Source organism: Musca autumnalis, unplaced genomic scaffold (assembly GCF_047663935.1).
Source record: "Musca autumnalis isolate F117 unplaced genomic scaffold, ASM4766393v1 scaffold_5, whole genome shotgun sequence".
Lineage (NCBI taxonomy): Eukaryota > Metazoa > Arthropoda > Insecta > Diptera > Muscidae > Musca > Musca autumnalis.
Genome location: NW_027412088.1, coordinates 64,470,942 through 64,759,299, shown reverse-complemented (window position 1 = coordinate 64,759,299; position 288,358 = coordinate 64,470,942). Strand labels below are relative to the sequence as shown.

The window sequence follows — 288,358 nt, the reverse complement described above, 5'->3', positions numbered from 1 at the left end:
TGGACCAATACTGGTTTTGATTTCATATTCATGTATTGTCATCCAAATCTGAAAAGTTTGCAATGTTTTAGTTCGATTGGTCAACTGCAACTGTGTGAAAAATGAGTTACCAGATTTGAAAAGCAAAATACCGGAAATCGGGTGGTATCGTTATATGGGGGCTATAGGAAAAAATGGACCCATATTGAGTTTGGTTTCATATTCACGTATTGTCATCTAAATCTGAAAAGTGTGCAAAGTTTTATTTCGGTTGGTCAACTGCAACCGTGTTAAAAATCAGTTACCAGATTTGAAAAGGGGGTTAAGTTAGACACAGTAAAAACACTGTAAGAATGGACCAATATTGGTTTTGATTTCATATTCATGTATTGTCATCCAACTCTGAAATGTGTGCAAATTTTAAGTTCGATTGGTCAACTGCAACTGTGTGAAAAATCAGTTACCAGATTTGAAAAGCAAATTAGATAAAAAAACTGTAAATCAGTGTTAAAATGGACCAATTTTAGTTTTGATTTTATATTCATGTATTGTCATCCAAATCTGAAAAGTGTGCAAAGTTTTAGTTCAATTGGTCAACTGCAACCGTGTTAAAAATGAGTTACCAGATTTGAACTAAACACACACCAAAGCAAGTTAAAAAATAAAACTCTGTAAAAACATGTAAAATGCTAAAGGGCAAAGCAAAGCTTTTAATCAGTATCAAGTAGATGTCGACAGTAGTCAAATATTTAAAATCCGAATATATTTCTTTGTAAAACATCTCATTGTAGATAAAGAGAAAAATTCCAACCACTTGACAATCCACCGCCTTCACACAATGTCGATAATGAAGTTATGGTCAAGCACTGGCATAACACACAACGATGTATGCCTGCGGGCACTGTTGTGGGGAGAAGTTACCCATTGATTGTATTTTGTCTTGGTATAACATACATACATATGTATTAGGGTGGGGCGATTTGTGTGGAAGGAAAAAAACCTTAATGAGCCCTTCGCGTTTCTGATTCCTGGGATTGAACTGAGCAAAAAAGTCCACTGGACCATATATCTACCGTGAAAATCGAGCCTCCCGATTTTGACTTTAAGTTTTTTATTGACGTTTTTTGGATATTTTGGCATATAACAGCTAAACCATTGAGATTTTCGATCCAACACAAAGACAAACATTGTAGCCAAGACAGTAACTGAAAACTCTCTAATACATCGCAAAAGCATTGGAACGCTCCTTCAGACAGTTTTGGCCTTAAGAATGTGCAAACTTTTCGGAAGATGTCGATAAATGACATTGTGCTGCAAAATTTGACCCGAAATATATCCAAGTGTTCTGATGAAAAATTATATCGTGTTGGGATCCATGCACAACGACAATGCCTTTATTTCGTTTGGGTCACTTCGTTTTATTTTTTTATAACGGTAAAAGTAGTGAAAATCTGGGTTTCTTAAATTTTCAAAATTAAACGGGCATATCTTTTTTTTCCACAACGGATTTCTTTTGATCCTTCTTCCTTTTAAAGTGGTGAATAATGTCTTTTGAATAAGCTATTATTGTTTTAAATCGGTTAACAAATGGCTAAGTTTATGTCTGAAAAACCCCACAAAAAACCTATAAAGGAATTTCTCATAATGTTCGAAATAAATATTGAACAAAACAAAAAAACATTATATTTTTGAAAATTATAAGAAATTCCTTTATAGGTTTTTTGTGGGGTTTTTCAGACATAAACCACTATAACTTAGCCATTTATTAACCGATTTAAAACAATAATAGCTTATTCAAAAGACATTATTCACCACTTTAAAAGGAAGAAGGATCAAAAGAAATCCGTTGTGGAAAAAAAAAGATATGCCCGTTTAAATTTGAAAATTTAAGAAACCCAGATTTTCACTACTTTTACCGTTATAAAAAAATAAAACGAAGTGACCCAAACGAAATAAAGGCATTGTCGTTGTGCATGGATCCCAACACGATATAATTTTTCATCAGAACACTTGGATATATTTCGGGTCAAATTTTGCAGCACAATGTCATTTATCGACATCTTCCGAAAAGTTTGCACATTCTTAAGGCCAAAACTGTCTGAAGGAGCGTTCCAATGCTTTTGCGATGTATTAGAGAGTTTTCAGTTACTGTCTTGGCTACAATGTTTGTCTTTGTGTTGGATCGAAAATCTCAATGGTTTGGCTGTTATATGCTAAAATATCCAAAAAACGTCAATAAAAAACTTAAAGTCAAAATCGGGAGGCTCGATTTTCACGGTAGATATATGGTCCAGTAGACTTTTTTGCTCAGTTCAACCCCAGGAATCAGAAACGCGAAGGGCCCATTAAGGTTTTCAAATCGCCCCGGCCTAATATGTATACATATGTATTTATTTTGTATCTGAACTCTTGTAACCACAGGCACCACCACTTAAATATGTATCCAATACGATGCACAAACAGGAACGAAGAAAGACCAGGCAAATACAAACTGTACACCGTGACCTGCATGTATTGCCAATAGTTTTATACGAAGACCAAGTTAAACTGGTAGACATTGTCGGTTTGTTTTATGCGGAGTTCATGAACGGAAGTTAATATTGTTCCGGAAATATTACCATAACAGTCATTACGTGTGGGACAATAATGTTGTTAACGATTTAATTTACAAATTGTTTTAATACAAATATAATAATGACTTGGATTGATTGATTTGGAAATGCCTAAAATTTAAAGTTTTTTTAATAGATCGTTGATGGCCGAATAAAATATAAATATTATTCAAATCATTAAAATTGTTTATGGAAAAACTATTCAATTAATCACTTTAATTTACGTATAAAAATATTGAACAAAATATTACCAGGGCCAAATTGTTGATCGCATCGGTTGATCCGTTCGAACGTTATCCTGCGCTCCAGCCAGCCAGACAGAAAGACGGACATGGCTAAAAAATGTATGAAATGGATTTCGCCCAAACATACCATTATTTCGATGAGGCACATTATGGTTGTTTCATATGGGCATATGGGTTGCTGATATAAACAAAGTATCAGTCGACATTGCCGTAAGAGAAGTTCGGAAATGTTCGAAAAATTTGTGCGCACGATGACTCTTGAAGGGAGTAACCGATTTGGTCCATAAGGTGTCAATATGGTATTTAGAGTACCATTTTATCGAATATTTTCAAACTTTTGTGGGGGAGGTATTGGAAGGACATCTCCTTCCACCTTCGAATTTCCTTTAATATTCGAACAAATAATACGATATCCAAAGTGTGGACGAACGCAGTATTCGGTTCGAGCTCTCCAGTCACTAAATATGGTGCCACAGGGGTTTTTTTACAACTTTCGGGCTTTTTTCTCAAGAAGTATGGACTTGCCATTGAAAAACTTTTACTGGCGTAATTGAGGCAGCGAATGCAAGTTGCATCAACAAAAATCAAAGTGATCCGAGAGCATGTCTTAAAGTGAATTTATCCAAAAATGTGTGTGGGAGGTACCCGACGGAGTGTAAAGTATGGACCAAATCTGTCACTCCCATCAAGATTATCGTACGCACAATTTTTCCGAACATTTTTGAACATTTGTGGGGGAGGTACCTGAAGGAGTGGACCCATATGGCTTATCTTCGAACTAGAGCAGGTCCTAAACTGAACTTTTCCGAAATTTTGTGTGGGAGGTACTCGAAGGAGTGGACCGATTGAGTCCATATTAGAACTAAATTTGGACAAAATATTACGAAAGCCAAATTTTGGACCGAATCGGTTGATCCGTTCGAGAGTTATCGTGCGCTCCAGCCAGCCAGACAGACGGTCGGACATGGCTAAATCAACTCCAAATTATTATTTCGCTGAGGCACATTTTGGCAGTATGAAAGTGTATTTGACGAAAAGTCAAAAAAATTTAACATTGATGAAGCCAAGGTTTGCACTGTTATAATTCGCCATATATTGCAGTGTACCACGAAATATGACCATAGTTGAATCAAACGAAGTGTTTTTAATCAAAGCTCAAAAACGTGGCTAAAAAAGTTAATTTGCGCGGAAGCTATGACGGCGTAAATGAATAAAAATAGGTAAAAACACGTTGAAGCAAACGAATTTTATACGTTGTTATTCGATTGGCGGTTAAACCGTTTAAATTACGGATATCTGTCCAAAGTAAAAGTAGAAGAATACAAAATGAACATTACACTTCTAATGTATCACATTTCAAAATCTCCACTACATCCACCTTTTATGGATGCTGACATTTTGAAGCCAGATTTTAGGTGTTTTTTGTATTTTTGATCTAACCGCGACGTGCATTCAAGTATTTCAGGAAACATATAATACTATCAAAGTACTCGCGATTACGAATAATTTGATATGTATATTGGCTATGTAGCCCAGACAGCATCACAGTAATACACTGCCAAAGGCCAAAATTAAGTGCGATATTTTTTCTAAAAACCCTATTTTTTGGGTACAGTATTTACAATATGCTTTTGATTGTGCTGGGATACCAAGATATTTTAGTTTTTTGACGGTCCGGATCATATAAATCATAGATCGTGAAAATCCATCCACTAGAACGGCGAAAACAGCAACTGCAAAAACCGAAAAATGTGCGTAAAATGTTTTTGAAAATATTGCGGATTTAATCGCGTTTTCTGTGAATCGTTTCCTTTCCAATGAAAAAACTGACACATCACTCGCGTTGTTGCGAAAACAGCGGTTTAAAAAATTTAGTGGCATGGGAGTTGTATCCGATTTATCCCAAAAATAGTGTTTGATGCTACATCCAAGGTCCTTGATGAATTTTATCGAAGGTTCTATGAACTTTATTCTATACGTGCTTTTCAAGCTTCTACCATTTATCATGTTGGGAACAAATTGCCGCTTGTTGAGATAATTCCTATGCCTTTCAATATGTCACTGCAAATGTATTTTTTTAACGTGTTCCAACTGTATGTGAAAAACATCAAAATTTAATTTTGGTCTATATTTTTCTTTCTGAAGGACATATTCCACAAAGTCGGTGGAAAGGTAGTCGGGTTCCAACAACAATTGCATATATCATTTTTTGTACGATCTGAAATATTTAGCGGGTAAAAATATACCAAAATAAGAAATTTTGCCCTTAGTTTGTCATCACTCTATTCGTCCATAGAAAACATTTAATATATTTTACCTATGTTGTCGAATCGAAAAGAAAAACGTGCTGGAGAGTGAAAAGAGTGAACACTTTTGTATTAAGAATAACTTCCATATTCACTTCCATTTGGTGTTTTACACTTGTCCAAGGTGCCAAAGTGCAAAAACAAGAATAAAACCATTTAAGCATAGAACTTGCGTTGGTAACATTTCTTGCACATTGATTGCACTTTACAATGTTTAGTACTGACCTAAATCATTAAAATGTGTTGTCCAACGACGACATTTGCCATGGCACCACACGACGACAATGTACATAAGTTGGGTACTAATAGCATAGGTTGACTTCATTCATTGTTGTTGTTGCGTTAGGTAGGGGTTTGATTGTGATATTATTGCTGTGGATGAGTTGTTACAACAATTTTTGTGGCAAAGCAGTTTTTTATTACTTTCATTTCATCCACTATTATCAATTTCTTCTTTTCGCAATTCTCCTAACATTACTGTCGAGAATTCCACTTATATTGGTGTTATTTCTGTAAGTTGTTGCAAAGATATTCAATACATTTAATCGGTTTTAAAGAGGAGACGAAATCAACAATAAAAATTGTAATAATAGTTAACAAGTTAAAGTTCGACCGGGCCGAACTTTATATACCCTCCACCATAAACTATTCTCAACATGTATGGAATAGTTTTCTTTCTGTTACGAAAGTTATAATACCCACAATTTTAGGTGAATAAGTTTTTTTAACTACTGGGAACCTTAAGGCTAAATTATAGCCTATTTAGACATTAATGTAGAAAACAAGTAAAAAAGTATCAGTCGGCTTTGCCGTCAGAGATATATGGAAGTGAATCTTATTTTGGGAATCATATCTTTTCGATAGATATCGCGCCCACTAGCCATTTCAGTGGGTCCTCGTATATCTTTTGGACCAGCATACCAGCATGGACTTGTCCAGGAAAAACATAATATCGCTTTAAACAGGACCACAACGAACAGCATTAGAATAAATTTCCGAAGGATCGTCGAACAGATCCTAAACTGCACTTAGGCACAAATGTTAAACTTTTTTGCGGTAGGTACCAAAAGGAGAGGCCGATATGGGCCATTTTAGAAATTAAACTAAATTTGGATAAAACATTAAAAGATCCTAAGTATGGTCAATTCTTACTGAAACTAAGTTTGGACAAAACATGACGAAGGCCAAATTTTGGACCAAATCAGTTGATCAGTTCAAGAGTTATAGTGCATTCCAGGCACTACATAGTACCATAGGAATTTTTTACACCTATCGGACTGTTTTATCAAGAAATATGGACTTGCCCCTGAAAAAACTATTGCCGTTGTAATTGAGCAGCAAATGCAAGCTAGTTCAAAAAAATCAAAGTGATTCGAGATCAGGTCTTAAAGTGAACTTATCCGAAATTGTGTGTGGGAGGTACCTGAAGGAGTGGACATATATAGTACATATTTGAACCTGATCTATATCTGGTAGATATATTAGGATGTGTACTTTACATGGGTGCCACCGTGGTGCAATGGTATGCACGCCCGCCTTGCACGCAGAAGGTCGGCGGTTCGATTCCCCGGCCAAGCAACATCAAAAAATTTTCAACGGTGGCAAAATACCCCTCAGTAATGTTGGCGACATTTCCTGAGTATTTCAGCCTTGAAAAACTTCTCCACAAGTGGTGTCTTAAGACACGCCGTTCGGACTCGGCGATAAACAGTAGGTCCCATATCATTGAGATAAATATGAATCGGGGTGCACTCATTGACATGAGAGAAGTCTCCCTTGTCCCGTATGGGATGTTGTGGAACAATGTTTTTTTTTTGTTTGTACTTTACATGATTAAATCGGTCACTCACTTCAAGAGTTATCGTGCGCACAATTTTTCCGAATATTTTCGAATTTTTTGGAGGAGGTAACTGAAGGAGTGGACCGATATGGCTTTTCTTTGAACTTAAACTAAGTTTGGACAAAATATTACGAAAGAAAAATTTTGTACCGAATCGGTTGATCCGTTCGAGAGTTATCGTGCGCTCCAGCCAGCCAGACGGACGGACATGGCTAAATCAACTCCAAATTGTCTGAAACACATTTCGTCCAAACGTATTTGGGGTCTAAAACCATTATTTCGATGAGGCACATTTTGCCCGTATAAAAGTGTAAATGCTAAGGATATAAAAATACCTGAAATCGGGCGGTGACGGTATATGATCGCTAAACCAAAACGTGGTCCTACATATGTCCACAATTTATAATGGAGAAGATTTTCTGACTACTTTCAAATTATAGCAAATTCAGACAGAAAATTTATATAAAATTGTCAAAATAACTGAAATCAGGTGGTATTGTTTTATGGATATATGTCCAAAATGTTCATTGTCGGAGTTTTCTGATCACAGAAAACCCCAATGCGAAATCAGAGCTAATTCGATCTGAAAATGTAACTAAACATTTCCTGCACTAAACACGTTATATATGTTCGATTCCGATCAAATTTGGAATGTGTGACTGAATTCGGTATAGAAATAAATATGCCAAATTCGTCAAACATGCCGACGCACAGTGTCCGATTTTACGAAAAACCTGGCCAAAACTCTAAAAATGAATAGATTTTGACCTAACCTTTGGTTCTTATGTTTTTCCGGCCGCTGATTACATTTTTGATATTATTTAACCCTCAGGCGGTCATTTAAGGGGTATTTTTGGTCCCTCCTCCTATAAAATGTGATCTTATCGTATCAAAATATTCTACAAATTTGTTCGCCATCAATTTTTACTATGGGTCATAGAATACACCAAAACTCTATACCTTACCTAAACTTCAGAATTATGCAAAATTATAAGCACATTTTAGGGTTAAGGGCGTACTTCATGTGAGTTTTGGCAAAATTGTCATACAAAGCATCATTTTAGAAGAATGCCGTCAAAGACAAAAATGTTCTCTGCTAAATTTCACTATAAGTTGCCAAAGAAAAGAAATCTCTATTTGCATTACATACCAAGCAAATATCGGTATCAATTTCCACCATTTCTACAGTTTTGGAAATATTTGAGTTAAGATCACTTGGATTCCTTGCTCTTTATGTGTATAATGTCTTTGGTAACTATACTGACAAGAATGCGTGGAATATTTTTTTAGAAAAATTAACCCTCGTGCGAGTCATAAAAGGGGTCCTTTTGGTCCCTTTTTCCACAAATCTTTATAATCTCCTATAAAATGTGATCGGATCAGACCAAAATATTCTAGAAATTTGTGCGCCATAAAATTTTACTATAGGTCTTAAAATATATCAAAACTCTAAATTATGCCCAAACGCCAGAAAGTGACCCCATACTATATTCTGACATTCTAAATGAAAGAAAATCTGTGTATACCTGCAAGACAAAATATCGCATAAAAACGAAAAGTGCAAATATGTGCAGGATGTTTCGATGGAAATTGGTAAAAAACCTTCCTTTTTTATGAAATGATAAATTACACGGCCCAACTCGATCTTACTCACAACTATTTTCGTAATTTATTGTGAAAATTGATCTTGAAAAAAATAACAAGTACGGACATCAATTATTAAAGAACGCACAATTCATTGGCGACACTCAACATCTTAAATACGTTTCACATACCTTTCATTACAATTACAAAAATAAAATATTTAATAACCGTTGTTCATTTTGCATATTATCATAGATTTATAAACAACTCAAATATAGAAAAGAAAAAAAATTCCAAATAGGGTCACTTCGACCTGCTTTTATGCCCACTTATTAAACAAGAAATGTATATATTTTTTCATAACTACCCGCACTGGGATCCTATAAACAATATCTGACCCTTTTTAGTGTAAATTGATAATTTTTTTCTTCGATTTTTGGCCAGGTTTTTTGAAAAATCGGACATTGTGCGACGATCAAATTTGGAATGTGTGGCTGTAAATGTGCCAAATTTTATCTAAATCGGTTTAGATTTAGGTATAGTTCCCATATATATGTTTGGCCTATTTCAAGTACTTGCTGATCTTGAAATAAATGTACCAAATGATATTGAAATTGGTTCAGATTTCGACATAGCTATTTGATGGTATTTGATGCACCAAACACGTTATATCTGTCATATTTTGATGAAATTTAGAATGTGTGACGGAATTTGGTCTAGAAATAAGTGTGTCATATTATACCGAAATCGGTTTAGACTAAGATATAGCTCACATATATATTTTAGATATTCACAGTGGTGTATGGTATCATAGAGTCGGCCCGCCCGACTTTAATCCTTTTCTTACTGGTTTTAATATACATTCTGTCTACTACACTATGCAACACGAAAATTATTGACCATATTCTGATAGGATACCAAAAATAAGAAGACACGTTTCCGGGCGATTTCCCTATCACTTCAACTTTCGCGGTTATGGGCCCACAAAGGCCTGAGGCATTGATGTCAAAAGAGATCATTTTGTTGGGCTAATATCTTCTTAATCGCTAAGAATTTGGGTTTACTCGTGAAAGCAAAATTGTAGCTCTCGTCTTAAAGAATAATAGTTGTGAACACATAAAATCCATTCAACCTCATCTTAGAGGTTAAAATCATCAATGTAAAATTTTTTTTAGGCTACAGATATCAAAAATGTACCTAAGATTACAATGAACAACTTTTTAGAACACTTGGAGTTTCTAGGAATGATTGTTTAAGCTGAAATTCACAAACAATTTAATTATTTTTAACGCTTCCCCCTGCTCAGGTTTGGAAAAAAAAAAACTGTTCAAAACTCAAGGAAATTTGAAAGGTATGTTATTTACGGACCTGAACAGGAAAGAATGATTTATAATGATCGAATTTTGAGCTTGAATGACCGTTCCTAGAATATTCATATGTTCTAGGAAGTTGTTTACTGAGATCTTAGGTAGATTCTTGTAGTTGGTTGTAGTCTTAATTTTTGGGCGGTTCGCTATCTGTGGACCAGAATCGGAGAAAAATGTATAAAAATCGAACATTTCAAATTTTTTTCACTTTTTTCGCCAAAAAGGAGCGTTCATAGACAGTTTGTATGTTTCAGAAAAATGTTTACTGATATTTTTACTACACTAATGTGGTTAATTCTTGTCATAAATTTTCAACGGTTTAGTACATATGGAACAGAAACTGATAAAAGAGGATAAAAATCACAATTGTATTGTTATTTTGGCCATTAAGAACCGTTTCTACGGAGTTCGTATGTTCTAGAAAGTTGTTTATTGAGACCTAAGATACATACCAGAGTTCGGTTTGAATGGCGATTTCATTGCCTTTGAATGCATTCACAGAAACCATTGCCTATTGTCGACAGTTCACATCACTTCAAAACAACAGCACATCACACCATTCATCACAAGAGTGTAAGACGAAAACAGTGCATAGCATTGCTTGCCTTCTCTCAATCACACCTAACACACCTAAAAGGCAGCGAATGATGTGAATGGTCAACATTTTTGATTGGAAAGAAAAGTAGGAGATTTTATTATCGATTATTTTATTACATGTTTTTCTTGTATTTCATAATATGGGGAATGATATGTAATTCAAGATTATTTAAGAAAAAATAGTATTAATACATATAATAAAACCATTTACTCAAAGAGTGACATAACTAAAAAATGCGTTTTCTGAGTTAGCAATTTCTATTTTTACTAAGACTTTTACTTTATCTTGTGTCAAATTTTCATGCCTATATCTCTAAAACTCAACGAAATACAGCTCATTTACTACGAGTTTAGCGTAATTCAACAACATAGTTTTTTGAGTTTATGAAGCACTAATAGACTTCAAATCATGCTCGATCTTGCTCTGATATTTTGCTCCGATACGTAGTTATTTATATATTGATAAGTGGTTATTTTATTTTTTGTGTAATAGTCTTTTTAAGTTGGGAAGCCAAATTTCAATCGCTAACTTAAAACGCGAGATGTGTCACTTTTTGAGTAAATGAGCGATATAAATAGAAAGTATTTACTTAACATTTTACAAAAAATAAAAATAACCAGGATAGACCTTCTTTAGATATAGTATAAGACAAAAATTTACGATTTAATGGCCAGTTTATCTAAGACATTGTTGCTCGCGCTTTTACGCTACCGTAAATGCAAGATTATTTTAAGTGTTGTTAATACAGCTACATACCGAAGTTTGTTGTAATCTCTGAATTAGTTTATCATAGAAAATGTTTAGAATTACAATTATTTAAAAAAATTAAAATATCTAACGAAAACTCATGCAAGACGAAAATATAGATTTCTCTTAAATACAGTTGTGAGCAAGGAGATTTCAATTTTTTCCTTTTGATGAAATGATTCAAATATTTTTCAAAAAACAGAAATTTGGTAGTATTTCGAACAAATTTAAATTCGAATCGCCTCAGTGAAACAGGCCACTAGAAATATGCTTGTATTCAAAACCAAAAACTGATGGATAAAAACTATTGTCAGATTTAACAAGTGAAAATGGCGTCAAGTTTGGCCGGGCCGAACTTTGTATACCCTCCACCATAAATTATATTGAAAACAGAGTACCGCCGAAAATATTGTTATTTGAGAGAATCCATCATGAAGAAGAATATAGTTATTGAGTCTAAGAGAAAAATTATTTTCAAGTTTTTAGTGCATTTATTAATAACTTAATTATTTTAATTATTTTTTATTTATAATTGTTTAGTAAATAGAGTTTACTATTCCAAACTCCTCCGAACTTCCGAACAACCTCCCCCGAACTTCAGAACAACCTCCACCCAATTTCCGAACAACCTTAACCGAACCTCCGAACAACATCTTCCGAATTTTCTTACATCCTCTTCCGAACTTCCCCCTATAATCATGCCCCTTCCACCTTCAACGGAACCCCATAACCAAATTACAGTCAATTTAGACTAAAAATGTAGATAAAAACTTTAAAATACATGAAATCTGGTGGTACTGTTATATAGGGGCTATACACAAATGTGGACCCATATACACCGATTTTTTATGAAAATGTTTTCTTACCTCTTAAAAATTTCAACCACACAAATTTCAACCAATTTGGGGGCAATTGGGGCTAATACCTTCAAATTTCCTTAAAGCGTCGACGCGTCACTTTGTAAGGGGACTATACCAAAACATTGACCTTTATAGCCCTGTTACAATACAAAAGACATACCTACAATAGATTTTAATAAAAATTGTATCCATCTAGAGTGATTTCCACAGACGGGCGGACGTAGAATTGTACGCTGATCAAAAATATATATCACCAATATTTTTGAAAATTTAACATTAGAAAACGCGACTCGTGATTGAATATTATACAAATTAAATATTTTTGGATAAAATGAAATGTTTTTGGACGTGGAAAAAATTATTGGCCTTAAAAGATAATTTGAGAAAACGCGACTCGTGATTGTATATTATACAAATTAAATATTTTTGGATAAAATGAAATGTTTTTGGACGTGGAGAAAATTATTGGCCTTAAAAGATAATTTGCGTGGAAGCTGTGGCTACATTTATGTTAAAAAATTGGTGAAAATAGGTTGAAGCCACCATGTCTTTTTTTGTTATCTCTCGATTTGTGAGTAAACCACACTTCTCTCGAGTTTCCTGTCAAAGTAAAAGCAGAAGCAAACTAAACAAGGATAATCTCACTAATGTATTACTTTTCAAAATTTTGTCTGCTTCTACCTTTAAATGATGCTGACATTTTGAAGCCAGATTTACAGTGTTTTTTGAAATTTTCTTCTACTTTCGTTCCGCAAACAGGTTTTTATAAACACCATATATAGGATTGTAGTACTTGCGATTCTGAATTATTTGATATGAATATTGTGAATGTAGTCTGCACAGCTTCATAGAAATCTGCATCCAAATGCGAAAATATTGTGCGAACATTTTTCTAAAAATCATATTTTTCGGGCCTAATTTTAACAATTGTCATTCGATTTCTTCGTTCTTGATTGCACATTTTAGTTTTTTACGTTCCTGATCCAACAAATCATTCCCCGTAAAAATCCATATACTAAAACGCGAGTTACAAGAAATTCCAAAGTAGAAAAATCATCTGAAATTGTTTTTTGAAATATCGCGTATTTTATCGCGTTTTCTGCGGTTCGTTTCCACTGCAATGAAACAACTAATACAGCATCTTCGTTTTAGCGGAAACAGAGATTTGAAAACTTCACTTATAAGGGAGCTACATTCATTTTATCCCAAAAAATAGTGTGTGATGCTACATCCACGGTTCTTGATTGATCGCCTTGACATAGATATATATCGATGTAGATTTTCATGGTGGACACTGAAATCGGATGCAGACAAAAATTGTATGCACTTTGCGCAAATTAGCGATATTTTATAGGTTTTTTAATGCTAGGATGCAGCCGATGCTACATCTTAGCCTCCAATGTAAATTTCGAAAAATATATATAAATTAAAAGATATAGTCTTGCTGTACATGAAAATCACATGCGGACAAAATGATTTTGATAATTACGCGATTTACTCGTATTTTAAAATGCATATAAATTAAAATAGGTTATTTGACCTCTATTTACATTTCAGAAGCTTTGAGATATATCTTCATCAACCCAATTACCCTCCCTAATGGGAAAGCTTTAATATGAATGTCAATAAAGCAAAATCCGTCTATTTTATTGGGAGATTTAAGCAAAATGAAGGAAGTATTCCTATAGATTTTTACAATATTTTCTACTAAATAATGCATGTGAAAAAATATTTTTTCAAACAAAAAATTATTTTTTTGACCAAAATATCGTCTGCTCCGTCGGAAAAGGTCGTAAGTCCACTTTTTTGGAAATCGCGTTTTTGTTACAGGATGATAGTACAAGTCAAAACACGTCGTATGATACAAAGAAAATGGTAGTATGTCGCGTTTTTCTATATGTTTTGCGCTTGTCGGAAAAAGTCGTAAGTCCACAAAACGTACAAATTTGAGTACGAAAAGGTCGTAAGTCCACAGGGAAATGTATATTTTAAAAGAATACTACAGCTAATGTAGTTCAGATATAATGTTTAACGTCACCCATGGTCGGAGTACAATGTAAAGAACTAGCCTACACTTTTGGATGATAATCGGATGATATTTGGTGGAGTCTGTGGACCAAACTTTTGAACAAAAATGTGATTATTTCTATATTGCAACGAAAATTTACATTTGAAATCAATTTTCCCCTATAAGCGAACTGATTATGAAAGATGGACTTCTGGCCTTTTCATTAATACAAATTGGGATGCTGTATGCGTTCAAATACCTTATATATTGAAAAATTAAAAAAAAAATCAAAATTTTTACTGCTTTTACTGTCGTATATCTTACTCAACTTTATCAACTGGTCATTTGTGGTTTCTTTAGGGACATTCATAGGACATAGGACATTCACATAACGAGATTAGTTTCTATTCTTAATTCAATAAAGTAATACTTTCTAACGGACGGGTAAGTGCAATGTTTATATTATTAAATGATTCTGAAATAATAATTGATTGAAATGTTATTAAACTAAGAAGTCATCATGGTTTTTGCTAACAAAAAACTGTATGAATTTAGAATGGGATCAGACGATGGTGTCATGGGTCTAGTTCCCTATGGTTTTCACGGTGATTCTGAAAGCTCTGATGACGTCAGTACCAAACATCCTAGATGTAATAGAAACTTCTACACCAAATCACGAAGATCTATCTTAAAAATTGCGAGCTGTATCTTAATTTCAAAAGACGGACAGATGGTCATGGTTATACCGACTTAGAATTTTACTCTGCTAAAATTTAATTGCTAAAATATGTACCCAGGATTGGAGAAACAGAATCGTTCGTATGTTTTATATATAGGGCATTTAAAAAATAGGACACAGTTTTAACCCGCTCCTCCGAAATTCAGCAAAATATGTATACCAAGGGACATTCCTGTGCATAATCTGAAAATTACATCGAATAAGTACTTAGGGTCGGAGACTCAGTAACCGTTGCCTCGCAAATTAAATTTCTGATCGATACTTTCATAACTTTGGCAAAAAATCTTTTTTTTTTTAAAAAAAAGGGCCTGCCCCCGCCCCCTCCGAAATTCAAAAAAAAAAAAAATAAAGCCTATTTTCAACTCGGTAGTTCCCTGTATATTCTTTGAAATTTTCAAAAAAAATTCGGTTCAGCTGTTTTTGAGTCTATGTGGAACTTACAAACATACACACATTGTCTTATATATAAGATTTCGCACAAAAGTTTTGGTCCATTAAACCCGCTAATAATTATCTCATCACCATGTTAAATTGCAAGTTTCTTCTTTGTCTTAAACTCAAATCATTCTTAAAATTTCGCTCCGATCGAAATATTACTGCGATCTACAGGACAGCTACAAAGTCGGGTAAAAATTGTGGGTTTGGTCCATTTCACACCTTTCGATCATAACCAACATCTAACGGGGTCACTTCTGGTCGGAATCCGACCTCTCCACAAAATTTCGTGACGATCGGTCCAAAATTGAGGCCTGGAGTTTTATTACAATTGTTAATGGATGGACGGACACACATAGCTAGATCGCTTTATCTCGTCAAGATATGAAAAAATGGCAAGGGGAGGGGGTCTACGACGAATACTTCGCGATGTTACACGAATATTGGGCAAAACAAACTTTTCACATTGTTTTGTAAAGTATAAATATTTCATTTTAAAAACGTCCGTAAATTGTAGGAAAAGGTCGTAAGTCCCTACAAAAATACAAAACTGTACAAGGAAAAGGTCGTAAGTCCAAAGACATCCAATTATCTCTTAAACGTGATGGAATTTTATCAAACAAATTACAGGTATTGAAGCGGAATAAATAAACGAAAAATACTGTCTTTACCACCATAATAAAATCTTAAATACAGAAAGCGCTGGAATGTTTTTTCTTCCTCCTGAAAAATTTATTGAGAGGGACTTACGACCTTTTCCGACGGAGCAGACGATATGTGCTTATTTTGCTTGTAACACCAATCTGTATGATTGTAGTCTCATTTGATTCGCCGTGAAGTTTTGATCTACAACAAATTTTTATGTAATTTTATGACCACTAAATGGGCCTTAATTTTAAAAAAAAAAGTTGACTTACATTCAATAATTTATCAATTTTATGTACATTCCGCGAATCCTGTGCAACATTTTGCAGGTATTATGCAATCTACTCGCTGAAGTCACATCGAGAGAACTTTTTTGTAACAATGGTGCTCATTCAAATAATTAGCGTTTTTATAATATTTTCTATTTTAAAAAGCGAAATAAAAGCGCCATAACTTTTGTCCGCAACAACCAAAAACAGGCTCGCGACCAGATTCATTCTGGGAATTTTTTTCTTAACCTACATATCAAAAATCGTTGATGTAGCGCGAAAAAAAATTATTCTTTTTTTCTGAAATGGAATATGAAATAATTGACAATATTCGTGATATACTTTGTGGGATCGAAAATGATTATTTAGAGGAGTTACAAACGGATGTAGGACATAGTATAGATGAGGGTATAAAATAACTCGCCAATGTGTGTTAGAAACACTATAAAATCACATGAAAGACAATTTGTATTGACCAGTCTGTTAATTATTTACGCACACTGCACTAAAAAGGCAACGAAAGCATAGCAAATACAGTGAATGCTTTGTTATGTTTACTGCAATTTTGTTGCTTGACATGTAACGGCACTAGAAAAATAGTGTTGAAAGAAGGCAATCATCAAAAATAATGAATGCACGTTAAGCAATAACATCAGTTGATATTTGCGAATGAATGCATGTCAATAGCAACGAACGAATGAATGCATACAAAACACGAATCATCTCAATCATACATGGTAGGTGGTTGTTTGCTTCAATTCTGCTCGGTTTGATATCTGTAGCCTAAAATCCGAGAAAAAAATATAAGGAAAATTTGACCTTGAAGATGAGGTTGAATAGATTTTATGTGTTCACAATTGTTATTTTTTAAGACGAGAGCTACCACTTTGCCTTCACGAGTAAACCCAAATTCTCAGCGATTTAGAAGATATGAGCCCCACAAAATGATCCCTTTTGACATCAATGTCTCAGGCCTTTGTGGGCCCATAACCGCGAAAATTTAAGTGATGGGACATGTGTCTTCTTATTTTTGGTCTTCTATCACGCTGCGGTGTCAGAATATGGTTAATAAAACATGACACAAAAAATGACACACAGTGCTATAAACCCTAAAAAAGTAGCTAAGACATCACAATACCATAAATTGACTGGTACCGTGTATGGGGGTTAGTGTAAAAGGTGGACCTATATCTACCATTTTCGGTGGAGAAGTTTTTCGACATCCTTTTGATTGACAAATTATAGCTAATAACCAAAATCGGTTGGTACTTCTATATGGAGGCTATACCAAAGCGTGGATCTATATCCACAATATTTAATAGCGAAATTTGTTTAGCACTGGGAACCGAATATGTCGATAATAACTTCCAAATGCCTGAAGTTTTGCGGTATCGTTATATGGGGGCTACATGGCCTACGTCTATAATAAGGATACCATGAACCATAATAAGGAGGGTAAAATTAACTTTATCATTCCGTTTGTAACACATCGAAATATACGTTGGAGACACTATAAAGTTGTTGATGAGCATACATTACTAAGCCTGATTGACCATGTCCGTCTGTCTGTTGAAATCAAAATACAAATCGCAAAATTTAATTGAAACTGGGCCATATCGGTACCATAGAACGATACCTCCAAATTGTGGGTATTTTCGAGATTTTAGCTTCATTATCACACTGAAGTGGCTGAGAATTGGTATTTAGTCTTTTATGGCCTACAAAACAGTCTCCAAAAAATGTCTCTGTTTAGGTTCACGTTTGGATATAGCCCGCATAGAACGGTACCGCTCGATTTTTGGTATTTTCAAGGTTTTAGCTTCATTATCACACCGAAATAGCTGAATATAGATATTAAGTTTTCTTTGGGGCTATAAAACTCGACCCCAGCCGTTGTTATATGCCACATAGAACGGTACCGACCAGTAATTCGGTAGTTTTATGGCCTGAAAATTAGTATTGAATCTTCTTTGGGGTGATTAAACGTTTCCCCAGAAATTTGTCGGTTGGAAATGGTCATATTTTCAGTAGTTTGAAGGTTTTATCCCATTATCTTACCGAAATGACCGAAATTTGGTATTTTGTATTTTTGGGGCAGCAAGTAATTTTCCTAGAAATTGTCGGTATAGGTTCACGATTTGATGTAGCCCCAATAGGAAGGAACCTCCCGATTTTCGGTATTTTGAAGGTAAGTCATATTATTTTACCAACATGTATGAAATTTGGTAATTACTTACTTACTTACTTAGCTGGCCTTTTACAGAACATTTGTTCCATAAGCCGAACTAAGAAAAAATCTCCAATCCTCTCTGTTTGCTGCTGTATTTTCCAAATCTGGGATATGTAGCTTACTGATATCTCGTTTCACTTGTTCGCTCCAACGAAGCTTTGGCCTTCCAGATCTGCGAGAACCTCCATGCGGCCCGTATTTATACGCCTTTTTAGCGGGTTCATCATCACTCATTCTTATAACATGGCCTAGCCATCGCAATCGTTGTATCTCGATTTGTTCAACTACATTGATGTCATTGTATAGTTGGTACAGCTCGTTGTTCATACGACGCCGATATTCGCCGTCAACACAGATTGGCCCGTAGATCTTTCGAAGAATTTTTCTCTCGAACACACCAAGCACTGCCTTATCTGCTTGAGCAAGTACCCATGCTTCGGAAACATACATTAGCACGGGTAGTATCAGTGTTTTGTAAAGTGTTACTTTTGTTTGACGAGAGGTGGCTTTATTCCTAAACTGCTTACTCAGCCCAAAGTAGCATCTGTTAGCCAACACTATTCTTCTTCGTATTTCACAACTGATGTTATTTGTTGTGTTTATGGCGGTGCCGAGGTAGACAAAGTCCTTTACTACCTCAAAATTGTAGGTACCAACATTCACAAATGGTGCGGGGTTTGTGGTAATATTTCGCGTCGATACCATCAACTTGGTTTTTTCGCCGTTTACTGCCAGACCAACTTTAGCAGATTCTCTTTCGACTTTTGTAAAGGTGTCAGTTACTTCCTTTACCGATCGACCCATGATGTCAATGTCGTCGGCATAAGCCAGTAACATATGGCTGTTCGTGTATATCGTTCCATTTCTTTTGACCTTCGCGTCTCGTATGACCTTTTCCAGCAGGATGTTGAATAGATCACACGACAGGCCGTCTCCTTGTCTGAAACCTCTTTTGGTAATAAACTCTTCGGAGAGGTTCTTTCCTATTTTAACTGAGGATCTCGTCTCAGTTAATGTCATTCTACAAAGCCGAATGAGCTTTGCAGGAATACCAAAATCAGACATGGCTTGGAACACCTTTGAACGTATAGGGCTGTCGAATATTGCTTTGTAATCGACGAAAAGATGGAAGGTGTCGATCTGCATTTCTTGGGTCTTTTCCAGGATTTGTCTCAAGGTAAATATCTGGTCAATGGTGGATTTGCCAGGTTTAGTCTCTCACACAATATGCAAGATACTATCTTATATGTAATAGGGAGCAGACTTATGCCCCTGTAATTGGAGCACACAGTCTTATCACCCTTCTTGTGGACTGGGCATAGGATGCTCACGTTCCAATCGTCGGGTACGCGTTCTTCCTGCCAGATGGTGCTAACTAGCTGATGCATACACCTTATCAGCGTGTCGCCTCCAATTTTGAACAGCTCGGCTGGTAGGCCATCTGCTCCTGCCGCCTTATTATTCTTTAGCCGGTTTATTGCTGTCCTTACTTCATCTTGGCTGGGCGGTATACATTCAATACCATCTTCTGTGATTGGATCTGTGGTATCTTCGCCGTCTTCACTGCTATCGGATACCAACAGTTTGGAAAAATGTTCTTTCCATATCCTGAGCACACTATCTGTATCAGTTACCAAATTACCTTGTTGGTCTCTACAGGAGGATATGCCTGTACCAAAGCCATCAGTTTGATGCTTCACTCTTTGGTAGAATTTTCTGACTTCGTTCTGTCTCCTGTACATCTCTATTTGTTCACACTCCCTCTTTTCCATCTCTCTCTTTTTCCTGCGGAAAAGACGTTTCTCCTCTTTCCTTTTTTCCCGATACCTCACTCGTGCGCTACGTGTTGCTACTGATTGTAAAGTAGCCATATATGCCGCATTTTTTTCTTCGGTAGCAGCACGGCACTCCTGGTCATACCATGGATTCTTTGATGGAGGTCTCTGGTATCCAAGTACTGATTTTGCGGCAGTTTGCCAATATTTTGCCATTGTGCTGATATGTTATCGGAACGAGAAGCGCTTTCATTAAGCAATTGGGTCAGTTGAGTGGAATATGCTGTGGCTATCTGTTGTGTTTGCAGCTTAGCGATGTCCAACTTTCGTGTTGTGTCTGTCCGTGCTTTATTTGCAACGTTAAGATGGGTACGTACCTTTGCTGCAACAAGGTAATGGTCCGAATCTATGTTTGCTCCTCGGAACGATCGTACATCCAACACGCTCGATGAATGTCTTCCATCTATCACAACGTGATCAATTTGATTTATTGTTCTTTGGTCTGGAGACAGCCAAGTGCCCTTATGAATATCGAGATGCTTAAATATGGTACTGCTAACTACCATGTTTTTTGCCGTTGCGAAGTCTATCAGCCTCATTCCATTGTCTGATGTTTCACTATGTAGACTGAATTTCCCGACTGTTTGTCCAAAGATATTCTCCTTTCCAATTTTGGCATTAAAATCGCCTAGAACAATTTTAATGTCATGGGCAGGACAACGGTCATATGTTTCTTCTAAGCGCTCGTAGAATATATCTTTGGTCTGTTCGTACTTGTCTTCGGTTGGAGCATGAGCGCAGATAAAGCTGATGTTGAAGAATTTTGCTTTTAATCGAATTGTAGCAAGTCTTTCATTCACTGGGGTGAAGCTGGAGACCAGATGTTTTAACCTCTGACCAACTACAAAACCGCAACCAAACTCATGCTTTGTGTCATGGCAGCTATAATACAGTGCGTCACCTTTAGGTGTTGTTGTGACATCTTTCCCAGTCCATCGTATTTCCTGTATGGCAGTAATGTCGGCCTTGTACTTTTGAAGTACATCTGCCAGCGCATAAACTGCACCTTCTTTATAAAGAGTGCGAACATTCCAGGTGCAGATTCGCAGATCATGGTCCTTAAAACGTTTGCGGTGGTCGTCAACTTTAGAGGGGTTTGTTTTTCTTTTCTTTTGTTTTTTTCATAGTAGGCTGCTTTTTTCTAGGGGGGGGGGGGGGGGGGGGGGGGGTTACTAGCCCGACGCCCAAACCCAAGTTTTTAACGTTCTTATGGGTGAACGCGGGGCACATGTTAGCTCACTACCTTTAACGGGTGTTAAAGGCAGTTCCCCAGGTGACACCACGGGGAGGTCAGTGTCCACTTGAGATGAAAGAGGGACCAAGATAAATCCTGGGCTTTGCCATGTTAAAGCCGGTCAAGACCGTTGCTTGGTATCATTCATCACCTACGTCACCCGAAATTTGGTAATTAGTCTTCTTCATAAACGAAATGAAACCAATAATAACATATTGCTTCAATACAACTAATGGTGGAGGTTATCAGATATTCGGCCCGGGCAAACGTAACATTCTTACTTGTTTTTAAAACGTTCTTCGATAATCGAAAAAATTAAGTATAGAATCAGTAGACAAATCCGTCTGTGGGGTTTTTCCAAGCTCTACATGTCCACAATGTAAAACCAGTTTACAAACTAAAATATTGCTAAATATTCCATGGACATATCAGATCCAGGAAATCAAAGAAAAGGGTACTTATAATTGAACATCGACACTGTATCGACAAGCATCTGTTTTATACAATATATGCAATTCTTCAACATTTATAAATTTGGCTTTAGGCTTATAATACTTATTGCGCATCAATCTACATACAAACAACTACAGTTTCTCGGTACATATTTCATTTCATTTGTAATTGGTCTAATTTACGCAAAATATTTGGAGAAGTAAGAGTGTTGCATTTGAATATACGTACAAATATAGACTGTATGACGAAGTGCATTTGTACGAGTGTATGTGTAGCACATTCATACAAAGGAACGATGACTATTTGAATATAATTATGCTAATATGTTTAATTTACACTAAGAGATAAAACATAAAATGAATGCTAACTAAACCGCTCACCGTAAAATACAGAATTGAAGTTACCGACGCACCGTGTACCACAAATCGGCCAAAACCCCAATTTGTTGTCGTCACCGATTGTTAATTTTTATATGGGATTCGATGGTAACCATATTGAAATTAAGGAAGTATAAAAAATTAGGTCAAAATATTGGATGGTGCGTTCGTGGCGTGCTCCAAGTATTTAGCTATTTCTAGGAAACTATAACAGATATTGCGTTCATTGTTGTTTTCTTAGGTAGGTATGATTTTTACCTTTAAGAACTGTAGAGTTTACACGAAGTGAGATATTTAATTTTTCCTCAGCAACTAAATTTTACTGAAACTTGAACTTTAGTGCACTAGAACTTTTAGGGAACAGTACGGAACAAAGTTTCGTGTTTGCAGAATGTTGCCATATGTCCCATTCCGTCCGTTTACCACTTTTATAAATTTATTGAAATTACATGTGTATCCATTCGAAAGTTACAGAATTTTTGTTTATTGTTGTCTTATTAGGACGAAGGTCATTACTTACGAAAGTTTTTAATTAATTGAATTAATGGCTATATCACACCATATGCTTTTTCACATGTATGGCTGGTCTGTATATTAGTATACCCAAAGTGACAACATACATGTGAAAAAGCATATGGTGTGATATATCCATAATCGAACTAACATAACCTAAGGAGTTTGTATTGAAAAAGTGAATTCTAGCGAAGCCCCACAACCCAACCAATATGCTGCGATCATTTCGCTAATGGTTATTCAGTTCATCAGGCATATCGGATGTGAATGGCTAAAAGACAAAAGCGGAGTTTGAAAACTTCTATTTATCCGAATAATATTGCAGATATGAAGTATTTTTGAATACTTTTTCTATCAAGTCCACCACGACTTTTGACCATGAAAAAACGATTTTTAACCACTGTGCGTCGCCAAACTGTATAAATACAAAACCAATGTTATGCATTTCCCCAATTCTATATTCCAGGTGGAGCATAATGTAACCACACGCATTCATGGATTTTACAACTACTGTACGCAAGGATTAGTATTCATGGTGTTTGCGTCTTTGTTGTTATTTGAATGTGCAGGCTGGCTTTTGTATGAGTATGCCTGAATTTGCATGCAAAATAAAATGTCTATAAAGTAAGTTTCACAGTAGTTGGAGGTATGGTATATGAGTTGGAGGAACATTGTTCTGTTTGTGTACACCATGGATTCAATTCCTGGCATTAACTTCGTCATTTCAAGCCACTGTGTGAAAGTATGGATCCGTATATATGTATATGTATGTTGACTTAAGTTTGTCATTGCAAAAAGAAGTGCAATGGTGGAAACAGTTGTAACACAACGGCTGACGTTGTTGATAATGGTCACGCTTTCACATGACTGATTTCGAATGCGTTTTTATTCATGTGATACAGTAGGTTTCTTGATTTTTTCCACTATTTTTGGAATTTCATTTCTTTGTGTGTCATGATGACGACGATGGAGATCCAAATGAATGGCAGCGAATTGAGTAAATGGTATTCATAAAAGCGCAGAAATAACGACCGTGGTGGACCACGCCATACCAGTCGATATTGAAATGTTTTGACTTTCATTGTAGCTTTGGCAAGCAGTGTAATGTAATTGATTTTTGCATGCCTTTGACAGAACATATTAATTTATGCATGCCAATTGTCTGTAAAAGTAAACGTTGTAAAAAGGAAATAAAAGTATCAAATAACAAAGGAAAATGAATACATTTTTGATTAATATAATAAACTGATGAATTTATAAGATAAATTAATTTTCATTTTTTATTGAAGTTTTTTGTCATCTTTTGCATTAACGGATTATATAAGATAGATGTAAAATTTTTAAACCATCTCGTTATATACAAATTTTATGTAAACCAGACATGAATTTAATAAAAATTATAAAAAAAATAAATGCATTTATTTATGTAGGAGTAAGATCGTTTGTTTTTTTCGACTTGTTCCTGATCAGAGAGGATCAGGAAGATTAATCAATTCTTACGGACAAAATTTGACAAAATTTCCAACGGACAAAGGTTGATGTTTTGTGAGTAAAATATTCAAAAATGTCTAAAAAATCGCCATTTAGGGTGGGGAAGAACCGGTCCCCCAGGGCACGCGTACAACTACATGGGGCTATGCCAAAACATAGGTCCATGTATAAAAAAATGTTTGGTGGAGAAGTGCTGTGACCACTGAGAACCTCAAATGTCAAATTACAGCTAGGTCGGTTAGAAAAATAGCTAAAATCTCAAATTACCGAAAATCGGGAAGTACCGCTATATTGGAGCTATACCAAAACATGGAACTATGCTGACGATTTTAGTGAAGAAGTTTCGCAACAACTGAGAGCCTTAAATGTCAAATTAAAGTAGTTCGGTTGCCGACTTTTTGGAAACCTCAAATGTAAAATTACATCCAGTTCGGTTAAAAATTGTAGCTAAACCTCGAAAATACCGAAAGTTATGTGGTACTGTTATATGGGGGCAATACCAAAACGTGGACATAGTGAAGAAGTTTCGCGACAACTGAGAGTCTTAAATGTCAAATTATAGTTAGTTCGGTTAAAAAATGTATCTTAAACCCTCAAATTACCGAAACAAAAACATGGATCTATGCCGACGATTTTTGATGGAGGAGGTTCGTGACCACAGGGAACTTCAAATTTAAAATTTACTAGTTCGGTTAGAAATTATAGCTAAAACCCTCAAAATACCGAAAGTCGGTTTTTACTGTTATATAAGGGCTGTACCAAAACCTATGTTGACGATTTTAGTGAAGAAGTTTTCACTTTTTTTTTAGTGAAGAAGTTTTGTGACCACACCCGAGGGTGTTTGTCAGTTCTCCTACCGGGCGCGTCCCCACCGGCGGATAGGGGGAGGTGGATGGTCGGGCTACTCTATCATTTACGAGGGAAATCACTTGTGGAATGACCCGTCTAGGGTGGAGTGGCACGACCACCTACCTCTGGAACCTCTGAGGTTCCCGCGGACAAAAAACTGACTACGGGGGTGTTCCCCTAAAACAAAAAACAAACATGGAGGACAAAGAAGGAATAAAAGTTACGGTGCAGGGCCTAAATAACCCAGTACCGGCGGGGAATAGTGATCTGCCTGCGAGTCACACCTCGTCGTCATCAAGCGATCGTGAGCAAACATCTCCCACAGATGTGGGTGCCTTGGCATCTGTGGTCGACGGTACTGCTACAAGCACGCAACCGAAAGGTAAAAAAGATGAGGAGAAAGGGAAGCGAAGGGAGAGTTTAATCTGGACCCAGCCATCCGAGGATGGGAGCGACCCTGACTCCGAATCAGACAGCAGTTGCAAAATCAACACCACCGTTGTGGAGAAGCCCGTTAACGAGGAGGTCCACAAGATGGTAGAAGAGGTAAGCGAAAGCATATCTAAACTTACAACGGAGAAAAAAGTTCGGTGGACTGGAGCCCAGAGACGTAGGTACCAGAGGATCCAGGCACAGCTAAACAAAAAACAGCGGGCCGCACCAAAAGAGATCAACAATCCCTCCACTTCCTCGGAAGCGGCGAAGAGGATTAGATCTCCAGAGGAAGAAAATACCGCCAAACCAAGTAAGAAGAAAATGAGCTTCCCACCATCAAATGCCCCAAGCAATTCCTCTCAAAACCCACGCGAAGGAGACTGCCCAAAGAACCCTTCGACGGAGGGCGAAAAGGAGTGCTCGGGCACGAAGAAGGTGAGCGCGACCGCGGAATCCTCTGGAAGTACCAAGGGCTCTGATAAGAAGCCCAGGGCCTTCCAGAAGAGGAAGATGGGCGCAGAGACTGGCTCGGAGCCGCCATCTACTTACGCCAAGGTGGCCAGGAAGAACTACAGGGACGAGAGGTGCTATGCAGTGATCGATACCAGTAGAGGGTCCGGCAGATTACCTAAAGAACACCAGCAGGCCATCGAAAATATGGTCAGCGATAAAATACTGGAACACATTCTAAAGAGTGGGCCAATAAAAATAGTCAGCAGCGAGCTCAAAGGGGACCTCTTAGTATACCACTTGGGACCGCACGCGAACCCGGCCGCTCTCGAGGAAGTCATCAACAGTGTGACAACTCCTTGGGAAGGCGGAAAATTGAAGCTGGTGAGGAAGGACGAGATACCTCATCTGACTAAAGCGACGGTTTACGTCAAAGGGTATGGCTGCAAGTTCGAGACAGAACGCATGCTCGAGGTCTTTGGCAAGCAAAATGAGACCTTGGAAGTGAAGAGGTGGGAAGTCTTCCACAGGGAGGAGAAAGAGGATGGCACTCTCCTTGTGGTTGGAATTGACGACCTCTCACTATCCAGTCTTACAAAGACAAAGGGTAAGGCGTACTACATCTGTAATGCAGTCACCTTTAAAGTTGGAAGGGCACGAGTCGGGGAAGAAGAAGAGGATGCCCACCAAACCAGCAAGGAGGACAAACCACCGAAGAGGGGGTCGAAGCCATCAGCGACTCCCAAGAAGCACGCTTACTGGATGACTCATGATTGAGGTCATCCAGATAAACCTCCATCGGAGCGAAACGGCAACTCAAGCCCTGATGGATAAAATAAACAAAGGTAAAATACACATCGGTTTAATCCAGGAACCTTGGACCGTAAAGAACAAGGTTTCCAGACTAAACCACATTAATTACCAACTCTTTTACGCTAATACAGGAAACCGACCGAGGACCTGTATTATATGCCATAAAAACTTATGCTTTCTTTTCTCCCCACATTTCGTGGGGTAGTACTAATACTAAAAAGAGGGGTCAAGCCCTTCTAGAATTTTTGAATACTAACGACCTGATAACCCTTAACATAGGAAATACACCAACCTTTGTTAACAGAGTTAGGGAGGAAGTATTAGATGTAACAATATGTTCAGAAAATCTAATAAACGAGGTACATGAGTGGAGAGTTTCAAAGGAACACTCCTTCTCTGACCATAGGTATATTAGGTTTAAAATATCAAGGCCACCGCCGAATCCGATAACTTTCCGAAATAAATCCAAAGCTAATTGGGCTAAATTCGGAAAACAAGTTAAAGATAGACTAGGGCAAGAAGTTGAGGTTTGCCTAAGCAAAGAAGATATTGATAGGAATGTCAATAAACTAACAGAGGCTCTAGTAAGGTCTTTCGAAGAAAGTTGTCCACTTCGAGAGAGGAAATCTGCCTACGAAAAACCCTGGATGACAGGGGAAATTCGTAACAAAGGCAAAGAGGTCCGAAGACTTTACAATAGGGCAAAACGTAAAAAAGCAGCTGTATTCTGGGACAACTACCAAACAAAACTAAAAGAATACAACAAAATGACAAGAAACGCCAAACGGAACTCCTGGAACCTTTTTTGTGAACAGGTAGATAGCGTGAATGACGTCTCTAAAATTAAAAAGTTTCTATCTAAAACTCACTCACAACCCGAGCTTCTGGTTGATGAGACGGGTAAAAAGATGGAAACAGCCGAGGAAACTCTAAGCCTTCTGATGAGAACGCACTTCCCGTCGAGTACTACGGCACATACAGTGTCACCGATGGAGATAGCTTATGCATCAGAAGAAGCACCAAAAATCAACAACTTGATGATTAAAGAAGCAATAATGAGCTTCTCACCATACAAAGCAGCGGGACCAGACCAGATTTTCCCAGCCTTACTTCAAAGGGAAGTGGACTATATTTCGTCCAATCTGGTCGAGATTTTCAATGCTTGCTTAAACTTTGCGTATACTCCATTGGCCTGACAAGAGGCAAGGGTAGTATTCATTCCCAAGCCCGGCAAGTCAAGTTATGCAATACCAAAATCTTATCGTCCGATAAGTTTAACTTCATTCTTACTCAAAACAATGGAACGGACGGTCGACACCATGATAAAGAGTAACATCCCTAACGATATGCTCAAGTACAAACAACATGCATACGTAAAAGGTAGATCAGTGGAAACCGCATTACATGAGGTAGTACACCACATAGAGAGAACCTTCGAGATGAAATTGTATACTCTCGCAGTTTGCATCGACATCGAAGGAGCGTTCAACAACGTCAGCACCGAAACGCTAATCCACTCCTTAGACGAGTTTCAGGTAAACCGGGCCTTGAGGCACTGGATAGACCACATGCTAAGGAATAGATGGATAAGCTGCGCGCTACAAGACGTAACAAAAAGAGACAAAGTTGGTCAGGGGACGCCACAGGGAGGAATACTATCACCTCTCCTATGGGTTACCACCATAAATAGTCTACTAAGGAACTTAACCGACGAAGGATTTGAACCCATCTGCTATGCAGACGACGTTATAATACTTCTTAGGGGAAAGAATCCAAATATACTCTGTAGAAGGGCCGAAACGGCTCTAAAAATAGCATACAACTGGGCTAGACCGAGAGGTCTAAATGTCAACCCGGAAAAAACAGAATTATGTCTATTCACTAGGAAAACGAAAATAGGAGCTTACGAAGAACCCGTTTTCCTAGATAAGATGATAAACATTTCTCCAACAATTAAGTACCTGGGAGTAATTCTAGACAGGAAACTTAAATGGAGAGACCATATTCAGGAAAGGGCTAATAAAGCCCACAGATGTTGGTCAACCTGCAGAAGAGCTATAGGCTCAAAATGGGGTTTCAATCCTAGGATGACACACTGGTTATACAGAAGCGTAATTAGACCGATTCTAACTTACGCTTCTGTGGTATGGTGGACAGCTACGGACAAGAAATGCAACGTAAAAGCACTGCAAAAAGTCCAAAGAACGTGCTGCTTAAGTATTAGCGGGGCAATGAGGACTACACCAACTAGGGCTTTAGAGACAATTTTATTTGTCCACCCAATAGAAATTCAGGTAAGGTATGAGGCAGCCATCGCAGCTATAAGACTTAAGTCGATGAGCGAGTGGATCGTAAGAGACCACCAAACATACCACCAAAACATATTACAGGTTACAACGGGTGAGTCAATAGATCATATTGTATCAGACCGTATACCTGAAACAATTGAATCCGCCTTGTGTGAAATTTTAATACCAGACAGGGACATGTGGATCGATGGAACCCTAGAACGGATGCCAACTGGAAGCTGTGGGTTCACAGTCTATATATCGAAGACCAGGAAACTAGAATCTCCCTTCGACTGCCGGATCATAATACGATCCTACAGGCCGAAATCCGAGCGATCACAGAGTGTCTGAACTGGTTTAAAGCTAACACAAGGCCAATCACTGTAAACATCCTAACGGACAGTAAAGCAGCAATTAAAGCAATAACAAGCAAGACGGTGAAATCAAAAACTGTCCTGCAGTGTAAAAAATCAATCAACGACTACTCCCACCATGGTTCTGTTAACATTATATGGGTACCAGGACATAAAGGGATTAGGGGTAACGAGATAGCCAACTCCTTGGCAAGGCAAGCCAGAGAGCAAGCTACGATAAGCCTAGATAATGCTAAGCCTTTAAAAGCGGCGCGTCTAGAGTTAAAAGCATGGGCAGAAAACGCCCATACATCCCTCTGGAATACTGAAGAGAAAGGGAAAAATACAAAAATCCTCTGGGGAAACCCAGACCAGGATAAAACAAAGGAACACCTTCAAATGAGTAAAAAAGACATTAGTAGACTGACAGGCATCTTTACAGGACACCTAGGGCTACAAGCACACCTGCACAAAATCGGTTGTGCAGAAAGCAGCGAATGCAGAGCATGCGGAGAGGACGACGAAACGTTGGAACACTATCTCTGTCATTGCCCAGCCTTCGCGACGCTAAGAAACCAATTTCTAGGAAATAACACTATACCAGAACTCCACCAAATTAGGGCAAGCGAGTTCAAAAACTTAAGAGATTATGTCAATGGCACAGAATTTCTTAACTGATAAATTTATTTTCTTTTCAATAAATTAAGCAATAAAAAATTTATTCCCCTTAGGCTTCCGAAATTAGAGCGCACAACAGGCCTATACTGGCTTAAGTGTATGCCCCATACGGGCATGTGGCGATTCTTATATTCGCCCCTCTTTTCAACCTAACCTAACCTAACCTAACCTTTGTGACCACAGGAAACCTCAAATATCAAATTACAACTAGTATGGTTAAAAATTTTAGCTTTACACTGAAAATATCGAAAATAGGGAGGTACCGTTATATGGGGATTAAAGAAAATTTTGAACTTATGTTAACGATTTTTAGTGAAGAAGTTTCGTAACCACAGGTAACCTCAAATGCCAATTTACAGCTAGTTTGGTTAAAAATTTTGCTAAAATCCTCAAAACAGGGAAAATAATGAGGTAACTTAAAGTGGGGGTATACCAAAACAGATCTATGTTGACAATTTTTATGGTTTTTATGGCTAGTTTAGTTAAAATTTTAGCTAAAATCTACAATATACAGAAAATTCGGAGGAACCGGTATAAGGTGGCTATACCAAAATTTAGACCGAACTTGACTTGACGATGGCAAAAAAACAACCTGATGCAAACATATAGCGTTCTAGCTCAAATATTGTGGACGCTAGAGTAATAATAACAGACGGACACGCCTGTATCAACTCAGAATTTTGTTATACCCTCCATATTATATGTATAATTTTGAACTTGTCCTTTTCTGCAAATCAGAGACCCATAGATTTTGAAAATATTATGGTTACACTCTGCAACATTTTTAAGGTAATCTTGTACAATCAATTTCAAGAGAGGTTTTTCTTTAAAGTACAGACCGATGCGACAAAAAACCCTGGTTGGGTTTTGTTTTGTCAGATCCAGCTTGGATTTTATGGCCCCATCTAAACATGGTTAAATGGTTAAACCAAATTCGGAGCTATATCTCTGAAACCAATGCTAATCTTCATCTGACTTCTGAAGCAAATTTGTAGAAAAGAGCAAGAATTTGGAATATGGAGAAAAAAGAACTCAAAAAACTAAATTTATTGCCTCAAATTTTGTAATATATCTAAAAATTCCATAATTTGAATACATTTCGCACCATACCTCCAAAATTGTTAATGTTTTCTTTTGAAAAAATATTCGCTAAAATGAAATACAAAACCTTACAGAACATGCCTCATGTTGTTTTTTTTATATATTTTTCACCGACAATAATGTGGTGAAATCCCAAATGCGAGAATAAACTGCACGTGTGAACAGTGTTTGAAGCACGCGTTGTAAAAGATATGGTACAAAATACTGATGAAGTACGCATTTTAGAGCTTCAGAGTGTTCTGAAGCATTGTTTAGAACATTATTTGGAAAATTTTTGCAAAAGGTTTCTTGGTTCAACTCCCAAGAGTTTAACTGATACTGACCAGAACTCCAGAAATTATGTAATATTTTCTGAATTTCATCGATTAGGTTTTTCTTATGTGGTCTGTTCAAATGATAAGTTCTATTAGTTTAGGGCTACAGTATTGTAAAGGCAGCAAGGCAAAATTCCTATAGCTTGCTGAGATAAAGGCCCGGTAAATGCAAAAAAATTAGAGTGGTTTAGATGGAGCCATAAAATCCAAACTGGATCTGACAAGACAAAGCCCAACTAGGGTTTTTGTAGTCTCAATATGTACATTCAAAAAATGCATACTAGAAGTTGTTTGCATTTTCAGTGTTGCATAGTGTTTTCCGAATTGCTAGATTTTAAGGAGATTATAACAGATGCATGGATTGCAATTCCACGGCACTCTTTAATTTATTCGTGTGTATGTAGTATTGACAATTTTCGTGATGTAACATTCCGTATACATATAAATTATCATCTTGCCACGTTGCATATAGTGGTTTTATTTTAAGTGTCTCACAAAAATATATCACTTTTATGCGAGTATCCTGTTTGAAGAGCATAACACTTGATGCAGATGCATGTCTAGATGCTGAGTGTGCACGTGTGTGTGTGCAGTAGCAGTATTTGTGGTTCGTGTTAATTTTCATTCCGTTTCTTCAGCTGCTGCACTAATAAAATTAAATTGCTAAAAGTCACGCATAATAAACCTGTTTCACTTCAGTAAACATGCTAAGAACAATATTTTCAGAGTTATGAATGAGCGGATGGTAATATTTGATAGCACGATTTTGACACAGTCTTAAGGGTGCTAAAAAGAACAATCATATGCAGCAGAAAATTAAGTGCGCACGGCAGACCAATAGTGGAAGTTGGTATCTACTATTTTTAGATAGTTCAAGACTTTATCTATCTCGACACCGCTACATAAAACAATGAGTAAGGAAAAGATCAAAGTCGGTCGGGCCGACTATATGATACACTATCCCACCAAAATTTCAATTTTTTTATTTAGGCCGTCATCAGACCATCTGCTTTTTCACATGTATGACATCTGCTGTTCTGTATCTTAGTATACCCAAAGTGACAACATACATGTAAAAAACAGATGGTCTGATGACCGCCTTACTTGCCCTACAATTGTGCTGCTCCAGAGATGGAGCTTCTAGCAATTTCAAAATAATAAAATAATTTGGCGGAATTTTCTACACGAAGAAAAATATATGTTAGAAATATCTTTGGATCCAAACAAATATTGTTTGGGACTGCTTGCAAACAAATATATGTTTGGATCCAACATAGTTTGTTTGTGTCCAAACAAATATATGTTTGCAACATTTTGTAACATATCTCAATTTAATATGTTTGGGTACCAACATATTTTTTATGTTAGAACATATTTTTTATTGGTGGAGAGGATTTTGGTCAAAGAGAGTAACAATAGGGCTCTCGCAGCTGCGGAATGCTGGTTTATAATAAAGAGATGTGTGCATGGTGTAATGCGTAAAACACGTGTGTTTCGTGCTTTGTTGTTGTTAACCAACGAAGAGGAAAAGAAAAAAATGGTGTTATGTTGGTCTTTTTCATCAGTGTTCTAGAGAACATCGCTGAGTAAAGACGGTAAAGTGACTGAATAAATCAGTGTTTTGTCTTTTCTCAAAGAAATTGTGCTTTTTATTAAATTAAATGTCCAATATATTTTATAATTGAATCAAAAAGGTGAATGGAAATATTTTATTGGACAAGGAAGAAATCGCATTTAATATTGATATTTACATCAATAAATTTTTCATATACAATAATACATATGTATATTTGAAATATGGATGTACCTATTTATTACATTATATAATCATTTGATTCCAGATGCCGATTTCCCGCTGATGATTTCAACTTTGAAGAAAATGTGTTTTATTTCACAACTAAGAAGGAGCGTTCAACGATGTTTTTATATATTTTTTTCTTTTTAAAAGTGCCACTTTTTGTAAGTTATTTCATTCAGTTTTTCTTTTCTTAAAGTGTGTTATGTATTTCCTTGGAATTTTGTATGTACCTATGTTTCTTTGTTGTTTTGTCCTTTTTTCTATGCCCTTCAATAAAAAACAGCACCATTTATAAATGTATTTACATATTAGAAATAGCCAGTGAGCGCTTGCTGAGAGCAAGTGAGCATACATTTCAATGTGTTTCACATGGACATTTACGCTCCCTTGCTCTCAGAAAGCGCCCACTGGTGCATGTGTTTGTTTTTTTTTTTTTGTGGCTTTTGGGTTTGTATTTGTTTGCACCCAAATATATATTTGTTTGCAGGACCCAAACATATGTTTTGTTTGGACTGCTTGCAAACAAATATATGTTTGCTGCAAAATTGTTTGGGACATTTGTTAGAGTGGCCATTTTTTCTGTGTGTATGTTTTCGGACCGAAAAATCGGAAGGAAATCGAATGTTTCTTCCGGCATTTCGTTCCGAATTCGTTCAAAAATCGGAAGAATAGCCTTGGCAAAATCGGAAGAGACATTTTTTCGTCCTGTCGTATGATAAAACAAGTTGGAAAAGCGTTAAGTTCGGTCGGGCCGAACTTTTTATACCCTCCACCACAAATTTCAGCCATTTCGGAAAATCGGAAGGTACCGTTCTATGGGGGCTATATGATGGCGTGGACCTATACCTACAAATTTCTGGGGGAAAGTTTTATACCCCCAATGAAGACCAAATACCAAATTTCAGCAATCTCTGTGTGATAATGAGCCCAAAACATTCAAAATACCGAAAATCGGGAGATATCGTCCTGTGGGGGCTATATCAATACGTGGACCTATATAAACATTTTATTTTAGAAAAACACCCAGTGAGAGACATTTTTGCAATGCTATTTATGAAAGATTCTAAGTCCAAACGTTCCACTATGGGCCCAATGACAGGTTTTTGAGGCAACAAGTCACTGGAAGCTGTTGGACCTTTTAAATTTCGTCCCAATGTTTACAATGAGCATAAAAATACATCTGCAAAATTTGGAAGTAATCGGTTATAGCTTTAATTTATATGTTTCAGCCGATTTTATCCGATTTTATATTTAAGCCGCACTAAGAACACAATTTCCATCCGATCGCTTTAAAATTTGATATGGTAAATCCTGTTGAATTAAGAATCACGTCCGGAAAATTTGGTTCTGATGGGTTCAGGTATACAGTATTTTTTGCTTACCTGCACAATCAAAAATTGCACGAATTCTTGTGCAGCAATCCCTAAAATGCAGGAAGCTTAAATTCGCTTACCTGCCCAACAAGGCCGATATCTTCAATATTACTTACGTGCATGCGATGTGCAGCTATAAGCAATATTGAAATAATAAAGTGAGAGACATTTCAAGTTCGGGAGAGAAAACGTTACAATTTTTTACAATTCATTATATTTTCTTGTGTTGTATTGGTTTTGCACACTTCTTATCAATACAAAATCAGATTGGTTGAATTTTATCCTTGTTTTGAGTTCGCAAAAAATTTAAAATTTTTTCTTGTGCAGATATATGTAAATTTTACGACCAAATTGAAGTAAAATCAGCAAAATTTTGATGCAGCTATGCCGAAAATGCAGCTATTTAATGTGCACTAAAACATAATATCTTGAATGGAATCTAGAGAATAGTTGCCTATAAACAGATTTTTGGTCAGGTAACGCCAAAATGCAGCTATGAATGATGCAGGTAACCAGAAATTACTGTATATACACTGCCGCTCACTTGAGTAGAACCCCCCTACAAAATTTTTTTCAACCTCAATTTTTTCCGAATTATGCAAGAAGTGAAGTGTTTAAGTTTTATTATATTTGGCTTCATGTATTTGGAGTAAACTTAGTCATTCATTAGCATTCAAATCCAATTTATATAAGAATAATACCAGGAAAACAAAATAAAGTCAAAAATTGAAGTAAAAAATTTGGCTCATTTCAATAGAACCCCCCATTAAAACTTGGGAATGCAGAAAGATTGTATTAGAAAAGCGATGCATATTCACTCTATATTGAAAACGAAGTATTTTCAGTAATATTCAGTAAAAGTATATCCCTCCTGATTAAGTATACACCCATATATCCTGATTAAGCAAGGATTCTTTAAATAGTCAAGTATAATGCCTAACAAAGCTTGCAGTTCTCTTTCAACAAGTTTATTTTTGGAAGCGTTCTGTCTGCAAGAGTCGTATATTTTACGCCTTTTGAGAAAATTTACCACTGTGGAATATGGCGGCCCTTCAGGATATCCGCATTTCTTTTAAAAAAATTAAGTTTTGATGACTCGAACTGTACAAAAGTTTATAAAATCGTGATGAAAATACCACTCCGGATATCCGAAAATGCTTCGCACTACTGGAAATGCCTGTTTTAGAAATCGTTTTTTAATTGTCGTTGGCATTTATAGTGAAAGAAATTGACGCCCAAGTCCTTCATCGCTACAGAAACAATTTTGAAGGTGGTCTTCCATTCAAGAGACGCGAAAACAATCGTTATATAGTTATGCAATTGCTTAATTAATGAGGAGAGGCTTTAATAATTATAAAGGACTTGGGCGTCAATTACTTTCACCCTAAATGCGCACGACAAATTACAAAGGAGTTCTAAAACAGCCATTTCCAGTAGTGAGAAACATTTTCAGATACCCGGCGTGGTAATTTCATAACGATTTTATAAACTTTTGTACACTTCGAGTCATCAAAACTGAATTTTTTGAAAAGAAATGCGGATATCCTGAAGGGACCGCCGTATTCTACTGTGGTAAATATTCCCTAAAATGTATGGGAATGATTTATGCGTAAAATATACGACTCTTGCAGACAGAACGCGTCCATGATGTTCAAAATATAAATCCTCCGAAAAGGCTGGGCCGAATTTGATAAAACTTTGACAGTAGATTCTTTCGGCATTCGAAGTTTTTATATCGAAAAATGAAGGGGCCGGTGTACCTGCCCCACAACGGGTTTTAGCCAAGCGCGAAATCTCAGAGATTATTAGACGTGTTGGTATACAATACAATAGTAATTGTGAACTCCATCATTAATTGATAATTTGGAAGTAGTATACCGCGATGTTGTCCGATTTTTGAATACTTTATAATTACGGTTTAAGATTTTTAAATTTAGTAGGTGTTTGTAGTCCCAGTTACTAAATTAAGAGATCTTGAACATAAACGATTTCAATACTTGGTATTACTCGACTAAGGTAACTATCAAATTTGGCGACTCGTGTCATATTGACAAAACCCACTCACTATTACCTTACACAACATATATGTATATGGTTTCGCTGATTCGTCGCGATAACGAGAGTTCTACTCCAAAGAACATATCGACGCCTCCAAACAATAGTATGCTAAGTCGACTTGGCATGTTTTCAAGTTCTTTACATTTTTATATTTAACGTCCTTTAACTTAAATTCTGTCAAATTTTGGTAATGATCGGACAATCCGAACAGAAGTTATAAACAAATATTTACTTAGCATAGTACTGAAGGTCAAAGAAATTTCCACACTTTTAGAGCTTGTCCTGCAAAACTCGCTTTTCAGAATTAGCAAACCATTATTTGGAGGTGTCGATCGTCCTTTAACTTAAAATCTGTCTAATTTTGGTAATGATCGGTCAATCCGAACAGAAGTTATAAAGAAATATTGAATTAGCATAGTACTGAAGTTCAAAAAAATTTCCAAACTTTGAGAGCTTCTCCTGCAAAACTCACTTTTTAGACTTAGCATACTATTATTTGGAGGTGTCGATATAATCTACAATAAAAACTACACCAAAAACTCATCACATGTCTACTCCAATAATTCTTTATCGTGTCTAACTTTTATTAATTCTTAATCACAATCTTACTACGCATACTTTTCCACGTAAAAATCAAAGAATTTTGTTCTTCTTTTGATTAAATATTATAGAATTTTACAATGTTAGATGTAATATCTTTGACAGCCCGGTATGTTATCATGAAGCGTTGTCAGGTTGAAATATTTTTCTTATTAAGTGGTCCAAAGTGTAAAGAATCTAACCCTGTAACTACTTTATTCAAATATATGACTTGAAAAACAGATGTTTTTGCCTCAGAAGCTTGCCATTTGGGCCTATAGTGCGTTCTAATGATTTTCACTGTTGTTATCATTTTGTGGTTAATAGTAGAACAATGTGAACGGTGTCTATGAGTATGTTAAGGCTATCAACACTGGTTTGAAATATTATATGTTGCATTTATATTCAAAATTTGTATATACGAATTTTATAACACAGTACGTTGTTTTTCGATAACAAACAAGCAAAAAAATCCTATATAATCGATTAGAAATCGGATGGAATTCGGAATGAAGATTCTTTGATTCTTCCGAAATTGTTCAGAGGATTCGGACATCGGAAATTTAGTCTTCTGAGCCATATCATTTCCTTCGGTAGAAGCAAACACTTCTGGTCATAGCATAGTTTCTTAATGGAAGCCTCTGGTATCCATGTTTGGATTTTGTACGAAATTTAGCATTAGGCATTTGCAAACATTTTCCTTATTTGTAGTATTTTGAAGATTTTAGTCACCATTTTTAACTCGATTTTAATCAATTTTACGATGCAGATGCATGTCATTGATCTTCTGAAATACAAAAATCACCATCTGTCACATCTGGTATGTTTTTAGAAAACTGTAATAAATAGCGTTATCACAATTAATGAGCTCCCATATTTCACCCCAAAGTATTTACACCACAACTCTGGTATGCAAGATTATACTAATAAATTTTATATTGTCAATTTAAACTCGCTCTCCAAATGTTATTTTCCACACCACGTCAATGACAACACAAACACACTTAAGACATGTTTGTACCAAACCATCGCTTAGGTGTAATAAGGAGTGGTATTTATTTTCCACAAGCAATTTGTAAATATTTCACAACCTGACAAAACTTTGACCAAACTAGTTTAGGATAACAAAGGTCAGACAAAGAGCATCACTATATACATACACATACACTCCGTTTCAAGTCAATAGCACATTTCAAATTGCTTTTGGTTACTTCAGTTCAGTCCATATCCGTGGAATAACCTCGGGAATTGTTGTTGTTGTTGTTGTTGTAGCAACGCATATATGTTCGTTCGTGTATTATTTCAGTTATCAAGTTCCTCTGTATCCAGACTAAAGAATTCTGCAACCTGGACTGGTTGCGTCCATAAAGAATGAGGAGACAGGTGAGTGGGGTTAGCTGGGCAGTTAAATAAATGCAGAGTATCGTGTGGTCCCAATCCACATGCTGGGCATATGTTGGGTATCGCGGCGTCAATTCTGACCCAATATGAATTGAGGCGGCTGCATCGTCCGGATCTTAACTGAGCTAAAACCACTCGTGTTTGCCTTGGCAGCTGTCGTTCTTCTGCTGCGATGGATGGGGGATGGTTTCCAAGTACGGCATTCACACTGTATCTTCGTACTGCTTGCGTAACCATGTTGGTGTGAATGCGATTCAAGCCTGCCTGATAGGCTCGTTGATCTAGCGGTTCTCTTTTATACCTTTGGACCTCTCTCTCTAGATCATGAAGGTTTCTCCTGACGTGCCTGGGTGGGGGGCGCCTGTCCATTAAATCGTGACAGGGATGCTCACTGCGGTAACACCCAAGCAGGTACTGCATCGACAACATCTTATTGTGCTGACGCACCGGTAAAACCTTCGCCTCCTCATGAAGATGGTTAACTGGTGTCATGAGGAGGCACCCTGTTGCAGTCCTCAGGGCGGCATTCTGGCAGGTTTGAATCTTCTTCCACTGCGATGCGCTAACCTTTGCGGACCACGCTGGCGCCGCATAGCTTACCACAGACCGGCCTATTGCATTGTAGGTGGTCAACAAGGTTTCTTTATCAGCACCCCAAGTGCTGCCGGCCAGCGACTTGAGAACCTTGTTCCTACTTCTGATCTTATTGCAAATAGCTGTGGCATGCGCGGACGACTTGAACATGCTATCGAACGTCACACCCAGTATTTTGGGGTAGTTAGTGGTCGGAATCAGTGCACCATCGACCAATATGTTCAGTGGGAGCCTCATCTCAGCCGTCCATGTGGTAAACAGCGTGGCTGTGGATTTAGCGGCGGATATTTTCATATTCCTCAGATGGAAGAACTGCACTAGGTCAGCTATGTAGACATTTAACCTATCACATATGTCATCGACGATAGGACCCGACGCCAAGATCGTACAATCATCCGCATACATCACGATCTCTATGCCGTCTGGAGGGTGTGGAATTTCAGAAAGGTAGACGTTAAACAGTTCCGGAGATATCACCCCTCCTTGGGGAACTCCCTGTTTCACTCTACGGGTTTTGGACTTCTTGTTTCTGAATTCTACAAACGACTGGCGTCCACACATATAGTTGATTACCCAACGTTTCAAACATGGCTGGAGATTAGTTTTCTCTATATCCTCGAACAGCTTGGCATGGTTGACGGTATCGAAAGCCTTCGATAGGTCAAGAGCCACCATGACTGTTCGGTCGCACGGCCTTTTCTGGTTCAGTCCTCTACTATGTGTGGATATGGCGTCTAATTCTGTTGTAGTACTATGCATTTTCCGAAATCCATGTTGATGTTGGGCAACTGGAAAACACCTTCTCATCGTGGGGAGGAGTAGCGCCTCTAGGATCTTTGCTACTGGCGACAGGAGTGAAATCGGCCTGTACGATTCACCTCTGCTGGCATCCTTGCCAGGCTTCAGTAGCGGGACCACCCTGCCAACTTTCCAGGCATCCGGTACAACATGGGTGGCTAACGATAGGTTAAGAACACTTGTTAAATACTCAACTCCAGGTTCATCCAGCTGCTGAAGCATTACCATCGATATTCGGTGCGGGCCCAACGCTTTGGATGATTTATCGTTTCGGATGGCATCTGCAACATCGCTCATCGTAAATTGTGGTGGTACCCCCTCGGCTGGAAGAGTTCTTCTTATACGGCGTAGCACACTTCTCTTCGCCCTATCACTCTCGGGGTGCTCTATGAACTGCCGGTTAAAATAACACGCGCACCTCTTTGGGTCAGTTACTGTCACGCCGTTGAAAGTAACAGCCGTTCTGTCATCCTTCTTTTCCGGACTCGAGAGTGATTTAACCGTTGCCCACAATTTACTTATTCCTGCACCAATGTTGCACTGCTTCAGATGGTCTAGCCATTTTTTCCGCTTATGTTCCCCCACTAGCCTGTTGACTTCAAGAGTAAGTTCTCTAACTCTTGGGTCTTCGGGGTTCGTACGACGAAGCTCATCACGTTCATTTGCTAGTCCCGTCGCCTCTGCTGGGAAATTTGGTCTTATTTCGGGTATTCGACCAGCAGGTATGTAGCGAGCGGCTGCTTTAGTGATGATGTCTCGCAAAGTTCTCTCAGCTACCCGAGGATCTGAGGGGGTGGGCAATTGACTGAAGCGGTGATTGGTAAATTCTCTGAAACCTTGCCAATTAGCTTTCCCATGGTTCAGGAAAGTACGGCGTTCAGAGGTTATGAAGTCGGCTGGTCTGTTTACGGAGACGATGATAGGGAGGTGGTCCGAACTAAGGGAAATGACGGATTGCCAGGTTACGTCATTTATCAGACCTGGTGCCACAATGGTGATATCTGGCGAGCTGTGGCAGTTTCCTCTAATCCTCGTAGGAGCGTCTTCATTCACCGTGCAAAACGTGGAGCTATCGATTTGCTCTGCCAGCGCTGTACCCCGCTGGTCATTACCTAGGACGGAGTGCCAAAGCTCATGATGAGCATTGAAGTCCCCTAGCACCAGACGGTTATCGCCCTCTAACAGCGAACTAATATTGGGCATATAACGTCGGGCACAGCTATTCATCGGCGGTATGTACACATTAAGCAGCTCTACCTCGGCAGTACCACACTTTACTGCTACCCCCATACACTCCATGTATGGGTCACTAGAGCCAAGCTCAAGCGAGATAGGTCTATACTGGACAGACTGGTGTATTAGGAAGGCAAGTCCTCCTCCTCCGCTTCTTGTGCGATCCTTCCGCAAAACGTTGTAACCATCACAACGTAAGCTACAGGTGGCGGTGAGCTTTGTTTCCTGGATCGCGGCAACCATGATGTTTTTCCGACTCATAAAGTCCACAATTTCACTGACCTTATTGCGGAGACCGTTGCAATTGAATTGCAGGAATGATGCATTTCCGGGCCGTTGAACAACAACATGTGGTGTTAGATGCTGTATTTGTTGTTGTTGTTGGGGAGACTGCGGGGGCGTCTCGTATTCCGACGACGACGAAGAGTCAGACGACGACGTAGAAGACGCACTGGGTGATGCGCTGATGCAGCAAGCAGCAACATACCTGTCGCTGTAATCCCGGGTGCTACTAAGGCCAGAGCACCCACGAAAATGCACCCATTCCATACATCCATTACATCTCACCATTGTTGACATGTGGTGGATGCGGATCTGGCAAACGGAACAGATCCATACTGGCCCGGGGTTCATTTCTATCCCGGCACGGACCAGAAGAGCTCGGAGCAGGCATTCCGGGATAAATTGCCGCTCCCATGGTGAAAAAAATACACGAACACAAACACATAATTGTTGAGGTGACGGCCCCTGGTCGAAGATTCCTCCGAGTCAATCCAGTGCATAGAACCCCCGTCGCGGGATTGGAAACCTCGGGAATGTTTATATACCTTGGTTTGTAATCTTATGAAGTATATTTCAACAAAAAGTTTGGCTTCGATAACGTACCGTTATAATTTTTTTTTAATTTTCTTTCAAAAACCCCAAAATTTGTACGGTTAACAGTGTTTCACCGGAATAGCACATTCGTTAATAACTTGAGTAAAATGCAAATTTTGAATGCTACTGTTATGATTCTTTAAAATTGGAATAAATAAAAGCTATTTCAAGTTTAAAACGCTAAAATTGGTCTAACTATAATTTTAATACCGGGGAAATAAGACTTTATGAAAGCCGTGGACTTTAATTGTCTATAATACGTTAACAATTTGGCATAAATTGACAGTTTCTTCTTAGTTTTATAAAAAACTAAAGAAAAACGAAGGAATGAAGAGAGATGGTGCAAAATAAACTTGAAATTCTACTGAAAATTGGGTATTTTTGATCGAGAAACTTCAAACTCCTACGACTCTTATTACATAATACGGCTCAATGTTAGCATTAAGATAAGTTAATCATTAAAATATCAGAAAAAACGAGATCCTTCCCATACACAGAAGATATATAAACATTCCCGAGGTTATCCCACGGATATCGACTAAAATGCTGTAACAAAAATCAATTTGAAATGTGCTATTGACATGAAACGGAGTGTACATTTTGGGATAATCGAATAACGTAGTTCACCACAGCAAGGCTATTGGGCAAAATTAGGAAGTCCATTAGTAAACCACAAAACCAACCTGTATCACAGGACTTTAGGCAGCATGGATACATGTATACTGCATTATTTAGGAATTCATTTACACCCATTTTCAGATTTATGGAGGTATTGCCTGTTGCCGACATGCAATTAGTGTGGTTTAGAAGGCCCAATATCTTCATACGAGACAATTGTAAGTGTTGCGGTTGTTTATCAATACCAATGTTAGTAATTGTTGCTCTGAATGCGTTGTGTGCAAACAGTTTCTTTGCTGGCTTGTGATTATACCTCAAAATCCCCAAATTCAGCAAGAAACGCAAGTACATTGTTGCAGACAAAAGAAATAGTAAAAATTAAAGTTCCTCATAGTGGAAAATAATATGTACATCGCAACTAACACTAACTAACATAGAAACTACTTTTTGAAAAATCTTCAATGCATAGATTCGTTCAAATAAAAGTTTTTTGAAGATGATCCTTCCAGATGAGAGAATAATTAGAAAAAACTTACAGCACGATTAAACTTGTTTTAGTATCTATATAAACGTTCGAATTGCCGCTATTATAAATACGCCTATTGGCTAATATAATTACAATAAGTGGTGGTTATACCTTACTAAAAGCAGATAACAAAACTGGGGGTGCATGACATGTATATCATAGAAATAGTTTTAATTCTTCTTCAGATACATTGTGTGTAATTTTTTGAGCCTTGGAAAATTATTCATATTCGTGATAGAAAAATCCTTAATCCCAAATTTTAAATTATTCGGCCAGCACTGTTACATGGGAGCTTTTAACCACTGGAAACCATAAATGCCACACGAAAATGTAGCCAAAATGGAGGCTAAAACAATACGTGGACCTATGTTGACAATTTCGATGGAAAAGTTTTGTAACCACTGGGAACATCAAATGTCAAATGACAGGTAAATCGTTTACAAATTGTAGCCTAAATCCTCAAAATACCTTATATCCGGAGATACTGTCATATGGGGGCTATATCAATACATTGACCTATGTTGATAATTTTTGTTGAAGATGTTTTGTGATAACTGGGTACCTGAAATATCAAATGACATGTAGTTCGTTCAGATAATGTAGCAAAAATACTCAAAATACGTAAATTCTTGAAAAACCCCTTTTGCAATGCAATTAACTTGTGAACGACCCGGATAATCACGGCAAGAGTGCATCGATCCGAATCGATTTAAATTATATTTTGTTACCTTATATTAAGTCACAATTCTGCCACACATTCCAATTTTAATCAAAATTAGACATACCTACACGGGGGAAAAAGGCCTCTATAACATATGTCCCAAACATATTTTGCAGCAAACATATATTTGTTTGCAATCAGTACCAAACATAACATATGTTTGGGTCCGGTAATCAAATTTATGTTTGGATGCAAACAAATTCGATGTTTGGGTGCTAACAAATTATATGTTTGGGTGCAAACAAATTATATGCTTGGGTGCCAACAAATACAAACCCAAAAGCCACAAAAAACAAACACATGCACCTATGGGCGCTTTTTGAAAGCAAGGGAGCGTAAATTTCAATGTGAAACACATAGAAATGTATGCTCACTTGCTCTCAGTTAGCGCATAGAAAATGGCGAAAATAGCAACGATTGTATTTAGAACACTGAAGAAAAAAGAGCAATATAATTAATACCATTGTTTTCTTTTCCCTTGCTAAGTTGGTTAACAACAACAACAACAAACGCATACACACCACCAAAAACCAAACTTTTTACCATCCTGTCTTCGCTTCTGCGTCTTCTATCACACCATACACACAGTTCTTTATTATGGATCCAAACATATATTTGTTTGCAATCAATCCCAAACAAATATTTGTTTGGATCCAAACATATTTCTAACATATATTTTTCTGCGTGTACACTGCGTTATCGGTGCATCAAATATATTAAATCGGGCGAAAGTAACACAAAAAATTAAATTTTGATGAAATTTTTTTATTTGTTTCAGTATACTCTGACAAATCATCATGAATAGACTCACGCTTGAACAACGCTACGAAATTATCCAAATTTACTTTGAAAATCAGTCGTCGATTCGCGCAACTTATAGACGACTTCGTCATTTGTATGGCGTATATAATTGTGTTCAGCGATGAGGCGCATTTTTGGCTTAACGGGTTTGTTAATAAGCAAAATTGCCGCATATGGAGTGTGACCAATTCACAAGAGACCCTACAGACTCCATTACATCCAGAAAAATGCACCGTATGGTGCGGTTTTCACGCTGGTGGCATAATCGGACCTTATTTCTTCAAAAATGAGGCCGGAGCTCGCGTTACGGTCAATGGAGATCGTTACCGCACCATGATCAATGATTTTTTGTTTGAAAATATGGATGACATTGATCCGGAGGAGATGTGGTTTCAACAGGATGGCGCTACGTGCCATACGGCGAACGCAACCATCGACTTATTGAAATCAAAATTTGGCGATAAGTTGATTTCGAGAAGGGGACCTGTCAATTGGCCTCCAAGGTCGTGCGATTTTACACCTCTCGATTATTTCCTGTGGGGCAACGTGAAGTCACTGGTTTATGCTGATAAACCAGCAACAATTGATGCCTTGGAGGCCAGCATTGTTCGTGTTATTCGTGACATACAGCCAGCAGTGCTCGAAAAAGTGGCCAAAAATTGGACGTCCAGAATGCACTTCGTCAAGAACAGCCGCGGTGCCCATATGCCCGAAATCATTTTCAAATGTTAATGCCACGTATTGATCTTTCGAATAAAAAAATTTTTTGATTACAATTTAATTTTTTGTGTTATTTTTTACAATTTCAAGTTCTATCGGGCTTAAAAAAACACCCATTATATTGGAGGTATATCCAAATCAGAACCGATTTCAATATAACTTGGCAAACTTATTTCAACACCTAATTCGTTAACACGGACAGAATGTGTGTGTTTGGTGCAACAAATACCTCAAATCGGGTGAAGATACATATATATGGGAGCTATATCCAAATCTGAACCGATTTCTTCCAAAATAAATAGCGTTCGTCCTTTGGCCAAAAAATATCTTCAACGTTTTAAACTTCATCGAAACGGACAGAATTTGCTTGTATGCTGCATCAAATATATATATGTATGCTGCATCAATATACTATTCCACCACATGTTATAAATTTCAAGAATATCTGACAGAATTTGAGTGTTTGATGCCCCAAATACCTCAAATCTGGGGAAAAAATATTTGGGATCTATATATAAATCTGAACCGATTTCTTCCAAAATAAATAGCGTTCGTCCTTTGGCCAAAAAATTATCTTCAACGTTTCGAATTATATCAAAACGGACAGAATTTGCTTGTGTGCTGCATCAATATGGGAGTTATATCCAAATCTGAACCGATTTCAATATACTATTACACCACATGTTATAAATTTCAAGAATATCTGTCAGAATTTGAGTGTTTGATGCCCCAAATACCTCAAATCAGGGTAAAATATATATGGGAGCTATATCCAAATCTGAACCGATTTCTTCCAAAATAAATAGCGTTCCTCCTTTGGCCAAAAAAGTGTCTTCCCCAATTTTTATTTAAATCGGACAATAAATGCGACTTGTACTTTGATTAGAAAAATACATAATCAGACGGACGGACATGCATTAGTCGACTCGGAAAGTATATCCGAAACGGAACTATGGGTCTATCTCGCTTTCTTTGTATGTTACATACAAATGCACAAAGACATAATACCCCTTACCCCATCACTTTTTTATACCCTCTGTATTATAGTGGAGGGTATAAAACATTTACTTCACAAACTGTATCTGTTTTGACCAACACAATACTAATTTCTGCATCTCACAGTTGTTGCTATAGTAACATATGTATGTAAGTACGTAATAGCAGTGATTTACCAATGGCTTACCATACTCTAATAGTAACATTCTGTTAAGAAAAGCAACAATTGTAATGAATAAATCATGATTCGGAGTTCGGAGAATAACAAACTCTGCGTTTGGTTGACGAGGGTTGATTCGGAAGTGGTTGAAAGAGAGAAAAGACGAACTCAAAGGTGGGAATTTTTATATAAATTCCAATTAGAAATGTAGTATGTAGTTGTTTGTGGTTTGTTTATGTTTGAACAATAACATTTTCTATACTTTGGACAGTAATGTAGGTTGATGACACATCCACCCAAACCTTGTTAACTAGCCTTCATTGCTTCACACTCATTTGTAGAAATACAGATTCATTGCTTAGGTTGCAAGAGAAATAACTGTGCAATGGAGTGACTCAGTGCTTATAAAATTTGTGCTCTCATTGATTCAAGTAATTCAAGTGTCATATTTGTCATGTTGCTTGTTTATGTTTTTAATTTTGTTCTAGCGTTGGGGTGGTGGTGCTGTATGGGGTGTGGTGGATTGCTGCCACACAGACATAAATGTATATCGTTACCCAAAATGAGAATCAAGTTTGTGTGCTTTATATGCGCTATAAGGTGCGTTCAATGAAATTCAGCTTACGAATGATCTTGGGGTGATAGTGGTGTTTTCATCATGTTTTGTTGTCTTCTGTTTTGGGTGGGTGTCGGGCTATTGACTCTCATGTATACTCGTTTGTATGTACGAGAATATTATCATCGTACATATAAGAGCAAGGCGGGTGGCTTTTTGTTTGTTATATTATTAATCGCTCTCTGAGCTTTACTTTTGTACGCTTGCCCAGTTACTTCAGCAGGGGGATTTTTGGGAAATTCTACACTTGGTTTTTGGGTGGTTGAGGGAAAAATCTCTCTCATATTGTGTGCCTCTTCTGTTAGTATTCTCTACAAGGTGTAATTTTGCCTTTCATACAACGTATCCAGTGACTTAGGGTTTGTGATAATAATGGTGAGTTTAATGAAAACAGTTTTGCGAGTTACGTTTGGCGAGTTATACCTAAAATACGCGTAAATTAACGGAAAATGAACAACTGAAAAGAAAAAAAAATAATTTTTTTGTGTAATAAGAGATTGAATTTTCTGAGAGTTTTGTGTTATGGAAATTATTGAACAAGTGTGAGTGAAAAAAATCAAATAAAAAGAAATATCTACTAAATATTGGAAAAGTTACATATTATTTCCCAAGAAGTGAAAATTGCAAAAATAAGCAGCCATTGTATTTATATGTGTGTTTTTGTGAATGATGTTAGCATTTGTTGTTTGTTTTGCGGTGCACTTCAGCGTTGAAAAGTTTTACTGTGTTTTTGTGTTTTTGTGATTTGTTTGTTTTTCTGTTTTCTTTTCCTCTGTGGAAAACAATTTTGTTTAGTGCTCTTCTCAAAACAAAAACAACAGCAAAAGTGTTCTTGTTTCAGCGTTCTTCTTGTTTTATTTTTTACTCCCAAATGTATTTTTGTGGAAACAAACATCAACAGCTACAGTGAAACAAAAAAATGTTATTTGATTTGAAGAATGTTTAATTGAAATTAATTTATTCTTTTCAGAAATGCGAAATCTACCGTTTTGTAATTTTTGTACTTAGTCAACAATGCTGTCTGCCATGCAGTAACAACAACAAAAATAACAACAACAAAGCTCAGTTTTCCCTGGTGTGTGAAAATCCATACATACAGTGGCGGACATATAATTAAGAACGACATCGTATTAAAAAGTATTTGACTTGCTACGTTCCAAATATTTGAATATTTATATGGAACAAAATTTGTAAATAAAGTACAGGGTAAGCACTTTCAAAAAAAGCCAAAACATGTTTTACTTCTCCCTAGTTTATACGAAAGAAACCACGATTTATTAAAATAGTCATAAATCGACCTGGCCACATAATTAAGAACGATATAAGTAAAGGTTACTTTAAGATAATTTTCATACACAATATGTGAATATATCGTTATGTATTTTAGAAATCGGTTACTTTGATTCATTTTTAGTATCAAATGTCCTTCAATGGTACATATTATTGAGTCTAAGTTTGATAATTAGGGCATACCTAAGGTTTTCCAAAATTTGCCCATAATTTGACGAATTTATTTTATTTTTGGGATCTAAAGCCACTGTTTTGGCTTCCTCTCATTCCCTCGATGACGCTCTAAACGATACCCTATGATTGTCGTTCCATAGTCGACACTTATTTACCCTTAAATTGGTTTTTACTCCACTTCTTTGAGTCCTTTTCGAGGGAATTGTCTGGGAAATAGTGTCGTATGAGCCATTTCCACCTTATAAAGCGGTAGGATTTTTGTCTGCAGGTAGTAGACAGGAAATAAAAAAATAATATAACGTCTATACAAAAATTGGAAGAATTCCACTCCGAATGTAACATTTATTAACATAATGTTTTGAATGCTCGAATTCCACAATAATTTTGTGTATGTATATCAGACATTAGTTTGTACAAAAATTGTATTTTCATCCATAAAAATTATTGATTTGACTGGTTTTGATATTAATATGAGCTTCATGGATTAAAACGTCTTACATAACTATGCCTACCACACCCACAAAGACATTGTGCAATGAAGGCTTTCAAAATATTAAACCTTTCATTTTTGTTCGGTGTACCGTTAGGCCTATTTTTTGTACAAAACGAAATTATGTTTTTATTTCCTGTCTACTACCTGCAGACAACAGTCCTACCGATTTATAAGGTGGAAATGGCTCATACGACACTATTTCCCAGACAATTCCCTCGTAAAGGACTCATAGAAGTGGGGTAAAAACCAATTTAAGGGTAAATAAGCGCCGACTATGGAACGACAATCACAAGGTATCGTTCAGAGCGTCGTCGAAGGAATAAGAGGAAGCCAAAACTGTGGCTTTAGATCCCAAAAATAAAATAAATTCGTCAAATTATGGGTAAATTTTGGAAAACCTTAGGTATGCCCTAATTATCAAACTTAGACTCAATAATATGTACCATTGAAGGACATTTGATGCTAAAAATGAATCAAAGTAACCTATTTCTAAAATGAATAACGATTTATTCACATATTGTGTATGAAAATTATCTTAAAGTAACCTTTACTTATATCGTTCTTAATTATGTGGCCAGGTCGATTTATGACTATATTAATAAATCGTGGTTTCTTTCGTATAAACGAGGGAGAATTAAAACATGTTTGTGCTTTATTTGAATGTGCTTACCGTGTACTTTATTTACAAATTTTGTTCCATATAAATATTCAAATATTTGGAACGTAGCAAGTCAAACACTTTTTAATACGATGTCGTTCTTAATTATATGGCCGCCACTGTATTTTCCAAAATGTATTCCAGTGCTGAATGAAAACAAAAAAAAAACAATGATGTTAAAGTTTCAACAACAGCACTTTTTTATAACTGATTGTATATTCTACAGTGAGTGGTATTAATACGAATAATTAACATTGTGTCTGTGTTTGCGTGTATAAAGGAAGAATATCTTGAAAAATATTAAAGTAAAAAGAATGTTAAAAATGTTCTGAGCAATTTGAATAGAAGTGTCTGCTTAAACATTGCCATATCTTCCCATTTGATAACAATAAGTGGATTAGGATAAAACACATTTTCAAGGTAATATTGAGATAATATTTTGAATTATTAAGTTAATGTGTGCATAAAATAAAATTAAACATTAATGATATACCTGTCTTCAATGATTCGTGCTACGTAGTGATAATTTTCAATTATTTTGATTTTAGGGTACTATTTATCTAATAAAGCATCCCAGCAAAATTTTATGGAAGTGGTTCCATGAGATGCCATGATTTCACCGGATCTTTTGCATTGGGTCAAATGAAGTCGTGAAAGATCCGATCTTTTCATCAGCATTTGAACCCATTCGAAGGAAGACGTGAAAGATACGATCGTTTCATCAGCATTTGAACCAATTCAAAGGAAGTCGTGATAGATCCGATCTTTTCCTTAGCATTTGAACCAATTCCATCGATCCAATAGAGATAAATTTTGTGTTTTTATTTTTACACATTTATATATTCTTTTATTTATCTAAATATGTACGTTTAAAGCAATGTAAGATTTATTATGCTAGGAAGTCCCAATCATTGAGCTAAAAGTAGAGTCGGACTGCACTCTTTGGTATTAGTCGTGTTCCTTTACGTGCCTGAGGTTACCAGTTTTAACCGGCAAAGTATTTCCTACTTTTAAAAGCATACAATTTATATGAGAGCAGTTCACCACTTTTACCATTTTTTCAACAATTACCATTATTTCAACAATTACCATTTTTAAAAGTAAAGGAACAGACCAATTATAAAAGTTTCTTTGCCTGCTCTAAAGAACCCTGCTCAACAAGTCGATTTGTAGATCCCTACAAAACAACAAACATTTCCAAAACGTTGTAAAATAAAATTCACGAAATAGTAATCTGCAGTTGGAGTCAATGTCGAAATCTGCACTGTACTGATGGGAAGTAAAATCCTTCTGTAAGATGAATCAAAACCTGTTGCGGAGGAAGTAAACTCTGTTGCGTGCAGCGGCGGTGTTTAGACTGCAAGTTAAGTTTCTCACTTAAATTTACAACCTGTCGATTGCCAAACACATCGTTCCCGAAGTCTGGAAAAGGATACCAGCAAAGGTGAATCTTACAAACCGATTTCGCTTTTGTCGCCCGTAGCAAGGACCCTTGTGGCTTTTGTTCTTCCAGCATCAGAAATAACGTTCCAGTTGCCGATCAATAGCATAGGATCCGTAAGCAGCACAACAACTGCGCTGAAGGCCATCTCCATCTCCATATTAGCCGAGGACTCACTCAGAGCAAGCCGTGCGATAGAACAGTGATAGTGACACTTGATTTAGCAAAGCCCTTTGATATTGTCAAGCACCCTCGTTGTTTGATGTCATCGAGCAGACTACGCACCGTCCAAGTTTGAAACGTTGGATAATAAATTTTAAGTGTGGATGACAGTAGTACGTAGAATTTAGGATCAAGAAGTCCAAGACTCGTAGAGCGAAGAAAACCTCTTCTAAATTGCAAACGCTGCAGACGGCATTGAGATCGTAACGTGGAAAACATTTGCCCATCATACAGCACAGGCCCCCACGACACACTGCTCCTTTTCAATTGCCCTACCAATCCTGCTAAGAAACTTAAGTTTGCAGCTTTGTGGTTACAAACCATATAAATTGCGAAGTAGCCACATTCTTACGACTGATAGACCCAGATTCAGATTAAGCAGAAAAATGGGAATACAAACATATTAACTACTGTTACAACAACGAGAATGTAAACTTTATGATGATAAATAAATTATAGTTATTTCATTAATTCCTTTGAATTAATAAAATAAAAAATGAAAATAATTTTTCAATACAGCATTTTCCATTTTCCGAACAAGACGTGAAAATTACATGCCAAAGGGTTGGAGACAAAGGGTGACATGCCAAAGATTAGTGAAAATGCTATTCTTGGGAATTGGTTAAGATGGCATGCCAAAGGATTGGTATAGATGCCATGCCAAAGAATTGTTGAAGATGCCATTCCACCGAGTTAGTGAAGATGACATGCTTAGGATCTGAAAATGAATTGCATCTTTTGGGGGTCACGCTCTTGTAAAAAGAATGAGTTAAGATGCTGAAATAATGACATTCCATTTCACTTGCACCCATTCTTGAGTAGCATCTTTGGCATCGAACATTTTGCTGGGATCTTACTGAAGAAGATTGTGCGAGATATGAAGAGAATACACTTATACTATCTTCTTTGGTGTGTAATTAAATATTTTGGGATTTATAAATTTGTTTGCGTGCAAAATTGTTGAATTTCTGTTCATTATTAGTTATCTCTACCGGTATAAAATATATTTTTGATATCAGAATATATGCCCACAATGAACTATTTTCGAAGCATATCTGAGGAACAAGTACACAATTTTTGGACGATAGATCTTCAATAAACTCGCAATTTTCTTAATTATCAAATATACCAAATTGCATAGTATATATCACGAATATTGTCAATTATTTCATATTCCATTTCCAAAAAAAATTGATAAATTTTTTTCGCGCTACATCAATTCCCAGTACGAATCTGGTCGCGAGCCAATTTTTGGTTGTTGCGGACAAAAGTTATGGCTGTTTTATTTCGGCTTTTAAAAAAGAAAATATTATAAAAACGCTAATTATTTTAATGAGCACAATTGTTACAAAAAAGTTCTCTCGAAGTGACTTCAGCGAGTAGATTGCATAATACCTGCAAAATGTTACACAGAACTCGCGGTATGTACATAAAATTGATAAATTATTGGATATAAGTAAACTTTTTTTCAAAATTAAGGCCATTTAGTGGTCATAAAATTACATAAAAATTTGTTGTGGATCAAAACTTCACGGGGAATCAAATGAGACTACAATCATACAGATTGGTGTTTTAGTTTCGATGTTACAGCCAAAATAAGCACATATTTTGGTCAAAAAAATTATGAGGATATATCTCAAAACATATAAAATGGAAACGGAGGTCAAATAAACCATTTTAATTTATATGAATTTTAAAATACGTGTAAGTCGCGTAATTATGAAAATCATTTTGTCCGCATGTGATTTTCATGTACAGCAAGATCATATCTTTTAATTTAAATATATTTTTCGAAATTTACATTGGAGGCTAAGATGTAGCATCGGCTGCATCCTAGCATTAAAAAACCTATAAAATATCGCTAATTTGCCCAAAGTGCATACAATTTTTGTCCGCATCCGATTTCAGTGTTCACCATGAAAATCTATATCGATATATATCTAATTCAAGGCGATCAATCAAGAACCGTGGATGTAGCATCACACACTATTTTATGGGATAAAATGAATGTAGCTCCCTTATCAGTGAAGTTTTCAAATCTCTGTTTCCGCTAAAACGAAGATGCTGTACTAGTTGTTTCATTGCAGAGGAAACGAACCGTAGATAACGCGATAAAATACGCGATATTTCCAAAAATAATTTTAGGTTATTTTTCTACTTTGGAATTTCTTGTAACTCGCGTTTTAGTATATGGATTTTCACGGGGAGTGATTTATTGGATCAGGAACGTGAAAAACTAAAATGTGCAATCAAGTACGAGTAAATCGAGTGACAATTGTAAAAATTAGTCCCGAAAAATATGATTTTTAGAAAATTGTTCGCACAAAATTTTCGCATTTGTATGCGGATTTCTATGAAGCTGTGCAGACTACATTCACAATATTCGTATCAAATAACTCAGAATCGCGAGTTCTTCAATCCTATATACGATTTTTTGAAAAACCTGTTTGCGGAATGAAATTAGAAGAAAATTTCAAAAAACACTGTAAATCTGGCTTCAAAATGTCAGCATCATTTAATGGTACAAGCAGACGAAATTTTGAAAAGTAATACATTAGTGAGATGATCCTTATTTAGTTTGCTTCTGCTTTTACTTTGACATGAAACTCGAGGGAAGTGTGGTTTACTCACAAATCGAGAGAAAGCAAAAAAAGACATGGTGGCTTCAACCCATTTTTACCAATTTTTTAACATAAATATAGCCACAGCTTCCACGCAAATTATCTTTTAAAGCCAATATTTTTTGCCTCGTCCAAAAACATTTCATTTTATCCAAAAGTATTTAATTTGTACAATATACAATCACGAGTCACGTGTTCTAAAAGGGTAAACCTTGGCTTCTGCTATGTTAAATTTTCAAAAATATTGGTGATATATTTATTTATTTTAAGTGTATTCTAAATGGAACCTGATATTCAAAGACAATTTGAAGATGTAGCAGGAGGGGCTAATCAATTTGAATTTTAAAATTTTCGAATATTTTTTTAGAAATGTATAATTTAAATATTTTGCCACAAGCATTCCAGTAAAGACAAGGGAGGCTTCTCTTTTATCAATGAATTCATATTAAGTTATTGATATGTGACCTAGTTTTTAACACCGAGTCCGAACGGCGTATCCGAAGTTGCCACTTGTGAAATACTCAGGAAATATCACCAACATTACTAAGGGGTATTTTGCCACCTTTGAAAATTTGATGGGAATCGATCCCGGACATTCAGCGTGCAAGGCGGTTGCATATAGCTAATTCATACAGTTTGTGGTGTAGGGACTATAGGACTATATCCTTTGCTTACTTGTTTTATTTATTTTTTTCTTGCCTTATGCTTTGTGTTGTCAATTACAAATGCTTGCATCTCTAGTTGCATGCTTCCAGCATATCTTCATGGTCTACAATTGTAACATTAAATCATGCAAACGAGAGGACACTTGTTTCTTTGTTCACCAGTTGGTTTCCGTCGATAGTGCAACTGCCAAGGAAACTCAAAATAAAAAAAGAAAACTCATGCACACATTCATCACAGGATGTGTATGTCAAGGATAACTAAAACTAAATCAAGGTCTAAAAAATATTCTTTATTGCCTTTTAGCACGTTGAATGCAATAAAAACATCAATGTTTTGAACATAGTCATCAACAGTGGATGTTTGTTATAAGGGATTCCATGTGACCGAAATGCGCAATACTATGATGCTTCTTAATCTCCACATGAGTTATTCTTTTTTAGATGAAAATATTTAATTGTTATCAACGAGAGAAAATCTATTTCCCACGAACCTTCCCGAAGGGACAATGGGAATATTTTTCTGATATCAATTCTAATATTAGGGCACGAGGGAACTTATTCCCAGCCGAAATTCATGACCAGCATGTTACTAATCACCCCAGAAAAATTTGATATTTACTGGTCTGGAACTTGTTGTACAACTAACTCCTAATCGACAGAACATATTAAATATATTAACACTGTTTGATTGTTAGTTAATATTTAAAAAAAAATATTCTTCTCTCAAATCAAAAAGATATTACGGTGGAGTAAAGAAAATCAAAGATTGTTTCTGTCTGAAACTACATTAAAGTACAAGGACACTGCACAAAATGCATACGAGGGCGGTTCGGAAACTTCTTAGCCTATCAATGAAAGAGAATAGTTAGTTTTTCAAATATATTTTTATTTTTCAATATAATCTCCTGAAACTTCAATACACTTAGTCCAACGCTTTTCTAGCAATTCTATCCCTTGATTAAAATATTTTTCCTCAAGGTCTTCAAAATAGTGGTTTACAACTGTAATTGCATCTTAATTTGAGGTAAAACGCTTGCCAGCAAGGAATTTTTTTAGATTTGGGAACAAGTAAAAGTCACTTGGAGCTAAATCAGGAGAATAAGGTGGGTGGTCAAGCAACTCGTACTTTAATTCGTTGATTTTAGCCATTGTTAAAACACTCTTGTGCGCTGGTGCGTTGTCTTGATGAAAAATTATTTTTTTGTGTTGTAAGCCAGGACGTTTTCTCGAATGTACATTTAATTGATCCAAGAGGTTGCAATAGTACTCTGAATTTATTGTTGTACCCTTTTGCAGATAGTCAATCAATAAAATACCTTTGAAGTACCAAAAAACCGTTGCCATAACCTTACCAGCCGATTGAATTGTTTTTGCCTTCTTTGGGGCACTTCCTCCAGCTTCAGTCCATTGTTTGGATTGTTCTTTTGTCTCTGGAGTATAGTGGTGGATCCATGTCTCATCAACAGTTATGAAACGACGCTTAAAATCCATTTTATTTCGCTTAAAACGATCCAAACAAGCTGGTCGACTGTTAACAAATGCGGCACCCATCTTGCAGAAAGCTTTTTCATCTGTAGTTCTTCATGCAAAATTAAATGGACACGATCATTTGAGATGCCCATGATATTAGCAATTTCACGCACTTTTATTCGTCGATCATTTAATACCATATCATGCACTTTGGCTACAATTTCTGTTGTTGTTGCTGTTTTTGGACGTACACTACGTGGTTCATCTTCAATGCTTGTACGACCAAATTCAGCAACCCAATTTTTTACTGTTGCATATGAAGTTGCACTTTCACCTAACACATTCACCATATCATTATGAATTTCTTGTCCCGATAAACCTTTTTTATGTAAATATTTAATGACAGCACGCATTTCTAATTTTTCCATTGTAAAAAAATTGCGGATGCGTCTTTTTTGAACACCTGTTTCTATATGAAGGAGTTGTCAGATCGATACAAAATTTAACATGTGTTCATAACAGAAATTGAAGTTTCCAAAACACTTAACTTTTTTCTGTTTATACCGCGCTTTTTGTGCTAGGCTAAGAAGATTCCGAACTGCCCTCGTACAATATTGCCTATAGGCTACTGCAAACAGTTTTACGTGTATATCTTAATAGCCTTGACTATGTTTGGCAGTTTATAAAAATTGCCATGACCTCGTGGTGGAATAATACAACGCAATGACATTTTGCAATACACCGAAAAAATGTTAACCATTTTACAACAAAAAAATCCAAAATTGTTTTAATTTTATATTGATTTTTTGCGGATAAAAATAATGTTCATATTGACAATAGTAGATAAAAAATTGTAGAATTCGTTAAAATTTATTTTGATAAAGTAATGAGCATATTGACGAAGAATTTTCTTACATTTTATTTTTTATTTTATTTTCTATAAAATGTTTTTATATTTACATATAAACGATTTATCGATTTTTAACTGTTTTTAATTGATTATTACTTTTAATATGGTTGCTTATTTTATTGAAATGCATAGAAATTCCAAATACAAAAACAACAGCAGACGCATAGGTACATACAAAATTATAATCGTACAAGAAATAAGAATATATGTAAAACGGTTAATAATCAAAGTAAATAATAATTAAGTGTCACACTACAACTTAAATAGAAGAAAAGAAATAAAACTTAAATACAAAATGTATTGTAAGAACATTGTTGAACGCTTCTCGTTGTAATAACATATTTCTAATATATAAAATATATTTATGTTGTTACCAGGCGATTGCTTCTTTGATTATTAAATTGATCCCATTCTTCTTTTCCCGATTTTTGGGTTCAATTATGCAATTTGGTTCCAATCATTCGCTTTCTAGTGGCATTTTCATGTTTGATAAAGATGTTCCCAAACGATACAGTCATTAACAATCCTGTCTATCCAACAAAAAAGACAGTGAACACAGTATTGAACTGTATTGAAATAAATATGAACAATTAGTTTCTTTTCGTTTACAAAAGTACTAATATCCCGGTTACACTTAACCGGATTAACCCAGTGGGCTTGGGTTTCAATAAAAAACCTCATGAAGTTTGTTAACCCGGCAAAAAACTCTAATGTAACCATATTATAATCCATTCCTCGGGGCTAAGGCTAATTTCTTGTATCTTGTATAAAGGAAAACTTGTACTGAAAAATTTTAAAAAATTAAGAAAAAATAGTAATCATTCGAATCCCACTACCAAATAGGTTTTAAAATTTTTGTAATTAATCGTAGTTTAATACAAACAATTTCAAGAAAATCAAATTGAATTGAATAATTGAATAAATCGCGAAAATTCCATCCAAGCCCACTGTGCAAATTTTTTTTATATTTTTTATTAGATAGCTGATAAAACAACAAAAAATACAAAAAAAAAAGATTTTTCCTATTTGGACCAATATTAAAGAAGTTATGAATATTTCTTTGCACATAGTTTTTAGTAAAAAAATTCTTTAAATTCATCACCACAGCAAAAAACAAAGGAAATCAAAAACCTCATCTTGAAGTGTCCGATTTCACAGAAACCCCCATATATACTCTATAAAATTTTTAAAATATCGAATACTAGAGAACCCGGCGAACTTCGTCTCGCAGTCTGTTTGGTATTGAACTTGATGACTTTTGTTCAGACATATAATACAGTTATTGCTATCCCGTTGCAGGGTATCCGAGACCAAGTGCAAATAATTTTTTGCTTTGAACAATTTAGGTTGATTTAGAATCTTTACACTGAGCAATTTTACTTGTGAGAGAAAGGGTATAAAGAGGTAAAGTGTTTCCGTTTTCCTCCACTCTCTCTTGTAAACTTACAATTACCTCTACGGAAGGTGCCTAATGTAAATTAAGGTTAAGATGCATTTTTTGAGTAAATAATGCATTTCCTGGTGTAAATTAAAAATGTTGAAGCAAAGTTATATCATCACGGGCATGTTCGTTTCACAATCGATGGTTTTCAGAAAGGTTCGGAAGATGGGATCCTTTTTCGTTGAGATAAAATTGTGACAACTTTTAGCGTTTTGAATGCTATAATATAATAATAAACTGAATTTCAACGCGGCATGAGCGATTATTGAATATGAGCGATTATTAAATGCAGGTAATGCCGTGATTCAAGTGCTCAGTTTGGAAATTTTTCAGAAAAGTAAGTCCGATTTGAAGAGATAAGTCCGATCGTTTTGTGGCGACCACATTCATTATTCGTCTAAATTTCTTCCTGACTTTGTGGTGTACAAATTCCCTGTTATATGCGATCTGCCGAATTCTACATGCAATTGGTGATATAAAATCAAACATTATTAAGATTACTATCACGCTGGGTTGAAAGACGATTTAGAATCTTTGACGTTGAACTTGTATTTAATTTTTGCCCAATTATGCGAAGTTATTATTCATCAGATTTTAATTAATGTACTTAATTGAGCCATATGAACTAAATAGTTTTTATTAAAAAAATGGTATCTAGCTAAGAGATGTGTATCACACATCAGTCTCTAAGAGACGATCGTTTTGGTAACTGGTTAGGTTTATCGCATCATAGATGTGGTTAGACAATTTTCTACATTCGGAAACTCATATTTATACGGACAGTCTTGCTATTTATTTGCATGTACGATTTAAATTTGTTAAAATTAGTTGCACAGTTGATGCAAATTAATATTCCCGTTCGATAGAGTTCATTTATCCGCTTAAAGCAAACTCAAGCAGTTGTTGCTAATATGGGTAGCTATTGGGTCCGGGATTTCATAAAAGGATGGGTCCCTTTTCGTTAAGATTAAATTATGAATATTTTTCGGAAACTTAATGAATCCATTTGCAATATCGAAATAAATAAACGCTGAGATTTTGTATGGTTTAATTTTATATCGAACATGTGTTTTAATTTTAATAACGCGTGATTGATTTGGTAATATTCAAGATGGGTGGTCGCTATTTTAGATGAAGCAACTTCTACGGTCATTTCTATTTTGGACGTATGTCACCCAAGTGCCGTTTAGAATCAAAGATTTTGTATAATGGAACATGAGAATTTAAAGTCAAACTTATGCCTGTAATGCGATTCTCTAACTCATTTTTTGAGTTAACGACAAATGTCGGTAAAATTAAAACGTAAAATATCGTTAATTACCGAATTTATAGCATTTTAATTTTGACAATTTTTGTCGGTAACTCAAAAAATGTGTTAGAGAATCGCACTACTTATGTCTATGATAGGGAATGTTATGACTCTTATTTTTTATTGGTATAGGCAAATGTCATAATTAAATTGTCCACTGAAGCTGTATAATCCAGTAGTTGTCCCAATAAACTGGCAGAATTCAAACAGAAGAGTGTGAGCAGTAAGTAGTCAGTTATGCAAATGTAATAAATCTCCATTCAAACCGCCATTTGGAGCATTTCTTCCAGAGCTTTAGTGTAGATTTGAACGTTAAAGTTCTGACTCCCGGCATAGTGATTGCGACAGGAAAGTTAACGACATACATAAGTAAATTATAGTTAAATATTTATGTGAATAAAAATCTTCGTGGTTACTTACTTGTGGTGCAAAACATTTCGCATAAGCTGCACTAAGAATAGAATTCCAACCCCTTCTGTTTCTTGATTTCATTCATTCCAATTTTAAATATTACGCTTTTCGATATCGTTGATAACTTACTCATTCCAATGGAGTCTTGGCCTTCCCGCTCTGCGTTCTGCCAAGACATTCATTTTACAAACACATGAGATCCTGCCTAATTTTCATTGCGTACGATTAAAAGCTATTTCATGACAAAACAATAAGCAGCGAAATCTCTTTGCTTTTTGAAATCGATTAGATAATGTTTACACCGCTGAAAAAACTAATATCCTTTTTGGACTAAAGTCACCTTTAATTTTCGCTGTTAACTTGCATAAAGAATAGTTTGGATACAGCAGAAAGCAAATTTTTTTAATTAATTTATTCAAAAAGATTGTAAATAAAAGTATGTATATCCAGAACTTTCAAAAATTGACATAATAGAAACACAAAAATGTCGTTCGCTGTTGGTGCATGTAAAATTTTCGCCAAAATCTGTCCAAAAATGTGTCACGGTATACTCCAAACGCAAAAGCTCGATAAAAATGTGTAGAAAATTTGACTTTTTTCAAAAAATATTTTTGCACATTTTTCGCAGATTTTCGCGGTTTTTTAGGTTTTATCCTTTTCTGCCATGAGTCGATTCCGAATTGGTACGAATTGTCAAAATCTGTTCAGCCGTTCTTGAGTTATAAGCGTAGTAACTAACATCATCCTTTTTTTATATATGGGGAATTCCAAGTGAAATCGGACAGTTCGGAGAAAAGTAATTTTTGATTTCAATTGTTTTTGGTTCAATTTATGATCCTAGCCAACAGAACATTTTAGTATATTTTAAAATTATTTTTTGACCAACGGTACAGAGATATCGACTATTGAAATTATGGCATTTTTAAAGAACTATGTTCAAATAAATACTCATAACTTCTTTAATATTGGTCCAAATGGGACCATCTTTTTTTTGATTTGTTGGTTTTTTTATCAGCTATCGAAAGAAATATTTAAAAGAAAAGTGCACAGTGGGCTTCAATGCAATTTTTGGGATTTAATATTTAAAATCAATTTTTAAACATGATTGCACCCTTCGATTTTTTCAAAAAAATTTTATGTTAAACTACGTTCAATTACAAAAATTTTAAGCCCTATGTGGTAATGGGATTCGGACGATTACTATTTTTTCTGAATTTTTTAAAATTTGTCAATACAATTTTTCCTTAATACCTTTGTCCAAAATTTGTATTTCCTTTATTTTTGAAGCTAAGAGTACATATTTATCATTATATATTATATATTTATCATAAAAAATAGAAAAAATCCACAGTGGACTTTAATGGAATTTTCGCTGATGCATTTTCAAAATCGAAAAATGACGCAGTTTTTAAGATGTTTGAGATAAATTCATAAATATAAAATCAAAACAAATATTTATAAATGAAATTGTTAATTGTTTTAATAAAATAATAAATTTTGGACAAAGGTATAAAGGAAAAATTGTATTGACAAATTTTAAAAAATTCAGAAAAAATAGTAATCGTCCGAATCCCATTACCACATAGGGCTTAAAATTTTTGTAATTGAACGTAGTTTAACATAAATTTTTTTTGAAAAAATCGAAGGGTGCAATCATGTTTAAAAATTGATTTTAAATATTAAATCCCGAAAATTGCATTGAAACCCACTGTGCACTTTTCTTTTAAATATTTCTTTTGATAGCTGATAAAAAAACAAACAAATCAAAAAAAAGATGGTCCCATTTGGACCAATATTAAAGAAGTTATGAGTATTTCTTTGCATGTAGTTTTTACAGAATTTGACTTTTTCAAGGCGCGATATCTCTGGAACCGTTAGTCAAAAAAATTTGAAAATATACTAAAATGTTTTGTAAATCAGCAGCATCGCCACAGCAAAAAATAAAGGAAATCAAAATCCTCATCTTGAAAAAGTGTCCGATTTCACTCAGAAATCCCCATATATAGATTTTGTGCTTTCATTATATGAAAACTACATCACAAAGTGGACCTATTTCCATATTTTTTGGTCGTTAAGCCTTTTAATTTCTGGGAACCCTAAATGTCAAGACTGCTAATTTGGTCAGTAAATGCAGTGGACATATATACATATGTATGGGGACTTTATCAAAACGGGAACCTATGTCCACAATTTTTCCGAATCAAAATTTTAGGTACAGAAGTTTTTGAGAAGTGGGAATCCCATTTCCGAATTACAGATAATTCATTCTGAAAATGTAGCTAAAAACTGCAGAATAGTACTTAACATCGTTTGATACCATTATATGTGGGCTCTACTTAAATGTGGGCCTATGTCCACAAAATTTGGAGAAGAAGTATTTGACTACTGTGAACAGCAAATGTCAAATTTCAGCCAATTTGTGTTGTAAATGTAAAGAAAAATGTGGTCCGATATCTTCCGATTTGGTTTGCTTGCAAACAAAGACACATCTGTGCAAAATTTAAGCTTCCCATCTCGATTTGGTTTGATGCTAGAATGTTTACAACGGACGGATGGATATTTCTATATCGTCTCAGAATTGTAACTCAATCAGTGCATTACAACCAGAAAAACTAATTTAATATACTTTCCCTCCTTGGGTATAAAAATAAAGTAGTACGCAGATTTTGTTTCCAAAATTTCATATTAGAATTATTTCCTTCCACTTATAAACATGTTTTTGCTACCCATAAATTTCTTATAAGAATTTTGCTTCTAAGTTTCAACCTTTCAGTTACACAATGTCCATCCTATGTTTTGCGTGATATTTTTTTCGAATTTCATTACACGGAGAATTTACTTGTCTATCTGTCTGTCATGGGACTATAACGTGTGAATGTGCACATGCATTCTCATACATCTTATTTATCCTTAAAGGTTGCTGTTCTCCACATTTCTTTCAATAGTACACAGTTGTTGCTATTTTTATTATTCTCTTTACTGTGGTTTCCATATACCATAACATGGATGTAGTGGTTGTGATGGTGTTTTCAATGTTTTTTTTTCACGTGGCGTTTCATTCATTTTCTCCAGCAGTGTTGTAAAGCTGTGGCGCGTGTTTCATCTCAGCGGTAAGTAGCACGACGAGTGACCACGAAGTTTCACATTGAAAATATTTCGATAATTTACATGGAAACGGAGCCTTAGTAGCTTCCACCAACAATTTAATACTCTATTCCTTTGAAAAAAAGTTAACTCACAAGAAAGGAATACAGTTTGGCAAGTAAATCTTTCGAATAAGAAAATTGTAAAAATTAACAGTTATGTAAGTCCAGATTTACATTAGCCAATTTTCCTTGCGATATTTGTCAATTTGAAGGAGAGAAGGAGGTGATGCATATGGAAACACTTTACTTCTCAAAACCCTGTCATACCGACAGAGATATGAAATCAATACTTAAGTTGGGTATTGAAGAAAAGTCGACCTTAAAAATGTGAAATTTCTGCATTTGCAAACTATTCCTTATAAGGCGGAAAAAACTAACTCGTTTAATATTAAATTAAATATGAATATTTCCTTTTACGTCTCCACTATTGAAGAAAATTAAATTATATTCACATTGGAAGATGTGTACTAAAAAGCACATAATCCAAAATAAAACCTGAGACAATGAAATCTCGTAGAAATATTCACCACGTGTAGTGTCATAGGACTGATGTACATTTATTTCCATGTGATGTAGAATTGCATGCTTTCTAGGTGCGCAAGATTCAAATGATTAATCATTCTCTTTGGAGCATAAAGCCCGGCTATCTTCATACACACACTCGCTGAATGTATATATGAATGTACGTATGTTGCTGTAAACAATTCTCTTGCACATCATCATGAAAGAAACCACAATGTTGTCCTTGGATGATTTCGCCACAACTATGAATTCATGCACTGGGATCGCATTTATATCAATTTAATTTAATTTTCATATTCATCCTCAGTTTTGTTGCACTCATAGTGTAGGATTCTGCAACATTTCGTTCTTTTTTAAGAAAAAGCTGTTATTATGTTTGAAAAAGTTAATCTTGGCAAAAAGTCAAAAGCAGAAAAAATACTATATTTCGCTGTGACATTATTACAAGAAAGACAAATTTGATATCTTCATAGAATTCACATAGTTGACGAAGTGACTTGTTTTTAGGGGAAAATTTTATTTATAATAAGCTCCTTAAAAACATTTTCGGACTTCATTCTCACTCCTATATGTCATGGCTTTTGTGTTATCCTGTGCTTATACCCTCCACCATAGTATGGAGGGTATATTCCATTTGTTTTTCGGTTTGTAACTCATAGAAATATTCGTTTGCGATCCCATAAAGTATATGTATATCGCTCATTTACCCAAAACATTTCATAACTTTTCTAAGTTATTTCTACGACTTCTACTTTATCTTGATTCAAATTTTCATACTCATATCTCTTAAACTCTAGGAGTTACAGCTCATTTACTACGTGTTCGGCATAATTCAAAGTTTTTTTTGACTATATGAAGCAGTAAAACACTTCAAATCATGCTTGATCTAGCTAGCTTTTTTACAAAAGATGGTCCAGGTGGTTTTTTATTGTACCCTCCACCATAATATGGAGGGTATAAGTAAATTTGTCATTCCGTTTGTAACACATCGAACTATTCATCGGAGACCCTATAAAGTATATATATTCTTCATCAGGGTCAAATTCTAAGTCGATATAACTATGTCCGTCTGTCGGTTCCTCTTTTGAAATCAAGATACAACTCGCAATTTTTAAAATAGAGCTTGTAATTTGGTATAGAAATTTCTGTTACTCATAGGATGTTTGGTATTACAAATGGGTTATCGGTTCACGTTTTGGTATAGTCCCCATAGAACGGTACCACCCGATTTTCGGTATTTTGAAGGTTTTAGCTTTATTATCACACCAAAATCGCTTAAATTTGGTACTTAATCTTCTTTGGGGGTAAAAAACTTTCCCCCAGAATTTTGTTGATATGGGTCCATGCCTTCATATAGCCCCCATAGAACAGTAGCTTCCGATTTTCGGTATCCCACCGAAATGGCTGAAATTTGGTATTTAGTCTTCGTTGGGTGTTTAAAACTTTTCAACATAAATATGTCGGTATAGGTCTTTATACAGTCACCATAGAGCGGCACTCACTGATTTTCGATATTTTGAAAGATTTAGCCAGGGGTACAAAACATTATAACAGGTGCAAAACTTTCTTTGCAAAAAATCAGACAGCTTACGTCCACATTTTGGCAAGGGCCCCATGTAAGAGTACCACTCAATTTAAAAATTTTGAAACTTTTAGTCACATTTTCCTACGGAATTGGTTGTTAATTGGAACTATCCATATACACATTTGTAGGTTTTAGTCTAACCTCCATGGACCGGAGTTGCCAATTTAATATATTTCGATGTGTTTTTGTCAAATTTTCGAAACGAGATTGCTTAATTTGGTATTATATTTAGTCACAGGATAGAAAGAACAACGATGAGCTCTTTTAAAGAGTGTTGCAATATTTTCCTTCTGAAGACGATGTACCGGGGTATTTTGCAATTTCAATGGGTAGAAACGCTCCACAAAGAAAATTATCAGTATAAAGTGATTATGATCAGTTTAGATAATATTCCCTCCAACGAATTATACTTAACGTAGAGAAAGACTTTAGTAGTTACTATATGATCATATTTACTTCAATGCAGTGGTGGTGGAGGGTATAAAAAGTCCGGCCCGACCGAACTTAACGTCATTTTTACTTGTTTATTATACATACTATAATACGAAACTCCATTGCTACCAAGGTGGCTATACAAATATAGTGCATAAAAAATATGTCACACAATTGTGGAATATATTTTCAATTTTATAATTTTTTCCACTTTTCTAAAATTCAAAATATTATATTGCATATGTGCATCAATTTATATGTATGTAGTTACATCCATATGCAAGAAAGCATTTGTATATTCTTGTTTTTGGTAATTGTATTGTCAAACTTCTTGCTGCTGCTACTTCTCCACATCTGTTGCAAATCAAAAATCGTACTTTTATTGTCAAACTCTCATAAGACAACAAGTCATTTTGTATTCAATGCTTCAGTTAACATAAAATAAAATATCTGAATGACACAAATGCAATATATACAAATTTAAATCTGTTGTGAGTCTATGTGAATGCATGCAGTATATATGTACGTATATGTATGTATTTGCATATGTAAGATAATAGGATAAGAGAAAGCTTGCATTTTTCCCTTTTTAGAAGGCGAATGTGAATATGAATTTATATTTAGAATTGTTATTTGAGTTTGGCTCGTTTTCAACGACTCTTTTGGCTCTGGTACAAGTAAAGAAAATTTCTTAAGGAAGATGTTGGGACCACTGAAATTTTGATATCATCAGATGATGAATGTGAATTTTACTGTTGCATCGTTGCTATTGTTGTCGTTATTATTATTTTATTTTGCATGGATTTATGTTCAAAAACTGTAACATCTGTCGAGTTCAAGGACTGTGATTTTTGACAATGGCTGAAACAAAAGTATGCTGCTCACTTTGGGATGACCTTATGGTACTGAGAGTCGTAAACACAACTAATGAAAAGGAAAATTTATCATAGCGTAAAGGGAAATACCTTTAAAGCTATATATTTTTGTAAGCCACAAAAATATAAAGACATAATTAGTATCCTCTACAGTATGACGTGTAATTCCATATGTAAAGTCTTAGACACCATTACGTAAATGTAAACTTCATCAGCATAAAACAAGTAAGGAAAGTCTATAGTCGGACGGAGCCGACCATGGGATACCCTATACCACTATCCCTGGACAATCGCTCTCCACGGAATTTCTTTTCAATGATTGTGAAAATTTAATTATCAAATATCAGAGATGTAATGTATAATACTTATGACCAAAACCAAAAAGTTATCTAGCATAACAAAGACAGTTCACACAAACTAAAATGTAATGAAACCCACTTATGTAGTACTACTGCTTCCGTTGTTTAACCGCTACGTTATTGAAATTTTTACCAATTTCTCACAAACGTTTCAGTCCATTTAACCGCTAAGTTTTATCTGATCTTCACGTTGGTTTGTACGCTTCTTCTTCATCATAAACTCAAACTTTGTTTAAAATTTTGCGGGTTATTATTTTGATCTACAGATCCGCTACAAAATTGGTTAACATTTTGTTTTTGGTCCATTTCATCCCCTGGTCCATTTCACGATCATCACCAAAAACTAAGCATTTCTATTCCGGCCCGAACCCAACCTCCTTAAAAAATTCGTTACAATCGTTCCATAATTGTGGCCTTAAGCCTGTTTACAATTTTTAATGGACGAATATTTCGTGGTGTTACATAAACTTTTGGAGGGACAATATGTAGCATGGGATAAATTGTGGTTCTCTACACAAAACCCATTATATATTAGGCAGTAGGCCCGTTATCTAGCAAACACTTTATTGCAATTTACATCAGAGGAAAGGTCAGTAGTTTTTACCCATATGTAGGCTACTTTGCGAAATATATATGTCCTCAAGGAAATAAATATCGACCAAAAATAAAATGTTTATATTTTTCATACAAAATTAATGGTCCATTTCACCCGCTAAAGAATATCAGATCATCATTCAAAATTGTAGCCATCTTTTTCGACCTATACTCTTACCCGGTGCAAAATTTCGTGACTATTGATGTATAATTGCGACTTCTAGCGAGTTTATTATTACACTACAAACAAATAACGGAATATATTAGGATGTAACTCTGTTATCTGATCATGCACACCAACATAATTGGCATCAATTGAAAGGTCAAGCGTTCCACTTTCAAGTATATCTCACTTGTCCGGAATGTCACTTCCAGGAATTAAGATGTAAGCTGTATATTAAAAATTGTCACAATTTTCACACAAAACTTTTGGTCCATTTAACCCTCTAAATATTATCCGATCGCCATCTCAAATTGCAAGCTTCTCCTTTGTGAAATACTCTTACCTTATTTAAAATTACCGCCGCTAGAAAATTGTATAAATATTATATTTTTGGTCCATTTCACCCGCTAAATATTTCACTATCATCACGAATAAGAATAGGGATCTATTCTGATCTGAACCCGACCTCCATACAAAATTTCGTGACGATCGGTCCATAATTGCGGCCTGGAGCGTGTTTACAATTTATAATGGACAGACGGACGGACGGACGGACGGACAGACACACATCTCAAAATCGCTTTATCTCGTCGAGATATGAAGATTGGTATACCACATTGGGGGTCTCCGACGAATATTTCGCGGTGTTACATGAATTTTTACCAAAACAAACTTATAATACCCTTTTCCACATTGTGGTATAGGGTATAAATAGCACCAGCATCTAAGGCTATTGGCTAACTCGGAAAAGTTCAGTTTAGGACCTGATCTGGAATCGCTTTGATTTACCGATAGTAACCGATTTGGTCCATAATTTGCACATCGTTATATTTCTACGAGACATAGATCAGGTTCGAAAATCGACTATATATGTCAACTTCTTTGAGTACCTCCAACACAAAATTTCTTAAAATGCAGTTTAAGGACTGCTATCATTTTTTCGCTGCCATTACGACGGTACATGTTTTTCAGGGGCAAGTCCATAATTCCTGAGAAAATAGCCCAAAAACTGTAAAACCGCTCCATATTATCTTTATCGTGACAAGAGGGCAAAATATCTATCAAAAGGAATGACTCCCAAAATAAGATCCACTTCCAAAATGGGCTAGGTCCGCAATATTTTTGAGCTTCAAACAAAGTATATGGAAATGTAAAATGGCGTCCGGCAACTCTGCGTATTGCCTAGGCCAGAAACTTTTTTAGTTTCCCTCGATAGTTGCTTATAAAACACAATAATTTTTCCCTTCCAAAGCTCATATCTCAGGCAATATTGCTCATATCGACATTTACCACATATTCTATGCTTTAAATAAGCCAATAAAAATTTTTCGATTTTCTGAAATTTACAAGTGGGGGTCACCCCTTGACCTTAATGACTTCCCACTTTAGTTGCAACATAGCGAGAACATACATATTTATTGGCGCTATCGGAACACACAATGCCTTGTTAATGTATGCACACGTTCATTAACACAACTGCGTTACATGTTTTCAGGGGATACAAACAACATACGCATGTAACAAGTGGCAAACAAAGGAAGGACTCACAATGATGGGCAGGATTTTTATATGCAAACGTGCCTAGAAAAGAATTTATTTTTCTTTGAATTTGATAAATAGATAATAAGTAACATTTATAGAAATAAAAATACAACAACAAAAACTGAAACAAGGAGTATACACCCTGACATTTTCCCCGTCATACGCGAACATTCATGTTTCTCGTAGCCTGAATAAAGTAATTCACAGAATGTTGGTGGTGGTTGCATATCATTTATCAAGTTTGGGCGATACCAGCAAACGATACCAGCAGGAAAGGTGTATTTCATGAATTTCCGACATGCGACATATTCAACAGTCGGTTGTGGTTGTCAAGTTACAGCTGTGTTATTTTTATGAAAGGTTAAACTGACCACCATGTTTTTATTTATTAACCGTTATTAATAATTGTTCCACAAACATCCCAGATGGGACAACTATGGGACCTACTGCTTATTGCCAAGTCCGAACGGCGTGTCCTAAGACACCACTTGTAGAGAAGTTTTACAAGGCTGAAAAACTCAGGAAATGTCGCCAACATCACTGAGGGGTATTTTGCCACCGTTGAAAATTTGATGTTGCCTGGCCTGGGGATCGAACCCATGACCTTTATGGTGCAAGGCGGGTGTGCATATCATTGCACCACGGTGGCACCCATTTATTATGGTTAAGAATTAATTATTATGGTTAAGAAATTGAAATAAGGAGAGAAATGAGAGTGTCTCTTATCAATCACCAAGTGGGAGGTTACCCATTATTTTAGGCCTTCATTAAAATATAGAGTGGGAAAAGGTGTTAATTGATTTATTGTGTTAAATTTTAGCTAATTTCTATTTAACCTCAAAACAGTGCAGACAATAGGCATATTGCACGGAAATACACAGTTTGATAGTTGGAAAATGTGAAGAGAAATCTTATAACTTTGTATGTACTGTCGAACTTCTCTATAACGAACTTCTCCATACTGAATTTGTCTCTATAACGAACAAAAATTAAGAACCCTACTTTTTCCCACACATGTCCATCTATTTTAACCTCTCTATACCGAATTTCCCTATAGCGAATTTTTCTCTATAATGAAGTTTTTTTTATGCACCCAATAATCTCTCTATAATGAATTTCTGAAAAACGTTATTTATTTTAAAATTTACTTTAAAATTTGACCAAATAGAATATTTTTTAGTATTTTTTGTTAACTCATAAACTAACTAATAAAAAATAAAAAAATGCACAGTGGGCTTGGGTGCAATTTTGGCGATATAATATTTAAAATCAATCACTATTCTTGATAAGGATACAATTCTGAGTCGATTAAGCCATGTCTGCCTGTTGTAATCTCTCTAGCGTCTACAAAAAAGCGCCAACGGCAGGTCAAGTTCGAAGATGGGTTATATCGGCCCATGTTTGGTGTAGCTCACATTAATCGGTACTTGTCGATTTTTTAGCATTTTGAGGATTTTAGCTACAATTTTTCATCGAACTACCTGTAATTTAACATATGTAAGAGGGGTCAAAACACTTCTTCACCAAAAATGTTCAAAATAAGGCTATGCTTAGGTATAGCCCCCATACATCGGTACCTCCCGACTGTCGTTGTTTTGAGGGTTTTAGCTACATTTTTGACCGACATTTGATGTTCCCTTCAGTCACGATACTTATTCAACAAAGGTTGTAAACATAGGTTTATGTTTAGCCCCATATAACGGTACCTCCCGATTTTCGGTATTGTGAGGATTTTACCTACATTACGAGTACATATGTCAACTTGGTGGTATGGCCCCACAAACAGTAGCGCCGATTTCAGGTTTTTTAGTTTTTATTTACATTTTCGGCAAGTTGGAAGTCCAGTGGTTTAAAACTGCTCTAACAAAAATTGTGGACATTGGCCCATGTTGTGGTATAGTCCCCATGTAACGGTACCGCCCGCCTTTTGCTGACCGAATTAGCTAAAATTTGTGGTTGCCAGTGCTAAAAACCTTTAATTAGTTTGAAAATAAGTTATTCCACATAAGTTCAGAATATTTCATGGTGGAGGGTATTATTACAAATTAATGCCTTTTCCACTTCTTCTTCTTTCTTCTTTTATATTGATAACCTGAAATCAGCGAACATTTTAATGTCGATTTATGTTGACAATGATTTTCATTGTGTATCCCTATGCTTCTTCTTCTAAACCGACTGAAAAAGAGGATTCATTAGGGTAGTTTTCCTTTTTGTCTCTTCGTAATTGCCCCGATAAAGAAAACAAAATCAGCAGGCGGTTGGGCCGATTTGTCTCAATTTTATTTACAATCGAAAAGTGTAACAAAACAATGAACAAGACGAAGGAAGTTGCAAAACAAAATTGAAAACAATGAGAACAAGGATGACATCACCAGCAGTGATAAACAATAAAACACCAACTTCCTTTCGATATGTCAAACAGCAAAAATCAATACAAGCTGCATTCATCCGTTACACGCCCACCCCTGCAGGCAATGAACGTTGCCAAATGTTCATTGTTTGTGAAAAGGAATTAATTAAAAACTGTCAATATTTCATTCATTGATGGCATGGATTTGATTTGGTTTTTTGGCATTGACCACTATGTGATGTAGACGTGTTGGTAGTAGTAATATTTGCGTTGTTGTTTCTTGTCCTACAATGTGGCAATTTGGGTTTATAATATACGCATATAGAATCAATGTTATATTGAACTAGGTTTAGGTCATGGTGTCCTCTTTTATTTTTTTTTTCGAATTCTAAATCTAAATTATCTAAATTAGTAGCCTTCTTTTATTTCATATACCATATAAATTAAAAGTAGTTTGTGCGGGACCTTTTTCAATATCTTAATGGAATAAAAGTTATTATAGTCAATTCATTTTTATTCAAAGTGGTTGCTGCATGACCTTTTTTAATAATTTAATATAATAAACGTTATTTTAATCATAAACAGGCAATAGTTCATTCATTCTCACTACAGGAAATCATTTTTGAGAAAAAAGGTCAAAAAGTAACAACTCTAATGTACACATATTCCTGATCAGGATAAAATTCTGAATCGCTCTAGACATGTCCGTCTGCTATAATCTACTAGCATCCGCAATAACTCTAAGATTTTGCGCCCGCGTGTTTTTTCCATAAGTGGGTCAACTTCGAAGATGGGCTATATCTGCTCACGTTTTGGTATAGCCCCCAAATAACGGTATCTCCCGATATTCGGAATTTGAGGAATTTAGCTAGAATTGTTGACCGAAGTATCTATAATTTGACATTTGAAGACCCCAGCCCATTTTCAGCCAATTCGTTGCAAAGATGTTGCCAGAAACTTTAAAAAACCTTTTAATGGGAGGTACCGGTTTCTGGGGCGATATCAAGACGTAGACTTATATTTACAATTTTTGTTAAGGATATTGTTTACTCCTAAAAAACATTATATTTTAATTTTTAACTGAATCGGTTGATTGTTGTATGTAGAATCTTCAAAATACTTAAAAACGTGTGGTACCGTTATAGCTAATATATTAAGAAATTTATAGTATGAGACCTCCTTTAAATTTGTGTACCATTAGAACTCTTGATGATATGATCCACAAAAATCGACGAATTTACTTGCGATTTTGAGTATTTTTGAACGAAAAGATATTATATTGTAGATACAGTTACTTTAAATATAACGGTACAACAAACGAAATTTTCAATTTTCTTTCTTAGCTAGTTTGTTTTTATCACCTTATGTAAAAATGTTGGGAATTCGTTAGAGAAATATCTTAGCATTTTTGGGACGAAATTTTGGATTGGAACACACTGTGCCCCGATGGTATACATTTATATATTTTTATTTTTATTTCAAATATTTCTTATAATAAAAACTACAATTCTGTGGTTTTCCTACATAACGACATAAGTCGAGTTATGTAAATTTTGAGTTATTGGCACCACGTAGTTGTACTTTCTGAGAGCTTTCCATATCACTACTCCGTATTTGAAAAAAATGTACCGTTTCTGATATATTTGTTGGCAAAACTACGTAAGTGGGCCTTTTTACAAAATAATTGTCATAATAAACTTATTATATCGACATTTGCTGCAGTGTATCGCGAACATATTCATAAAAAAGGACACAAGGTGACTTAGGTCGTTTTGTATGTAATAATAATTGTTGATTCTCTTTCAAGAGAAAACCACGTAAAACTGAATGTGCTCTTTTGCATGCTCTTTTATCTAAATTTTCTGTTTTTTATGTCGTTTACTCTCAAACATAAGTCCCGTTACGTAGATTTAATGAAAACAGAGATGCAAGCCTCACAGCACGAAAGGCTGGTCATTCATTTACTTGTTAAAGTAAAAATCACATATAACACCGTAATGGATTACAATCCAGAGCAGAAAAATAATGAAGAAATTTTTATTTCGCCTGAAAAAGGAACGATTTGATAAATTTACTGCCACTTATCCTCGATGTATTCCATGATTTCTATAAAAGTCTTAAAGTATCACAAAACGATAAAAGCGTTATATATGTCGATAATTAATAACTTATAATAACGTTACATATCTAAAATATGAAGAATTTTTTGGTTTTATTTTAGTTTTTTCCGTTACTTTGAAACAAAATTTTTTAATTGAAATGTTTACCAAATGTAAGACTGGGTAATAATTTGTAAAAAAAATATTCACAGAAAAACAACACAATTGTACATTCGTTATCCATTTTCCTCCGCTCTTTTTCATAGAATACAACATAAGTACAAATATGTCATTTTGTGACAAAAATAAGAAGCACACGCAAAGATATGTTTTTAAAAAAATTTAATAAAAAGTACATTTATAAAAAAAAATTTTAATTTTTTTATTCATAACGATTGTTTTTGACATGCTCTATCCGTATGTAAGAAAAAACCAAAACAAAATCATCGGCATGTAGAAAATATTACAAAAAATTTTTGTTTTCGCTCTCCTGAAAATTTTGATTTTTAGACTTATGTCGTTATGTAGGAAAACCACAGAATTAAATTACGTAATAAATAGAAATAGCATCTATCGGCTAAATTTTTAGATATATATATATATATATATATATATATATATATATATATATATATATATATATATATTTACCAAATTTAGGCGTTTGGGATTTCAAAAACGTATGAGTAACATCATACAAACTAACGTGTGATATTAAATATACGACCGGTGTCCAATAAACTACATTGCGAACTAGGTCGTTCAATTGCCCAACTCTAGTTTGGGGTACCAGTGGCAATCAAATATCTTAACCTAACCTATTTGATGGTATATAAAGTTCGGCGCGTCCGAAATTCTAAAAACGAAAAAGAGAAGACGAATCATTCTGCATCATGACAATACGACATCTCACACGGAGTGAAAGAAGGGATTCAACAATCGGTTTGAGCGCATGAAAAAAAGTATAAATCATGCTGGAGACTACTTTAAAAAACAATAAAACTATTTTTGATGGTAAATATTAGCGTTTTCATTGTTAGGCCTCGTATAGACATATTTACTACAATAGCTCGCGTATTATAGTAGTACAAACCTTAAAGCTGGTACTTAAACCTTGTTTATTTATATGTAAATACAGCTTTTGTTATTAATACCAATGACAACACAAAGAATACGAAAAATGCTTCAAAAAAGTACCGACAATTAACTGAATAAAAATGACAGCCATAGTTACGTTCGATTGGATCACAACAATCATACAGTGGTAGCAGTCATTGGTCAAAAATAAAAAAAATTAAAGTCAGCTGTAATAGCTAATGGATCCGGCTTTCTTAAAATGTAGTTGTTATTGGAATATTCTAACTATTCGATTCCAAAGAAATACAATAAAACTAAAATACTTTGAAACTTTTTAAACATAACTGTAGAAAATATCTAAATTTGAATTTGAAGCCTTTGGGTGTATTTTTCATTCGTATTTAATTTAAGGTTTTAGTCATGTTAGTCACTCTTGACCACTTCTATATCATTTAGAATATTGGTAATGAATTAAAGAATCTTTAAAGAATTAATACAAGCTGCGGTAGACTGCCTAGCGTTGTACAATGAATATTTTGAAAACAAAAAAAAAAATACATGAAGATAGGCAATGTAAAATATATATTCATATGTAGTAAGTCTCTGAATCATTTATTTGTTGATAATTTTATGTAGAATAATTACTTGTCTCTTGAGAATGCAAAATGTAAAACCACAAGACAATCAGCATTGATACGTACAGAAAGCCAACAAAATACTTTCATTGTATAGAGAAACGTTGTTGTCATACATTTTTATTGCTTCTCAATTATAATGTTGTGACCAAACTGGAAATAAGTTTTGATCGCTGTTTTCATACAACTGCAACCACTGTGCATCATCGCCATCATCAATGTATGTTTTTGACATCATTTTTCTTTCTTCTTTCTTTGATTAATATTTTACTTTTTTACAACATTTATGTGGAAACCATACAACGATACCGTTCATTCATTTATCCAAATATTCATCGACAGTGGAATACTACTTGAATCGTTTGTATTTTCCAAGATAATGAATCATATTATTACAACATACATACAATTTAAGGTGATTTCCCATGTTTTCGTTTATTTGTTGTTATTTTCTCTCTGTTTTGCATTCATGATTATAATTCTTTCTGTTGGTAGAGATTCATTTGTTGTCGTAATTGTATTTATTGTGTCATAAGAGATTTTTCAACTCATTTATGATTGTTTTCGTGTACGTACATATTTCACTTGTACTTTTGAGATATAATTATTGTTGTCTTTCATATTGATTGTCATATCGGCAGACATAGCACATCGAGCAGACAGCATAGCCCACATCATAATCATTGTCACAGCATGTTGATTGTCAATTGTATTATGAGTTCGTTTTAATATCTATGTTATGTGTTACTATGAATATGTTTGTGATATAGATTTCTATATAGAGGTATATTGTAAATCTAGTTATATCCTCCACCATAATATGGAGGGTATAATTAACTTTGTCATTCCGAAATATTCGCCGGAGACCTTATAAATTATATATTCTCAATCAGCATACAATTAAAAGTCGATATAACAATGCCGTCGTTTTATTAAAATCAAGATACAGCTCTCACTTTGTAATTTGGTATAGAAGTTTCTATTACTTGTTTGGTATTGAAAATGAGCTATATCGGTCCACGTTTTGATATAGCCCCCTTAGTACAGTACATCCCGATTTTCGGTATTTTAGCCCCATTATCATACCGAAATGGCTGAAATTCGGTATTTAGGTTTTGTTGGGGTATAAAACGTTCCACCTTAAATTTTTCGGTATAGGTCCACGGCTTCACATAGGCCCCATAGAACGGAATTTCCCGATTTTCTGTACTTTGTTGGTTTGGCATATGGTATTTGACATGGGTATAAAATATGTCTACAGAGAATTGTGGGAAAAGATGCACGTTTTAATATAGCTGCTATTGAAGAGACATTGCGGGTTCATAGAAATGAATAGAAAACCTCCAAGCAGAAAATGATCGATATATCGTCGGTGTCATGCTTAAGTGTTCCATACGCCATTTTTGACATTTTGAGATAAAGTTACCTTACAAGGTTTTGAAACATGCTCTTTCAGATTTTTTTAGTCGGTTTTTCTCTATCTCTTATAGATTCTGAGATATTCAGATGCCAATATGTTCCATATCCACCTTGCGACACCGAAAAATCCATAAAGCCTGGCGTATGGAACAAAACAACTTTGAACTTTTAGTTCCATATCCATGTCGTTTGGCGTATGGAACAAAAAGAGACAAAAACGAATTGTTCCGCCCCAAAGATGATGGCGTTTGGAACAATTTTTCAAGTTGCGAATAATGTGGCGTATGGAACAAATTGTTTTAAAGGATTTGGTTTAAAAACTGAAGAATAATAGTTTTTAAATCTAAATATTTATACCCTATACCACTATGTGGAAAGGGTATTATAATTTTGTTTTGGTAAACATTCATGTAACACCGCGAAATATTCGTCGGAGACCCCCACTGTGGTATACCAATCTTCATATCTCGGCGAGATAAAGCGATTTTGAGATGTGTGTCCGTCCGTCCGTGTGTCCGTCTGTCCATTATAAATTGTAATCAAACTCCAGGCCGCAATTATGGACCGATCGTCACGAAATTTGGTATGGAGGTTGGTTTCACATCAGAATAGATCGCTATTTTAATTGGTGATGATCTTGAAATATTTAGCGGGTTTAATGGACCAAAAACATAATTTTTTTTTGATTTTGTACCTGCTCTGCAGGTCGCAATAATAGTCCAATCGCCTTGTAATTTTAAATAAGGTAAGAGTATATGACAAAGAAGAAGCTTGGAATTTGAGATGGCGATCAGATAATATTTAGAGGGTTAAATGGACCAAAACTTTTGTGTGAAATTTGTGAAAATTTTTAATATGCAGCTTATATCTTTATTCCTGGAAGAGACATTCCGAGCAAGTAAGCTGCACTTGGAAAACGATCTCTTGACCTTTCCATTGATGTCAATAATGTTGATTTACGTGCTCAGATAACAGAGTTAAAGCCTAATATGTCCAGTTATTTGTTTGTAATGTAATCAGAATCACGCTAGATGTCGAAATTATAGCTCAATAGTCACGTAATTTTGCACGATGTAAGAGTTTAGGTCTAAGGACATGCCTGCAATTTTGAATGATCCTCTCATATTATCTAGTGGGTTAAGTGGACCATTACCATTACCCCTGACTCATCACATTATTAACACCAACATTTAAATTCCATCTCTATTATCAATACTAATATTTGCGATTCATTCCATTCTCACCCATGTTTTTTATTCTTTTTTCATTATCACAAATCATCACACAAATACTTGTTTATTTTGTATCTAGTTACTCTTTGTACATTACCTTCAATACTCCATTTTTACTCACTCGTTTTTAATATACATATGCAAAAATCATTACATATTTTCGTACATAGCGCTAGGAGCGCCTTCTTAGTTTAAAATTTTCGTTTTTGTATTTAGTTCTTAAGAAGTACACAATAAAGCAGGAGCTTTAAAAATTGAATTATCCAAGACACTTGAATATTTGTTTCACTTTTCTGGGAAACCAAACATCAGAAATCTGAGTAAGGACCAGAATTCTTCAATGTTATTTTTGGTCTTTATTTTAATTCCTGGATGGCATATACCGGCAAGGTAGCCTACATATGGAAAAATAACTACTGACATTTCCCCTGATGCAAATTGCAAGAATGTGTCTGCTAGATAACGGTCCTACTGCTTAATATATAATGGGTTTTGTGTAGAGAACCACAATTTCCTCCCATACTACAAATTGTCCCTATCATGACAGAGAAATTTTCAGTTCAGTTGTCCGTCCAATTAGATTTTTTATACAAATGTTGCAGCATGGGGTCGCCTCGCCACCTATCCTATTCTAGGATTTAGGGTAGAGGGGATCCATACAAAATACGACAAAAGATATTTCTCATCGAAATAATCGTTTTGGACCCCAAGTATGTTTGGACGAAATTCGTTGGATTCGATTTAGCTCTGCCCGTTCATCTGTCCCAATCACTGTCTAGCTGGCTGGTGCGCACGATAACTTTCGAACAGATCTACCGATTCAAACCAAAGTTCAACTTTTTTTCGAAAAATTGTGCGAACGATATCTGGTGAAGTGAGCAATCGATTTGGTCCAAACTTTCCATATATTATTATTCCTTCCAGATACAGATTGGGTAAGACCATATCGGTCCACACCTTCGGGTACCTCCCACACAAAGTTCGGAAAACTCAAATTTAAAAGTCCTCTCGAATCGTTTTGATTTTTTTTTCAGCGAATCGTTCTTGCGGTCCCTTTACGATGGTACAATTGCAATGACAAGTCCCTACTTCCTGAGATTATGGCCGAAAAGCTCCATGAAACCCTGAAAAACAAACAAGAAAATCTCAAGGGGATTTTCTGATTGGTCCAAACTTTGCACATCGTATTATTTCATCCAGTCACACAAAATTTGGGAAAAGTGCAGTTAGAGGACTCGTATCAGATTTATTTGAATTTTTTTTTGAAGAATTTTTTTTCATGGTCCCTATTGCACCGGTACAATGTTTCTGGGGTAAGTCCTTACTTTTTAAAATAATGGTCCAAAAGTTCCAAAAACCCCTGCCGGCTCAAACTAAAATTACAAATCCGAAAAATAATTCTCAAACTTTTTTTAAAAATCTGAAGTTAGCTTACTAACATTGATTTGGTAGAGCCCCACATTACGATACATGCGATTCCACGTATTTTTATACGGCATAATTATTGTGTTTGTTTCTTTTTTTGGTCAGAAGCTGAGGGTATATCACCGTTAGCGCAGCTGACTCATACTATCTTCTTTGGTGTGTAATTGAATATGAAAATTTTGGGATTTATAAATTTGTTGGCATGCAAATTATTTGAATTTCTAATCTTTATTAGTTATTTCTACCGGTATAAAATATATTTTTGATATCACAATGAACTAGTTTCGAAATACCATGAAAAGCACAAACTTACGTGCATTATCAAGCATATGTGAGGTACAAGTGCAAAATTTTTGGATGATAGATCTTCAATAAACTCACAATTTTCCCAAATATCAAATGTCAGAGACATAGCAAATTGCATTGTATATGGTAATATTCAAAAAAGTTTTACAATCGTTGAAGTTGAGGTTCACCATTTAATAAGTCGCGAACTGTTAATATATTTTATAAAATATGAATATATTTATATTAATTGAAGTGTTTTAGTCACGATCTCATAATATGGACCATAACAAATAATTTTCGCGGAAGCAGCGTTGGTGGTAATATAAAAAAATGGGAAAAATGTGTTGAAGTAAACAAGTTTTTTGTGTTCTTTCTTGATTTCTGGCCAAACCACGCAAAACTCAAACCTGTGCTCAAAGAGAGAACTAAAGAATACCCCTTGGGCAACATGGTTCTAGTGTATGACTTTTCGATATATTCACTGCATCCCCCTAAAATCGATGCTGACATTTTGAAGTTTTGATTTCAGTGTTTTTCGAATTTTTCTTATAAATAGATGGTGCAACTAGATAATAATCGAAACTAGTATATAGGATTGTAGAACTCGCGATTCAACGTCGTTCGATGTATATCTCATGAGTGTGCTCCGTACAGCTTCCTAGTAATAGGAGTCCAAAGGCGAAAATTTGGTGCGTAAAATTTCTGAAAAAACCTATTTTTTGGCTTTAAAATTTACAACTGTCGTACAGGTACCCCTGAACCCCGCGTGATTTTAGTTTTTTACGTGCCGGATCTAATAAGCCCATCCGCGTTCTAATCCATCCACTAAAACGACGGATATAGATACCTTGAAAGTAGGAAAATCTGCAAAAATATATTTTGACAATTCCGCGAATTGAACCGCGATTTTCTTTGATTATTTTTACATAAATGTAATCCTTTATACTCGATTATTATATTTGCCAAAAAGGTGTGTCACAAATTACAAAGATTCGGGAGTAATATCCCTATTTATCCCAAAATAGAATGTGGTGGCACATCCGCAGTTCTTGACGAATCTGTCTAAAATAATTTATATTGACGTATTTTTAATGGCCCCCCCTATTGAAATCGGATGCACCTTATAATCATATGCACATCGCGTAATTTTTGCCGACTTGAAGGTTTTTTGAATAGTCAGATGCAACTGATGGTACACTTTGGCCGCTGAATGAAACATGGGAAAATCCATGCATATTGATAGACATGGACTCCCTGTATCCGAAAACCACATGCACCTCAACCGATTTAAACAGATTCGCAAATTACACGCTTTTTATTTTTTGTGTTTTTTCTTTGGTTGTAATTTCATTATTACGCTCTACTACTTATTTCTTTTGCAAAAAGCAAATATACTTTCACGATGACTAATTACTTTTCTCGTAGAAGTTTAAGCAAAATACTTCAGGATTTGGATCGAAATTTAGCGAAATAATAGAATAACTCCCAACATTTATTTTTCAAATTTTTCCTATTTAACCAAAAATATATTTTTTAAATAATTTCCAACAATAAGATTCCGTTTTTTGTTGTTGCTGTAATATGCAAGTTATAAACGCGATCTTTATAATTTTCTCACATTTTTCTACGCGTTGTATAGATTCTGTACGTATTTGTAAATTATTTTTTTAGAGAGAGTATTACAACACAATAGGAATTTTTAAATATTTTTTCTTTACAATACAATACAATATCGGTAAAATTAAAATGCTTATAATTTCAGTAATCAACGAAAATGTTCGGTAAGTTAACAACCAAAATAAAGTTGTTGCTAAATTCTACCGATAGCAATAGTGTAGTTAACTTTCATTGATACTTTTCATTCATAATTTTTCGTGTTAATGTTACCGATTTTTGTCGGTAACTCAAAAAATGAGTTACAGAATTCCACTACAGATTTGAAACCACGATTTTTTTCGTAAGCCATGTATCAAAAATGGCGGATGTGCTAGCCAAAAAAGTTTTTAATTTTTTTTCTATGTAATTGTAAAGGAAATTTGAAATTTACCATATATATTTATTTATTTATTTATTTTAGGTGTATTCCGAAAAGGAACCTGACATTCAAAGACAATTTGAAGAGGTAGCAGGTGGGGTTAATCAATGTGAATTTTCCAATTTTCGAATATTTTTTAGAAATGTATAATTTATATAATTGTTCCACAAACATGGATTCATTTTAAGTTATATGTGACCTCGTTTTTATCCCGAGTCCGAACGGCGTGTCCTAAGTTGCCACTAGTAGAGACGTTTTTCATGGCTGAAATAATAAGGAAATATAGCCGACATTACTAAGGGTTATTTTGCCACCCTTGGAAATTTGATGTGACCAATTCTTAGAGGTTGTGGTGTAGGGTATAACATGGTCGGCTCCGTCAGACTACAGCCTTTGCTTACTTGTTTTAAATACTGTACTGTTATATAAAACTAAATTAATTTTCGCTTAATTTTAACGCCTCCTCCTAACACAAAACATATAAGATAAACTAAACAAAAAATCACGATTCTTCAAAGTCACAAGTGGCAACCCCTGAAATAAATGTAAAGCAAACATTTCAAAGTGGTATCTAATGTTTTTTCTCATACCACTGTTTTATTTAACTCCCTGAATTTCCGGTTCTCAGTAGCACTTCACGTAAGGGAGGTGGAACAGAATTGACAAAAAGTTGGTTTGGTGAATTGTGACATAACGTGTTCCATGTAAAGCAAACTGCCAAAAACACGAAAAAAAGAACCCATGGAACAAATCAGCAACCTTCTGCAATTGTAAAAATTGGCCATAACTTCTAGACTATAACAGATATCTGACTAAAATCAACTTCTGATATATTCTTTGAGTTTAGATAATTAGAATTGTGATTTTAAAGTATTGAATTTTTGCACCACTTTTAGACTGTATAGACTCAAACATTAACTTGAGTTTTTCTCGAATCAGGCAAATGGCGTATGGAACACTTAAGGATGACACCGACGATATGTTAATATTTTGACATGTACGCAGGTACCTCCTGATTTTTAATATTTCAGTTTGTGCACGCATCGTCGAAATGTAATGACTGTAACATGGTATTTCCGATTCTGAATGGGTATAAAACATCGATGTCTCATTGGTATTGAACCTTGTTTAAAAGAAAGTGATATTCTCCAGTTGTATGTTCCACTTTTCCTCGAATTCGAATTTAGTACTTTCATAAACGAAAGGAAGCTAATTGTTTCATTTTACTGCAATACAACTCATGGTGAAGGGTATAAAAAGTTCGGCCAGGCCGTTCTTACTTGTTTTCTATTACAAAATAATATTTCTGTTACAAAAATACACAAGCATATACTTCATATGGGGGATTTACAGGAATGAAGACCTCCCAATATTTAGCATTTTTGCAAAGAGTCGGCCATGGTACAAACGTGCATGTAACAGCAAGTGCCAGAAAAAAATATTTTCACGAATATCTCAGAAAATAAATAGAACGAGAATACTTCTCTCATATCAATGAAATGGAACCTCTTTTGAGTCTAAACGGGCCGCCGCATATAGTTTCAGTGAAACTGTGTCACCTCACATATAAGGATTTTTTTTCCAAAATTATGACATATTTCAGATAAGTCGGCGCTCAAGGCAGGTCTTGTACATTTTGAACATATTTGTGTTTTGATGGTTATATGCAAAACATACGTCCTTTTTCGACACAAAAAAAATATGGCTTACAACAAAGGAATTCTCTATGGTACTTGTCGGAACATATATCAATCCATAGGTAGGTCGCATTTTTTGTCCAACTTTACTTTAGAATACATTTACATTCAACGTATATGATTTATCAAATAACCGAGTCTGTCAAATTGACGTAAAGTTTGCAATATGTAATATAGCTCCAAAAAATCAATAACTAAATGTTTTCAATGCGATTTATATTTATTTTTGAAATTAAAATAATTTATTGACACCTACCCGAATTATTTGTCCACAGATTCGTACCAGTTTACGGGACCGTCAACATCAAGGGTATACATGCGTCAAGTGTTTTTAAGAGTGGGTTACTAACATAACTCCACAAACCAATACTTATATATTTCTCTTGATGGACACTAAAACTGGCGAAATCGTTCCATCGCCATTTACTCTAAGACCATATTCAAGACATGCTGATTTGCCCGCCACTGCTTTCTGTAGCTTTTGGTAGCATTTTAACAACCGCTAAAAATTTCATCACTGCAAGGAAAGGATTTATAATAACAATATCCTAATTCCCGACATATGAAACTTCGGTATGGTTATTGTGTTCATACAACACATATTGGCATATCGCTATATTTAAAAGCGTTCAAATTTAATAACCGTAAGTGATAAATATTCATAATCATAAAGAAAACTTGGTGCATATAAATAAAATGGGTACCAGTTAACTTTTCGCATAAACAAGAATATTTCCAAAGTTTCTGTAAGTGTGTGTGTGCGCATATTGAATTTATGTTTATACCCAGCAAACCAATCTTACCGACATCGTAACGTAATCGGAACAAAATTCGGACGATACGTCCAATTTCTTTAACCAAAAAAATACCACCACATAGCCGTGTAGAGCATGGAAAACTATTATGAAATACGGTGTCAATTTTTCTCTATTTCCGCACCAAATGCATTGAAGTTCAGTAATGCATTTTTTAATTTTATCTGTTATAACAACATATTTGCTTTTCATCAAAATTTATATTTTTTGTAATCTAATTTAAAATCATTATCAAAGCGTTCTGGACCAATTTGATCTCAAATCGCGCCATTTCGGAGCATATTAGGAACTTTTGACACTATTGCAATTTTTGGTATTTCTTTATAAACTCGTTACTTTTATGTTTATATTTTTTGTACCTATCGGACAAGAGAATTTGGGGTCATTTGCAACGAATTCGCGAAAGTTACAGGCTGTTTTTGTTGACCTTGCCTGTGAGAATTGTATTTGTTTTCTACAAAAATACAACACCAGTACCATGTGGGGAATTTTGTCCTAATAATGAAAACGCGTTTCTAAGATCGATTCGATGAAAAAAGTTTCAGCACCGACCGCAATTACTAAAACCCCTTTGGTATTTTTTCTACTTATAATTTTAAATTTGCTTTGTTTGAATAAATATTTATAGACAAAAATACATTTCTCACAGGCAAAGTCATTAAAAACGGTCTGTAACTTTCGCGAATTTGTTGCAAATGACACCATATTCTCTTGTCCGATAGGTACAAAAAATATAAACATAAAATTCACGAGTTTATAAAGAAAAACCAAAAATTGCAATAGTGTCAAAAGTTCATAACATGATCCAAAATGGCGCGATTTGAGAACAAATTGGTCCAGAACGCTTTGATAATGATTTTAAATTAGATTACAAAAAAATAAAAATTTTAATGAAAAGCAAACATGTTGTTATAACAGATAAAATTAAAAAATGCATTACTGAACTTCAATGCATTTGGTGCGGAAACTTTTTTCGCGATAGAGAAAAAATTACACCTTATTTCATAATAGTTTTTCATGCTCTACACGGCTATGTGGTGGTATTTTCGATATCTGCAAAAAAGTGCAAAAAGTTATATCCCTAATGTACATGTTATGTGAACTTCTACATTTGTAGTTGCGAAAATACAACTACGACGATAGCGAAAACACAAGCCTTTACGACTTTCCAACTTTTCCACAGTTTATATGATTGTAACAAGAAGGATGCAGCTACATGAAACCTCCATGACCACAACTCCACCAGGCAGAAAGGGGCGAGACAAAGTATTTAAAACATTTGGTTTGCATATGAAAACTAAAAAATAACTTGGACTCTGCTAATGATAATATAACTGAAGGTGACCCATTGCTATTGTGCAATTTTATGATTAGTTATGTAATTGCATAAATAAAAAATGATGAGGGTATCGTTTGCCTTGTTTGTAAAATTTTTGCGGGTTAAGGATTGTTTGGCTGCAGGCTTTTTAAATAAAAAATCTGAAGTTCTGATTTAAATTTCTTTATTTTCCAATATTTCGATTGGAACCTCCAATCATCTTCAGGGAACTACAAAAGATTATTAAAACTTAACAAATTTTACATGAAACTATTTCTTAATTGATTTACTTGAAAGAGAGTTGTGGTAAGTTTGCTGCCAAGTACTTTCTTCAACTAAAACTTGTCGCGTTTGTATTTGTTCACAGTGTGTCGGTACATTTGAGTGCAGTTATCGGTGTCTGTTTTGTAATTTAATCTGATATCGTTGAGAGTATTGATGATATGTAACATTTCAAGAGTGTGGCGTTTATGGTAGTTACTCTCTTGAGTCAACATTTTGATATTATTGAAATCGGGGGTGTGTTGTGTTAATGCACAGTGGGCTGCAAGTGCGGTATTTTGTTCTGGGGGTTTATTAAAAGCTTTGTGGTCTGATTTGTGGCCTGATACTCTCGTCTGAAAATTAATATTTTGACCCTATGGGCATTAGAGTGACCCAAAAAAAATATATAAATTTTAGGAACTCCTACCCCCAATTTGTTTCCATTTGACCGGAAAACCTTATAAATGAAATTTTAATGTGATCGGTTAAGGATAACCTGTGCCAACATAGTTCTTTTTGGTTCCATAGTAATTTGTGTGGGGCCAAAAAAACTTTACCACTTCATTATTGCGGCTAAAAACAATTTCTACAAAAAAATTTAAAATGGGATAGTATTTTGATGTAGCACCAATATGCATATTTGGCCGATTTTGGGCGCTATATATCTATATCAAAATCCGATCCGTTTTTTAAAACGTTTTGTAGAAATCGTTTTTAGCCACAATAATGAACTGGTAAAGTTTTTCATCGATTGGACCATAATTGTGGCATTTAGGGAATTTTCGTAAAAATTCACCTTTGGCCCCTTACAAATTACTGTGGAACAAAGATCGCTAGGTTGGCACGGGTTAACCTTGACCGATCGCCATAAAATTTCATATATACGGTTTTCGGATTAAAAGGAAAAATATTGGCGGGTAGGAGTTCCGAAAAATTATTTTTGTTTGTTTTTACATATAGGTACATGCAAACGTACATACATATTTTAGAACAAGTAATCGTGTATTTTATGTATTTCTGAATAATAGTACATTTATATATAACTGGATTTAACAAACCCACTGGGTTTTAAAAGTCAATTTCATCACTTATATTTCAAATAAATGCTCATTAAACCTGCAACAAGCTATAATATAAACATGGCCTAATATAATATTTTTTTAACCTATCATTTCAGATAAACACATCTTTACAAATTTGTGATACAATTTCCATGGTATGTAGCATAAATGTTCAGTACTTTTTATTTGATTTTAAATAAAGCAGGTACTTATTTTGTTAGAGCTGTAACAGACATTGAATTTTGAAACTTGGATACTGTATTTAAATAAGTTTCTTTTTACTTGAAACCTGATGCAATTTTTAAATTTTTGGGCCTTTTTAAACTTCATGGCCTTAATTTTGGTCTATCCACATGGTATAAATACAAGCAACTATAACACATATCCAAGAAGTCGACATTTAATTGACACGCGTGCGTACATACATCCGTTTATAGCAACGAACACTGACTACAAAATGACATATGTAGTGTAGGTCAAGGCAATATTTCTTAACTATATTACGGATAATCCGCAAGGACGAGAAATATTTTTGTATGAACACTTATTTTCATCACATTAAACAGACAATAGTGTAAAAAATATGGCACCACAACAAGTACATAATTGATATGGAGGATGAAAATTTGTGGTCTCATCAAGAAGTATTTGAAAATTAATGGTTGTCTGCAAATAAAAGTCTAAAATGAATCAAAGTAATTACACAGATAGTAACTACAATGTAGGCAAATACCAGGTGTTCTTTTTACACCCTCCACCATAGTATGGATGGTATATTAAATTTGTTTTTCAGTTTGTAACGCATTGAAATACTCATTTGCGACACTATATAGTATATATATATTCTTGAACAGGACAATATTCTGAGTCGATCTAGCCATGTCCGTCTGTAGTAGTTATTTCACGAAAATTGAGCTAGAACGCTATATTTTTGCAACGGAGTTTGAGAGTTTTAGCTACATTTTTTAAATAATGTACCCTAATTTGACATTTGAGGTTCCTTGCAGTCACGAAATCCAAATTTCTTCTCCTGACATAGGACAAGCGTTACACTTTTTATAGGCAATAAAACAAGTGTTAAAACAACGGAGATACCTGTAGTTTGGGGAATTTCAACAAAAGGCACCAAATACTAAAGATGAACTCCTGATCTTTAAATTGGTCCCAAATTCATTCCATGGGGTTATTTTTGCTTTTGTTGGACGACATATTTCTATGGAAAATGAAATTAGACTATCAGAGCTTTAAATCACTACCAAGTGTCTTGGTGTTGATGGTCAAGTAAAATAATTATTGCAAGTTTCAGGCCTAGACAACACTATGTGTTGCCAGGCACCATTTAGCATTTCTTTTGAATGTTTGACATTTTTTAGCATAAACGTACTCAGTGTGTTCTGACGCATGACCATGTGTTGCGTTGTTTACAGTGACTTCAAAAAATCAATTTGCAAAAAAATGGAATGTAGACATTTTCGTCTGTTCATTTTTAACAATTTTCAACAGAGACTATCACGTTAAGAGTACATCGATGAAATAAAACACTTCATAGTGATAAAGCACTATCCTATAACATCGTGAAAAACGGATATAATAAATTCAATCGTGTCCAACACAGTATCAAAGCCGAAGGGGTCGATCATCGACAACAATTATCGTTGAGTGGCGTTGCCAGTTGTCAAAATTGATCCACGTATGGCAACACTCAACTGAAGTTGCGAATCTCAGTTGACGAAGCGGCTGTTTTTCAGCAACCACAAATTTTCAGTTGCAGTGAACATTTTCGAAGAAACAAGAAGTAAAATAGAAGGAAAAATAAACATTTTGTTAACAATTTTGATTCTTTGCATCATTAATTAATTTTGTGTATCAATATGGTGAAAATAACGACAAAGCAACAGTTCGAAATATTAATTGATAAACTGAGTGAAAATCCAAACTTAGCCCGAGGAGTTCGGGAGTTTAGGTGAAACCAAAGCCACAGCGGATGAAGCGTGGAGGTCCATTTCGGACAGTTTAAACAGCCATGAACCTCCAACACGAACACCTGAAGAGTGGCAGAGTCTGGATTCACTTTAAAGCAAATATGAAAAAGAAAATGCTTCAAAATAAAATAAACTTCAACGACACTGGTGGTGGTCCATCACAATAAGTGAATTTATCGCCTTTGGAGAGGACAGCAGCAAATCTTTTGCAAATGAATTTGGTGACAAATACAGTAGGTTCAGTTTAAGTACAAATGACAAACATCCTCCATTGGACCCCCATAATGTGCGCATGTGCTCCATCTATATAGCCAACTACACCAGGGAATTTCGTTTTTGAATAAAAATGGTTTTTATTTTGCCTTTTTTTCCTGCTCTGTCAACTTCGAAACACACAATTTGTCCTCTATCATGGGGACAACTTCCTTCAATACTCTCGACAATGTAGATTGAGCCATGCAATTCTTGAAATCATTGGCAAGGGACTTTTGGAAACTTCCATCCTCAAAGAATCGCAACGCTGCGCACACTTTTAAAATTGGGGGTATTGCTGTTGATCTGTAACTTACTTTGAAGCCATCCTTTAACGTTTCCACAACGTAAACTACGGCATCCTTTGGCAATCGAAAATACGCCTTAAACCTGAAATAATTTACTGATTATATAGATCTTTCCACATGATCATCAGCTTACAGGGCAGATGGCAATTCAAATGGATTCGACTTGTCCCTCAAATTTCTTCTAATAGATGCAATGTCCTGTATATTTTCTTCATCATCAAAAAATAATTCCACCGAACTTATCATTTTTTAGGACAGCAAATAAAACTTGACGATCCGAAGATTCAATGGACAGGTTATATTCCAATCTTGGGTTATTTTCCAAATTTGCTCGAAAACTCAGCCAAAATATTAAAATATTGTCCAGAATACACAAAAGAGTTATCCAAAGCGCAATTATTTTTAAAATGTTTTTTTTTTTTTTTTGGCGAATAGAGGTCACATGTTTGAAAAAACACTGATCGATAACATGTTTATCGACCACCCAGTTGAGTTGACATTAATGGTACAAAATTTCGTCTCAGTCGCGCAGACAACTGACAACGCAACTCAAGTTTAGTGGAAATACAAGATAGACCCAGAAGATCGTCCTAAAACGGCCGTTGTGTCAAAACATTGATGCCATGTGTGAACTGATAACGCTAGATCGTCATGTGACATACCAAGAGATAGAGACAGGCATGGGCATTTCTTCCACCATATCAGTAAAAAGCTTATTCCCAGGGGTAGTGGTGTAGTGTATCACATAGTCGGTCCATGTCAGTTCATGTTTTAGTAGTACCTCCGATTTTAGGTGTTTTGATAGATAATAGTTCCTCATATGAAGGTACGCTTTATTACTTGTTTCTTATTACATAGTTAATTTTTCAAATTCTTGGTTACTAAATGTAAGTTTCTTTAATCTTTCTTTGGCCGAACTCGGAATTTTGTGCCGAAAATTGTTTGACCAAAATTATCATTCATTGAACTTGAAAGCTATTGTGAAAAGTAGATGTGGTTACCAAAAAACACTGTTACTATCTCGTAACTAGTTAATTGAACAAACGGAACATTTGCATCCATGCATGCTCTTTGTACTTGATTTTAATCTAAACATGCCTTGTCCACTTAGCTGTTATCAATCTGCCGAGAATTACTGTTGAATAAAAAAAAGTTATTCTATTATTTGCATTTAACTAGAATTGATAACGATAACACTGTCCGACAGCCAAAATTACACTTGAACTGGACTATATACGTTTGAAAATATAGGTTTGATGGATTTCATTTGTCCAGAATTGATGTTCTTTATGGCAAGAACTACAACTTTGCCTCCATGAGCAAATTAAAATTCTTCGCGGTTTAGGAGATTTGCGCCTGCCAAAATGCTCACTTTTGACTTAATTTTTCAAGGATATTTTTGATGTCATTTTTATCCTGGAATGCAGTAATTTATAATTACACTGTGCAACACTGAAAATGCAAACAACTTTTAGTGTGTATTTTTTGAAAGTACATATTATGACTACAAAAACCCTAGTAGGGTTTTGTCCTGTCAGATCCAGTTCGGATTTTATGGCCTCATTTAAACCGGGCTAAATCTACACTTTTTTGCATTTATCAGGCCTTTATCTCAGATACTAATAGGAATTTGGGCTTGCTGTCTTTAGCAATATTGTAGCCCTAAACTAGTAGAACTTATCTTTTAAAATAACCACATAAGATAAGGTCCATCTAGGGCATCAAATCTATAAAATATAAAAAATTTTACATAATTGCTGAAATTCTGGTCAGTATCGGCTAAACTATTGGGACTTGAACCAAGTAACCTTTTGCAAAAATCTTCCAAATAAAGTTCTCAACAATTCTTTAGAACATCCCAAAACTCTAAAATGCTTACTTCATGTTATTTCAGCGGTATTTTGCATCTTATCTTTTACAACACGTATTTCAAACACAGTTCACACCAACAGTTTATTCTCGCATTTCGGATTTCACTACATTATTGACATTTTTATTAAATCGTCGCTGAAAAATGTACTGAAAACAACAACATAGAGGCATTTTACAACAATGACATGTTCTGAAGAGTTGTGTATTACATTCTAGGGAATATTTTTCCAAAAGAAAATATTCAGAAAAAATTAAGGGTTTTGGAGATACGGTGCGAAATATATAAAAATGGTGCAATTTTTGCATATATTTTGAAATTTGAGGCAATAAATGTAGTTGTTCGAGTTTATTATTTCCCCAAATATTTTATTCTTGTCCTTTTCTACAAATTTGCTTCAGAGATCATAAGAAGATTCGCATTGGTTTCAGAGATATAGCCCCGAAATTCTTTAAAAGCTCAAAATTTAAACATGTTTAGATAGGGCCATAAAATACGAGCTGGATCTGACACAACAAAACCCAACTAGGGTTTCTTGTCGTTTGGGTCAGTACTTTCAAAAAATGCTCAGTTCGAATTGTTTGCACAAGATCACCTTAAAAATGTTGCACAGTGTAGGCCCCCAGGGTCATTACAACGAAGCTCATCATGCTCATTTGCTAGTCCCGTCACCTCTGCTGGGAAGTTTGGTCTAATTTCGGCTATTCGAACAGCAGATATATAAAGTGTGCTCCAGTTGTGATGATGTCTCGATAAATTCTCATCTGAGGAAGTGGACACCTTTCTACAGCGGTGATAAGTTAATTTACTACACCCCTGTCAATCAACTTGTCCATGGTTCAGATAAGTACAGCGTTCAGAGGTCATGAAGACTAGCGGTGCAATAGATTGCCAAGACACGTGAAGCTATCAATTTGTTCGGCAAGAGCTTACCCCTCCGGTCATTGCGTAGGATGGAATGTCAAACCTCACGATGAGCATAGAAGTCGACTAGATCACAGACGGTTATTGCCCTTTAAAATTGAATTAATATCAGGCATATAACGCTGGGCACAACTGTTTATAGGCGCTGTGTGTACACATTTAGCACCAATTTATTGTCTCTCTTTACCGCTATAGATACATTCCATGGACGGGTCACTAGAGTCCAGATCAAGCGAGATAGTTCTGTACTCTTTTTGTACTATCCTTCTGCAAAACGTTGTAACCATCGCAACGTTGCAAGCATGCTGCGTTTGTTACTGCTGATGAGCCTGCGTGGGTATCTCGTGTTCCCATTACTACCATGAATTCGACGACGGAGTTAGGGGCTTTTTTGCGATTTTTTTTGCAAGCAGACATCAACATAACTGCTATCACCGTAATCTTGGAGGCGGCAAAAACATGAGCAAAAAGGGAATTGAACTCATTTCTACTTCCATTAGCCATCTCATCGACGTTAACAGTTTGTAAATATGGATCTAACAAACGAAACATCTGAATGGTACGAGGTTCCTTTCTATTGCGGAAAGGACCAGAAGAGCTGGGAGACGGCATGCTCCCATGGTAAAAAATATACATAATTGTTGAGGTGGCGGCCCCTGGTCGAAGATTCCTCTGATTCAATCAGGTACATAGAACCCGCCGCCGGATTATATATCCACTTGTGGGTATAGCAGTTTTATTATCACTTTTAATATCGCAATTAAATGATCAATCTGTACTACATCCATACAATTGTGCCCTGCCCATTACCACTGCCTACGTATTTTATCTGTGTTTACGATCTAACATTAATGCTTCCTAAATACTACATGAAATTATAGAAATTCATTTCATATGCAATCTTACTTATGCATAACTCAAATTTCCATTCAAATTCCCAAATGGAAAATAAATTGTTGATGGACATGTTAGAAGGATTAAGTTATTCAGTCGGACCATTGCCCACACAATCACCTCTTAATCATAGGAAACATATCAATAAGGCTTTGCCAATGACATTTATACTATTAATAAATTTCCCCAAAAAACCATCATCATCAAATCAACGATCAATCAAAATGTAATGACAATCGATAACAAAAACTCACAAAAATTGATGTTAGTGGAGTAGTGACGCAGGAAATCAGTGTTTCCCCAAACCACAGCAAAGTAACACACCCGTATTGTGCAAAATATATACATACATTCGTATGTATATATGGGGAATTCCAAGTGAAATCGGACAGTTCGGAGAAAAGTAATTTTTGATTTCAATTGTTTTTGGTTCAATTAATGCTCCTAGCCAACAGAATATTTTAGTATATTTTAAAATTTTTTTTTGACCAACGGTACAGAGATATCGCCTATTGAAATTATCACATTTTTAAAGAACTATGTCCAAATAAATACTCATAACTTCTTTAATATTGGTCCAAATGGGACCATCTTTTTTTGAATTGTTTGTTTTTTCATCAGCTATCGAAAGAAATACTTAAAAGAGAAATGCACAGTGGGCTTCAATGCAATTTTCGGGATTTAATATTTAAAATCAATTTTTAAATATGATTGTACCCTTCGATTTTTTCAAAAAAATTATATGTTAAACTACGTTCAATTACAAAAATTTTAAGCTCTAAATCGTAATGGGATGCGAATAAATACTATTTTTTCTGAATTTTTTAAAATTTGTCAATTTAATTTTTCCTTTATACCTTTGTCTAAAATGTATTATTTTATTAAAAAAATTAAAAGTTTCATTTATAAATATTTGTTTTGATTTTATATTTATGAATTTATCTCAAACATCTTAAAAACTGCGTCATTTTTCGATTTTGAAAATGCATCAGCGAAAATTCCATTAAAGCCCACTGTGCATTTTTTTTCTATTTTTTATGATAAATATATAACATATAATGATAAATATGTACTCTTAGCTTCAAAAATACAGGAAATACAAATTTTGGACAAAGGTATTAAGGAAAAATTGTATCGACAAATTTTAAAAAATTCAGAAAAAATAGTATTTATTCGCATCCCATTACGATTTAGAGCTTAAAATTTTTGTAATTGAACGTAGTTTAACATATAATCTTTTTGAAAAAATCGAAGGGTACAATCATATTTAAAAATTTATTTTAAATATTAAATCCCGAAAATTGCTTTGAAGCCCACTGTGCATTTCTCTTTTAAATATTTCTTTCGATAGCTGATGAAAAAACAAACAATTCAAAAAAAAGATGGTCCCATTTGGACCAATATTAAAGAAGTTATGAGTATTTATTTGGACATAGTTCTTTAAAAATGTGATAATTTCAATAGGCGATATCTCTGTACCGTTGGTCAAAAAAATTTTTAAAATATACTAAAATGTTCTGTTGGCTAGGAGCATTAATTGAACCAAAAACAATTGAAATCAAAAATTACTTTTCTCCGAACTGTCCGATTTCACTTGGAATTCCCCATATGTATATTTTCTGAAACGTGACGCACTTTTTTCAAAATATTTTCAATATTTATTTTTCTTCAAAGTGGCGCTCGGTGCAAACAGTGATGTTCATAGCTTTATATCATCATTTTGGTTAATAGTGTGTATTTTTTACCCAACCTCTTTTGAATCCACCCAAGGCCAAGTTAAAGCCCTTAACTTACAGGCTTTGTATTTCTTGTTAACCCACAAAACACACAACACCTATAAATCTTGCCCAGCTACAACAAAATTAAATTGATTGCTGGAGTTTAGTGCCAAAATATGTGGTAAACATTTTAAACATGGTGTCGTAGCCGTCGTTTGTTTATGTTAGACTACATGTGGTTGGTGCGGGAGTCTCTATCCATAACCCTAGTCGTATAACCCTAGTCGTATATCACCCCACAACTACTAACTCATATGCATTTGTTCAAAGGAGGAGGTACTTGGAGGTAGGGTAAGTAAGTGTTTTCAATTTTATTTTTGGAAATGCCACTGGCAGATAAAACTGACTTGACTGACTTGTATTTTTTTTTTGTTTTGAAAAAAGCATATGAGTGTGCGTTGTCAGTCAGCTTGTTCATATATTTGGGTTTTACCATTTGAGGGCTGATATTTATGAACTCATAAAAAAAGGATAACACACCTACCTCAATTGTTGAAGGAAATGACGTAAATTGTGAATGCAGATGTAGTTAAATTGTGGACGATAAATGTTTCTATACCCTCCACCATAGGATGGGGGTAAATTAAGTTTGTCATTCCGTATGTAACTACTCGAAATAATCATTGTAGACCCCACAAAATATATATATATATATATTCTTGATCAGCGTGCAATTCTACATCGATATAGCCATGTCCGTCCGTCTGTGGAAATCACTCTAGCGTCCGAACGGATTGACGTTGGTGGATGAAATTTTGGGAAAATCTATTATATGTACGTAGGACTTTTGGTATTGAAAGCGGGCTATGTAGGTCCACGCTTTCGTAAGCCCCCATACAAAAAGACGCGAGACGCGTCGTCGTTTTAAGAAATTTTTAAGATATTTGTTCCATTTTACCACTGAATTGGTTGTAATTTGGCCAAAAACCATTCCTACCAAAGTTGGTTTATATAGGTCCACTTTTTGGTATAGCCCCTATATAACGCCCCATATAAAGTACGAGTCTTTTTAATATATTTTGAATGTATTAGTCCCATTTGACAACAGAATCGGTTGTAACTATGTATTTTGTGTTTCCAGAGGCTAAGAAACATTTCTACTATAAAATGTTTTTATAGGTCCACGTTTTGATATAGCCCCCATAGGACGATATCTGCCGATTATCTGTATTTTGAAAGTGTTGGCCTCATTATCACACCGAGATGGCTGAAATTTGGCATTTAGTCTTCGTTGGGGGTATAAAACTTTCCCCCAGAAATTTTTAGGTATAGGTTTACGCTATCATATAGCCCCCATAGATTTACCTTCCGATTTTCGGTATTTTGAAGGTTGTGGCCACATTAATCCACCAAAATGGCTGAAATTTGTGGTGGAGGGTATTAAAAGTTCGGCCCGACCGAACTTAACCCTTTTCCTACTTGTTATTTTCTATGCTTGGAAATCATAACCTAGAGTAATGACTGTACGGAAGAATAAAGGAGGCGATATTAAAAAACTCTTTACTTCCACAAACTGTGTTCAGACTGAGTCATAAAACTGCAAAACAATAAAAATGATACCAACGGCAAACATAAATAAGGGAAACAAGTAAGAAAGGCGGTAAGTTCGGCCGGGCCGAACTTATTATACCCTCCACCACAAGTTGTATTGAAGTAAAATGGAATAATTAGTTTCCTTTCGTGTATGAAGAAGACTTAATACTAAATTTCAGCAATTTCGGTAAAACAATGTGAGGCACCATTCTATGGGGGTTATTTCAAAACGTCGATCTATACCGACAAATTTCTGACGCTAAAAGAAGACTAAATACCAAATTTCCTATATTTCGGTAAGAGAATGTGGCTAAAACTTAAAAAATATCGAAAATCAAGAAGAACGCTTCTATGGGGATATAGGAAGACGTGAACCTATATTGATAATACTCTTCTGGAATATTTTATAACTCTTGGAAGACGAAATAACGAATTTCAGCCATTTCGGTTGGATATTGACGTCACAATCTTCAGTATTACGAAAATCGGGAGGTACCGTTCTATGGGGGCTATATCGAAACGTGGACCTATACCGACGAATTTTAGTCAGAAATGGGGCAATATGAAAGCGTGGACCTGTACAGACATATTTCTGGCGAACAGTTTTATATCACATTGAAGACTAAATACAAAATTTCAGCCATTTTGGTGGAATATTGAAGACACAACCTTCAAAATACGAAAAATCGGGAGGTACTTTTCCATGGGAGCTATATGAGGGCATAGATCTATACCGACATATTAAAAGGGGAAGTTTGAGTACCCCCAACGAAGTCTAAATACCAAATTTCAGCCATTTCGGTGGAATATTGAGGTCACAATGTTTAAAATACCGAAAATCGGGAGGTACCGTTCTATGGCGGCTATATGAAGGCATGTACCGATACCGACAAAGTTCTAAGGGAAAGTTTTATACCACCAATGTAGACTAAGTACCAAATTTCAGCCATTTCGGTGTGATACTGAAGCTAAAACCTTCAAAATACCGAAAATCGGGAGGTACCGTTCTATGGGGGCTATACGAAAGTGTGGACCGATACCGACAAAATTCTGGGGGAAAGTTTTATATCCCTAAAGAAGACTACGTACCAAATTTCAGCCATTTTGGTAGGATAATGAAGCTAAAACCTTCAAAATACCGAAAATCGGGAGGTACCGTTCTATGAGGGCTATATGAAGGTGTGGACCGATACCGACAAAATTCTGGGGGAAAGTTTTATCCCCTAAAGAAGACTACGTACCAAATTTCAGACATTTTTGTGGGATAATGAAGCTAAAACCTTCGAAATACCGAAAATCGGGAGGTACCGTTCTATGGGGGCTATATGAAGGTGTGGACCGATACCGACGCAATTCTGGGGGAAAGTTTTATACCCCTAAAGAAGACTACGTACCTAATTTCAGCCATTTTGGTGGGATTATGAAGCTAAAACCTTAAAAATACCGAAAATCAGGAGGTACCGTTCTATGGGGGCTATATGAAGGTGTGGACCGATACCGACAAAATTCTGGGGGAAGTTTTATACCCCTAAAGAAGACTACGTACCAAATTTCAGCCATTTTGGTGGGATAATGAAGCTAAAACCTTAAAAATACCAAAAATTGGGAGGTACCGTTCTATGGGGGCTATATGAAGGTGTGGACCGATACCGACAAAATTCTGGGGGAAAGTTTTATACCCTTAAAGAAAACTACGTACCAAATTTCAGCAATTTTGGTGGGTGGATGGGTGCTATATCAAAACGTGGACCGATATATCCCATTTTCAATACCAACTATCCTGCACGTAATAAAAACTTCTGTACCAAATTTTGACTCTCTATCTTTAAAATTGCGAGCTGCATCTTGATTTCAACAGACAGACAGACGGACGGACGGACAGACGGACATAGTCAAATCGACATAGAATTTTATGCTGATCTTCTTCTTCTTTATTTGCACATTCGTTTTCCGAATATTAGCGACCAATACAATTTAATTACAATTATCATATATACATTATTTGTTTTCATACATTATTTATCAAATCTGCAAATCCCTCTCTGTCTCTCGCCAAGCTTAATAGATTTGTGACATCTGGAAAACCAGTCCATTCCGTGATGTTATCAACCCATGTTAACTCTTTTCTTCCTCTAATGGGGTTTTCTTCAATTTTTATGCGGATTATATTTTGTAATAACTTATATTTTTGATTCCTCATAATATGTCCCAAATAAGCAGTTTTTCTTCTCTTTGTGGCTGTGATGAGTTCTCGTTCGCAATGCATTTTCCTCAATAATATCATATCAATAATATATACTTTATAGGGTCTCCGACGAATATTTCGATGTGTTACAAACGGAATGACAAATTTAATTATACCCTCCATATGGTGGAGGGTATAAAAAGTAAATATTACACATATAATACATTATGAAGTCCTAAAAACAGAAAGTGTTCCCAGATGTAAAACACTTCACATTAAAATCTCTTCTTTAAACATTTGCTAGAATTTTCTTTAAACATTAAAATCTAAATAAAACAATTTTCAGGAACATCCGAGCATGGACCCTTTAACTCTCTCATATTAAAGAGTTAAAAATACTTATTTTTAGTTGAATAATGAGGCCCTCTTTCATATCGTCGAGTGCATACCCCGTAATATACTACTTGTGAATCAAGTTCATTCATACATTGGGCGACGTTCGTGGGAATATATGTATGTAATACAGTGGGCTTACCATCTTTGAGAAGTGTTGGATTGTCTGGAAATTTTGCGTTTATGCAGGTGACCTGCATAAGATCATTGGCACAAATTTTTAGAAGTAGGAAATAATAGAAAGACGTGATATGGATACTTGAGGACTAAAATGGAAAAGGATTTCATTTCCACAGTAGTTTATTAAGATTTAGTCTGTCTTTTCGAGTATGTGGGACAGATTCGAGAAGCAAGCATTGACCCGGAATGCTCATTAGTGACTTCCAATATCAGTTGTATGACTTTGGAGTCACTGGTGTTAGTACGATGAACCTCGTCAGACTCATTCGCTTCTGCCATCGCCTTATTTCAGGGGTGCGCTCTTTTAATCGAAAATAAGAAACCTTGTCAATTGAAATTTTGCAACATGTCCTCTCCATGCTTTGGCATTCAGGCGTTACGAAGTCGTGACTTTAAAATCCCAGCCGGGTTTTTAAGTCAACTACAGGGCTGGGTAACTGTAAACACCATATGATCACTATTTATTTCATACTAGCTGACCCGGTCCGCGTTGCTGGCCCGTTGTTTGGGTTCTCCGTGTAAACTTTAGTTATATATCCAGCATTGATACAGCCATAATTAGGCATCCCTCTAGAATCTTCATAATATAAATCAATGTTTTGACATAAATTCCATGTAATGGTATCCCCCAAATTTAAGATATAAAATCTCTTTTATTATACCCTTCACCATAAATTGACAGTTTAAAGCACTTTGTGACCCACATATAATGATCGGTGCACGTCAATTAACATTGCTATATATTGGTCTTGGTTGGGGTCGTAATTATTACTGCAGAGAATTGTCAGTATAGGTCCACGTTTTGATATAGCTCTCATAGAACGGTACCGGCTGATTTTCGCTATTTTTGAGGATTTAACATCATTATCACACCGAAATGGCTAAAATTTAGTTTTAATGTAATTTAAAGAGGAGAGCATAAATATTCGTATCGACCGAAAGACACGCCTTTTTATTTGCGCTCGGTATGCAACAGTTATAGGTTCACGTTTTGATATAGCTCCCATAAAGCAGTACCTCCCGATTTTCGACAGTTTGGAGATATAGCCACTGTTCAGTATACGTCCTCGTTTTGATATAGCTCCCATAGAACGGTGGCGCCTGATTTTTGCTATTTTTGGTGGATTTAACCTCATTCAGGCCGATCGAACGTAACGCTTTTTTTCTTCGCGCTCTATATGCAATAGTGGTAAAATACCCCTGAGCGGAATGTATGTTCCTTCGTGATATGTATGGCAACATTTATATAATTCATAAAAAAATTACTTCTATAAATTGTAGTTGTTATTATCGAGATTTTGCTGTATTTAAAAAATGTATCTTTACCTAGCTATTCCAAGGACTGAAATCAATGCTCATGAAGTTTCACTTCCCACATTTTGAGATTTTATCCGTAATTATAATATTTTCAAAAATCGAACACGATCGCGGTATTCTGATTCCAATGATGATATTGTATTGTATATCAATAACATTGTCCGATTTCCAATGGATCTTTCTGGAATTTTGATCTTGTGACATCTCAAGTTATCCGGATTTTACTGTATTCCAAAATGTGGAGTTGATCACGCTGTCCCACTTATTGTTTAGTGTTCAGCGTTTATAGCGTTTTTTAGGCATGCTTACAAAATTATGTATATTATCTGAAATAATAAATGTTTCCAAATTTTGTGATGACCGCGATATTTCACTTTTCGCGATATTTCACTTCCGCGAAGACCATTCAGGGCCAAGACAGTAATTACAGTAGTATTGCAAACAATCTGTAAACAATACGTTCAAAAATATAATGGACTTCAGATTTAAAAAAAAAAAATTTTTGAAGGAGAACCTCCGGTCACTACACTTAGCCGTATTAAAATAGCTCACGATCGCGCTATCCCACTTGTTCAAGCTAGTGTTTATATCATTTTTGTGTCACGCTTACTAAAATTATGTATATTAATTGAAATAACACATTTTTGAAAATTTTGGGATGACCGCGATTTTCACTTCCGCGACGACCATTCAGGGTCTAGACTGTAATTACCATAGCATTGCAAACAATTTGTAAACAATATATTAAAAGGTATCTTGAATTTCGCGGTTTTCTTAAAAAATTGTGGGAAGGACCACCGGTCACTACACTTAGCGGGATAAAAAAAATAGATTACGACCTATTCTCAGACCTAAAAACTCCACATACAAAATTCCATAAGATTTCCCAATCGATTTTTCGGAATTTCAATATAGTGACATCTCAAGTCATCGGGATTTTACTGTATTCTGAAATATGGCGTTGACCGCGTTATCCCCCATATTGAAGCCAGTGTTTTAGCGGTTTTGTAGTCACGCTTACTAAAATTAGGTATATTATCTGAACTAATACATTTTTGAATAATTTGGGATGACCGCGATATTTCACATCCGCGACGACCATTCAAAAAAATATATAGCCTATTTTCACCACCGGTGTTCCCAGTACATTATCTGAAATTTTCAAGAAAATCTATTCAGCCGTTTTTGAGTCTATTCGGAACATACAAACATACAAACAAACAAACATACTAACATACACACATTGCCTTTTATATATTAGATAGACAAAACTACTTAACGTATCAATACCAAAATTCAAAAACCTTTTAATTGGAATGTTTTCTATCGACTCCCATCGATATATTTGTACTCCGATGTACATGGTTTTGACCTTTTTTGGCCGCTACCGTGACACCGCTGCTGTGGCACTGGGAAATAAGATTCCTGGTAAACTGAAACCTTGCCACATGGCTTCTCCATGGTTTGGAAAATTCGGAATTCAGGCATTACAAAGACGTCAGGTCATGTGACACAATGGATATACATATATCAGGCAAACTATAGCAGTCTCCTCCAATACTGATGGACGGGATTTCGTTCACGATGCACAAAGTGGAGCTATCAATCTGCTTAGCCATAGCCATAACTGTGTTGTCATTACCTAAGGTGAAATGCCATAGCATTGGGATGGCGAGGCAACTTACCTAATTTCTGGTGGACGGCAAATTCCGTCCCTTGGGCAAAGCATTGTCCACTTCAGCCTTTTTGGAACCCAAACTTTAGCTTATTGGGCGATGTTCCTCTTCATAAAGTACGAATAAACAATATTAATTCTCTATGACCTAAGGAGATTACATTGAAAAATTGATATCTAGCGAAGTCCTACACACACATCAACCGCTATTCGACGATCGTTTCGTTAGCTGGTTAGGCTAACATCCTCAGGCATATTAGATGTTGTTGTTGCTAGACAATTTTCGCCATTTGGAACCCCTATTTATACATCCAAGATTAATTCTAAAGATTAATTCTAATCATGCTCTTATATGGTTTGCCAAGTACTTTCCTATTCTGTTATTTACACATTTCTACTATACAGTTTGTTGATCTGAAACCAGCTTACCTGTTTGTTCATAGTTCTGTGTACACTTACATACTTTCAGACTTCAATTTGCTTTACTCTATGTTGATATTCTCGACCAGGCGCTTAATATGAAAAAACAATTTAACAACAAAAACCGGCAGTATGATACCATACCATTTGCTTCTTGTTTTTCGATATCATTACTTAATATTAACGTACTATGACTGCTGCATAGTCCTTTGTCGGTTATTGAGGGTAGACCAAATGTTGTTTTACCATCCTACATCTACTTTCACTTGAGCTCTATTCGGATTTTAAGCTAATTTTATGTCCGAATGAGAAGAGGTGAGAAAGTGTCACAAAAACATCCATCAAGATGAAAATAGAAAATGCCATAAAGTGAAATAATCCAGGAAATGAAAAATTGTTCCTTTTTAGTGGCTTTTTTCATCTAGTTTTGAATGACCAAATGCTAGTGTAGTATGAAGGCAATGTAAATGGTAATGTAAAGTAAGTAATTAAAGTTAATTTTTGTTGTGTCGATGGAGCAGGTTAAGAAAAGACTAATCGACAATATTTTGGGAATATTACAAAATTATCGAAAGTTAATATTAATGCTGTTGAATTGTGTAACGATTATAGCCTATGGCCAAAAAAGGAATCGGTTAAATTAAATTAGACCTGCCAAATCCAGCATAGACCCTTCTTTTTTACCGCGAATGCTGGTAAGTTTAGTTTCTTGAAAGTTCTACCCGCAATTTACAACTGGCATCTTTGAATTACCAAGAACTTATTTAAATGAGTAGTTACTTCATTAAAAAATGCATATTAATGCAATACTGCCGCTTTATTTTGCGTAGAAAAATTAACGTTTGTCGAAAGCCGAACTATGTTGTTACAATAGTTCAGTCCCTACAAAAGGTTTACTTCGAGATAAAAATATTTTTTTATTTCGCTCTTATTTCTTGTTTTAATAGGGCTGCCTTGCATATTGTAATGGCCCTGATATGTTCCTTCAATAGATAAGAAAGTTTCTTTTTAAGATATTTTCTCTTTAAACAAAACCCGTTTTCACAGCATGCAAACAATTTTTTTAAGTCGTTTACCAGAGGAAATGCACATCCACCTATTGGAACGGAAATGGAAAAGCAAATGCAAAAATACCCAAAACGAAGAGCGCTGAAATATATCAGTCCATGAAATGTTTGTAATTGATAGATGATTCCATCAGTGAAATGTATGAGGATTGATTGCTATAACCTAAAGGGACAGAACAAATCAACGCCATAAATTGTCAATTCAAGTTATGATGGCAATCTGGCACACGTTTTTATAAAAAGATGATGAAAAGTCGTCATCATTTCACTTCCAGTTTTCAGTTTCTCTTCGGTAGTGGATAAATACAGAAAAGTATGCTTAAGATTGTCATTTTTATCATAAAATTTAATAATTTCTTTAAGAGTAGAATTTTTATATTAATACCAGATTATGTAATGTATTTAAACCCATGAAAAGTTCTTTCTTACTTTTTTCATGTAATACATTAAAATTTTAAAGGCGTTTTATGAGCGCATTCCTTCTATGTCTGCTTTGCTATAAGTAGGATTATTTGAAACGATATTAGAGTTTTCGTTCAATCGTGAGTGCAAGATATTTCATTTTGTATTGAGGGAAGAAATTTAATTTTCTTAATTTCTCTTTATTTTTTATCTCTTTCCACTAAAAAATAAATATGTATATACGTAGAATTCTTCAGAAACATATTGCCTCCCATTTACTTATATCTAATTTTTGTTTGTGTGTCCCTGTGTTTGGTAGGGAGGATGTTAATATTCTTCTCAGACGACAACTAAATATTTACCATATTTTTGCACGTGTCACTTGGAAGTCAGACATGTGTCACGAACTATTTCGAGCATTTCCTCTGTCTGTTGGTCTTCTCTTCACTTTCATACGGGCAAAATGTGCCTAATCGAAATAATGGTTTTAGAACCCAAGTATGTTTGGACGAAGTGTGTTTCAGACAATTTGGAGTTGATATAGCCCTGTCCGTCCATCTGCCTGGCTGGCTGGAGCACACGATAACTCTCGAACGGATCAACAGATCCGGTCCCAAATTTGGCTGTCGTGATATTTTGTCCAAACTTAGTTTAAGTTCGAAGATGGGTCCACTCCTTCCGGTTCCTCCCCCACAAAAGTTCGGAAATGTTCGGATACTTTGCACATCGTAAAATTTTACCTGACTTAGATGATGTTTCAATATGGACTCAATCGGTCTACTCCTTCCGGTACCTCCCACACAAAATTTCCGAAAAGTTCAGTTTAGGACTCGCTTTGATTTTTGTTGTAGCAACTTGTATTCACTACCCCCCATAAGTTTCATCAGGGGCAGGTATATACTTCCTGAGAAAATAGCCTGAAAGTTACAAGATAACTCTCGAACGGATCTGCCAATTCGGTCCAAAATGTGGCCTTCGTAATATTTTGTGCAAACTTGCTTTAAGTTCGAAGATAAGCCATATCGGTCCACGCCTTCAGGTATCTTCCCCACAAAAGTTCAAAAATGTTCGGAAAAATTGTGCACACGATGACTATAGATGGGAGTGACTGATTTGATCCATACTTTACACATCCTAATATATCTACCATATATATGTAGATCAAGTTCGAATATGGACTATATTTGTCCACTCCTACAGGTATCTCCCACACAACATTTTGGATAAATTCACTTAAAGACCTGCTCTCGGATGACTTTAGTTTTTGTTGAAGCAACTTGCATTCTCTGCCTCAATTACGACAGTAAAAGTTTTTTCAGGGGCAAGTGCATACTATGGCAGCATATGTAGTGGCTGGAGAGCTCGAACCGCATACTACGTTCGTTCAACCTTTGGATATTGTAATATTTCTTCGAATATTAGATGAAATTCGAAGGTGGTGCTTATAGGTCCACTTCTTCCGGTACCTCCCCCACAAAAGTTCGAAAATATTCGTTAAAATGGCACGCGCGATTTCTTATAAACAAAGCAAACGAAACCAAACTTTGGTTTTCTAAATATTGGTAAAACTTAGTTTATGTTCAAATCTGGGCACTATCTGTCGAATCCTTGTGGTACCACCCACACAAATGATCAACATTTTTGTGTGTGGTTAAGGGTCCGTTCGAGGAGCCTTTGTACATATTTACCGAAGGTTATCCTAGTGGCCCTGTTTAAAGCGATATTATGTTTTTCGTAGGCTAGTGTGATAAAAAGCTCTATCTATCGATATCCCCGCAAATTTTTTAACTATAATCCTATACATACTTTTGTCGGTTCCTACGCCCAAAATTTTTAAAACCCCCTAAATACATAAGTTGTTTTTGGGAAAAAAAAGTATTTCAATCCACACAGGCTGAGGGTATATCTCTGTCGGCAAAGCCGACTGTTCTGGATGTTTTTGGTTTGAGTTAATTTACATTTAGGGTTGACAGAGAGAAAATTAAAAAAGATAATGTGGCTAAAACCTTCAAAATATCGAAGATCGGCCAGCACCGTTATGGGAACTATAACAAAAAAGAACTTACACTGACAATTTTCTTTTAGAACATTTTCTATATCTAGGAAAGAGCAGAGAGAAAATTTAAATAGATAATGTGGCTAAAATCTTCAAAATATCGAAGATCGGCCAGTACCACTATACCAAAAAAACTTACACTTACAATTTTCTATTAGAAAATTTTCTGTATCTAGGGAAGAGCAAATGAAAATTCCATTTCAAACGGTATCCGTGGGTAAAACCTTTAAAACGACGAAAATCGAACAGTACCGACCCAGTAAAATAAATCGGAAGCAGTGCAATGTAGACTACTTCTATCACGGCATGTTTTGATGCAGTTCAAACGGAGTCATGAAAAAGGCACTCCATTCCTCACATTTTAACCGCTTTTGGATGCAATCCAAAGAATCACATCCATTTGCAGTTAAAATGCAGTGGCAAGGGTCAGTTAAAATGCAGTGCCAAGGGGTTAGTTAAAATGCAGTGCTATGGAGTGCATCTTTCAGTAGTCACGCTCTTGTAAAAATCATGAGTGAAAATGCATAATAGGATGCACTTCCAGATTACTTGTACATATAATTTAACTGCATCTTTGGAGGCAAACATTTTGCTGGGGATATATAACTAATACTATGTACATATATCAAAACATGGACCGATATAACCCATTTAAAAACTCTGAACATTTAAGGGACCAAAAAGGTTTCAAAGGACGGAGAAATCCTGCTTGATCTTTTCAACATTTTGTTGGACAATAATAAATAAGTAAGAAATGGCGACAATAAATAATAAATACCTTTCCGCGGAATCTGTTCATTTGCCAGATCCGTATTAACTACATATCAACATCGGTGAGATGTAATGTATGTTGGGAATGGATGCAATTCCGAGGTTGCTCCGGATTTAGTCACCTGCCTTTATGATTATTGCGATATGGGTTACGTTGCTGCTTGCTGGGCAAGAACATCTCGCAGCGTGTCTCCAACTTCGCCGTCAGATTCGTCGTCGTCCCCTACAACAACCAACGTAGCACTTTACTCCCCATGTACTTGCTTAGCGTATCGGAAACGCATCATACCTGCAATTTAATTGCCTTCGCAACTATGTCGCAGAAAAGTCATAGTTTCCGCGATCCAGGTAACCAAGCTCACCGTCAAAAATTGCTTACAAATATAGATATAGTTACAATGTTTTGCGGTATGATCGTATAAGAAGCGGAAGGGGATATGAGTTCTTTACACGCAAACCCAAGGCAAGGACAGAAGGAAAGCTCCACAGTTTGCGCGGTGAACGAAGACGCTCCTACTACAATAAGAAGAGATTGACACAAGTATCCAGACATTACCATTGTGTCATCCGGTATAATATATGACTTGTACTGCCAAACCGTCAATTCGCTTGGCACACACCACTTTTCATATATCGTGTCCGTTCATACAATTTACCAATCACCTCTTCAAAAAACTGCCAGTCCCTCAGATCATACGCAGCTGACAGAAGTTTCAGGGACCTTCCCGGTGATAAATCTGCCTGTCTGATCTACATTGTCGTCGGATGCTATTGTATATGGCTATCACAGTAAAATGTCTACATAGCTGATTATGGGCAGTTCATACATCTGAGGGATATGTAACAATCGGCCGCGAAATTTTCTCCAACACTGTTCGTAACGTGAAATGTAACTCCCCTCTAAACATATTGGTCGATGGTGTCCTGATGTTGAGGTCGCCCGTGCAAGCCACTTCTATCTAATATATAAAAGGCAATGTGTGTATGTTAGTATGTTTGTTTGTTTGTATGTTTGTATGTTCCGAATAGACTCAAAAACGGCTGAATAGATTTTCTTGAAAATTTCAGATAATGTACTGGGAACACCGGTGGTGAAAATAGGCTATATATTTTTTTGAATGGTCGTCGCGGATGTGAAATATCGCGGTCATCCCAAATTATTCAAAAATGTATTAGTTCAGATAATATACCTAATTTTAGTAAGCGTGACTACAAAACCGCTAAAACACTGGCTTCAATATGGGGGATAACGCGGTCAACGCCATATTTCAGAATACAGTAAAATCCCGATGACTTGAGATGTCACTATATTGAAATTCCGAAAAATCGATTGGGAAATCTTATGGAATTTTGTATGTGGAGTTTTTAGGTCTGAGAATAGGTCGTAATCTATTTTTTTTATCCCGCTAAGTGTAGTGACCGGTGGTCCTTCCCACAATTTTTTAAGAAAACCGCGAAATTCAAGATACCTTTTAATATATTGTTTACAAATTGTTTGCAATGCTATGGTAATTACAGTCTAGACCCTGAATGGTCGTCGCGGAAGTGAAAATCGCGGTCATCCCAAAATTTTCAAAAATGTGTTATTTCAATTAATATACATAATTTTAGTAAGCGTGACACAAAAATGATATAAACACTAGCTTGAACAAGTGGGATAGCGCGATCGTGAGCTATTTTAATACGGCTAAGTGTAGTGACCGGAGGTTCTCCTTCAAAAATTTTTTTTTTTTAAATCTGAAGTCCATTATATTTTTGAACGTATTGTTTACAGATTGTTTGCAATACTACTGTAATTACTGTCTTGGCCCTGAATGGTCTTCGCGGAAGTGAAATATCGCGAAAAGTGAAATATCGCGGTCATCACAAAATTTGGAAACATTTATTATTTCAGATAATATACATAATTTTGTAAGCATGCCTAAAAAACGCTATAAACGCTGAACACTAAACAATAAGTGGGACAGCGTGATCAACTCCACATTTTGGAATACAGTAAAATCCGGATAACTTGAGATGTCACAAGATCAAAATTCCAGAAAGATCCATTGGAAATCGGACAATGTTATTGATATACAATACAATATCATCATTGGAATCAGAATACCGCGATCGTGTTCGATTTTTGAAAATATTATAATTACGGATAAAATCTCAAAATGTGGGAAGTGAAACTTCATGAGCATTGATTTCAGTCCTTGGAATAGCTAGGTAAAGATACATTTTTTAAATACAGCAAAATCTCGATAATAACAACTACAATTTATAGAAGTAATTTTTTTATGAATTATATAAATGTTGCCATACATATCACGAAGGAACATACATTCCGCTCAGGGGTATTTTACCACTATTGCATATAGAGCGCGAAGAAAAAAAGCGTTACGTTCGATCGGCCTGAATGAGGTTAAATCCACCAAAAATAGCAAAAATCAGGCGCCACCGTTCTATGGGAGCTATATCAAAACGAGGACGTATACTGAACAGTGGCTATATCTCCAAACTGTCGAAAATCGGGAGGTACTGCTTTATGGGAGCTATATCAAAACGTGAACCTATAACTGTTGCATACCGAGCGCAAATAAAAAGGCGTGTCTTTCGGTCGATACGAATATTTATGCTCTCCTCTTTAAATTACATTAAAACTAAATTTTAGCCATTTCGGTGTGATAATGATGTTAAATCCTCAAAAATAGCGAAAATCAGCCGGTACCGTTCTATGAGAGCTATATCAAAACGTGGACCTATACTGACAATTCTCTGCAGTAATAATTACGACCCCAACCAAGACCAATATATAGCAATGTTAATTGACGTGCACCGATCATTATATGTGGGTCACAAAGTGCTTTAAACTGTCAATTTATGGTGAAGGGTATAATAAAAGAGATTTTATATCTTAAATTTGGGGGATACCATTACATGGAATTTATGTCAAAACATTGATTTATATTATGAAGATTCTAGAGGGATGCCTAATTATGGCTGTATCAATGCTGGATATATAACTAAAGTTTACACGGAGAACCCAAACAACGGGCCAGCAACGCGGACCGGGTCAGCTAGTTACCTATAAGATCACAAATCGAAACAAGATCTATAAGTGATCATACTGACATAGAAACCTTGTTGACCACTTATAAAGTATTAGGCGGCGGTGCTATTGTGGTACGGAAATGTTATCGAAACACAGTGGTAGAATATTAAACCTGCCAGGATGCCGTCCTGAGTACTGCAACAAAGTGTCTCCTGATGGCATCAGAATCGATGTTGTCGACACAATTCCTACTTGAGTGTTATCGCCATAAACATCTCTGACACAATCTTGTGGACAGGCTTTCCCCACCAACGCACGTTATTAGATCTTTAAGATAAAGATAGAGAGAAATCCTCTAGGTCAAATAGCCTATTAGACAGGCTTTGATAACAGTAACACTGATGTGGTTGTGCAGGCATCTTTATGAACGCAGCCAGTCCAGGTTGCTGAATTTTAGTATGTGGACAGGAAGAATCAGCACCAGATAACTGCAAATTATTAACGATTGAATTTATGTATTTATTTTGCTACAGCAACAACGACGTTTTAGGTCGTCAGTAAAAAATACCAACATCCGAGTCATCCGAGACAAAGTTGAGACGTAATTTCACTGCATTTTTGCTGCTGTGGACGCAAAAAGTAAATGACGTAAGGATGGACAATTTCAGCACATATGACATTGATGGCTAGTCTAAACTACCTCTTAGTTTCTACGTACATTATGTCAGGTTTTGCATTAAAAAAAAAAAAACAATTTGCCAACGTTATATAGCGAACAGACACAAGGCATATTGAAGCTTTCACCCAAACATGGGTTAAAATTCTTCAAATAAAATTTTTTGTTTCAAAGGATTATAACCTCATATAGCATCATTAATGTTTTCATGTACGTGTGCAAGTCTATGTACATTCTTACATTATAATGCATTACAGTTTTTTTACGTTTTACAGTGTTCAAAGTTATACGGAAAATTTATGTAAATCCAAATGGCAAACAGGAAGCAGAAGGGTGCTGTACCCTACAACTCTACACCACCACCTTACATAATTTCAGTTTTTTGCCTTGCATCTAAACTGTGCTTGGTCAAAACCACTGAAATATTTAGTTTTCTGGCAGTAAATATGTTTCACTTCTTCTATGCATGAAATACGATGTCCTGGCAGTGACACTTTATGAACTATGCTAACACCCAGCCAACTGGTACACTTTGCTTTTTATATGTATGTGCATGTGTTTAACCCTGCATGTGGTGGACATAATCGTAAGAGATTAGATTTTTTGTTCTTGCTTGCTTTGCCTGCTCCGTATACACAGATAAACGATTTGTTTTATTTTGGCATATTCCACACAACAGTTGAAACTTTAAAATACACAGTCAACGAACAAAATGAATAGACCTGTCAGGATGGTGTAAGTTTCTACTTGGTTGAATATACTGTGTATCGATATAAAATAGATGTGAGGGATTTTATGAAGTATACTCTAATCAGAAATAAGGAAAGACTCGTAAAGATAGACTCACGTAATAATATTGTAAAACATTTTATACAAAAAACAGTGTATGTTTTAGCCAACTGTGCCTTGAAAATAACTACATACGTTATATAAAAGTTCGACTGAATAATTTTAAGAATTTTACTTATTTATGTACCCAGTGAGATCCGAAAATAAATTTAACTGTAATTGCTGTACGATAAATCTGTTTGTAAATTGAGTCATAGAGAAATACCATATTCTAACACAGAAGCGCGATAGAAGACTAAAAAGAAGACATGTGTCCCGGAGTATTTCCCCATCACACGGTTATGGGCCCCAAAAATTTGAGGCCTTGCTGTCAAAAGGAATAATTTTGTACAGCGATTAAGAATTTTGATTTAGTCTTGGAGGAAACGTAGTAGCTCTTCATCTTCAAGGTCAAGATCGCTGAATTAAAATTCATTTTACAATTTTCTGGGCTTTTGGTCTGCAGGTCAAATAAACAAATAAAAATTTTTATTCTTTTTGCTCGAGTTCTGGTCCGTTCATATTCAAAATTTAAGAAAACACTCAATTACAAAAATGTTCCTAAGCTCTTCTAGAATTTCTGAACTTTCTAGGAACGGTTCTTAATGATCAAAATGGTAAAACAGTTTTAAGAAATTCTGTTTTCCGCTACAGATGTCACCTTTTTTTGTCTTCTATAACGCTGCGGTGTCAGAGTATGGTTATTTTTTCGCAGTGTACTGTGACAAAAACTTTCGATATACATAAAATCGGGCCGTACTGTGTCATATTAAATCGTAAACCTATACCTACAATTCCTTGCAGGAATGCTTTATTCCCCTAGCGACGACTATATAACAAATGCAAGGCATTTCTGTTCGATAATGTGGTAAAATCTACCAGATCATTTCACAGAAAACATTATTTTTTAGTAGAAAACAAGAGGAGAAGACCAGTGAGCCTTTCATGAGAAAACCAGTAAACCTCCTAGAATATATTTCCCAAGAATATGTGTGATATGAAACCATTATTTCAAATTGTAGTATAAACAATCAATTAACCCAAAAATGTTTCCGATATGCATTTTGTAATCAGCATAGAGACTAAAATTTTATTTAAATTTTGGTCCTTTAACTGATTAAAAGAATGTTTGATTTAACAAATTGTTGTTAAGTGTAGAACAAATTGTTACCCAGAGTCAGAGTCGGGTTTTTTTTCACAGCTCCTGCTCCAACTCCAGCAAAATTTGCTGGACTCCGAATCAACTCCAAACCCCTGGTTTTAACCATCTGAGCAAAATTCAGCCCCTATTTTATTTCTTGTTCCATGACAGCTTTGATCCCTGCGAAAGTGTGAAAAATGAACTTGTTCTGTTCAACCCCAGCAAAAAGTTTGCCTCCAAAGAGGCAGTTAAATGATATGTACAAATGATCTGGATGTGCATCAAATTATGCATTTTCACTCATGATTTTTACAAGAGCGTGACTACTGAAAGAGGCACTCCATTGCACTGCATTTTAACTGACCCTCTGGCACTGCATTTTAACTGACGCTTTGGCACTGCATTTTAACTGACCCTTTGGCATTGCATTTTAATTAACCCTTTGGGGTAGAAAAGGATGAAGTCCAAAGCACGTGTTTTTGTGCAAGCCATTACAAAATATCCCAGAACAAATAAAATGCATTTATTATTTGTGGAGAACAAAAATATTAAGAACTTTATTACATTAACACAAATTATGAAAATTCTCCATTGAATTCAATCGCAAACATGCGTGTTTCCTCCACTCTCTATTTAATCCAAGCTGAATTGTTTATGCTTCATCTGATATTTGGGTTTGATTTTGTCTTGCCATCACCAGTTAAGATTTCGACATGTACTCCAACAGCACTCCATTGGGAAATTTTCTTCTCGTGAGTTACCGGAAAAATGTTCACAAATGAAATATTTTGTAGTTTGTATTAGCAAATTTTTGGAAATTTTAACACGCTTATTTCTTTTTATAAAATGTGTGCCGCTAATGCCGCTGTCTGTAGAGATGTACACACTGATTTATGAACATGTAGGGATCTCTAACAACTGCTAATAAAATGTAGCGAACGGAGTGCCTTTTTCACGACTCCGTTTGGACTGCATCCGGATGCTGTTAAATTGTGAGGAATTGGAGTGCCTTTTTTACGACTCCGTTGAACTGCATCCGGATGTTGTTAAAATGTGACAATTGGATGTGATTCCTTGGATTGCATCCAAATGCGGTTAAAATGTGAGGACTGGAGTGCCTTTTTCACGACTCCGTTTGAACTGCATCAAAACATGCCGTGAAAGAACTAATCCACATTGCACTACTTCCAATTTATTTTGCTGGGACGTCAATCAAGGTGCATTCTTGTTGGCATTGTAACACTGTTACCTTCCCCATACCCACTTGACCGAATGGTTATCAAATATAAAGTTTCCAGTGCGGCCATGTGCCACCACAGTTCAAGCAAACACCTGCTGTCACTTTTTGGGGTTAGGTAGGTGTGTGGGTTGGCATTTTTCTCCGTTGTGTGCAAAAGTGGCACTGGTAGTTGACATTGTGTTTAAACTTTTATCATTTATGCTAACATTAAGGTTTAAATGTTTGCCTCTGTTCTACTATCTGCCGGTGTACTTGCATGTCTGCCTGCTTGTTGCGGTGAACAGGTTTTAAGAGATTTTTTCTACTTGAGTTTATCCGTACTGCGGTGGTAATTTGATTGCTGCATGTTAAGCTTTTAAACACTGGATAAAACTACCGGGTGCCATTTAAATTTATAAGAGTCCATTCAAATTAAGAGTGATGTAAAAACACACACACTTACACCATGATTTTCTCATAAACCCCCTGAAAAATGTTATTAATATTTTTATGTTTTTTTTTTACCAATTTTGCTGCAATAAAGATTCATTGTCTCAAAGCTGTCTGCAACAAAACACCCCCTACTTAAAAATAAATTGTGTGGCAAAACCCCGTTGCTCATTTTGCTGAGTAAGCATACACACATAGCTGCCAATTTTTGAGGTTTTTTAATTAATTGTATTTTAATGTTGTGTTTTTATACCATAGTATGGAGGGTATACTAAGTTTGTCATTTCGTTTGTAACACATCGAACTAATCATTTGCGACCCTATAAAGTATATATTCTTGATCAGGATAAAATTCTAAGACGATCTAGCCATGTCCGTCTGTTGTAATCACTCTAGCGTCCGCAATAATTGAGATAGAGTGCTGAAATTTTGCACACGAGGGTCTTTTTTCCATAGGCAGGTTCGAGTTCGAAGATGGGCTATATGGGTCCACTCTTTGGTATAGCCCCCATATAACGGTACCTCCGGATTTGAGGTATTTTGACGTTCTTCGCCACATTTGCAGACCGAATTAGCTATAATTTGGCACTTAGGGTTCCTAGTGATCAACAAACTTATATCCCAAAGGATATGGGCATAGGTCCATGTTTTGGTATTGCCCCCTTATAACCGTACCTCCCGATTTTCGGTATTTTGAGCATTTTAGTTAAAATTTTTAATCGAACTAGCTGTAATTTGACATTTGAGGTTCTCAGTGGTCATGAAACATCTCCACGAAACATCGTCAACATAGGTCCATGTATTGGTATAGCCCCCATATATCGGTACCTCACGATTTTCGGTATTTTGAGAATTTTAGCTACAATTTTTAACCGAACTAGCTGTAATTTGCCATTTGAGGTTCTCAGTGGTCATGAAACATCTCACAAACATCGTCAACATAGGTCCATGTTTTGGTATAGCCCCCATATAACGGTACCTCCCGATTTTCGGTATTTTTAGAATTTTAGCTACAGTTTTTAACCGAAATAGCTGTAATTTGACATTTGAAGTTCTCAGTGGTCATAAAACATCTCCAACGAAACATCGTCAACATAAGTCCATGTTGGGGTATAGCCCCCATATAATGTCCAATTTACATTAGCAACTTTTTCGTCATTTAGAGCTGTTTCGTCATTTATTTGCTAAAACAGGCAACATTTTGCGTCATTTACCATACAAAAATAAATGACGATAGCTACGTCATTTATTCTAAACAACGCACTAAAACACCATATTTTTATACGCAACCCTGCTTTTTCGTCATAAACTACCAAAAAATGCAACTGTTTTATGATGTCTTTGTTTGTTTGTGTGTGTTGTAGAAAAACAAAAATACTGAAACGATGACAAAAGTGAAAATAAATAGTTAAAAAACTTGCAAAAATTATGTTTTTTTTGTTTTTGGAATTAATTTAAGTTATTTGATACACATTTGTGTTGTGAAATTCCTATTTTTCTGAATAAATATATTGTGTGCGTGTGTTTGTGTTATTGTATAAGTGTGTATGTGCGATTGTGTGCGTAAGCAAATGACGCAAAAAAACAGATGTAAATACACTTCATTTGATTCTACGATTTCGTAAAACGAAATCATTTAATATGCATATGTAAATTGGACTTAACGGTATCTCCCGATTTTCGGTATTTAAATTCGCCATCATGGGTCCATTTTTGAGGGTCTACATTGTTTTGATGAAACTACCCTCAATTTGACTCTTGAAGTTCACTGCAGCTATAAAACTTTTCTGCCAAAAATTTAAAGATAGGTTGACTCTTTGATATAGCCCCGTAGGTGGTACCTTTCACCTAACTGAACACATTTTTTATACCCTCCACCATAGTATGGAGGGTATATTAAGTTTGTTTTTCCGTTTGTAACGCATTGAAATACTCATTTGCGACCCTATAAAGTATATATATTCTTGATCAGGGTAAAATTCTGAGTCGATCTGTGCACGTCCGTCCTTCCGTCCGTCTGTGGTAATACCTCTAGCATCCACAAAAATGGAGATAGAACGCTGAAATTTTGGGAAAATGTGTCTTTTGTTTGCAGGCAGGTCAAGTTCGATGATGGGCTATATCGGTCCACGTTTTGGTATAGCCCCCATATAACGGTACCCCCCGATTTACGGTATTTTGCCGTATTTAGCTACATTTCAGACCGATTTAGCTATAATTTGACATTTAGGGTTCTTAAGTGTCAATAAACTTATATAACTAGTGGACATAGGTCCACGTTTTGGTATAGCCCCCATATAACGGTACCCCGGATTTACGGTATTTTGACGTTTTTAGCTACATTTTCAGACCGATTTAGCTATAATTTGACATTTAGGGTTCTTAAGTGTCAATAAACTTATATAACAAAAGTTGTGGACATAGGTCCACGTTTTGGTATAGCCCCCATATAACGGTACCCCCGATTTATGGTATTTTGACCTTTTTAGCTACATTTTCAGACCGATTTAGCTATAATTTGTCTGTAGGGTTCTTAAATGTCAATAAACTTATATAACTAGTGGACATATGTCCATGTTTTGGAATAGCCCCCATATAACGTTACCGCCAGATTTCAGGTATTTTGACGTTTAAATTCACATTTCTAGACCGAATTAGCTATAATTTGATATTTAGGGTTCTTAGTGACTAAAAAACTTCGAAATAATTATAACGGTACCTCGGTATAACGGATTTCGGTATCCCCATATAACGGATTTTCGGTGTTTTGAGAATTTTACCTACAAGTTTTAACCGAATTATATGAAATTTGCACATTTGACATTTGAAATTCTTAGTGGTCACCACACCTCTCCACCAAAAATTGTCAAGAAAGGTCGATGTATTGATAAAGCTCCCATATAAAAGTACCTCCCGATTTTCCGTAATTTGATGATTTTAACTACAATATTAAACCGAACTAGCAGTAATTTGACATTTGAAGTTCTTAGTGGTCACAACACCTCTCCATAAAAATTGTCAACATAGGTCCATGTTCGGATATAGCTCCCATATAACGGTACCTCCCAATTTTCAGTAATTGGCAATTTTAGCTAAAATTTTTAACCGAACTAACTGTAATTTGACATTTGAAGGTTGTAGTGGTCACCACCCATCTGCATCAACAATTTTCAACATAGCCCCAATATAACGATACTTCCCGATTTTCGGTACTTTGAGGATTTTACTTAAAATGTTTAACCGAACGTAGGTCCATGTTTTGGTATAGCCCCAAAACAAACCTCCCGATTTTCAGTACCTTAGCTTAATTTTTTGGACGAACTTTCAGTAATTAAAAATTTAAAAGCCAACAAAAATTTTTCATTTAAGTTCATATTTTCGTATAGACCACATACCTCCGAACTAGCTGTTAATGACATTTGAAGTTCCCACGTTATGTACCGATTTTCGGTATTTTGAGAATTTTAGCTACAATTTTTAATCGAATTAGGAGTTATATGACATTAAAGGTTCCCATCAAAAACTGTCAACATAGGTCCATGTTTTATTATAACCCCTATATAACGGTACCTCCCAATTTCTAGCCCACCAAAAATTGCCAATATACATAGTTAGATATAGGCACCATAAAAAAGGGCCTATCGAATGAAACATTTTATGTACATTATCTGACATTTTAACGTACCCACTTAAAGTTGGGGACAGGAATGAAAACTAATTATTCCATTTTAGTTCAGAATATTTTATGGTGGAGGGTATGAAAAATTCGGCCCGGCCGAACTTAACGCTTTTTTACTTGTTAATTTTCAATTAGAAATTGACGGTAATTTAACTACTTTATTGAGCATGTGTGGTTTGTCGGAGTCTAACAATTATTTTGAAATTTATTTTTAGAACGATTTTCTTCTGTGTAATAAGCCATAAATTTCCATATGGTCTAACTACATGATGTTGGTTGGTTCATGCTTGAAAACATATGGGAGAAAATTGATTTGTAAGATTTCAGCATTTACATAATCTTCGAAAGTTTATGCGCACGTAAGCCTCTGAGTCTCCCGTCGTTAAAGTTAATCAGATCTGTTTTCAGTGCTATCTGCACTTAGTTTGCTAAAAGTTCACCCTCGCACTGTTTTATACCCTCCACCATAGTATAGAGAGTATAATATGTTTGTTTTTCTATTTGTAATCACTTATAAGGTAAATATGCATCGATTAAGATGTTAAAATTTTCTGCTCAGGAAAGTCTCTTCGTGTGCAAAATAAAAGCAGTGCAAGTAAGCCAAGTAAACTGAACATATTAAAAGCTATTCATTTATAACTTTTTACAGTTGAAAAGAATTTTGGAATGAAAATAAGACAAAACACAGACAATATGTGTGCAAATGTGGATCGTCACTGTTTTACGTACATCACTGCACAGCAGACGGCCATAAACATCAAAACAATATGATCTATAATCACGGTGCTCTTGAAACAATTTTAAATGGAAGGTTCTTACACCTCGGAAGGTTTTGCGGATTCTGAAACTACAATGTTCATAGATGAGAACAATCAAAAAACAAACAAAAAATCGCCGGAGCGCTTTTTAAATAAATCGCGATTTAAGTTGACATTTTTAGGGGTTGCTTAGGTTTTCGCGATTTTGCTTAGAAACCGCATTTCCTATCAAAATGGGACTAAAACAAATATTGTAGCTATGAAAATTCTCTACAAGATAGACCTAATGGTATTTTCGTAGTTTTTACCATTTTTGAGATATAGAAGTTCAACTTGGGACAATGCACTGACTGTATCGCCCCCTTATAAAACAATGTCATGTAGGGTGCGCCTTAACTAACTTTTGATGAAAACCGCTTACACAGGGAAAGTTTTTGTGAATTCTGAATCAGCAGTGTTCATAGATGAGAAAAATCCAAAAACAAAAAAATCGCTGTAGGGATTTTTAAATAAATCGAGGTCAAAATTCACATTTTTAGGTGCTTTTTAGGTTTTTACGATTTTGCTTGAAAACCGCAAGTCCAATCGAAATGGAGCTAAAGAAAATGTTGTAGCTGTCAAAATTCTCTAGAGGATTGATGTTTATCATTTGTTCCTAGCTTGTACCATTTTTGAGATAAGGAAGCTCAGTTTACATTTTTAGTTTTTTTGTTATGGTTTCGCGAATTTGCTTGAATACGGTAAGTCGTATCGACATGTGACCTGAGAAAATCTTAAAGCTGTGAAAATTCTCTACAAGACTGGCTTAAGTAACTTATCCTTAGTTGTAACATTTTTTTAGATATATAAGTTTAAGTTGGGAATTTGCAGTCATGACATTGTTTTATAAGGGGGCGATACAGACTTGAATTGAATTTGGATTGTCCCAATTTGAACTTCTATATCTCAAAAACGGTAAAACCGACGAGAATAGCATGAAGGTCAATCTTATAGAGAATTTTCATATCTAAAAAATCGCGAAAACCTAAACAACCCCTAAAAATGTCAACTTAAATCGCGATTTATTTAAAAAGCGCTCCGGCGATTTTTTTTTGTTTTTTGATTGTTCTCATCTATGAACATTGTAGTTTCAGAATCCGCAAAAACTTCCGAGGTGTAAGCACCTTCCATTTAAAATTGTTTCAAGAGCACCGTGTAATGCAATTGAAAAAGAAAAGCCGACGATTCGAACCCATACACCCACCACTATGTGACATGCATGTTTCGCCTTCGGTAAAGGCTCTTCAGACATATCGGATGTGGAGCGGCTTCGCTGTCCTCGAACTTTTATTCTTTAAAATGCATTTTTTGTTTTTTTTTTTTTTTTTTTTTTTTTTACAACAACAATGAGGATTTTCCCATTTAGTTGTGATTTCATGACAAACGCTTAGCGCTGCCTTTAAAGTTATGAATTTGGGTCTGAACGCTAACACGCCGTGACAACACTTTTTTCCTGTGTTTTTCAAGGACGTGTGTTCAAACCCCAGCCTGGCTTAGCTGATTTTATTTATTTGAAAATTTTGCCTTTCTAGGCGAAGATAATTTTTAGTATTAATTTTTTAATTTTTTGTTTTAATCGACTAAATGGGAAAATCCTCATTGTTGTTGTAAATAAAACAAAAAATGGATTTGAAAGAAGAAAAGTTCGAGGACAGCGAAGCCGCTCCACATCCGATATGTCTGAAGAGCCTTTACCGAAGACGAAACATGCATGTCACATAGTGGTGGGTGTGTGGGTTCGAATCGTCGGCTTTCCTTTTTCAATTGCATTATAGATCATAAAGCTCGATTAAAAAAAAATTAAAAAATTAATACTAAAAAATTATCTTCGCCTAAAAAAGCAAAATTTTCAAATACATAAAAAAAATAAATTTTCCAAGTTAAAAAAGAAGATATCGGTGGTATTTTCTCAAAAATTATTTGTAAGTGTCGAAAATCATCATCAAAGAAACTAACATACATAGGATACTATTTTTGGAATTTATTGTAAAAATAATCTGACAACGTGAAGGAAATAAGACAAAATCTTTTGAAAACGTGCTATCCAGAACTAGAGCTACCACTCTAGCGTCCGCAATAATTGAGCTAGAACTCTAAATTGTTGCACTCGAGTACCTCTTTTCCATAGTCAGGTCAACTTCGAAGATGGCCCAATTTTTGGTACAGCCCCCATATAACGGTAGCGATTTTCGGTATTTTGATGTTTTTGCTAAAATTTTTAACCGAATTGTAATATTACGTTTGATGTTTTTTTTAGTTCCAACACTTCTCCATCAAAATTTATCAATATAGATCAATGTGTTTGTATAGCCCTCATCTAATGGTAGCTTCCTACTCTCGGTATTTTGCGGGTTTTAGGCTGAACTCCCCGTTAAATGACATTTATAGTTCGCAGCAGTCATGAAACCTTTCCATCAAAAATTGTCAGCATAGCTCTATTTTGGTACCTACCTTAAGCTTCTTTTTTAACCGAACTAGTTTTAAATTTACATTTGAGAATCTTAGTGATCAAGAAACTTTTTCACTAAAAATTGTCAATATAGGTTCATGTTTTGGCATAGTCCCCATATAATGGTACCTCTCGATTTTCGGTATTTTTAGAATGTTAGCTACAGTTTATGACCAAACTGCCTGTAATTTGGCATTTAAGATTGCCATTTTTTTATAAAACCTCTTCATAAAATTGTCAACATAGGTCCATGTCTTGGTATAGCCCCTACACAACGTATTTGCATTTTGAGGGTCTGAATTTTTTGTCTGAACAATTTGTTATTTGACATTTGAGTCTCCCTGCAGTCACGAAACTTATCCGCCAAAAATGTCAACACCTTCCGATTTTCCACCTTTTGAATATTTTAACTTCAATTTTAACCGAACTAGTGAGTAATTTGACATTTGAGTTTCTAATTGTCACACTATTTCTCCACAAAAATTGTCAATATATCTCCGCTTCTATTAGGGATATTCTATCTACAAAGCTTTGCCCCAGAAATTCGTCAAAACAGGTTCACGTTTTGATATAGCCCACATAGAACGGTACCGCACGATTTTCGATGTTTTATTCTGGTTAACCCAATGACTGAAATTTGGTATTTAGTCTTGGATGGGATAAAAAACTTTTCCCTAGACATTTTTCGGTGTGGATTAGTAGCCAGAGAACAGAACTTCCTGATGTTAGGAATTTTTCGAGGTTCTAAACGCCTCATCCTTGCGAATTAGGTAAAAAATTCGCATTTAGTCTTCGTTGTGGGTAATTGTAGGTGTATGCCCACGTTTGATATATAGGTCCGGTCCGAACTAAACGCCGTTATTTTAAGTGACCAATATTGAAGCAGACGTTCTGAGCTCTAAATTTGTCCCAATTGAGTAACGAAAAATTATAAGGCTTTCCAATTTGTTGCATTTTTATTTCCATGGCGGAAATCTTTGTCGGGTTGTCGCATGTGCGCCAGCTATTCGGTAGTTTTAAAGAGTTAGCCACATTATTCAAATCCAGTTTCCACATAATTTAAAAAATTTCGGTCCGGTCAGAACTAGACGCCATTTCCACTTGTTTGGAGTTTAAGTGACCAATATTGAAGTAGACGTTCTGAGCTCTAAATTTCTCCCAATTGAGTAACGAAAAATGATAAGGCTCTCCAGTTTGTGGCATTTTTATTTCCATGGCGGAAATCTTTGTTGTCGTCTGTGATCAGATATAAAACATATTAAACAAGTAAAAAAGTATCAGTGGGCTTTGCCGACAGAGATATACCCTCAGCCTGTGCAAATTAAAACACTTTTTCATAAAAAAACTTATGTATTTAGGGGGTTTCAAAATGTTGGTCGTATGAACCGACAAAAATGTTGATTAGGATTAAAGTTCAAACATTTTGCGGAAAAGGTACTTAAAGGAATGGACCGATATAAACCATAGGGGGTTTTTACACCCTTCGGGCTGTTTTCTAAAGAAGTATGGACTTGCCCCTGAAACAACTTTTACCATCGTAATTGAGGCAGCGAATGTAAGTTGCTTCAACAAAAATCAAAGTGATTCAATAGCAGGTCTTAAAGTGAACTTATCCAAAATTTTGTGTGGGAGGTACGGGATGGAGTGGACAAATATAGTCCATATTCGAACCTGATCTATATCTTGTAGATATTATGAGAATGTGTAAAGTATGGACCAAATCGGTCACTCCCATCAAGAGTTATCGTGCGCACAATTTTTCCGAATATTTTTGAACTTTTGTGGGGTAGGTACCTGAAGGAGTGGACCGATATGGCTTATCTACGACTTTAAGTAAGTTTGGAAAAAATATTACGAAGGCCAAATTTTGGCCGGAATCGGCATTTCCGTTCGAGAATTATCTTGCGCTTCCACCCATAAACATGGTGTCATAGGGTTTGTTTTTCAACATTCAGGCTATTTTTTCAGGAAGTATGGACTTGCCCCTGAGGAAACTTGTACCTTCGTATAGGGGACAATAAAAACAATATGTTACAACAAAAACCAAGGCGATTCGAGAGCAGGTCCTAAACTAAACTTTTCCGAAATTTTGTGTGGGAGGTGCCCGAAGGAGTGGACCGATTGAGTCCATATTGGAACCTCATCTAAGTTTGGTGGAAATTACACGATGTGCAAAGTATGGACCAAATCGGTTATTCGATATAATCCATCTTTGAACTTGAACTAAGTTTTGACAAAATATTACGAAAGCCAAATTTTGGACCGAATCGGCAGTTCCGTTCGAGAGTTATCTTGCGCTCCAACCACTACACACGGTGTCATAGGGTTTTTTGTAACTTTCAGGCTATTTTCTCAGGAAGTATGGACTTGCCCCTAATGAAACTTACAGCGTCGTATAGAGGACAGCGAATACAACTTGCGTAAACAAAAATCAAAGCGATTCGAGACCAGGTCCTAAACTGAACTTTTTCGAAATTTTGTGTGGGAGGTACCCGAAGGAGTGGACCGATTGAGTCCATATTGGAACCTCATCTAAGTTTGGTAGAAGTTACTCGATGTGCAAAGTTTGGACCAAATCGGTTATTTCCTACAAGAGTTATCGTGCGCACAAGTTTTGCGACAATTTTTGAACATTTGTGGGGGAGGTACCTGAAGGAGTGGACCTATATGGCCCATCTTCGAACTTAAATCGAATCTGGACAAAATATTTCGATACCCAAAATTTGAACCGAATCGATTGATCCGTTCGAGAGTTATCGTGCGCACCAGCCTGCCAGACAGACAGACAGACGGACGGACATTGTTAGATCTACTCAAAATTGTCTGAAACGGATATCGTACGAACATACTTGGGGTCTAAAACCATTATTTCGATGAGGCACATTTTTAGTCGTATCAAAGTGTAAATACCCTCTTTAGCCTAAAGGCTGAGGGTATAAAAATTGTTGATAATTTTAACAGACTGAATTCGAAGTCATAGTTTTCAGTCGCCGTTGATCTTCTTTACATTAATACAGGTTGTATCGATACTGTTGGTCTAGTTCTCTGAGTTTTTATAGGACAGAGGTTTGAAGTAAAGGATGTACATTTATGCAACTACCTTGGTTTTGATAGTGCGACTCTGCTATTAAAATCAAATGTGTCGAATAACATTAGTATCTCTCTAAAAGAAATATTATGTTGGCTATAACATAGTCAGCCCCGTACAATCTACATACTTTGCTTACTGTTTGTGGAATTATTTTAATTTAACTAAAAACATTAAAACCTTTTTGTGAAAAAATAACTATTATCTGCTTCACAAATATTTCGTGAAATAAATAAAAACCCTTCACAGGTGCTTCTTATTATAAACAATGTCTGTAAGTTATAAAATATTTTCTGTTACACGTAAAAGTAATAAATGCTACTCCGCTCATCTTTAATTCAGTTTTATGTCTATTGCAAATTGTAAAATTTGTATGTGTATATATTTGTAATATGTATGAGATGAACACACATCTCATTTTTATAGCATACAAAGAATAAATATTTTCCATTTGTTTAACTTTCTACCTAGCATTGATGCTTTGACTACAAAGTATGGAACTTTTCAATAATATGAGCATCACTATAACGAAAACTTTTGTTGTTGACTACACATGAATTTGTCATCAATTCAAAGAAAAACTTCTGTCATGTCTCCTTTGCTATGCACAGAACCATAATTGTTTGTGCATTGTTATGTACTATTTTCACACAGTTTAAGAAGGCATGCATCAATTTGAGGGGGAGTGACAAAGGTAAAAAGTATATGAAAATGTAATTTCAAACTCATGAATGTTTTCTTTTTGGAAAATTAACCTTAACTGCTGTCGAAGAAAATATTGTTTTATTAACTTAAGTCCCGAGCTCTGCCACTAAAGGAATGTGTCGTGTATTTACTTCTACATATCTAATAAGCTGCTGAACTTGTTATAAACAAGAACATAGTCACGATCTTCACTTTAGAAAATATGTAGAAGCGGTCGAAATCGTTAGTTAAAATACATTCCATAATGGTGAAATAAGAGTCAAAACTGTCAACAGTATAAATATGAGTGTTCTTTGTGCTATGTTCTATAGTTCAAATTCTATTTCGGAGAGAAAAGGCTGTTTTAAAATACCGTGTTCAAAGATTTTTTCATTATTGCTAACTTAATATTTAGGTTGTAAAATGCATCTTACTATTTCCAATTAGTTGAAAGTTGGTTGCTGTTTCCTACTTCAAAAATATATTGTAAGCATATGAGATTTAACCATTCAATTTTTTTCTCAACCCTTTATATAAAGCCATGATATTGCCAACAACCAACAAAACCACAATATTCACTCTCGTGAAAAAACCATTTCACATTTTCTTTATATTTGTCAGAGGTTGGAAAGAAAATTGCAACAAACCCAATCAGGTACCACACACACTGACTCTGGAATAGGAAGTTATGTGGTTGCCAAGGTAAGTTAGAATTACTCTTGCTGTCATCTGTTGAAAGCAGATATTTCTCATGATATACACCGACTTCAGGGCAATTTTAATTAAACTGTTGAAAACAAATATGCATCCATACATATGGATGTAATTGTTGAATAGATGTTTTTGTTGAATTTCTTTAAAAACAAAAATATATTCTTTAACATGACAAGAAACCAACATCTTCTTTGTAATTTGCTTTTGTGATAGAGTATGTAAACTTTCAAGTTTACCACACAAATCTCTTTGATAAATTATTTGTATGTCAATATAAAGAAAAAAATCTTAATAATTTATCTACTGTTTCAATATTAGCAAAAATGCAAAATAATTGAAATTATTACATTAAACTATTTGTTGCATTCCAAGAAATCATAAATTAAAATTAAATTACAGCATGATGAAGATCAGATTTACTGAAAAAAACTGACTAACGAACAATTCAACATGAGGTAGAGATACAGATGTAGAGCTACTGCAAACGCCCAACATTGCAGTGATTAACCTGTCCAAATGCTATTTTGGTTCCTTGTTATAAAGAAATAATTACATATGAAGGTTGCCGAAGAATAATACCCATATCTTCGAGAGGTGTTATTTTTGTATTATCTGTTTCAGAAATGTTCCTCATGTCGAACTAACATTTGTTCGTTCGTACATGTGTGTGTCTTTCTGGCTGGCTGATTTATTATGGCCGAATTATATCAAGTTCGGAGATGGACTCTCTTCGTCCATTCTTGTGAAAGTTTTAGGATGGTAGTTCGGTTCCGTTTATAACGATACAGTTTTCAATGGGCAACTCCTTACCTTCTAATATAATGACCGGTGACAAACTAAAATGGTTGGTCGGTAAAATAACTATAAAAAGGTTATTCCACAATTAGAATAAATTCTAAAGAGGACTATGTCGAACCTAATCTTCAGCTACCTCCTATACAACATTAACAATAACGACAGACTTTTCCGCTTTGATCTTGTAGTGGAATTCTATAACACATTTTTCGAGTTACCGAATTAAAATGCAGATACTTTCGGTAGTTCACGAAATGTTCGGTATGATGGCGACCAAAATGTAGTATTCGTTACCATCCTACTGAAATAAAGAGTGATGTACATTTTTTATTAATAATTTTCAGTCATAATTTTACATTTTAATTATACCGATTTTTTGTCTTTTTGATCTATAGTGCAGCGGTACTTTAAAATTGGTCCAAATAGAATTTTTTTTAATTCTTTATTTGTTTTATCAGCTATCTAATAAATAATAGAAACAATTTTTGCAATCAATCAATTTATATCAAAATCTTCGATTTTCCTGAATTATTTTTTTTTGTATTAAACTAGGATTAATTGGAAAAATGTTAAGACCTACTTGGTAGTGCGATTCGAATCACTACTATTTTTTTCTAAATTGTTGAAAATTTGTCAATACAATTTTTCCTATATACCACTGTGCAAAATTAATGTTTTTTTTTATCAAAAGAATAAAATTGCATTTATTAAAATTTCCTTTGTTGTTTTATTTAGGAATTCATCTTAAGCATATTAAATAAAAACTTCTTCATTTTTCGATTTTGAAAATGGTTTAGCAATTATTGTACCATGTATTAATGAATGAAATTTCTTGTCCCGCGATAACTTTAACCATTAAATATCTCAAATTCAAATCCTCCTTCGCGTTCTAGTGTTCTAATGGTGGGATGGATGAGGGGTGGTCTTCGAGAATGATATTTAGACCATATCTTTGTATGTATTGCCTGTGCAAACTCCGTCAATGTGGATGCTATTCAAAGCTCCCTTGAAAATTATTTGATCTAGAAGTTCCCGTTTATTCCGTAGGCCAATCTCTCTAGAACATGAAGACGTGTTCCCGATGTATAGCGATTGGGAAGCCTTTTCGCAAAAATGTGGCAGGGATGCTCATTGGCAGAAAAAACTCAACACGTTCTACATCGACCACATCTTGTAGTGCTGAAGAACCGGACAAATTTTCTCCACTCACTGTTTGATTCATGTTTCGTTCGGTAGCAGACACTGCTTGTGTCCAAACTACACCCACATTGTCCGAACATTAAATTTGTCATTCTAACGGTTAAACGTGTTATTGGGCACATTACTCCTCGTTGATTCAGAAATACCCGGCTCTCGCATATTTACACCAAAATATAACCCCAAATGCTGTCTTTATACCGTCTAGAAGCGAAGTCCATTTGTTAATTATTCGTGATCGTTCCATTGCTCTGATTACTACCAACAACAAATGTATTATTGCGGTCCTGATTACAACGTAATATAACAAATATTTACTTCTCGACATAAGAGTCCCAATCCGAATGTAGATTACACAAAAAATTAGAAAATAGAATTTTATATAGTTGGTGCCAACCAGAGTAATGTTGGCTTACATTCCCTGAGTATTTCAGCCACAAAAAAACTTCTCTACAACTGGTGTTGTAAGACAAACCGTTTGGACTCGGCGATAAAATTTATGTCCCATATCATTATTCGTTATAGCGAAGTTGTTCTGTGTCCAAAACCATTGATTATTTCCGGTTTTTATACATATCTACTGGTAGTTGTGTAAAATTTTTCCAGCGATTTCAGTATTATTTTACTTATTTGTTATTAAAGTTAATTCACCTTTACAAATTTGCTTTCCTCCAATTACAGATTCATGCTTTCGGTATAGACTCTGGTGGATAATGAAAACGAAAACATTTTGGTAAGTTTATTTTGTTAATTTTGTTTTCTTTGTGTTCGCTATTCCTTTTTAATAACTTCCTACAATTCCAACTATGATGACTACCAAAGTGTATTTAAATTGCTAGAGGGAGGCAAAGAATATGTAGCGGGAATAAAAGTTACAGTTTATCCTCTTCATAAATTTATGGGAATCGGATGTTTATTTTAGCGTGATTGCATTTATAATTAAAGATAAATAAAAACTGTGATTTTTATGCTCTTAATTTTGTTATGCCAACAAATGTTCACTTAATGTTTTTTAGCTTGGAAAATGTAAATAATATGGTATATTATAATTTTAAAGCACTCAATAAGAGAGAAAGTTTGTGGTAAATTTAATAGAGCCAAAACATAACATGTTTGTATTCTAGTAACTAAGCTTTGAGTGAGATTTTAAATATTAAGGTTTTGAGGGGACTGTTTGTTTGCAGAAATACACGTCACAGAGAACATGAAAGAATAGATTTTGTTTGTTAAACAATGACAATTCATTATTCCAACATCTTCACCATAGGACGTCTTAAAATTAGTTACCTAAAATCGATAAATATCGCTTGTATATTCCTACTTCGTATACTTAAGTTTACAACATTTGCCTTTTATTATGAACCAACCAAAGAAATTCCATAAATATTAATTTTCCTTCAACGTCATATTTTACACGTGCACCCACATTCTCGCAGCATATGTTTCATTCTACTTTCAAAATTAAATCATCATAATAATATACTCAAGTGTTACAGCCATATTTCGTTACGCTGAAAGAACATTTTTCTTTTCCATTTACATTTCGTTTACTTCTAATATCAGTGATATTTGGGTGATGGGGTCGTTTACAACTTTTTCCCGTTACCAACTGTTGGAGCAGATTACTTTTGTTTTTTACATATAATTATTGTTATTGTCCGAATTTTGTTCCGATTTCGTTACGATATCGGTACGATTGGTTTGCTGGGTAGCTTAGGCATTTGTCTGTATTAGTTTCGTCGTCCGTTTTGTGTTTGATGGGCAATTACAACAACAACACTGTTGTTTTGTCAGTTCTGTCTGTATGCATGTTTGTACATACAGAACGGTAACTGTTGCCCTTCGCTTTGTTCTGTGATAATATTCTTATTTCTAAAATTTGATCGTTCTGTTTGCTTTGATCGTGTCAATTCAATGTCGTTCCTGTCTGTTGTATGTCCCTACAAGAAGAGAATAAAAATCAAATAGTTTTTAGTTGAAAAATAACCGGCTTAGGCGAACAACTTGAGAATTGTTAATAATGTTTGAATTTCGAAAAACCAAGTGTTTTATTTAATCGAAAATTGCGAGCGCTAAATTTAACTTTCTATGGAAACACGAACTTAAAATCTATGCAGGCACAATAACATCTTCATCAAAACGCACAAAAATAGAACCATCTTCATCATCATAACATACAAAGAGAGATGTATCAGAAAACACTATTTAAAAAAAATACACTCGGGTCAGCGGGTATGCTATGAGGCAGAGACAAAGTACTATAACTGTAGTTTATTAACCAACGAACTATCACCACAAATCAACAGACAACGACACTTTCTTAAAGTTACCAAAGTGTACAATAAGTACAAAAGTGAGGTCAGGAAAGCTAAGAGAAACTCCTGGATTAACTTTAGTGAGTCGATAGAGGGAGTAAACGAGGCGGCAAGATTTCGTAAGGTAATCTCAAAGGACCCCAAACCTATTGGGAGCATCAAACGAAATGATGGCACGTGGACGAACTCTGCTCTAGAGACTCTTGATCTATTGGCAGAGACTCATTTCCCGGGATGCAAGGACGCTGTTTCGTATCCGAGCTCGGAAACGAACAGAACCTATACACCTGATGAGAGGTTCTTCGTCAATAGGTTGATAAGTGACTCAAGGATCTCTTGGGCGATCAGCACTTTTCAACCCTACAAATCTCCTGGCCTAGATGGTGTCATTCCGGCGATGCTTCAGAACGCACCACCGGTATTGATCACCATACTGAAGGTTATTTTTAGGGCTTGTCTATTGCTGTCGCACGTACCGGCACTGTGGAAAGAGGTAACAGTGACTTATATCCCCAAGGCTGGGAAGCCAAGCCACGCGTTGCCGAAGGACTACAGACCGATAAGTCTTTCCTCCTTTCTATTAAAAACCTTAGAAAGGCTGCTCGACTTGGAGATCAGATCGTACATAAATTGTGACCTTATAAGCAGCTCTCAGCATGCTTATATGAAAGGGAAATCGACGGAAACAGCGCTACATGAGGTAGTGAGTTATATAGAGAAGAACATGGATAACTTTGATCACACATTGGCCGCTTTTCTAGACATAGAGGGAGCGTTCAATAATGTGAAGCTTGAATCCATTCATTCTTCTCTAGAGCTTCTGAGTGTCCCCTATATCTTAATCAACTGGATTGACAGAATGCTGGAAAGCAGACTGATCAATTCCAGTATTGGAGAGAGTTCCGTAAGGAAGTCAGTCACTAGGGGCACCCCACAAGGTGGAGTCTTATCTCCACTGCTGTGGCTTCTAGTGGTGAATGGGATACTCAAGGAGTTTGATAGACTAATCAGTGGAAAATTCTTGTCGACGCTGTCGGAACTGATGCAGGGTGCGCTGGTTAAGCTCTCTCGCTGGGCTCACCACAATGGTCTTGGGGTGAACCCTGCGAAGACTGAGCTGGTACTATTCACCAGAAAAAGAAATATTGCCGAATTTGTGCCGCCAACGCTGGATGGAGTGCGATTGGATCTCTCTACGGAGGCGAAATACCTGGGAGTGATCCTGGACCATCGGCTAAGACGGAATAGGAACACGGAGGAGCGTACCAAGAGGGGTTTAATCGCGCTTTATTCCTGCAAGAACTCCATAGGCAAGAGCTGGGGCCTCAGACCACATGTAATACATTGGCTGTATAGGACAGTGGTCAGTCCCATTCTGACCTATGGTTGTCTCGTTTGGTGGCATGCCCTAGGCAATAATTCCAATCTGTCCAAATTAGCTACTGTGCAAAGAGCTGCGTCAGTACTCGTTACTGGAGAAGCAAGAAGCACCCCTCAGGCCGCATTGAATGCCATACTGAACGTCCAACCTTTGGACATACTTGTACAGTATCGAGCTTCACGATCTGCCTTGAGGCTTAAAGAGCTAAATCTGTGGCGTGGTTCACATCTGAGACATGCTAGTGTTCTACAGCGGATTTGCAGCCAGATTGGACTAAGAGCCAGGGGAGATGAGACTGACTACATCTCATCAAGCCTGGACTTTGACACAGCTGACGTATTAATCCCCGACAGGAGTGAGTGGACACGAGGCAGACCACTTCCCGACAGCCTGTCGATCTTCACCGATGGGTCGAAGATGGAGGCAGGCACGGGATCTGATGTGTTCTGTGAAGAATTAGACATCAGGAACTCATATAAGCTTAATGATAACTGTAGTGTTTTTCAGGCAGAAGTTTTTGCGGTTTTGAAAGCCTTGGAATTAATAGTGGGAATGACGGACCTTATAGATAAGGCAGTCACTGTTTACGTGGACAGTCAGGCTGCCCTAAAAGCGTTAGGGTCATACAGTATTAAATCCAGGATTGTTCAAAGATGCAGGTCTCTCTTAAAACATGTAACATAGTTGTTAGGTTTTGTTGGGTTCCAGGGCATTGCAATGTTGAGGGAAACGAGATAGTTGATGAACTGGCTAGAAGAGGATCCCAATCCTCGGACCTCACGGTAGAGGATAGTGTCAAGCCACCTCTCTGCTTCTTCCTCGACAAACTCAGTAAGCTCTACGCAGAGGAAACCGTTAAAGTTTGGCAGGATGTGCCTGGTTGTAAGGTATCTAAGTCAATCTGGCCGGTTATCTCACGGCGTAGAACTTCGTCCCTCCTCTCGCTGTGCAAATCTGAAATCAGAACCGCTGTGGGGGTAATAACCGGTCACTGCGGAATAAGATCCATGACTTGCAAGTGGGATAGCAATAACATTGAGTACTGTAGGTTATGTGACGATGAGGAGGAAACGGAGACAATCGAGCACCTTCTATGTAGGTGTCCTAGACTGATGGTCAAAAGACATAGACTATTTGGTGAACATGTGATTGAATCTCTTTCCTACTTCGCCTCTATTGACCCCACAGTGTTGGTGGTTTACTGCAAGAGCCTTAAGATGCTCTGGGGCAGGCCAACACAGACCTAAAACCATTAGTAATTAAATCGTAGTTAGATACTAAACTATCTTCCCTCTTTAAATAACCTGACTTCTCCAATACAGTCACTAATCATTCTAATTATTCTTACTCTTTTCTCTTGTCATACCAACTTCCGCTTCCCTTCCTGTCCAACCTTTCCAACCTAATCACTTTCCTCCCACACAGCACATCACATCAACAGACCTATATCATCATCCACAGGCACACAGCACCACACAGCTCTATCCACAACAGGCACCACATCACTTGTCCTCCACATCACCAATACCTTCACATACACTATCATCATCTAAATAGCCACGTATCATCATCTACAGATATATAACATATCTCCTTGTCATCACCTGAATGCACAAATCACCATATAGCCATCAGTTACACATCATCACCATCTAGAAGCACAGCACATCAACAGACTTATATCATCACCCACAGTCACACAGCACCACATAGCTCTATCCACAACAGGCACCACATCACTTGTCTTCCACACCACCATTATCTTCACATCAGTTACATATCATCGCCATCTACAACTCAACCAACATCAACACACATAGCCATATCCAGCATATACAATCAAATAGCCCAAACCACACATCAATACAACATCTTTCACCTCTACAACACACATAATTTAATAGTTTGGATGATCACAATGGACCTCAAGGTCTCCGAGTGGAGTAGCTGCCAACATGGCAGCTGCGCATCCTGAACCTAACCTAACCTACCAAAGTGTAACTCAAGTAAACTAATATAACACAATTTATTTGAAAGAAAACTTGAGCAACTACCAAAACTTGAAGACCTGCAGTGCAGTGTCGAATATTTTCATATTAGATTTTGGACATTTTTCTAAAACTAAATGCCAACTTTTTTGTGACGACAACCTAAATATAGATACGCAGATATACGATATGAAGAAGGATATTACATTTCTTTTTCAAACAAGGACTTCGTAGCTGTGTCATTGGATTACAAAAGAAATTGTTTTTAAACTTTTCTTTTATTTATTTATTTTTGGTGAATGATACTCTTTTTGGAAAATGACCATTATTGGTTTTGTTTTCGGTGCACTTGTGCGTATGAAGTCAAATTAAAAGGAACTTATCTAACACTCATACGTTATTTATGCACGTAAAATTCGAATTTACTTTAAATCTGCTACTACGTTTTAGCATCTCCGTGTTTCTTAGTAGTGGAATATTATTTCAAGTTCTTAGTACATGAATTGTTGAGATATATAGACTTCGATTAATATTAAAAAGCTTTTAAAAAACTAAACATTTGCATTTGGTCAATAAGATGGTGTGGGTCCAAATGTGACCCGAGCATAACATAACATAATTTTTTAACGTAGTATTAGGGTTTAATCTTAAAGGACTATTTTGATACAAAAATGCAATACGATTGTTCTCCGCATGAAACGACTAAGTGTCTCCCTTAATCGCTTTTTAGGAAACATGTCTTTTAGGATCATTTTGGCATACACAATTTTCGAATATTTCTCCAGACATTTACCTAGGGTAAGTATAACTGTCTACAGGATTAGAGCAAATTGTCGGTAGTACGACTATTGGTTTGAGTGATAATATAGTTTTTAGTTAATGATTTGAAAATCGCAAAAATGGTATCATTAAAATCAATAACTACGAAGGTATGTTTTCAAAAGGAATGAGATAACCCACTAGGTTCCGAAAAAAGAGCCTAAATTTTAGCTTTAACGCAAGATGAAGTGTTCATCGAATTTCCTGTTCACAACTTAATGTTCAAACTTTTTCGATCACGAATGCCCCAAATGCCTAATAGATCTAATCTAATCTTAAAAGTGTGTTCAGTCAGGTGGCACCTTTATGCCGGGTCTATATCAAACTGTGGACATATTTTTAAAATTTTTGGTGGAAAAGTTTTGTAACCGCAAGATATGGAAAATCCGAAGGTACCCCTGAGAACCTCTAATGTCAAATTACAGCTAGTTCCTTTAAAAATTTTAGCTAAAATCCTCAAAATACCGAAAATCGGGATGTATCGTTATATGGAAACTATACCAAAACATGGACTTAAGTTTCCAATTTTTTGCGGAGAAGTGTCGTGACAACTAATAACCGTAAATGTAAAGTTAAAGCCAGTTTTATTCTTAGTTCTTCAGGTTTACAAAACTTTCCACCAGAAATTTATCATGCAGGTCCACGTTTTTTAAGTAGGCCCCACAGAACGGTCCCTTCGATTTTTTCAAGGTTTTAGCCTCATTACCACGCTGAAATGGCAGACAATGGGTAATTTGTCTCCTTTGAGGCCAGAAAGCTTTTCCCCAGAATTTTGTTATTACAGCTACACGGGCCGGTACCTCCCGATTTTCGATATTTTCTAGGATTTAGCCTCATTTTCACACCAAAATGTCTGAAATTTATCATTTAGTCTTCCTTGTGGCCACAAAACTTTTCTACAGCAATTTGTCACTACAGATCCAAGTATTGATGTAGCCCACACAGAACGGTACATCCCGATTTTGTGTATTTTAAAGGGTTTAGCCTCATATCACACTCAAATGGCTAAAATTGGGACTTTTTGGCGTCGCAAAAATTTTCCCCAGAAATGTGTCAATACAGATCCATTTCATTTAGTTCGCATAGAAAATTAATTCCTGGTTTTCGGTATTTTTAAGGTTCTTGTCTCATTATCACAGCGAAATGGCTGAAAATTAGTTTTTAGTCTACTTTGAGGCTTCACAACTCATAGAACGGTACCTCCTGAATTTCGGTATTTTCAATGTTTTGGCCCCATTATCACACCAAGGTGGTTGAAATTTTGTATTTACCCATCGATATGAAATTACGACATTCCACGAATTGTGGGTATAAATAATATAGCCCACATATAAGAGGCGAATTGGGACTAAAGAAAATTTTGAAACAGTGTAAATTCTCTACAACATTTTATTAGTCCTATTTCAATATGGCTTGCTGTTTCCAAGTAAAATTTTAATTTAAAAATTCATCTGGCAATTTTCCTTTTTGTTTTTTCTTTTCTATGAACATTGTACTTTCAGAATCCGCATAAACATTCCAGGTGAAACCCCCCTTTCGTTTAAAAATAGTTCCGGCGCACCGCGTTGATTCATTCATTCATTTGTGTAACAGGAAATATTTGTTCGAGAATTTTCTTTTCTTTCGTAGTATTTTTTTAGAAAAATATAATGAGAAAGTGTTTTTTAATACTTAGATGTAATAAAGGTTTTTTGTCATTTATAAGCAAATGTTCATTCATTCATGCAACAGAAAATCATTTTTGAGAAAATAGGTAAAGAAAAATCATAACCCTAATCCTGTATGTTTTTCTATGTTGACGACTTCCAAAAGGAAAATTAGAAAGTATCCTATGAAATCCTTTGCCCATAAAATCTTCCAAAATCTTGTTTTATTGTTTAAAGCGATCTAAATTTTCTGAATACAATACAACGAGGATATTCAAATTGGTTCGATTTTTATTTTCATTGGAATGTTCTAAAATATTCATTGTTTTGCGCATTAGAATAAAAATATTTTATATAAAAGCGGAGAGAGTTGTTATTTACAGTATTTTTACAAAATACATGGCAATGCTTTCACCACATTGTTTTGGTGTGGGTAAGGTGTAACGGTGGCATAATAATGCATATAAAACAGATCACAACACTGTTTACCTGCTTAAAATATTATTTTTATATCTACATATCTTTTCAGTGGAAAGTGTTCAACATAACTTGAAAAAACATATTTAAAAACGCATAAAAATTTAAAACAGAGCAGAACACAACCTAAGAAGTCGTTATCCTTTACGCCTTACAAACCCCAATGTGATTTTGTAGTATAAACAGTCATTCTTGTATATACAACTAGGCGTACACCACCCAACCACACACTTACACATAGTAGTAAACATTAATATCTATGTAGTTACGTTCTAATGGGATTCATTGCAAGAATGTTTTTCTTCTCCCTTGAAGCAAACTTAAGAGCACCACAAACAACTGAGTCGTTTACATGTAAATGTGTCAAATATAGAATGAAACTAGCAAGTGCCCGCTACTTCGTTAGCGGAGAATTTACACGAATATAAAGGAGGATAATAAATAAATAAATTAAAATTCAGAGTATAGTTTCACCCGTTCCTATTTACAAATTATGTAACCAGTAAAGTACGACAGTTTAAGGTATTACCACATATTCTTTCGGTAATTACCGAAATTATAAGCATTTTAATTTGAACGACACTTGTCGGTAACTCACAAAATTAGTTTGTGAATCGCACTACTAAACAGATTTCATTACACATTTGTTTTAAAATAGTTGTTTGGTGGATAGAATATACGGAATCGGGAGAATATATGGGAGCTATATCCAAATCTCAACCTATTCTCGTCAAAAGCAATGGCTATAGTCCTTTGGTCAAAATTGCGACCATCATAAATTTTAACCCGGATAGGATAATAAATGCGACAAAAGTGCATTAACGGATGGACGGGCACGTATAAATGGACTCAGAATGTGATGCTATGTAGATCATCGAAAGGAACCATTGTCCTATTTCGTTTCCTTTTGCATGTTACATACAAATACACAAATTGATAATACCCCTTAATCTACTTTGCTTCATCAAAAAAGGCATCCCAATGAGCAGTGGGAAAACAAATATGATCGGGAACTTTGTTTCGCAACTATTTCTTAAACTGGGAAAGAAAAGGCAATTCAAAACATATTGCACGATTCATCAGTCTTCGAATCTAAACAAAACCAAATGATAAATTTGCTGATCTCTACAATTTTATCGTAATTTGCGTTCGATCACCACAAAAAATATTTTAACTGATATTTTTCCTCATAAACCACTGTTTTGTTTTGACACATTGTGTGCGCAATGTAAAAATAAAGTGGACTTCAATAAGAGCGCTGTTGAAAGATATTGTTTTTTAATTCGTTATAGGGAGGTTATTTTGTGTGGGAAATATAACTTGTGCTTAAAAAAAAATTCTTTATAGAGAAGTATTCGTTATAGGGAAGTTCGTTATATAGAGGTTAAAATAGGTGAGCATGGACTGAAAAAACTGTGTTTTCAATATTTCTTCGTTATAGAGAAAAATTCGTTATTGGGAAGTTCGTTATAGAGAAGTTCGCGCCATACTTTTTGCGTCCCCTCGTAATAATACAACATAATGTTCGTCTCATTAGAAAATATAACGTCATCAAAGTACTTTAAAGGGCTTGAAATCTTCTCTGTAGAAAATTCGTTTCCCTATATTTTACGGGGAGAGCAGTGGTTTTTCCTATCCCTTCGTGATAATGCTTTTCTGACTTTTTCACGTAACGCACATATTCCAAAATCGTTTTCAATTACAAAACCAAAATTTGATTCTGGTTTGTGGTCTATTATTGATTTCCTAAATTATTTAGTGACGAAAAGTTATAGACTCTACATTTCTATATACCAAGAACGCCATAATAATTCTTAATTGCAAACAGAACAACTCAATTAAAAACACAATTTTTAAAACATCTTCTTCTAACAAAAACTGTATGGGGTTAGTTTTTGACGGAATCGACATCCTCAGATGTAAAAGAAAATCTTGCAATTTTTCTCAAAAATCGACTTCGAAAAATGTTAAGTATTTTGGTTTGAGTCTGTTGACAGCACTCAACATGAGTAATGCTTTGTCTATACACTTCATTTGTCTATGCCCTTACCATAACTTACAGTTCTCCGAACTTTACAATATGTATTGCATTTTTATTTTCCAGGGCTGTGAGAGGGTTGCGCCATATTTTTTGGGTTCCGTCGTAATAGTGCAACATAATTTTCATCTCATCAGAAATATAACGTCATCAAAGTACTTTAACGGGCTTGAAATTTTCTTAGTAGCAAATCTGATTCGTTCCTTTATATTTTGCGGGGAGAGAACTTTTTCCTAACCCTTCGTGATGAATACTTGTTATGTAATACGTTTCTGCCTTTTCACGTAACACACATACTCCCAAATCGTTTTCAATTACAGAACCAATCTTTTGTCTCTGGTTTGGGACCTTTTATTGATTTCATTAATTATTTAGCCATTTCTTCAAATTACAGATTTTGAAATTGAAAATTGAATAGTTATGACTGGAGATGTACATAGACGATAAAATTCTTAATTGCAAATAAATCGTGGTAATATGCACCTATTTATTGCACTTTCATTGATTTGCAAACATTTAGTTATTACTAAAAAAGTCAAGTCCATACAGTTTTTAGTTGTTGTTATTTCTGGCCGATTTCTGAATTTATTCCCCTAATGTTGTCTTCAACAGCAACTCATTTGTTCAACAAACCCAACATTATTTATTGAAAGAATTTTTGTTTTAATTTTAAATTGAAAATCAAAATTGTTATAAATGCATCGTTTGTAATCATTTTTTCTAACTGGATTTTAACGAATGAAAATCTTTTGTGCGACACCTGTTATGTGAAAACAAAATCAGGATCGGTTTGTCTTTGTCTTTCTATTATTTAGTGGTTTGCGATAAAATAAGTGCGCCTAGAAGTAAACTACAAAATTTGAAATTATGTGTGATCTCTTACGATATCAAGAAGTTATAGCATTGTTAATTTGACACATGTCTTGCAGAGGGCCAACTAAGTGAATAAGTACGTAATAGTAATGAAAAATAAGGATTTTTGTTGTTGTTATTTTTTGTGGTTCCAGGACGAATTTTCTAAAACCCGGCCTTATCTCGCACATTTGCATCAACAGTGACCCACTGGTAAATTTTCAAGCTCCTAGCTTTAGCCGTTTTGGCTGGGCGTTGATGATGAGTCAGTCAGTCAGTCAATCACTTATCACCAAGCTCATTTATATATATAGATAGATAAATGAGTGCAACCCGCCAGCGAGCCAACCAGCCAGCCAGTTAACCACACTAGGCTAACTATGTCAATGACATTTTGTTGCGACTGTCGCCAAAAAGGTGAAGTAGGTTAGGCGAGGGTAAGCAATGTATGTGATAACATCTGTTAATTTGCTTCAGTCAATTGGATTCATTTAAAATGCAAAATGATGCTAATCAAACCACAATATGAGCGCGTCATATATATGGCGTATATTCAGGATATATAATGCAGAAACAGATGTCATTTCGTAAGGGATATATTGAATTGCCACATGTAAAATAATTGAAAATTGACGTTACTTAATTAAAAATAATCGGCACATTCACATACCCGATAATATATTGGACCAATATTGTCATTTAGACATCTATTCTTACACCGGTGTGTGATAGAAAACCAAAGACAGAAGACAGGTGTCGTTTTAACCCATGTTTTGAGTTTTTCGCTGTTGCAGAAAAACAATTGTGAACACATCAAACCTATTAAACTTCATAATCAAGGTCAAAATCGAAAGTTGAAATGTATTTTTAATATTTCTATGGTTTTTGGTTTACATATATCACAACTTTAAAAATTCAACGAAACAACCACTAAAACATAAAAAACCTTTACAAGCTTTTCTGTATGAAGCACAATTTTAGAAGACTTTTTCTCTATAGAAGGACCTAAGAAGACCTTTAGAAATCATTTTCTCAATAAAATACCCTTAGAAGGTCTTCTGTAAATAGAAGATCTTTGGAATATGTTCTGTCAATATAAGACCTTTAGAAGGCCTTCTATTAATAGAAGATCTTTTGAAGGTCTTCTGTTAAATGAAGACCTTAAGAAGGTTAGACCTTAAGGCTTTCTGTATATAGAAACCTCTAGATGGACTTCTATCTATAGAAACCTTTAGATGGACTTCTGTCAATAGAATACCTTTAACATGTCTGTTGTCTGTAGAAGATCTTTAGAAGGTCTTCTATCTGCAGAAGACCTTTAAAAGGTCCTGTTTGAAAGACCTTTAGAAGGTCTTCTGTATATAGAAGATCTTTAGATGCCTTTTTTCTACGGAAGAACTTTATAAGGTCTTCTGACTATTGAAAACCTTTAGAAGGTCTGCGGCCAGTAGAAGACTATTTAAAAGTCCTTTGTTTATAGAAGACCTTTAGAAGGTCTTCTGTCAATAGAAGACCTTTTGAAGTTATTCTGTTAGCAGAAGAACATTAGAAAGTCCTCTGTATATAGAAGAACTTTAGCAGGTCTTCTGTTTATAGAAGACCTTTGGAATGTCATCCGTCATTATAATCTGTCTGTAGAAGACTTTTAGAAGGTTGTCTATCCACAGAGAACCTTAAGAAGGTGTTCTGTCAATAGAGTACCTTAAGAAGCCTCTCGGTATATAGAAAACCATAGAGGGCATTTCAATAGAGTACCTTAAGAAGCCACTCGGTACATAGAAAACCATAGAGGGCATTTAGGCCATAAATACATCTTAAGAAAGTCATCGAGGAAGTCATAGTTTACACCAGGGTTTCATAGTCGGAGTCTACGTGTCGGAGTCCAGCAATTTTGCTGGAGTCGGAGTCGAAAAAAATAACTCGACTCCGCCTCCGGGCAATTTTTTCTACAATTAGAAATATAACATTAAATTCTGGACACCATTTTTTTTTTCAAAAATCATTATTAATTTTAAAAAGGAGCTAGAAGAACATATTTAAGCAAACGGTATACTATACAAATTTAGAGGACGAATCACAGGATATTTACTGTCCTTTGAAGTCTATTCTTTTCATCTCTAATTTGATTATAAAATGTATGCCCAGAATATTTGTTGGTCCAATTGATCCATTAATTTTTTTCAAGCAAAAGTAAAGTGCTATGACAATCGAATTATAATTGGACATTTAACGTCTTTTATATAAGGTCTAGTGATCTTCTGACAAAAAACTACTGATCTTCTTATCTTGTCTTTTGTGAGATGTCATCCTTGTCTTCTATTAAAGGACCTGTTGGACTCCTATGAAGGTCTTCCCTATGGGAAATTTTACTGATTACACTGTGAAAGGTCTGGAGTTAAAAAATTCACGTTGGGAATGAAAGCCAATATTGAATATATTGAGAACTCTAAAGGACACATAGCAGAAGTTTCTGAGTTATGAAGTTTTATATCTTTGCTTTATATCTTTGTTTGGTGATATTGATTCATCATTTTGAGATGAAATGTTTTCAGATAAATAGAATGAAGAATACTTTTGTAGATCATGTCCTTTTTGTTCTTGAACTGAAAAGGAAACACAATATCAGACTTTCTACGTTAAAAAATTTTGCAAAAATGTTACTCTAGTAATTCATCGATTGATTTTATTTTTCAAATTTTTTTTTTGCCTGTTTTATGGCCATAAACGTCATTTTGTAAAGCCAAAAATTGAAATTTTGTTTTTTCGGTCCGCCATTTCCTAAAAATCAAATATTTTTTACAAAATCGATTGATGAAGGATTAGATTTTGATGCCCTTGATAAGTCCACGAAAATATATGACAATCGGATTATTAGTTTTCGAGCTAGAGTTGGCACCGCGGTCATTTGCACAAAACTTCTTGCAGCCTGTTTATGTATTTCAAAACAAAAATGTATGCGCATGAAACACAACCAAACTTTAGTTTTCGAAATTTTACTTTCTTTGCTATTGCTTCAAAACAAAAAACTAATTTGAAAAACACACTCAAATTTGGTAGTGTTTCGTACTCATTCATTTTCTTACCGACATACATAACATTTTTCAAAAAAAAATTCAGAAAGCAGATTAAGTTAGTAAGTCTTTAAGATGAAGGAAAAAAGTTCTTTTTCGTTGGTTTCTTCGGAAAAAGTCATGAAATGGGTTTTTATTTGGCTTTTTTTGGCATGGGTGTCTTCGAAAAAATCATGAGAAAGGGTTTTTATTGGTTTTTTTTTTGCCAGGGTGTCACCTCTTAAGGCTCTGGAAGAACTCTAAACTGTTGGCTTATATCCATTTTAAACCCTTGTCATGTATTGCTTATAATTTTTACTGCGTGTAGTCCTTATGATTTGTAATGCTCCTTCATTTCCACATATTTTCTGACGGATAAAAGTTCCTTCCAGAATATTGTCATGCAACAAATTGGCAAAACCGACAAATACTTTCTAGCTTGTATTTTGTTGCTATTTTCCAATGAAAGGTTCAGCAGAAAATATTTAGATATGAATTTTACTTCATATTTATGTTCTGTAGTTGAGTATTGTATTCGAACGGATGTCCTTTCTAAATACTACTGCCCAAATATATGAAAAAATTAAAAATTTGTGCACATTTTATTAATTTTAGAGGTATAGGAATTTACCCTCGGAGACGACCCAGGGTCGGAGTCGTGAAAAAAATTGGTCTGGAGTCGGAGTCGAGCCAAAAATACCTCGACTCCGAAACCTTGGTTTACACTAAGCTGGAAAAGTGTTCAGAAAAACTTGAATGTACAGAATCCCTTTAGAACATTGTCTATTAAGCTTCAGATGCTCTTCTGTCTATAGACCTTTTAGAAAATTCTCTGTCCACAGAAGACTTTTAGATGGTCTTATATATGTAGAAGATTTTTAGAACTTTTGTCTATCTATCAAAGTCTTAAAATTCTAATTTTTTTTTAAATGGTTTTATTTATTATTTATTCTTGGGTCAAATTTAGTAATTCAAATTTCACCCTCTTCCTGTCAACCGATTAATCTTAAATTTTGTATACACTTTGGATTTTGGTGACAATACAATTATGTTTATTCATTATCATTATAAATTCAAGATGGCCGCCGCTACAAAATGTCGGATAACGTAGGTTTTATCAATCCCATCAATATGGGTATCAAATGAAAGGGCTCAACAAGCTCAACAACAATATACTATAAAAAATTTAAATCCAAGATGGCGGCCGCTACAAAATGGCGGATAACGTAGGTTTTATCAATCCCATCAATATGGGTATCAAATGAAAGTGCTCAACCAGTAGAATACAATGTACTATATAAAATTAAAATCCAAGATGGCGGTCTCTACAAAATGGCAGATAACTTAGGTTTTATCAATTCCATCAACATGGGTATCAAATAAAAGGGCTTGACAAGAAGAATACAGTGCACTATACAGTACATCTTATACACCCGAAAGCCATACAGTTTCCAGCTAAGTACAATTACGGGACGGCTGAAAGAAGAATGTTGCGTTTAATACTATCATGGGCTTCTACAATCCATAAAATGCAGGGCAGCACTGTGGATCACGCAGTCGTATACTTAGGTGCGAAACTGTTTGAAGAAGGTCAAGCCTACGTGGCTCTTAGTAGAGTAAGATCTTTGCAGGGACTACGTATAGAGGAGTTGGACTGCAATAAACTAGCGGGCAAGAAACCTTGCAATAATGAAGCACTAAATGAATTAAACAGAATGCGAAATAAAAACTAAAAACTAGAAAATAAAAATAGGTAAAAAACTTTTTAAGTTAAACGGTTTTATGTTAAACATACATTGCAGTGTTTAAGATAAATGTACTAAAAACCAAAAAATAATAAAATAGATACAGTCGTGGGAATTATAAACATATGCATAGACTAGACTAAAATAAAACCGTGGGTCACGTCAATTGTCTACAAATTATCGACTTAATGTGCGATAGAAGAATCGTTTAATTCGTCGTTAGGCAGTTGGCCCGCAGACGATGAGTAAATTATTTACTGTTTGTTTTGTTTATTGTTGAAGTTCAATCTCATTTTCGATTGTTTGAGTGGAGTATTCCCTCATTGGCTCAACTTCATTTATTACCCTCTATTACAGAGAGTAATGTTTTTCAAAACGAACTGACAGTGTTGCAAAATTTTACTGATCGCTACCAATATCATGATTTCATCCCGGCGAAGGGAATTATCAATTGGCTTCTCAGTTTTTGAAATGATGCCTTTTTAGCGAAAAACCGAACTCTTTTGCAACACTGTCAGTTCGTTTTGAAAAACATTACTCTCTGTAATAGAGGGTAATAAATGAAGTTGAGCCAATGGGGGAATACTCCACTCAAACAATCGAAAATGAGATTGAACTTCAACAATAAACAAAACAAACAAAAAACAGCCGAGGCACGGGCGAATGAATGGAGCTTTGTTAAAAACAAAATTCCAATAACAACCTCACAGGCAACTGTGTTGGTGTTCTTTTCAACTCACAGAATTCGAAGAATTCTTAGTTGATACGTGCTGACATGTTGCAAAATATTTTGATTTTGGTGTTTCTTTGGAAAAGCCGAAAAGTGAGTGTGATTTTCATTCATATGAGAATTCTAGGCACTTAAAGAGTTCGGTTTTTCGCTAAAAAGGCATCATTTCAAAAACTGAGAAGCCAATTGATAATTCCCTTCGCCGGGATGAAATCATGATATTGGTAGCGATCAGTAAAATTTTGCAACACTGTCAGTTCGTTTTGAAAAACATTGCTCTCTGTAATAGAGGGTAATAAATGAAGTTGAGCCAATGGGGGAATACTCCACTCAAACAATCGGAAATTATTTACTATTTTCTTGCTCATGGAAATTCCAATAGTTATACACTCCATGTAAATAAAAGTGATGTTTCAACTAGTTTATCGTTGGACATTCACACTGCTGGCTGGCGAGGAATCGTTTCACTGCTCGTAGTTTGTCTTTAATCGACAAAGTACTACTCGCTCACCACTATGAAACCCTAAAACTCGCTTATAATCGAGCTTGCTAGCTTGTTTGCACATTCTAGCCCTACTTATCACGTTACAATATTACAAAACACACATTACAACATTACAAAACGAACATTTTAATCAACGATTGTAGACAATTGACGTGCCCCACGGTTTTATTTTAGTCTAGTCTATGCATATGTTTATAATTCCCACGACTGTATCTATTTTATTATTTTTTGGTTTTTAGTACATTTATCTTAAACATTGCAATGTATGTTTAACATAAAACCGTTTAACTTAACTTTTAACTTTTTTTACCTATTTTTATTTCTATACTGTACGTTTGGCAATGTTAATAATAAAATATTTCCCCTTCGTATGATTATCATTGGTATCCAAAAAGTGTGCATATGATAGGAAACCTATAAATATTTGTCCTTAAATAGAGTCTCTTTTTGAATAGTTGTTTGATATAAAAGCAAATTTCATAATAGGGGTTTCATATAATTCAAAAATGTTTGTTTTTATTTTTCTTTTGTTGTGACACAGCTTATAGTGAATGGATTTATCTTACCCTATGTGCTTTAATACGATCAAAAGGTCTTTTGTTTACACACATATGCCTGTGGAAATCAAAAAACGACAGGAATCATATTTATTTCACAATACATAACTACAATCATACATATGTATGTATGTATGCGATTTGTTTAAACTATATTTCATTGAAATTTTAATAATGATGTGTGTACTACCTCTACAAAGATACCTTATTTGCATGCAGGTATTTTACCTATAAATTCCGCTAATAAAAAAGAGATAATATCCAATGAACGTTATTCGGTATATTCCACACAAAAAGGATACAATTTAATTTGAAATGACCAAATAAATCTATATGATATTCCAATGAAAGGATCAATATAAGTATATTGGTAAACAAACAAAAATCCTATTTCCAAGCTAAGCTTTCGTTTACCCACTAACAAAAATTCTAATAAGCCAGATGGTCGGCCTTAACCACACCTTGAAACGTAGCATAATGGTTGAATGTGTGGGACTTCGGCGAAATTCTAATTTTTCATTGCATCTCTTAGGTCATTACAGTTCAACTCAAAAGAGAATTAATTAAAAATACATTTCATTTGAATGTTAAATTTCCATTTAAAAAAGAATAAACAAATTAATGTCTTACTTTTCTGGAGAGATAAAAATTTTGGTTTCTTGATACATAAAGGTTTAGGTAAACGTTTAAATGCTATTTTTAGAGAATTAGATGTACTCAATTTTTTAATAATTGAATTTATGGTCTGTTTCACTAAGACGATTCGAATACAAATTCGTTCTACAACCAAACTTCTGTTTTTGGAAAAATATTTTTTTTTTGTTTTTAGGGATATATGTACATAGAATCACTTTCTGAGTCGATTTAAGCATATCCGTCCGTCCGTCTATCCATGTATTTTTGTTCGCAACGTACAGGTCGCATATTTCGTCCGATTTAGCTGAAAATTGGGAAATATAATTTCTTTAGCCATAGGAAGAACGCTATTGCTTTTGGTGAAAATCGGTTCAGATTTGGATATAGCTCTCATATACATATGGGGATTTCTGAGTGTAATCGGACACTTTTTTAAGAGGAGGTTTTTGATTTCCTTAATTTTTTGCTGTGGTGATGCTGCTCATTAGCAAAACATTTAAGTATATTTTCAGATTTTTTTATCTAACGGTTCCAGAGATATCGCGCCTTGAAAAAATCAAATTCTGTTAAAACTACATGCAAAGAAATACTCATAACTTCTTTAACATTGGTCCAATTTGAAAAAAATCTTTTTTGTATGTTTTCCTGTTTTATTAGCTATTTAATAAAAAAAAAAAAAAACAAAAAAATTTGCACAGTAGGCTTGGAAGGTATTTTCGCGATTTAATATTTAAAATCAATTTTTAAAGATGTTCGACCCCTTCGACTTTCTTTAATTTTTTTTTGTATTAAACTAAGTTCAATTACAAAAATTTTAAGTCCTATGTGGTAATGGGATTCGGACGATTACTATTTTTTCTGCATTTTTTTAAGTTTTTCAATACAATTTTTCCTTTATACCCGAGTGAAACATTTGTTATTTTACCAAAACAATATAAAATAAAAATTTTTTATATTGGTTTTGTTGTTTTAATTAGGAATTTATCTTAAACATCTTAAAAAGTGCGTAATTTTTCTATTCTGAAAATGTATTAGCAATAAGTGTACCAGCCGGACAATAAGCTAAATAAATTGATAATAAAATAACCACGGTTTGGGAATTACATGAATGGGCATCTGAGCCAAATAATCTACCAATTATTAAAGAGAGATTTTCTCAAGAAGATTATTATTTTAATTTGAAAGAGGAGTTAAATTTGAGATATGAAGTGGCTAAACTTATCGCGGGCACAAAAAACGCCATTCAGTCATACAATAATTGTTAAATACAAGAATTGCTAAACCATCTTCAAAATCGAAAAATGTAGCGTTTTTTAAGACTTTTAAGATAAATTCGTAAATAAAGCATCAAAACAAATGTTAAACAAATTTAATTTTGTATTTTTTGTGTAAAATAACAAATGTTTCACACTGGTATAAAGGAGTAATTGTATTGACAAATTTTAAAAAATTCAGAAAAAATAGTAATCGTCCGAATCCCATTACCACATAGGACATAAAAGTTTTGTAATTAAACGTAGTTTAATATAAAAAAATTGATTTTAAATATTAAATCGCGAAAATAGCATCCAAGCCCACTGTACAAATTTTTTTGCTATTTTTTATTCAATAGCTGATAAAACAACAAAGCATACAAAAAAAGATTTTTTCACATTGGACGAATATTAAAGAAGTTATGACTATTTCTTTGCATGTAGTTTTTACAGAATTTGACTTTTTCAAGGCGCGATATCTCTAGAACCGTTAGTCAAAAAAATCTGAAAATATACTAAAAATATTTTGCTAATGAGCAGCATCACCACAGCAAAAAATAAAGGAAATCAAAAACCTCATCTTGAAAAAGTGTCCGATTTCACTCAGAAATCCCCATATGTATGTATGTATGCGATTTGTTTAAACTATATTTCATTGAAATTGTAATAATGATGTGTGTACTACCTCTACAAAGATACCTGATTTGCATGCAGGTATTTTACCTATAAATTCAGCTAATAAAAAAGAGATAATATCCAATGAACGTTATTCGGTATATTCCACACAAAAAGGATACAATTTAATTTAAAATCACCAAATAAATCTATATGATATTCCAATGAAAGGATCAATATAAGTATATTGGTAAACAAACAAAAATCCTATTTCCAAGCTAAGCTTTCGTTTACCCACTAACAAAAATTCTAATAAGCCTGATGGTCGGCCTTAACCACACCTTGAAACGTAGCATAATGGTTGAATGTGTGGGACTTCGGCGAAATTCTAATTTTTCATTGCATCTCTTAGGTCATTACAGCTCAACTCGAAAGAGAATTAATTAAAAATACATTTCATTTGAAAGTTAAATTTCCATTTAAAAAAGAATATACAAATTAATGTCTTACTTTTGTGGAGAGATAAAAATTTTCGTTTCTTGGTACATAAAGGTTTAGGTAAACGTTTAAATGCTATTTTTAGAGAATTAGATGTACTCAATTTTTTAATAATTGAATTTATGGTCTGTTTCACTAAGACGATTCGAATACAAATTCGTTCGATCTACAACCAAACTTCTGTTTTTGGAAAAATATTTATTTTTGTTTTTAGGGATATACATAGAATCACTTTCTGAGTCGATTTAAGCATATCCGTCCGTCTATCCATGTATTTTTGTTCGCAACGTACAGGTCGCATATTTCGTCCGATTTAGCTGAAAATTGGGAAATATAATTTGTTTAGCCATAGGAAGAACGCTATTGCTTTTGGTGAAAATCGGTTCAGATTTGGATATAGCTCTCATATACATATATTATCGGCCGATTTCATTCATTTGCTGCACCAAACCCGCTGTATATGTCCGATTTCGATGAAATTTGGAATGTGTCACTGAATTCGGTCTACAAATAAGTGTGCTAAATTATATCGAAATCCGTTCTGATTTTGATATAGCTCTCATATATATTATCGTTCTATTTGACGTATTGCTGCACCAAACACGCTATATAGGTCCGATTGTGATGAAATTTGGGATGTGTGACTGAATTCGATCTAGAAATAAGTATGCTAAATTATATCGAAATTTGTTCAGATTTGGATATAGCTCCCATATATATTTTCGCCCGATTTCAGGTATTTCCCCCACCAAACACGCTATATATGTTTGATTTCGATGAAATACGGAATGTGTGACTAAATTCGGTCTGAAAATAAATGTGCCAAATTACATCAAAATCGGTTCAGATTTAGATATAGCTCCCATATATATTTTCGGCCGAAATGACGTATTTGCTGCAGCAAACAAGCTGTATACTTCCGATTTTGATGAAATTTGGAATGTGTGACCCAACTCGGTCTAGAAATAAGTGCGCCAAATTATATCGAAATCGGTTCAGATTTGGATATAGCTCCTATATATATTTTCGGCAGATTTGACGTATTTGCTGTTAAATTTTGATGAAATTTGGAATGTGTGATTGAGTTTTGTCTAATTATAAGTGTACCATATTATATAGAAATCAGTTCAAATTGCTACACATATATCTCCTATATAATTAATCTTAATATGTTTAATTAAACCGAGCTCGAGGTCTTTGTTTTCTGTTGTTTTTTTTTTTTATTTATTTATTATAATCGATATTTCGTCTTTCTTCGAAAGACATCATCAGGATCTATTGGAAAAAACATTTCTATTATTGCTGCCTACATGATATTGTTTGTTGTTGATAAACTTACAATAATACTTAAATATATTACAACAATAACAATGACTCCACCAAGCGTAAACGTCGACCTTGTATCGTTGTCATCTCTTTCGTCACTGCGGTGCTTTCTTCTTATTTGACTTTGTTTATTTTTCTGATCAGATGTCTGTAGCTGTGCGCCAAATTCTCCGTGTCTGTTTTGTAGTTTATCCGTTGTGATGTTGGAGTATTCATTATGTGTAGAGTTTCCAACATTAGTCTCTTGTTGTAGTTGTTTTCGCACTGTAACACTCTCACTCTCTCTAGTTCTGGATGGTGTTGTTTGGTGGCACAGTGTGTAGAAAGTGCGGTCTTAGTTGTCGTGTTAGACGATCTATTTTTAATATCAGATTTGTGTCCGGATAGCCTTGTTTTAAGTTTGTTTTTTGTGGTCCCGATATAATATTTGTTGCATTTTTCGTTTTCGTTGCCATTGCATTTGATTTCGTAGATTAAATTCGATTTGTCCATAATGTCAATTTTGGATTTTAATTGTGTGAATAATTTTTGTAGCGTGTTAGAAGTTTTTTGTGCAATTGAATAATTGTTGTCTTCATAACATTTGGAGTTTTTAAACCGTTCCGAAAGGCCGGGTATATATGTAACCGATTTGTAAAATTTACGATACAAGGTCGACGTTTACGCTTGGTGGAGTCATTGTTATTGTTGTAATATATTTAAGTATTATTGTAAGTTTATCAACAACAAACAATATCATGTAGGCAGCAATAATAGAAATGTTTTTTCCAATAGATCCTGATGATGTCTTTCGAAGAAAGACGAAATATCGATTATAATCTATATATATAAAATAGAAAAATGTTTGTTTGTTTGTTTGAAATTTATAGACTCAAAAACCGCTGAACCGATCTTGCTGAAATTTTCAGGGTATATTACTACATCGCCTGAAAGTAACATAGGCTATAAAAAGTTTCGAAATTCCGCTCTGATCCGGAGATATAGCACCAGAATCGGAGGTACCTCCAATTTAAATTTAAACTTTTTATGCAAATATCTATAGAACGGTTACAGATACAGACTCCAAATTTGAAATGTGTGATGGATTTTAGCCTAAAAATAAATGTGCCAAAATATATCGAAATCGGTCCAGATTTGGATATAGCTCCCATATATATTTTCGTCCAATTTCAAGTATTTGATGTACCAAACACGCTATATATGTCCGATTTCCATGAAATTTGGAATGCGTGACGGAACGTGGCTTATAACAATATGTGCCAAACAATATCGAAATCGGTTCAGATTTGGATATAGATCCTATATATATTTTCGTCCGATTTCAAGTATTTGATATACCAAACACGCTACATATGTCCGATTTCAATGAAATTTGGAATGTGTGACGGAATTTGGCCTATATGTAAATGTACCAAACTATATCGAAATCGGTTCAGATTTGGATATAGCTCACATATATATTTTCGTCCGATTTCAAGTATTTGATGTACCAAACACGCTATATATGTCCGATTCTAATGAAATTTGGAATGTGTGACGGAATTTGGCCTATAAGTAAATGTGCCAAACTATATCGAAATCGCTTCAGATTTGATATAGCTCACATATATATTTTCGTCCGATTTCAAGTATTTGATGTACCAAACACGCTATATATGTCCGATTCTAATGAAATTTGGAATGTGTGACGGAATTTGGCCTATAAGTAAATGTACCAAACTATATCGAAATCGCTTCAGATTTGTATATAGCTCCCATATATATTTTCGTCCGATTTCAAGTATTGGTGTACCAAACACGCTATATATACATGTCCGATTTCAATGACATTTGGAATGTGTGACGGAATTTGTTCTATAACTATATGTTCCATTATACATCGAAATCGGTTCAGATTTGGATATAGCTCCCACATATATTTTCGTCTGATTTCAAGTATTTGATGTACGAAACACGCTATATATGTCCGATTTCAATGACATTTGGAATGTGTGATAGAATTGGCCTATAACTAAATGCGCAAAAATATATCGAAATCGGTTCAGTTTTGGATATAACTCCCATATGGATTTTCGTACGATTTTAAGTATTTGATGTACTAAACACGCTATATATGCCCGATTCCAATGACATTTGGAATGTGTGACGGAATTCGGCCTATCACTAAATGTGCCAAATATATCGAAATCGGTTCAGATTTGGATATAGCTCCCATATATATTTTTGTCCGATTTCAATTATTTGATGCATCAAAAACGCTATATATGTCCGATTTCAATGAAATTTATAATGTGAGACGAAATTTGAACAATAAATAAATGTACCAAAATATATCGAAATAGGTTCATATTTGGATATAGCTCCCATATATAGTTTTGACCGATTTGAGGTATTTGATGCACAAAACACGTTATATGTGCCCGATTTCAATGAAATTTGAAATGTGTGACGGAATTTGGCCTCTAAATAAATGTTCCAAAATATATCGAAATCGGTTCAAATTTGGATATAGCTCCCATATATAGTTTTGACCGATTTGAGGCATTTGATGCACCAAACCCGTTATATGTGCCCGATTTCAATAAAATTTGGAATGTGTGACGGAATTTGGCCTATAAATAAATGTTCCAAAATATATCGAAATCGGTTAAGATTTGAATATAGCTTCCATATATATTTTTGACCGATTTAAGGTATTTGATGCACAAACACGCTATATGAGCCCGGTTTCAGTGTAATTTGGAATGTGTGACGGAATCTATATATATAAAATTGAAATTTGTTTGTACGTTTGTTGGTTTGTTTGCTTGTGCCTTATAGACTCGAAAACCGCTGAACTGAAATTTTTAGCGTACATTGCTACATGGCCTGGAATGAAAATAGGCTATATCATATTTTGAAATTTCGCATTAATCTGGAGATATAAAATCAAAACCGGAGGTACCTCCAAAAAATTTAGATTTTGTATGCAAATATCTTTAGAAGTGTTACAGATACAATCTCCAAATTTTGTTTGTGTGACGGAATTTGATGCAAAATAAATTTACCAAATAGTATTCAAATCGGTTCAGATTTGGATATAGCTCCCATACACATATATTTTAGGACGACTTCCTTATTTTATGCACCAAACACGCTATATATGTCCAATTTCGCTGAAATTTTGAATTTCTGACGGAATTTGTTCTAGAAATAAATGTGCCAAATTGTACTGAGATTGATTCAGATTTAAATATAGCTCCCATATATATTTTCGGCCGATTTCCTGTATTTTATGCACCAAGCACGCTATACATGCAGAACTCGGTCTAGAAATAAATGTGCCAAATTATATCGAAATCGGTTCAGATTTGGATACAGCTCCTTATATATTTTCGGCCGATTTCCTGTATTTTATGCACCAAAGTCGCTATATATGTCCAATTTTGGTGAAATTTGGAATGCGTAACGGAATTTGGTCTAGACATAAATGTGCCAAATCATATCGAAATGGGTTCAGATTTGGATATTGCTCCTACATGTATTTTCGGCCGATTTTCTTCAAACACGCCATATGTGTCCAATATCGCTGAAATTTGAGATGTCTGACGGAATTAGTTCCAAAAATAAATTATATCGAGGCCGGTTCAGATTTGGACACACTAATATTTCCAATTTCACTGAAATTTGGAAAGCGTAACGGAATTCGTTCTAGAAATAAATGGGACAAATTATATCGGAATCGGTGCAGATTTGAATATAGCTCCCATATATATTTTCGGCTGATTTTCTGTATACATATATTTTCGGACGATTTCCCGTATTTGATGAACCAAACGCGCAATATATGTCCAAATTCGCTGAAATTTGGAATGTGTAACGGCATTTGGTCTAGACATAAATGTGCAAAATTATATCTAAATCGGTTAAGATTTGCATATAGCTCTCATATATATTTTCGGACGATTTTCTGTATTTTATGCACAAAACACGCTATGTATATTCAAATTCAATGAAATTTGGAATGTGAGACGGGATTTGGTCTAAAAATAAATTTGACAAATTATATCGAGATCGGTTCATATAGGAATATAGCTCCCATATGTATATATTTTCGGACGATTTCATGTTTTTGTTACGTATGTTCAATTTTAATGAAAATTTGAAGACTTAGCAGTCAGTAGAAGTCATCATTATTTACAGCAGTACTTATAGTTTGGAAGGAATTGACCAAGGCTACAGCTATTAAGTATCATATCTTCGAGAGACTTCTTAAGATATATGTTCTATGATGATATATCTAAATCATTTGTTATACTTATAGGCAGAAATGGTTTCGGAGGAGTGTTACCTCCTGAAACATACAAAAATACCATAGTAGCTCCATAACAACCCTGAATAGGTATATAACGCCTTCATATCTGCTATATTTATTCGTTAAAATATTAAAAACGTTAATATAATTATGGCATTCCATTATATTTTATCGTAGTCGGGCAGCAAGGCGCACCGGGTTCAGCTAGTAAATAAATAAAAAAAAAACAGAAAACAAAGACCTCGAGCTCGGTTTAATTAAACATATTAAGATTAATTAAAATAAAGGTCGAACTAAATAACTTAAAAATCAAAAAAAAAAAAATATCTCCTATATATTTTACATATCTACAGTGGTGTAGGGTATCATATAGTCTGCCCCGTTAGACTACGATCCTTTCCTTACTAGTTTAAGTGTGATTTACTAAAACTAACGGCCAAATCCATGTTTTTATAACATCTTCCATCCCTAATATCACCAAAAAACGAAATATAGCAATTAATTTTTTTGTATATGTATATGACATATACAATTCTCTTGTGGAATGAGGTAACATTTATTTCACTATGTTTGTGAAAAGTTTCACTTAAATCATGAGACACTTCTGAAAATTGGTGTGAGGAGAAATGAGCCCTGTTTGTCCTATGTTACTAATTAGTCTTATTTAGCGTGCCAGTAATTCATTAAAAGTATTGGAAAATATACATATATCAATATTTTGCTATAAACATTATTAGCGTTTTTCTAAATATGATGTCTAAAATAATGATTTGTTTATGAAGGTGTAAATTATTACCGCGGTAAACCCACTCTGCTTTTTTGAGGACATTACGTGACGAAATGCCATAAGGAAACGGAAGTACTTGTATTGAAAAATACGATATTAGGAAGAAAACTATACCCTCCCTCGGTGTACATGTTACATCAACAGTCGTTTGTGCAGACTGTGTTGAAAATAGTGTGTATATAAAAAGGTAAAACTTCTTAAATTTTTTGAAGTTTCTACTTGAAAATCTGTTTTTTTAATTACAAAATAAATGGTCCACATTTTACTACATGTTTAAGTGACTTAATTTTTTCTTTAATTTAATTTCGTTTGACATAAAGTATAAACAACGCACAAAATGTTGTAAAAGATGTAAAGCCATTTGGGACCACATATATAAATCTTGTTAAGTAATTACTTTTTATCACTTACCTTTATTTTCTTATAAGAAAAAAATCAATTTTATGCTACGAGTGAGGATTTTATTAAAATAACACCTGTTTAAGGTGTGCTAATAAATCATTTGAATTTCCTAATGTTAAGTAGCTTAGCATAGGATTCATTTTAATAAATTTTACCAAAGGCAAATGCATGGATGCATGAATTTGGGAGTACTACAGTAATCTACACATTCTCAAATATATACATGTATAAGAACACCCACAATATATCTAAAATTATGTCGGTGGTGTGAATGTATCCCTTGTGGCCTAACTCAACACATACATAGTGGCCAACCCACTTCGGTTTCACCCTGGCAGTGTTCAACAGAAGAAAGATGTGACTTAAGAAGAATAAGGAAAAAACAGACACAATGTTGGTTGGTTCGCTTGTCGGTAAGAAATGCAAACTGGAATATAATCTACACTATCTGCCATGCTGTTACATCTGACATTAACACTAATGTTGAGACCTTAGGGGCCACAACGACTTAAAGAAATAAAAAGAAAGAATGAAAAATAATTAAAATATGTTTTATATGTATTTCTTAGCACATACAAAGGCATATACAAAGACCTTGGAGAAAACAAGTCGAAAGAATAGCAGGAAATACTAATAAAAAGCTTATCATACCCTGGAATGGAGGGTATATAATGTTTTTATTTTATTTTCCATATAACTTCTACCAAAATAGATGGTGAAAAAACATACTTATAATATAATAAGTAACGAAAGACTATGGTAAGACGGGGCCGACCATGTGATACCTTACAGCACCACTTTTGGACATTCCGAATAATACAATTCATGAAAGGAAAAAGTTTTCGGTTATATATGCGAAATGAAAAAAATGGTTCAAAAATACCATCAGTAAATACAACCAGAGACGCATTACATTTCATTATTCACGCTTTTGCACATATGTTCATCTCTGCCCACCAGTTATTTTGCTTCCCCTATCCCGATCCTCATCTAAACCACTTTGTAATTTGTTTCCAAGGTTTCCGACTATGTTGTCCTTAGAGCTAGATGCATATATAGCACAGTGTCGTCGCTTTTAGCTTTACAATTTATATCGATAAAAGTAACAGCGACATATCCATTTTAAACACCTCTTGCCACCTTAATCTAAAGGGATTCCCGCCTTAGAAGTAATGACCTATTGGGTTAATGCGACATTTAAGTTACAGGTAGATAATTAATGCGTTATCCCCAGTCGTCCAGCCCAAATTTCAATTGTCATGATCTTTCCAAGATAACTACCAATCTATATTAGTAGGATTTATTTTCATCTGAAGGAGCACATCCTTAACGACTTTTGGTAATTTGTTTGTTTACAAATATTTCATAGTTTGGTGACCTTTAAACGTGGGGATTTTAAAAATACCCAATTTTTAAAATGGTGGTCAAAAGCTCATTATTACAAGTTTTAACAAAAAGGCATTACGAAAAGGATTGTTTTCTGAGTGTTTCCCCACATGCTAATACTTTCCACTTAAAAAAATAAAGATTTTGTATAATTCTCTTGGGAACATCGAGTTTTCCTAACTCGTTGTATTGCTAAAATATCCTGAAATGTTTACGTTTGCACCATTATATGAAGGGTATAACTGTATTCGTCATTCCAAATAAGCCCCCCATACAGCCCCATAGAACCATACCTTCAGATTTTCGGCATTTTGAAGGTTTCAGAGCCATTATCAAACCGAAATAGCTGAAACTTGTCATAAACTCTTGGTTGGCTTTATACAATTTTCTACCTGAAAAGAGTCGATGTAGGTCTACGTCTTCCTATAGCACCATGCAACGATACATCCCGATTTTCGGTGTTTTGAAGGCTGTGGCCTCAATATTTCATCGAAATGGCTGAAATTTGGTATTTAGTCATTGTTGGGGTACAAAACATTCCACCTGAAACTTCCCCCCTGAAATTCGTATTGGTCCACTTCTTCATATAGCCCCATATAAGATAAAATAAAAAAAATTATTTTATATTTTTAAAAAACCGGACGTGCGAACTGCACGTCTTACTTTATTGAGTAATAAATGGACACAAAACTTTTAACTTAATTTAATCATAATCCAAACCTAATTTTGCTGTATTCCCTCTACACGTGTAGTTTATTCAGCATTTCCCATAGTGAAATCCAATACTCCTCGTTGGCATATTAAATGAACTTATGCGAATACGTTTGTCCAGACGTTCACATGCAAACTAAGCAGATCATGTTGCGATATGAGGTGATGTTTGGACAGTGGTTTGAAGAAATATATTTGATGTTAACTCCTCCCCCTTTAAATTTCATACGTCCCGTATGAACATTGGTTTGCACGAAAGTTTTCGTCAGAAAAACGGGATGTTATTTAGACTTGTAAATCTTTTATTCCTTTTTGAAGGTGTTGGCTTGTCTTCGATATCGATTTGCACCTCATCATTTTCTGTATTTCTTGCATCATTTCTATTTCTATATTGACGTATCAGGATTAACAAAATTAATATTACGAGTGTCAAACCAAGAGCCACGTTTATCCAAATGTTTATGTGTTTGTCAAGCTTTATAGATTCAATGGTGTTGATGTTATCGCTTGTGAGTGTTTTCATCATTTCCAATGATAAGGTCTCTTCCTGAGAGTGGGATTCGTCAATTTGCAGCAGCGCTGGCAAGGGTTTTGATTTTGCAATCTGTGTAGTTAGAAATGATTTTCCGTCAATGTTGAGGCTTGTATTCGAGTGATGAATGAGGAAGGTGCCGTTTAGGGAAATGGGGGAGTCATCGGCCATGATTTCTCCATTAAACTGATTAAGGAACAGCAATCCGTCTTCTATTTCTTCAACCGAGGGTATATTTTCGTTGTTTGTTACCGTGCATGATGATGGTTTACTAGTTATTAATTTGGGAATACAGCTCGATTCTGTTATGTTAATTATATCATTAAAGTTACAAATATTTATATTGTCAAAATGATTACAATTAGTTTTTAGGCCGTATATTTGTTTATTACAAATTAAAATGTTTCTGAAATTTATTTTATAAATATTGTTTTGAAATTTTACAGGTTTAATGATGTTTTTTCTACAATTTTTCTCATCTGTAGTAGGTATGCTTATGATATAGAGAAGTGTTTCTTGATTGGAAGCAATTTTAATATTGGCAAATTTCAGAAGTTCATCAATGTTGGAAAATGGTATTTCGGATTTTTCGAATATTTCTTCAAATATTTTTATTTCCACATTGGAAAACACAACTGAATTCACTATGTTGGCTTTTGCCCATTGGATGGCAAATTCTATATTTGCTAGTTCTTCTTGAATTATTTCCAATTTATATTTGAATTCAATTACCTTATCCAATGTTTGTTCCTCTTTAATTTCTTTAATTATCCTATTTGTTTCATTTGTAATTGTATTTAGTTTTTCTATTGTTAATTGATTTATAATGGCTTGATTATTATTATTCTGTAACATGTTATTTATTTTTTGTGATATTATCTCTAAATCATGGTGGTCTGGTGTTCCAGCCAACCATTTCCAAGCACTGCCTAGCAAATCTATAGATCGCTTAGGTCTAAGTTTTGGTTTTAAGCGGGATAGGCAGGATTTTATTCGGGATGTATAGTGGAGTAGGTAAGGAAGGATGGGATGGTGAATGCCAATGTTTTTTCCAATTAGTGTTTCCATATTTATAGCAACATCTTCATAATTTTTCAAATCAAACACGTGTACTAGCTTAAATGTACCAGACTGGATTTTTGCTAAGCCAGCATCAATTGTAACCAATTTGGTGTTGGAATAATCCAGAATTTGAATATTTCCGGCACAATTGCCTAGAATCATTATAAACCTGTAACGAAAATGCTTTTAATTTCTAATATGTTTCTTATGGACGACTCTTCCACTTTGTGTCACTATTGTGGAAGTTCTATCTTCTTTTACTATTTCTTCTTTATATTTTTGGGTCAATTTGGTTCCCAATCTTTTATTGATTTTGACAAAAACAGTTTGACCAGGAATATAAGTTTTAGGTTCAGATTTTTTCTTATTATGAAATTTTAAATCATTTTTCTGCTTCTTTCGTAGCCTTTCTATATTTGTCTCACGTGTCCGTTCATAATCCCCAGGTGAAAAGTCGACGGTTCTTCCAAAGAACAAATCTACTGGTTTTCTACCCACAGTCGAATGAACAGAATGATTATATTCATTCACTGCTCTTTCTACCAATTCGTCAAAATTCCTACATATTTCCTCTTCTTTAAGGCATCTCATAATTTCAGCAAGTGTAGAATGGAAACGTTCGATCTGTCCATTGGCTTCGCTTCTGTATGGTGGTGTTGTGAATACATTTATGCCTAACTCGTCTTTCATCATAAAGAGTATGGAAGCCGAATTTAAAGATTTCTCATTGTCCATGACGATTGTTTTAGGAACACCAAAGAAAAATATAAGTTCTCTTAATGGTCTTCTTATGTCTTCAATTGATTTTCCATTTAGTATTTTCGCTTGTGCGTATTTAGAAAATTTGTCCAAGGATGTCAAGATTATTTTTTTATCTGTAGAAAATAAGTCAATGTGCACTACTTCTCCGGGATATGAAGGAATTGGAGTTTCGCTTAACCTGGGTTCATTAGGGTGTCTATCGTACTTGCTTTTCTTACATATGGAACATAGTTTTACTATTCTTTTGATTTTGGACAACATACTAGGAAAATAAAATCTTTCTAATATATGAGCCTTGTTTTCTACTGCATTTCTATGGGCTCGCTTATGAGTCTCGATTATAATATCCTCTTCTTCATCCTCAGATGTAATGTCCTCAACAAATTTTTGGGTATAACGTACCTTATAATTAACGAAATGATGTGGATATAATTCCTGTATTTTTCCCATTACCGATTCTGGAGCTTTGATGCCATTTATAACCGAAGGATTGAGATATCTTTTTAGAAAATTGATTAAATTTGTGCTATTAAATTCTGGCTCTACAATGGTGTGTCTATGAAATCCTGGGAATATTATTTTAAACTGATAAGATGAATTTTCTCCAATAATTAAGAAGATCTGATTTTTAAAGACATTAATAGGGGCTTCTACACTAGGTATTAAATTTTCAGAGGAACTTTCGTCGCTGTGAACAGTACCTGTCAGAGTATTTATGACAGATGTCGGGGGTCTTGATAAGGCATCTGCAACTATGTTAGTGCTGCCTGGTTTATACCTTATTTCGTGATTGTATTCTTCAAGTATGGCTTTCCACCTTTTCATTTTCATATTACTATTTTTGTTGCTAAGTGCATACGTAAGGGGCTGATGATCAGTGAAGATTACCACTTTTGATTTGCCATATAGGTAGTTTCTAAGATTATCTAATGCCCAGACTATTGCTAACATTTCTCTCTCATTAGTGGCATACGACTCTTCTTCTCCTGAGAGAGCTCTTGAGATAAATGTTATTGGTCGACCTTCTTGACTTAGCACAGCACCAATTGCCATATTTGATGCATCTGTTGTTAAGTGAAATTCTTTTTCGAAATTTGGATAGGATAATATTACTTCTTCAGATATTAAAGAATTTTTTATTAGGTCAATGGCTTTCTTTTCCTGCTCCTTCAAATATATTTTGATTTTACTAGATTCATTTCTAGAAACCCTTCCATTACTTCCTCTTAACAAGTTTGTTAAAGGTTTTGCCATTTCAGCGAATCCTTTTATAAATCGTCTGTAATAATTAAAAAGTCCCAAGAGTGAGCGAAGCTCCTTCAGGGTATTAGGATAAGGGAAATTTATGATAGCTTCTACTTTTTTGGGATTTGTCTTGACTCCGTCAACAGATACTACAAAACCTAAGAATTCTAGTTCTTGTTTGAAGAACTCACACTTATCGAGCTGAACTTTCATGTTCGCTTTCTCTATAGTATGAAAGATTATGTTAAGATGTTTAATATGATCTTCTTCGGTTTTGCTGAAAATTATGATATCGTCTATGTAAACATAGCATATTTTCCCTATAAAGTCACGTAGAATATCGTCTAATGTTCTTTGGAATATTGCTGGTCCGTTTTTTAGACCGAATGGGAGTCTTGTGAATTCATATTTTCCGTTACATATGGAAAATGCAGTTTTTTCTCGATCCTCTTCTTTAAGTGGAATTTGGTGGAACCCACTTTTTAGGTCTATTACCGAAAACAATTTATTTCCTCCAAGATTAGACAAAACTTCTGTAATCTCGGGAATAGGATATTTGTCTGAAATTGTGATAGCGTTCAACTTTCTATAGTCTATTACTACCCTATATTTTTTTTGACCAGACGCATCTTCTTTCTTCGGCACCACCCATATGGGAGAATTATAAGGGGATCGAGATGGTTGTATTATTTCATCCCTAAGTAACTTTTTTATTTCCTCATCAACGACTCCTCGTAAGGAAAGTGGGTAAGGATAATTTCTAGTGTACAATGGCATATCTGAAGTCGTTCTTATTTCGGCAACCACTTTTGTAGTATAAGTTAATTTTTCATCAGGATCTGTAAATAAGTTGGGATGCTTTTTTATAACTTCCCCTAAGTTTATTGATTGATCCTTAGTTAGGTGTCCCGTTCTTAATTCTATGTTGTTGACGTCTTGGAAGAAATGTTGAGATGTAGCTATTTTTCCAACGTGTTTTACCCAAAAATAGTTCTCAGAAGTGTAAATAACGGCTGATAATTCTCTCATAGTATCACTACCTAGTATTGCATCAAATGTTTTTAATCCTGGCAAAAGAAAAAATTTTATCGGCTCTATTTTTGGTCCGAAAATATCTAGAAATGTATGATGGGTTATTTTTATATTTTCACTGACTGAATTTGCTGTAAAATGTCCTTGATTACATATAGGATTCTCAACTAACTCGGATTTAATGTAATTTTTATTGCTTCCTGTGTCCAAAAGAATTTTCAACATTTTGCCGTTCCTCGTTCTAATTTTGAAATATGGCAACGAGGAACTCCTTATGCAAAAAAATTAAGATCCGCATTAAAATCTTCATTTGAGTATTCATCCAGGATATTATCTGATACTCCAATTCCATATTGAGTGCTAGCAATATCCTCAACGAATTCATTTTCAATAGCTTGAGCATAATTTCCAAGTTCTAATTCATAATTTTCATTGCTCTCTGGGACGCAAGAGTCCCTTCTTTCATCTATGTGTTCGGTCCTTTCTTCTCCTGTATTAATATGAAAATTTCTTTGAACCTTTGCTGGAATTTGGAATGATCCTGCTGCAGGTCTTTTGTTCGCAGGATTTAAAGGAGGCCTATTGGCGTAGTTTAGTTGTCTTGTTTGCATTGAATGATCTATGTCCATAGGTTCAGATCGTTGAAAAGTCTGTTGACTTTTTGGAAAATTGTTTTGGTACCCTATATTCGGTGAAGAATAATTTCTAGGTTGGTATGTGTTTTGAGCATAAAAATTATTTTGATATCCTGGATTTGGTGAAAAATTGTTTTGGTACCCTGGGTTTGGTGAAAAATTATTTTGGTATCCTGCATTTGGTGAGGGATAATTTCGAGGTTGATATGGCATTTGACCATTAAAGGACTGTTGCATTGGTCTTGGAGGAGGTCGTGGAGGTAGTGGTGGTCCTGCAGCTCTACCTATGTGAGCTAACTGTGGATAAAAATTTGCAAAAGTTCCTACAGTATTTTTTCTTACATTTTCCATCCTCTGAGAATGTCCATATGTCTGGTTCATACGGTAGTTCATATTATCTAGTTTAAGACATATATGTAGCGCTTGAGGCAATGAAGATGGTTCTCTGACGCTTAGAAGTCTTGGCAGATCCCCTCTTAAACCCCTTATAAATGTATCGAGGGCCTTGTCTCGATAGGCGTTAGTCATGGCCAACATACTACTATTGTCTAAATCTAGGCAAGCAATCTTGTCCAAAATTAACGATAGATGCTGGTATACGACCTGATAGTATTCAGTTATGGACTTTTGGCCCTGTGTCATTGTAGATAGTTGGTATTCTAGGGTTCCTATGTCCCTCTTATCAGAATAATGCATCATAAGGCATTTTCTAATTCGAGGCCAATCTAAAGGGGTTCTGTAGGAATCAAGTGCCGTATCTGCTTCTCCTACTATTTTTGTTCTAATTGTATGCAAAATAGCATAATATTTACTTGTTCCCTTTAAATCTTTGAAAAGGTCTAATACCCTTTCAACGGATTTTCTCCAAGACCCAAACTCACCAGGTTTCCCTGAAAATTCTCTAATAGTTTTAACAATATCAGGGATTTTTTCAAGTTCCTCATATTTTACAACACCTATTGGGTGATCGCAATCCTCATCTAAACTTGAGTCTAATTTGAAAAATTCTGAAACTATAGCCTTGATTTCATCCCTCTGAGAGGAAGAAAATTTTGAAGTTGTACTCATGGCACTAAGTTTTTTTGTTAATTCATCAATTGATGTTTCTGTCATTATTTTTTTGAATTTTAGGAAAAAGGATTTTTAAGGATATTAAACAATTTCTTACCAAAAATAGCCTGCAATCATTTTTTGCTTGGAAATAGTTTTTTTCGGTTTCTTAATTTCTACTTTTTAACGATTTTTGTATTATTATTCACTATAATATAAATTTTTATTTTGTTAGTTAATATTTTAAAATTTGCCTTTCAATATTCTTTTTCAAATTTATCTTTTTTCTATTTTTTTAACAATTTCTGTATTCTTATTCACTATGATATAAATTTTATTTCGTTCATTTATATTTTTTAAACTTGCTTTTCAATATTCTTTTCAAATTTATCTTTTTTCTACTTTTTTAACAATTTCTGTATTCTTATTCACTATGATATAAATTTTATTTCGTTAATTTATATTTTTTAAACTTGCTTTTCAATATTCTTTTCAAATTTATCTTTTTTTCTACTTCTTTAACAATTTTTGTATTCTTATTAATATAATTTTATTTCTTTAGTTTATATTTTTAAAATTTGCTTTTCAATATTCTTTTTCAAATTATCTTTATTTTCCTCTTCTTAATTAATTGTTTAATTTCTACTTTTTAATTTGTTATTCTTATTTATTTACTTTTCAATGTATTTTTCATTTCATTGTTTATAGTTTTTCACATTTTTAATTTCTTAATTCTATTTCTATTTTTCATTCTTTTTCTTAATTTTTAATTATTTTTCATATTCACTTTTGATTGCAGTTTTTTCACATTTGTTCAATTTCTTGTTTGTTCTCTTAATGTTCTAATGTTTTTTACTTAAGCTACACCGCGGCCGCTGTCTTTTTACAGACTCCCGTTTCCGAATTTAATGGTACTAGGGCGCACCATTTCCGCGATCTATAAATTCAATTTTTTACGCGTTTTTCACTTTTATTTATTTTTTTTTTACGAATGGACCCCGGTCCTTGCTGCCACTACAGTGTAGACTACAAGGATACGCGCGAAGGGGTCCCTGCTCGGGCGCCAGATAAAATAAAATAAATTATTTTATATTTTTAAAAAACCGGACGTGCGAACTGCACGTCTTACTTTATTGAGTAATAAATGGACACAAAACTTTTAACTTAATTTAATCATAATCCAAACCTAATTTTGCTGTATTCCCTCTACACGTGTAGTTTATTCAGCATTTCCCATAGTGAAATCCAATACTCCTCGTTGGCATATTAAATGAACTTATGCGAATACGTTTGTCCAGACGTTCACATGCAAACTAAGCAGATCATGTTGCGATATGAGGTGATGTTTGGACAGTGGTTTGAAGAAATATATTTGATGTTAACTTATATAAGGGTAGCTCCCAGTTAAGATATTTGGAATATTTTAGTCCCATTTTTCTATCGAATTTGTTGTTAAATAGATTATTGTGTTCCCAGATGACAGAAAACTTACTAGCAAGAAACTATTCATTCATATCAAGGTTTAAGTCTGGCCCCCACGAGCCGGAATTGTCCAATCTTATGTATTATGAGGGTTTTATCACTTAGATTAACCGAGATTTCCGTAATTTATTATTGTACGTTGTAATGGGATACAAAATCTCAATTCAGAAATTTGGAAATATTGGTCCATGTTTTGGAAACAACAATGATGACGCCCCACAGCTGCTCTTTTAAAAGGATTATCATCAGTTAAGAAATTCTGCTCCTGCAAAAAATAAGAATTAGAGCTTTGTACTTTCGTAACGAAAGGAAATTCATTGTTACTATTTACATCAATACAGTTCGTCGTGGAGGTATAAACAGTTCGGCCGTTCTTGTTTATTTTTATTAATTCATTGATTCACTTCGGTTTTTACCCTGCCGGATTTGGTGAACTGTTAGAAGGTTCATATTTTAATAACTTCTCAGATGAATACGTAACAAACAGGGCAAGCTACGAATACAACAGTGCAAAATACTCTAGCTTATAACTTCTGAATTCTAATGGGAATTTGAATGAAAATAGAGAAAAAACAAAAGAAAAATACCAAGAATTAATATTTTAATGGCAGCTGCTTTTCATTTTTATTTTCTTAATATATCTTTCTTTGGTTTTTCACAAGAACAGTTAGTTGATGGCTCCAAGGTTGTATTACAATTTTATGAAAATAGAGTAACACAACAAGAAAAGAAAAAATAACAACTAAAGAAATTCTTGTTACACCGGGAAAATGTAAATGTTTTATTTAAATAAATTAAATCTAATATTATGATGAATTCTGACTTTGGCATTTATTTCATTCTTTATAATTGTTTCTCATACACCTTGACAGCTGCTGTGGTTTCAATTATGGATACGCAAGTCGATTTTTGAGTAATCGATTCCTCGATGTTTTGATTTGAAGAATCTAAAAATCGAAGTCGACTTTTGACTTCATAGAAAATCGAAAGATCGATTTTCTAATAAGATTTTTAGATTTGGCAGTGGAAATCGAAAGATCAATTCTGTTTTGACTTTTTGATGTACTACGAAAATGAAATATACAGATTCCTTTTTAAAATTATTCTTTGTGTTCAAATTCGTAATTCTCATTTGACTAATATTTTTTGTTGTGAGTACAACCTATATTTTAAGTACAAGTAAATATATTCAAAATATGTCGAAACTAACACGTATAGCAAAATATTAAAGTGGATTTTGAAGGAGGAGGTAATAACTTAATTTTCATTAAAAAATAGTGTTTTAGCGTGTTGTGGAATTCTAGTTAGCTGCACACCTTCTTAGTGTATTTTGTAATGCTAATTCGATCATATACTTAAATTTGACCTAAGGTTTTAGTCATGATGCCCACCAGTGCCCACCTCGGGAATAATTTTCCAAAGTAGGTCATGGGTTTAAGATTATTTAGTATTAAATAAGATTTCTAGGGATATATTGGCGTATAACTCTGTTATCTGACCACGTACATTAACATAATTGGCATCAGTGGCAAGATGAAGAAATCTTCTTCCAAATTAGTCTTACGTTGGCGGTATGTGCCTTCCAGGAAGAACGCTATAAAATCTATATTTAAAATTTTACCAATTTTCAGACAAAAATATTGATTTTTTTTTAATCCGCTAAATTGGTTGGATTTTATGTTGTTTTGGGGATTGTTTTGTTTCCCCAAGCCTATTTTTGCATCATAAGATAATCGGGACCTTTGTGCATGTCATTTTGTATTAACAGCATAAAAAAATTCTTACCGTTTACCCCCTCCAGAGGGGAAAGGGGGGAGAATGTTACGCTCGCGGTTTCTTAAAACACTCTTCGCAGCAGCATAGAGCTGTAACCGGCGCATTGGCTTGATTTTTACACTCTAAATATTTTTGGCCACTTTCTCCATACAATTGGATCCACTGTGCAATGTAAAATATAAAAAATTTTCATTTGAAAATGCTTAGTTTGTAGACTTCAATGAAATTTTAGAAAAAAAATGGTAAAGTGTTTTCAATGAAATTTTTCATAGTCTGGCACAAGACAAAACCAAATTTTCTATGTCAATATTTGAATACTAGGGTCGTTCAAAAATAATTCAGCAAATTTCAGAAAATAAGTATTTAAAATTTAATCTTAATTGGCTTTGATTGTACTCTAGACATAATGTTATACGATCTATACTTTATATCATTTTATGCGGTCTATATGGAACAGATTAGAAATGTTTTTATTACATTTTTGGAATATTCTGGGAAGATCCTAATAAAACCTGTCAATTTGGTTTATTAAAGAAGTAAAAGACCGCTGATTGTCACGTACACCTTATTTATAACACTATGCATGTGACGAGGAGCACTAAAAAATCTTCTGGCCTAGGCAACTCGCAGTGTCGCCAGGTGTCATTTTACATTTTTTTTGGAAAGTTTAACAGTTTTTATCCTAAGCGTACTCAGGTCCGTTTGACATATGACCAGGGACGTACGCAGGATTTCATTTCGGGGGGGGCCCAACTTGACCAAAAATTATGAAATTAAAAAATGTTGTGTAGCATTACGTAAAGCTATTTTAAAGGGGTTTTTGTTGATTTTATATGAAATATTGATACAAAGTATATAATTGCAATAAAGAGAGTTTACAATATTTTAGATATAACTTTGAAATTTGGAACAGAGTATAATAAATTAGTCTTTGGATGTTTAGAATTGAAATTAACTATATCAGAACATGTTCAGTATAGTCCCCATACACAAATTCCGCCTGGTATTTTGAAGATTTGAACCAAATTCTCCAACGCAATTGACGCAATAACTAAAAAATCTTTAAAATGAACTTTACCCATATAGGTTTACGTTTTAATGTATCCCAGAATTTTTAACCACAGTAGCTCTTATTTGGCATTTTTTATTCTATTTCAAAGATTTTCAGTATTTGTTCTTCTTTAAAGTACATATCCATATATCCCACATTAACTTCAGTCCCATTAAAAAAGTGTTGTCTTATTTTTGCCTCATTAAGTTATCAATTGGACACATTTTTACCTCGAGACTGATTCTGACAAGAAGATCTATCTAAAAATCTATTAATGTTATTTGTATACCATTAATTATTTGAAATCAATAACTCCAAAAAAGAATAAATCGAATCCGCGAGTGCCGATTGCCGAACTATTGTTAGAAAATAATATTCTTTTATGTCATAAGAACACCAAAACTTTACTATTTTACCAGAAGTGATAGAGTTCATGCAATCCAACTAAAAAATTCAGAAAATTACACTTATGGTCTGTGCCAGTACTGCAAGAATCTACTCATTTTAGTAGCAAAAATGTGTAGATTACTGAAGGTTCTGGAACAGGCATTTAGAAAAAAGAGAAAACATTTTTATCAGGAGTCGGGCGATACCAACTACGACTCATAGACTCCGAATTCCACTCGCAGTACTGTTTGAGACTACGAAATCCACATTCTGTCTTGGCAAAATTTTAGCTAAGTCCTGACAAAATAGGTTAAGTCGAAAAACTCCATCAGTAGTGCGATTGTCTAATACCCTAGACAGACGGCAGAGTTAATTTGCATTAAAAATGTCCTAATTTGAATTAATTTTTCACCCTGACAGACGATAGTATCTGCATTTATGAAACAGCTGTTTGTGATGTTTGCTTGTACCCAGCAGACCATTTCATAAAGCTTTACAAAAGGTCGCCAAAATATGCGAAACAAATACACTTTCTACCTTTGATCATTTCACCACGATTAAGCAAAAATAAATTTAATTTATTCGCGATATTTTTGAGTCTTTTTAATATTATAAAAATATTGCAAAACTTTAAAAAACATTTGAGGAAGATATAATTTTCGATAGAATTAGTATGTTGGGTAATGAAATTTTTAGTGAAAATAAAAATTTGAAAAAGAGATTTGTTAGAAGGCGTGAAAAACGATTAGCTGCTATTCTACTCGCGAAAGACCACTACTTATTTTGAAGAAACGCGAAAATTGCTGATTTGCTTTCCATTTTTATTTTCTTAAACATGAAAATTTGACAAAAGACAATTGATTTTCAACAGCATTGCCATATTGAAATTGCTAAATTCAGTTTAAATTTCCTTTGATTTTGTGCATTAAGAATGTGGATAATGCACGAACTAATTTGAATTAAGGCAGTTAATGCAAATTAACGCTGCCGTCTGTCTAGGGTATAACACATTTTTGAGTTACCGACAAAAATCGGTAAAATTTAAACCCAAAATTATATATGAAAAGTTCAATAAAAATTGAAAACAGTCCTACTATCGGTATAACTTTACACTTTTTTTTATTCTTCGCTAACTTACCGAAAAAATCGGTAATTACCGAAATTATAAGTATTTTAATTTTACCGACTATTGTCGGTAACTCAAAAATTGAGTTAGAGAATCGCTCTACTGATATCCCAATGGTTATTGTTCCGCCTTATTTCTATCTTAATTGTACGATTAGATGTTTATGAACTCGATGACATTTAAAACCTTCCAAGGACTATGACTTCTGTCGGCACAGCGGAGGTAAACTTATGAAAATTCATAACTTTTGTTTTCTCGAAAACAAGTAAAAAATATCAGTCGGGTTTGCCGACAGCCTGTGTAAGTTGAGACTTTTATCTATAGACAGATCGAATAAGGGCTTCATAACCAAAATCCTTGTCCTATAAATTGTGTAGTCAGGGAGTTTCAGAATTTCGTGGCTTTTTTTGGACGTATAAACTTTCCGACAAAAATATCGAAACATTTGGGTATAAAACTTCAAGATTGTGGGTGTTGCGACTAAATGCTTATGCTGAGCTCATAAGTTTGACTTCGATAAGAGCGCAAAAGTTTTGCACTTTTGTGGAGAAGATACCTAAAAGAATGGTCCATTTTGGAAGTGGACCTAATTTTGGAAGTCATTCCTTTTGATAGTTATGGTGTCAAGCCGTTATTTTAGTTGATCATGGTAAGATTTAGAGCTTTTGAACCGTTATGTCAGGAAGCATGGACTTACCACGAAAAATAGAATATCGCTGTAACCAAGACCGCAAGCAGTAGCATTGGTCAAAATGTCCAAAGGATTCTTGAACAGCCCATAAATTGCACTTATGTTGAAATTTTGTGAGGGAGGTATCCGATGATGTTGTCGCGTATAGACCCTCTTGGTACTTGATATACATATCGCTCAATTACTCAAAGAGTGGCATAACCCGAAAAAATTCACTTTCTGAGTTAGCAAATTCTATTTTTTCTACGACTTCTACTTTATCTTGTGTCAAATTTTCATGCTAATATCTCTAAAACTCGACGAGTTACAGCTGACTTACTACGAGTTTCGCATAGTTCAACACAAAAGTTTTTGGAGTTTATGAAGCAATAAAACACTTCAAATCATGCTTGATCTTGCACAAAAATTTAACACTGATATCTGGCTAGGTGTTTGAAAAATATGGTCCACATAGTTATTTTGTTTTTTATGTAATATTCTTTTTAAGTTGGGAAGTCAAATTTCAATCGCCAACTTAAAACGCATTTTTCTCGAAACCCGATTTGTGTCGAAATGTGGCACTCATTGAGTAAATGAGCGATAATCGGATATTGAAATTTTGTGTGCGAGGTACCTGAAGGAGTGAACCGATATAATCCATATTCGAACCTAATCTATGTCTCGAAGAAATCGATTTGGACCTTCGAGAAATATTGTGCGCACCATTTTAGCGAAATATTTTTTATATTTTCGCTAAATCGACGCCAAATTATTTGAAGCGGCTTTTGTCGAAACATATGAGAAGTCAAAGGTTATTATTTCGATGGTACATTTTTATCGTTAGCATAAAGGCCGAAATTACAGCAGATTTTAATACCATTTAACCAATATTTGAGCATAAATTTTGTTTACGGTTGTTTTCAGCTACAACTTTGTTAATGGTAGGAAAAAAATTCTGGTGGGTATGCTACTTATAGCAGATATTAGCACTTTATGACGCACAACAATAAATTTTTCTTCATTAAATAAATATTAAAAAAATTAAGGTAGTAAAACAATTTTCTAATTGGTTTTAGAAATATAGTCCACGGAAAACACTTGATATATCGTACATTTTGTCCAGTAAACATGTTATCTCATACACTCTCAATCCGCACAATAATAAACTCGTCATTTTTTGAATACATTTTTGCTTTAAACTCATTAAAGCCAAAAGACCTTTATATTCAGTATAGAATTCCTCGACCCTTTATTATTTGATAATGAAATTTCATGAGAAAAAGAAGTAATTCAGATTTTACTGGAAGTTTTTCTCAAAAAGAGTTTTTCTCAAACAAACAATTTTTTAAATATTTCTTAGACAACTTGTTCATACAGTACATTTTTAGTACATAACCTTCAGAACAATCTAACTTTACTTTTCAAAATTCCAAAAATTAAAATTATTTTAGAGAAAAAACGTAATAATTTTTAAAGTAGCTCAAAAAATTGTAGTCGACCAAATCATTTCGGGGGGGGCCCGGGCCCCCCGTGCCCCCCCCCCTGCGTACGTCCCTGCATATGACCATGTGTTGGGTTCTTTACAGTGACTTGAAAAAATTACTTTGCGAAAAAAATTGAATTTACTGGTGAACATTTTCGTCGGAAAATTTTTCACAACTTTCGACGTGGATAATCACGGCAAGAGTGCATTGATCAAACTATATCTTTGTATGTCGATAAAGGACCATCCTATAGGACTATGAAAAACTGGTTTAATGAATTCAATCGTGGCGGACACTCGCTAAAAAACGAATGTCGTGAAGTTCGTCAAAAACGGCCGTTGCGAGAACGAATAATTCAAGGTCGCCTTGTTAAATATCGTCAGATAGAGAGATCCTTGCGTATTTATTCCACCAACTAATATTCGATATTGCATGAACACCTGGCCGCAAAAATGGATTTTTCTCGCTAGATTCAGCAAAATTGGTCAATCGCTCAAAAAAAGGATCTCGTGGATTAGTGTAAAGAAATTGTGCATAAAAACAATCATCACAGATGACGAATCTTGGATCTATGCTTAGAAGCCCGAAACAAAACAGGAATCGACAGTTTGGGTCTCCGAAAGCGAGCCAAATCCAACCAGTTGTTCATGGAAATAGACCTTCGAAGCAAATATTCGCCAGTCTCTTCGGCAATACTGACCGTGTGGCGACTCTACGACTTGAGAAATAAAGGACGGTTAATTCTGAGCATTACACTACAATTTGTTTGCCTGAAGTCTCCTGAGAAATTCGAAAAACGAACAAGAGAAGACGAATTGTTCTGCATCACGACAATGCGAGCTCTCACATATCGATTCAAACCAGCGCCTGTTTGACCAGACAAAACGTGGAATTGATGGGTCATACGCCGTACAGCCCCGACTGGGGACTAGAAGATGTTGTAAAAGCGTTCAAAAGCCATGTTTTGGAGGTGTCTCAATCAACAACAACCCAACACATGGTCATATGTAAAACTGACCTGAGTACGCTTAGGCTAAAAACTGTCAAACTTTCCATAAAAATGTCACATGACACCTGGCGACACTGCGAGTTGCCAAGACCATAAGGTTTTTTAGTATCCCTCGTAATGCAATGTAAAAAATATGTTGCAAATAAAATCACCGTTTAAAAACCATTTGAGTAAATATCGAAAGTCGATTTTTGAGTTCTAGGTAAAAATCAAAAGATCTACTTTTGATTTCTAAGTAAAAATTAAAATATCGATTTTTGAGTTCTAAGTAAGAATCAAAAGATCGAAAAGCCGACTTTTGCTTGGTAATACGTAATATGTTTCGGCCTACCTTTAGTGAACAACATTATTCAATGGTTAAATCACGAATTATTCATTTGCTGTTGTTAGATCACTAACTAGAATTTTATCCATTCATTTAAGTAGTTTAATAATACCCTACACCACTATGTGGGGAGGGTATTACAAGTTGGTTTTGGCCAAAAAGTTTGTAACGCTTCGAAGTAATGGTCGTAGACCCATACTTATATATACCAAAATGAATGTCTCGACGAGCTGAGTCGATCTGGCTATGTCTGTCCGTCTGTCCGTCTAAACCTTGTAATCACGCTACAGAAAAAGTCAACGTTTTATTTCAAAGCGAATATCTCTGCTTCTATAAGGGGCATATCAAAAGCAAATCATTTTTGCGATTTTAGTTATAATGACGAATATCACAGCTTTGGATGGGGAACTTCTAAAAGCAAAGCCTGACTACGAAGGTAGAATATCCCACCTTTACAATGATGCAAAGTAGGTTGGTGTAGGTGGCCAAAAAACGGAGATACAGCAGTAGTCGGTAATACATCCCATTTTTCATTTTTTTTTTCGAAATCGCGCTACTGGTCGCAATTTTGATCGGATCGTCGCAAAAATTTGGGAGTTGATAAGGGTCCCACAGAGGAAGAAGCCTATTGATTTTGATAATGGTCGGATAATATTCAGGTGTCGGAATGGGCAAAAACTTATTTGGAGAAAAGGTCAACGTTTTATGTCAAAACCAATAGCTCTGTTTCTTTTGGAGGTACGAGTATATCAAAAGCAAAACCTGGAAAGGAATGTAAAAAATATCACCTTTACAATGATGTAAAGTAAGCTGTCGTAGGTGGTCAAACAACAGAGATATCGCAATAGTCGGTAATGCATCCCATTTTTTTTGTAATCGCGCTACAGGTCGCACTTTTGATCGGATCGTCACGATTTTTTGGGAGTTGATACGGGTCCCACAGAGGAAGAAGCCTATTAAGTTTGATGATGGTCGGATAATATTTAGGATTCGGGATAAGCAAAAAGCTTATGTGGAGAAAAGTCAACGTTTTTTTCTTATGCGAATATCTCCGCTTCTGGTAAGAGTATTCCAAAAGGAAAGCTCGCCAATGGAAGAAGAGAATATCTCCTTTATATTGATGCAAATTATGTTGACGTAAGTGGGCAAACAACCGAGATATCGCAAAAGTCAGTACTATATCCAATTTTTCCATTTTTTGTAAATACGCTACCGGTTGAAATTTTGATCAGATAGTCACGAAATTTTGGGGGGTAGATGGGGGAAGAAGCCTATTGATTTTGGTGATAGTCGGATAGTATTTAGGGGTCGGAATGGGGAAAACCTCATGTGAATACAAATTTAAAGTTTTAATCTTTGTCAATACATCGGCTTCTAGTGGGCTATTCCTACGGCAATGCCTGTCAATGGAAGAAGAATCATTACCTTTACATTGGTTTAAAGTACATAGGTTGGCGAAGGTGGTCAAACAAGGGAGATACCACAATAGTAGGTAAACCAATTCTTACATTTTTTGCAATCACGCTACAGATCGCAATTTTGATCGGATGGTCTTGATTGATTCTTAAATATATTCGCTTTAAAATCTAAAATATCAATTTTTATACCCTCAGCATTTATGCTAACGAGGGCATATACAATTTCATACGGGCAAAATGTGCCTCATCAAGTATGTTTGGACGAAATCTGTTTCAGACAATTTGGAGTTGATTTAGCCACGTCCGTCCGTCTGTCTGTCTGACTGGTGCGAACGATAACTCTCGAACGGATCAACCGATTCGGTCCAAAATTTGGCTTTCTTAATAATTTGTCCAAATTTAATTTCAGTTCGAAGATGGGTTACATCGGTCCACTCCTTCCGGTACCTCCCCACAAAAGTTCGGTAATTTTCGGAAAATTTGTGTGCACGATAACTCTTGAAGGGAGTAACCGATTTGGTCCATAATTTGGACATCCTGAAATGTAAACCAGACTTAGATAAGGTTTCAATATGGACTTAATCGGTCCACTCCTTCGGGTACCTCCCACACAAAATTTGGGATAAGTTCAGTTTAGGACCTGCTCTCGAATCGCTTTGATTTTTGTTTTAGCAACTTGTATTCACGGCCCCCCGTACGACGGTACAAGTTTCATCAAGGGCAAGTCCATACTTCCTTAGAAAATAGCAAGAAAGTTGCAAAAAACCCCAATGACACCGCGTGAGGTGTTTGTAGCGCAAGATAACTCTAGAACGGATCTGCTGATTCGGTCCTACATTTGGCCTCAATAATATTTTGTCCAAACATAGTTTAAGTTCGAAGATAAGCCATATCGGTCCACTCCTTCAGGTACCTTCCCCACAAAAGTTCAAAAATGTTCGTAAAAATTGTTAGTACGGTAACTCTTGAATGGAGTGGCCGAATTGGTCCATACTTTACACATCCTAATATATCTACCAGATATAGATCAGGTTCAAATATGGACTATATTTGTCCATTCCATCCGGTACCTCCCACACAAAATTTCGGTTAAGTTCACTTTAAGACCTGATATCGGATCACTTTGATTTCTGTTGAAGCAACTTGCATTCGCTGCCTCAACTACGATGGTAAAAGTTTTTTTCAGGGGCAAGTCCATACTTCTTGAGCAAACAGCCCGAAGGGTGTAAAAACCCTATAGGCACCATATGTAGTCGCTGGAGATCCACTTCCATAATGGTTAATGTCGATCCATTCCTTTAAGGCCTCTGCACATACGGCGCGTTCAGCGTTGCGTTACAACAACCACATGAAAACTTCAAGAACAAACTTGGCATCACTTACACATTTTTCATGTGGTTGTTGTTTTCAACGCGCAACGCGTCGCACAACGGACCGTATGTGCCGCGGCCTTTAGTATCTCCTTCGCAAAACTTTTGATCTTTAATCCTAAACCCCCGTAAATACATTTTGTTCTGGGAAAAATTGTTTCAATATCCACAGGCTGAGGGTATATCTCTGTCGGCAAAGCCGACTGATACTTTTTTACTTGTTTTTTAACCGAGATTTCCGTATTTTATTATTGTACGTTGTAAGAGGATACAAAATCTCAATTCGGAAATTTGTAAATATTGGTCCATGTTTTGGAAAGAACAATGATGGCGCCCCACAAGTGCTCTTTTAAATGGATAATCATCAGTTAACTTTATAATATGTAATTAAATAACTCTGTAATAATTAACATTGTATGATCGCTAATATCCGAATACGGATTTGCAAATAAAGAAGATCATCAGTTAAGAAGTTCTGCTCCTGCAAGAATTAAGAATTAGAGCTTTGTACTTTCATAACGAAACGAAATTCATTGTTACTATTTACGTCAATACAGTTCGTGGTGGAGGGTATAACAAGATCGGCCGTTCTTGTTTATTTTTAATAATTCTTTACTTCACTTCGATTTTTACCCTGCCGTACTTGGTGACCTGTTAGAATACTCATATTTTAATAACTTCTCAGACGAATACGTAACAAACAGTGCAAGCTACGAACACAGCTGTGCAAAATACTCTAGCTTATAACTTCTTAATTCTAATGGGAATTTGAATGAAAATAGAGGAAAAACGAAAGAAAAATACCAAGAAATAATATTTTAATGGCAGCTGCTTTTCATTTTTATTATCTCAAATATCTTTCTTTGGTTTTTCCACAAGAACAGTTTATGGCTCCAACTTTGTATTACAATTTTATGAAAATAGAGTAACAGAACAAGAAAAGAAAAAATAACAACTAAAGAAGTTCTTGTCACAACGGGAAAATGTAAATGTTTTATTTAAATAAATTAAATTTAATATTATGATGAATTCTGACTTTGGCATTTATTTCATTCTTTATAATTATTTCTCATACACCTTGACAGCCGCTGAGGTTTCAATTAGGGATACGCAAGTCGATTTTCGAGTAATTGATTCCTTGATTTTTTGATTTGAATAATCTAAAAATCGAAGTTGACTTTTGACTTCATAGAAAACCGAAAGATCGATTTTCTATTAAGATTTTTAGATTTCTGCAGTGGAAATCGAAAGATCAATTCTGTAGACTTCAATGAAATTTTAGAAAAAACAAGTAAAAAAGCGTTAAGTTCGGGCGGGCCGAACTTTTCATACCCTCCACCATAAAATATTCTGAACTATAATGGAATAATTAGTTTTCATTCCTGTCCCCAGCTTTAGGTGGGTACGTTAAAATGTCAGATAATGTACATAAAATGCTTCATTCGGGAGGCCCTTTTTAATGGTGCCTATATCTAACTATGTATGTTCACAATTTTTGGTGGGCTAGAAATTGGGAGGTACCGTTATATAGGGGTTATAATAAACCATGGACCTATGTTGACAGTTTTTGATGGGAGCCTTTAATGTCAAATAACTCCTAATTCGGTTAAAAATTGCAGCTAGAATCCTCAAAATACCGAAAATCGGTACATAACGTGGGAACTTCAAATGTCATTAACAGCTAGTTCGGAGGCTAGTTCAAATGTCAAATTACAGTTAGTTCGGTTAAAAATTGTAGCTAAAATTGCAAAATTACTGAAAATTGGGAGGTACCTTTATATGGGAGCTATATCCGAACATGGACCTATGTTGACAATTTTTGATGGAGAGGTGTTGTGACCACTAAGAACTTCAAATGTAAAATTACTGCTAGTTCGGTTTAATATTGTAGCTAAAATCATCAAATTACTGAAAAATGGGAGGTACCTTTATATGGGGGCTTTATCAATACATCGACCTTTCTTGACAATTTTTGGTGGAGAGGTGTGGTGACCACTAGGAATTTCAAATGTCAAATGTTCAAATTACAGATAATTCGGTTAAAACTTGTAGGTAAAATTCTCAAAATACCGAAAATCGGGAGGTACCGTTATATGGGGCTATACCAAAACATGGACCTATGTTCATAATTTTTTCGAATATAAGTTTTTTGGTCAGTAAGAACCCTAAATGTTAAATTATAGCTAATTCGGTCTAGAAATGTGACTTAAAACGTAAAAATACTTGAAATCAGGCGGTAACGTTATATGGGGGCTATTCCAAAACATGGACCTATGTCCACAAGTTATATAAGTTTATTGACATTTAAAAACCGTAAATGTCAACTTATTGCTAAATCGGTATGAAAATGTAGCTAAAACGTCAAAATGCCGTAAATCGGGGGTACCGTTATATGGGGGCTATACCAAAACGTGGACCTATGTACACAACTTTTATTATAAGAGTTTATTTACACTTAAGAACCCTAAATGTCATTTTATAGCTAAATCGGTCTGAAAATGTAGCTAAAAACGTCAAAATACCGTAAATCGAGGGGCACCGTTATATGGGGGCTATACCAAAACGTGGACCTATGTCCACAAGTTTTGTTATATAAGTTTATTGACATTTAAGAACCCTAACTGTCAAATTATAGGCACATTGGTTAAAACTTGTAGCTAAAAATCTCAAAATACCGAAAATCGGGAGGTACCGTTATATGGGACTATACCAAAACATGTACCTATGTTCATAATTTTTTCGAATATAAGTTTTTTGGTCACTAAGAACCCTAAATATAAAATTATAGCTAATTCGGTCTAGAAATGTGACTTAAAACGTCAAAATACCTGAAATTGGGCGGTAACGTTATATGGGGGCTATTCCAAAACATGGACCTATGTCCACTAGTTTTGTTATATAAGTTTATTGACACTTAAGAACCCTACATGTCAATTTATAGCTAAATCGGTCTGAAAATGTAGCTAAAAACGTCAAAATACCGTAAATCGGGGGTACCGTTATATGGGAGCTATACCAAAACGTGGACCTATGTCCTCAACTTTTGTTATATAAGTTTATTGACACTTAAGAACCCTTAATGTCAAATTGTAGCTAAATCGGTCTGAAAATGTAGCTAAAAACGTCAAAATACTGTAATTCGGGCGTACCGTTATATGGGGGCTATACCAAAACGTGGACCTATGTCCACAAGTTTTCTTATATAAGTTTACTGGCACTAAAGAACCCTTAATGTCAAATTATAGCTAAATCGGTCTGAAAATGTAGCTAAAAACGTCAAAATACCGTAAATCGGGGGGTACCGTTATATGGGGGTTATACCAAAACGTGGACCTATGTCCACAAGTTTCCTTATATAAGTTTATTGGCACTTAAGAACCCTAAATGTTAAATTGTAGCTAAATTGGGAGGTACCGTTATATAGGGGTTATAATAAACCATGGACCTATGTTGACAGTTTTTGATGGGAGCCTTTAATGTCAAATAACTCCTAATTCGGTTAAAAATTGCAGCTAGAATCCTCAAAATACCGAAAATCGGTACATAACGTGGGAACTTCAAATGTCATTAACAGCTAGTTCGGAGGCTAGTTCAAATGTCAAATTACAGTTAGTTCGGTTAAAAATTGTAGCTAAAATTGCAAAATTACTGAAAATTGGGAGGTACCTTTATATGGGAGCTATATCCGAACATGGACCTATGTTGACAATTTTTGATGGAGAGGTGTTGTGACCACTAAGAACTTCAAATGTCAAATTACTGCTAGTTCGGTTTAATATTGTAGCTAAAATCATCAAATTACTGAAAATCGGGAGGTACCTTTATATGGGGGCTTTATCAATACATCGACCTTTCTTGACAATTTTTGGTGGAGAGGTGTGGCCTGAAAATGTAGCTAAAAACGTCAAAATACCGTAAATCGGGGGGTACCGTTATATGGGGGCTATGCCAAAACGTAGACCGATATAGCGCATCATCGAACTTGACCTGCCTGCAAACAAAAGACGCATTTTCCCAAAATTTCAGCGTCCTATCTCTATTTTTGTGGATGCTAGAGTGATTACCACAGACGGACGGACGGACGGACGGACGTGCTCAGATCGACTTAGAATTTTACCCTGATCAAGAATATATATACTTTATAGGGTCGCAAATGAGTATTTCAATGCGTTACAAACGGAAAAACAAACTTAATATACCCTCCATACTATGGTGGAGGGTATAAAAATGGTAAAGAGTCTGGCACAAAACAAAACCAAATTTTCCATGTCAATATTTGAATACTAGGGTCGTTCAAAAATAATTCAGCAAATTTCAGAAAATAAATATTTAAAATTTAATCTTAATTGGCTTCGATTGTACTCTAGACATAATGTTATACGATCTATACTTTATATCATTTTATGCGGTCTATATGGAACAGAGTAGAAATGTTTTTATTAAATTTTTGGAATATTCTGGGAAGATCCTAATAAAACCTGTCAATTTGGTTTATAAAAGAAGTAAAAGACCGCTGATTGTCACGTACACTTTATTTATAACACTATGCTTAGAAGCCCGAAACAAAACTGGAATCGACCGTTTGGGTCTCCGAAAGCGAGCCAAATCCAACCAGTTGTTCATAGAAATAGACCTTCGAAGCAAATGTTCGGCTGTCTCTTCGGCAATACTGACCGTGTGGCGACTCTACGACTTGAGAAATAAAGGACGGTTAATTCAGAGCATTACACTACAATTTGTTTGCCTGAAGTCCCCTGAGAAATTCGAAAAACGAACAAGAGAAGACGAATTGTTCTGCATCACGACAATGCGAGCTCTCACATATCGATTCAAACCAGCGCACACTGGTCGAAACCACTGATCTAGCGGCGCAAAAGTCAAAAAAATCGAACTATAAAATTGCGAAATATTTTCCATTGTATCGATTACAGACACTTCGCAGACAAAGATTTTGTTTTTTTTAATTTTTGTTGTTGTAAATATTCACTCAGTTATTCACTATCAAACGCAAGAGTTTTTGTTGCATCAGATTTTAAAAAAATGTTGCAAAAAAATTAACTTCATATTTGTTTAAATGTTAAATGCATTCGTAATGAAACTGGACAAGATTTATATTCAATTAATAGCAGAGGGTGAGATTTAAATTATAAAAATTAGTTTGGGGTCTGGAGGTACTTAGTTATATAGCAATAAATTTTCAAAAAATTCAATTTTTTTGTGTTTTTATGGGTTGTACGCGCTTGTTCCATAGAGTGCATCTTGTAAACTTAACCGAACTTAGGTTCGATTATTTTTTGGGGAAAGAAATTGGACTCTCTGGATACGGAATAACCACATTTGGGCTGCAAATATTTGCAAATCTTTTGATGACTGCACTTTAAAAAAGGGATTTTGCATGAAATTCATACAAATTTAGATGTGCATTTGTATGGGAGCTAAATCAAAATATGGACCTGTCTTGAGAAATGTTTGCAAGGAGGATTTCTACCCCCGGAGACACTATAATACCATATTATAGCTAAATATGTTATTAAATATGGGATAACAAGTAAAAATTCAACGAATCGGGGGTACCATAAAAGGGGCTACATCGAAACATAAATCTGTGTTGAAAATGTTTTGTAAGAAGATTTTATACGCAGTGAGAACACGGAATGCAAAATTACAGCCAAGTTGGTTTAAAAATGTGGTCATGATATTCAAAATACCTTAAATTGGGAGGTACGGTTACATGGGGGCTATATCAAAACGTGCACCTATGTCCATAATTTTTGGTGAAATTATTTTTTGACCACTATGAACCCTAAGTACCAAATTACAAGTAATTTGCTACGAAATTGTGGCTTAAATCCTCAAAATACCGAAAATCTTTAGGTACCGTTATATGGGCGCTATACCAAAACATCAGCCGATATTGTTCATATTTGGCCCATTATTACCCACAGGTACAAGCTGAGTTTGTGCCAAATTTCAGTGACGTATCTCAATACGTTTGCAAGTTATTAATTTCGCGCCGCTAGATCAGTGCTTTCGACCACCGTGCAGCGCCTGTTTGACCGGACAAAACGTGGAATTGATGGGTCATACGCCGTACAGCCCCAACTGGGGATCCAATGACTTCATTTGTTTCCAGCAAATCAAGAAAAAAGGCGTGGTAAACGATTTTTGTCGCTAGAAGATGTTGTAAAAGCGTTCAAAGGCCATGTTATTGCAAATAAAATCACCGTTTAAAAACCATTTGAGTAAATATCGAAAGGTCGATTTTTGAGTTCTAGGTAAAAATCAAAAGATCTACTTTTGATTTCTAAGTAAAAATAAAAATATCGATTTTTGAGTTCTAAGTAAGAATCAAAAGATCGAAAAGCTGACTTTTGCTTGGTAATACGTAATATATTTCGGACTACCTTTAGTGAACAACATTATTCAATGGTTAAATCACGAATTATTCATTTGTTGTTGTTAGACCACTAACTAGAATTTTATCCATTCATTTAAATAGTTTAATTATACCCTACACCACTATGTGGGGAGGGTATTACAAGTTGGTTTTGGCCAAAAAGTTTGTAACGCTTTGAAGTAATGGTCATAGACCCATACTTATATATACCAAAATGAATGTCTCGACGAGCTGAGTCGATCTGGCTATGTCCTTCTCTCTGCTTCTATAAGGGGTATATCAAAAGCAAATCATTTTTGCGATTTTAATTATAATGACGAATATCACAGCTTTGGATGGGGAACTTCTAAAAGCAAAGCCTGACTATGAAGGTAGAATGTCCCACCTTTACAATGATGCAAAGTAGATTGGCGTAGGTGGCCAAATAACGGAGATACAGCAGTAGTCGGTAATACATCCCATTTTTCATTTTTTTTTTTTCGAAATCGCGCTACTGGTCGCAATTTTGATCGGATCGTCGCAAAAATTTGGGAGTTGATAAGGGTCCCACAGAGGAAGAAGCCTATTGATTTTGATAATGGCCGGATAATATTCAGGTGTCGGAATGGGCAAAAACTTATTTGGAGAAAAAGGTCAACGTTTTATTTCAAAGCCAATAGCTCTGTTTCTTTAGGAGGTACGAGTATATCAAAAGCAAAACCTGGAAAGGAATGTTAAAAATATCACCTTTACAACGATGTAAAGTAAGCTGTCGTACGTGGTCAAACAACAGAGATATCATAATAGTCGGTAATGCATCCCATTTTTTTTTGTGTAATCGCGCTACAGGTCGCACTTTTGATCGGATCGTCACGATTTTTTTGGGAGTTGATACGGGTCCCACAGAGGAAGAAGCCTATTAAGTTTGATGATGGTCGGATAAGAAGAGAATATCTCCCTTATATTGATACAAATTATGTTGACGTAAGTAGGCAAACAACCGAGATATCGCAAAAGTCAGTAATATATCCAATTTTTAAATTTTTTGTAATTACGCTACCGGTTGAAATTTTGATCAGATAGTCACGAAATTGGGGGTAGATGGGGCCCCACTGAGGAAGAACCCTATTGACTTTGGTGATATTCGGATAATATTTAGGGGTCGGAATGGGGAAAACCTCATGTGAATACAAATTCAAAGTTTTAATCTTTGTCAATACATCGGCTTCTAGTGGGCTATTCCTACGGCAATGCCTGTCAATGGAAGAAGAATCATTACCTTTACATTGCACTATAGGTCAAACGGGCAATTTTATTGGCCAAAAGTCTTAAAGTTAAAACAAGTATTTGGTTTAAGTTAATATAGCGTTTTTAGATTCAGGGAGAAAAATGGAACAACGTGGGTCAAAAAATTAACCCTTTATGGACCAAATACACAACTGGAAATTTAACCCTTTGGGGACAAAAACTGGAAGGTCTGTTATTTGTCTACAGAATTGAAGGCATCGACGTCCGATAAGTTCAGAAGCTTTTTTGTTGTGTTTCGTTTTAGTTTTATGCCTTAAAATTTTTACCTTGAAAATCCCACAATATGATGTAACATATTTTGACTATAACTGTATATATTTATAAAAGATTTGTAAATAATTTGACTTCAGAACACAGCAGAATGCTGTAGACTCCAATTTGGCTAACATTATTTGGTAAGAGGTTTAACCCTGACTTCAAAAAATCAATATCATGGAAAATATGGTAACCTAAAAAAAGTTGTATAATTCTTGTAGAGCAAATTTACGCAAAATCACATAAAGTTTTCTGCATTCGTCACGAGTTAATGAACCAATTTCAATTTTCACTTTCATTGCCGAATGTTGCCGAGACTTTAAAAGCGTACATAACCTCAAAATGTTCTACTTTCTTCGAAAATTCAAAGTTAACACCCATTTAATAACTATTTATACACATATGATAGGAGGACATTTTTGATAAATAGATATAGAATACTTTCTTATCAAATCGTTACTTATGCTAATATTGTGAACGTATACAAGTAAACATATTTCGTTAACAAGTTTTTAAAGATATTTGGATAATACATATTTGGCAGCCTGCCATGTAACGGTATAATTTCTCATACAAAAACAAAATTTATTTTTATTATATTTGAAGTGTTTCTTACAAGAAAGTAACACAAAATAAGTGAAAATACAAAGTGCGAAATGTGACTTTTGGCCAGTAAAATGGACTGTTTGACCTATAGTGCATTGGTGTAAAGTAGGTTGACGAAGATGGTCAAACAAGGGAGATACCACAATAGTAGGTAAACCAATTCTTACATTTTTTACAATCACGCTACAGATCGCAATTTTGATCGGATGGTCACTAGTTTCTTAAATATATTCGCTTTAAAATCTAAAATGTCAAAATTTGGCTTTCTTAATAATTTGTCCAAACTTAGTTTAAGTTCGAAGATGGGTTATATCGGTCCACTCCTTTCGGTACCTCCCACAAAAAATTCGAAAATGTTCGGAAAATTTGTGCGCACGATCACGCTTGTAGAAAGTAACCGATTTGGTCCATACTTTGCACATCGTGAAATTTTTACCAGACTTATTTGAGGTTCCAATATAGACTCATTCGGTCCACTCCTTCGGGTACCTCCCACACAAAATTTCGGATAAGTTCAGATTAGTTCAGATTAGATTGTGCAATGGTATGCACACCCGCCTTGCACTCAGAAGGTCTGCGGTTTGATTCCCAGGTCAGGCAACATCAAATTTCCAACGGTGCCAAAATACCCCTCAGTAATGTTGGCGACATTTCCTGAGTATTTCAGCCATGTAAAACTTCCCTACAAGTGGTGTCTTAAGACACGCCGTTCGGACTCGGCGATAAACTGTAGGTCCCATATCATTGAGCTAATATGAATCGGGGTGCACTCATTGATATGAGAGAAGTCTCCCTTGTCCCGCCTGGGATGTTTGTGGAACATTATTATTATTATCAGATTAGGACCTGCTCTCTAATCGCTTTGATTTTTGTTGCAACATCTTGTATTCATTGCCCCCTATAGGACGGTACAAGTTTCATCAGGGGCAAGTCCATACTTCTAGAGAAAATAGCCTAAAAGATGCAAAAAGCCCCTACGCCAACTGACAATTTTTTATTGTTTATTGATTTAAAGCTCAAATGTCTAATTTCAAAATCATTTCTTCTGTTGATATACTCGTACGTATAAGAAAAATAGAAATATTCAAAACGTTATACCTCTGATATTTGATCAATATACTTGATTAGTACTGATTTAATGTTTTGCTGGTCTGCTTTAACATTGTCCACTTTTATAAAAATGCATCAAACCGTGACAATGTCAATAGGGTTTGAACACGAATTCGAAATAAGAATCCTACAACAAAGACTAGTAAGGACGGCGTTAACTTCGGCCGGGCCGAACTGTTTATACCCTCCACCACCAGCTGAATTGAAGTAAAGTGGAACAATTAGTTTTAATTCGTTTTTGAAAGTACAATGCTCTTCCGCCACACTAACTGAAGAATATCGATGTTTTTTAACAAGGTTTAATACCATTGAGACATCGATTTGACATTTCGACTCATAATAGGGTCTCCGACGAATTTTTCGATGTGCTATAAACGGAATAACAAAGTTAATAATACTCCCCATTTTATATGTAACAATATAATAACGATGCCTACAAAAATCATGAATGTTATTCGTAAACTGTGGAAATGAATTATGCAGAGGAATACATGAGCTTTCATATCAGAAAATTAGTGATATTCATTCCCAAAAATTTAAAATATCATTTCTGAGAATTGGAATCTCAACGTTTAATACAACCCTCTTTATTCCAATAATATTCTTTCATTGTATGACGCCACAAACTGTTAGAAATGAAATGGTGTTAAGTACACCATACCTGTAACAGGAGTTGAAATATTATTTTCATATATGTTGTTTTTTTCTACTTTTTCGCTAAAAAATACAGATGTAAGACAACAAATATACTAGCGTCGAAATGAATAGTTTTTTTTTTTTTTCAAAAATATGTTAAGTGCTTTGTATAAATGTATAATCGAAACGTGTAGAGAGTTCATAGTTTAAGCAGAGCTGAAGAATGTATGCAAATACACTCTGCAAAAAAATAATAGATGATGGTGGCATATACAGTTTCTAATACATATAGTGTAAAATAGTGTTAGTAGTACTTTGAAATTATACAACGATTCAAATTGGAAATATATATTAAATTTAAATGCAACTCATGGTTTTAAGATAAGTTAACACTTAGTTTGCAAATTCAACTCATTTAGACTAAATGTACACTTCAGTTTGTTAATAGAATAGTATATTATGGTATTTCACTTACAATATTCCAAATAATTGTTCTCTTTTCGTTTTCAGGACTTCGCTAATATTTGCATTTGGTGTATATTGGTAAGTATATATTTAATACAAATATGATGTTAAATATGTTTAATCAATAACAACAAAAAACTACAAAAGAATAACATTACATGTTTGCTGTTTCTCATTTTTTTACGATACACATACAGACACGGTAATATTTATAAGGGAACATTTAAATCAAAGGACATTTTTATTATTTTCCATTAGAGAACATAGTAGACAACCTTGTTAGAAAAATGTAATTTCACTTAAAACACTTCCTGTATTAAATGTACGTATTGGTTATTGTTGGCAATTAAAAAGATGTTGTTAATAAGAAAGAAACAACGATTATATTGGTATTTTCGAACATTTATTTAAATGTTTTGATTTTTATAGGAGATCCTATAAAAAGACACGCTGATCTTCTATTGGAAATCCCATTGCTCCTTAACGAATAGACCTATTAATCTGTAAAACATCTAATAGTCCTTTTCATCACTATCTTCTTCATCTAGATTTATTGGGCTTCTACAGAACATTTGTCCCATAAGTCGAACTAAGAAACGATTTCCCTTTTAAAACTTATTTTACAGTTTCGTTGAACACATAATAAAAAAATTCTTCTGTCGACGAAAATTGTTGAGCATGTTTTTTTAATGTCTTGACGAGCTGAGTCATTCTGGCGTTATGTGTGTGTCTGTCCATCTAAGCCTTGTAATCACGCTACACGTCGCAATTTTGATCGGATCGTGACCAAATTTAAGGTGAGGTTGTGCCGGAGGGTAAGAACTGTTCATGGTCAGATAATATTTAATGGTCCGAATAGGCAAAAAACGTATTTGGAGAATAAGTCAACATCTTATTACAAAGCGCATATATCTGTTTCTATAAGGGGTACACCAAAAGCAAACCCTGACAATGAAAGTAGAAAATATCACCTTAACAACGATTAAATAGGTTGTCGTAGGTGGTCAAACAACGGAGATTTCGCAACAGTCGGTAATGCATCCCATTCTTAATTTTTTTGTAATCACTCTATAGGTCGGAATTTTGATCCAATCGAAATTTTGGGAGTTGATGAAAAAGCTTAATTTTGTCGGATAATATTTAGGGGTCGGAATGGGCAAAAAACTCGTGTGGAGAAAAATTCAATGTTTTGTTCTCTTGCGAATATCCCGGCTTCTAGAAGAGTATTCCAACGTCAATGCACACCATTGGAAGAAGATATCACATATACATTGATGCAAAGCAGTTTGGATTTTATCGGACCGTCACTTAAGTTTGGTGAGAAAGAAGCATATTTAATTTGGTGCTGCTTTGAATCTATGTTTTTGGAGCTCGCATGGTGCACAATGATTCGTCTTCTCAGGTTCGTTTTTAGAATTTCTCCGGAGACTTCAGGCAAACAAATTGTAGTGTACCTCTCAAAATTTGCCGTCTTATATTGCTTAAGATGTATAGTCGGCTCATGGTCAGTTTTGTAGAAGAAACAGGCGATCATTTGCTTCGAAGTGCTTCTTCTATGAACAATTTTCGTAGGATTTTTTTCGCTTCGATGATCCACACGGCCGATTGCTGTTTTGTTTCGGGCTCATACGCATAGGTTCTAGATTCGTCTGTGACGATCTTATAAACGTAACAACTTCTTTGCACCAATCTACAAGAGCCTTTTTTGAGCAATTTTCAAATTGTCCTGGAGCTAACAATAAAACCCCATTTCAGTTGGTAGATGAAATTTACAAGGATGCCTCTACCTCACAGTATATAATATGGCGATATTGCATTATCCGTTCAAGAACAGCATTATTTTTTTCTGGCACAACGCCAGTTTTGTGACAACCCTCACCACCTTCGTTTTTAGCGAGTGTCGGCCACGATTGAATTCATTAAACTAGTTTTTCATAGTGCTATAGGATGGTCCTTTACCGACAGACAAAGATTAACTCTTACATTATTTTTTCGAGTAGTTTTTCCTCTTATTTGGTTAAGCAATTCTTATGCATTTTGCAATTTACAGTAATGGGCCGGTTGGCTTTGAATTACAAGTTGAATAAATTGAATCGAAAATCGCTCTTTCAAATCCCTTTGATTTCTACTGTACCAACTTGTATTTTCTGCCCCCATTACGATGGTACAGGTTTTTTCAGGGGCAAGTCCATTTTTCCTGAGAAAGTAGCCGGAAATCTGTAAAAAACCCATATGATACCATGTGTAGTGGTTGGAGAACACGATAGCTCTGGAATGGATCTGCCGATTCGGTCCAAAATTTGGTTTCGTAATATTTTGTCCAAACTTAGTTTAAGATCGAACAAAAATTCAAAACTTTTCGCTAAAATTGTGAGCACGATAAATTTTGATGAAAGTAACTGAATTGGTCCATACTTTGCACATCGAAATATTTCTACGAGAAGTAGATCAAGTTCGTATATGGACTACATCGGTTCACTCCTTAGCGTACCCCTCTCGCAAAAGTTTCATATTTTTGTTTGCAGTACAGTTTAGGGTCTTTTCGAAGATTCTTTAGAAATGCATACTGATGTTACTCCTTGTGATCCAGTTTACAGCGATATTATGTTTCTCGTGGGCAAGTCCATGCTTCCTTTGGTAGTGGTCCAACACCTCTAAGTTATACGGTAATATACGGAAATCACTTTTGGGCGCTACATCTATCGAAAGGAATGACTCCCAAAATAAGACCAACTTCCAAAATGGACTATGTCGGTCTATTCCTTTAGTTACCTCCTCAGCAACACCTTTGAGGATAATGTCAATTTCAATTCACACAGGCTGAGGGTATATCTCTGTCGGCAAAGTCGACTGATACTTTTTAATTATTGTCTTGTTTTAATTTCAAAAAATTGCGGTCCGGATGTGTCAAAATCTGTGACCACTGAAAACTTAAAATATTTGTAAATTTCTACAATTGCTTTTTATTCCTCAGAAATTCAAAATTTGATGTGTTTCGATTTGATTATTTTTATGCTATTTTCCAGCAGTTGGTGTAGTGCGAAAATTTTGTTTACGGTTTAGTTCGAGGGTGTAAGATCGTAAAAATGTGCTCATATAAAGTAATCATTTTAATGACAGAGAAGTTGTTGTGGTTTTATCAATTTCTGTTGTTAGAAAAAAGAGTTATTAACACCATCGTTTGTGTTCATTGTTTCGACCACTTTTGTTGTAAAATACCCAACAAAAACGGCAACACTGCATATAACATTGTACCCTTATTCATATTTCACCACACGAGTACTCTTTAGTTTCCTCACATTCTCTTATTTCACCATAACATGTTCTTTTTTTCACTATGACGATTCTCTTTATACTTTTCAACTGCATTGAATCTCTCTCAATTTAAGAAAAAAACGTATGTTTTCGATTTGTAGTTTTCTATTGTTATGACGTCAGCAGCATATACTTGACACTACGTTATATGCAAATTTCATACTCCCGATGCCAAGGACTGATAATGGCGCTTGGCATAGACGTGCGCCATGGTTTTTACTTCGGTCTATTGCCGGATATTCTATAAATAACACATTCCGTTTTCGTTGTCTCTCTCTTTCTATTCGTCGTGTTTCACACATAAACAAAAACAAGACGGAGACAATTTTATTGGTGTGTCTGCGTGTGCATTATGCCGCTTTCAATTATTCTTAACTGTGGAATTAAAAAACGGGAAGAATCATATTCGTTTAACAAGTAAGAGAGGGCTATAGTCGGACGGGCCGACCATGTGTTACCCAACACCACTTGCCTTGAGCATTATTTTATATTTAGATGACTTTTACCGCTGTGCTTATGAAGATATAACCTTAAGGCTCTGACCAAAAACCATATAAAATATATTGATTTTGAATCACGAGTTTGCTTCAAATAGACCCGAGACGAGTCCTCACTCTGCACTTTTCCCAAATTTTGTGTGTGAGGTACCCGCAGGCCGGGACCGATATAGTCCATATTCCAACGTGATGCCCTACGTAATGAAATAATATAATGTGCAAAGTTTGCACAAATCAAAAACTCCCCGATAGATTTATCTTGCGGATTTGTCAATTTAGTTGGTGTCGTCAAGGTTTCTTTATGCTTTTCGGTCATTCTCTCGGGAAGTATGGCCTTAAATTGAGAGGAGCTTTTGAATTTCATTTGCACCGAATTCTGTGTGAAAGGTACCCGAAGGAGTGGACCGATATAGTCCATGTTCGAACCCTACGTATATCTAGAAGAAATACTATGATATGATAATATTTCGAGGTTTTGCCACCTTTCTGCCAAAGGTGGTACACAAACTTCAGACCCAGTACAAAATTTTAATTTGCATCAAAAAAAAAAAAAAAAAAAAAAAAGACTGGGAATTCCTTTATCATGATTTGAAAACTTTTACATAATGATTGCGCCATTTTCTGGCATGCTGTAAATGTAGTTCTTTGCAAATAAACCAAAACGATAAAGTAACCCACTTATATGTTCGACAATAGTAGTTCTGTTATTTAACCGGTATATTGCTACAATTTGCAATCAACGGAGAGGTCAAGAGTAAGTTTTCAAGTTTCGCATTCCTAATTTGTCGGAACATGCCCCCAAGAATTCAAAATATGAAACAAGAACTACATTTGAATATTTTTCCCACAAAAATTAGGGTCAATTTCACCCGGTAACTACTATTCTATTATTTCCCAAGACGATTGGCATTCTCCTTGACCAAAACTCTTACCTCGTGCAAAAATGTTTCAGTATTGGGCTATAACTGCGATATCTAACGTGACTATTATTACACTACACAATTAAAACTGTGGTATCCCTGTATAAAATACGCTGTAACTCTGTTATCTGACCACGTACATCAACGTAATTTGTATCAATTGAAAGGTCAAGAGTTCCACTTTCAATTATAGCTATACCAAAAAATTTACCAATTTTCACACAAAAGTTTCGGTCCATTTAAACCTCTAAATATTATCTGACCATTATCTACAATTGCAGGCATATTCTTTATCATAAACCTAAAGCGTACTTACAATGTCCCGCCGATCAGACTACCATTGGGACCTACAGATAAAACAGTTTTTGGTCCATTTCACCCCCTAAATATTTAAGGATCATCGCCAAAAACTGGTCTAAACCCCACCTACATACAAAATGTCATGAATGTTGGTCCATAATTGCGGCCTGTAGCGTGCGTACAATTTTTAATGGACGGACAGACGGACGGACACGCATCTCAAAATCGCTTTATCTCGTCGAGATATAAATTTTGGTATACCACATGGGGGCCTACGACGAATATTTCGCGGTGTTACATGAATGTTTCGAAAAACAAACTTATAATACCCTTTCCATTCCATTGTGGTGTAGGGTATAAACATATGGCAAAGCTTATCAAAATAAATCGTCAATTTTAAAAGAGAACCTATTTTGGAATTTTTGTGGTATTAGTTTAGTGTTCTTTTTTAGACCGCCTGGATGTTGGTGGCAAAATCGTATAACGACGTCAGTATGAATTACTGTTGTGTAGAAATATATGTATGTATATTGCAGCGCGTCTGTATGCTTTCATCTGCACGTGCTTGTGTCTTTATTTTGCGAAGTGTTCAAGTGTAAGTGTTAGTGAGTGCGTGTAGGTGTTTGTTTATATATTTTTCTTTGTGCCAAGTTTATATAAATCTAAAATGAATTATTGTATGTATGTGTGATGTGCAGTTGCCAGCCATGTTTACGTTTTTCCCCGTGGGAGGGCGGGCCTGGAGCAATATAAATTACACACGCACACAATTTTTAAATTAAAATAATAATGATTTTTAAAGCGAAAAATTTACATACATATTAAAATTGTTAGCAGTTCATAAAAGCGGATTAACGGGGTTATCGTTTTCAAATAGGTTATAAATTGGGAAATAAGCGACAAATTCTGGATGTTGAATTGATGTTGTCGGAAAGTGGCTGTTGAAATTATTTCAGTAAAATATGTGAGGAGTTAAAAACAGATGAAAGTAGAAAGTTTGCTATCGAAGTTCATGGTTAATCACTGACATTATCAAAACTGACATATTCGAAATAACTTGCCATTTTTGGGTGGGCACCAAAAGGAGTAGACTGATATATAGTAGTCGATATAAAATTAAAAATCGCAAATGATTTGCACTTATTTGGCGTAGCTGTTGTATTCTATTGTTTCCCAGGAGGTGGGTTCTTAGGGTCGCGAAAGATGGGCATTGACAGAGGTTGCCTGTCAGTCTAATAATGTCACATTTACTCATTAAAGTAGGTCTTTCGTTTTCCCCATAGGATTTTATTATTACAGGGCGACATGTGGACATTATTTTCTTGATGGTTTATTTTCAAAGAGTTATAATGTTCACCGAACCATGATGGGAATAGTCGTTAATTGAGTTTTTACACTCCAATACATCTTTTGATTTAACTGTCTTGTTTTTTATACCCTCCACCATAGTATGGAGGGTATATTAAGTTTGTGTTTCTGTTTGTAACGCATTGAAATACTCATTTGCGATCCTATAAAGTATATATATTCTTGATCAGGATAAAATTCTGAGTCGATCTGTGCACTTCCGTCCGTCCGTCTGTGGTAATCACTCTAGCATCCACAAAAATAGAGATAGGACGCTGAAATTTTGGGAAAATGCGTCTTTTGTTTGCAGGCAGGTCAAGTTCGATGATGGGCTATATCGGCCCACGTTTTGGTATAGCCCCCATATAACGGTACCCCCCGATTTACGGTATTTTGTGGTTTTTAGCTACATTTTCAGACCGATTTAGCTATAATTTGACATTTAGGGTTCTTAAGTGTCAGTAAACTTATATAACAAAACTTGTGGACATAGGTCCACGTTTTGGTATAGCCCCATATAGCGGTACCCCTGATTTACGGTATTTTGACGTTTTTAGCTATATGTTCAGACCGATGTAGCTATAATTTGACATTTAGGGTTCTTAAGTGTCAATAAACTTATATAACAAAAGTTGTGGACATAGGGCCACGTTTTGGTATAGCCCCCATATAACGGTACCCCCGATTTACGGTATTTTGACGCTTTTAGCTACATTTTCAGACCGATGTAGCTATAATTTGACATTTAGGGTTCTAAAGTGTCAATAAACTTATATAACTAGTGGACATAGGTCCATGTTTTGGAATAGAACCCATATAACGGTACCCCCATTTATGGCATTTTCACGTTTTTAGTTACATTTACAGACCGATTTAGCTATAAATTGACATTTATGGTTCTTAAATGTCAATAAACTTATATAACTAGTGGACATAGGTCCATGTTTTGGAATAGCCCTCATATAACGTTACCGCCCGATTTCAGGTATTTTGACGTTTAAATTCACATTTGATATTTAGGGTTCTTAGTGACCAAAAAACTTATATTCGAAATAATTATGAACGTATGTCCATGTTTTGGTATAGCCCCATTTAACGGTACATCGGTATAACGGATCTCGGTATCCCCATATAACGGATTTTTGGTATTTTGAGAATTTTACCTACAAGTTTTAACCGAATTATCTGTAACTTGAACATTTTACATTTGAAATTCTTAGTGGTCACCACACCTCTCCACCAAAAATTGACAAGAAAGGTCGATGTATTGATAAAGCTCCCATATAAAAGTACCTCCCGATTTTCAGTAATTTGATGATTTTAACTACAATATTAACCGAACTAGCAGTAATTTGACATTTGAAGTTCTTAGTGGTCACAACACCTCTCCATAAAAAATTGTGAACATAGGTCCATGTTCGGATATAGCTCCCATATAACGGTACCTCCCAATTTTCAGTAATTGGCAATTTTAGCTAAAATGTTTAACCGAACTAACTGTAATTTGACATTTTAAGGTTGTAGTGGTCACCATACATCTGCATCAACAATTTTCAACATAGCCCCAATATAACGATACTTCCCGATTTTCGATACTTCGAGGATTTTACTTAAAATATTTAACCAACGTAGGTCCATGTTTCGGTATAGCGCCAAAACAAACCTCCCGATTTTCCGTACCTTAGCTTTATTTTTTGGACGAAATTTCTGTAATTTGAAATTTAAAAGCCAGCCAAAATTTTTCATTTAATTTAATATTTTCGTATAGCCCACATACCTCCGAACTAGCTGTTAATGACATTTGAAGTTCCCACGTTATGTACCGATTTTCGGTATTTTGAGGATTCTAGCTACAATTTTTAACCGAATTAGGAGTTATTTGACATTAAAGGCTCCCATCAAAAACTGTCAACATAGGTCCATGTTTTATTATAACCCCTATATAACGGTACCTCCCAATTTGTAGCCCACCAAAAATTTTCAACATACATAGTTAGATATAGGCACCATAAAAAGGGCCTACCGAATGAAACATTTTATGTACCTTATCTGACATTTTAACGTAAACGTAACGTAAAGTTGGGGACAGGAATGAAAACTAATTATTCCATTTTAGTTCAGAAAGATAGTGATATGATCCGGCAATCGGAGAAGATTATTGTTTCAGACTCTTTGATATATAGACCTTTCTGATTTTTTTGGGTCTTCAGCAGTTTCAGGAGATTCTGTAATCGGGTTCGAGCTCACTTTGTCGCCCTCTGCGAGTGTTTTAACGTTGTTTGTTCGGGACATCTGAAGGGGGAAGCTCTGTCAAAACCAACCAAAACGCCAAACTGGGATCAATCACGAACCGAAGTAGAATGTAATATATTCCGGCATCATTTCGAGTAAAATGTATTAAAAATGTCTATAGCATTATCATTTTTTAAAATTTCATTGACTTTGGCAACCCTGTATTGGCCAAACAAAAACATGGATTCTTAATCATTATTATACAATACTCTGCGCTATGTGGTCAATGAATAAATATATATTCTCAGCATACATAGCTACATTCCTTGTATGCCTGTACCTTCAAACCTCATATTCATGGCCAAACTTATCTTTATGTAACTTCGAAAGAACTATACGTACCCGTGGTTGATGCACATTCTCACTCAACAAAATTCAATCAACTACAAAATAAGGAAAAAACCAAAAAACTATCTTAATTTTAATACATATGCATTGCCAAGAAATCCTTTATGCTGTTCGCTTTTGATTGCTACAAATGGAATACATCTTTGTGTTTATTTCAGCTTGAGTCCATATTTTGTTGTATTCAAGTATTTGAATAACAACAAAATGTTTTACAGTGGATATGAAATTGATTAGTTGCGGGCAGAGGTTAGGGAATACTATAGTTTCAGTTGTCACCAAACAACTTCATCAGTTCCCTTTTCCGCCGACTCTGTATCGATAAACAGGTCAATAAGCCCATCCAGCAAATTAAACAAAATGAGAAATTTGCTATATGGCCCTAAAACTGATTACCCTACAATTTGAGTCGAACCAAAGAATTTCATATCCACCACTGTTTTTATGTCGTCTTTGCTTTGCAAAGAATACGAACATAGGAATCTTGCTTCAATAAGCGGGGGTAAAACAACGAGAAAGTTGTTGTTTTTGCATTACGCGTTGATCTTCAAGGCCGTGCTGATGCCTATTATTGTTGTTGGCGTTTTTTATTGTTGGACTGCAGAATTTTGCATTTTTGTGTTTATTTAAGCTTGAGTCCATATTTTGTTGTATTCAAGTATTTGAATAACAACAAAATGTTTTACAGTGGATATGAAATTGATTAGTTGCGGGCGGAGGGTAGGGAATACTATAGTTTCAGTTGTCACCAAACAACTTCATCAGTTCCCTTTTCCCAATAAGCCCATCCAGCAAATTAAACAAAATGAGAAATTTGCTATATGGCCCTAAAACTGATTACCCTACAATTTGAGTCGAACCAAAGAATTTCATATCCACCACTGTTTTTATGTCGTCTTTGCTTTGCAAAGAATACGAACATAGGAATGTTGCTTCAACTAATCAATTTCATCCGCCGCAACTAATCAATTTCATATCCACTGTAAAACATTTTGTTGTTATTCAAATACTTGAACACAACAAAATATGGACTCAAGCTGAAATAAACACAAATATGTAAACTTCTGCAGTCCAACAATAAAAAACGCCAACAACTACAAATGGAATGTTTAATATCTTCACTAGGCCGGGGCGATTTGAAAACCTTAATGAGCTCTTCGAGTTTCTGATTCCTAAGATTGAACTGAGCAAAAAAGTCCACTAGACCGTAGGTCTACCGCGAAAATCGAGCCTCCCGATTTTGACATTAAGTTTTTTATCCAGCCAAGACATTGATTAAGAACTCTCTAATACATCGCAAAAGCATTGGAACGTTCCTTCAGGCAGTTTTGGCCTTGAGAAGGTGCAAACTTTTCGAATGTCGATAAATGGCACTGTGCTACTAAAGTTGACCAGAAAAATATTCAAGCGTTCTGATGCAAAATTCTATCGTGTTGGGATCCATGGACAACGAAAATGCCTTTACTTCGTTTGGGTCACTTCGTTTTATTTTTTTATAACGGTAAAAGTAGTGAAAATCTGGGTTTCTTATATTTTCAAATTTAAGCGGGCATATCTTATTTTTTGCAAGACCAAAACTGCCTGAAAAAGTGTTCCAATGCTTTAGCGATGTATTAGAGATTTGTTAATTACTACCTTGGCAACAATTTTTGTTTTTTTTTGTTGGCTCGAAAATCTCAATGGTTTGGCTGTTATATGCCAAGATGTCAAAAAAAAAAAAAAAAAAAACGTAACGGGAGGCTCGATTTTCATCGTAGACATATGGTCCAGTAGACTTTTGCTCAGTTCAATCCCAGGAATCAGAAACGCGAAGGGCCTATTAAGGTTTTTTTCCTGCCACACAAATCGCCCCGGCCTAATCTTCACTCTGACAAATTTAAGCAAGCTTTCATATGTCGCACATGTCTATGGGGCAATTTTCTTTTTTGTCAGTACAAAACATAATACCACCATTCGCTACATTCCAACAGAGCAACAGACCACTCCAACTCCCACTGCGCCAAATATGGCCACAAACTGACCCAAATATCAAATAGATTGTTATATGACCGCATTGAAGGAAGGACGAGAACGATTTGACTTTATTTTTTGCCATCGCCCTCATCACATACACATCACTTGAAATGAAACGACAATAATGACAGGGTAAAATAGTACAGCTATAACTAAAACCAAAATTTGTTCATCATAGAGAAAAAAACAAATGTTCCAATTATTTTGGTGATAAGTAGACATCGGATTTTTGCATGTTTTTTATTTCTCATCCGATTGGACTCAAATTTTGGATCTAGGCGTTTTAAAGGTCAATTTTTCGATATTTGGGGTCATATCAAAAACATGCAAAAAATATGCAAAAAATATGCAAAATATATGCAAAAAATATGCAAAAAATATGCAAAAAATATGCAAAATATGCAAAAAATATGCAAAATATGCAAAAAATATGCAAAATATGCAAAAAATATGCAAAATATGCAAACAGATTTTGACCGAAAATCGTCATAAAAGTCGTAAAATTGTCATTTAAAGTTGGAAAAAACATCAAAAAATACATAACAGTGTTCTAAACTAAGACTGTTGACCGGGTAACGTCGATTTTTTTCAGCAGATTATTATGTTATTGAGACCATTACGACAGTGTGGTGTATTGCACCCGCATAAAGTTTTTAGTTTGGTCAGATTTTAAGACTGTCAAAGTTTGAGCATAATTGGAATATGTTAACACGTGTCACTGGGGCCTCGAAGTTATGAATATCTCGATTTTTTGGCTATTTAGTGAATTCTGCGACCCATTTCTCTGGAATGGTTAAAGCTTTTTGTCCATATTAAGCATTAAATTAAAGGCCATTCTGTTTTAACAATTCTTGCTGAACAACAAACTACGTAAGTATTAATGAATTCGAGAAGCCAATGTCCCGAAAAACGTGACTATATACGCCTTTGCACGAAAGTGGAGTCTATTAAAAAACATCTTCTTTCTTTTTATCAATTTTTGGAATGAAAACAAATCCCTTTAACATTTTGTTCTTATTTCAATTTATTCAAGAGTCTGACATCTTGTGGTTTTGGAGCTATCTGGGTACAGCTGACTACTTGAAGAACGCTCTGCTATGTAGTTCGCAACTTTCAAGATGTTTACCATCCTTTGCACCTCCTGAAAATTCGGAGTTAATGTTTAATCTTTAGAACAACAAGAATTGTTCTAGACCTTTTTCTAGGAATTTCAGAAGTTGTTCTTTTGGAAGTTTGGATAAAATATTTCTGAAGAAATTGGAATCTTTGCTTTTTTAAGATTTTTGTCGCCATTTGGCGAAGGTGCGACAAAAATATTTATAATCGTCGGATCAATCTGATTTTTTCAGTATATGCAAAAAATAAGTAAAAAATACCTTAGCCAAAAAATTTTCAATAGGGGTCAAATTTTTCCTATAGCTTCCATGTAGCGGTACCACCCGATTTCAAGAATTTTGAAGCTTTTATCTACGTTTTCGGATCTAATTGGCTGTACTTTGGTATTTGCGGTTTCCAATGGTCAAAAACCTTCTGCGCCAAAATGTTGGTCTTAGGTCCAGGTTTCGTTATAGCCCTCATTTTACGGTACCTCCCGATTTCAGGTATTTTGAAGATTTTATCAACATTTTCGGCCCGAATTGGTTGTAATTTGCCATTTAGAGTTCTCAATGATCAAAAACCTTCTGCGCCAAAAATTGTGGTCTTAGCTCCAGGATTCGTTTATTCTGAGGTTTTTTATCTACATTTTCGGTTCGACTTGGTTGTAACTTGTTATTGTGAGTTGTTAGTGGTCAAAAAACGCCTCCGTCTGGTATCATGGACAGGAACGGAAACAAATTATTCCATTTGAGGACAGAATATTTCATGGTAGGGGTTATAAAAAAGTTCGGTGCTACCGAACTTTACATTTTTACTTGTTTTTCATATTTTATGTAGCATCATACATATATCAAAAATATACAAATGTAAAAAATACACTCATAAGTAGATGCTAAAACAAAAATGTCTAAATATTTAAAGAAAAAATCAAACAAACAATTAAAACACAAAACAAAGAAGATACTGAGATACAGTAATACGAAATATTCACTGAAACGACCAGAGACATCGTCAGTATTTTTAATGTCACACACGGAAATGCTAATATATGCAGCTGGAACCAAATTTTTTGTAGACTTCACACTATTTCGAAGATTCTTCAAAAAATTTGGCGAAGGATGGCGAAGTTAGTAAAAATCAACTTCAATTGTTAAAAATTAAAAAAAATCCACAAAAATTTATTATAAAAAATGTGATTTCCAGTACATTTTATGCGAATAATGTGTACACAGTTTTATGTAAAAGTAATTAGGAAACCTTTTACTAAAGCTTCCATTTCGAAAGAAATAATTTTATCCTTTCAATGGAGGTAAAGAACAACTCCTAGGCGTTCCTGAAACCGACAGTAGCTCATGGGAGAAACAAGAACTAGCAGTGTACAAATGCCTAGAATAATGGGGTCTCACCAGCTCGAGCAGATATTAGGTCGAGAGCTTTTGTACCACTGTTCAAACTTGCTAGAAAAATTATTGAGAGGGATTTTTGACTGCAAGTTTGGAAGCACATCCGGACATGAACCAAACATATTCAAGCGATTTCTATTAGAATAGTCTGCGATTTTTTAGGTCCAAAACAAGACCTAAACCATGCGGTTTTGCAGATTTACTTAATACGAAAGGCATTCACAAACAGATAAAGGAAAGAATAAAATGATAAATCATATGTGGTACATTATTCATGAAATTATTTGCCTGGCATTGTTTGATCTGATAGTGTAAAACACCGTAAAGATCCAAAAGACGACAAAAATCGTAGCAAAGCAAAGATAGACATTTCTCCAGAAATATTCGATTAAAACTTAGAAAAATAAACTGCTAATATTCCTAGGAAAAGGTTTACCAAGCATAATTACAAGTGAGACTTAATTGTTGTTCAAGAGATTAAACTTTAACTTTACCCCAGGAGGGGTAAAGGATGGTAAACAACTTGAAAATTGTGAGCTACATAGCAAGGAGTCGAGTTCATCACCAAGTTGTCATCTATACCCAGATGGCTCCAAGACCACATTATGTAAGCGTTTGTCATTGAAGCCATACAATGAATGTACAAATGTCCATCTTTGTAAAAACAAAATTGCATTTGAAAAAGGAAATGTTTGATGTATAGCGAAGCCATTCCACGGCCGATATGTCTGATGAGACTCTACAAAAGGCGAAACATGTCACATAATGGTGATTGTGCGGGTCCGAATCTTCGGCTTTCCTTTTTCACATGCAAACATCATCGGTCATTAAGCTTGACTCCAACGAGAAATTAATTAAAATAAAATTAAAATAGATCTTCGCCCTAACAATTTTTGCCCTAAGGCCTTTTCGGGACATTGACTTTATTATCTCGAATTCAGTAACACTTACCTACTGTGTTGTACTTTTATTACTTTAATTTAATGCATGATACGGGCAAATAGATTTAACCGTTCCACATATATGGGTCGTCGAAGTCGCCAAATAGCAAAAAAATTGAGATTTTCACGTGTTAACATATTCCAATTGTGCTCAAACTTTGGCTATCAACAATGCAAAAAGGTTTAGGCGGCTCTCCGTCTAAAAAAAATCCGAGATTGATTTGTTCCTTTGAGTTAAATCCAGCCAAATGCTACAAATTAAGACCAAGAAAATATTGAATTTTACATAAAACGTTCGATATTTTATCAAATTTTATATTTTTGCATAGTTTAATAATAAAAAAATGGTATTACGATACCACATTTTTATACCCTACACCACACTATCGTAAACGGTCTCAATAACATAATAATCTGCTGAAAAAAATCGACATTAAACGGTCAACAGTCTTAGTTTAGGACACTTTAAGCATGTTTTGATGGTTTTTCCAACTTTAAATGACAATTTTCCGCCAAAATCTGTTTGCATATTTTGCATATTTTTTGCATATTCTGCATATTTTTTTGCATATTTTGCATATTTTGCATATTTTTTGCATATTTTGCATATTTTTTTGCATATTTTGCATATTTTTTGCATATTTTTTGCATATTTTGCATATTTTTTGCATATTTTGTGCATATGCAAAATATGCAAATATGCAAAATAAATACAAAATATGACCCTGCCATTTAATTCAGTTTTCTTTGAAACGAATTTTGGTCCAAACAGAATCTTCGTATCTTTATTATTAAAAAATATGCAAATATGCAAAATCCGATGTCTAGTGATAAGTTTTTGGGCTATAATTGCACATAGGAGTGTATCACCTCGGATTTGCAATGACAATGACAACTGACAGAGCCGTAATAATTATGTATATGACTTAGTGACATACACATGTGTGGTCATTGGTCACATTTGAATAGATTGCATCCTACCACACTGCTCAAGTGGTCGACTAACGAGATAATTTCCCAATAACGTTTTATTAAAATGTCGTCAAGAAAATTCACAAATGTACATATGTCTTGTACCTATATATGTATGCGTGTGCATTAGGGCGGCTCAAAAATGACAAAAATGTTTTTTGAAACGCCTACCTCCTAAGTTTTTTCCATTTGATCCAAAAACTTTATATATGCAATTTTATGGCGATCGCTTAACGTGCCCACGGGGGGATCTTTGTTTCTATAGTAATTTGTATGGGACTAAAGGTCAATTTTCACGAAAATGCTGTAAAGGCCGCATTTATGGTCCAATCGATGAAAAAACTTTACCAGTTCATTATTGTGGCTAAAAAAGATGTCTACATAAGTTTATGACGATCGGTAAACGATAACCCTTGCCCCCTGACCGATCTTCACTTCCATAATACCTTGTGTAGGGGCCAAAGGCGAATGTTCAGGAAATCGCTCTACAGGCCACAATAATTTTCCAATCGATGAAAAAACTTTACCAGTCCATTGTTGTGTATAAAAAACGAATCCTACAAAAATTTGTGAAAATCGGGCACAAAGTTTTTGGTGATGATCGTGAAATGTTCAGGGAATGAAATGGACCAAAAACAACATTTTAACCAATTTTGTAGCGGCTCTGAAGGTCAAAATAATAACCCGAAAAATTTTAAACAAAGTTTGAGTTTATGATGAAGAAGAAGCGTACAAACCAACGTGAAGATCAGATAATACTTAGCGAGTTAAATGGACTGAAACTTTTGTGTGAAATTGGTAAAAATTTCAATAACGTAGCGGTTAAACAACGGAAGTAGTAGTACTACATAAGTGGGTTTCATTACATTTTAGTTTGTGTGAACTACATTTTCCTTTCTTGCTACAAAAATGTCTTTGTCATTCAAGATAACTTTTTGGTTTTGGTCATAAGTATTATACATTACATCTCTGATATTTGATAATTAAATTTTCACAATCATTGAAAAGAAGTTCCGTGGAGAGCGATTGTCCAGGAATAGTGGTATAGGGTATCCCATGGTCGGCTCCGTCCGACTATAGACTTTTCTTACTTTGTTTTTGTTATGTGTTTGTTATGTGTTGTACGTTAGGATGTTTACGGGGGTTGGGTTCGTGATAGCGTTAGAGTAGTTTAGACGCCCTGTAATCGTTCGGACTTCCGCCTGAAAGATAGTGATATGATCCGGCAATCGGAGAAGATTATTGTTTCAGACTCTTTGATATATATACCTTTCTGTTTTTTTTTTTTTTTTGGGTCTTCAGCAATTTCAGGAGATTCTGTAATGGGGTTCGAGCTCACTTTGTCGCCCTCTGCAAGCGCACTTTGTCGCCTTCTGCGAGTGTTTTAACGTTGTTTGTTCGGGACATCTGAAGGAGGGAAGCACTGTCAAAACCAACCAAAACGCCAACCTGGGATCAATCACGCAACGAAGTAGAATGCAATATATTTCGGCATCATTTCGAGTAAAATGTATTAAAAATGTCTATAGGATTATAATTTTTTTAAATTTCATTGACTTTGGCAACCCTGTATTGGCCAAACAAAAACATGGATTCTTAGTCATTATTATACAATACTCTGTGGTCAATGAATAAATATATATTCTCACCATACATAGCTACATTCCTTGTATGCCGGTACCATCAAACCTCATATTCATGGTCGAACTTATCTTTATGTAACTTCGAAAGAACTATACGTACCCGTGGTTGATGCACATTCTCACTCAACAAAATTCAATCAACTACAAAATAAGAAAAAACCAAAAAACTATCTTAATTTTAATACATATGCATGGCAAAGAAATCCTTTATGCTGTTCGCTTTTGATTGCTACAAATGGAGTATTTAATATCTTCACTAGGCCGGGGCGATTTGAAAACCTTAATGAGCTCTTCGCGTTTCTGATTCCTGGGATTGAACTGAGCAAAAAAGTCCACTAGACCATAGGTCTACCGCGAAAATCGAGCCTCCCGATTTTGACTTAAAGTTTTTTTTTCCAGCCAAGACAGTGATTAAGAACTCTCTAATACATCGCAAAAGCATTGGAACGCTCCTTCAGGCAGTTTTGGCCTTGAGAAGGTGCAAATTTTCGGATGTCGATAAATGGCACTGTGCTACAAAAGTTGACCAGAAAAATATTCAAGCGTTCTGATGCAAAATTCTATCGTGTTGGGATTCATGGACAACGAAAATGCCTTTAGTTCGTTTGGGTCACTTCGTTTTATTATTTTATAACGGGTAAAAGTAGTGAAAAGCTGGGTTTCTTATATTTTCAAATTTAAGCGGGTATATCTTATTTTTTGCACAACGGATTTCTTTTGATCGTTCTTCCTTTTAAAGGGGTGAATAATATCTTTTAAATAAGCTATTATTGTTTGTTTTGTTTATTGTTGAAGTTCAATCTCATTTTCGATTGTTTGAGTGGAGTATTCCCCCATTGGCTCAACTTCATTTATTACCCTCTATTACAGAGAGTAATGTTTTTCAAACAACACTGTCAGTTCGTTTTGAAAAACATTACTCTCTGTAATAGAGGGTAATAAATGAAGTTGAGCCAATGGGGGAATACTCCACTCAAACAATCGAAAATAAGCTATTATTGTTTTAAATCGGTTAACAGATGACTAAGTTATAGTTGTTTATGTCTGAAAAACCCCACAAAAAACCTATAACTGAATTTCTCACAATTTTCAAAATAAATATTGAACAAAACAAAAAAACATTATATTTTTGAAAATTATGAGAAATTCAGTTATAGGTTTTTTGTGGGGTTTTTCAGACATAAACCAGTATAACTTAGCCATTTGTTAACCGATTTGAAGCAATAATAGCGTATTCAAGAGATATTATTCACCCGTTGTGGAAAAAATAAGATATTAAATTTGAAAATATAAGAAATCTAGATTTTCACTACCTTTACCGTTATAAAAAAATAAAACGAAGTGACCCAAACGAACTAAAGGCATTTTTGTTCTCCACGGATCCCAACACGATGGAATTTTGCATCAGAACGCTTGAATATTTTTCTGGTCAACTTTTGTAGCAAAGTGCCATTTATCGACATTTTCCGAAAAGTTTGCACGTTCTCAAGACCAAAACTGCCTGAAAAAGTGTTCCAATGCTTTAGCGATGTATTAGAGAGTTCTTATTTACTACCTTGGCAACAATTTTTGTCTTTGTGGTGGCTCGAAAATCTCAATGGTTTGGCTGTTATATGCCAAGATGTCAAAAAAACGTAGATAAAAAACTTAAAGTCAAAATCGGGAGGCTCGATTTTCATCGTAGACATATGGTCCAGTAGACTTTTTTGCTCAGTTCAATCCCAGGAATCAGAAACGCGAAGGGCCTATTAAGGTTTTTTCCTTCCACACAAATCGACCCAGCCTAATCTTCACTCTGACAAATTTAAGCAAGCTTTCATATGTCGCACATGTCTATGCGGCATTTTTCTTTTTTGTCGGTACAAAACATAATACCACCATTCGCTGCATTCCAACAGAGCAACAGACCACTCCAACTCCCACTGCGCCAAATATGGCCACAAACCGACCCAAATATCAAATAGATTGTTATATGACCGCATTGAAGGAAGGACGAGAAAAGGATTTGACTATATTTTTTGTCATCTCCCTCATCACACACACATCACTTTAAATGAAACGACAATAATGACAGGGTAAAATAGTGCAGCAATAACTAAAACCAAAATTTGTTCATCATAGAGAAAAAGTACAAATGTTCCAATTATTTTGGTAATAAGTTTTTGGGCTATAATTGCACATAGGAGTGTATCACCTCGGATTTGCAATGACAATGACAACTGACAGAGCCGTAATAATTATGTATATGACTTAGTGACATCCACATGTGTGGTAATTGATACCTCACATTTGAATAGATTGCATCCTACCACACTGCTCAAGTGGTCGACTAACGAGATAATTTCCCAATAACGTTTTATTAAAATGTCGTCAAAAAAATTCACAAATGTACATATGTGTTGTACCTACTCGTATATATGTATGTGTGTGCATTAGGGCTGCTCAAAAAAAACAAAATTGTTTTTTGAAACGCCTACCCCCTAAGTTTTTTCCATTTGATCCAAAAACTTTATATATGCAATTTATGGCGATCGCTTAACCTTAGCCCGTGCCCACGGGGGGATCTTTGCTTCTATAGTAATTTGTATGGGGCTAAAGGTCAATTTTCACGAAAATGCTGTAAAGGCCGCATTTATGGTCCAATCGATGAAAAAACTTTACCAGTTCATTATTGTGGCTAAAAAAGATGTCCACATAAGTTTATGATGATCGGTAAACGATAACCCTTGCCCCCTGACCGATCTTCACTTCCATAATACCTTGTGTAGGGGCCAAAGGCGAAATTGCTCTACAGGCCACAATTATTTTCCAATCGATGAAAAAACTTTACCAGTTCATTGTTGTGTCTAAAAAACGAATCCTACAAAAATTTGTGAAAATCGGTCAAAAAGTACCTTGCACAAAAGTACAGTAGAAATCCCTTATAACGTCGTCGTTTATAACGGCATATCGCTTATAACGACGAAATCTAAAGTCCCGAATTTCTGCCCTTTATATTCCACACAAATAAAAATAAAACGCTATCGCTTATAACGTCATATCTGTTGTAACGTCGGATTTTTGCGAAATATTTGAATTTTGCTAACGTCGAGCAATACGAAGAAGAAAAATTTCTCTCATTATTTTGTTTGTATATAAAACAACAATAAAATACCAAACATACGCAAAGGCAATTCTAAAGAAGAAATTGAGGATACTACAGAACAAGAATTACAATTACCGTCAGGGTCAGAGGCGTGTCTAGCTGTAGAAATTTTTCAAAAATTTTTTTAGTCAGAAAATTTTACAAGCAATGAATGTGTTTTGTAAACCCTTTCTAAACTCAGATCTGAGTTAAATTTAAAACCTATTTTGGAATTCAAAATCCCAAACTAAAATAACGGTCTATTTTAAATAGATCCGTAACCTATATTCACGTAATATATCTGCTGAATAATAAATTGAATATTGTTATTTTTTATTATTTTGAAAAATTGAATTGAATTTATTTACTTACTTAATAAAACAACGTATTTATACCCAAAAGTCACTATACATAATATAATTTCACATCTTTTATAAATATCGTTTATAACGACTATCGCTTATAGCGTCCGATTTTGGTCGGTCCCTTGACCGACGCTATTAGCAATTTTGACTGTACCTATCCTTCTGATCCATACATATGCTTCCGTTTGTAACGCATTGAAATAATCATTTGCAACCATATAAATTATATATATTTTTGATCAGGGCAAAATTCTGAGTAGATGTGGCCATGTCCGTCTCTGGTAAATACTCTAACGACCGCAATAATTGAGCTACAACGCTATATTTTTGCAGCCGAGTTTCTTTTTTCCATAGCCAGGTCAAGTTCGAAGATGGGCTATATCGGCCCATGTTATGGTATATCCCCCATATAACGGTACCTCCCAATTTTCGGTATTTTGCAGATTTTTGCTACACTTTTGGACGAACTACCTGCAATTTAAATTTTGAGGTTCCCAGTGGTCATAAAGTATCTCCACCAAATATGGTCAACATAGGTCCATGGTTTGATATAGCCCCCATGTAAAGGTACCTCCTGATTTTCGGTATTTTGAGGTTTAGCAACATTTTTACAGAACTCTTAAGACTTCTCCACAACAAATTGCCAACATAGGTTTATGCTTTGGTATTGCCCCCATATAACGAGATCTCTCGATTTTCGGTATTTTAAGGATTTAAGATACATTTTTGAAAGAACTCACACAACTTCTCCACTAAAAATTGCTAACATAGGTTAATGTCTTGGTATATCTCCCACATAAGGGTACGTCCCTATTTTAGGTATTGTGCGGATGTTAGCTATAATTTTGTACCGACCTACTTGTAATGTAACATTTGAGGTTCCCAGTGGTCACAATATATATCCACCAAAAACTGTCAACATAGGTAAATGTTTTGGTATAGCTCCCATATAACGATACCTCCCAATTTTCGGTATTTTGAGGGATTTAGCTACATTTGTTGACCGAACAACCTGTAATTTGTAATTTGGTTTAGGTTCCCAGTGCTCACAAAACTTCTCCACGATAATTTTCACTTGAGATTTCCAGAGAGTTAAGCTAAAATTTTTAAATGAAAGTAAACAAGCAAATTAAATAAAGTATAAATATTGCAATATACCTGGGTTGTGAAATTTAAATAATGACGAGGATTTAACAGCAAAGAACTACCACATTGCTGGTTTGTTTGTCCAGTCGCTTAAATCTCATTCCAATATTCACTTCATACTGTATTGTATATTGTGGGAGATATATTGGACTGTTTGGTGTTCCAAAACATTGAGGGTTAATGTTTATGTTCTCACTTATTTGAAATACACAAAATTGTGCCAGTATAACACAGAGTGCGCCCGTTTTTGCATTCCAACCATAATGTTTCCTTGCAATTATAGCGAGGCTGACGTACATATATACGTAGTTTTGTATGTTTGCTGTTTAATATGTGCCCTTTTTCCGCTTGTTAACATCGCAATCTTCCTCAAAATATAATCAAAATAATAACAATAATAAACCTAGTAAAGACCAACAACAGCAATGCATATGAAATCTTATGAAAGACAACATAGACCATAAAAAAAAGTAAAGCCTATTAGAAAATAGAAAGGAAAGTAAGAAAAAATGTTACATTAGCAAAATCCTATTTCATGGATAATCTAGGTTATGTGCATATATTTAGGTGTAACACCTGTACTCCTGTAAAAACTAACAAATTACCCATATTCTTATTAGTGATAATACGTATTCACCATTTCATACGTTTCCTGATTTAATAATGTTATACTTGGTCTCTAATCCTAATGATAAGATTAAAAGTAAAACGCAGAAAAAAATACAAAAATAACAAACTAACCTACTTGACACCTTGTTAAGATGATATGTCAGTGATTGCTGACATTGAAAATAATGGATGCATAGAAAAACAACCATCTTCTTACTATGATTGTCGTCTGTCTACCGAAGTCAAAGGATGTAAATAAACAAACATAATTTTACCTTTTCGTATATGAGATCCTTATTTAAGCATAAATTTTACTTGTAAAGGATGTTTACAAACTAAATTGCCATAAATATGAGCTTGGTGCCACAGTACATTTGTGCTAAACATAGTCTTGTGTGTGAGTAAGACGTAAGGAAGTTAATGCAAGTGTGTGGGAAAATATGTATGTATTATATTTCGTGGAAGAAAACTGTGGAAACATATCATAAGATAAAAATATTATGACGGAAACCTTGGGCCATAATTTCTCCGCATGTGACGCTAGTTAACATAATGCTTTGTAATATGAATAAAGATTTATGTATAGAGATGGACGGTGGGTAAATACCCGTAAATTGTGTAAATTGGGTAAATACCGGGTAAATACCCATTGTGGGAATTTACTGCAATGAATCGCCAATACAACATATTACACCCTATTTCTGGGTTAAGGTTGTGAAATTGTTTCAAAATGGATAGTTTTTCAATACTTTAAACCAGTGGGTAAATACTTGGGTAAATGCCCGAGTATTTACCCAACTGTTGGGTAAAAACTCTTTAACTGCCGAACCACTTGACGTAGGCTGACGAAATTTGACACAAATCTTACTTATATCAAGAGAACATCTGGGGTCTCTGGGTCCATGTTTTGATATAGCACCCATAAAACCGTATCTCCTGATTTAAGGTATGTTTTACCTACTAGCCACATTTTACAACCATATTGGCTGAAATTTGGGACAGTAAGTTCTCAATATGTACAAAATATCCTTGCATAAATTTGTCAACATAGGTCCACGTTTTCTAATAGCCCCATATAAGGGAACCCCGATTTCGCGTATTTACCCAAATTTTGGGCAAAAACTCTTTAAATGTCGAATAACTTGACGGATGCTGCCAAAATTTTACTATTTTTTATTTCAACAGAATTTATAGTAATGAACTGCCTGAGCTAAGTTACAGACATATGATTGTAAAATGTGGCTAGTAGGTAAAAAATACCTTGACCCAGAGACCCCATTTTCAATACCAGATGTTTCGTCAGCCTACGTCAAGTGGTTCGGTAGTTAAAGAGTTTTAACCCAAGGTTTAGGTCAATACTCGGGTATTTACCCAAGTATTTACCCACTTGTTTAAAGTATAGTAAAACTACCCATTTTGAAACGATTTCACAACCTAAACCCAGAAATAGGGTGTATGATGTTGTATTGGCGATTCAATGCAGTAAATACCCAAATAAATACCCATAAATACCATCTCTAATTATGTAGCAACGAGAGGTGGTGGTATGCATACCCTACTCAACAATGTGGGAAGGGTATAATAAGTTTGTTTTTCCAAATATTCGTCCTAGACCCCCCCATGCAGTATACCAAAATTCATATCTCGACGAGAAAAAAGCGAATAATAAAACAATAAACATTGGTTGAGATTGACCAAAAACAAAATTTTTATCCGATTTTTTAGCTATAATTGTCCGATAAGCGCGAAATATTAAATATGTGTTGAGTGACAGACAGAGAAGAAGCTTGCACTTTAACACGATGATGAGATACTGTTTAGTTGCTAAAATGGACCAAAACTTTTGTGTGGAAATTTATAAATATTTTAATATATATTTTTTATCTTTATTACTGGTAGACACCTTCCGCCCACGTGAGTCATATTTCTCGACCTTTTCATAGATTCCAATTATGCTGATGTATGTACTCAAATAATAGAGTAACAGTCTAGCATATACAGGGAATATGCCAATAATTTAGCGGGCGAAATTGCCAATCCAAATTAAATTTTTTGGTCTACATTTTATTTCTTAGGGAATATATATTCCTGCAAATTACAAAAACGAAACTTGAAAATCAGCTCTTTAACTCTTCCATGACGAAAAATACATCAATGTAGCGGTTAGATAACTGAACTACTATACACCATATAAGTGGATTATTTTATTGTTTTGATTATTTTGTACAGAACTACATTTACTTTTCTTGGTGCAAAATGTCGCAATCATGATAGAAAAATTCCCAGGCTTTTAAATTGATTCAAATTACAATGCTGTACGGGGTCTTGGACTTTATGTGCTGGCTTTGAAAAAAAGAAAGTAATGTAATACATCGGGATATTGGAATTTTTTCATTGATCGATTACCGAAGGCTATTTCTAAAAGTCCTCTGTTTTTAATGATATGTAATCATAAAAGGTCCAATTGTCCACTATATAATAAGGAAATTAAAACCTTATGTTTCCAGCAATGACGGTGTGCTATATCTCTGGTATGTTATCATGTATGTATATAAACATACGTATGTATGACGGGAAGGATGAAATATGTCGCAAATCATTTGAAAAAAATTCCGGGAAAAACTGTTGCCCAGGGGTAGTGGAGTAGGGTATCACATGGTCGGCCTTCTACGACTATAACCCTCTTTTACTTGTTTTTCTCTCAATATATTGATGTAGTTTGAAATTGGTTTTCATTTCCGTGCCCTCACCTAAACCAGGAAGAATAAGTAAAAAATCGTTAAGTTCTTATACCCTCCACCAAAAACTTTGTATTCTGAACTTTTATGGTATAATACGTTTTCTTTCTCTTACGAAAGTAGCAATGCCAGCAAACATAGGTGGATAAGTTTTCTAATCACTGGGAACCACAAATACCAAGTTTATCTAATTCGATGAGAATGTAGCTACAAACGTCAATACCAAAACAAGAACCCACGTTCAAAAAAAATCCGTTCACTAGGTACTCTGAAAGCACAATTATACTTAAACTATACCAAAACGTGAGTAGATATAGTCCATCTTTGAAATTTACCTGCCAAACAAAAGACGCATCTTTCTAAAATATCAGCGTCCTATCTCAATTTTGATTGATTGATAGAGTGATTACCACAGATGGATGTACGGAAATGCATTCGCTATCTTCTAAGCAGCCTAGAGCACGAAGAAAAACATTTCTAAAGCTTTTTTTCACACTTAAGAAGAAAAAATAATGATATAAAACCTATGAAAAAAGAAGTTGTATCTATAAAATCAAAAAAAAGAATTGACCAAAAAACACCAACGATATTTTTGCCTTCCATGGAATCCCTCAAAACTGAATTTATACATCAGAATACCCATTTATGGTATACACTTTACGATTTATGGTGGATAAGACTGTGTCAAACGGAGCAGAACCATGGCCTAGGTTTATTCTCTATCTGAGCACGGACCAGAAGAATCCGTTCAAACTGCATCTGATAGTTGACAAATGTCGTATGGAACAATTAGGGATGTCAGTTTACAAAAATCTTTCAAGACAATAATGTATATTTTGTGTAATAGTGGAGACATTCATAAAATTGAAAAAAATATGTAAAAATTTCAGCAGTTTTTGGCAACGCAATTCACACGGTGTGGCGTATGATTCTTATAATAAAATACTTATACGCACAACTGACCTACTCTTATTCCATAAAGGTTGCAAAATGCTTAACTTGGTAGCATCAGTACCATACATATTCTTACAGAAATTACATATAAATATATTTATTTAATTTATTTTGCATCTGCGAAAACATAACTGGGACTTATTTTATTTATGTTTTACGCTCTTTTTCATTCAAAATATAGACAAAACAAGCCTACTTGGGCGTTAAGTAGCAGAAACTTTGTAGCGTTTCGTTTCATACCTTAAAAGTTAAATGAATTCTTAAAAAAAATACAATAAAAAACGACATTCCGCACTGCTCAGATTTCTGTTTGCGCCATTTCGAATGTGAAATACATTTCGTTTTGTGTTGATGCTAGTGCTGATCGAGTTTCCTGCCAATGTGAATTGTTTAATGGGTATTACATTCTTGTTTTTTGGTTTTTGCATGAAAGTCAAAACGCGTTGTTGCCTCTTCATTCCATTAGGACACTCCAGAGCAACTCTATTGACATGAATTTTAAATATAATTTGGGTCACTTCTTGTACATATTTACAATTCTCCAAACCGAAAAATACCATTATTCCAATAAACATGGAGGATGAACATAGATTTGATACAATAATACCGTGATGAAAACTTTTTTGTGTGGCCAAACACAACACAACGGGCAATAGAATTCCCACACACATGTTTCATTTCCTCAAAATGGTTCGATGATTGAGGCAAATAAATGGCATCATTTGGCACTATTTGATGCCATGAAGTGTCGCAAAATGGCATAACAAATATTTATTGTGTATGTTGTATCTAATTTCAATTCTTTCTATAGGCAAACGAAACTATTTTGGGCGTTGAAAATACTTGATGTGACTATAGAAGAGGGGGTGACGTAGGGGATGGAAGATACCAAGGAACCGTCCTGACCGGTTTTAACATGGCAAAGCCCAGGATTTATCTTGGTCCCTCTTTCATCTCAAGTGGACACTGACCTCCCCGTGGTGTCACCTGGGGAACTGCCTTTAACACCCGTTAAAGGTAGTGAGCTAACATGTGCCGCGCGTTCGCCCGTAAGAACGTTAAAAACTTGGGTTTGGGCGTCGGGTTAGTAACCCTCCCCTAGAAAAAACATCCTACTATGAAAAAACGAAAGAAAAGAAAAACAAACCCCTCTAAAGTTGACGAACCCCGCAAACGTTTTAAGGACCATGATCTGCGAATCTGCACCTGGAATGTTCGCACTCTTTATAGAGAAGGTGCAGTCTTCGCATTGGCAGACGTACTTGAAAAGTACAAGGCCGATATTACTGCCATACAGGAAATACGATGGATTAGGGAAGGCGTCACAACAACACCTAAAGGTGACGCACTGTATTATAGCTGCCATGACGTAAAGCATGAGTTTGGTTGCGGATTTGTAGTTAGTCGGAGACTAAAACATCTGGTATCCAGCTTCACCCCAGTAAATGAAAGACTTGCTGCAATTCGAATAAAAGATAAATTCTTCAACATCAGCTTTATTTGTGCTCATGCTCCCACTGAAGACAAGGACGAACAGACCAAAGATATATTTTACGAGCGCTTAGAAGAAACATATGACCGTTGCCCTGCCCATGAAATTAAAATCATTCTAGGCGATTTTAATGCCAAAATTGGAAAGGAGAATATCTTTGGCCCAACAGTCGGGAAATTCAGTCTCCACAGTGAATGGTATGAGGCTGATGACTTTGCAGCTGCAAAAAACATGGTAGTTAGCAGTACCAGATTTAATCATCTCGATATTCATAAGGGCACCTGGCTGTCTCCAGATCAGAAAACAAGAAACCAAATTGATCATGTTGTGATAGATGGAAGACATTCATCGAGCGTGTTGGATGTACGATCGTTCCGAGGCGCAAACATTGATTCGGACCACTACCTTGTTGCAGCAAAGGTACGTACCCGTCTAAACGTTGCAAATAAAGCACGAACAGACTCAACGCGGAAGTTGGACATCGATAGGCTGCAAACACAACAGATAGCCACAGCATATTCCACTCAACTAGCCCAATAGCCCAACACAATGACAACATATTGCCCACTCCATGCAAACAGCCGCAAAATCCATACTTGGATTCCAGAGACCTCCACAAAGGAATTCATGGTATGACCAGGAGTGTCGTGCTGCTACCGAAGAGAAAAATGCGGCATATAGAGCTACTTTACAATCAGTAGCAACGCGTAGCGCACGAGAGAGATATCGGGAGAAAAGGAGAGAAGAGAAACGTCTTTTCCGCAAGAAAAAGAGAGAAATGGAAAAGCGGGAGTGTGAAAAAATCGAGATGTACAGGAGCCAGAACGAAGTCCGAAAATTCTACCAAAGAGTGAAACATCAAACAGATGGCTTTGGTAGAGGCACATCCTCCTGTAGAGACCAGCAAGGTAATCTGGTAACAGATACAGATAGCGTGCTCAGGATATGGAAGGAACATTTCTCCAATCTGCTGGTATCCAATAGTAGCGAAGACGATGATACCACAGATCCAAGATGAGGCCAAGATGAGGTAAAAACAACAATCAACCGGCTGAAGAATAATAAAGCAGCAGGAGCCGATGGCTTACCAGCCGAGCTGTTTAAAACCGGAGGCGACGCTCTGATAAGGTGTATGCATCAGCTAGTTGGCACCATCTGGCAGGAAGAACGCGTACCCGACGATTGGAACCTGAGCATCCTATGTCCCGTCCACAAGAAAGGAGATAAGACTGTATGCTCCAACTATAGGGGCATAAGTCTCCCTCCTATTGCCTATAAGATAGTGTCAGGGATATTGTGCGAACAACTAAAGCCAATGGTCAACGAAATAATTGGACCATACCAATGTGGCTTTAGACCTGGCAAGTCCACCATTGACCAGATATTTACCCTGCGGCAAATCCTAGAGAAGACCCAAGAGATGCAGATCGACACATTTCACCTTTTTGTCGATTATAAAGCAGCATTCGACAGTCCCCTCCGATCAAAGGTATTCCATGCAATGTCTGAATTTGGTATCCCCGCAAAGCTCATCCGGCTTTGTAAGATGACTTTAACTGATACTAGGTCCTCAGTTAAAATTGGAAATAACCTCTCTGAAGAATTTTGTACCAAAAGAGGTTTCAGACAAGGAGACAGCCTTTAGTGTGACCTATTCAACATTTTGCTGGAAAAGGTAATACGAGATGCAAATGTCAAACGAAATGGCACAATTTACACCAATAGCCACATGTTACTTGCCTATGCTGATGACATAGACATCATGGGGCGATCAGTAAAGGAAGTAACTGATACCTTTAGGAAGGTGGAAGCAGAATCTGCGAAAGTGGGTCTGCCCGTAAACGGCGAAAAGACCAAATTGATGGTGTCGACGCGCAAAGCGTCCATAGAGCTCGGACCAACTGTGGAAGTTGGTACCTACAATTTTGATGTAGTTAAAGACTTCGTCTACCTCGGCACTGCCATAAACACAACAAACAACATCAGTTGTGAAATAAGAAGAATAATTGTATTGGCCAACAAAGCCACATCTCGTCAAACAAAAATAACACTATACAAAACGCTAATACTACCGGTGCTAATGTATGGCTCCGAAGTATGGGTACTTGCGCAAGCAGATAAGGCAATGCTTGGTTTGTTTGAGAGGAAAATTCTTCGAAAGATCTACGGGCCGATTTGCGTTGACGGTGAATATCGACGTCGTATGAACCACGAGCTATATAAGCTATACAAAGACATGAATATAGTTAAACGTATCGAGATGCAACGATTGCGTTGGCTAGGCCATATCATGAGAATGAGCGATGATGAACCCGCTAAAAAGGCGTATGAATACATGCCACAAGGCGGTGCACGCAGAATCGGCAGGCCTAAGCTTCGATGGAGCATACAAGTGGATGAAGAAATGGAAAGGCGCGGTATTCCAAAAAGTCAAGCGAAAAACAGAGAGGAATGGAGATCTTTTCTTAGTTCGGTCTATGGAACAAATGTTCTGTAATGGGCCAACTAAATAAGTAAGTAAGACTATAGAAGAGGTTGTCATTAAAACAACAAATAAATAAGGTTATGATAGTGCAAACTTTGTGGAATAAATATATTTTTCTCTATAAATAAATTTCTAGAGAATAAATGCTACGATGTTTATTTAAAAAGGTTTTCGAAAAATGATTTAAGATATTGTTTGTCGGGAAAGATCATTTTTATTTTCTTGAAAAAAAAAACAACTGTTTACCTCTCCTTTAATGCAAATTATATGAAGGTAGTGGTTAAAGTACGAAACTACTGTCTAACATATGTATAAGTGGGTTGCTTTATCGTTTTGCTTTGTTTGTAGAAGTGAATTTACCTGCCATGCTACAAAATGTCGGAATCAGAAGAAATTCCAGGTTTTTTATGGGATTCCGTAGTAAACATATTGAAACTAAGTGAACCAAAAAATGGGTCAAAATATTTTACGCTGTGGGCGTGGCGTGCTCCCAAAAGACTACACTTTTTTTCCTATTTTGGAAGATATATAATATTTGCACATTTCTAGAGAAAGAAATAGCTAAATGAACATTTTTATGCACAATGTGGAAAGGCTATTATAAGTTTGTTTTTTTTTCGAAATTGTGGTGTACCATAATTCATATCTCGACGAGATAAAGTGATTTTTAGATGTGTGTCCGTCCGCCCGCCCATTAAAAATTGTAATGAAACTCCAGGCCGCAATTATGGATCACCAGAATAGAAACGATTGATTTTTGGTGGTGATCGTGAAATATTTAGGTGGTGAAATGGACCAAAAACCAATTTTTATCCGATTTTGTAGCGGCTCTGTAGGTCACAATGATGGCCTGATCGACGCGATGTTTTAAGTAAGGTTTGAGTTTACGACAAAGATGAAACCTGTAATTTACCATGATGATCAGATAATATTTAGCAGGTGAAATCGACCAACAGTTTTGTGTGAAAATTTGTAAAATTTTTAAATAATGGCGGTATTTTATTCCCTGAATTTATATTTAGAAGATTAAATCTTCACCTTTCCATTTATGCCAATTATCCTGCTGTACGTGGCCAGACAACATAGTTACAGCGTAGTATATTCAGGTATCCCACAGTTTAAATTGTGTGTAGTGTAACCATAATCACGATACAGCTCGCAGTAATATTTTAATACTGACACATTTTTGCACGAAGTAAAAGGAAAATGACAATAATTTTGAAAAATTTTCGGATAGTTTTTACGGCTGAAATTGACTATTGTGGGAAAAATAAATTCTGGTGCCATATTCCAACAGATTACGAACACGCAACTTGAAAAACCAACTCTTGGTCTCTACTTAGATACAAATTATATCAATAATAAATGATGCAAAATATTAATTACTATTTACATTAAAAACATAACGTGTCGCAATCGTAAAAAATAAATTCCGTGGAAAACAGTGCCCAGAGGATGTGGTGTAGGATACCGTTGTAACAAACTTCAAATATGTCCATTGGGCCCCAGAAATGGTGTCGATATGCACTTCTGACTAGGTCTCTGGTGTAGGGTACCACATGGTCGGGCCCGTCCGACTATAGGCCTCTCTTTCTTGTTTTTCAATAACTTTTTCAGCGAACAACTTTTTATACCCAAACATCAATCATCGGCTCGAAATATAAGAGTCACCAAAGAAAAAATATCAATGATAAGTTTTTCCTAGGTAACCTCATATAATCCCAACGAAAGTGTTTGCAAAACAAGACAAACCCTCTCCACTGTTATGTGTCGTTGAATCGAAACTACAGTCTTTCTTGCCTTACCCCTTGGCGGACAATGCCAATTTTTCTCCACTAATAAATTTGTTGTTTTATAAAAGTAAAACTAAAAAACAACAATGCGATTAAGCTAGACTATTAAAAAACACAAAATGGCAACAGCTGTCCCAATAAAACCGCCACCAATGTTCTAATTGAGAAACACTGACACGGTTGTATGTTTGGTTTTTGCTGTAATAAGCAGAACAATATAAATTTCGTTGTAATTTCAAATAATTTTGAACCGATTTACCAATGTTACCAATTTTTCTAAATAACCAAATTAAATAAATTCATTAACTTTTAACGGAATCGGTAATAACTAAAACTAAAAAAGTTTTTATGGTTAAGTTCTTAATATAGCCCTCAATTGCATAGTTATTACTTTAATTGAAGTTCCTATGTCTTCAGTTCTACAAGTAATTGCTATATAAGTAGTTGAATAAGCCAAAGAACTTAAATAGCACAATTACGAACTTGTTCCTAGATACAATGCTGTTGTTGCTGGTGTAAATCCAGATAACTTTCTACTAAAAATAAGTTTAGTTACTTTATGCACATTTTAGTTGTTGTTGTTTCGGTCACTATTATTGTTATTGTTGTGTATTTTTCATGTTAATTCTGTTTCGTTATTTTTTGGTTTGCCTTAAAACTAAATATACCAAAAAATTGAGTTGTTTATCTGCAATGCAGATGTTTATTTTGCTAAACAAAACAGGGAGTTGTATTAAATTTTGTACGTGCTTCTGTTGTGTGTTGCTATTATTATTGTTGTTGTTTTCTCCGTTTTATTTGTACTAAACTAGAGTTTTAATTAAATATTTATGTTTTATAAGACTCTGAAATTTAATTCAGTATAAAATTGTAATTTCGCTCCTTTGTACTTTAGCACAAACTGTGAAATTTAAAATGTACAAGGGTTCTACGCCATGCAAGTCATGCAATCGCAATGACCCTGTGGCGTATGAATATTACTGAGGGGTAAAATTAAAAGGACCCAGCAACATAAATTGGAAGTAGTGCAATGTAGACTAGTTCTTTCACGGCATGTTTTTATGCCGTTCAAACGGAGTCGTGAAAAAGGCACTCCATTCCTCATATTTTAACCGCATTTGGATGCAATCCAAAGAATCACATCCATTTGTCACATTTTAACAACATCCGGAGGCAGTTCAACGGAGTCGTGAAAAAGGCACTCCAATTCCTCACAATTTAACAGCATCCGGATGCAGTGCAAACGGAGTCGTGAAAAAGGCACTTCGTTCTCTACATTTTATTAGCAGTTGTTAGAGATCCGTACATGTTCATAAATAAGTTTGTACATCTCTACAGGCACCGGAATACATTTCCAAAAAGAGATAATCGTGTTAACATTTCCAAACATTTGTTAATAAAAACTAAATAATATTTAATTTGTGAACATTTTTCTGGTAACTCACGAGGAGAAAATTTCCCAATGGAGTGATGTTGGAGTACATGTCGAAATCTTAACTGGTGATGGGAAGACAATATCAAACCCATTTAGCAGGTGAAGCAAAAGCACTTAAGCTTGGATTAAATGAAGAGCGGAGGAAACACACATGTTTGCGATTGAATTCAATGGAGAATTTTCATAATTTGTGTTAATTTAATAAAGTTATTAATATTTTTGTTTTACACAATTAATAAATGCATTTTATTTTGTTATTCAAAACAAAAGGGTCAGTTAAAATGCAATGCCAAAGGGTCAGTTAAAATGCAGTGCCAAAGGTTCAGTTAAAATGCAATGCCAAAGGGTCAGTTAAAATGCGGTGCAATGGAGTGCCTCTTTCCGGGGTCGCTCCCTTGTAAAAATCATGAGTGAAAATGCATAATTTGATGCACTTCCCAATCAATTGTACATATCATTTAACTGCCTCTTTGGAGGCAAACTTTTCGCTGGGTATATTAATCCAAACCGATATATAGGATATGGACATGATTTTTTTTAGCCGGAAGTATAAGCTATGTTTTTCTATCCTTTTAATCTTTTAATACCTACATCTGTTTTTCTACTCTGTGAATAAATACCCAGCAAAATAAATTGGAAGTGGTGCAATGTGGACTAGTTCTGTCACGGCATGGTTTGATGCAGTTCAAACGGAGTCGGGAAAAAGGCACTCCAGTCCTCACATTTTAACTGCATTTGTATGCAATCCAAAGAATCACATCCACTTTTCACTTTTTAACAATATCCGGATGAAGTTCAGCGGAGTCGTGAAAAAGGCCCTCCAATTCCTCACAATTTAACAGCATCCGGATGCAGTCCAAACGGAGTCGTTCGCTACATTTTATTAGTAGTTGTTAGAGATCCCTACATGTACATAAATCAGTTTGTACATCTCTACAGGCAGCGGTATACATTTTACAAAAAGAGATAAGCGTGTTAACATTTCCAAACATTTGTTAATACAAGCTAAATAATATTTAATTTGTGAACATTTTTCCGGTAACTCACGGGAAGAAAATTTCCGAATGGAGTGCTGTTGGAGTACATGTCGAAAACATAACTGGTGATGGGAAGACAACCCATTTAGCAGATGAAACAAAAACAGTTCAGCTTGGATTAAATGTAGAGCGGAGGAAACACGCATGTTTGCGATTGAATTCAATGGAGAATGTTCATAATTTGTGTTAATGTAATAAAGTTCTTAATATTTTTGTTTTACACAAATAATAAATGCATTTTTTTTTTTTTGTTCTGGGATATTTTGTAATGGCTTGCACAATTTCCGCAGAATGCCTGTATCAAAACACGTGCTTTGGACTGCCTCCTATTCTACGCCAAAGGGTTAGTTAAAATGCAATGCCAAAGGTTCAGTTAAAATGCTATGCCAAAGGGTCAGTTAAAATGCAGTGCCAAAGGGTCAGTTAAAATGCAGTGCAATGGAGTGTCTCTTTCCATAGTCACGCTCTTGTAAAAGTCATGAGTGAAAATGCGTAATTTGATGCACTTCCAGATCACTTGTACATATCATTTAACTGCCTCTTTGGAGGCAAACTTTTTGCTGGGTATTTTTAGCTCATCACTACTTCCTCTTGTTTGTTTATGCATATTGTGCGTTGTGCGTATGCTGTATAATTAATTCCCCAGCGAAAAGTTTGCCTCCAAAGAGGCAGTTAAATGATATGTACAAGTGATTTGGAAGTGCATCAAATTATGCATTTTCACTCATGATTTTTACAAGGGAGTGACCCCGGGAAGAAGCACTCCATTGCACCGCATTTTAACTGACCCTTTGGCATTGCATTTTAACAGAACTTTTGGCACTGCATTTCAACTGACCCTTTGGCATTGCATTTAACTGACCCTTTGGGGTAGAATAGGGGGCAGTCCAGAGCACGTGTTTTGAATAACAAAATAAAATGCATTTATTATTTGTGTAAAACAAAAATATTAATAACTTTATTAAATTAACACAAATTATGAAAATTCTCTATTGAATTCAATCGCAAATATGTGTGTTTCCTCCGCTCTTCATTTAATCTAAGCTTAAGTGCTTTTGCTTCATCTGCTAATTGGGTTTGATATTGTCTTCCCATCACCAGTTAAGATTTCGACATGTACTCCAACAGCACTCCATTGGGAAATTTTCTTCTCGTGAGTTACCGGAAAAATGTTCACAAATTAAATATTATTTACTTTGTATTAACAAATGTTTGGAAATGTTAACACGATTATCTCTTTTTGGAAATGTATTCCGCCGCCTGTAGAGATGTACAAACTGATTTATGTACATGTAGGGATCTCTAACAACTGCTAATAAAATGTAGTGAACGGAGTGCCTTTTTCATTGGAGTGCCTTTTTCACGACTCCGTTGAACTGCCTCCGGATGTTGTTAAAATGTGACAAATGGATGTGATTCTTTGGATTGCATCCAAATGCGGTTAAAATGTGAGGAATGAAGACAATAAAATTAATTTCTCCTAATACCGATATTTTACATGAAAAAAATAACAACGATTTCCTGCCAACAATTTCAAATGAATTTATAGCAAACAACAGAAGAATTCATACAACATCTTATTTGCCTAAACCCTAGCCAATTGACATCACAATAACAATGTCTAAATTGATAATTCATTAATTTTATTGGATTTCCAAAAATTCAAATTTCCCCTTTTTTGCATAAGAATAAAAATTGTAAACTAACTTCTTTGTTTTCAACATTTTGCCATAGTTGTTACGCTACATGTGTTAAATTGGTTAACAATAAGTTTAACATTTCTCTTTATTACAGATTACCTGACAAAATTACGCGAAGAAAGCAAACGGAAAAATGCTGAGCAGCTTGGAAATATCGCCGAAAGATGCAGTGGGTGGTTTTTGTCTCTTTGTTTCCAATAATTGTGGCGTTAGACAATCAAGAGATGGCAACAATTCGAATACCCAACAGGTCGTTTGGAACAAGAATTATCATGTGGTAAAAAAGAAAAAGAAGCTAAAACAAATAATGCCAAAGAGATCGAAAAAGACAACATTGAGAATGGTTGAAATTTAGACTGAGTGATGATGATCGTTGACACAACTAATGATTGCACGATTAATTCAGCTACAAAAATTGCAGAGAGAAGTGGGCTGTCAAGAATATATGTCCGATCCAGAAAGTCTTCTGGCATTTACACAGCTTAACCCACTTTCAGCGACATCAGCTTTTATAAACAACGAAATAAATAAAAAGCGGTGCAGGAGGTTGGGGAGAATAAAAAGGTGCTGGAGGTGGTTCAACTATAGCAACATTTAAAAAGTGATCGTGATTATCATTCCTACGACTCTGCTTTATACAATACCAGCGAACGTGGTAGTACCGATGATGAAAATAATTTCAATGATGACGTTTAGGATATTGGACCATGTTTTACTGTTGATTCGAATAGTATAATCAAAATATGTAGCAATGTAAGTTAAATAATTTTTCCTGTAGGATATTTATATTGAATTTTTTAAATATTTTCTTATGTATATTAAGTATAGCTATATTAATTTGTTCAAAACGGAATTAGTCCCACATTTTTTGACAAATTTCTTGGGGGTTTTTATTTATTATTTAAAGGGGATAATTTCCAAAAATAGATCATACCTAACCTCGAATTTTAAAGAAATCTTTTCTAAAAAACTTTATGCTTTTTGTGCTTTAAAGAATGTTTTCTAAATATCTTTAAGCGTGAATATTTTACAGTTAAATTTGAAGAATTTTTGAGAATATTTTCTGAAGAGAACTTTTTTAAAATATATAGTGGACATTTTTTTGAGCTATAGTGGACACCGAGAGAAAGAAAGACTAGATGAGAAAATAGATTCCATTCAAGGGACATTTAGTTGAATCATGCATATAATATTATGCTGTTGAGAGAAACAATTTTTATTGTTTAAATTACTATTCTTTAAAGTCACCACTATTTCATTGAGTTTTTTAATTCACCACTTCCCTTTCCTCTTTTAAGGTGACTATTTACATGACAAATATGAAGAATCAATGAAATCGATTTTAAGTAAACGTTGACGTTTACAAGTCAAGGATCCACAATTTAAAGTACACACCACACATGATTTGGAGTTTTTTGATGATGGTCCAGATTGTTGTTGGAGTAACAAACAACTACAATGGCTTGGTAAGTGTATTTTTTAAAAATCCTTTCTATATGCGAAAAAACGTATTATTTGTAGCGTTTTTTCTTCTTCTTTTTCAAAGGAATTCATGACCGAATTGTAAAAACTCATCGTATGGTTTAGATGGCAGTGGTATTCTGTGCTGCAGTCGGGATTATAATGTCGAAAATATTGTGGTGCGAGAGTGATGTCACGGCAAGTTCCTACGGTGTTGTCAAGTCAAATGTGCATTTTGTGAAAAAGGGATTGAGAAAATTGGATTTTTAATTTATTTGCGTTATTTCTAATTAGAATGTAACGATTTCACACAAAAATTATTAACTTCAATGTCATTTTATTGAAGCATAAATTTAGAAATTGGAATCTAAAAGTATAAATTCTGAAGAACTAAAAATGTTACAAAAGATAATAATAATAAAACTGGTTTTCATGAAAAAAGTGTTTTATTTGTCTCCTGAAAAAAAATTGAATACAAATTTAGCCATAATGGAATCAATCTATAATATTGGCTTCAAAGGGAAGTTTTATATGCTAAAATGTGTAAGTAGTCAATTACAAATAATAATCTACATTACAGGCAATGAAAGCAATGACAATTTGCAGAATGATGTACAGCCATCGTGTTGTGATCTGCCATAGTCTTCGTAATCTTCAATCGGTTTCAAAGCTTTCCTACATGAAGGCAGTGATCGGCATCGATGTATGGTCTTTGGTTTGATCGTACAACCTTCTTAATTTTCCACAATTTTACCAAATATATTCACCCTAACTTATATGACAATGAATTCGCATTTACAAAAGTATACACTCTTTACAAACGTTCGTTCTGGGCATTGCACAGTGGATCCACCCATTGGCCAAAAATAAAAAAATGAATGTCAAAATTTTGGTACAACATCTGGCAACTCTGACAGCTATGACATGGACCTTTTTAAATATATATTAGTTTTTGTTTCATTCGAACGCGATCTTTTTAAGAATAGCTTTAACATTTGACTAATATTTTTTGTTGTGAGTACAACCTATATTTTAAGTTGTGGTGGACGTTTCCCCAAACGAAATACAATTCTCATCAAAGAGGCAAATAAATGAAAACATGACTTATTTCACACCAGCTCTATCACCACTAGCAGTATCCCATGTTCGTATGTTATCATTTACTTACTACCAATGATTTCATTGGATCAAATTTTGTTTTGTTTTATTATCGGTTCAAATAGACCCATGGGTACATTTTTACATGGGCTCAATGTCAATTCACATAGGTAAATATGCGACCACAATTCGTATTTATTTTATATTTTATAATAATGCTATCTTGAATCACAAACCCCTGTCGAATATTTTCCCATTCCCACTGGAGCAAATATAGGAAACTCTAAATAATTCATTTCAGCATTATAGATAGGTTTGGACACCATCTTTTATTATTGTTTCTTTCCTTCCATAATACATTCGATTGTCATAATTATAAGCTAGTTATGTTATTAAGGTAATCCAAAACCCACTGCTCCATATTGATGAGGTGCCACTGTTTCGTGCAATATTCCTCCACAGTTTTTGGCAGACTGAATTCGAATGAGTATTCATAAACATTTATATAGTTTTCACTGCAAACAAGATAAATCAATTAATGTGGTTTCATTTATATTTTTTCTCTTTGCACTCACTTATTTTTTCTGAGAAAACTTCCATACAAAAATTTGTTTCTTTATTGAGGAATGATTGTTTTTATTACGTTCGCTTATCACTCCGTTTCTAAACTTTGTTTTTGTTAATCTCCCATCCATTGACATTCCATTAATAACATGATGAGAGCGTATTATTCAAATTCACCATAGTAGATAATGGGTGGTTGATGGCTCGGCTTAAATGGAACACAGTGCACGTCATTCATGTAAATGCATTTATTTTATTAAATAGGCATCAAATAAAATTTTGGATGCGATTTTCAGATTCTACACCATTTATTTGGTAAATATTATTTAGTTTCAACAACAAATAAAATTTTGTTGATAATGATCGATAAAAGCTAACTATGGGTTGGCAACTTAAAGACATGAGTGTCGATATTTGAAGTTTATTGCATGTTCCATTTTAATCATTTTTTTCGCTGCTGCCAACATAATTTTTCTGCCCCATTAGCAAATTAAGCAAATTAAGTCTTTCTTTCTAATAAAAATCGTCAAAGAGATCAGAACGCCCAAATCCGAAAAAATTGAATAAAAAATTTAATCATTATCAACCATCCAATATCACATCCGTTGGTTGAATTACCATATAAAGGATACTCTGAAATATTTTCTACATACACCACATTTGCCAAGGAAAATAATTTTGCCGACATTTTCTAAAACATACATTTGGTGACTTCAAAAAAAACCCGAGTGTTGTGTAACATCATCCTGCATCGAAATAGGAATCTCGCCCACTACCTACACGGTAGTTGTGTAACCACCGATTTTCCTGGACAAAAAATCTGAAGCACATATTGGCAAAAATTCCAGCACAAAGTTTTGAGGCAAAAGCTCAGCCACGTATAGAATCGGCTACGCACAGGGTAGTCGTTCGGGGCTCCAGAATTTTCCCATCCCTATTCAAAGTCCGGCAGTAGGGATTTCCGACTCTAAATCACCGAGAAAAAGATCTATAAACTTCTTCCGTATACGGCTGCTTGTTAAGAGGCTTACCAAATATATGAAAAATTAAGACATAACCTATACTGAAGATTACATAAATTTACTTATCTTCACCATCTAATGTATCTATGGTCGAAGAAAAGTTAATCCGCAGTACTCTAAATATACCTAAACTGGATTCATGACACCTTTGGTAGAATTCAAAGATCTGTATGCAGAACAAATATCTATTTCCATGAAGAATTGATGCTTAATATTCAACCCAAAAGTAGTTCTAGAGCAGATTGTAAGCATTTCGCCAGAGGCATTGCATTCCTGGATAACATTACACTCACTTTCGAGTGTCACAACACCCAAATTAGGATAAAAATATCGATACAACGACGATATAATAAGTATAATTGACATATTATAATGAACATACATAAGTGAACATGCTATGCAAACATAACCTCTGATTTTGATTTATCATTTACATATGATTGAATTTTAATTATTTGAGATCCATTAGAACATACAATTTTATTAACCGCTTTGAATATACAACCCAGCTATATATTTGCATACCATGTTTCGCTAAGTGTAATGAAAACAAAAATATCGCAAATTAATAACTTTTATTGAAAAATTTATACAGATAATATTATAGCATGGTAGAATCATCATCACACTTTAAAGAGAATTATTTTCGAAACTTTTTATAATCACCTAAACAACAGCTCCAGCATCCAGTATTTGTTCGAAGGCCTTCATCAGTACGGATTGCATGGTAAGTGCGTACATACATACACCATTATTATTATTTTTTTGTACAGATTGAAGAGAACGTCCTACCTTAAGAGAGTTTACCTTCTTTCTTTTTGTTTTTGATATATGATAAGTTCTCAAAATCTCTATTGGAAATGAGAGTTCACCACTTCCTATTGATCTCTTAAATCCAATTACATACTTTGCATTTATATTAGTTCTCTGAATGTGATGGTTTCTATCTCAGAATTTTAATATCTTGTAATTATTTTATTAACCCATTAAGGGATGATGAAAGTCTCTGTTACCACGAATTTGAGTTGTTAGTTATAATGATATAAAGTCTAATATATATTATAGAAATATTAATTTATAATATATTATTGTTCATTATCCGCTTAAATCATGTCCTGAATAAAAACTTATTTACATTCAATATGAATAGTTAAATTCAACATAAGACGTTTCCTTATAGTAGGGATGACTAGCTAAATTGGGAGTGATAGAATTTGGGGTCCATATAAAATATGCCATTATGGGCGTAGGCAGGCGAGGGTAAAGAGGCGTTTCTCTAAACATCTGAGAAACTCAATTAGGAAACATCGATTAAAACAACCTCCACATCCACTTCTTATTTTTCAATGGGGTCGCAGTTTATTATTAGTATAACTTTAATTCATTTTGGTCCACCTTGTAGATTTTTTTTTAGTAGTTTTTAGGGAGTCTATAATAATGACTGTATGGAAATATTGCATTGGTTGGAGGCGGACTAGAACCCCCCATCCCGACTGCAGCTACACATCAATGGCTCCCGCGGTCCTTCCTTTAACCATTGTCTTCGATGCTCTATTTTTATACAACAAATGCATCTTATCGAAATAACTTTCGTGTCCATTACAAAGTGCAAGTAAATATATTCAAAATATCGCGAAAATAATAATATCAAAATATTATAGTGTGTTTTGAAGGAGGAGGTAATAGCTTAGTTTTCTTTAAAAAATAGTGTTTTAGCGTGTTGTAGAATTCTAGTTAGCTGCATATTTTCTTAGTGTATTTTGTAATGCAATTCGATCATATACTTAAATTTGACCTAAGATTTTAGTCATGATGCCCACCAGTGCCCACCTCGGGAATAATTTTCCAAAGTAGGTCATAGGTTTAAGATTATTCAGCATTAAAATCAGCTGCCATCTAGTGCCAGACTATAAATGGTGTGTCGCAGAAAAAGGCTGCCCTAGAATATTGTCTCTATGGATATATTAGGGTATAACTCTGTAATCTGACCGCGTACATTAACATAATTGGCATCAATGGAAAGGTCAATAATTCTTCTTCCATATATGACTTACGTGGGCAGTATGTGTCTTCGAGGAAAAACGCTATAAGATGTATATTAAAAATTTTACTAATTTTCGGACAAAAATGTTGGTTTTTTTAATCCGCTAAATTTTATGTTGTTTTGGAGATTGTTTTGTTTCCCCAAGCCTATTTTTGCATCATAAGATAATCGCGACATTTGTTTATGTCATTTTGTATTAACAGCATAAAACATTACCGTATACCCCCTTCAGAGGGGTACATACAAGTGGATCCACTGTGCATTGGTTCAAATACACCTATGAAATAATTAGCATCCATTTTAACAGTTTAAAATTAGGATCTTTGGACACAGTTTGTACAGACCAAATTGGTAAACACTTTGGTAAATTAATCATTTCTTTAAGTCCGTCAAACTTTTTTTAATAACACTGTGTAACAAAATTAATTTTGTTCTCAAAATTATGAAAAAACCGAATAGAATATGAAAGTAAAGCTAAAAATATGCGACACATGTATCGGCGTTTTTAAAGTTTACATCGGAAAGTAACAAAAGAAGGGCGGTCAAGTTCCGCCCATTTCTAGTTTTATCGAAATATTCGAGTTAAGATATCTTGGAATCCTTGCATTTTAGGTATATATTGTCTTTGGTAACTTTACAGAGGAGAATGTGTGGAATATTTTTGTTAAAAATGTTAACCCTCATGCGGTTCACCAAAGAGGTCTTTTGGTCCTTTTTTCGAAAATCTTTTAAAATTGTTCGCCATATAATTTTAATATAGGTCTCAGAATACACTAAATCTGTAAATCTTATCTAATCGCCAGGAATATCTAAAAATGAAAAACTCGTTTTAGGGTTAAAGTCGGACTTCATCTGAATTTATTCAAAATTGTCCCTCAAAACATAATTTTAGAGATATGACGTCAAAGGCAAAAATATTCTTCGTCACACTTCACTGTGGGTCACCAAAGAAATAAAATGCCTATCCATACATGAAAGTAATATAAAACTTGGTTTTAGGTGAAAAGTGTCAAAAGGAGCAAAATTCTGAGTTTTAGAATAAACCATATATCTAGGTATACTATTTTCTTCAGAAAATTAGATTACAAATTTATAGATTTTATGATGAAATCATTTGTTTTAATTTTGGACTGGTAATTTTACATAATTCCATTGTTGATCAAAATCTAACAAAATTCTTCACTTTTTGGGGATATTGTTAAAGAAAGAAATGTTCTAAATCAAATTTCACTATGAGTCTCTGAATAAAAGAAATCCATAATCATAACATATAACATTCTTAGCAGTCCGTGTTTTTGATATAGGGTTTAGGGCCATATTTTAAAATTGTTATCCAGATTGTCGTTGTGATTTGACACTATAAATATCTTATTGTTAGTTTTTCGTTATAAGTTCGTACAGAAGATGTTGTGTGCTCCATTTAAACAGCCTTTGACATACTTGTGATGAATATATATTTGAAAAATTTAGAAAACCCAGATCGGACTTCGTAAAATTGCGTACTTTTACTAACTTTAGATTAAATTCCGTTGTTAGTATAAGCCATTGGTTGTTTATATTGTATGTGAAAATACGTGAGAGGTTTGCGGCTATGATCCAGTGAAAATATAGGTGTCATAAGGGCTCTTACATTCACGATTTGTCGCGGTCCAAAATAATACAATGATGACAGCAACTCCTGTTTTGGTGACATTTATGAAACTAAACTTAGAAATTGATATAAATGGCTATATCCTAACTGGATTCGTTATGGTCATTCATGATACTGCTATTTATGTCAATTGCTAGGGTTAATTTCGTAAATGTCACCAAAGCAGGAGTTACCGCCACCATTGTATTATTTTGGACCACACCAAATCGTGCATGTGTGAGCCCAGATGACACCAATATTTTCACTGAATAATAGCCGTAGACCTCTCATATATTTTCACATACAATATAAGCAACCAATGGCTTATCCTAACTACGGAATTTAAGTTAAAAGTACTAAAAATACGCAACTTCAACTTCTAGTATATACTCACTATCTTTTATTCAGAGACTCATAATGAAATTTCATTTAGATCATTATTTTTTAATATCAAAAAACAATATCCCCAAAAAGTGAAGAATTTTGCTAGATTTTGATTTTGTATGGAATTATGTAAAATTAACAGTCCAAAATTAAAACAAATTATTTCATCCTAAAATGTATAAATTTGTAATCTAATTTTCTTAAGAAAGTAGTATACCTAGATATATGGTTTATTCTGAAATTCGCAGTGAAATTGTGTAGAATTTTTCTCCTTTTGATACTTTTCACGTAAAACCAAGTTTTATATTACTTTCATGTATCAAATCGAAAAAAATTTCATCAAAAAAATTGGGAATTATTTTCATGTTTTTTTCAGCAAAATTGATACTGATATTTTCATGATGATATTTATTTCTTTGGTGACCTATAGCGAAATTTGACGAAGAATATTTTTGCTCACAATTTTTTGATCACATTTTAAAGGAGTTTTTGAAAGATTTACGAAAAAAGGACCAAAAAGACCCCTTGGGTGAACCGCTTGAGGGTTTAAATTTTCAACAGAAGTTTTCCCCATATCCTCCTCTGTAAAGTTGCCAAAGACACTATGTACCTAAAATGCAAGGAATCCAAGATATCCTAACATGAATGTTTAGAAAAAAACTTGAAATGGGCGGAACTTTCCCCTCCTACTTTGGTTACTTTCCGATGTAAACTTTAAAAACGCCGACACACGTGTCTCATATTTTTTGCTCTACATTCATAATATATTATATTCATATATTCTTGATTGGGGTTATATTAATTTAAACACCATTGCATTTTCAAACAGCCCCATTTAGTGAAATGGCCTTTATAAATTATTTTGTCTTACATTCACACCCAAAAAGAAATAAAAAAGCGGACAAACTATTTCGAGCTTGATAGGTCTGCAAGTTGTAGCTGAAGATAAAATTAGGAATAGCTTTAATCTGTTAGAGTGTGTATGTATGTACATATGTGTTACCATGAAAAAAGTGTGGTTCTGCACTCGAATGACATGAATGTTCCATATCCGCTTTGTCATTCCGTCATTTATTTACTCGACAACATAGTGTTGTTGATGTTGTCATTCTACTTTGCAGAGTACGTAAAGCCACAGAAAGTTGAACAACACAAAAAGTAGAAATTTGTAACGCGCATTCGTACTTACAGTTAGCATGACCGAACTCCCACTGTCATCTTGTCGTTGATGAATATAACTGATAACTTATTCTTTTCCACACAAAAATGTAATGTAAACAAACAGTTCAGTGTGTGAAAACCAAGAAACAATGCAGGGAGGAAGGACAGGTGGTGCAGAATCTCTATAAAAAAGTTTGAAAATTTTTAAATTATAAATGTTTCTGTATTGAAATACACGAAGAATATATTATTTGTATTACTATTGTGGGAGTTAAATCCATTGAGTTCATACTCAATTTATACACATTTTGTGGCTGTCAATTGTTTATAACTTTGCCGTCAATATTTTTAGAACACACTAAACAACATAAATGGAAATTAACTCACTGGAATTTATTTCTAAAAGGGCCTTCGCATAACATCCAAATTTATAACATAACAATCAATTGTGCGGGGAATACTGCCCTTCTCTGATCGAAAGCATTGTATTCAGTAACATATTTTTATACAAATGCCATTTAATAAGCCCTCCATGTTTCCATTTGGCAACTACGATTCCTAACAAAAACAACAAGACACACGAGAAACTTTCAGCCTATCAGAGTAACTTTTGACACATCATATCCGTACCAATTTTTTGTTTGGAAAACTTGTGGCAAAAGTTGGCAGTATGAAAAATAGTTCGTTAACATGTACTGCAAGTCAATAACATGAAAGCGTTAAAAGGGCAATATACTTGAATTTAAAGACCTGTTAACCAATACACGAGATTTTCAATGCTGAGTAAGTTCAATACGGTTGCCTATAATTTATAAAATCCTTTTTTATTTTTTGTTCTTTTATCAGCTATCTAAAAAAAAAATAAACAAGTAAAAAAGCATTAAGTTCGGCCGGGCCGAACTTTTCATACCCTCCACCATAAAATATTCATTCCTGTGTCCAACTTTAAGTGAGTACGTTAAAATGTCAGATAATGTACATACATAAAATGCTTCATTCGGGAGGCCCTTTTTATGGTGCCTATATCTAACTGTTGACAATTTTTGGTGGGCTAGAAATTGGGAGGTACTGTTATATAGGGGTTATAATAAAACATGGGCCTATGTTGACAGTTTTTGATGGGAGCCTTTAATGTCAAATAACTCCTAATTCGGTTAAAAAAATTAGCTAGAATCCTCAAAATATCGAAAATCGGTACATAACGTGGGAACTTCAAATGTCATTAACAGCTAGTTCGGAGGTATCTGGGCTATACGAAAATATGAACTTAAATGAACAATTTTTGTTGCAGAATTTTTGTTGACTTTTAAATTTCAAATTACAGAAAGTTCGTCCAAAAAATAAAGTAAAGGTACGGAAAATCGGGAGGTTTGTTTTGGTGCTATACAAAAACATGGACCTACGTTCGGTTAAACATTTTAAGTAAAATCCTCAAAGTACCGAAAATAGGGAAGTATCGTTATATTGGGGCTATGTTGAAAATTGTTGATGCAGATGTGTGGTGACCACTACAACCTTCAACTGTCAAATTACAGTTAGTTCTGTTAAAAATTGTAGATAAAATTGCCAAATTACTGAAAATTGGGAGGTACCGTTACATGGGAGCTATATCCGAACATGGACCTATGTTGACAATTTTTGATGGAGATGTATTGTGACCACTAAGAACTTCAAATGTCAAATTACTGCTTGTTCGGTTTAATATTGTAGCTAAAATCATCAAATTACTGAAAATCGGGAGGTAACGTTATATGGGGGCTATTCCAAAACATGGACCTATGACCACTAGTTATATAAGTTTATTGACATTTAAGAACCTTAAATGTCAATTGATAGCTAAATCGGTCTGAAAATGTAGATAAAAACGTCAAAATGCCGTAAATCGGGGGTACCGTTATATGGGGGCTATACCAAAACTTGGACCTAGGTCCACAACTTTTGTTATATAAGTTTAGTTACACTTAAGAACCCTAAATGTCAAATTATAGCTATATCGGTCTGAAAATGTAGCTAAAAACGTCAAAATACCGTAAATCGGGGGGTACCGTTATATGGGGGCTATACCAATACGTGGACCTATGTCCACAACTTTTGTTATATAAGTTTACTGACTTTTAAGAACCCTAAATGTCAAATTATAGCTAAATCGGTCTGAAAATGTAGCTAAACCCGTCAAAATACCGTAAATCGGGAGGTACCGTTATATGGGGGCTATACCAATACGTGGACCTATGTCCACAACTTTTGTTGTATAAGTTTATTGACTTTTAAGAACCCCAAATGTCAAATTATAGCTACATCGGTCTGAAAATGTAGCTAAAAACGTCAAAATACCGTATATCGGGGGGTACCGTTATATGGGGGCTATACCAAAACGTGGACCTATGTCCACAACTTTTGTTATATAAGTTTACTGATACTTAAGAACCCTAAATTTCAAATTATAGCTAAATCGGTCTAAAAATGTAGCTAAAATCGTCAAAATACCGCAAATCGGGGGGTACCGTTATATGGGGGCTATACCAAAACGTGGACCTATGTCCACAAGTTTTGTTATATGTGTTTGTTGACACTTAAGAACCCTAAATGTCAAATTATAGCCAAATCGGTCTGAAAATGTAGCTAAAAACGTCAAAATACCGTAAATCGGGGGGTACCGTTATATGGGGGCTATACCAAAACGTGGACCGATATAGCCCATCATCGAACTTGACCTGCCTGCAAACAAAAGACGCATTTTCCCAAAATTTCAGCGTCCTATCTCTATTTTTGTGGATGCTAGAGTGATTACCACAGACGGACGGACGGACGGACGGACGTGCTCAGATCGACTTAGAATTTTACCCTGATCAAGAATATATATACTTTATAGGGTCGCAAATGAGTATTTCAATGCGTTACAAACGGAAAAACAAACTTAATATACCCTCCATACTATGGTGGAGGGTATAAAAAAATTGAAATTTTGGGCTTGGATGCAATTATCGCGATTTTAAATCAATTTTTATCAATGATTGTATTGTTCGAATTTCTTGAAATTTCTTTGTGTAAAACTATGATAAATTACAAAAATTTTAAGTTCTATTTGGTAGTGGGATTCGAATGATTACTATTTTTTCTTATTTATTTAAAATTTGTCAATACATTTTTTTCCTTTATAACAGTGTGAAATATTTGGTCAAGTTGGATCAGGGCAGATGCATCATGTTTAAGTGCTTAGGTCGAGCATGCGCAGGGTGGGTTAAAGTTGGTGAAAATGATGTAATGGCGATGGTAAGGTAAAAACCCAGCAAAATGTTCGATGACAAATCATGAGTTGAATCATGGGTGCCAGTGATCTGGCATGTCATCTTTTTGTCATTTTCACTCATGATTTTTATATGAGCGTGACCCCCAAAAGATGACGTTCTTTTTTGGATCCCAAGCATGCCATTTTAGCCAATGCGTTGACATGTCATTTCTATTATCTTCCCAACACCAGTTCAGATTTCGACATGGACTCCAACTGCACTCCTTTACGAATTTCTTGTTCATGAATTACTTTCAATTGTATACAAAATTGGAAATTTTATACTCTTTCATTTCAAGAAGAACTGATATCGCTACGTAGGGATCTACAAATCGACTTGGCTTTTAGGGATCTCTAGAGAATCAAATGTAACGAAATGAAAGGAGAAAAATATCATTTATGCGTTATTAATTTATTTTTAAGTTATAACATTTTCTTTCCAAAAGTCGTTACTTCTTACTTTTCCGATTCTTGTTCCTTTTCTTTTCGGACTTTTTGTTCAAATTTGAGAAGCGAGATTTGATTGATTTCATTCTATTGCTTGGTTTACATTTACGAAATCCACTCGATTTCAACTTTCAAACATAAGACAACATTATGACGAGAGTTTTAACAACTGTGGTCGTAATTTTGAGTCTCCGACATATAGCTTTATAAATAAAAAATACAAAAATCATATTTAATGGATCGATGGAATGGGTTCAAATGCCTATGAAAATATCGGATCTGTCACGACTTCTTTCACATGGTTTCAAATGCTAATGAAAAGATCGGATCTTTCACGACTTCTTTTGAACCAATGAAGAAAATGACATGAAATCACGTCATCGCATAGAACCACTTCCTTCAAATTTTACTGGGATATTGCCTGTTGGGTTAGAGTGAAGCAGTGTTTTTGATCGAAGAAAACAGTAGTTACAGACCTTTGGCAAAGTTAAAAACCATAATCTATATTAGATAGGAAGGTGTGAGTATGAATCTCATACGAGCATTTACCTAGTATTCGCAACAAGGGTCACCTACAAAGTAGATGTTCGACAGTCTCTATCTCTTCTGCACCTTCACATAGCCTGCAGAAGTTATTGCCACTGCCATCCCATTTTGAAGTTAGACATATCACTCTGCAGTAACCCTTTTTAAGTACCATCGGTATTTTCACCACTTACTTATCGTGTGAGAGGAGGAAGGTTGTGTCTATTGTTAGAGTGTTCATGGGCTGAAGTCCATGTATTACTACGTGAAAAGATACCAGATTAAGGGCCAAACCTTTCAAGTATATAAGATTTTAATTTTTATTTACATATATTCATTAATCAAAGGCCTTTCATGACCAGATCGATTATGCAGGAATACAATAGAGACATTAGTATTCCTTTTGTAATTACAATATTTTTCATATACTAATCATATGTATTTTAAAAATAAAAATAAAAAAGGAATTTTTAAAATCAATATTGATGAATTATAAAATACATTTTGCTGTAAATTTCAGATAGAAATATCAAGTTTTTTCACCCCATTCGTTATTTGTTTCCAATTTAGCATTAACCAAACTATGAAAATATACGATTCTGACTCTCGGAGTCAAAAAGCCTTTCTCGCCCCTTGAAAGTGGATAAGCATGCATTTAAACATGTTTGTCCTTAAACAGCACTTATGCGAAATATTGAACTTTTGTGAGGGAGGTATCCAAAGATTTTGTCCCATATAGACCCTCTGGGATTGACGTCCATTTGGAAGAAATTTTAAGATATCAAATCGGATACTCATTTCGTATTTTATGATGATCAACCGTAATTTTAATTGGGCCTGACACCCATGATTCGTCACCAGTTATGACCTTTTTGTGAAAATCCGGATCGTCGGTGTCGATATTTAAAAGCTCCTGAGCGATGTCCAGGCGACCTTGTTTTTGCTCAGAAAGCAATAAAAAATAATAGAAAATTAATACTTTTAAAATTTAAAAAATTTAAAATAAAATAATACGATTTTTGATAAGACTTCGTATACCATCGTTATCCCCTTTCGTAATGGGGAAAGCGACTACAACTTGTTGCAAAAATATCTAAACGTAATACGAGGGCGGTTCGGAAACTTCTTAGCCTATTAATGAAAGAGAATAGTTAGTTTTTCAAAAATATTTTTATTTTTCAATATAACCTCCTGAAACTTCAATACACTTAGTCCAACGCTTTTCTAGCAATTCTATCCCTTGATTAAAATAGTTTTCCTCAAGGTCTTCAAAATAGTGGTTTACAACTGTAATTGCATCTTCATTTGAGGTAAAACGCTTGCCAGCAAGGAATTTTTTTTTAGATTTGGGAACAAGTAAAAGTCGCTGGGAGCTAAATCAGGAGAATAAGGTGGGTGGTCAAGCAACTGGTACTTTAATTCGTTAATTTTAGCCATTGTTAAAACACTCTTGTGCGCTGGTGCGTTGTCTTGATGAAAAATTATTTTTTTTGTGTTGTAAGCCAGGACGTTTTTCTCAAATTTGTACATTTAATTGATCCAAAAGGTTGCAATACTACTCTGAATTTATTGTTTTACTCTTTTGCAGATAGTCAATCAATAAAATACCTTTGAAGTCCAAAACAAGTGAGCAAAGGCTATAGTCGGGACGGGGCCGACCATGTGATACCCTACACCACTACCCCTGTACATAAGCTTTTCACTGGTAAACATTTATTCTAGGGTACATAATCCGACTACCACCAAATATATTTTGGTTTTTAATCAAAAAATATACCTCTTTCTCTCTGGGACCCCAATAAGCAAACAAAATTTTGTGACCATCCGATCAAAATTTCGACCTGTAGAATTGAATAGAATAGAAGAATAGAAGAATTGGATGCATTACCGACTACTGTGGTATATCCCTTGTTTAACCACCTTCGCCAACCTGCTTTACACCAATGTACAGGTAATATTTTCTTCTGCCATTGACAGGCTTTGCCGTTGAAATAACCCTACTAGAAATCGATATATTCACAAAGAATAAAATTTTGAATTTGTCTCCACATGAGTTTTTCCCCATTCCGATCCCTAAATATTATCCGACTATCACCAAAATCGAAGGCATCGTCCTATGTGGGGCCCCATCAACCCCCAAAAATTCGTGACTATCCGATCAAAATTCCAACCTGTAGCGTGATTACAAAAAATGGAAAAATTGGATATATTATATTTTATAATATATTTTGCGATATCTCGGTTGTTTGCCCACTTACGCCACCATGCTTTGCGTCAATATAAAGGACATCTTTCTTCTTTCATTGGCGGGCTTTCCTTTTGGAATACTCCTACTAGAAGCGGAAATATTCGCATAAGAAAAAAACGTTGACTTTTCTCCACATAAGCTTTTCGCTTATTCCGCCTCCTGAATATTATCCGACCATCACCAAAATAAATAGGCTTTTTCCTCTGTGGTACCCGCATAAAATTCCAAAAACTTCGTGACGATCCGACTAAATTTGCGACCTGTAGCGTGATTACAAAAAAATCGGAAAATGGGATGCATTACCGACTATTGCGATATCTCTGTTGTTTGAGCAGCTACGACAACCTACTTTACATCATTGTAAAGGTGATATTTTCTACTTTCCCTGCCAGGTTCTGCTTTTGATACACCTCTTAAAAAAACATAGATATTGGCTCCGAAATAAAACGTTTACCATTCTCCAAATAAGTTTTTGCCCATTCCGACCCCTAAATATTATCCGACCATCACCAAAATCAGTAGGCTTCTTCCTCTGTGGGACCCACATTAACACCCAAAATTTCGTGACGATCCGATCAAAATTGCGACCTGTAGCGTGATTACAAAAAAATCGGAAAATGGGATGCATTATCGGCTATTGCCATATCTCTGCTATTTGACCACCTACGACAACCTACTTTACATGGTTGTAAAGGTGATATTTTCTACTTTCCTTCCCAAGTTTTGCTTTTGATATACCTCCTAAAGAAACAGAGATGTTGGCTTTGAAATAAAATGTTGACTTTTCTCCAAATAAGTTTTTTGCCCATTACGACCCCTAAATATTATCCGACCATAACCAAAATCAATAGGCTTCTTCATCTGTGAGACCCCCATTAACCCTCAAATTTTCGTGACGATCCGATCAAAATTGCGACCTGTAGCGTGATTTCCAAAAAAATAGAAAAATGGGATGTATTACCGACTATTGCGATATCTCCGTTATTTGGTTACCCACGCCGACCTAGTTTGCATCATTGTAAAGATGGGATCTTCTACTTTCATAGTCAGGCTTTGTTTTTGGAAAGTTTTCAACCAAAGCTGTGATATTCGTCAAAATAATTATAATCGCAAAAATGAAAATTTGGGTTTTATTTGCTACTGTTGTAATTTCTTCGTTGTTTGATCACCTACCAGAACCTACTTTACATCATTAGAAAGGTGATATTTTTTACTTTCATAGTCAGGTTTTGCTTTTAGTATACCCCATATAGAACCTAAGATGTTCGCTTTGGAAAAAAACGTTGTCTTTTTATCCACATAAGTTTTTTGCGCATTCCGACCCCTAAATATTATCCGACCATCACCAAAATCAATAGGCTTCTTCCCCTCCGGGACCCCCATCAACATACAAAATTTCGTGACGATCCGATCAAAATTGCGACCTGTAGCGTGATTACAAGGTTTAGATGGACAGACGGACAGACGGACGGACGGACGGACTGACGGACGGACACACATAGCCAGATCGACTCAGCTCGTCGAGACATTCATTTTGGTATATATAAGTATGGGTCTACGACCATTATTTCGATGCGTTACAAACTTTTTGGCCAAAACCAACTTATAATACCCTCCCCACATAGTGGTGTAGGGTATAAAAAGCTTTTTCATCTGTAGTTCTTCATGCAAAATTAAATGGACTCGATCATTTGAGATGCCCATGATATTAGCAATTTCACGCACTTTTATTCGTCAATCATTTAATACCATATCATGCACTTTGGCTATAATTTCTGTTGTTGTTGCTGTTTTTGGACGTCCACTACGTGGTTCATCTCCAATGCTTGTACGACCACGTTTAAATTCAGCAACCCAATTTTTAACTGTTGCATATGAAGGAGCACTTTCACCTAACACATTCAGCATATCATTATGAATTTCTTGTCCCGATAAACTTTTTTATGTAAATATTTAATGACAGCACGTATTTCTAATTTTTCCATTGTAAAGAAATTGCGGATGCGTCTTTTTTAACACCTGTTTCTATATGAAGGAGTTGCGAGATCGAAACAAAATTTAACATGTGTTCATAACAGAGATGGAAGTTTCCAAAACACTTAACTTTTGTCTGTTTAAACCGTGCTTTTTGTGCTAGGCTAAGAACTGCCCTCGAACTGCACTTTTCCGAAATTGTATGTAGGAGTTACTCGAAAGAATGGACCGATATTCTCTATACTCTATGTTTGGTAGAAAAAATACAATGTGTTAAGTTTGGACGAAATCTGTTACCCCATTTAAGATTGACATGGTGCACACGATCAATCTTAAATGGGGTATGGGAGTGGACAGGTATGGCCAAATTTCCAACTTAAACTAAATTTGGACAACATACAAGACTAAATTTCAGAACCAATCAGCATAATAAATGTATTTTGAATAAGAAACCTATCCAGTGTTTTCTTAACTTTTCACATCAATCATTTAAGCATGTGATTTTCAATTTTGCATTTCTTAATTTCGTAATAATTTAAACCTTCTTTTTAATCCATTTCTATGTACAGAAAACTTCAAGAATTTCAACAATCATGTCGGTTTCAAGTAAAAGTTAACTTTTTTGTGGGCTTATTTAGAAACTAGAATCTGAAAACATTTAAATATGTAACCAAAGAACTCTGGTTTCGGATTATGCAAAGTATCACCATTACCTAGTTATTAAAGGAGAAAGAAAAAAGAACAAAAAATCTGACACAAATGTCACAAAACACTTACGTACATGTTAAAATATGTACATACATACATAGAAATATGTGCAACAACCAAATCATGTATTCTGTACTTTTCTGTAAAAGTTTGTTTTTAATACTTTAAGATGATTTGTGGTGAAAAACGAAAACCAAAGCTAAAATTGTAAGGGAAAAATAAATCTTTGTATGTACTCGTAGTTAATATCAGGACATCTAAATCTAGGGTTTTCCAAAATGTTTTAAAATGTTAAGAAGAGTTGAAATATGAGTTTAACACCAACATATTCAAAAGGACCTTGGTTATTGTCTATTGAGAATTATTTAAATGTAAAGTATACATTTGATGGACTAAAGGTCAGTTGGAGGAACACATACCAAAATATCCCCAAATTCCACTACATTAGGTCGCATTTGATAGTCCAGCATGATCAAAGGTTTTCCATGCCATGCTTGAGTTTGGAATTCCTACGAAATGGAAAATATATTAAATGAGCAGAATATAACTCTTTGAAGCCTTCCTTACAAGTCCTGAAGGTCTGTTATAGAAGACCTTTAAAGGACTTCTGTCTAGAAACGGTGTTTAAAATGCCTCCTTTCTATTTAAATCTCTTGGAAGGGGTTTAGAAGGACTTTCGTCTATGGAAGACTTTAAGAAGGTCTTCTGCATATGATATACTTTTAGACTGTCTTCTGTCTATAAGCAATCTTTAGGAGGTGTTTTTTCTATATAAGTCCTTTGAAATGTATCCTGTTTATAGAGGAACTTTGGACGGCATTCTATCCATAGAAGACCCTAAGAATATCTTTGGAAGGATTTATGTATGTCTGGAGAAAATCTTTTGAAGGTCTTCTTTCTATCTAAGATCCCCGAAAGCTCTCTTATGTTTATATGAGAATTTCGTAAGTTCTTCTGCTTATAGAAGACTATTGGAAATAATTTAGTCTATATAAGAGGTAGAAGGTCTTATGTCTATAGGCTACTTTAAGAAGTTCTTTGGAAGCTGTACACGAAAGACTTCTGGAAGGTCTTCTTGCTATAGAAAACTTTTATAAGGTCTTCTATTTATGTAGGGTGATTCAACTAGAGGTTCTAATTTTTTTTAGGAAACCCTAAGAAAATTCTATTTTAATGGGAAATGCTTATTATCATTGGAAAGAACATTCTTTGGCATTTATTTTTTTAAGTTTATGTCTATCAAATGTTGGACGCGTCTACGTCTTAGACGGTCTGTCCGTAGAGTCCAATTTTCGCTGAATCGTTCGAACATTTCGACTGTCCATGGAAGACTTTTTTGAAAGTCTTCTGTATATGAAAGACACTTGGAAGGTCTCCGGTCTATAGGAGAAAATCTTCAACTTTAGGAAATCTTTGCAAGGTCTTCTGTTCATAGAAGACTTTTGGAAGGCATTCTGTCAACAAAAGATCCGTGGTAGATTCTGTGTCCATTTAACACCTTTAGAAAGCCTTCTGTCGAGATAAGACATTTAAAAGCCCTTCTATCTTCTTCTACGGAAGACCTTTTAAAGGTTGTATGTCAATAGATACCTTCAGAAAGCCTTCTGTCTATAGTGCGGCCCATACATTGTGGGCATGCAGGACAGCATTTGTAATAGTATTACTTAATTTTGAAGCATTTGTCAATGTATGTGTGAATATTTTTGCAGGATAGAAAACAAAACTGTTTTGATTTTGGAAATGAAACCCTTTCAATCCGAAAAATTTTGTTTATTTTCGAGGTGATCAAAAAACAATTATTGAAAATAATAAATATTGTTTGTGGGGAAATCAAAAATTTTTGAAAAAATTCAACTAAAACCCGTGTTTTGAGAAAAGTTTATCATTTCTGGAATGCGGATTGAAGGAATGCCACACACTACTCAATCTCACACGTACTCAAAGGGTTCATCGGCAGCAACTGACAACTGAAACTATAGTATTCCCTACCCTTCGCCCGCAACTAATCAATTTCATATCCACTTTAAAATATTTTGTTGTTATTCAAACAATTGAATTACAACAAAATATGGACTCAAGCTGAAATAAACACAAAGATGAAAAATTCTGCAGTCCAACAATAAAAAACGCCAACAACGTTAAAAAAAAAACATTTGAAACAAGGGTCACAATCCCCAAATGTTCAGGTGCAAATCCTATTTCCTGTATCTTTTTTTAACTTTATCAAAACAATGTAAATGTAAAATATGTCTTTAATTGGGTATTTTGATGTATGTTTTGGGAAATATAGTTAGATATTAACTCCGAAAAACATTTGAAATTTTATTTGTGTCCTCAGCTTAAAATTGAGGTAATTTAAAATACATAGCATCGATTGCACAGTCGAATGGGGTAAAATTTAATGGAGTGATAGGTAAGTTGAGATTTTTTTTCTAAATGTTTGTCATAGTCCAACATAGGTTTTTATGGGAAGAAAATTGACCACACCAAACTTAATGTCCATTTTTTAAATATATCTATTAAAACGAATTTCTTGAAATTTTCAGGAAATGTAGAACTTTTTTTGTAAAAAATTATCGGTTTGAAACTTACTTATTTTAATGGTGGTTGTGTCTTCAACCTTACGCTCTTATCTTATTACGCTGTATTTGGAAAAATGATGAGCGTATCGGCTTTAAATTTAATATGTGAAAACATGGTTGTTGCATCTTAGAACCTAGGTACTTCTTTGTTGCCAGACCACCCCTACTTTTTGTAACAGTGTTATATCTCCCAAACTATTAAAGCGTTTTTCATGAAACTTGCAGGAAATGTTCAAGGTTTTCCGAGATAATGTATTTTTCCCCATGCCTCGTTTTTTAAACCTTGTATTTGAGCATTAATTTGGCGAGACAGTGTGTTTGTTTTGCGACCATAGGTACATTTTTGGTGCCAAAATACACGACCACTTCCACGTTTTTGAATACGTTATACATCCAAAACTACTGAACCAAATTTCATGCAATTTTCACAAAATGTTAAGGAATTTGCCGCGGTGGAAATACATAGGCTACATATTTGTTAATGAATTTCGGATGGGCCTATTGTTTGTTTAAACGATATATTTTCTAACTTTATGATTCCAAATTGTAAATTAATTAACGAGATAACAGGGGTTGTGTTGCCATCAATTGTTCTTGGATGGGGCCCGAAGTTCCGACTTTTTTATATGATATATCTCGAAAACTAACGAACCCATTTTCATAAAATTTTCTGGAATGTGCCGTGGTACTCGTAGGCATGAATTTCGGAGATAAAATATATATTTACAAGTTGCCTTAAATGGTGAACTTCAACGGCACAACAATAAGAAATCATCAGAAATGAAAAAATGAAGGAGCAAACGTCAAGTTCGAAAATTTTAAAAAAGAATCTAGGAAGTAGACTTGAGTTAAGTAGCGAATTTAACTACCTCGGAAGCGGCAACCGAAATACTGACGTATATACATACATATGTATGTCTCTGTGAACTAGGCAAAGAGGTGCAACAAGCAGCCACCCACCAGTTCAGAAACATTTGTACTTGCTAACTTGTAGACATCCTTTTCAAAATATATTTACCCTCTTTAGTTATACAGCTGAGAGTATAAGCACAATTGTATCAACAAAATGCATCGTGTCCATCAGGCTTCCATTACCTAATAAATATAAACCTACAAATATAAACCACATTATAGATATACATATTTTATTTAAACGTAACCACTCTCTTCGCAAATTCTCTGCTAGAAACAGAAACTATAACCGGATGTTGTGCTGCAGCACAAAACCACAAATTGAAAGCAACGAAATAGAAAATAATATTCAAGTACTCCTACGTTTCCCCGCCCTAAAAAATATGGACAAGTAGAACATTTTAGCTTTCAATGCTTCTACATAATGGTAATACTAATTGGCTGCATTGAAATTTAGCTATAGAAATTTTAAGATAAGAAAAAAAACGCCAACAACAATAATAGGCATCAGCACGGCCTTGTTGATCAATGCGTAATGCAAAAACAACAACTTTCTCGTTGTTTTACCCCCGCTTATTGAAGCAACATTCATATGTTCGCATTCTTTGCAAAGCAAAGACGACATAAAAACAGTGGTGGATATGAAATTCTTTAGTTCGACTCAAATTGTAGGGTAATCAGCTTTAGGGCCATACAGCAATTTTCTCATTTTGTTTAATTTGCTGGATGGGCTTATTGACCTGTTTATCGATACAGAGTCGGCGGAAAAGGGAACTGATGAAGTTGTTTGGTGACAACTGAAACTATAGTATTCCCTACCCTCCGCCCGCAACTAATCAATTTCATATCCACTGTAAAACATTTTGTTGTTATTCAAATACTTGAATACAACAAAATATGGACTCGAGCTGAAATAAACACAAAGATATAAGAAAAAAATTTAAAAATGTTTATTATAAAAACTCACTTTTAATACAAACAATTTTTTAAAATTATTAAAAGTGAAGGCCTTGCTGCGCATTGCGTTTGGCTACACACAATTCAGAAGGTATGCACTCATACCGAATGTGAAAACACTTTGTTCTTAATAAAGAACAAAGTTTATCGAGATAATAAAAGTAAATAAAAGAGTAAAATTTAGGTCCTAACGAACACCAATTTTACCTCTGTCGGTAATGTTGTGTTTTTAATATCCTTTATGTATATTTTGTTTATATTGGTTCTACTTGCATATATAAGTTTCAGACATTTAGGAGGATTTTTAAGCAATAAATGTGGTGTTAAAAATACGAAAATCGTCATCCACAATTATTGAAGGAAAATGCATGATGACCGCCATTAGAGCATTTGATTGCAATCATACTGCAATTACATAAGCTTTTATTATATTGTATTCTACGTGCTCAAAAATGTTCATCGCCTCCCGTAATGTTTATTTTTATTCCTCCTTCTTCTACTTTGTTTCATAGTAAATTCGTTTTTTCTCTCTCAAAAGCATATGATTGGTGTTAGCGGAAATATCAAATATAAAAACACAACAACAACATATTGTCACTAACGTATATCCGCTGTCGCAAGCTCCCGTGAAAAGGAAACTCATATTCAACGAATATTAAGCTATTCACATTTGATGCATACAAGTATTCCATAGGTTTGCTCGAACATTTGTTTCCATGATTTTCAGCTTTAGACAGGGAGCAAACATGTTTCGATTTTTTGTTCTTTACCCTTTTTTTAAAGGTGAGAATTCCTTGCATATCCTTGATATGACATTTTTATAAATTATAGCAATTCCAAGTGATAGTGTTTTGTTCCTTTTGTTAACGAAATGAAGCGAAAATCTTCACGCGTGGTATGTAATTGGGTAAAAAAATGCTACTCCGTAGGTTTTGCAGTAAAGATTATGTTTTTTTTTTTTCAATTTTATTTAAATTTTTTTTATATATGTTGGTATTACGTTTGTTCATGAAGCCGAATGGTTTCGGTGCTTCTCCAAACTTTGAGGTGACATTCTTCCGCTAGCCGAATGGTTTATGTGCTTCTCCAACCTTGGAGGTGACATCCTTCCGTTAGCATTCCATCGAAATGTTTACCTTTATTAGCAGGTTTCATATAGAGAGACTTTAAGAATGGGAAATCATAATAAGTCGGAGTTGGGGTCTTGACAAAAAACCACCCTAGCCTTCATTTTTCATTGTAGATTTCAAAACAAGGTTCTGTTGTAGTGCAATATTGACTAAAGTGCACTGATTGACTAAATTCGGAGGCTAGAATTCACTAAAAGTGGTGTTATTACTTATTTACTGTTATTATATTTACTATAAAAAACTTGTCACATTATATCCATTTTTAAATTGAAGTGAATTTTATTTCCTCTACCAAGGGTTTAATCAATTAAACCCATTTTCTTGTGTTTTGTCCATAGACTATAGCATACTTAAAATATAAAATAATAACTTTTATAAGAACTTTGAAACTTTCTTATCTTACGTAAAATGCATTCCTTACAGGTGTTTGCTGGTTTATCCTTTCGACATTCATCGACTTTGTTTGGCATTGGCTGATAAAACAAGAATCTATTTAAAGTTAACCAAAGCCGTCTGTACAGTACGAAATTTTGATAGTAAAATTCTTTTATCTTTTATACTCATCATTATTTCCTTGCCAAAAGGCGCACTCAAGAGTGAAGCCGACAACTGCCAAAAGATTTTCGCAAAATGTATTTACAAGCATAGTTTTGTCAATTAAATGTTGTTAAGGCTTTGCACATGCATCCAAGATTTCCTGCTGCAAGTGTTCAGAACTATGCATAGAAAAGTAAGTGTAACTTTTGTTAGAGAACGCAACAGCAAAAGGCAAGGTTAAGGATAGAAGAGTTATCAAAGCGTAGTCATCTGAACATAAGAGTTTGAACAACAGAGAAGTAAAAAAGGAGATGATTTGTAATATTAATCTTGAAAGTTTTTAAAAATGAATAATAATATTTTGTGTGATAAGAGATACGATGTTGTCTAAACTTGTCAGTAAATTGTTAATTTTAAAAAATTTAAGGCTACGGAAATGTTTAATGTATAACAAATAAGACTATCAAAAATTTAAAGTTCACATATTTTCAGACACAGGAACTTTGAACTTTAATAAATATTCTTTCAATAACTATGAGCCCAAGCATGTATATTGTTAAATAATTTTTTTCAAGTGCCATCAGACCAAAAAACGTGTATTTTTTAAAGAATATTTTTTCAAGGGCCATCAGACCAACAAAAGTGGATTTTGAAAGAATATTTTTCACGGGTCATCAAACCATTAAACGTGGATTTTTTAAAGAATATTTTTTTAAGGAATTTTTAAAGAATATTTTTTCAAAGGCCAGACCAATAAACGTGGATTTTTAAAGGATATATTTTCAAGTGCCATCAGAACAATAAAAGTAGATTTTTTAAGGAATAGTTTTTCAAGGGTCGTCGGACCAATAAACGTGGACTTTTAAAGAATATTTTTTCATGGGCCATCGCACTATTTAACCTGGATTTTTAATCAATCAATAAACGTGGATTTTTAAAGAATATTTTACAAGGGCCATCGTATTAATAAATGTGGATTTTCAAAGAATGTTTTTTCGAGGGCCCCCGTATTAATGAATGTGGATTTTTAAACAATATTTTTTAAAGACCAAAGAATTTTAAAGACTATTTTTATACCCTCAGCCTTTAGGCTAAGGAGGGTATATGGTAATATTCAAAAATGTTTTACAATCGTTGAAGTTGAGGTTCACCATTTAATAAGTCGCGAACTGTTAATAAATTTTATAAAATATGAATATATTTATATTAACTGAAGTGTTTTAGCCACGATCTCATAATATGGACCATAACAAATAATTTTCGTGGAAGCTGCGTTGGTGGTAATATAAAAAAATGGGTAAAAATGTGTTGAAGTTAGCAAGCTTTTTTGTGTTTTTTCTTGATTTCTGGTCAAACCAGGGAAAATTCAGACCTGAGCTCAAAGAAAGAATTGAAGAATACCCCTTGGGCAACATGATTCTAATGTGTGACTTCTCGATATATACAGTGCATCCCCCTAAAATCGATGCTGACATTTTGAAGTTTTGAAATCGGGGTTTTTTGAATTTTTCTTATAATTGGAGGGCGCAACCAGATAATGACCTAATCTGTTTATTGGATTGTAGAACTCGTAATTCCACGTCGTTTGATGTATATCTCATGAGTGTGCTCCCCACAGCTCCCTAGTAATAGGAGTCCAAAGTCGAATTTTTGGTGCGTAATTTTTCTTTAAAAACCAATTTTTTGGATTAAAAATTTACAACTGTGACTCAGGTACCCTCGAACACCGCGTGATTTTAGTTTTTTTCCGCGTCGGATTCAATGAGCCCTACCGCGGTCGAATCCATCCACTAAAACCGCTGATATAGATACCCTGAAAATAGGAAAATAAGCAAAATTTTATTTTGACTAATCCGCATACTTAACCGCGATTGCCCTTAAATTTTTTTACATAAATGGAATCCTTTATACACGATTATAAAATTTGTCAAAAAGGTGTGTCATGAATTTCAGAGATTCGGGAGTAGTATTCGTATTTAACCAAAAATAGAATCAGGTAGCACATCCGCGGTTCTTGACGAATCTGTATAAAATTTGTCTTATTGACGTAATTTTAACAGGGGGTCACTGAAATCGGATGCGCCTTATAATCATATGAACATCGCGTTATTTTTACCCACATGAAGCATTTTGGTGTAGTAAGATGCAACTGATAGCACACTTTGGCGGTTAAATGAAACATGGAAAAATGCAAACATATTGACAGAGATGCACTCGCTCTATGCGAAAAGCACATGCGCCTCAACTGATTTTAACTATTTCGCGCGTTATACGGTTTTTAACTTTTATGTTTTTTCTTTGATTGTAATATCTATATCACTCTTTATTTTCTAATTCTATTGCTTATCACACTAAGCAAATATACTTTCACGATGATAAACTATTTTCCTTGAAGAGGTTTTAGCAAAATAATTCAGGTTTTGTTAGGAAATTTAGCGAAATAGTAGAATAACTCCAAAAAATGTTCTCAAATTTTTCGTATTAAACCAAACAATATATTCTTGAAATAATGTTCCAACAATAAACTTTTGTCTTTTGTTGTAGCTGCAATATGCAATTTAAAATCCTAATCAATAAAATTTTGGTCTCACATTTTTCTGCACATTGTCTAGATTCTGTACGTATTTTTAATTTATTTTTTAGAGATTTTTATGGACTCTGAGTAAGAATAAATAAAATTTACTCCAAGATTCCTTCATTATTTTTTGATTTTCCGCGAAAATGAAAATAAATTTAGCTAATATTTAGGCGTCTACGAATAGATATTAAATGTTGTTACCGATTTATATATACATTTTGGTATTACAACACAAAGGGCATTTTTAAATATTTTTTCTTTATAAGGGAATAAAACCCCCCATAACTTTTGGGCGCAGCATCCAATTTTGTGAACGCGAACATATTTGAAACCACGATTTTTTTTCTGAACCCATGTAACAAAAATCGTGAATGTGCTTGTCAAAATTTTCTTAAATTTTTTCTCGATGGAATTGTAAAGGAAATTTGAATTTTACCATATACACTTTGTGCGTCATCGAAATAATGGTTTTAGACCCCAAGTATGTTTGGACGAAATGTATTTGAGACAATTTGGAGTCGATCTAGCCATGTCCGTCCGTCTGTCTGTCTGTTTGTCTGTCTGTCCTGCTGGCTGGAGCGCACGATAACTCTCGAACGGATGAACCAATTCGGTTCAAATTTTGGCTTTCGTAATATTTTGCCCAAACTTATTTTAAGATCGAAGATGAGCTACATCGGTCCAGTCCTTCCGGTACCTCCCCAAAAAAAGTTCGAAAATGTTCGGAAAGTTTGTGCGCACGATAACTCTTGAAGGGAATTAACGATTTGGTCCATACTTTGTATAGCGTAAACTTTCTACCAGAGTAATATGAGGTTCTAATATGGTCTCAATAGGTCCACTCCTTCGGGTACCTCACACACAAAATTTCTGAAAACTTCAGTTTTGGGCCATCTCTCGAATCGCTTTGATTTTTGTTTTAGCAACTTATATTCATTGCCCTCCATACGACGGTACAAGTTTCATCAGGGGCAAGCCCATACTTCCTGAGAAAATAGCATGAAAGTTGCAAAAAAACTTTTACCAACCAAAATATGGCCTTCGTAATATTTTGTCCAAATATAGTTTATGTTTGAAGATAAGCCATATCGGTCTACTCCTTCAGGTACCTTCCCCCCAAAAGTTCTAAAATGTTCGGAAAAATTGTTCGTACGGTAACTCTTGAAGGGGGTGACCGATAAAATCCATACTTTGCACATCCTAATATATCTACCAGATATAGATCAGGTTCGAATATGGACTATATTTGTCTACTCCTTCTGGTACCTCTCACACAAAATTTCGGATAAGTTCACTTTAAGACCTGCTCTCGAAACACTTTGATTTTTGTTAAGCGATTTGCATTCGCTACTTGCATTACGATGGTAAAGGTTTTTGCAGGGGCAAGTCCATATTTCTTGGGAAAACAGACAGAAAGGTGTAAAAAACCCCTATGTCACCATATGTGGCGGTCGGAGAGCACGATAACTCTAGAACTGTTCAACCGATTTGGTCCAACATTTGGTTTTCGTCATATTATATCCAAACTTAGTTTCATGGGCCATACCGGTCCACAACTTTCGGTACTTCTCCCAAATATTTAAAAAATGTCACTAAAATGCTAGGACGATATCACTTGAATGGGCGACCAATTTGGTCCAAACTTTGTTTAACTTCTAGTTTAACTTCTAAAATGGCCCATATCGGTCCTCCCTAAAGGTATCTGCCCTACAAAAGTCCAACATTTGTATCTTAGTGCAGTTAATTCCTAATACACATTTTTGTCGGCAAGTTCAAATGTCCAAAAAGGTTCACAAAATTCTAAAGAGACCTCAAATACATTAGATCTGTCCGGAGGTGAAAGTTTCGCTTCACATTGGCTGAAGGTATCTATCTGTCGGCAAAGCCGACTGACACTTTTTTACTTGTTTCAATATACGACCATTAAATGTGCACTTCTAAAGAATATTTGTTCAAGGGCCTTCAGATAAATAAACGAGTATTTTAAAGAATATTTTCCATAGGCATGGATTTAAAATAATCATAGGCCACCAGTGGATTTTGAAGATTTTTTTAATAAATAAACCAGGATTTTTAAAGAATATTTTTTGAATGGCCATCAGACCAATAAACGTGGATTTTATTTTTGTTTTGTGTTTTAGATTAGGGATGGTATGAAATAATAAGCCAAAGCAAACATGATACCGTTTTACTTATTTTCACACTGCTGTTTATTCCAAATTAAATCTGGTTGTACAACAACCCGACATTCGTGCATACAACTTCAATTTATTCTGGTCCATAACATATTTGAGTATAAATCTGTGATTTCGTTAAAAGCTTGTAAATTTTCCTGTTTAAAATCTACTAAAAATTTCATGCCATAAAATCCCTCATCCAAATATACTGACAGCCCTAATGGATTTTAAGTGGTACCCACATTGATATTGATGAACCATTACTATGATGATTGAGACAACGTCAAGGATAACAATGCAGTTGATGATGATGTAAAGCATATCCATTTGGGATGGACAGATAACTGGGTACCACATGAGTGGACAGTTGAATGAATCCCATGAGATGGTGGTCGAAATACCCATAGAGGACGAAGACTTTTCAGTACTTAAGTACATACAAATGAAAAAGCAGACGGAATTACGTGCACACATACCAAAAAAAGGAACGCAGCATTTTTAGTTATGTGTCTCCTTATTTTCCGAGTAAATTTACTGAACACTGGCTCTACTACTGGCCCAATACTACCACTATCATTAAGCCAGCTTCATTGCTACATCGTGTTGTCGTTCGTCACATGTTTTTTTCTACTTCTACTTATTTGTGATTCGTTCTGAAGCTACTTGATGTCCGTACTTTTTCATGTTACAAATGCAGGTTCAATTTTAATGTAAGAGTTCCTATGTCATCATCTTTGAAAACAATGTTGCTGCCTTATTACTCCATCTTCCGTTCCTTTGGACTTTGCCCCTAGATTTGAAATTTGTTCGTTCGGTAGAAGTATTAGAGTTGCTTCCGTTGGGTTTTTACAGAAAGAAGAAAAAACTGTTGTAGCATTCTGTTTTTGGGAAACAAATTTTACGTGATGTACACAATTACGTGTGGGTGTACAAACAGTGTGATATTATTGAATAGGTGCGGTTTTAGAATGATGCTGACAAATTTTATGTTATTGCAAATGTTCTAATTAAGAAACCAAAACATAATTGAGTTGGACCGAGAAGACTTAGAAACGGCAAACAGAAGTAATTTTTTTTAAATAATCGGGGATCAGTCATTCAACTGCATTTAGACGCCAACAAATACATTCTGCCTTGTCTGCCACTAAAAAATTAGTCGTGGCCAGTTTTTTTCTGGAATTGTCTTCCAACACACTCGGTGAGTGCCTTCCATAGCGACCAAAAATATTCTCCTGTTCATGTGAAGAATTTTCCTATATGCGAAATATGTCTTCTTTTGTGGCGGCTAAAGTCATTCCTGTAATGTCCTTCTTGTTCCATCGCACTGTCTGCAAAGCTCTAATATCAGCCAATGTATTTTCCAACCGATCTATCTGTAAATTAGCATTTGAGCCCTTCATAGACAGGATACATTTACACAAGAAAAGTTTAAAACGTTTTTTTGTGTACTTATTTCAATTCTCAACATTGTAATCATAGTGTAAACGTAACAACTTATGATGGTAAGTAGTTTTGTTTTCGAATCTATTGCCACCCGCACATCTTTACATAGGGAAGACAACAGAAAAGGGAAAAATACCTACTATTTGATAGGTCATCAACAAATCTCAAAAAAAGAAGGAATGAATTGTTTTGAAACACAAACTACAGCCATAACATCGTGATGCAAAATCATCAATGTCCAAATACAATTTTCAAACACACCCTCCTATATATAAATTGTTTTCGGTTCAGTTACAAAAATTGGGAAAAAATGTTTTCAGTTTACAACGTTTAGGACTTTTCATTTTAAAGGACATTTCATTTGTCCCTTCTCAGTGTCATAGCATATGAAACTGGACATTGCTTACACAAACTTTGTTACAATTGAATAATTGTTTATTGATGAAAGGGATATGAATGTATGCTAGCTCTTAGTAAGAACATGTTAATATACATACGGTGCTCTTTCAAGCAATATGTAGTAAATACATACATTTGTTGCCAACATGTAATGTTGCATAAATTGTGAACGTTTGTGACCCCAATCTTACTAGTTTTCAAATCAAAATGTTTAAATTGTTTGTTATTTGCCGTTCTTATTTCTTATATAAATTTTTTCTATTGTATAGTAACACTGTGCAACACTGGAAATGCAAACAACTTCTAATGGGCATTTTCTAAAAGTACATATTGAGTCTACAGAAACCTTAATTTGGTTTTGTGTTCTTATATACACAAATTATAGAATTTTTAGATATATTTTAAAACAACTAGTTTTAGAGAGTATTTTCCACTAGTATGTGTCGTCGAATTTCGAATTTCGCAGACACTTTCGCCAGAGTTGTGTGAGGTTGCCAAGGAAAAAGTTCTCATTGAACTTTTTTCTTTGGTTACCTTTATACTTCGAGCTGACGATTGATGTTTGGGTATAACAAATTTTTTGTTGAAGAAGTTATTGAAAAAAAACAAGGGAACTGATGAGATTCTGTGGCGAGAATCGAAACTATAGTATTGCCTACCTTACCCCTTGGCGAACAATGCCAAATCTTTTCCACTAATAAACTAGTTGTTTTAAAATATTAAAACAACAACAATGGGATTAAGCCAAACTATTTTGAAAAAACAAAATTGCAAACGCTATCCCAAAAAAACGCCACAATGTTTCTAATTTTTAGATATATTATAAAATTTGAGGCAATACATGCATTTTTTCGAGTTCAATATTCCTCCAAATATTTTCTTCTTGCTCTTACCTACAAGTTTGCTGCAGATGTCAAAACAAGATTCGTTATGGTTTCAGAGATACAGCCCCGATTTGTTTTAAAAATTCGATCTTTAACCATGTTTAGATGAGGCCATAAAAACCGAACCCGATCTGAGAAAACAAAACCCAAATATGGCTTTTGCCTATTGGTCCTCTACTTTCACAAAATTCTGGACAGAAGTTGTTTGCACGCGATTGGCTCAAAAATTTTGCACAGTGTTATTAGAGAGTATTTGCCACACTGAATGTGTAACTTCAACTCTGACATTTTGAAGCCACAGTTATACAAATTATGTTTTTAAACACAACAACAACTCACATTAAAAGTTGTAAGTTGCAATTTACAACCAATATGGTAAGAAAAACCACCTTTAAACTTAAACCTGATTTGTGTAGAGTTATGCTGTACCTACTAGGAACACAAAATTACAATTTACAATCAGTATTGTTGGGTGGAACGAAACCAATATTAAACATCTCCTTTATAAATCCATCCAAGCCAGAGCCAATTCCGTACGAAAATGTATTTAAAACTTTCCACATAGCTCAAACTAGAGGAAACACTTTAATGTGGAAACACCAAAAGGTGCATTTACACTACGGACCATCTTGCCTACAAATACCGTTATATTTAATTATTCCCTCTGTTTCCCTATAAAATGGGATTTTTTGTGATTTTGATGTGGTCTTGAACATTTTAAACACAATACTGTATAAATGTTGGCTTCATAATTTGTTTCTAACAATTTCTTGCTAAGAATACTTTTTGAAGCACTAAGGTTCGATTTTCGTCATATTCCAAGACACTAATACATATTTTTGGTCTATATTTGATGACAGAGGACAATCAAGGCCGTTTTTATAATTACAAGTAGTTTTTTGTAAAAGTTTACTACATCTGACAATGGATTTGTGCTAGTTCTTAGGGTGGTTCCATCCTGGTGAATCATTAATATTTTGATATTTTTTCATAAAGCGAGTAAAAAGTACCGTCATAAGGCACATGTGAAACATGATAGTTATTGAATATTTCGTCTAATATACGCTCCACATGTCCACAAAAATTTAATTTACAATTTCTCTATAGGTATAAAAAATTAGTTTGTTCTATTCAGATAAATCGGAGTGTATATTGACATTTGTTGATGGGGACATGTTCTACCCTTTGGAAACACAAAATAAGAATTTGCAGAGAATTCCATAGGAAAATGTGACTAATATCCTTAAAATAATTTAAAAAATAAGGGCTATAGTCGGCCGGCACCGACGATGTGATACCCTACACCACTACTTGTGGCCACTAGTTTGCCACGGAATCTCTTTTATATGATTACGACATACATATTTTAGGTGTCAGGTCATACATACATAAGTTGATATACACGATAACATACCAGAGATATAGCACATAGCATACGTCATTACTGGAAACGTAAAACTTTTTATTTATTTTATAATGGACAGACGAACACTTTTGATACAAGAGACATGCACGTTCCTTCAAACAGTTAAAATTTGCATTAAAAATATCAAAATACCCACAGAAATAGCTTTCGGTGATTTTTACCGAATAGACCTATGAAAAAAGCGACCAATATTTCGAGGCATTACATTACTGTTCACAAAGTGTAGCATAAAAACATCAAGACCCCGCACATCATTGTAATTTGTATCAATTTAAATACTGGGAATTTCTCTGTCTTGAAAAATACTATAATTATTGCGATATTTTGTAGAATGGAAGGTAAATGTAGTTCTTTACAAACAAACCAACACACTTAAAAACCAACTTATGTATATATTAGACAGTAGTTCCTATACCTTACCTCTGCATTGATGTAGTCTGCATTAAGGGACAGGTCAAGAATTGCGACAAATCGGATACAAATTTTGTTTTTGTGTGCAGATAAAATTTTGTGAAGTTTTGTCCATAATTACGGCCTGGAGTTTGATTACAATATTTAATCAAATCACTTTATCTCGTCGAGATAGAAATTTTGGTATACCTCAAGGGGTATACGAACAATATTTCGCGGTGTTACATGTATTTTGAGCAAAACAAACTTATAATACCCTTTCCACATGCTTGCGTAGGGTATAATGAGGGCTTGACTGTTTTGTTTGCAAATTGTTTTCTACAATCTTGTTGTCGACAATATTTTCTAACAAGTAAGAAAGTATCGGTCAGCTGAGCAGAGATATACCCTCAGCCCCGTACCCGAAGAAAAAATGTTAACACAATACTTCTGTAGGTTTTTTAGCTGTTGGGAAAAATTTCCAAGATGGAAAGGGTCGCAAAAAAACTACATGTTGCAACAAAACTCAGAATGATCCAAGACGAGTGCATTTTTTCCAAGGGAGACTATATAATGAAAAATGTTGTAGTTAATTTTCTGAATTTAAATATATTACAATTTTACTTTTCAATTTACAAAATCTATTTCTCTCTTAAAGGGTTATTTTACACATTAGCCAGTTTAGGTGGTGCCGGTAGGATTCTCTGGACCTTTTTGGGTCATTATCTCAGGAAGTATGGACTTGCCCACAAAAAAAAAATTACAACGTCGTAACAGGGGCCGCAAGTGCCACCTGCTGCATCACAAATTAGTAAGATCAGAGAGGAGTTGTTAAACTATACTTTTTCCAAATTTTGTGTGGGAGGTACCTAAATGAGTGGACCGGTATAGTCCATATTAGAACCCGATCTATGCCTGAAAGTAATATTACCAATAGCAAAGTTTGGGTCAATTCGGTTACTGCCTCCTAGAGTTATCATGCCCACAATCTTGGCGAAAATGTTTGAACCTTTGTGGGGGAGGTACCGGAAGGAGTGGACCAATATGGTCTATCTTCGAACTTAAACTATGTTTGGACAAAATATTTAAAGACCCAAAATTTGAACCAAATATGTTGATCCGTTCGAGAGTTATCGTGCGCTCCAACTACGACACATGGTATTATATGGGTTGTTTGCAGTTTTTGTGCTGATTTCTGAGGAAGTATGGACTTGCTCCTAAAAAATTATATCGTCGTAATACAAGTGGCTGCAATAAAAATCATGGCGATTCGAGAGCAGGCCTTAAACTGCACTTAAGCAAAATTTTGTGTGGGAGGTACCCGAAAGAGTGGATCAATAGGGTCCATATTGGAACCTCATCTATAGCTTTGTTCCAGAACTAAAAAGTTTTTACAATTTTTACGACTTTTACACATTTTACCCGAAAAACCGTTCCCGTACACAAAAAAGTTGTAAAATGTTTACTTCTCTTTAAACAAAAATGGCACTGAATGGCGCTCTCTTTAAACACTTTTTACTCGACAAATTTGAGTGTGTAAAAAATAGTAACATGGTTGCCGGCGTTTGATTGGCTGATACGCCGACTTTGAGATTTGTTCCAGTTTTTTTGACGTATTTTCCATTTTTCCGAACTATGTCAAAAAACTTTTGTGTGGGAAAAAAATGTTTACAGTTCTCTCTTTTACGAGTTTTACTATTAAAAAGTACGGGAACGAAGCTTATGTCTGTTAGAAATGTCACCATGTGCAATGTATGGACTAATTCGGTTACTCCCTTCAAGAGTTATCGTGCGGACAATTTTTCCGTACATTTTTGAACTTTTGTGGGGGAGGTACCTGAAGGAGTGGACCGATATGGCCCATCTTCGAACTTAAATCAAATCTGGTTATAATATTTCGATACCCAAAATTTGAACCGAATCGATTGATCCGTTCGAGAGTTATCGTGCGCACCAGCCAGCCAAACAGGCAGACAGACAGACGGACGGACATTGCTAGATCGACTCAAAATTGTCTGAAACGGATATCGTACAAACATACTTGGGGTCTAAAACCATTATTTCGATGAGGCACATTTTTGGTCGTATCAAAGTGTAAATACCCTCTTTAGCCTAAGGCTGAGGGTATAAAAATGTATTATAGATACATGGTGACATATCATATTCTATAATACAATTTTTGAAGTATTACCCAGAAACTGAACAATAATGAGAGAACTTTTGGTTTTGCCAGTGAACAGTTGTTATGCGTGTATTAGGCAACTTTCTAGTTTTTCACACTCCATATGTCAAACTGTGTTAAACAGACTGCCAGCAAAATTTGACGGAAGGGGTCCTTTGCGATGACGTGATTTCAAGTCATCTTTTGCATTGGTTCAAAGGAAGTCGTTAAGGATCCGATCTTTTCATTAGGATTTGAACCAATGCAAAGGAAGTCGTGAAAGATCCGATCTTTTCATGAGCATTTGTACCCATTCCATCGAACCAATAGAGATGATGTTTGTGTTTTTATATACACACCTGTTTATTTTCATTTTGGTATGTTCCAGTACTGCAAAAATCTACTAATTTTTACTATTTTTTCCGATAACATAAAGGAAAAACTGTTATCGTAGTAAAAATAAGTGGATTCTTGCAGTTTCTGGAACAGACCAAAGTTGTTAGAACTGTCGTCGTGATGTTGTCTTATATTTTCTGCATATCAAACAACTAAGACTTCTAAACAATTGGTATTATATGAAGCTCGAAATGTCTGCAATAAAAATGAAGTCCCAACCATCGAGCTAAAAATAGAATCGGACTGCACACATTGCTATTTTAAAAGTTCCCTTGTCTGTTCTAAATCTGACATAGAATGAAATCAATCAAATCTCGCTTCTTGGAATTTGAAAAAAGTCCGAAACGAAAAGGAACAAGAATCTGAAAATAAAGAAGAAACGACTTTTGGAAAGAAACAATTAAAAATAAATTAATTAAGCATAAATGGTATATTCCATAAAAAGTCTCTCCTCCCCGTTCGTTACATTTTGTTCTTAGAGATCCCTAAAGCAAGCCGGGTTGTAGATCCCTACATATTTCTGTCACTAAACAAAAGAGTATAAATTACCAAAATGTTGTTATAACATAACAAAATTATAAAATAAAAGTAATTTACGAAATAAAAATACTTAAAGGAGTGCATTTGGAGTCCATGTTGAAATCTGAACTGGTGATGGGAAGATAATTGAAAAAACCTTTTGTAAGATGAAAGAATATCAGTTGCGGAGAACGGAGGAAGTAATCTTTTGCGTTGCAGCGGTGAGGATTACATTGCAATTTTGGATGTAAACTTTTTGCTGAAAAATTAATTGTAGTTATTTCATGAATTCGTTTGAATTAATAAAGAGTTTTGTTTTTCATGAAAACCATATTTCAATACAGCATTTCCATTTTCCAAACCATACATGAAAATTTCATGCCAAAGGGTTGGTGAAAATGACATGCCAAAGCATTGGTTAAAATGACATGTCAAAGCATGGGTGAAAATGACGTGTCAATGCATTAGTTAAAATTACATATCAAAGCATTGGTGAAAATGACATGTCAATGCATTGGTTAAAATGACATGCTTAGGATCCAAAAAAGAACGTCATCTTTTGGGGGTCACGCTCATATTAAATTCATGAGTGAAAATGACAAAAAGATGACATGCCAGATCACTTGCACCCATGATTCAACTCATGATTTGTCATCGAAGATTTTACTGGGACGTTATTAGTATACCATCATATATGTGATATGATTTTTTGATTAGTTGTTGTTTTATATGGTGGACAGAATTAAAATTATCTCAATATCCAATATCAATATCCAATGATGAAAAGTGTGAAGGAGAGGGAAAAATTAAATGACAGTTGCAAGGTTTTGTTGATCAGAACCATTAAAACGGGATTTGCTACGCAGCACCATTTGTGTTAGTCTATGTGCGTATGTACTTCCTATGAAGTGGCTTTTCAGTTGGCAACTGCTTGCGACTCTACCTTTTACTTTTCTTATCTTTGTCATTAACCTTCTATTACATTGCATTTTGTTCAATATTAGTTTTATTGTTAATTCCACATCTTTCTATCCTTAAAAACACTCAAATCAGATTGTTAATGTAGTGTTGTAAGATAAGAAATATATGAAATTGTTAAAATTATCTTTAACTCTATATTACCGTTTCTGGTTTCTATAATCAATATTTTTGGAAATTATGTGTATGATAGATAGTAAGTTGATTGTCCTTCCTTATTAGTCACTATTAACTAAAAGCAAAATTGAATCAATTCCATTGCCATAAGAATAATATAATTGTTCCACAAACATCCCTGAAGGGAGGAGGGAGACTTCTCTCATATCAATGAGTGCACCCCGTGACCTACCTTTTATTGCCGAGTCTGAACGGCGTAGAGAAGTTTTTCATGACTTAAATACTCAGGAAATGTCACCAAAATTACTGAGGGGTATTTTGTCACCGTTGAAAATTTGATTTAGCGTGCAAGGCGGGTGTGCATACCATTGCACCACGGTAGCACCCAATTACAACAGAAACTAATTTGCTTTAATTGAATATGTCTCAATGCGAGTTTAATATATTTAAATTGTTTACATATTTGGTTATATGAGACAAAAAAAATTAGTTTCCATGAAGCCAAGGTTTACACTATTATAATAAGCAAACTATTGTAGTTTACCAGTAACTATGACTATTACTGGATCAACTTAAGTGTTTTTAAAAAAAACTCAAAAATCTGGCAAAAAAATAATTTGGAAGTTATGACCGCGTAAATGAATAAAAATAGGTAAAAACGCGTTGAAGCTAACGAGGTTTTTACGTTGCTATTCGATTCCATTCAAATGACGGACATCTGTCCAAAGAAAATTAGAAGAATACAAAATGAAGATTACACTTCAAAATCTCCACTACGACCAACTTTTATGGATGCTGACATTTTGGAACCGGATTTTAGCTGTTCTTTGTATTTTTGATTTAACTGGGACGCGCAATCGGGTATTTTGAAAAACCTGTAATAGGATTAAAGTACACGCGAATGCGCAGAGTTTGATACGTATATTGATTAAGAGTCTAAGTCTAAGACTGCCAAAGGCCAAAATTTAGTGCGAAAATTTTTCTAAAAAAACCTATTAAACTATCACAGAGAAGATTAGAAGTTGAAATGATTGTAAGTATGTACATACATTAATTTGTCAGATACTACAGCATAGCAACAACATTGTAACTAGAAGGTGTGTTACAATATCCTTTTGAGTGTGCTGGTACCCAGTGATTTTTTAGTTTTTCGACGGTCCTGATCATATAAATCATAGATCGTGAAAATCCATCCACTAGAACGGCGGAAACGGAAACTGCAAAAATTGAATAATTTGCGAAAAATGTTTTTGAAAATATCGCGGATTAATTCGCGTTTTCTGTGGATCGTTTCTTTTTCAGTTAAGAAACACCACTCGCCTTTTTTCGGAAACGGAGGTTTAAGAGGTTTAGCAGTATGGAAGCTGTATCCGATTAATCCCAAAAGTTAATTGCGAATGTACTTTCACTTTTCTTGATGCATTTTATTGAAATAGGTTTAGATCGATTTATTTTTTCACTATTGATAGCAGAGATGGAAAATTAGAAACTTCAAACAGTACTCATAGAAAAGGTACATTATTATTATTTTTTTTTAAGAAAAAATTAAAAACAATTTTTTAGTAAAAACCAATAACAAAAGCTTATATTAAATCTGAAGGCTGTTCAAAATCGTATATCGTATCCGTCGGAGACCCTATAAAGTATATAACCATGTACGTCCGTCTATTGAAAATGGCTCTATTGTTCCACGTTTTTATACAGTCCCCATACAACGATTTTCGGTATTTTGAAGGTTTGAGCCACTTTATAATACCAACATTTTTGAAATTTGGCACTTAGTCTTTGTTGGGGGTACAAATCTCTCGCCCAGATATTTGGTTTTATTATTCCATCGAAATGACTAAAATTAGGTATTTTGTATTTGATATGGGTATAAAACATTCCTATAGAGAATGATGGGTACATATCAGGTGAAATGTTTCAATATCAATTACCTTTTGGTTTTTGTTGAAACAGAAATAAGTGAATATTTTTATAGACTTTTTGTTTAAATATTTATTGTTAGAGGATACTGTTTTTGAGGATACTTAGGTGCAAAAATGGATGAAATGTCGAAAGAAACGTCCAAAAATCGTTCTTTTCCAATTTCTATTAAATGGTGTTTTATTCTCTTTCATGTGAAAAAACGCCGTTTTGAGCAGCCATGGTGTATATGAACGTTTTAATACAGCCTAGAGCTGGCAAACTTTCGATAGTCCGACTATCGTTTTGATCAATTAACTAACAATTTTTTAAATAATTCGCGATAAGTAGCCCAAAAACATGGTTTGATGACCGATGTAAACTTTGCTTTACGTCAGTAATAAAACGATAGTAGGACTATCGATTGTTTTTCAGAACTAATATAGCCCCATAGAAGAGGTATGACAGGGTCTCAGATTGGAAGGTACTACAATACCGCTCGATGTCAAGTGTTTTAAATGACTACTCTATTGTAGTGACTGTAACTTGGTATTTCGGATTATTAATGGGTGGAAGAACTCCACGAAGAAGATATCAATGCAGGTTCTTATTTTTAATATTTCTAGCAATTTCCACATATAAAAATGTTAATCTTAGAAGCAAAGTATAAATTTTGCATTTTTAGTTTCACATAAAATTGTTCAACGTGTGGGACTAGAGTATGTGAAATGGTACTGAAATGGCCGCGGGGGTACTTCGGTACATCTAATAGTGAAATGGTACTGAAAAAAATACTATTGTACTGAATTTTCCGTCCTTGATTGATAGTGAAATCCGATGCGTATAAAAAGAGTATGCCCTTTGCCACACTAAACTGTTGAAGATGCTACATCACAGCCGCCAAAGAAAATCTTAGTAAATGTTAACAAACAAAAGGAAAACAATTCGTTGTATCGGGAAATCGCATTTAAAGGAACCCAAAATTTATTTGAAAGTCTTCCATATCATCCGCAAGATGTTAGCGTGTATTCGGGAAGTGATTACCATAATAAATGTGCATTTTATCTAAAACAGATGAATAACTCCGACCTATTTTTCCTACATTTTCATCAACTAAATCACAAAATAAATCAGTTCCATCTGCCTTTTTTATCGTTTGACCACCGGCGTTGCCAAGTCTCCATTATTTCCCGTCTTGTCGGTGATATCGGCTAGGAGTAGACTGCACTCTGCGATCTGGTCGTGAAAGCCTTCCTTCGTTCCATTGCCTGTAGGTCTATAGCAGGGACGAGCTTCTTTGCATGAGAGTATAGTGAGGGCGCCCACAGAGTTGTTTTTGCATTTGCTGCTCTCTCTCACGTACAGTATACGTGTACATAAACAAACGATGAACATCATGCGGTTGTCGTTTTTTTTTCACCCATGCATACACGCATGCTTTAGTATTGATGGAAATATTATGGGCGACACTGGTCTATAGGATCATATCTGCTATTACTAGAATTGCTTCTGAGGAAACTGTGCGATACGGCGACGCCAATCGGAGCGCGGCTGTTCTTTGAACCGACAGTAGTTTGTTTGCTCGAGTATGCTTTTTAACGTTGCTGCCCAGATTTCTGAGCCATGTATGCTGTTGATCACCTCCATTAATATTTTTCTCCTGCTAGGAAAGGCTTACAGAATGTGAGTTTTGTGTCTAGGTTAATTTCTAAGTATTTTAGTATTTAGTATTTTATGGTTAGACCTCCTAAATATAATAAAAAATTAATAATAATAATAATAATAATAATAATAATAATAATAATAATAATAATAATAATAATAATAATAATAATAATAATAATAATTCTCACCACGATTCGAACTGAGCGAACATAGTTCCAGGGAGAAATTCCTCTAGGATCCGCACCGAGAATATTTGTAGGGCAGCGATTTGAAATATCACCGTATAGCCCGCTGTAGTGTACATATGTTTCTCTGTGGGTTTGTAAAGAATACCTTAGGAATTCAGTCCATCTGCGTTCCTAACTTGGCGAAAAAAGACTCCCTGAAGATTTGAAGTGAAAATAACAATAGAGAGTTTCTAACTTAAACAAAGAGTCTTAATCATAATAAACTTGTGCCTAGGGGATGTGGTGTGTGGTATCAAATGGAGGGCTACCAGTTACAGCCCGCTCTTATTTGTTAATTTTGTTGTCGTTATTGTGATTCAAAGAAAGTCAAAGCACAATAAGGTAAAAAAGGTTAAGTTTGTTGTCCAAGGATGTCTGATATCCATCGTGGTGTAGAATTTGCCTTTGACGAAAGTTTTTGTGTATTTTTTATTGTAAAAAAAAGTTTAAGATGAATTTTATGGGATTTAAATTCACTGAAATTTTTTTAAATACCTTGATTTCGCTTCCCACACAAAAAAATTAAATAATATTTGTATCCACCTACCAGCATTAGGTCCCTTCATGCTAGCATACTAGGTGTTGAGGGCGCTCCACACTTGTGTTCATGTTAATATTCTTCAGTCTTTATCGTGAAGTGAATAATGTTTAATTACATAAAGTCACGCATAATAAACTTGTTTTACTTGAGTGAAATTACCAACACATGACTAGAGTAGATGATTGTTAGATGGGTATTCGACAATGTTTAAATTTTAAAGTATAATCATATTTAATCCATTGTTTAAAAGTAATGTAGTGAATATTTCTAACTGATACATATATTTGTTGATTTTTAAAAAAATACAGTCGCTGGAGTCAAGGTCGGAGTCTGGACGTCGTTCCAGCAAACCAATTTAACCTTCCAGTTCTCAAATTCCACACTAGATCCGGGTATTTGCGTTTGTGTGTATTAACGATATGTCTAATAACTTTAACTTATCTCATACAAATATTCAACTTTAACTATATGATTCCCAGTACAAACGGAAATTGCGCAGCTCTACATGGATGAAGCTGAAAGATTTAGCATCAAATTCGTTTGGTCATAGCGATAACTTTTTAAATCGGCTTGCTGTTTTTTTATTTTTTAACATACTCACACATGTGTTTGTATATTATTCTAGCAATTATTGTATAAACAACGAAATCATAAATCTGCACTGACCGTATTTGGAAATATATACCCAAATTTGTGTCAATTGGCCAAAACTAGATTGGCCTAGTATATCACTCCCAAATTGTTTAATTTCTACGTGACATGCATTTCGTCGGTATCATGCTAAAGTGTTCCATGCGCAATTTTTGACTTTTTGGGATAAAGGTGGATTTTTGGTCAGCTTGCTCTAGTTTCTGCGATATCCACACCTCGACGCGAAAGCTTAAACTTTTTTCAGTTATGAAATTAATATTTTAAAAACTTACAAGTTTAAAAGTTTAAGAACAAATAGAGATGTACAGGAGACAGAACGAAGTCCGAAAATTCTACCAAAGAGTGAAGCATCAAACTGATGGCTTTGGTACAGGCATATCCTCCTGTAGAGACCAACAAGGTAATTTGGTAACTGATACACATAGTGTGCTCAGGATATGGAAAGAACATTTTTCCAAACTGTTGGTATCCGATAGCAGTGAAGACGGCGAAGATACCACGGATCCAATCCCAGAAGATGGTATTGAATGTATACCGCCCAGCCAAGATGAGGTAAGGACAGCAATAAACCGGATAAAGAATAATAAGGCGGCAGGAGCTGATGGCCTACCAGCCGAGCTGTTCAAAACCGGATGCGACACGCTGATAAGGTGTATGCAACAGCTAGTTAGCACCATCTGGCAGGAAGAACGCGTACCCGACGATTGGAACGTGAGCATCCTATGTCCAGCCCACAAGAAGGGTGATAAGACTGTATGCCCCAATTACAGGGGCATAAATCTGCTCCCTATTGCATATAAGATAGTATCTGGCATATTGTGTGAGAGACTAAAGCCTATGATCAATGAAATTATTGGACCCTATCAGTGCGGCTTTAGACCTGGCAAATCCACCATTGACCAGATATGTACCTTGAGACAAATCCTGGAAAAGACCCAAGAAATGCAGATCGACACCTTCCGTCTTTTCGTCGATTATAAAGCAGCATTCGACAGCCCTATACGTTCAAAGGTGTTCCAAGCCAAGTCTGATTTTGGTATTCCTGCAAAGCTCATTCGGCTTTGTAGAATGACATTAACTGAGACGAGATCCTCAGTTAAAATAGGAAAGAACCTTCGGAAGAGTTTATTACCAAAAGAGGTTTCAGACAAGGAGACGGCCTGTCGTGTAATCTATTCAACATCCTGCTGGAAAAGGTCATACGAGACGCGAAGGTCAAAAGAAATGGAACGATATACACGAACAGCCATATGTTACTGGCTTATGCGACGACATTGACATCATGGGTCGATCGGTACAGGAAGTAACTGACACCTTTGCAAAAGTCGAAAGAGAATCTGGCAGTAAACGGCGAAAAAACCAAGTTGATGGTATCGACGCGTAATATTTTCACAAACCCCGCACCATTTGTGAATGTTGGTACCTACAGTTTAGAGGTAGCAAAGGACTTCGTCTACCTCGGCACCGCCATAAACACAACAAATAACATCAGTTGTGAAATACGAAGAAGAATAGTGTTGGCTAACAGATGCTACTTTGGGCTGAGTAAGCAGTTTAGGCATAAAGCCACCTCTCGTCAAACAAAAGTAACACTTTACAAAACACTGATACTACCCGTGCTAATGTATGGTTCCGAAGCATGGGTACTTGCTCAAGCAGATAAGGCAGTGCTTGGTGTGTTCGAGAGAAAAATTCTTCGAAAGATCTACGGGCCAATATGTGTTGACGGCGAATATCGGCGTCGTATGAACAACGAGCTGTACCAACTATACAATGACATCAATGTAGTTGAACAAATCGAGATACAACGATTGCGATGGCTAGGCCATGTTATAAGAATAAGTGATGATGAACCCGCTAAAAAGGCGTATAAATACGGGCCGCATGGAGGTTCTCGCAGATCTGGAAGGCCAAAACTTCGTTGGAGCGAACAAGTGAAACGAGATATCAGTAAGCTACATATCCCAGATTGGGAAAATACAGCAGCAAACAGAGAGGATTGGAGATTTTTTCTTAGTTCGGCTTATGGAACAAATGTTCTGTAAAAGGCCAGCAAAGTAAGTAAGTAAGTAAGTAAGTTTAAGAACTCATTTAAATAATCAGAACGTTAATTTTCCATTTAGAAGTTTTTAATTTATTGAGGCAAATATTGAAAAATGTTTTGTCACTTTGTTCCATATGGTGTACAATACTTCACATTTGTGTCATAAGTGTGATATGGAACAAATCGACAATAATTCTTTTTTTTTTACAAAATTATCTATAACTTTCATATTCCAATACATATTCCTCTATATTTTTGCAAATAAGTTCTTTATACTATTATTAATAATTCAAGTCAAAATTATAAGTAGTTTTTTCAGTCAGCTCCACACAGTTGTGACGCAAAACATTAAAATGACATTATCCAAAACAGGCAAATGGCCTATGGAACAATTAAGCATGACACCGACGATTTGTAGGCAAGTTTCAATTGTACACAAAAGTGTACTTAATTCAAATAAACATTGTAAAACATTCTCGTTATCCTTTAAATGCGTTTGGCAGCAATATTGAAGTTTAAAGTTATAGTCCCCCAATCCAGAGAGTTTATTTGTTTTATGTTGCAATTAAATACAATAAATTATATTGTATGTGTATGACACACAAAAGGATAAATCTGTTTTTGTCGTGAAATATGTATGTATGCCTAAAACCAAAAAAAAAATTGGCAAGTTTGTTGCTCAAAAATTTAACTCAATATTTACCGAAGCGGCAATCATGATGGATTGTGTTGGGCGGCGAACTCATTATTGTGTTGGGCGGCGAACTCATATAATGTGGTTTACGTTTCAAAACATTTTATGAAGTTTTGTGGTTGTTGTTTTCATATTTGTTTTATGTCATACATATCGTGTATGCAAATAAATATCAGTATTTAATAAAATAAAATGAAGTTTTAAATTCAGATACTCTTTACTAAATATTGCAATTTGTTATCTTAAAACCCAAAATAGATACCATTGTTGTAAAAATGTGCAGACCTGGACATAACAACGTCATACATTAATATGTAGATCTAGAAGATTTTATTGCTAAAATTGTTAGGATGTCTGTGTTCATGTGGAAATATCCAATAATGGCATGTGGCATGCTATATGCAGTCTAACCATTTCGACATATAAAATGCTTCTTGACTATCGCCAGGTGACCAAAGCAACCAAATTGATCTTGCTTTTATAAAGCATTCATACCAGGGACGTACGCAGGATTTCATTTCGAGGGGGGGCCAACTTGACCAAGAATTATGAAATTAAAAAATGTTGTGTAGCATTACGTAAAGCTATTTTAAAGGGGTTTTAGTTGATTTTATATGAAATATTGATACAAAATATATAATTTGAATTGAGAGAGTATACAATATTTTAGATATAATTTTGTAATTTGGAACAGAGTATAATAAATTAGTCTTTGGATTTTTAGAATTGAAATTAACCATATCAGAACATGTTCAGTATAGTCCCCATACACAAATTCCGCCTTGTATTTTGAAGATTTTAACCAAATTCTCCAACGCAATTGACGCAATAACTAATAAAACTAAAAAATCTTTCAAATGAACATTACCCATATATGCTTACGTTTAAATGTATTCCAGAATTTTTAACCACAGTAGCTCTTATTTGGCATTTTCGATTCTATTTCAAAGGTTTTCAGTATTTCCTCTTCTTTAAAGTACATATCCTTATATCTCACATTAACTTCAGTCCCATTAAAAAAGTTTTGTCTTATTTTTGCCTTATTAAGTTATCAATTGGACACATTTTTACCACGAGGACTGATTCTGACAAGAAGATCTATCTAAAAACCTAATAATGTTATTTGTATACCATTAATTAATTGAAATAAATAACTCCAAAAAAAAAAAAATAAATCGAATCCGCGAGTGCAGATTGGACTTGTACCGAACTATTGTTAGAAAATAATATTCTTTTATGCCATAAAAACACCAAAATTTTACTATATTACCAGAAGTGAGTGAGTTCATGCAAGCCAACTAAAAAATTAAGAAAATTACATTTATGGTCTGTTCCAGTACTGCAAGAATCTACTCATTTTTAGTAGCAAAAATGTGTAGATTCCTGCAGGTTCTGGAACAGGCATTTAGAAAAAAGAGAAAACATTTTTATCAGGAGTCGGGCGATACCAACTACGACTCATAGAACCGAATTCTACTCGCAGTGCTGTTTGAGACTACGAAATCCACATTCTGTCTCGGCAAAATTTTAGCTAAGTCCTGACAAAATAGGTTAAGTCGAAAAACTCCATCAGTAGTGCGATTTTCTAACACATTTTTTGAGTTACCGACAAAAATCGGTAAAATTTAAACCCAATATTATATATAAAAAGTTCAATAAAAATTGACAACAGTCTTACTATCGGTATAACTTTACACGTTATTTTTTATTCGTCGCTAACTTACCGAAAAAAATCGGTAATTACCGAAATTATAAGTATTTTAATTTTACCGACAATTGTCGGTAACTCAAAAATTGAGTTAGAGAATCGCTCTACTGATATCCCAATGATTGTTGTTCCGCCTCATTTCTATCTTAATTGTACGATTAGATGTTTATGAACTCGATGACATTTAAAACCTTCCAAGGGCTATGACTTCTGTCGGCACAGCGGAGGTAAACTTATGAAAATTCATAACTTTTGTTTTCTCGAAAACAAGTAAAAAATATCAGTCGGGTTTGCCGACAACCTGTGTAAGTTGAGACTTTTATCTATAGACAGATGGAATACGGGCTTCATAACCAAAATCTTTGTCCTATAAATTGTGTAATCAGGGAGTTTCAGAATTTCGTGGCTTTTTTTGGACGTATAAACTATCCGACAAAAATATCGAAACATTTGGGTATAAAACTTCAAGATTGTGGGTGTTGCGACTAAATGCTTATGCTGAGCTCATAAGTTTGACTTCGATAAGAGCGCAAAAGTTTTGCACTTTTGTGGAGAAGATACCTGAAAGAATGGTCAATTTTGGAAGTGGACCTAATTTTGAAAGTCGTTCCTTTTGATAGTTATGGTGTCAAACCGTTATTTTAGTTGATCATGGCAAGATTTAGAGCTTTTGAACCGTTATGTCAGGAAGCATGGATTTACCAGTAGCATTGGCCAAAATGTCCAAAGGATTCTCGAACAGCCCATAAATTGCACTTATGTTGAAATTTTGTGAGGGAGGTATCCGAAGATGTTGTCGCATATAGACCCTCTTGGTACTTGATATACATATCGCTCATTTACTCAAAGAGTGGCATAACTCAAAAAATGCACTTTCTGAGTTAGCAATTTCTATTTTTTCTACGACTTCTACTTTATCTTGTGTCAAATTTTCATGCTGACATCTCTAAAACTCGACGAGTTACAGCTGATTTACTACGAGTTTCGCATAGTTCAGCACAAAAGTTTTTGGAGTTTAATAAAAAATAAAACACTTCAAATCATGCTTGATCTTGCACAGAAATTTAACACTGATATCTGGCTAGGTGTTTGAAAAATATGGTCCACGTAGTTATTTTGTTTTTTATGTAATATTCTTTTTAAGTTGGGAAGTCAAATTTCAATCGCCAACTTAAAACGCATTTTTCTCGAAACTCGATTTTTTGAAATGTGTTACTCTTTGAGTAAATGAGCGATATGTACGTCCGGAAGTAATTGTAGGATGTTCAAAGTTTCGGTGAAATCGGATATTGACATTTTGTGTGCGAGGTACCTGAAGGAGTGAACCGATATAATCCATATTCGAACCTAATCTATGTCTCGAAGAAATCGATTTGGACCTTCGAGAGTTATTGTGCGCACATTTTCGCGAAATATTTTGTAGTCTTGTGGGAAAAAGGAATGGGCCAATACGACTTAAAGTTCGATTGATCCGTTCAAGAGTTCTCATGCGCTCGAACCAGACAGAAGAACGAACTGGGCTAAATCGACGCCAAATTATTTGAAGCGGCTTTTGTCGAAAGATATGAGAAGTCAAAGGTCATTATTTCGATGAGGTACATTTTTATCGTTAGCCTAAAGGCTAGGAAATTACGGCAGATTTTAATACCATTTAACCAATGTTTGAGCGTTAATTTCGTTTACGGTTGTTTTCAGCTACAACTTTGTTAATGGTAGGAAAAAATTCTGGTGGGTATGCTACTTATAGCAGATATTAGCACTTTATGACGCACAACAATAAATAAAATAAAATAAATAATAAAAAATTAAGGTAGTAAAACAATTTTCCACGGAAAACACTTGATAAACAATAATAAACTAGTCATTTTTTGAATACAGAATGAGTTTAAAGCCTCAAGACCTTTATATTCATTATAGAATTCCTCGAACCTTTATTATTTGATAATGAAATTACATGAGATAAAGAAGTAATTCTGATTTTACTGGAACTTTTTCTCAAAAAGAGTATCCAAATTTTTTTTTTTTTTAAATATTTCTTAGACAACTTGTTCAAACAGTACATTTTTAGTACATAACCTTCAGAACAATCTACCTTTTCTTTTAAAAATTCCAAAAATAAAAAATTATTTTAGAGAAAAAACGTAATAATTTCTTAAAGTAGCTAAAAAAATTGTAGTCGACCAAATCGTTTCGGGGGGGGCCCGGGCCCCCAGTGCCCCCCCCCCCCCCCCCCCTGCGTACGTCCCTGATTCATACAGTGTGTTAAAACTAAAATCCATAAACAATGGTTCGACCGCTGTAAAAGGCTAAAGTCTTTTGGAGTCAATTATATCTTATCTTTGTAGCATGTGATATCCGTGGTACAAACTGCAGTGTCTTACGGAACGCGGCAGTCAATGCCAACACAAAACGCGACAAAAAATATTTGGAGAATGCCTGGGAGAAGAACGTTATTTCAACAAAATAACCAAAGACTTGAGTGGGGACAGGATTGAACATTTAATACCTTACAACCCTAATTTGTGCATAAGCTTTTCACGGATCAAAATTCTTTGGAGGAAGGAAATAAAGTTTGTCTTTCAAATATAAAGGATATTGAAAAACAAGTAAAAAGTCGTTAAGTTCGGCCGGGCCGAACTTTTTATACCCTCCACCATAAAATAGTCTTAATTAAAATGGAATAATTAGGGTCCTTTCACAATTTTAGGTGGAACAACTTTTCGACAATGGATAGACTCCTACTGCCTCCCACTATTGCTTAAATTACACTGTGAACACAAATGTTGGGGCAGAGATAATTCCTTTTGGAGATGAAAGCCCTTGGTGTGTGTATATTAAAAACCCCGAAGGACAGATGCGCCGTGAGTCGAACTTCCGCGTTATGGCGTGATGAAGTTTTTGCAAGAGACCCTGTAAGCCATCATGAATTAGCATTATATCTTTGTTTGTTATTTTTGTAGAGCACTTAAGCAACAGTGAACAAAGATATAACGCTAATTCCTGATGGCCCACAGGGTCTCTAACAAAAATTTCATCACGCCATAACGCGGAAGTTCGACTCACGGCGGATCTGTCCTTCGGGGTTCATAATATACTCACCAAGGCCTTTCTTCCCCAAGATGAATTTTCCGTGCCCCAGACTTTCACCCCCATTTTGTTGCACAGTGTTATCTAATCTAATCTAAAAAAATATATCAAAGAGTCAACATATCATTAAATTTTTTGGCGGAAAAGTTTTATAGCTGCATTTATAGTCAAATTGAGGGTAGTTTCATCAAAACAATGTATACCCTCAATAATGGACCCATGTTGACGAATTTTAGTGAAGAAATTTCGTGACCACTGAAAATTCCCGAAAATCGGGAGGTACAGTTATATGGGGGGATATACCAAAACATGGACCTATATTGACGATTATTTTTGAAGAGTCAAAATTGTAGCTAAAATTCTCAAAATACCGATCATTACAGCTAGTTCGGTTAAAAATTGCAGCTTAAATTCTCAAAATACCGAAAATCGGGAGATACCGTTATATGGGGGCTATACCAATACATGGACCTATGTTGACGATGTTTCATTGGAGATGTTTTATGACCACTGAGAACTTCAAATGTGAAATTACAGCTATTTCGGTTAAAAACTGTAGCTAAAATTCTCAAAATACCGAAAATCGGGAGGTGCCATTATATGGGGGCTATACCAAAAAATGGACCTATGTTGACGATGTTTGGTGGAGAGAGAACCTCAAATGGCAAATTACAGCTAGTTCGGTTAAAAATTGTAGCTAAAATTCTCAAAATACCGAAAATAGGGAGGTACCGATATATGGGGGCTATACCAAAACATGGACCTGTGTTGACGATGTTTCGTGGAGATATTTCGTGATCACTGAGAACCTCAAATGTCAAATTGCAGATAGTTCGGTTACAAATTGTGGCTACAATTCTCAAAATACCGAAAATAGGAGGTACCGTTATATGGGGGCTATACCAAAACATGGACCTATGCCCATATCCTTTGGGATATAAGTTTGTTGATTACTAGGAACCCTAAGTGCCAAATTATAGCTAATTCGGTCTGCAAATGTGGCGAATAACGTCAAAATACCTCAAATCCGGAGGTACCGTTATATGGGGTCTATACCAAAGAGTGGACCGATATGGCCCCCGGGTGCAAAATTTCCGCACTCTATCTCATTATTGCGGACGCTAGAGTGATTACAACAGACGGACAGACGGACATGACTAGATCGTCTTAGAAGTTTATCCTGATCAAGAATATATATACTTTATAGGGTCGCAAATGATTAGTTCGATGTGTTACAAACGGAATGACAAACTTAATATACCCTCCATACTATGGTGGAGGGTATAAAAATGTTATGAATGTAAGAGTTTCAAATAGTATGGAGAATTGGGGGACATTACATAACAAAAATATAACATAACACCCTCCCCCCTTGGTGGTGTTGGGTATATTCAAGGAAAATGTGAGTGTAATGATTGTGAGATGTTCGACTTTTGATAAAGTGCCGCCTTAAGCACCATCCTGGTGGTTATGGCGCAGACACATTTTTACAGAGATAACTGATGTGCAAAGTACACGGAATTATAAGGTTTGTTTATCAAATGTTGGGCGCGATGAAAAAGACAGATATTAGTATTGATCGACTAAAAAATAAAAATGACAGGATGAGCAGATTAATAACAAGCCGAGCTATTCAAGACCGGTCGCAACACACTACTAGATAACATGTATCAGTCGATTATTAAAGTAAAGAACACATATCCAATCGTTTGAACCTCAGTCTACCATATTCCGTGCACACTTAAGCGAACAAGGCGTTGTATGCCACTATGTAAATCTGCTACCCATTGAATACATACTGTTGTCTAGCGTATGGTCTAAAGTCTGGAAAATCGATCGGAATAGACCTATATTCTACCAATACGTCCGGCTTCGAAAGTACAATAAGATGAACAAAGTTTGGCATATTTGCGATATATAAGCTATTATTATAAACTATCACATTTTTCTTCACTGATCACAAAAAAAAAAAAAATATTTACCATTGAAGTTTCGAATACTTACTGTGACTTCTATGTTTTAAACATTCTGCAATATAGCAGAAAATATGTAAAGTAAACAGCTAGCTAGTTTCCCATTCCTAACAAATAAGTGTTCATCTCCTACAGTGAGGCTATGACTGTTAGCCAGTCCAGAGTCTCTCCCGAAAGTTATTCATCGTATCTCCTGGTATTTTTGCAAATCTTTATAGACTTAGTAAAGGCTTCCTGATAGCACTCTAATAAACTCTTGTTGGCTTGCTGGCGTTTTCCTCTATTTTTTGGTTTCTCTACGAAGAATATCAAGTTCTTCGACTGAGTGTTTGATGGGACTTACCAACGATTGGAAATTTGGAAGAAGTACACAGAAAAAAAGCCACCGCGAACATTTTGATTAAAAGTTGTATCACCATATTTTTGTCTAATGTCGATAACATATTACAAACATATTGGGAAAATATTTATCAAGCATGAAAATGTTACTAAAAAGCAACCGAAAAACGATTTCAAACAAATAATTCATTGAAAATTGTTTAAGTGTTTTAACCAATATTTTATCGCATAGAGAGATTTTCCGCTACAACAATGTTCTGTGTTTGTGTGTGTCGTTGCTATGTTTATGTTATTTTTGCTGCATGGAGGGAACGTGTGTGTGTGGCGTTTAGTTTTTTTATATACTTGTTACCCCGGTGAATGCTTGAATGTGAACCTAACAAAAAAAAGGGTAAAGAATATTTTTTTGTTCTGTTCCGATAAAGCAAGAAGCATTTATATTTATTATTTACCATACTCTATCGTCGATTTCATTTTGTGTGTTTTGTTATTAGTCCGGTCAAAATAGACATTGAAATAGCAAAAATTCCCACAGAGCTGAATTTTGGTGGAGAGCTAGAGTTTGCCATTAGAAGCAACGTCCTAAAAGTCCCCATCGATACCATGTGTGCAAAAAAAATTATTCGGGGTCAAAGGTCAAATTTTAAGGGTTTTTACGGTTTCGGATTTATTTTTTGATATCGGTTTTGATATTGTAGACAGAAAAATTATCTACAAGTTTGACCTTTATAATTTTTTTCCTAGAAGGAACCATTCTTGAGATATAGCTGTTCTAAAAAACACATGATTTTTATGCACTTACTAGCTGAACCCGGCGCGCTTTGCTACCCCGACTACGATAAAATATAATGGAATGCCATAATTATATTAACGTTTTTAATATTTTAACGAATAAATATAGGAGGTATGAAGGTGTTATATACCTATTCAGGGTTGTTATGGAGCTACTATGGTATTTTTTTTAAGTTTCAGGAGGTAACACTGCTTCGAAAGCCTTTCCGCCTATAAGTATTCCTAATGATTTAGATATATGATAATAAAACATAAATCTTAAGAAGTCTCTCAAAGATATGATACTTAACGGCCTTGGTATATTCCTTCCCAACTATAAGTACTTCTGTAAATAATGATGACTTTTACTGACTGCTAAGTCTTCAAAATTTCATTGAAATTGAACATACGTAACAAAAACATTAAATCGACCGAAAATATATATGGGTAGCTATATTCCTATATGAACCGCTCTCGATATAATTTGTCATATTTATTTTTAGACCAAATCCCGTCTTAAATTCACATTTTGTGCATAAAATACGGAAAATCAGCCTAAAATATATATGGGAGCTATATTCTAATCTGAACCGATTTCGGTATAATTTGTCCCATTTATTTCTAGAACGAATTGCGTCACGCTTTCCAAATTTCAGTGAAATTGGACATATGTAGTGTGTCCAAATCTGAAACGGTCTCGATAGAATTTGGCACATTTATATTTAGAACAAATTCCGTCAGACATCCAAAATTTCACCGACATTGGACACATATAGCGTATTTAGAGCATCAAATACAGAAAATCGGCCTAAAATATAGATAGGAGCAATATCCAAATCTGAACCGATTTCGATATGATTTGGCACATTTATGTCTAGACCAAATCTCGTTACGCATTCCAAATTTCACAGAAATTGGACATAAATAGCGAGTTTGGTTCATAAAATACAGGAAATCGGCCGAAAATATATCCAAATCTGAACCGATTTCGATATAATTTGGCACATTTATTTCTAGACCAAGTTCTGTAACACATTACAAATTTCAGCGAAATTGGACATATATAGCGTGCTTGGTGCATAAACTACAGAAAATCGGCCGAAAATATATATGGGAGCTATATTCAAATCTGAACCGATCTCTATATAAGTTAGCACATTTATTTCTGGAACAAATTCCGTCAGACCCTCCAAATTTCAGCGAAATTGAACATATACAGCGTGTTTGGTGCATAAAATGTGGGAAATCGGCTGAAAATATATATTGGAGCTATATCCAAATCTGAACCGTTTTCGATATAATTCGGCACATTTATGCCTAGACCAAATTCCGTTACACATTCCAAATTTCAGCGAAATTGGACGTATATAGCGTGTTTGGTGCTTCAAATGCGGAAAATCGGCCGAAAATATATATGGGAGCTATATTCAAATCTGAACCGATATCTATATAATTTAGCACGTTTATTTCTAGAACAAATTCCGTCAGACCCTCCAAATTTCAGCGAAATTGGACATATATAGCGTGTTGGTGCTTAAAATAAGGAAATCGGCCGAAAATATATGTGTATGGGAGCTATATCCAAATCTGAATCAATCTCAATATAATCTGGCACATTTATTTCTAGAACAAATTCCGTGAGAAATTCAAAACTTCAGCGTAATTGGACATATATAGCGTGTTTGGTGCATAAAATAAGGAAGTCGACCGAAAATATAAGTGTATGGGAGCTATATCCAAATCTTAACCGATTTTGATATAAATTGGCACGTTTATTTCCATACCAATTTCCGTCGTACATTCCAAATTTCATCGAAATTGGACATAAATAGCATGTTTGGTACATAAAATAAGGAAATCGATCGAAAATATATGTATGTGGGAGCTATATCCAAATCTCAACCGATTTGAATAAAATTTGGTAAATTTATTTCTACATCAAACTCCGTCACGCATACAAAATTTGGAGATTGTATCTGTAACAGTTTTAAAGATATTTGCATACAAAATCTAAATTTTTTGGAGGTACCTCCCGTTTTGATGCTATATCTCCAGATCAACGCGAAATTTCAAAAAATGATATAGCCTATTTTCATTCCATGCCATGTAGCAATGTACCCTAAACATTTCAGTAAGATCTGTTCTGCGGTTTTCGAGTCTATAAGGCACAAACAAACAAACAGACAAACAAATTTCAATTATATATATATAGATGCTGCTATCTTATTGCAGGAGTCTAAAGTGACTATGTGTCGGGTCACATTAAACTAAAGAAGTACAATTTACCCAAACCCTTCTCTTCCCTACCTCTTTGTTTTATCACTCTCCTCCCACTTCATACCCTTCCTTCCTTTCCTACCCCGTTTTCATTCCTTTTCAGAATAAACACAGTTGACCTGCCTACAAACATGTTGTGTCTAACCTCTGTCTCATACAATATTATCAATAAAATATCCCGTTATTTGTTGTATATTCCGTGTCTCGGAGTGAGTAAAACATTCGTATTTTTCAAAGTCATGTGAAAAACGGTGCCCGGACATAACTCCCAAAATGATTTTGGGCGCTTTGCGCTTTAAAAAACGGGCGAAAAATTTTTTTCATGAATACTTGTAAAAAATATTATTGTGTTTTTGTTCGACCTTTTTGATATCAGTAAAAACCCAGAGTTGTTTGAGCTTGAGGTCTTGTTGTTGTTTATTGTATGTTGTTTATTTATTTATTATTTCCAATATTTCGCAATTTACTTGAATTGCATCCTCAGGGAAAATCTACAATATTAAAGTATATTTTTTTTGTAAAAAATCGAGCGATTTTTTTTCAAAATATTTTGGTCTGCGGCGCTTTTCAGAAAGTATTTGAATATTTTTACAAAAAATTACTTTTGGGGTCATATTTCCTGGACTCATTTAGCTCACTATCTCCAGCAATACGTATATTCCACAAGTTGACACCACTGCGTTGTCAGTGAGGTGAAAGATAAATCCTGGACTTTGATATGTTAAATACGATTCGAGCGCCTCCTCAGTAGCATACACCTCCATATATCGCCTTTATCACTCTAAGACAACTTTCTTAAAAAATAAAACCTCTCAACAATAACCCTATAACTACTAAAAAAACTTGTTGAGCTTTTGTTTCTAACTTCAGTTTGACTGACTGCCTAGCCGTGTCTTGCATGGCGTTTTGTGAAAGAAGAAATTATACCACTTGTCGTAGGCTTAGGCTGTCTAACTGTTCTTGTGTATGCATATAATTATTGTAAAGCGTATTTATTGTATTTGTCCACATGTGTGATTCTCAGACTCTGGTGTCACCGGAAGCTTTAAAAGGATATCCGTCATTCTTTTGAAATTGTTCGATTATTTTGATTGTCATTCCTGTTTTCCTTTTGGCTTGTTTTTTTTGTTTTTTTTTTGACAATGGCTGTAACTGCAGTGTTTGCAGTTCATTCACTCGATTATGGTGGAGAGGCGCACAATATACATGTATATGTATAGATGAACATATTGTTATGTAATTGCATACATATTTAGTGCTGTATATTAGGTAAAACGTTGAAAAGGGTCATTGAAAAAATGTTTATAATTTGGAAGTAAATATTATTTATATAAAACTGTGTGGCATTTTTTATTTTCACATAAAATTAATTCGATACTTAAAAAGTTTGTACCCAAGAAGTAAGTTTGTAAGAAGCCATGTATTTGAAACATAAGAGATCTCCTTAAGTTTAGTTGAACCAGTTTCATTTTTGTAAAAACACATAAAGTTTGTTGCAGCTCCACCAGCAACATAATTTTGGTTTAGTTATTAAATGTCCTGTAGGGAGAATTGTATTTTAAATATTCGTTTGTAATGCATTGACCAACATTTTTCCCTTCACTAATTCCATTTTCGGTTTTATTTGTTTTTTAAGCCACCAAAGCCCCGCAGAATATTAAAGAATGCATGGAATTTATGAAAGGAAAAAAAGAAAAATTAAACATCAACTTTAACAAAACTGTATTAAATTCAAACTCAATAGTTTGTTTTTCACTTTTCAAAATTGTTTCACAATCCAATAAGCTCTTGTATGGTGAGAAATGTTATTACAGTGTTTTATTTAACTTGCATTGGTGTCCGTTTAGTTCAAATCTATTAACTCACTTTCCACACAGTTGCAGTTGACCAATCGAACTTAAACTTTACACACCTTTCAGATTTGGATGAATATGCATGAATATGAAACCAAAACCAATACGGGTCCATTTTTTCTTGTAGCCTCCATATAAAGGTACCATCCGCTTTCAGTTCAAATCTAGTAACCCAATTTCCACACAGTTGCTGTTGATCAATCGAACAAAAACTTTGCACACTTTTAAGATTTGGATGACAATACATGAAATGGGACCAAAACCAATATGAGTCCATTTTTTCCTATAGCCCCCATATAGCGGTACCACCCAATTTCAGGTATTTTGAGGATTTAATCTTCATTCTAAGCATCAATTTGCTGTAATTTGGCATTTAGGGTTTCCAATGGTACATAAACTTCCCTACAAAAAATTGTGGACATAGGTCCAGGTTTTGCTATAGCCCCAAAAAAAGCGGTACCACCCGATTACAAGTGTTTTAAGGATTTTATCTTCATTTTTAGGCCGAATGGGTTGCAACGGAATATCTTCATTATTGCACGAAATTTAGACAATTTTGATAAAGAGATAGAGCTCTGACATATTTTTCTTCAACTCTTCCTTTAAAACAAAAATAAAAAAAAGTTCTTCGCATTTTTGCAAATAATTGCAAATTATAGCTCCAATCTTCACGCCATAGGCTTCATTTTATTTCTCACAATGTCTGGATGCATTTGTAATTATACCCTATACCACAATGTGGAAAAGGGTATTATAAGTTTGTTTTGGTAAAAATTCATGTAACACCGCGAAATATTCGTCGGAGACCCCCAATACCAATCTTCATATCTCGACGAGATAAAGCGATTTTGAGATGTGTGTCTGTCCGTCCGTCCGTCTGTCCATTATAAATTGTAAACACGCTCCAGGCCGCAATTATGGACCGATCGTCACGAAGTTTTGTATGGAGATCGGGTTCAGATCAGAATAGATTCCTATTCTTATTGGTGATGATCGCGAAATATTTAGCGGGTGAAATGCATCAAAAACATAATATTTATCCAATTTTCTTGCGGCTCTGTAGGTCTCCATAATAGTCCGATCAACTCGTAATTTTAAATAAGTTAAGAGTATATCACAAAGAAGAAGCTTGCAATTTGAGATTGCGATCGGATAATATTTAGAGGGTTAAATGGACCAAAACTTTTGTGTGAAAATTGTGAAAATTTTTAATATACAGCTTATATTTTAATTCCTGGAAGTAATATTCCGGACAAGTGAGATATACTTGAAAGTGGAACGCTTGACCTTTCATTTGCTGCCAATTATGTTGGTGTGCACGATCAGATAACAGAGTTACAGCCTAATATATTCCGTTATTTGTTTGTAGTGTAATAATAAACTCGCTAGAAGTCGCAATTATACATCAATAGTCACGAAATTTTACACCGGGTAAGAGTATAGGTCGAAAAAGGTGCCTACAATTTTGAATGATGATCTGATATTCTTTAGCGGGTGAAATGGGCCATTACTTTTGTATGAAAAATATACAAATTTTAGTTTTGGTCGATATTTTAATTCCTTGAGGACATATATATATCTCAAAGTACCCTACATATGGAAAAAAACTACTAACCTTTCCTCTGATTTAAATTGCAATAAAGTGTTTGCTAGATAACGGGCCTACTGCCTAATATATAATGGGTTCTGTGTAGAGAACCACATTTTTATCCCATGCTACTTATTGTCTCTCCAAAAGTTTATGTAACACCACGAAATATTCGTCCTAGACCCCTTATTTGGTATGCCGAAATTCATATCTGGACGAGATAAAGCGATTTAGCGATGTGTGTCCGTCCATTAAAAATTGTAAACAAGCTTAAGGCCGCAATTATAGGCCGATTGTAACGAATTTTTTTAAGGAGGTTGGGTTCGGGCCAGAATGGAAATGATTTTTGATTTTTGGTGATGATCGTGAAAAGTTGATTTTTGGTGATGATCGTGAAATGTACAGGGGATGAAATGGACCAAAAACAAAATGTTAACCAATTTTGTAGCGGCTCTGTAGGTCAAAATAATAACCCGCAAAATTTTAAACAAAGTTTGAGTTTATGATGAAGAAGAAGCGTACAAACCAACGTGAAGATCAGATAATATTTAGCGGGTTAAATGGACTGAAATTTTTGTGTGAAATTGGTAAAAATTTCAATAACGTAGCGGTTAAACAACGGAAGTAGTAGTACTACATAAGTGGGTTTCATTACATTTTGGTTTGTGTGAACTAAATTTTCCCTTCCTGCTACAAAAATTACATCTCTGATATTTGATAATTAAATGGTCGGCTCCGTCCGACTATAGACTTTTCTTACTTGTTTTTTACATATTTTTTTGTAAGCATAATCGCTATTATTTCAAAAATATATTTGCAAACACGTACAATTTGGTAATAAATTTGATTTTTCGCGAATCCATTGAGACATTTCAGGAGTATTTTGACAAAATCGCAAAGGGTACTAATTCAGTTAACGGTAATGAAATATAACAGCTTATTATATCTAGCGGCGATTCTTTTAAATTATTTTCTAAATATTAAAATTAAAACGGTCATATCTTTTTCGCGCAACGGTCAAGGTTAGTTAAAAATATATTTGGAATGACGATTTTTTTCTTTAAGTACCAAAAATCATTGATGTAGCACCAACAATTTTTTTGGATTTTTTAAATAGAAAACTCGTTTTTTTAATTTTTCCCCATATATGTATATTGTTTTAAGAATTAAAATCCACAGTTCTATTGACAAACGATTTTTTATATGATATTTTTCCCTTTCGCTGCATCTTATATGCATTGAAAATAAAATTTGTATTCATACCGCTAACCTGATAACGCCATTGGAACAAATTTCCCTCTTTCCGTTTTTATTGTACACAGAAATAAAGAACGTACATGAGTACAAACACAATCAAAATCACTTTAAATTTGCCAACGCTTTTGGCAAATACCTTGAACTGCAAACAAATCTGTTTGCTATTATTTTAACTATTGCAAATAAAATTAAAAATTCCTTCGTCTGTTTACATTTTCCCTTTTCTCTCACTGAACGTAACCTTGCACATTGCATTAAGAAATCACTGAACCGAAATAATGCGAATGGACATTTGTGATGGTTGAAACTACGACGTCGACTTTTTCAACGCTCGTAAAACTTATTCTTTTGTCTGGTTTCCATTTGCACTTGCTTGGTATGCCGTGGTAGTGGCTGATGCAAATTACTGCATCCTTGGCCATTGATAGTAGGCCACTGTCGGCTGTTACCATTCCCCTATTTATTTTTTTTATTTAAGTCATATTAAATTATCAAGGCTTTGACTTGAAAGCCGGCAACATTTAAATTCACTTGGCTGTCGACAGAGTACACAAAAAAAGTTGATCTGCAACGAAACTAAAAAAACAACAGAGAAAACCTTAAAGCAAATGCTTACTTCAATATTCCAACAAACATAACACAAAAACGTCATGTCAAGGATATGGAAGACTAAACTGAACCTTCGACGTAGTTGAAAGGGACACACAACAAACTAAAAGAAGCAAAAACGAAAACCAACACATCTCTTTACATCCTCTACACAATGCATTTGCTAAACAAAACCCAAAGTTTAGTTGGTTTATGTGTTGTGATTCTGAGTGTGTGTGGCTTTGGTGAATCCACAATGCCTTCAAAGCTGAACAAATTTACGGGTATAAAGAACGGTACAAAAATATACACAGACCGACAGACAAAAAGATTTGTTTGTTTGCTGACGATATTAAAGTGCGAAGTTTATGTATCCTTGACATAAAGATATGAAGAAATAAAGAATGAATTAAGCAAACAAATGAATTGTCCCTATTTCTGTTCAGATCTATTTTAGTTAGCTCTGCTTATTTAAGGCAACTCACCATATATTTGCCTTGAACTCTTGATAAAATAAGCAAGCACAAGGTTATGTTGAGGCTAAATTAGATATAAAGTAGTACAAAGAGGAAAAAGGACATGCAGTTTTGTAACATTAATCTCGGGGTCTTAATGTTATATTAATGTTATATGTGATGTTATATATGAGTAATATACGAAATTACAAGAATGCCTTCTAAGCGCTATTATCAGTATTTAAAAACTATTATTATTAGGAATACTAAAAATAATTACTTGAGGTTTGTAGTAAATTTATTTATTTTTATACCCTACTATAGTGTGGAGGGTATATCGTCCGCAAAAATTGAATTAGAGCGCTAGATTTTTGCACCCAAAACTTCTCCAACAAAAATTTTCGGGTAAGGTTGGACGTCTTTTGTCACATATGATTCACAGTGGTTAAAAACTTCTCTATCAAAAATCGTGAACATTGGCCCACGTTGTGGTATATCCCCCGTATAACGGTACCGCCGGATTTTACCTGACCCAGTTCCCAGTGCTCAAAAAAACCTCCACATAAAATTGTGAAAATTAATTATTCCATAAAAGTTCAGAATACTTCATGGTGGAGTGTATAAGACCCGGTCGAACTTAATGGTTTTTTACTTGTTTTATTTAACGTATGTATTTTTCGAAGAGAGGCAGATTTTTGTACAAATTAGGTTATATAAGTTTTATTAGGAATACTAAAAATAATTACTTGAGGTTTGTAGTAAATTTATTTATTTTTATACCCTACTATAGTGTGGAGGGTATATCGTCCGCAAAAATTGAATTAGAGCGCTAGATTTTTGCACCCAAAACTTCTCCAACAAAAATTTTCAGGTAAGGTTGGACGTCTTTTGTCACATATGATTCACAGTGGTTAAAAACTTCTCTATCAAAAATCGTGAACATTGGCCCACGTTGTGGTATATCCCCCGTATAACGGTACCACCGGATTTTACCTGACCCAGTTCCCAGTGCTCAAAAAAACCTCCACATAAAATTGTGAAAATTAATTATTCCATAAAAGTTCAGAATACTTCATGGTGGAGTGTATAAGACCCGGTCGAACTTAATGGTTTTTTACTTGTTTTATTTAACGTATGTATTTTTCGAAGAGAGGCAGATTTTTGTACAAATTAGGTTATATAAGTTGTACAAAAATCTGCCTCTCTTCGAAAGATACATACGTTAAATAAAACATGTAAAAACCATTAAGTTCGACCGGGTCTTATACACTCCACCATGAAGTATTCTGAACTTTCAAATATAAAGCTTTTAAAGATTTAATGCATTGAGCCAGTATATTACTTTTGGTGTAAGGGACTGGAGTTTCTCAATGCGTTCTGGAAATGAAGGAATAAGGCAGCTGTAAATAATGTGTTCTGTAGTATGGAAAGGGGCACCACACATACACAGCTGGCTTCATCGGAAATGCCTCACCTTGTTAGGGACTCTGGCGTCTTAAAGAAAATCTTTTTAAGGAGATCAACGACTTTCTTAGTGAAGACAGAAGAAATAAAAGATAAGATAATCTAATAGAATACTGTATTCCTTCAGAAGTATGCAAGGTGTTTTTTAAGGTGACCGGCAGATCTTGTTATAAATTACCTCACGGTTCTTTTATAGAAGATCATAAGGTCTACTAACAGAGCACCACAAAGTCGTTTTATTGACGACTTAGAGGTCTTTCCAAAGACGACAGGGTTCTTATTGAAGACCACCAATGTCTTCTACGACCTAGTTTTTTCTTATAGAAGAGGAAATCTCAATAGAAGACAACAAGGATTTCCTAACTAGGAACACAATTTTTCTTATAAAATACAACAAGGTCGTATTATAGAACACGACATAGTCTTCTCATAAAATCCCTAAAGTCCTTTCACAGCACAAATATAATGACAACGTCCAGTCATTGCCTTAATCCTTGTTGTTGTTGTTCAGTGCAATCTCGTAAAATGCTCTGTTGCTATTCTCCTTCATTGTTGCTTGTATGCGACTGAAGTGCTCTCCATGCCTTGATTGTGGCATCCTTGATGGATGCAATAATGTATTATGTTGTGTTCCGTCGTAGTAAAACAAGAAGTCATTTGGTATTCAGATTAAAATAAGTGATTGCTTATGTTTGGAAATGCAGACAAGAAGTCTTAAGGTAGATGGATAGAGAAGGAGAATAATCTTACAAGGATAACATATTGTAAAATTTCGAGCACATATTTGCAGTGATTTTTAAGAGTCATTTTATTATTTTGATTTTTATCTCTTGCAGTTCTTACCACGTAGAATTTTTGTTTAATATTCATACGCAGGTGAGCATTTTTATTGAATCTGTTGAACAATGTGCATCGATGGTCGTATAAAACCCTTCCTAATTTTTTAAATTTGCCCCAAGTATAATTTTTCTCCTTGTTAGATTCTGTCTAAAAGTACATAATACGTCTATGTACTCCATACATAATATGAAAGGTAATGACATATTATAATGAGGGGGTTTCCTTTTGGCGATGAAAGATTAAAAGGAATTTTGTTTCAATCCTTTTGGCTAAGTTCTTTTTTTATACCCTCCACCATAGTATGGAGGGTATATTAAGTTTGTCATTCTGTTTGTAACACATCGAACTAATCATTTGCGACCCTATAAAGTATATATATTCTTGATCAGGATAAAATTCTAAGACGATCTAGCCATGTCCGTCTTTCTGTCCGTCTGTCCGTCTGTTGTAATCACTCTAACGTCCGCAATAATTGAGATAGAGTGCTGAAATTTTGCACCCGAGGGTCTTTTTACCATAGGCAGGTCAAGTTCAAAGATGGGCTATATCGGTCCACTTTTTGGTATAGCCCCCATATAACGGTACCTCCGGGTTTGAGGTATTTTGACGTTCTTCGCCACATTTGCAGATCGAATTAGCTATAATTTGGCACTTAGGGTTCCCAGTGATCAACAAACTTATATCCCAAAGGATATGCGCATAGGTCCATGTTTTGGTATAGCCCCCATATAACGGTACCTCCCGATTTTCGGTATTTTGAGAATTTTAGCTACAATTTTTAACCGAACTAGCTGTAATTTGCCATTTGAGGTTCTCAGTGGTCACAAT

At 34.9% G+C, this 288,358-nt stretch overlaps 1 long non-coding RNA gene across 2 annotated transcripts; it reads left to right on the top strand.

Annotated features, from left to right (window-relative positions):
• The first annotated feature begins 47,919 nt into the window (after window positions 1-47,919).
• Window positions 47,920-225,364, top strand: LOC141405197 (uncharacterized). 2 transcript variants are annotated; one of them, XR_012413159.1, is made up of 8 exons: window positions 47,920-48,058; window positions 50,358-50,551; window positions 87,671-87,709; window positions 128,997-129,048; window positions 187,544-187,576; window positions 223,557-224,215; window positions 224,761-224,928; window positions 225,009-225,364. It is a non-coding gene; the product is annotated as an uncharacterized lncRNA (long non-coding RNA). The 2 variants fall into 2 exon arrangements; XR_012413160.1 differs by lacking the exon at window positions 50,358-50,551 and having other exon boundaries at window positions 47,923-48,058.
• Window positions 225,365-288,358: the final 62,994 nt, after the last annotated feature.